A 266,285-nucleotide genomic window follows, 5' to 3' on the forward strand; every position below is an offset into this window, starting at 1 on the left:
AACATGAGTTCATCCATGGTGTTGTCTTTTTAAAGACATTTCTTGTTGGAAAAACTATACCTGTTTTGCCTAATGAAAAACAGGTATAGGCCTAATCATTTAGTTAGTTCAACTTCAACTGGCAGTCACATTTTAATATTAGTTTGCAATAAAAATGGCCCAAAACTGATAGGCCTAATCCCCTTTGCCCATTTTAACCACAAAAGTGTACATTTTTAGAACTTCTTAGTCAAACATCTTCAATAAAAAGATATAACTGAAATTTAAAAAAAAAAGAAAGAAAATTTAAAAATCTTCAAAAAAAGAAGACTAAACATGTTGCTTTTTTACTCGGCCTTTATAATGCTGTATATGGAATAGGGAATAGTTTTTATCCACACTCCACACAGACTTGTACTACCAGCTTGCCTGCTTGTCCACTACTTTATAGTCAATAGCGCCATCACAATCATTATAAGAATGAGATCATCATCATCAATCAATTTCCAATCAATCAATCAACAAAACGCAAAGGCTTCTGGGAAGGTGAATTTGCTAGAAAACTAGAAAAGCAGCAAAATGGCGATGAACATTCCTCGAGCTCCGGGCTTTGCCCAAATGATGAAAGATGGTGCTAAGGTAACTATCTCAATGATTAAGCAGTCTGAGATGTTCTTAAAATGTTTTCTAACACATATGTGTGTCCTTTGTGCGTATTTTGTGTACCAAGACGTGTTTAAGGCGAGTGTTTTACCCACGTGTGTGACCTTAACAACGATAGGGACAGGCACATCTGAGTGAGGGCGCTATTTATTTTACTTGATAATAAAGCCCTATGTAAATCTGTGCCATTTTGTGCCACTGAAAACACCATTTTTGGAGAAAATGATGAATAAAACCAAAATGAATCATTTTCAGATGCTCTAGTTTGCATTGACAACAGATTCAATGCTTTAGGAAGCAGAATGCAACATTGACTTCACTTTTGAATATTTTTTTCTGTGAGATATGCCTTGGTGAAAATCACCGTTTTGGTCAAAAAAAGGGGTTCAAAAAAGGGCATTTTTAAAAAAAAAATTCTATTTTGACCCAAAATTCATCTTCTGACAAAAGGGAAACATGGTTTGACAAAAACTTTCATCCTTTTCACATAACAATTCCAGTTTACTTATTTGCTGGGAGAAAGCACTTTTTTGTTATCGCTGGGAAAAATCATTGTTTTTGCCTAAAATGGGCCCAAAATGGCCGAAAAATGGCAAAATTTGACCAAAATTAGCACAAAAATCACATTTTACCACCTTAAAATTGAATTTTCATACAAAATTTCACAGATGTGTTGGAAATGATAACATACATAATATTCAACAAAAATTAGATAAAATTACAATGAAAACAAAAAATTGACAGGGTGGCACAAAAATTATCAAGTCCCCTATGCTATGCACTCCTATGGTAAGTCTTATCAGAGAAAATGGCCCAATGTTCCGACAGTAATTTTGTCATAACTTCACTTAGCAATACAGTAGAAGATTGGTTTTGGTGTCAAATTGTTTCTGAGAAGTTCTCTCTTCCAATAAACAACAATTCATGTTAATAGAATTAATTTGAAATTTTTATGCCTGTCCCTAACAACGACTCGTGTGTCGTCGGCTGCAGAATTTTGCAACTTGATCATCATGCATTTAATATGATTGTCATGAGACATGATAATATCTGCAGTCTGCACATACATGCACAGCACCCCATTAAACTTAAAGCTGAAACTTGATGGGTAACTGTCATCAATGTACATGATGTATGTTATTGTTGTAAATGTGTATGTTTTTGCTGTTAATAGTGTTATTCATGTGTATTGTTGTAATTTGATTGAAATAAAGATTGATTGATTTGCCCGAGATATTCATGTATTAAAGTATTATTCACATTCCCACAAATTAACCATCGCGTATACGTGCGCGACGTCAAGCGTGTGCATTGGACCATGTGCAAAATAATACGCGCTGGACGTGGACGGCAAGCAGTACGCTTAATTTGTAAAAGGAAATCTGAATAACAGTTCATACAATAAAACTTCGATCAGTTGTCTTACTTACAAATTTCGAATATTCATATTCATTGCTGTTGTATTTGAGTCATGATCTTTGAGGACTTGTTCTCAAGTTGTAGGAAGCGCCATAGGGTGTCTTTAATGTTAAATGTTTTCATTATAAATGTCGCAAAATATTTATGTTGAGACTACAACTAGAGGACTATTTTAATTCTTTATTACTTCCGTGGTCTGAGCTGTGCGCCAAGCATAGACGAGCGTGCACACAGAAGAAATAAACAATCACGCTGATTGGCTGATCAACGGACTTGACAACAAGCCAGTTGACCCATTGGTCGTCATCGGCGCGGCGCGTATTATGCGACCTTGTGCTTGTCACTTCTACGTAATTAAAAATTAACTTTACAACTTCTGCAGTCTGCACTGAAATTTAGTGAAAATTTTATTTCAGCACAGACAACAGTTTTGGAGTTGAATCTTGGAGTTACAGTCAAAAATGAGGGAAAACTAATATTTGATCAATAAATCAATAATTAACTAAAAGTGTTATTCAGATTTCCTTTTACAAATTAACCATTAAAGGAGTATTTCGTGATCCTAGCATCCTCTTTTTATGACATTTTTCAGTACATATCCACGAAAAAAGCATATTCCCAAAATTTCATTTGATTCCGATATTGCGTTTGCGAGTTATGCATGATTAATATGTGTATTACACTGCTCCATAGACAATACGTTGTAATTTCGTTCTGGTGCACCAGAACGAAATTCAAATTTCACGATATCTTTGCTAAGCGAATTAATCTGCAAGAAATATTTTGTACATAAACATTATGTAGCCAGAGGTTTCCAGTGATATAAAAATCTCAACTTTTTTGAGAAAAGTGGGGGATGAGGCTGTGGATCACGAAGTGCCCCTTTAAATCTGAATAGTACTTTACTTGTCTTGAGTCACTAAAATTCCAGTGTAGTAATTGGATTCCTTGCCCCTATATACTTAATTTTTGTTACCAGTGTTTGATTAGTTTTTGAGAAAAATGCAAAAATAGTCAAATTTATCAAGGGGTGTAGAAAGTTGTCGAGAGGAGGGAGGTTAAAGGTCAAATTTGTCGACACGTGGTGTAGTGCTGTTGTCGGCACTGTTTTTTAATGTCGACATGTCGATATAACTCGTAAACCAACGTCGACAGTGTGTCGACAAAAAAAATTCTAAAAAAAAAAAAAAAAGCCAATTTATTTTTACAAAGTTGGATACAGTTGTACATTTTAATTTACTTTTGCTAAGTTCTATTGAACAGCTAGCAATGCATACTAATTCATTGTGTCCCTGACTGTTCAATAGAAGCAAAGGTAATCAAAATATACAAATTTATCCAACTTTGTAAAAAAAATTTTTTTAGTAGCAACATTTCTCTGGTTTCCAACCTTGAATAACAAGTAATTTTGGGCCTATAACTTGTTTTTCTTTTTTTTTAGAATTTTTTTTGATGTCGACATGTTGGGATACGTGCCGATGTCGACATTATGTTGACATAAGGCATGTCGACGACGGCACTAACGTGGTGGCGTGTTTACAAACTTACACCTTGGGCTGTGCCAGAACAGCATGGACATGATTTTACAATAGTATATTTATGTAATAATGCTCCCAAAGTCTTATATCTACCTCCAAGCGGTGGGTGACAGTAACAAGTGTTTTGGATAAAAGTTGAATTAAACCTTGGCTGTAAAAATTATATAAAAATTTCAAAATAAAAGGGATGTAGACTGTAGAGCCCCCCACCCTAATAAAGCCACTTTGAAATTTTGGGCGATTTTTTGGTTATTGGGCGACATTTCACAGCTATTACCCGCGACTTAGGCTAAAAAGTTTTGGCAACCCTGGTCAGAGTGACGTCACAAAATTCACACCATGTAAACAGTGTGAAACGAAATGTGGAAAGGCTGAAAAAACCCATCAAATTATACTATTTGAAGTGGATATCAAGACATCCATATAAATATGTGGATAGTTTGCCGGAGTGTCTGAAGATCACGTATTGGATTACATTAGCGTAAGTTATTTATGTGGTTTAGAGCAAGAAGAATTTCAATTTTTCGGCAACCGATAATGGCCAGAATAAGCTTATTTGCGAAAGGGACGCCAATAGACCGATCTGTAACTCAGTAACCAGATAATGTCATAATGTTAAATAAAGATTACTGAGTTACAGTTACTGGAACTACATTAGATAGCCCTTAATGAATAATGAAGCCTTCCCGCCCATCAGTAAATTTGGTGTATGTTATAAAATTTCCACAATTTATTTTAATTTATTTCCTACAGAACTATCATGGTTTAGAAGAAGCCGTCTTTAGAAATATCTCAGCATGCAAGGAACTTGCCACAACTACACGGTCTGCATTTGGTCCGAACGGTATGAATAAGATGGTCATCAATCACATAGAGAAGCTTTTTGTCACCAATGATGCGGCAACTATTCTAAGAGAATTAGAGGTAAATACTGGGAGCGATCGCCGAATAGGGTGCAACTCCACTAGTCTTATTACAAGACTGCCCTACCACAATCCTAAACCCTAACCCTAAACTCTGTAAATGAGGACTGGACTCAAGTCTACCAAGTTCTACCCTATTCAGTAATTGTACCAAATAATGTAACAGTAACAATATTTTTGATGCATGAAATTTTCGCATTGGTGAAACTTGGCGGGTAAGAACCCTCATATATTTTTTGCAGTATGAAATTTGTGTGAATGAATTAAGTTCTCTGGGTTCCTACAGGAAAATGAAATATTTGCGAGGATCTGGGTTTGTTGTACGTGTCTACTCGTCACTATTTATAAAGGTACATCCTTCATGGTAGGCCTGCTAAGAATATGTGATTTTAGAGGCCAAATAAGCACACTTTGATTTTTCCAAAAAACATGCAAAAAAACACAATTTCCCAGCAAAAATGGCATTTTTGTTTTTGAATACAAATGGAAAAGACACAGAGTTCAACAGTTATAGAACTGAAAAGTGTGGTCTTTACAAAAATTTAGAATTTTAATTTTGTATAATATTTACCCCCTAGGTTCAACACCCAGCTGCAAAGATGTTGGTTTTAGCATCACAACAGATGGAACAAGAAATCGGTGATGGGACCAATTTTGTTATGGTGTTTGCAGGAGCTTTATTAGAATATGCAGAAGATTTACTTAGAATGGTATGTATAATATAATGTCAGATAGCACAGCAGTACAAAGATGTAACTCCATAATTTTTATTAATGATGAACAATAACAGTGTGCTGAACAGTACACATATTGCTCTGTGGCTAATGGACTTCTGTGTTTGTACTGCTGAGCCCTGGGGCTATCTAGATGCAATCATTAATGTGCTAGCTAATGGACATACGTCTATGTGCTGCTGAGCCACGGGCTATCAAGATGCAGTCATTCATGTGCCAGCATTACTATCTGACATGCTTAACCCTATGAGAACTACCTGCCGATTGGTCAAAATGAATATTGTGTCCAATTTTGAACCAATCAAGGAGGGTATTAATAAGATCAGCTGCAAGTGCAAGTTTGCCAATAAATAGTTTAAAGCCTAGTCATAATTGGCAATTGAAATGCACATTTCAAATTATCAACCAATCAGAAATGCTGTTAGATGACCAGTAGTATCCAGGGGGTTAATGAGACAAATACAGGTTTATCACTGATGACCAAAAATCTACATTTTGGCAGAGCTTATCATCTTGACCATATGTCAATCATAACCCTGTTTTCATGATCAAATTCTTTCACTTATTTCACAGGGCTTGTCGCCAACCGAGGTCATTGAAGGTTACGAGATCGCCTGCAAGAAAACCCTAGAGCTGTTACCCGAACTGTGTTGTGGCAAACTCAAAGACATCAAGGATGTTGAAGAAGTAGGTAACGCAATCAAGGCGTCGGTCATGAGTAAACAGTACGGCAATGAGGACTTCTTCTCTAAGCTAATAGCCAAAGCTTGCAGTAAGTATAATTTGATTATCAATCAATCAATCAATCAATCACTCGGTCATGAGCAAACAGTACGGCAACAAGGTATTCTTCTCCAAGCTAATAGCCAAAGCTTGCAGTAAGTATAATTGGATTATCAATCAATCAATCAATCGGTTATGAGCAAACAGTACGGCAACAAGGAGTTCTTCTCTAAGGTAATGGCCAAAGCTTGCACTAAGTATTTAATAAATCAGTCAATCAATCAATCAATCAATCAGTGGGTCATGAGCAAACAGTACGGCAATGAGGAGTTCTTCTCTAAGCTAATAGCCAAAGCTTGCAGTAAGTATTAATGGATTATCAATCAGTCACCCAACCAATCAATTGATTTTCAATCAATCGTAATCAATCGACAATATATTCCCTCACTACATACACACGGAGGTCACTGTTTAGACAATAACAAGGGCACGCTGTTTTGAGGTAAAGTTAGGTACAAGAATATCTCTGGATTTGACAGGTGCTAATTGATGTTTTAATGTTATTGCATCAATTAGCTCAAAATCAGAGATAACCTTATCACTGATGAGTTTGGTAACCAGGCAGGTTTGGTTCACACCCCAGAAGAAATGCTCTGGCAGGGCTTCCTCTTTAAATCATATACTCAATCAGTCACTGGATGTTTCACTTGCACTTGTGTGAGGAAAATTTCATAGGCTTAGTACTCTTTGCTTTTAAATACATTTCACAAAAAATTTGTAGAGAAAACTTTGAATTTCATTCATTATTTTTCATACCTCTTAAACATACCATCTTCTCTCTTTTCAGTTTCTGTGTTACAGAACAACAAAACTTTCAACGTGGACAATGTCAGGGTGGCCAAGATTTTAGTAAGTATTTCATGACATCAGGATTTTCCCGGCATGAAATCTGGTTTAGGCCAGAACTTTGTACTGTAATGCTGGTTCCATGCTTTAGGGCTGCCTTGGATAGCAACGTTTGCACAGTATTTTTTGTGGGACTTGAGAGCACATCACACATATGTGACTGGACGTGGCGAATCAGCCGTAAAGTCGGCCCCGGTCAATTTTGTTTTATTTTGTGTTTAGAAAATATATACCATAAGCTTTAAAATGGTATATCATTTGACTTCAAACGATATCCAAAAGCGGGGTTATGATTTGTTGAACCCTGTTCCTTCGACAAAATTGTATTTTTTATCGGTTCTACATGTGTCTCTTTTTCTACATTTCTGGTAATAAATATCCAACAGTCATAATTGGCGGTCATTTCAAATCATCCCCAAGTCAACGAGGTTCAGAAATATCCTCTCATTGTTCATTGTTGATTATACATACCTAGACAAAATACAATGCTTTGTTATCTACCGCTTGAACAGGATTTAGCCAAAGCAAACAAAGACAAGAACTATTCTATAGAAATAGGTAGAAGCTTATTATCCTCTTCAGCAGTAGTATTATTGATTGATTTAAACAGCGTTGGATAAGATACTTTGTCATAGCAATTGATACACCTATGAATCGACCTTCACATACATTTTACACTTTAACTCAGAATACAATTTGCCGAGTTTACGGCTGATTCGCCGCGTCCACTCACATATTGAATTGCATTCTGAATACGAGGAATGTCCGGATGATATCAAAATAATTTTGATTTTTTGAAATTCTTGACATAGTACCAATTTTATGACAAATTATTGGGGAAGATTTGGTTAAGAATTTTCAATTAGGGAAGGAGGGATCAATAAGGAAAAGTATGGCACATGTTGAATTTGTAGATAGCAACAAGCATCAAATTTCTCTTTTGGGTCCATATATGTGGGATGCAAGTTGGGGAAGAATCTGGGGAAGGATGTGGCCACAGTGCGATAGCGTGAGCGAATAGTTTAGATTTTCTGGAAGAATAAACACCCCTATGAGAGTGTGAAATGGGATTTACAGAAAACTTGGTGTATTTTGTCTTATATTGATTTTTTTTTTTGTTGTTATCAAATTCAGGGTTCTGGTGTTCTCAGCTCCAGTGTTGTGCAGGGTATGGTGTTTAAGAGGGCAGTCGAAGGCACAAAGACCAAAATGGAGAATGCAAAATGTGCGGTGTTTTCGTGTCCAGTAGACACATCACATACAGAAACAAAGGTAAGCTTTGACTGACTACTATTGAGCAGATGAACACATTTAAGTATCTTTCCTCCACTGAGAGTGGCCAGCACACATAAATTTTGAAGAAAATTAAAAAAACATTGTACACTCGGTTAGATTTTAAACCAGCAACGTTTTTATTTTTTTAAAGTTTATGTATGCCAGCCACTCTGGGAAATGATACAACTTTGCATATATTCTAACCACCCATAGCCAGATTGGCATTTAAAATTTGCAGTGCATTGTGGGACATTTTTGGCAGTGTTGTGACATGTTAAATTCTCATATATCAGGAAATTGTTTTTTGTACGTATAAAATTTTGTTTGAAATTTAAACTAGAATAGAAATTAAAAAGAAAATTATTTATGTATTTAAAATATTTTAATGATAATACTATTACAATAATAAATGAATGAGTAGAATTTTTTTTTTTAAATCCCACAGTGCTTTAGGAATTCGTAATGCGGATGTCGCTTACTGTTGCTATGAATTCTTGGACACAGGTGTACATGCCTGGTGTGCAACTTGTGTGCATTCCTCGCAGAAGCTCTGGCCTTAACGATTGGTTGCTTAGTAACAATAGCTTGACCTTTTTTAATTTGTGTCTTCAGCTACGTTTTCAAAAATCAGATCATTCCCGTAGTTGATACCTACTTAATTGTTATCCATATTGACATTGTTCTATGTTTTGGGGCATATATTCTTCTGAATGAACATGAGCTTTTGTTGTATTGTGTGCATCCATATCAAAAGGATACACTTGTCGGCTGCTACAATATGTCTCTTTTTACATAATAGCTAAAATAAATACCACAAGACTCATATCAAGTTGAGGTCACTTCATATCATCCCCATATGTCACATGGTTTAGGAATGTTCTCTGTTTTTCCAAATCATGTGACGTGGGGATGATTTGAAGTGACCTCCACTTAAGATGAGTCTGAACTTTTTAAATTTTAAAACGGCATTATCATCTTGACACATTTTCCGTAAATTCAGTTTTTGATTAATTTGTGTCTTCAGCTATGTTTTTCAAAAATCAAATTACAAGAACTGTCTTTTGGAATTTGCAGGAGAGCATTAAAAGGCTCTTCTAGAGCCTTCAAGGAGAGCTGTTTAGAGCATTTACAATAGAATGTGAGGAGAGAATGGTCAACTAAGGAGAGCTAAAAATCACTCTCCCATATCAGATTTAAGGAGAGCAGTAGAGAGCGATTGCTCTCGCTCTCCTCAAAAGTCAGTCCTTCAAATTATTAATAACCTGTATCTTATTTAACAGGGCACAGTATTAATCAAGTCTGCAGATGAGCTGATGAATTACAGCAAAGGAGAAGAAAACTCACTTGAAGAGGTAGGTGGCAAACAAAACATATAATTTGAGTGTTTTTTGACTGAATTAGATTTAATTATTCTTTTATATTGAGGAATCGGATAGTAATGTTTGCACAGTATTTTTTTGTGGGACCTGAGAGTGCGACATACAAAACTGCTATCCACATGCCACATATTTCGTGAAAACACACAGTGCTTGATTGCATAATACAAAGGCACACAATGCTGGCGTGATCGCACAATCGAACGAACGGCCCTCATGAATATGCAAGAATTCTCAGCATACAAGGTACGCCTGTTCGTGAATAGTATGTATAATTTGGTTCACCTCAAGTCAAGTTAATTGCACAGAAGCGTACTCCCACGCATACAAGGGCAGTTTGTCGGCATGCTTGCAGCACAACCGCAAAAAACATTGACATCACTTCCGAACTTGAAGCGAACCAAATACATTGTCTTTATTAGTCTTATAGGCCTCTGATGGCCTAGCATTGTTTTGTTTGCTAGCTATTATAAGTTAACTACCTGTGCTACTGCCTCCTTTCTTACAGTCGTTGGGCAGGAAAAACCTCCTATGTGTCATTGGCCCCTGAACATGTTTAAAGCCAAACCTCCTATGTAACCTGTTGGCAGTATTGTTTTAAACGTGTTCAGGAGCCACAAGCTCATAGGTTTTTCCTGCCCCATTTTTTAGCTTAAGTCTTAAGCTCTCTTCTTCAGCCCTACCACCATTCTTACTATGTTGCTCAATCAATCATAATAATCATCTTGTAAACAATCAGCTGGTAGTATTGAATAGAAATATGATTTTAAGACAGTTTTTGTGACATGGTACTGTGACATGATATTTGTATGCCATTATCTTTACAAAATCAGTACATATTCTCTTTATCTCTCTGCAGCAAATCAAAGGTATAGCCGAAAAAGGAATAACGGTCGTCGTGTCCGGCGGTAAAGTCGGTGATATGGCGCTTCACTTCCTCAACAAATATAACATCATGGCAGTACGATTAATGTCAAAGTTTGACTTGAGGCGAGTCAGCAGATCCATAGGAGCTGTGGCACTTCCTAGATTGGTAAGAAACACAATGGCCTCATCGCAATGGCATAGTTCAATAACCTCAATTAAACAATCATAGTGCAAAATTTGACCTCAAGTTGCAGAGTATGAGTTTTAGTACCCAAATTTTCATAGGTCATTCAATGAATGTACAGATGTATTGAGGTTAAAGAACTGTGCCCTTGATAGATGAGCATGTTGTGGATCCTAGTGAAAGTTGTTCGTATTGTGAAAAATATCTTAACATTTTGCCTCTGGAACAGGAATAATACCATGAGGTGGCTAGAGAGACATTCGGAAGTCTGAATCAAAATGCTTAGATTTTCAGAATACCAAACAAATAATTGATGCAATGTTAACCTTTCGCATACAATTTGTGCACACATAAGTCCTCTTAATTGGGCCAATCCTTTTGAAATCCATACACCCGCTATGTTAGACATGCCATTAATCTTTCTGGTCATGCACTCACATGCCACAGAATCGAGTGCCGTACCAACTGAGCTAACTTGAGTGCAAATTAATATTTTACCCAATTATCATGATAATCAATGAACCCTTTTTGAATGCAAATCAGTTTGAAAACTGTTTCTGTTATTATGCAAGTGATTTTTAAAACTCTTTCCTTGTATTTGTAGACTGCTCCTACTGATGAGGAGGCAGGCCATTGTGACCACGTGTTCGTGTCAGAGATTGGAGAAACACCAGTTATAATATTTCAACAAGGTAAGTTTATAGTGCTACAAAATAAATCTGCCCTCCCATTAGTGTTGTCAGGATAATTTTTTATGGCAACATAATCGGAATGATGGGATCTTGATGTCAATATAAATTTGGGAATGCTACAGGTATGAAAATTTTCAGTGTTTTACCTGATTTCAGCATTTTTTGTTATTGTTTTAAGTGTTTTTCAGCATATTTCTGGATCACAAGATGAAAGAAACTGTTTTAACTTGGTTGATCATCACATATTCATGATATTTGACTAGTTTTGTGTAAAAAACATTTTGGTGGATGATGGGTACACTAAATCTAAATTGCGTAGTTCTGTTAAAATGAATGTGGTCGTTGCGTTTATATTGTTTTTGCAGACAAAGATGAGGGGGCTGTGTCAACGGTTGTGGTGAGAGGTTCAACTGATAACATCATGGATGATATAGAGAGAGCTGTTGATGATGGTGTCAATACATTCAAAGCCTATGCCAGGGTAAGTTTCTGGGTTCGTTGGCACTCTTTCAGGCAAGACTAATATACCATGTGACATTTTTCTGAGCGTCTTTCTGGTGTGATGGAATGTTGCGATTTTCAATATTGTGTTGCGATTTGCGGTTTTCTGCTTCAATTTTTGGTTCTCGGCTACCATTTTTGGCTCTCAGCTGTGATTCCACCCAAGTGACTAGCTCTGTTTAGGCTGTACTCTTCTTCTCGATGTTTGTAGCTGTGGAAATACTACAGCATAGTTATGCTGCAGCAGAAAATGCAACAGAAAACACGCCTGTTAAACGTCAAACTATATGTCTGCCTTTTGAAATAGGCCTGGCCACATAGATCTGGCCACATGTGTGACACTTTTTATGACGCCAGACTCGTAAGCCAACAACAGTGTCCCATCTTATTGCCAGCCATGTTCATTATACTAAGTGACTTTTGTACAACAGGCTTTGCTATGCATTAGCTAGAGGATAAAAATAAAATATATGAGTAACTTGCATGAAATGTCAAAAATTCTGCACACTCACTCCAGTTTTAAGCTGTGGCTCCCTCCTAGTCCCGCCACATTTGTCTCCACTCTCGTATGCTCCGACTTTTTGTTTCCGTCAACTCCCGGAAGAAAATAAGGATATAAGGATCCTGGGTCCATTTCACTAAACTTTACGAAGGTTTGTAAGTCTTGAAATCGTTCGTAACTTACGACAGGTGGCAAGTTGAGTGAAATTGAACCCTGCGTAAGTAATAGGGATTACCTACAGTGACCCTTAGTAAAGTTACGTCTAGTATTGGGTATTCATAACTTTACGAATGGTTGCTTGAGTTACAAAGGGTTAAAAGTTTAGGGCAATGGACCCCTGTTCACTCCTGTATCCCCAATAAGAGCCACAAATCATATGGGAAACAAGTTTCCAGCTTTCAGAGTTTCTATTGGAAGTAATAAAAAAATAATGCTCTATTCCTGCTCCCACAACATAAAGTTGCGGTCCACATCCCATGAAAAGGGTTACTCCCTCTTGCCTTAGTCTTAGGGGAAATTTCAATCCTGCAAGTGTCTCCATCGGGAGTGTTTATTGTTTTCTTCAATGATTTTTGGTTTCTTAAAAGGTAAATTTACACTCGATCACTTGACAACAGGTATGCACTGAAAAGCGATGGGCAAAAATATACTTTTCAAAAGCAGTGTATTATGTTGTGATTTTACATTTTCATTTCAGGATGCACGCTACTTACCGGGAGCAGGAGCAACTGAAATCGAATTGGCCAACCAGCTAGCGACCTATGGCGAGACTGTGCCAGGTTTAGCCAGTACGCCATCAAACAGTTCTCGCAAGCGTTTGAAGCGATACCAAGGGCGCTTGCCGATAATGCAGGCGTGAAATCAACCGAGGTGCTTTCCATGTTGTATGCCGCACATCAAGAAGGAAAGAAGAATGTTGGGTTTGATATCGAGGTAAGAAATAAAGAGATGACAAAACATTTGGGGCCAGACACAATATTTTCAAAGATTTGGGCATTATTTTAACCCCCCACTCCTCTCCTCCCCCATGTGGGGGAGGAGAGGAGTGGCATGAAATGTGCCAAGGGTAGGGACATCTGAGTGAGGGCGCTATTTATTTTACTTGATAATAAAGCCCTATGTAAATCTGTGCCATTTTGTGCCACTGAAAACATCATTTTTGGAGAAAATGATGAATAAAACCAAAATTAATATTTTTCAGATGCTCTAGTTTGCATTGACAATAGATTCAATGCTTTAGGAACCAGATGCAACATTGACTTCACTTTTGAATATTTTTTTCTGTGAGATATGCCTTGGTGTAAATCGCCGTTTTGGTCAAAAAAGGGGCATTTTTGGGAAAAAATTCTATTTTGACCCAAAATTCATCTTCTGACAAAAGGGAAACATGGTTTGACAAAAACTTTCATCCTTTTCACATAACAATTCCAGTTTACTTATTTGCTGGGAGAAAGCACTTTTTGTTATCGCAGGAAAAATCATTGTTTTTGCCTAAAATGGCGAAAAATGGCAAAACATAATATTCAACAAAAATTAAAAAAAAGATTAAATTACAATGAAAACAAAAAATTGACAGGGGGGCACAAAAATTATCAAGTCCCCCATGCACTCCTAATGGTAAGTCTTATCAGAGAATATGGCCTAATGTTCCGACAGTAATTTCATCATAACTTCACTTAGCAATACAGTAGAAGATTGGTTTTGGTGTCAAATTGTTTCTGATAAGTTCTCTCTTCCAATAAACAACAATTTATGTTAATAGAATTAATTTGACATTTTTATGCCTGTCCCTATCAAGGGTGGTTGAGGATTAGGGGGAGGGATTCGTATCGTAAATTTGATCTAAAACCCCATTAAAAATTTGAATCTAGTAAAAAAAATGTCTAAATGAACTCCCAGACATCTAAACCAAGTAAATAAATACAGAAGGTCATTTAAAAGACTAATACTTGCTCAGAATTATTGTAAATGTGGAAAAAAGAGGTGGGGTTAAATCCCACCTATTTTGTGATTGTTTTTGCCCACACTCTCTCATTTTTTAACCGATTTCCATAAAAAAAAGGGTGTCAAAATGGCCAGGAGGATGAACCACTTCAAATGAGACGTGTAGGTAAAATGTTTGAAACATTTCATTTTTCCACTATGTAACACAAAGGTACCCCAGGTTGTGACACAGGACCATATATCTACCTCTAGTCACTTCGTGTGCTGCGTTGGCTTAGCGAGGTTTCTTGCGTGTACATATGCGGCACATTGATTGTGCGCGTAAAAGTATGTATACACGCCAAGTAACGTTAGGCTAACACAGAACACGCTGAACTTCAAAGCTAGTGCTGGTGACTCGAGGTAGATATATAGACTATATAATTGACTGCGGTTAAACAATGTGAGAGTAACAAAATACCGGCACAAAATATTTTTATGCTAACTCCATAGATGTATTGGTACAGAAAAGAAGCAAGGTTGCCAGATATATTCAGCCCAAATTGAATGGCAAAAACACCATTCCTAATGATTGCTTTCGATAGGACGGGGTACCCCTAAATTTCACAGACGCCATTGCACTAGACAATTTCAGCGCCTGGGAATTATGAATATCGCGTGTTGAGACACGGCTGTTTTTATTCGTTATAATGGTCAATGATATGATTCGTGAATGTGATTCGTGATCGATAATAATTTTTTTATATATAAGGCGTAATGTTTCGATTGCCGGAGACTTCCTTTAATTGAAATAACCTGTAGTGTCCCTCGCAGCTTGCAGGCTCCTTCTGCTTAACCTGGTTGTAGTGCGCCATCTGGGCTCGGCCGTATTTCATGTACATGTCATGGCGTTACTTTGTCATGAAATAAATCAAGACTTTCCTTGTTTAGAAAGTGATATCGATATCCAAGTTGATGTCAATTAATTAGTTAATCGCTTTTCAGACGCCTGATAACACCAGGCACCAATGTTTGTCCTACCATCAACATTGGTATAGAATGACGACCATTTTGCACGTAATCATGTCACATGACACCGATTACGTGCAACTAATATTCCAGGCATCAGTAGGCGTGATTTATTGCAGCATTTACCCGGTATGATTTACAAAGTGATATCAGTTTCCTAGCTGACGTCAATTAATTAGTTAATCGCTTTTCAGACGCCTGATAACACCAGGCACCAATGTTTGTCCCCATCATCAACATCGGTATAGAATAACGACCATATTGCACGTAATCATGTCACCTTACACCGATTACATGTAACTAATATTCCGAGGCATCAGTAGGCATGATTTATTGCAGCATTTACCCGGTATGATTTACAAAGTGATATCAGTATCCAAGTTGATGTCAAAAAGTTTTATAGCTTTTCATTGTGGTTTGCTATCTATCGCAAATCCTTATTGAAAAAAAATTGGTGTGATTCAATTATCAGTGTTAAGTCTTTTTTAAAGAAGAGGGTATTGTGCACTCTTGCAAATCAGTATTTAGAGATAATAAAAAAAAGTGTGTAGAAAACGATAAGCTATATTAAAAATGTCAAAAAATGTGCAAAAAACAAGGGTCAGCAGTGGTAAAATTTCATCCCAATGTGTCCAATTTCAAAATTGCTCAGATCTTTTTAAAACCTTGCCAAGTATTCTATTCCTGTGATCCAGGGGTGTGAGAGTTCCTCTTTTCAGCTGATTTCCTCGATTTTGGTTGGCAAAATTTATGCATTTTCTTTCATTTTCAGCCCATATTTGGCGTTTTTACCCCGACTTTACGCTGTTTTTCAGCGTTTTTAGTAATTTTCCTCTTTTTTGTCCTGTGACCTCTCACACCCCTGTGTGATCATAATGATTCAGAGTATTTTGACCTATAAAACAATTCAAATTAAGAATGGTTTGCACTATCTATATAGGATGTCCTGTTCCCTAGGTAATTGTCATACTTTATGGATGTGAAACATGCCGTAATGCTGGTCGCTGACAATGTGCACATGGGCGGCGTGCGCCCGTGAAAAAAAATTGAAAGAGAAAAAAAAATAATGGAAGAGAAAATTGGGAAGGCAAAGGGGGACAAGGTCTTAGGAACCGGTTTCCCACCAAAATTCACCCCGATCATGGGCCAAAACAGTGTAAAATACCAAATTTGTGCACGCTACGCAATAGTACGCACACACATTGTCCCAATAAAGCCCTTTTTTGGAAGACTTTGCATGTACAGTCTCTGTAAAGAAATGGTATTTGGTCGCATGTCACAAATAGGTCATCCAAAAATGAAAGAGCTGTAACATGAAAATGCTTTCTTCACACTTTCAAGTTTGGTTTATTCTAAGTATAATACCTATTGTAGAAAGTTTTGTATTAAATTTTGTAGAAAATTATGTTCTTTTCAAATACAAAATCTCCCACGTCAGTTGGACAACTACTCTGAGATTTATTTTGTAAGATGTGTCGATGGAGGAGCTGCGGCGGGGTATCAAAACAGTGCAAAATTGTAATTTTCTTATGCTACCCCCTGTATTATTTGCACACACCCTGTATTATATTGTGGTCATCTTCTGCAGGAAAAGGTCAACTTTGGGTAAGGTCATGGTTGAAACTACAGTGGAAATTTCAATTGAATGAACCCAGCCTGACATAGCGTGACAATTTTTTGCGTACACTGCGTGATGTACGCCAGCGTGTGTGTCTGTGCTTGCATAATGCGGAAGTGAATCTAACCATACCAAAGCATTTATGATTGGTTAGTATTGTATCAAGGTTGTTCGCATTGTAGTTTGAAATACGTGATTGCGGTTGGATTGTGTACAGCTGTTGAAAGCTGTGTTCATTCAAATCAAATTCCTTTGTTATCTTTACATGTTGTCAAAGGTTATGTTCCAACCAAATTAAAATGTGTGTCAATAATTTGTACTCATTTGACCCATGTGAAAGTGGCATATCCCAACATGCATCACTGTTCCACGATAACTTCAAGCTTCATTTCTTGATTCCAGAAATGTAAAGATCTTGTAAAATATTTAGTTATAGACCTTTTCATATCTAAGTTTCCGAACTGATGACCCAGTTTTCAAAAACGGGTCATCATAAGCAGTCCTAGGGCGCGCACATACGCCAGTTGTGCGTTGTGTCAATGCACGCAGTTAAGGAGTGTTTATGAGTATTTACGCGGGCGTGTAGAGATGCTCGTGTGCATGTGATTATTTTGCGAACATTTCCGATGGCTCCTGAAAAGGTCTATTATCCAAGCAAAAACAAGACAATTAAACAGTATTTCTATCAACAGGACTGATGAATCATACAATTTTTTGTTCTTGTGTGCTCATATACCAAAATATTTTATTTCTTACTTCAGGCGGAAGCTGCTGGAGTGAAGGATGTCGTGGAAGCAGGGATATACGATGCCTTTGTGACTAAGTACTGGGGCATTAAATTGGCTACCAATGCAGCTGTTACTGTGTTACGTGTAGACCAGGTAAGCCAGTCAAACAATTGGGAGAGTGGTGAGGGTTTTGTGTATGGGAAAGAAGGAGGAGATCAGGTAAGGAGATGGGAGGTAGAGGGTTGTGCATGGTTGGGGTTGAAGCAGGTATCTGACCAAGTACTGGAACACTAAAATGGCCACTAGTACTAATGCTGCTGTTTCTGTTTTAACCCCCTTAACACTACTGGTCATCTAACAGCATTTCTGATTGGTTGATAACTTGACATGCTCATTTCAATTGCCAATTATGACTGGGCTTTAAACTATTTATGGTCAAACTTGCATTTGCAGATGACCTTATTAATACCCTCCTTGATTGGTTCAAAATTTGACACAATGTTTATTTTGGCCAATTGGCAGGTATTTCTCAAGGGGTTAAGTGTCGGTCAGGTAAGTCAGATAAACAATGAGTAGAGGGGAGGCTGAGGGCTGTGTGTATGGGTGGGGGTTGTAAAAAAAATTCTTGATGCCTACACAGTACTGGGGCATTAAATTAGTCACTAATGCTGTTTTTACTGTTTTACGTGTCGATAAGGCAAGTCAGATAAACACAGGGGCGCAGCAAGCGGGTGGACAGGGTTTACGAATTCCAGGGGCCCTGAGGGTGCAGGGGCTTGAGCAAAACCGAAAATGAAATAATGCTGATGAAGGTGATGTTTTAACAAAAGGGCGCCGTACTGCTCCTTGTCCATGGGGCCCCCAAGGCTCTTGCTACACCCCTGGATAAACAATAAGGAGAGTGTGGGAGGCTGAGGGCTTTGTGTATGGGTGGGGGTCGATAAAGAAATTGTTGATGCCCATCTCTGACCAAGTATATACTAATTGTTGATGCTAATCGATAAAGAAATTGTTGATGCTGATCTCTGACCAAGTATATACTAATTGTTGATGCTGATCTCTGACCAAGCATACACTAATGCATTAAATTGGCTACAGATACAGCTTATTATTAATTTGTTTCACTCATACCATGTTTAATAGCAGCATTAAAGGAGGATGGTCCTATTTTATCACACACTATTTCTACCCTAGTTGAACGACCTTCACTCCCCCTCCCCACTGCAGAGTTTTATGGCGGTATTTCAGTGGCATTATATTGTTATCGGAGCCAAAACTACAAGTTATAGAGCCTATGTGGATGAATACTCTGTGAATAATAAGTCCACAGACAGGTTAACCTGCTTGGGACATTTTTTGCTTCACAAAATCAAAACAAAACATTCTTTTAGTTGTAATCTTTTAGCCTTAATAATATTATTACAGCGGGCCGTTGAGCTAAATGGGGGCTTTTGACTGCTACCCAAATTTCAATTTGGTGGAGAAAGAATGGGGTCAAGTTTGTTTGGTCCATCTTTCTTTAAACCAGGCAGTATGATCAATTTTCAAAAAAAGTGGTTAATTTGACTTTGCGTAAAGAAACAGTTCTAGCATTCATATCATGTAAACGAGTAGAGTGATGATACGACAAGGTGCACCATGGGAAATCTAAGCGCCACAGTAGTGTTTCACTGTTCTGGGCAGTTGGGCACAAAGATAGCAGGAATAACACTATCAGCAAATTAATTTCCTGTTCAGGACAATGATACCACAGTTGATGAAATAATTATCTACTTGTTTTCCGCTCGGTTGGTTACTATGATACTAGAATTGCACGAAACAAGCAGGGTATCTTTTCCCATTAGAGTAAAGTGACAAGTTTTCCATTTTTTTAAATCACAGAATTGGATGAAACTTTGCATAATTATGCCCATTTCAACCTAAACATATTGGCTATTTTGAATGTGTACATTAAGGGGGTACTACACCCCTGGGGTAAATTTATGACTATTTTTGTATTTTTCTCAAAACAAAATAACACACTGGTAACAAAAGTTATGTATATTATTAGGGATAACCATCAACATTTCATGTTGCCCTATTGCTACAAAAGACCATTTTCTGGATAGAACTCATCAATAGAAGTATTTTGGTGGTTAAATGGTCAAAATCGGTCAAAAACTTTTCGAATTATGAATTTTCAAAGTTTCCCATTCTGACCGTTCATTGGAACGAAATGAAATGACAAGGTCCAAAAATAGCAATTGGGAGCAAAATTGGCATAAGCATATATTTAGCTTTATATATTTCTTTATTTTAACATATATGCAAACATGAAACAAGCATATTGTGAAAGTATCAAAGGGTTTCTTATGAAATGGCACTTTACTAGTCAATGGCATAAATTATTTTTTCAAACCGAGGCATTGAAATCATGCATTTAGAGAACATTTGGCAAAAATCATCCAAGATGGCCGATATGGCACAAAATCAAAATTGCACTAAGTACTGGTGAACTTTTTTTTCACAACCAAAAATGTCAATGTTATTGGGTTTAATATGACCAATTAGTAGGTGTATGCAAAGAAAATCTTAAGTGTCATTGAAGGTCATTGACTCATTCACAACAATAGAGGTTATCCACTTCACTCATCATGCTCATGTGTGACTTCTAACAAAAGGTGCTGGTTCCGTAGTATTCCTTATTCAATACAATTCAATGCATGACCTCGAAGTTAGCTGCATGACTTTCGCGGGCTATTTTGAAACAGTTATGGTTGCACATTCAGGTATAGGTACTTCTTTTGAAAGTTCTAAACAAGGTATATCCAGCAGCAAGTTGTAGATGGTATAGGCCTAAATATAAGAAAACGTTTAGGGTTGAAATCAGGTGAACAATACATCGAATGAGCACGAAACTTCACATTTATGTTCAGAAAGGTGTCTTCTTAGCATGATTCGAAAGGAGTATGGAAATTCCAAAGGGAAGCTGGTGATTTAATTTGTAACTTCGAGATCTACTTGTTCAATTTTTAACCTTTTTACAGAGGGTATGATAGAGGTATTACTGGCAACTCTGCCAAATTACAGCTCAGTAGGCAGGGCCCCAAAAAATGTTGACTCTTTCTGGGACCTTAAATTGTAATGTCAAATATTTTCTGTCAAATATGTGCTTGTGAAAGACATCACAGCAGCGTGGCCAAGTCCCCATGACTGGGGTCCAGGGCCCGCCTTAGGGCCCTGGAAGCCAAAGGTATTTTGATGCTCTCTGGTGCGATCTGGGCCTAGTTTTGGACCATTTTTGGAAATGTTTAGGACTTTAAATTTCAAAACACATTAACACATATAGCATAAAATGACCTGCTATTGATAAAAATTGTGTGAAAATATGTAATGTTGCACCTTTAAATGGGTACCTTTTGTATTATTACAGTATGATATGAGTATAGTATTAGTAATACATAACAAATTTTATATAAATTATACATGAATGGATGGTCACCATCACACTGTAATGACATTCAGACATTGTGTCACAATTTGTGTGATTATGTCCTCCTATGTTAATAACTTATAAAATTTGTCAGTCAATTGACTGATTGAGGCAATAAATAAAACATGCCAACTGGCAAGTAGTATCAATCCTGTGTGTAAAATGTGTATTTATTACCCGTCTAGCATTAGTAGCATAGTTGTGTGTGAACAGTATCAATCCTGTGTGTAAAATGTGTATTTATTACCCGTCTAGCATTAGTAGCATAGTTGTCTGTGAACAGTGTTATGCTGTCATAATCATCTCAACTCAATATCTCATACTTTGTAATATTACAATATTAATTTACTGTATTCATGTACAATGAATGAACTTAAGAAAATTTAACATGTTTATTGTGATGTATTAAGTATGAGATAATGAGACAGTGAGACTACAATTATACCAACATTGACTAAATGTAGTATATACTCATTATACTGACTACTACTAGTACTCACCAGATTTAATTAGATAAACTGATCCGCTATGGTGCAGTGTTACAATGAAAATAATAAATCATACTACAACAAAACTATTTATCATTTGCATCTGATTTCTTCATGAGTTTCTGCAAAATTCGGCAGCCATGCCAGCCATACCAATGCATACAGGCCCGGTCCCATCGTTGAATATTGTTGAATACGGCCAGTTTGAAAGTTGTTATTTGATGGAATCAAGTTCAGTAATATCCAGAAAATGATAGATAAATAAATGAAATCATTCACTCACCTTGATGCGTGATCAATCATTCGATCCGTGACAATATAATATGACACTGACAGCATGCCTTCCGGCTGTGTTTACGTTTGCCGCTTCACGAGTCAGCATTGCCTCGTTAAGTAAAATAGCTTGACAATAAAACCCTTTTTTTTTTTCAAAAAGGACTTAAAGTTGATACTAAGGCAGAAACAAAATGAGAAATATTTCTTGATGCTGGGAATACCATTTTCATACGAAACTCATACCAAACAATAATTAAATTAAGCAAGATAATTATGTCTAAAAATAGCGTGTTGGGTGTCTGTCATTTAATACTGGTCTCTTCCGCATGCATCGTATTGTGTCAATCCGGTACTTGGAGCACGTGGGTAAGTAGGCTCACAAAGACTGTACAAAAGACTAACGTTGTCCTTGCAGAATTTTAATGAGCACCGAAGTCGCTGGACGGCCACGACGCACTGAGTTTATTTTATGGATAATAATGACTGAAATTGAACATGGAGATAGGGAGCGGGAAGGGAAAATGGACAAAGAGGCATATAATAAGGTGGAAAACAATAAATAATAAATCTTGAAGTTGAGTTTGAGAGTTTGAAACTTACAATTTTTGCGATTTTTTTTTTTTTTTTTTTTTTTTTTTTTTTTTTTTTTTTTCATTTTTTTTCATTTTTTTAATTGGCTTAAAAAATTTTCTGCAGCTGTTAATTTCTTTCTGGGACCGCCGGTCCTGCGGTCCCGTGGATTTTGTGGGCCTGTCAGTAGGCCACGTTGTTCACCTGATCTTATTGACATGAATATTTTGTGCCATTCTTGAGCAGTGCTGAACTCAGCCACTGGCAATTAAGCGCACTGTGGCGATGGACCAATTTTGACTCGCACTTACAGGAAAATGAAATAAGTTATGTTGCTGTAATTTGTAAGATAGTTACAAAACATAATTGGCATTGACATCCCCAATTTTTACAGAAAAATTATGAAAAATAAAAGAATGAGCTCAATTTAGAAATACCTGCATGTCTATGGGAGTGTTCTAATCAAGTTGATGGTTCATTGGTCATCCCTAATATTATTGGGGCAAAGAATCCAATTACTACACGAAATTTCAGTGACTCAAGACAAGCGGTTCAGTATATATGATAGGAAGCGAGGTACATCCTAGCGGTACCTTATTTCTTATCATAAATAACGAACCGCTTGTCTTTGGTCACTGAAATTCCACTATAGTAATTGGATTCCTTGCCCCTATAATATACATAACTTTTGTTACCAGTGTGTTATTAGTTTTCGAGAAAAATGCAAAAATAGACACAAATTTATCGAGGGGTGTAGTACCCCCTTAAACAACAGGCCCAAGCAAACCCCATTGTTTCCTGATATTTTCTAATTTATTTATTTGTCTTTAGGCCCTTAGTATTATCATTTAAACATGAAATTACAAGTGAAAACATAACATGCATAGGCAGATAGACCAGAATAAAGTCTCCTGACTTACCTGCCTGTACGGGGACTTGAACCCCAGACCTCGCTTGTGGGGCGAGCGCGCTAACACTCACTTTGTTTGTTATCTTTACGGTGAATTGGTGGATTATAGGAATTTTTTGAGAAAACTGAAATGAAAATGGAATTTGACGGAAAAACAAACAACAACAAGAATATATTATTCTGCTATAGTTTGTGCATGGCTACCAATCTTAAGAGAGTCCCTTTAATTTTGAGTTGTAAATGACACTGGCCTTTGGATTAATTTTGGGTCTGGTTTCAGTTTGAATATCGCAACAGGCATATACTTCAATTACATGACACTCACTTGCTATAAATCAGTTTGCGTCAATTATTATCTAGGGAAGGTATGATTGAATGATGGTTAACAAAATATTAATGCCAACAAAGCCTGGAAGCAGCGTATACATTATAGTGTGAAACTTGAACATAAATTGCAAGCTCTACTCCCAAGTCCAGAAAAATACAGAATTGCAATTAAAAAATTATCAGCCTGGAATTAACTGCCAATAAAAGTGAAATTACAAAATTTGACCAAATCGTGGAGTGGGATGGGCAGGAAAATCGCCTTGTACTTGTGGCCCTTGAATATGTTTAAAAAAAACTGCCAAGAGGTATAAGAGGTTTTACTTTAAATATGTATAGGGACCAAGGACACAAAGGAGGTTTTTCCTTATCAAAACGATGCATTTGTCGGCTGCAATATGCGTCTCATTTCACATAATAGCTAGGAATAAATACCAGACTCATCTCTGAAATGGAGGTCACTTCAAATCATCCCAAATCACATGGTTTAGGAATACAGAGAACATTCCTTAACCATGTAACTTGGGATAATTTGAAGTGACCTCCACTTCGGAGATGAGTCTGGTATTTATTCCTAGCTATTTTGTGAAATGAGATACATGTAGCACCCGACAAATGCATCGTTTTGATATGGACGTACACATATATGGGCAACTCCAAGCGCATCATTCCGCAATGCGGAGTTTGCATATGAATTTATTTTTAATGCAGCAGCCAAACATGTAGGTGAAGCATAATTGTAAACTATTATTGGTAATTAAATGATTAAGGTAGGAGAAACCAAACCACCCTAATTTCCCAATTTGCATATGCAGACGTCACGTTGTGGACTGATGCGCTTGGAATTGGCCATATACTTTTAGATACTTGTCACTGTAGATGATATGGCGTAAAATAAAGTGAAAAACTTTACCCCAAAAGTGATCCTTCATACATTCTTGGGGCTTCTTCCCCGTGTAGTGTGAACACAAAGTAAGTGGATTGGACCCTACATTAACAACGTGGATCGAAATTACATGGTTGAGGTAGTTTGGACCCTAGGAGGTGGGTTAAATTTCGTAATGTGAACGCGATAATGTGGAGTCGATCCAGATCGACTCCACATATGGTGTACGGTACGTCAATGGAACGAAACAAACTGTATTCACTGGAAATTGACTTCATGACATTCCATGCTAAAAATGTGTCAGTCGACAGCATGCTCAACATATGCTTACATAAATTACTTGTTTTACGATCAGACAGGGTGTGTTACGGGCAATCCCTAATAAATGGCCTATGGTTCTGTATTCGGCGTTGGTGGATAGCTGCCACAATGTCACCGCTACTCACTTCTCTGGGGTGATGGCTTTACGAAATTTGGTATGAATGCTCCGTGGTACAGCGCTTTTCTTCCGGGTCGTTCTAACATCCGGGTATGTGGATTCGCTCCACTTGCCTCATAACCCACTTTCCATGTAGATTAGCCCGGTAGTGTGAACGCGAAATCAATGTGGATTCAATGTGGATCGGCACCACATTTACTATCCAGGTACGAACCCACATTGTGTAATGTGAACACAGCCTTAGTGACATTTAGTGAATAGTAGTTTACACTTGATTAATGACTGTGTTTGTGTGAACCTAATCATTGACCCTGTGTGTTGTCTTTGCTTATCATATTTCATTACAGATTATCATGGCCAAGCCAGCCGGAGGACCGAAACCACCCAAGGGAGGCGGTATGGATAACGACGACGATTGATGAGTGCTTACATGTAGTTGTTATTTATTCATTAGGAATATTGCCCTGGTCCCTGGTACTAAAATTTGATCGGTTCCAAAAAAGCAAGCCAGTGTTGCATTACAAATTGAATTAATATCGGATTATCGGTGATAATTTGTAATAATGCGCTTGTACTGTAAAAGATCATGCGTTTTTTATTTCCTATTCTACATGTTGATGCGAACCAGAAGCATGGCAAGAATGGAAGGAAAAAGTTTTAAATTCTCGCCTTTTTTTTTTGGTGCTGATCAAATGGTATAGGGTTAGGAAGAATTGCAGTTTTTAACATCAAGGTAAATCCTGGGATTATTACATTCGGTGATTATCACTGTATCTAGAATGCCTCTGATGTAACCTGAACAGTGGGATTTGAACCACCAACCTCTGGTTTGTGAAGCTCTATCATCCGAGCTATCCAGCCCTTTGAAGGATGGCGATCTCAATTACCAATATCTAATAAAATTATTAATGGAACTCTCTCATCCATTGTCATGCGTTGTAATGTCATGTATAGAATATCATTCTTCCTACCCTTATTATAGTACACACCATTTTACACATTTCTTTTTTTATAAGCAGTAAATGTTTGTACATTGTATGTCTTCTAAAAAATTTGCTACATTATTGGATGAAATGTAGGCATAACCGTATGTGTAAAAAATGATAATCAAAGTCAGTTGCAATTTTGTGCTCGTATATTGTGGCATAGTGTTAATGTGAATTTTTCACATATAAATTTGAAACAAAAAGAAGAAAAAAGTTACGGATTTATGAAGTCCCATTGTTCTAAAATTGATGCAAGGACATGTATAGGTAAGATTGAACTTCAAGCCACCACAGAAATATAAAAAATGTTAAAATAGAAATTCCCGCTGTAAGGTTGTTCAAATCCTCTCTATGTCGTTGGGCAGGAAAAACCTGTTATGTGTGAGTGTCATTGGCTCCTGAACATGTTTAAAGCAAAATTACCTTCTATGTTACCTGTTGGCAGTTTTGTTTTAAACATGTTCAAGGGCCACAAGTACATAGGTTTTTCCTGCCCAAGGACGATATCTCAATACATTTTTTTTTGCCTTATGGAAGTCGAATTTAACCTGCATGACTGCTCAAAATGTTGACACTTGTGAGGCATAAAACCTGTCATATTACACATGCATTCATGGTGACTAAAGAAAAGAATATATACAGGTGGAATGAAGAGGCTGTTCCAGATTATATCCATACACCCCCTACAGTTGACCTTAATCATCCACAATGCAGGGAGTGTGAATTTCAAATGGGGTTGTCCGACTCCATTTGAAATCTATACTCCCTCTGTGGGAGATTAAGATCGGGTCTTCCATAGGGTATGTGGATTTCAACTAGAATAGCCAAAAAGGACAATGCCAACATTAATGCGTAGTCAGTCAGACGCATGAATTAAGCATTGCAAGTTCCTCTTCCTGCGCTGCACTCCCATTCATTAATGGGTAATTCAGTGTTACAGGCCCATGAATTACGTACTGTAAGTTCCTCTTACTGCACTCACATGTACAATGTACAAACTAATAATATTCCACAAGGTTTTAATTTTGTCTGAATTATTAACCACATGAGAACTACCTGCCGATTGGCCAAAAAGAAGTTTTCATTATCAATTGGACTAATCAGCAACAATCACATTATTAGAATAATTTCACCATCCAAAAAAACCGGGGTGGCTTATTATTCTGATTGGTGATTAAAGTAAAGATATCATGTAATTGACTAATCAGAGGCAATGTTAGATCGGCAGGTATCAGGGGGTTAAAAACATAACAAATCTCGGATATTGTAGAAAAGATGAATTTGAAGGTGTGTTACAAGCATATTCTTGTCATCAACTGGTTACCTTTAATGGCCTGAATGAGGAATTAAAAAAGCAAACCTAATCATTCATGACTTGATTGCCAGTGCTATAAATCAACCTTTGGTTTCAGTTTATAAAGGAGATTGCTGATTAAAGCTCATAACAATGTGACTGACCTTTAAAAAAAAAGTTATTTCGACTCTACTTAAAAAAGTCTTATCACATACATATATTGGAGTAAAATACAGTTTCAAAAAAGAGAAAGCTGATTCAAGCTCATAACAAGGTGATGGAGCTTTAAAAAAAGGTAATTTAGATTCTACTAAAAAAAACCTTATTACATATTGGAAGTACAGCTTGTCTGTAGGCAGTGCGATAGTATGAGGGAAGCACTAATAAGGAAGAAGAAAATACAGTTTCAAAAAAGAGATTGCTGATTAAAGCTGATAACGAGGTGACTGAGCTTTAAAAAAAAAGGTTATTTTGGCTCTACTAAACAAATCTTATCACATACATATATTGGAGTAAAATACAGTTTCAAAAAAGAGATAGCTGATTAAATCTCACAAGGTAACTGAGCTTCAAGAAAAAAAAGTTATTTCGATTCTATTAAAAAAATCATTTCACATTGGTATAACTACAGTTTCAAAAAAGGAGATTGCTGATTAAAGCTCATAACAAAGTGACTGAGTTTAAAAAAAAATAATAACTTCGTTCGGCTCTACTAAAAAAAGTCTTATCACATATTGGAGTAAAATACTCTTCTAAAAATGTTTATATAATAATTGTATGCTGTGTTTGTGATGTGAATGTCAGTAATGTGCATTAAAAAGACAAGAAATGAGCCGAAAAATATATTGTGATGTGTTGAATTTGCTAAGGCTAAAAAAATATGTTTGGTTGCCCTCGACGACCGACCAAAAAAATTAGAAATCTTGGGTCGGGTTTTTTAATCACTTAGAAGAAACCTTAAATTTGAATAATATCAAGGATGTTTTATATTGGTTATTCACTCATTTCATTTATTAAATGCATATTTGATTAAAAACAAAAAGTATTTCCATTTAAATTCAGTCCAAAAATGCACAATATTTTACTGTAAAATGATCAAGCATTTATCAATACTAGCCTTTTCAAAATGGTGGAAAAATGTAGGAAGAGCCCATTTAAAAAAAGAAAGAAAAAAAAAGAGAAAGGATCGACCTACCGACCCTCCAAATTTTTGTCTTGGAAGGGCAACCAAACAATTTATTTTTTTGGTCTAAAACTCTGCATTCCCCCTGTGGTCAGACCCAAGAGAACTGACTCTGCCATGTTTGCGTGTTGTTCGGGGAGGTCAAAATAGTGTTAGTCCGGATTATTTCGCCATGCCGTTTAAACTCAGTAAAAGTGTGTGCTTGTTGCATTCTAAATGCGCAAACCTTTGTAACGCTAAAGCTCAAAGTTGCAAATTATCCAATTTAGGGCCTTTTACAATAAATTGGAGGTAGGCCTACACTCTTTTGGTTCCCCTGCGTGACAAACCAAGCTGGTGGATTTACCATTGCTTTACGCATTGGCCAGTTGACCTTTTTTGTAAATCCCATAAGTCTTTGCGGGTAGACCTGCGCTGTTGCCACATCGATGCGTACATTGTTACTGCGCACTTTACGGCTTTGAAATGTGCAGTAACAATATTCATTAAACGGTGGCGTTAAATGGCGACATCTCGGGTATAACCGCAAAAAAACGAAAAGGTAAATTCTGAGTCTTAATCTGATAATGCTGTAGCATCTATACTCGGATCAGTGGTTTACAGTGGCGTAGCTGGGGGGAAGTTGCCCCCCACAGAAATTTTCAGGGATGGAAATTAGATGAAACTCTGATTTGGGATCAAAGGTCAATTACGAAATACCTTCAAAATGCTACTTTTCGCACAAATTAAGTAGTACAGAGTTAAAAGTTAAACTCCGATTTGGTCAAAGGTCATTAAGAAGTCACTTCCGATTATTTAGCAAATACTTTTAAATGCTATTTCTCACACAAATTAAAGATGCATTACGCCCAATCAGCGGTCGAATTCGACGGTATCGCAATTTCCATCACCTGCTATGCACTTTTCCAAAATGCATAGCTAAAAGTGCTATACATAAATTTGAGCTAAATTCCACGTCATATTTACCTCAAAAGTTCCCAAAACGCATCCTCCGAAAGGGCAGAAATTTGCCCTTTTTCGGACTCGGTTAACTCTCTTGTTTTTGGCATTTTTGACACAGCACGTGGGGATATCCCTCAAGCTAGCAATGAAAAGCCCCAGGTAATTTTGGTGGTTCCCGAATCTGTCAAGCTCTTGCAATAGCAAAATTACGTCTGTCAAATCAACGGCTATCAGCAAAAATCCTGACCTCTGACTGTTGCTAGGAGATGTTTTCAAGTAGTTTCAAGACCCCCTGAAGCTGTATATACCAACTGCGCATAAAAAAATTGTTTATATGTTTACTGAGCATCGGTTTCAAAATACCCACTTTACGTCGCGATAATGAGCTCATGAATAATTAATGAGGGAAATGTCAATGGTGATATTACACGTAAATTTTGACTTCTTGAAAACAATCGTGAATTCTGATGGCTTTTAAGCATAAAATCCAGCACAAACATGAATTTATTGATGATAAATAAATGATGAACACATGCAACCTGTATTTTCTTGGATACATTTGATATTTGATTAGCAACAAGGTGAGTTTGGGAAATGTGTGTGATGCGCGAATACAATATTGGCGGCAGTGATAGCTACGCAAACACAATATTGCATCGCCAAATGCTACACAGTTTTTTGGCATAGCAAAATAACTGCGATGCAAAATTTGGAAACTGCTATGCAAACATGTGTTTTGCATAGCACAAACAGCTATGCAAAAAAATTGACTGAATTTGAACCCTGCGCCCAATACTTATTGGTCTCGCTCTAAGTTTTAGAATAATGGGCTTGACTATGTCTCGCCTAATATTTTAAAAACCTGTAACGAGACCAATGAATATGGGCTCAGTCAATCCAATTTTATATGAAACTTAGTCCTTGTGGGAATATCGTGGAATGGCCTTATTTCAAATGTAGGCATTATTAATTTTTGCACATCATTTTAGTGGAAAGAATGAACGTAATTTGATGGGTCTGATAAAAAGAGGTAGGCTTGTTATTTGACATGAGGAAAGCAAAGATGATTTGCGTGCGTAGTTAAGAAGATTAATTTCCGATGCAGACTGCAGTATTGTTTTCATGCAGCTGTATTATTTTACATTAGGCTATTTTATTTGAAATCTATACACCTAGCTGGCTCCTATGGAAGAAATCTTTCACACACAGTGGCGACACCAGGCATTGTGGGGAAGTAAATTTCAAGGGGGGGGGGGGCACAAAATCAACAAAAAGTTGAACTGGGGTTGCCCCTGTGGTGCTGCCACTGTTCACATAGGGAGTATGTATTTTATATTGAGTTCAGTTCAGTTTTATTTCATCAAATTCCATCCATTAAATAAATACAATATAAAAAAGCTTTTACAAACATGGTATAATATGGTGAAAATGATGAGGATGCCACTGAACGCAGAGCGTGTTGTTGTGGCACCCTTTACAAAAGTTAGTATTAAATAATATATGATAAACAAAATTATAGAAGAATAATAAATACAATATATAGCAAGATATATGCCTGAATGGGTTACTCCATTTGAAATCTGTACTCCCTAGGTGTGACAGGTTAAGGTAATGTCTTCCATAGTAGGTGTGGACAGTGTGGATTTTTAAACAGAATAGCTCATTCATGGAAGTGAGGCAAGTAACCTAATTAAACCAGGGACCATGTATGATATAAAATTGGATCGATTGAGCCATATTTATTGGTCGAGCTATGAGTTTTACAAGTATTGGATGAGACGTAGTCAAATCCAATATTTTAAAAACTCATAGCGAGACCAGTAAATATTGGGCATAAAGCATCCAATTTTATCATGATTATGTTTTGGATCCAATATTTTTACACACTTGGATTCATCAAAACATAATGTTCTGGAAATGGCTTCTACCTATGCTGCTGAGAATTTGAAAGTGGACCCATCTTTATACAGGTACCAATTTTTCAAGAAATTTGGACCCATTGATATAGCAAAAAGTCAAAAGTAACACATTTACAGCCAGATTTAACACATTGTCTTAGTTTTTACAACTTTTCCCCAAATATTGGGCAAATTTCAAAATTTTGGAAAATGTGAGGCAAAAATGGGCTATTTTCCGAAAATAATTGGCTTAGAATATGGGGTCATTGATATTCCAAAAGGCCGAAATTGCTACCCATGTTTGCGCGCATCCCTGCATACATGCATCTATAGCCTTTTTAAATGCAAGAACATTATCAAGAAGTTCTGATCCTTTTGGTCCCAGGTGCTCAAGAAATGTCAAAATTGGGCTTTTATACATGTACTTTAAAAGGACAGAGAAGATGGACCATTTTGGATGATAATTACGTAGTTGTTAGATTTATATCCGATGTAGGCGTTATTATGCATGCTGCCATGTTATTTTACATTCATGGAAGCTAGATGATCGACCTTATTAAGGTGGTACTACACCCCTGGCCAAATTTTTGCCTATTTTTGCATTTTTCTCAAAAATTATATTGTGTTACAATGTAGTGACAAGTAAGATAGGTATATTATAGGGGCAAGGACTACAACTACTGCACTGGAAATTCAGCAACTCAAGGCAAGTAGTTATTGATTTATTGATCAAATATTGGTTTACCCTCATTTTTTACTGTAACTCCACAACTGTTGTCCATCCTGAAATAAAATTTCCTGTGCAGTAGTTGTAGTCCTTGCCCCTATAATATACATATCTTGTCACCAATATGCTATAATTTTTGAGAAAAATGCAGAAATGGGCACAAAATTTGCCAGGGGTGTAGTACCCCCTTTTAAAAGATGATCCATTTCAAATGTAGGCGTAATTATTTTACAGGGCAGTTAGTGGAAAGCGTGACGGTAATTGATATTTCAGAAGCAGACTTATCTTACATGAGGAAATTGAGATAATTAACTATAAATTTAAAAGCGTTTAAAGGAAGGTGTCCCAATTTGGAAAATCAAATTCTTTAAAACTTGCGTGTAACATAGAATGTTGTCCCTTTCAATCATTCATTCATTCCTTATTCAACTTCCTTGCTTGCAAAGAGTTTCTTGTCTCTGTAGACTAAGAATTACCAGTATCTTGTACTTAGAAAAGCAAAGTTTCTGACATGTATGGTCAGTTACTATAAAACACTGTAACATAAAAAAAATGAAAGTGTGGGGAAAGTGCAGTTTGGCAGTGATGAATCTCTGAATGGTGCTTTAAGCAGATTAATTGCAAATAAAGAATATTGATATTTTATACCCCTGGCAAGCAAACTAGCAAAAAATTCCCCAATTTACTGAGATCCATAACCAGTACCAGGGCTACGAAATCACCGGTATCGTGGTACCGGCGTTCCCAGAAAAAAATTCAGAGTCGCAGAAAAAAATCAAGACGGGAAAAATAATCTTTAATATCATTTTTCTGAAGCTCTGAAAATATTCTGTGAACACGATCACTCGTGAAATATTTTCTGCGAACTTTCTGCGACGATAACTGATAAATAAAACTAAACGTTTTTGTTGCATATTGTTTTGGAAAAACTTCAACTGTTCACATCTTTGGAACTAAATTAATGTTCAATAACTAGGATTTTGGGTCCTAAAATGGGGGGATAAAAAAAAAATTCTGTCTTTTTTAGAGGGGTATCAAAAAAAATTGAGGGTAAAATTCTGGAGTAAAATGTACAAGAAGGCATGTACATTCCAAAATTTTACGCTCTCAAGCACGAATGTTAAGTATTCAATTTTGTAATCTCAAGCTGCAAATCAACAAAATGTGCGCACTTTACAATTTGGGTGTAACACTATGACTCCAATGAGTAATAACTCCAAACAGTCATTTTTAGCTAATGACATAGGGGTAGATCCGGGGTGGGGAGGGGCATAAATCCCCCAATATATTGTTAGGGGATGGTCCATACAATCATCCCCACAAAATTGACGCCTGTATATGGGTTTCTAACCAAAATTAACCCCATATTTGGTCATTTTAAAATAAAAAGTGCCAATTTTTGCGCTTTCGCAAGCAAATTAATTCTAAGACTGCGCTGGGGCTTTGCCCTGGACCCCACCTGTTTAATAATTGTGTTCATACTCGCTCCGACTCCACGCCGCAGAAAATATTTCAAACAACAGTTCACGTTCCCAGAAAGGAAATTATTTTTCGCTGCCCTGACCAGTACATGTGTAAACATTATGTGCCAAAGTATCGGGTTTGAAAAAAATTAACCAAATTCATTTTAAAAGATTACACTTTATGGCTTTAAAGCCTTAAAGTACGATTTCCTTCATATTTACACAGCCGTGACGTTAGTCACGGCTGTGTCTTTTTTCTTACAGGTTCTTTCTTCTTTCTGCCGACCACTACATTTGCTCTAGCACTTACATGCTTGTACCGATTTTGACCTAACTTGGTCACAACCATCATTGACCATGCCCCTACATGTCATATGAAACTCGTGGGGTCAAAGGTCAAGCAGGGGTCATAGGGGTCAAAAACGTGATTTCAACTCAAAATGCTTCTTCTCTCACAGATTACGTGGGAGAGTGACACCACTTGAACACATGCATTGTTATTATCCAGTGTCTATGGGGTCCTCACAGATTTGGGGTCAAAGGTCATTAAGGGGTCACTTCGGTATAAAGCGAAAAACCTTCAAAAATTTTTATTTGCTAAGAAAAACATAGGACAGTAACGGTATGTTCACAAACAAATTGTAGTTACTCTGTGCATATGTGGTATTTTTATTTAGGGTCAAATGTCATTAAGGGCTACTTCGGTATAAAACGAAATTCCTTTAAAATGCTTCTTCTCCCACAAATTACATCGTGACTAATGCCACTTGCACACATGCATTGTTATTACCCAGTGTCTATGGGGTCCTCACAAATTTGGAATCAAAGGTCATTAAGGGGTCACTTCCGGTATAAAACGAAAAACCTTCAAAAAATTTTATTTGCTAAGAAAAACATTGGAGGGTGATGGTATATTCACACGTGAATTGTGTTTACCTATTGTACATGTGGTATTTTTTTATTTGGGGTCAAAGGTCATTAAGGGGTCACTTCCGGTCTGAGACGAAAAACCTTCAAAATGCCCCTTTCTGCCACAAATAACATAGCAAAGTGGTGCCACTAATTGGACCCATACATTGACATTAGCCAATGTCTATGCGCGTTTTATATATTTTGAGGTCAAAGGTCATTAAGGCGTCAAAACACGGCTGTGTTCGTGGTCTTAGACCACAGCTAAGTCTAGTTTAATTTTAATTTTGTTATTCTTCATTCAAAACGTTGAAATAATATTAGTAATAACTGCAGGGAAGGGTTCCTGTCTATTTTAAGCTGAAATAACAAGGTAAAGTGAAAGAAATCTCACTGGTTATTTTGGCCATTTACATTAAAGCCATATCATTTGCTGAGGAAGACGCCCTCACTGATTTTGTAAAATTCATTTTTTACACAATTATATTGTACTTTATTGGCCAATGTACCCTGCAAAAATCAAGACTCAGGTGCTATAGTTTTGTCAAAATCCGAGATTTTGAATAAAGCGATGGAACCGGCGTTTTATTATTACGATTGAATTATTAGTCGAACGCATACATGATGTTCATAACACACAGTACGTACACTGCGTGTGGGACGGTGATCTACACAACAAAGGGTCGTACCATAACATGACCGAAGGAGTGGTACGTATTGGCGACATATGCGCTGGTAGTAAATTCAATTTTCTTTGCTTTGCCGTAGTTGTTCGGCTCAAAAATAAAAGGGATATATCTGACAGTAAAAACTAACATTTTATGGCAAAGAAATGCTAATCTATTTTGTATGAAAATGTTATAATATGGCTTTAAGTCATAATTTCATGAATTTATGACTTTATGTCGCAAACTTTGCTCTGTTGACCTACCGTCACAAAGACTGATTCCATTTAGGTGCAAGTTGGGACATGTGTAAACATTACAAATATGCAAAAAAATCAGGTATGAAATAAATTAACCAATTTCATATTATAAGATCGTACATGGCTTTAAATGGAAAATATGAACATGATTGATTTGTCTATGCAAAATGTGACCACCTTATTTTACATGGCCAGAGCAAGAATATGATGTAGTTAAACAAAATTTATTTCATACGTAGGAGGTGGTATTGTTTTACACACTAAAAAGTGGAGAACATTAACAAAATTAAATGGATCTATTACAGTACATGGCCTTATTATTTTACATATAAGCCGAGGGCGAAGATTAACGTAATTAAACAAGATTTATTTCATACGTAGGCGATATTGTTTTATTCACCATTGAAATATTAGCTGGATCTATCACAAAATGTGACCTTATTATTTTACATGTTCGAAGATTAATCTAATTGAACAGATTTATTTCACACATAATCAAAATGGTTTATTTATTCACCATTGAAAATATGAACAAAATTAGGGGCTGTGCAATAATTATGAGCCCAGGGGGTAAAATTTCCAAACTGCCAAAAATTGCTTGCCCCCCCTAAGCCTGCCTAAAATCGCTTGCCCCTAGCTCCCCTCTCATGCCAAAAAGTCTTTGTCCCATGCCAAATTTTAGGGTTCTCAATTTGCAAACCTTAAAGGAGTATTTTGTGATCCTAGCATCCTCTTTTTATGACATTTTTCAGTAGATATCCAAGAAAAAAGCTTATTCCCAAAATTTCTGTTGATTCCGATTTTGCGTTTGTGAGGTTGTATGATTATGTATTTTACACTGCTCCATAGACAATGTGTTGTAATTTCGTTCTGGTATACCAGAATGACATCTTTGCTAAACGAATCAATCTGCAAGAAATTTTTTGTACATAAACATTATGTACCCAGAGGTTTCCAGTGATATAAAAATCTCAACTTTTTTTGAGAAAAGTGGGGGGATGATGCTGTGGATCACGAAATGCCCTTTTAAATGGTTTAGATATATGTGATGCGATCAAGCAAAATCAGTCGGAACTCGGAAATATTGATTTTGAGATATAGCCAAACAAAAGCAATATTTTGTTTTGGAAACTCTTTAATTGTTCTTATCTCTGGAACGGGTTGTTCAATTTCGATGGGATTTTCTGCAAAATGCATCTTTGTAAATGCTTTTTACTATCCTATAAGAAACTAAAAATTTAATATTTCCGAGTTCCAACTGATTTTGCTTGATCGCATCACGTATATTGCGAGCAGGAAAATGTGCATATTTAAGCATTCCGTACTGTTTTCCTAAGCCGCCTTAGAGCGTTTTATTTTAAAGATGCCCCATGAATGTGTGCCAAAAATTGCTCCCCCCTTCGGCCTGCCAAAAATGTCTTGCCCCCTCCCCCCAATTTTACCCTCCCACCAGGGCTCATAATTATTGCACAGCCCCTTATTTGGATCTATTACAAAACATGGCCTTATTATTTTACATGAGCACAGCGCAAATATTATTAACAAACAAGATTTATATCATTATGTATTGTTTTAATTTTAAGTGGAAAACTCAAACATAATAGTTCTCAAAGGTATGAGCAAATCAAATCAGCAAATAATAAAGAAAATAATAAGAAAACTTAAACCTATTTTTCATCATAACTCTGGAACTAAAAAAAAGCTGCTCAAACATAATAGTTCTCCGAGGTATGAGCAAATCAAATCAGCAAATAATAAAGAAAATAATAAGAAAACTTAAACCTATTTTTCATCATAACTCTGGAACTAAAAAAAAAGCTGCCAAACATAATAGTTCTCCGAGGTATGAGCAAATCAAATCAGCAAATAATAAAGAAAATAATAAGAAAACTTAAACCAATTTTTCATCATAACTCTGGAACTTAAAAAAAAGCTGCTCAAACATAATAGTTCTCCGAGGTATGAGCAAATCAAACCAGTAAATAATGAAGAAAATAATAAGAAAACTTAAACCAATTTTTCATCATAACTCTGGAATTAAATGATGCCTATTTTAAAACAATGGGCTATTCCATTTATAATCCACATTACTGCTGTGGAAGATTTTGGAAATTTGTTCCACAGAGGGGTATGAATTTTAAATGGAATGAACACATCAGACAGCTCCATTTGAAACTCGCTCTCCCTACGTAAGATTCTTATAGTTGAATCTTCCTCAGAGGTGTATGGAATTCAAATGGAGCTGCCTAATGTGCTAATTCCATTTGAAATTCATACTCCCCATGTGGAACATATTTCAAAAAATCTTCCACAGGGGTAGTGTGGATTTTAAATTGATGGAATAGCTCAATGTTTCATTTAAAGCTTGTTTCTTTCTCTTTTCATTACAATACAAATCTGAATTTTGAAAAATGTAGTCTGCACGAAGTACCTTTCATTGTAACCTGTCACGTTTGATTTATGTTTTTCAAACCTGATTAAATGAGGGTCATTCAAAAAGTTCTACCTCCATTGTCACATCTCTGTTATGTTACATGCGAGGAAGTTGAAATTGTCCATGATTATGCTCTTAAATCTTAAATCTAATAAAAGTTAGTTGAATAAAATGTAATGTTTGGTTGTTAAGATGTTTTGGTTACAGGGAATACAGATTTGATACGTCGGAAATGGTCTGAAAAGAAAGGCTTATTTTGATCCAAAAGTTTGCCCACATCTTTATGGAAATCATTACATATATCTTTCTGAAAATGATTAAATTGCTTTATTTTTGTTCAAATAATTGAATCAATATGTAATGCTTACAGATGGGACAGTTTTATTGGGTATTGTGTCTTTTGCACAACAAAACCGATACAAACATGTTTAAAATATCCTTCACATTGACCCTTTTCCATAGGTTGTTGACTTTGTTCAGGTGATCTCTTGTTGGTTCAAGTCGTATTATTTGGGTCATAAGTTAAAATCAAATAAGTAGTATGGGTAATTATAATATCCCGACCTGTAAGATAACAGATGTGATGATAGAGGTAGAACCTTTTGAATGACCCTCGTATCTGCATACATATTTGTAATGTATACCCAACTTGGAATCAGACAAATTGGTTGTGTTTGTAGAAAAACAGCAATTTTGAATTAAAGCCATAATGTTCAATTTTTCTTGAATATTTACTTTTTGCATGATTGTAATGCCCAATGGTGTACTAAAATACCATGTGAAAGACTAAGTCTGGAGTGCTTTAATTACAGTAAAATTTGGTCCAGTGAAATAACTTGTGCATTCTGGGAAACCCTTACATGTTCCCCCTCCCCTGGCCAGTTAAATCTGGAGATCTTTGTTTTTATTCCGAGTTCACCGATTGAGTGATGGCTGACATATCTTGTGCATGTGTATCATTGAATCAGTGATGTATAAACAGGGATGTGAGAGTAAAAACTGTGTGTATATCGTTATTCTTCTTACGTCTTATTTATACATTGCAGCTGTTTTATTATGGCTTTAAATATACGGTAGTCAATATTTTTATTCACAGAAAGTGAAGAAGATTACTATATAGCGTAATAAAACAAATTGGTTTCAAACTTAGATGGTGTAGTTTCACTTGCCAGAAGTGAACACTATTAGTTGGATAAATTATGAAATCGGATAGCAACATTTGCACTATTTTTCCAAGCCCTTAAGGGCTGGGGTATGAACGTTTGGACAAAATTTATTTTGGGACATTAGAGCACATCAGACATATCGAATTGCATTCTGAATACTGAAGAATGTCATTCTGATATCAAATAATTTTGATTTTTGAAATTCGCAATTTAATACACATTTTATGGCAAATCATTAAAATTGATATTTTTGATATTTAACAGTACTTGAAGTAAACTTTATAAATCTGATGTTTTATACTTAAAGTGTATGTAGGTGGGATGAAAAGTTAACGATCAATTGAAAATTTTGACCTTTCAGTATTGAAGATATGGATTTTTTTCCCAAAACGCCAAAATAAAAAAGGCCTTTTGGGAAAAAAATCCATATCTTCAATATGAAAGATCAAAATTCTCAATTGATCGTCGGCTTTTCCTCCCAGCTACATACACTTTAAGAATATATCATTAAATTTAATAAATTATCTTCGAGGACTGTTATATCTCAAAAATGTGAAAAATATCAAATTTTATTAATTTGTCATAAAATTTGTATTTAATCGTAAATTTCAAAAAATGAAAATTAGTTGATATCAGAAAGACATGCTTCGTATTCAGAATGCAATTCGATAGGTCTGAGGTGCTCTCATGTCCCACAAAAAATACTGTCGAAATGCCATAAACGCTCATTCCAGATCCCTTAATAAGTATCTTGTATAAGGTGATGTGACCTTTTTGGTCCTTTTCCGTTAGTTTGTGGTTGCCCTTTTAACATTTATTACATTGTCACCTGAAGTAGGAAGTTTATTTGGTAAACTATTTTGATAATGATATTACATGATTTCAAAGATAAATAAGTCTAGGGAAAATCCCAGGTCTGTGTTTTTTCATGCGTAACTTCTACCCATTCTACATGTTCAATGTTGTGTAGCAATTTGCCATTGTATAACTTGTATAGTTCACTTGTAGTTAATGCTTAGCATGTTGTGGGGATTCAACATAAAAGTCCCAAGTTTTGAGATAATTTCTCAAAATATCAAGAGCTTTCTCAAGAGTCACTGAACCAATACTGGGCTTGTTTGAACTTTTTTAATGCATTTTCTATGCAGATTCCAAATATGGTCATGAAATGTACAATTCTGAAAGTTTTGAATTTATAAAGGAAATGTTGAATTTTTTCATACGGTGAGAGCGTTAATATGGTAAGCTCATGCAGAAGGGTTTTTACAAATAATTTTTATAGGGATGTAAGTTTCCGAAAAGATTTTGGAAATGGGACCATACAGACCAGTGGCGTAGCTTGGGTCATCATATTAGGGGACACAGACCATGATTGGTGGGCACCGGCAGGCCCATAACCAGGATTATTTTTTGGGGGGTGGGGGCTGATTTTGAAAAAGTGGACTTTTTTCAAAATTTGTACCCTTTTGGACTAGGGGGTATTTTGAAAAAGTGGACTTTTTTCCCAAAATGTGGACCCTTTTTTTCGCTTGCTACCCTCGCAAATGGGACTTTTTGGGTCAAAAAAGGGGACTTTTGGGGGATTCGGGGTTACAGGCCTGGGCACCGGGTCTGATTGCCGTTTTTCAGCAATTTGCCCAAGGGATTTTTTAAAATTTGTGATTGATTGGGAAACATTTGCCTCCTCCCTCACCCCCTCACCCCCACCCAAAAAAAAAGTCTCAGCCACATGGCCAAGGGCCAGGTGAATGGTTAGGAAATTGATCTCCCTCATTTTAACAATCCAAAATGTGGGCTATTACAATTGAAATCCATATACCACATGGAAGACATGACCTTAATCTTCCACACAGGGAGTGTGAATTTTAAATGGAATAGATAATAGTATTAGATTTGTATATATTTCAAAAAGAGCACGTACACATAAACCAGCATATTAGCAAACCAAACCAAAAGTTCTTTAAGTTTGTACATTAAAGGCCCTTTCAGTGATTTCACAGGAACATTAAAAAAAAATGGAAATTTGTCAGAGTTGCTTAGAAATAAAGAATAAGTCTACAGAATTTCATTAAACCACTTTTCCCCTGAATACATCGACAAATTAGTCAAAAAACAGAAGTTTTAGAAAGGTTTTCTACTTCAACTCAGATCGACTCGAGAAAATCGAGATTTTCGTACAGTGCGCCACCAATCGACTGGAAAAACTTCTAGTCCAGTGTTTCTAACACGGGGAAGTAGAGTCTAAATTGATTTAAAACAGACGCTTAATTTTTGTAGTAGAAAACAAAATAAGCAATTAAAGGTCACCGAGGCAAACTAACGGTCAATTCAAATATGAAAAACAGTTAAAATTGTGTATTTTGTTTAAAATAGTAGCTACTGATGTAATAAGTAGTAGAAACAATACATAGCAGCGTGTTAGTGCGTGGAGAGTGAGCTTCTTTTCGATCTCAAGTCGGACTTTTGTACTGTCAGTATCAAAAGTCCAGAATCATGCAAATGCTTTATTTTGTCTAAAATACACGGCTTTTCGACCGAACCACTAGCAGGCTATGTTAGCACATCTATGCCAATTACAAAGGTACCAAAATCTGAATTTTGATGATTTTTACGATCGTCCGGATGAGCAAATCACTGAATGGGCCTTTAAGCGTGGAATTCATGAGCAGATTAACAGAGCGTAAATAAATCTACCTTTCCTAGGTCTAGGACACACTTGAATGATATATATAAATAAAGGAGATTGGTGTCATAATTGTTCAATTAAGATCCGGTTAAGTATGACACTTTGAATGGATGAGAAAACTTGTCATTTTTAACTTAGTGGCCAATTTGGTTCCTGTATTGCTGGAAGGGGCAAATGAGATTGGCATTGGAGTCATTGTGAACCATCCATGTGGAATACTCAACAGGACTTTACCTTTTATATCAAAGTATTTGTTGTGGGTTGTTTTTGCAACTATACTGGAGGACGCGTCTGATTCAACAACTGGTATTTTGTTTGCTGCGATAAAGAACTAAAAGTTAAGCATTCTTAAGGAGTCTGGTTTTTTTTCAGCAGTTTTTTTTTTAGAACTGGGCACACATTCTTCTGTGTATGTGAGGAATTACATGCATATATATTCTATAAAGTGGTGTGCTGTTGGAGAAAATTTACAAAGATCATAGATTTCTTTGTCACTGTTCTCAGAGACTTGTAGTCTATACTTTGTCTTTTTTGTGAAGATTGTTTATGGAACCTTATTTGCATTATGATGGGTGATAGTTTTATTAACAACGGCTTGACGTACCTCTTTTTGGTAAGTTGCACCACTTTTCTTGATTCAAATCTGCATAACTATTATGTTCATACTATGATAAGGGAGGGTGTGTGTGTTGATGTTGAGGAGGGGTGGATTGGAGTATTTGTTTATTCCATGTAGTGGACGGGTGCCTGTGCAAGGTGTGATGTGATTGGGTTTTTTTTTGCATGGACTTTTGTGTGTTTGATGGTATGTTTTGGTGGGATGGGGTGCATGGGTAAGTTTTAAGTTTTTTGTATTTTCTGTGTGTTGTGTGCGGGTAGGCCTGTAAACACCGACAAATGGGGACATTTTGTAGTCTAAAACCCACCAAATGGGGACATCTGATGACCGAGGATTTTGTCCCTCTGCACCCCATGTGGTTTAGAGTGCCAAAAATGACATTAATTCAAATATCCTCTGTTATCAGGGGGTGTAGGATGGTACACCTTTGTAGGTTTTGCACAAGTTTTGTGTGTTTTTCGCACACAAAGGTCCCCAGTTGACACTCAAATGTCCCCAATTGACACACCAATGTCCCTAATTGGTGGGGTTTAGTCTAGAATTGTGTGTCCCATTTTGGTTGTTTTAGGCAAGTGTCCCCAATCGATACACGGTACATGGGGGTGTGTGATTGTTTTTTCCATTAATGGAACAGGACACATTGACTGTATGTGAAATAATTTTGGACTGAAATCATTGAAGTTGAAAGTTAAAATATAAATGCCTGTTAGTAATTGTACACAATTTCAATGCCAGAATTATTACTTGCAAAACCAACAAAGCAGTGTGGATGATCAATGCTAACTCTTTTGTATTGTAGGCATGTCGCATTGCTAATACCTTACTGAAGTTACTCTATCGTATCTGTCAAATCATAGACAAATCCTTTGTATGTACACTTGTGCCATTGGCAACACAAGTTCAGTCACTATAGACCACAATGGCCTCATCCCAATGACATAGTTCAATAACCTCAATTTAACAATTATAGTGCAAAATTTGACTTCAAGTTACAGAGTATGAGTTGTTGTACTCAAATTTTCAAAGGTCATGCAATGAATGTACAAATGTATTGGGGTTAAAGAACTGTGCCCTGATAGATGAGCATGTTGTGGATCCTAGTGAGTGGTGTATTGCCAAAAAAATTGAAGTGTCAGGTCATATGGCAAAAGCTCAATTCACATTTGTTCACTTATTAAAAAGTACCTCAATATTTTCCATTTATTTATCTACTTTTTTTTCCAGCAATATACAAATAACAAGTGTCAACAAACATACATTGTAGGCCTAAATTTAAATTTTAACAACAAAAGTTTTTAAAATGACTGTCATAATTACCTATTACCTGAATAACAAATTGCAGATTTAACATATAGTTTGATCAGCTCGTAATCGGCGGGCCTTATCACGTCGCGGATTAAGGAGGCTGTGTACTCTCAGACATGCATGTAGTAAAAGTGCAATAACTTTGTAATTATTCGCACAAAACATATAAAAGTATACATTTTTATGAAGGCAAGACATCAATAAATCTTAATATAAATACAGATTTGGGGTAAAAACAACAATTATGAAGAAAATCACAAAAAAGGGAGTTTTTGGCAATTTTTGTAAGGTACATCATAATAAAAAGATACTCTTTCCGAAATATTTTATTTTGTTTTTAGCTCAATCTTGAGGCTCCATTTCAAAAACGTTTTATTTTTATTTTTTTGATATTGGCCTTATTTTTTGAGATATTGACCATATAAGGCATCAAATTGAACCTTTTAAAATTCACAAACGCCTATTTGCACAAAATGATGCCTAAAATCGGAAATAGACCAAAATATAAAAAAATGAGAAAACCGTTTCTTGAGTCGATCATGCTTTTTACGATGATCATATTTGCTTACCTATAGATGCTGTATTTATTGAGTTATCGTGTACCTAAATCGTCATTTTACCGAAAAAATGAACATTGAAATAATGGCCGTTGAAGTTTAAGTGGTCAAATTTTGCACTTTCATCGAATCTCGCAGGAGAATGCTGCAGTTTGTGTTTTTCTACCTTACATTACATAAACATCGCGTAAATCCACGGCCTCTTGAGAAGTTTGTGCGAAATCCATTCATAACTTGATATTTAAATCGGGGGAAATTAACTTGTAAAAACCCACATTTTATCAGCTAAAACGGAGCCATTTGACCACTAGGTTTTTGTGCTTCCTTGGTGTTTCCATAAGATGCGCCGCGCATGCAGATAAGCGTCGCGTATGCATAGCGTATTTGTGCATTAACAAATTGCGCGATACTCAACGTGATGCGTTGTTGCGCGCGTATAACCTGCTGGTACAACAAAGATTTTCTTTCCTTTTCAATTTCAAACACAAGTGGAATAGTGAAATAAAATCCTTAAAATATTGCAGTTGGAGTTTACAAATCTGGATTTTCATTCATTGTATTTTTAAAAAACATAACAAAGTACAAACATATCAAAAAAACTCAATTTTGCGAAAGAAACAATGTCTAGAGTACACAGCTGCCTTAATATCAATGTATTTTATTTCAATAATTTTCTTGTGACATCTCACCAGATGCATCGATCACCAATTATCAATTCAAGTCCTATACTTTGTTTACTTTCATTAACTTGCACAATATAGACCAGATAGGTGAACTATATCACTCTTAATATTGCATAGTGGTAAATCCTAGCAATTCCCGCCGATTACGAGCTGATCAAACTATAGTGAGGATTACATGGTGTAATTTTGATTTGGTAGTCTTTGGGTAAGGCTAAAAATAATAATGCTTTGTCTCAAAGCCCATGGCAGTTTCAATAACGAATACGGAATGGGTTTTTTTTAAAGATTTTTTTTTATAATTATTTCAAAACTTGATTTTGAATAAGATGTAATTTTCGAGTGTTCAAAAGTACACAGCATAAAATTGTGGTAAATTTACACATTTGAAGTAGAAATATCAATTGTTTACACCTGAACAATGTCAGTAACAGGTCATTTTCTTCAACTGAATATGTCTCAGAATTTCATGATTTTAAGCCCCCCCCAAAAAAATTTAAACAAAATAAAAAAATAAATAAAAAATGAATTTCCTATTTCAGCTGACATGGACATACTAAGAAAAATGAACGCGCGAGGCGGCTTTGAGACATAGCATTTTTTTAGCCTAATATATTTGTTTTTATGACATGTAGTCACATTTTGATTTCTTTTACTTCACAGTTGCTGTGGTTTGCTGCTAATGTTGGTTATTTTACTGTCGTTTACCTGACATATGAAAGTGATACATACTACTATATCAGGTTTCTGATAGGGGTAAGTTCAATCACAGATAAATTATTTTTTGGTATGTGACTACAAGGAAGTTGTAATATAATGAAAGGCAGAGATAAAAAGAATTTATCGCGTCTGATGTCGCTGTCAATTACGATACTTGATTGGTTTACACAGGTTAAATAGTGCGTAAAAGGAAGGCCGATTTATCTGGTGCCGATTGGAGAAAATGAATAGCAGAAAATGGCGAAAAATTACGTACTTTTATAAGGCAAAAAGCAACTTTTCTAGGCATTGTTGACATGGTACCTTCGCAAAAGAAAGTTTACTACTATAAAGACCTAACTTTTGAGATGGTATGTAAGTTTGAAGGTGCAAAATTAACAATAGGGCGCCCGCTTATACCGCTGCATTCAGCAAGTCATCATCACAACACTTGTAAACAAACCATGCTCGAGTTTGATTGGCAGATGATGACAGACGCGATAAATTCTTTTTATCTCTGTCTTCATTATAGCTGTGTTTTGCCATTTAAAATTTGTAGTACAGTTAAGGAACCGGATATTAACGTTTGCACAGTATTGTTTGTGGGAGCTGAGAGTACACCAGAAATATTGAATTGCATTCTGAATACAAGAAATGTCCTTCTGAATCAAATAATTTTAATTTTTGTTTGAAATTTGCGATATAATACAAAGTTTAAGACAAATTATTAAAATTTGATATTTTTAAAATTTTTGATATTTAACAGTCCTCAAAGTAAACTTTATAAATCTAATGATATGAACTTGTGTATGTAGCTGGGAGGAAAAGCCGAATTTTGATCTCTATTAATTGAAGATATACACTTGTCCCCCCAAAAGACCTAATTTGTTTTGGTGTTTTGGGGAAAAAATCCAAGTCTAAGCATTCAAACTCTTCAGTATATTCCAACATTTTGCTCTATTTTTCACTTTTTTATGATTGGTTATGAGAATGAAACATGGCTTTTCCAAAAATTAGAATGCGTAAATTGAAATTAGACTTTTTACAAGTCTAGACTTGATTATCACAGCATGTGAAAAACACCCTAAAAATACACATTTTTGGCCCTTAATTCATAAATTTGGCCAAATATTGAAATTTAACTTTTATTGCCAATTAGAACTAACTAAATGATTAGGATTTAGCTACATATGTTTCATTTGGCAAAACAGGATAATATTTTTTAATCTCAAAAAATAAAAAAATTAGTGCTGTATTTTTCTGGAATGGGGAGTAATTAAGACAGCGCCCAGGGCACTTACACCCCCACCCAAGCTGTCCCACTGGGCCTCTAGTTGGTAGGACCCTGGACCCTGGATACACCTCTAGTAACACTTGAAATACTTGTGGCTACGGTATACTGAAACAGAAAATGGGGAGGGGTGTATGTAGATCAGTGACAAATATATTGATCTTGAGGAAAAAAGAAGGGGTTGCTGGCAAGATTTTCTTAAAATGAATGTCACAGACTTCTACAGACTATTTATCAACAAAGTCCCGTGCATTGTATGCTTTGAATTCTTGCATATTCATGAGGGCCAATTGTTTCTTTTTTAATTTTCTTCCAATGTTTCAGCCTGGTTTGCCCATTGCTAAAGCATGTGGAGCAACTCTAAATCTAAACAGTATGCTGATCTTGCTGCCAGTATGTCGTAATCTCATCTCATTTTTCCGCGGTTCTTGCAAAACAAACCAGGTAAGTAGCATACCAAAGACCCAAAATACAGGGATGTCCCACTCATGGGCGCCAATCTGGGGGGGGGGGCATGTCCCCCCACCTTTTGGCAAAATGACCCATTTCTTGTTCTTTTCAGCCACTTTTTGACAAGCCAGGCTGATTGTCCCTCACATTAGAAGCTGGATTGGCGCTAATGGTCCAACCCTGTTATACAAATATTGATTGTGTCTGATCTCTGTTTTGCCCACACCTGTTGGATAGGCAGTTTTAGGCCTCTTTTGCAGTATGGAGTATCGGCAATTGTTTATATGAAATTAAAAATCTATAGAACAATTGGCAATATACCTAGAAATTAATTGCAATAATGCATATTTTCACCGTGGCAAAGAGTTTCACAAATCTTACTTTATTTAAATGAAGTTTGTTAACTCTGCAATTTATAATTCTTTAGCTCGATCATATGTGCATGTCTGATGCCTTACAGCTTCCATTGATTATTTGTTAAATGTGTATGAGAGTAAGCCTAGCAGGAATTTAGTTCATAGCAGTACTAAAGCCAAGGGTTATTCCTTCAATTGTTTAGGAGCAAACCAGAGATCGCTTCAAAGGAAGTGCTGCTGTTGGTTATCCCCATATTTTGGGTCATTGGTACCCAGCCAATATAGACCACTTGACATGTGATGTCATTGCCCGGCAGTATGCGCTCAATTATGGCAATTTCCATTGTTCCCTGCAGTGTTCGTAGGCATCGTAGTATGCTCAGGGCATGTGCATTTTAAATCGCCCACCACATTTCATATAGGGCAAGAAAGCCATTGAACAGTGTAGCGGTTCATTCAAGCATATTGATAGACCAGTCCCTCGCATTTGTTGATAAACAATGATGTCAAGTGGTCTATACCAGGGTTGCCAACTCGCAATTTGGTAGCCCAATTAGGTGAAGATTTTCCCCCACAACTTTTGACCATTTCCTGTCGCATTGACCCTTAATTTGCACGTTCATCTGAAAACAAGGTTCTACCTGCTAAGTGCGTGTTGTGTGTGCACATGCCTGTCAAATGCGTGCTTTATTATATTATCGCACACGCTTTGCAAAATCCATCTGGCTGGCGTGTTTACTAGAAAAACACAAGAAATCAAAATGCACTTTTTGTGCATCTGTTCGCAGGGATAATCTCGTTTTGGTAGCAGGATGGCAGATCTGTGCAAAGGGTGAATAGATGCTTAAGAAAACTGAAGAAAACAACGGGGCAACTAAATAGTTGCTGTGACTTCCAGTAGGACCCTGGTCTGTAAAAACTAATGGTTAAGAGTAGTACAGTACAAGAAGTCATACCTAGAATTATTTCTCAATTTGATCATTTTTTTACCCCAAATTTTAAAAAGTCAACTTGTAGGTTCCTGTACTAGGTTTAAGTGAAAAGTTGGGTGACTCTTTGACTATTTGACCCATGATTCTGGCTTAAATATACCCTTTAGGGGTGGTGTAATAATTGTGTATACCCCTGGGGTTGTGAATTATAGGGGGGCAAAGATTTTCTGGTTAGCCAAAAGGGGAGCAGGCAATCATTTTTTGAAGGTTAAAAGGGGGACCATCGAATTTTGGCAGGTCGAAGGGGGGGAGGCAAAGCAATTTTTGGCACAGATGTTTTGGGCACCATTTCTATATGCCCTAAAAAGGTTTAGCAAAACATCAGGAACATGTTCAAATATGCAAAAGTTCCTACTCGCTGACAATTTAAGGTTTTAAATTTGGGTTCCCAAAAATCTTGCTTGTGTAAAGGGGGGGTTACAAAGTTTTTTTTGGCACGTCAAAAGGGGGCAAAGGTTTTTTGCTACATTGAAAGGGGTGCAAAGATTTTTTAGCACAACCAATTCAAAGGGGGAGGGGCCAGGCAAGCGATTTTTGGCAGACCATTTTGAGAATTCACCACACAGGGTACATATAAAATTATTGCACCACCCTTTAATGTACCCTTTATATAATCTGACATTTACATTGTAAACGTTTTCTGTGAAAGTTTTTGTGTTTGCTGGGTGTCCGATAACATGACCATCTAAACTTCCCAGCTTACCGTTTTTGTCCAACTATTTTTTTTTTCAGCTCTGTCGGAGAAGTGTTCGACGACAACTTGACAGTAGCTTGAGCTTCCACAAATTCCTGGCTTACTTTATCTGTGTGTTATCAATAACACACACCATCGCTCATTTCTTCAACTTCAGAATTCTCTTTGATCACTATAGAAACGTCAACCAGGATCGCTATGGTAACAATGCTGCTTTGGCGGATGTACTGAGAGATGAGAACTTCACATATCCATCTCAAAACTGGATCAATCCAATCCAAGCAAGCGAAGCTGTAAGTTGATCTATTGATTGATTTGTTTATAGAAGTAATGACTGCGCATCAGTTGTTTTGAGGGCATTGTGAAATATCTAAACATTGTGCTTTGGAACTGAGGAATATCGCCCCAATGCAAACCCCCCTCGCCTCCCAGTGGTGCCGTCACTACCTTTGGATCACTGGACCGAGTATATTATGTATCCTTGACAATGAATTGTGTTTAAAAAATGGGTTCAGCTGCACATCACCCATCATTGAAGTTTCTGGATGCTTAGACTTAAACCAAGTCTTTAAATTAAGTGACTGCAATTGCTAGAAAACATGCTCCTTTTCCCCCCAAAAGAAAACAATATTAATGTTTGTATTTTATTACCAGTTAGTTCAAATTAATGCTCTGCGTACTAGTCATGGGCTTCAACATAAAAATTCCAAGTTTTTAGATATTTTCGCAAAATATCAAGAGCTAGGGACTGTTCACAAACACTTGTTAGGGGGCCTGAAGCAAAAACAATTCATCTCAAACATTTTTGCCCCCCCCCCCCTCCTTTACAGACCACAAAAATTTTAGGGCCCCCTTTTTGACATGAAAATTATGGGTCAACCTCATAGAAAAGCATATAAACTCAGGAAAATATGTGGTCTTTTGTCTTTTTTTCAGGGCCCCCCTTAGGAGGGTCAAAATTTTTCAGGGCCCCGTTTTTGCATCAGGCCCCCTTAACAAGTGTTTATGAATGGTCCCCTATCTCAGGAACTGAACCAACATTAGGCTTGTTTGTATTAATTTTAATGCATTTTTCATGCTGATTCCAAATATGGTCATGAGAATGTACAATTCTGAACTATTTGAATTTTTAAAAAAATTGTCGTCTGCAGTCATCATCTGCATGGAGAGAGTTAAAGGACCATGATACAGTCTACAGTAGAATTCACCACGACCTTTGCAGGACTTAAACTCCATTAAAAGCTATTAAACCAACAAGATAACACTCATTGAAAACAGCTCAACTGATTAAATCATATCTTCTCTGGTTAAATACACACAACATATGTTTCTGCTTTACATGTACAATGGAGCAATGAGCTGGTATTATAGTAACAGTTGGGTGAACGATTATAAAGCGAATGCTAGAGAACAATTCTGTGCGAGCTTTTGTTTACGAAATGAGACAATGCTCTGCTTATTGTTAACTAGCATTCTTGAAAATGAGAAGCATGGTGGTTTGCAGACTTAAGGGATCTAAAATGAGCGTTTATTGCATTTCGACAGTATTTTTGTGGGACATGAGAGCACCTCAGACCTATCGATGCATTCTGAATCTGAAGCATGTCTTTCTGATATCAAATAATTTTCATTTTTGAAAATCACAATATAATAAATTTTATGACAAATTATAAAATTTGATATTTTTCAAATTTTGATATATAACAGTCCTAAAGTAAATTATATAAATCTAATGATATATTCTTAAAGTGTATATAGCAGGGAGGAAAAGCCGACGGTCAATTGAAAATTTTGACCTTTCATATTGAAGATATGGATTTTTTCCCAAAAGACCTAATTTTTTGGTGTTTTGGGAAAAAAATCCATATCTTCAATACTGAAAAGGTCAAAATTTTCAATTGATCGTAAAATTCCACCTACATACACTTTAAGTATCAATCATCAGATTTATAAAGTTTACTTCAAGTACTGTTAAATATCAAAAATATCAATTTTTAATGATTTGCCATAAAATGTGTATTAAATTGCGAATTTCAAAAAATCAAAATTATTTGATATCAGAATGCCATTCTTCAGTATTCAAAATGATTTTTCATTTTCATTTTAATGATTTGCCATAAAATGTGTATTAAATTGCGAATTTCAAAAAATCAAAATTATTTGATATCAGAATGACATTCTTCAGTATTCAAAATGCAATTCGATATGTCTGATGTGCTCTAATGTCCCAAAATAAATACTGTCCAAACGTTCATACCCCAGCCCTTAACACGGTTTGGAAATAATTTCTTCATATTTTTTGGTGTTATCTGTCGTTTACATATCCTTCCTAAAACACCAAAGTACGAATATTTTCAAACATCTAAATTAGCTAAAAATTTAAGACATGTTACAAAACTATATTTTCTAGAATTTTAGAAGAGTACTTTTAATATTGGCTGGTTATTTTTCACACAGCGAAGTTAACTAGGCAATGTACTATTACCTATAACATACACTATAACACCAAAGTACGAATATTTCCAAACATCTAAATTAGCTAAAAATTTAGGACATGTTACAAAACTATATTTTCTAGAATTTTAGAAGAATACTTTTAATATTGGCGGTTATTTTTCACACAGCGACGTTAACTAGGCAAATCTCCATACTTCTAACATACGCTATTTGTAGAGGTCACGCGTCAATGGTAAGAGCACTGTGTATTGTGTATAGGAAAACGGACAGTAACTGCAGTATGCTGTGATTGAGCTGTAGAAAGTGAAAAAAAAACTCAAGCAAACTGGCATGTATTTAGTTTGATATGGAGATACCCCCTTATTTTGTTGGAGAGTGGTAAGCCTGTAAGCCATAGTTTGTATGGGTGTACATAAGATTGAGAGGATGTAATAAGTGTGTTGTGGAGGTAGGTAAGCCATAGTCAGGGTCAGAATTTCGGCATGAATCTGTGAATCGATTCTCGCAAAGATTCTCGCAAACAGATTTGCGTGAATTGAAGTTGATTCTCGCAAACTTTTGTAGTTTACACAGTAGTTGATTTGCCAGAATCAAATGATTCCCGCAAATTTATTCTGCAAGAATCACGATTGATTCTCGCACTGTGAAACACATTTCTGACCCTGCATAGTTTGTATGGGACTATGGGTGTACAGTAGTTGGAGGGGATAGTGTGTTGTGGAGGGTATGGGTGTACATTAGTTTGACAGGATATATTTAGTGTGTTGTGGAGAGTGGTAAGCCATAGTGTGTATGGGTGTACATTAGTTTGAGGGGATATATTTAGTGTGTTGTGGAGGGTGGTAAGTCATAGTTTGAGTGTACAGTAGTTTGAGGTGATGTATTTAGTGTGTTGTGGAGGGTGGTAAGCCATAGTTTGAGTGTACAGTAGTTTGAGGGGATGTATTCAGTGTGTTGTGGAGGGTGGCAAGCCATAGTTTGTTTGGGTGTACATTAGTTTGAGGGGATATCATGATTTAGTGTGTTTTGGAGGCTGATAAGCCATAGGTTGTTGTCTCGCCTGATAAGATAGGAGGCAATGTAATCACTTTCCCGCTGTATGGATGGGGGGGTGGGGTGGTAGGTGTGTAGGGGTGTATGTGGGTGTATGTAGGGGTGTATGTATGTATGTGGCAAATTTGGTTTAAGTTTTGGTTTAAGCTGTGATTAAATACTCAAATCCTATTACAACTCATATGGAAAAGTTAGGCCCACTTTCGTGCAGAAAAGATTTGACCAGTCAGCTGTGCTATGAACATGCACAATAATGATCTATCATCATGCATTCATGCATGTCGCACGTCAAGCATAGGGAGTTTATTGATGATCCATGACCCCGTTCAATAGACATCCGGGTTCGCCATGCTCGATAGTAGCTATCGACTGATTTGTCGACCTATTTTAGGACAAAATGTCACCCTGTTCCCCTTATCCAATCAAAACAAGTTTTATATCACAAGAATCCTTAGCTCAAGTAGGTCAAAAACCAGCCGTGTTTTAAAAAAAAAGTCCCATCACCTTAATTGGCTGTTACATTTAACGCCAGTAGCCCCCGTAAAAAGTGAAAAATTAGCACATTTTCCACTGACGGCACAGAATTTTGAGCGAAATAATAAGTTTTAAAGTTAAAAAGACACCCTGTTCTCATCATCAGAAATGTTTGAAGTGAGATTTTTATTGATAAAGATCCTTTTAACATGATAATTCGGGGCGTGTTCATGTAAATTTTATCAATACATGAGCAGCATGCAGGTAGATAGAACAGCAGAGAGGGAATTCACCCATGATTTCCTGTGGTTAAGCGGCGTGCATGACAATCACTGAGCAAATGCACTCAACTTTTCCATATGAAACTTGGGTAATAGCTGTACTATGGGTACGGTATTCATTCTAATAAGCGCCCAGGGCGCTTAACAAAGTCATTTTGGGTGGGCGCTTATTTTTTACCTGGTTTACCTAATTTTTTTGTTAGGGGCGTTTATTAGAGACAAATTTATGTATGTTATAAATGGGTCCTGACTCCTGAGAATGTTCTAGTAACTTTTCTGATGTAGAAATCTAGTCCTCCAGCTATTTCACTGTATCGACGTCTATCCCTCACTTCAACATTGATGGTACCCGCCTTAAGCAAATTGAAAATACCCTGGGTGGGCGCTTATTGGGGCATGGGCGCTTATTGGAATGAATACGGTACATACATCTATTGGTAGTTACAAGGTTACATACAGAGGTCAAAGGTCATTTGAGGTCAACATGTAAAATAGGCTGAAAATTAACAATCTGGTCACAGTTCAAATCAAATTACAACCAGACTAGGGCCATAGCTGCACTAGGCCCCCCAAAAAAGTTGTTTGTTTGTCCTCCACCGCCCGCTCCTCAGATTAAGGCCTGACCTATATATATTTTTTTTTCAGAAGTAAAAGTATCACAGACAGCTATACAGTGCTCGATACCAATAAATGGTAGAGCTATTTTAAAAATATAGACACAGATATTAATACATTTCACAACACTGTGTTTCACGCCAAAGCGATCTTCAGGTGAATAAATTAAAAATGAAAAACACGATGAACAAAGGCCTTTCCAAAAACTCCGTAACCTAGCAACGAAAAAATGTGTGCACGCGGTGTCGAAAAACGCACCCGTCGCAAGAAAAAATGGCAATCTTAAACTCAAAAATGAGTAATCCAAGAATCTCGCTCAACAAAAGAAGTGAGCTGATAAGCAAATGTCGTCATAGCCGTGTTAAGAAAAAGTAATGTCTCATATGGTATGTTTAGGCCTATTCATTTTCTCCATAACCTATGTCACCGCTTACCGTTGTGCGTCATACTTGCGACAGGTGCGTTTTTCGACACCGCGTGCACGCATTTTTTCGTTGCTAGGTTACGGAGTTTTTGGAAAGGCCTTTGTTCATCGTGTTTTTCATTTTTAATTTATTCACCTGAAGATCGCTTTGGCGTGAAACACAGTGTTGTGAAATGTATTAATATCTGTGTCTATATTTTTCTATTTTTTTTTCTATTTTTTTTTATTTTTATAAAAATAAGTAAAATTCAATTTTTTTTTCAGATTTGGAGTATCTCTGGACCTAGCTAGAGCTAAATACTAAGATCTTTCCAATAAAAAAAGCCCCCCAAAAACATTTTGTTTCTTCAATATGCAAAGTTATAACTTGTGTTCATGTCATATAGTCTATTATTAGTGACTTCAAAATACATTGAATTATAAATCATTAAAAGGCTATGAAATTATAACTTTAACTGCATATTAAAGGAACAAAATGTTGGTTTTTTTAATTCACCATGAATGATTGTAGCATTTAGCTCCAGCTAGGTCCAGGAATACGCCAAATCTAAAAAAAAAAAAAAAAAAAAATCTGCCCGCCTGCACATCCTCTTTCAAAGTTGTGGAGGAAAAACAAACAATTTTTTTTTTTGCCCTATGGGAACTTTAATGTTATGGTGGACTTCAAGGTCACACACTGAGGTCAAAGATCATTTGAGGTCAACTTGCATAATAGGCTGAAAATGACTAAAAATCTGGTCTCAACCATCTCATATAAACAGCTCTAATCCAATTGCAACCAGATTTAGGCCATAGCTGCACTATAGGAACTTTCATGGTCATACACTGAGGTCAAAGGTCATTTGAGATGAACTTGTAAAATAGGCTGAAAATGTCACAGTTACAGAGTTCAAATCAATTTGCACCCAAACTTGAGACAAGCTGCACTAAGGGAACTTCAATGTAATGTGGGTGTACACGTTCAAGGTGACACTGAGGTCAAAGGTCATTTGAGGTCAACTTGAAAAATTTGAGGTCAACTTGAAAATGAAACATTTACTATGTGTGGTGTTCACTTACTTCCCTAGTCTTCGGACGACCCATTTAATACCGCCATATTGTTTTACTTTCGTTACCGAAAGTAATTGCAAAAGCAGGCGGTTGCAAAAGCAGGCAAGACGTGTGGTTTGAGAACTGCCTTGTTGGTTGGTGTTGTCATAACAACACTCGATATGTTATCACAACAGCACTTGGTGTTATCACAACAACACTTGATCTGTTATTGCATCAACACTCAATGTTATTCACAACAACACTCATTGTTATTTGACAACAACACTCACTGTTATCACATCAGATTAGATTTTGAAACCCAACTCACACCGTGGAAAATAAACCTATCACTGATGGATAGGCTGGTGTAAATTTTCTTTATTTTATCCAAAATGAAGCTAGATGCATGGTGTCTCAATTTTATTTAGTTTGGAAGCAATGGTCTTCTGGGGCTTCAAGTATCACTAGCGGAAGTAAACTTACTTCATCTCGGTCAAAGTAAGGGTTGGTTCAATAATTATGTGTACCCCGGGATGGTGAATTCTCAAAATGGTCTGCCAAAAATCCATTGCCCCTCTTTGGCCGTGCCAAAATAAATCTTTTCCTTTTGCCAAAAAAATCCCCCCCCCCCCCCTTTTGATGTGCCAAAAAATCTTTGCCCCCCCCTTACACATGCAAGATTTTGGGGAACCAGAATTTAAGACCTTAAATTGTCTTATCATATAATGCGAGTGCAGCGAGCAGGAAATTTTGCATATTTGTGTTCCTAACGTTTTCCTACACCTTTTTGGGGTGTAATATAGAAACGGTGCTCAAATATCTGTGCCAAAAATCGCTTGCCACCCCTTTCGACCTGCCAAAAAATGCTTGCCCTCCCCTTTTGGCCTGCCAAAAAATCTTTGCTCCCCCCCCATAATTCAATATTGAAAAGTTGCAGTTTTAAAGAAGATGACAAAATATGACAATTAGGATTTATTTTGCATTATATACTTGTCAAAAGAGACACACAGAGATTGTTTGCATTTAAATGTTGGTGATTTGATGTGCGCTATACTTTAGTACCAGTACACTTCAACAATTATTCTGCTGCCATATTACTATTAGGCCAAAAAAAATAATTGTTTGTTTGTCCTCCACAGGCTTTGAAAGAGGACGTGTGGGCGGGCGGATTTTTTTTTTTTTTTTTTGGCGTATTCCTGGACTTAGCTAGAGCTAAATGCTACAATCATTCATGGTGACTTAAAAAAACAACATTTTGTTTCTTTAATATGCAGTTAAAGTTATAATTTGTGTTCATGTCATAGTCTTTTAATGATTTCAAATCCAATGCATTTTGAAGTCACTAAAAATAATAGACTATGACATGAACACAAGTTATAACTTTGCATATTGAAGACACAAAATGTTTTTTAGGGTTTTTTTTACTTTCAACCATGAAAGATCTTAGTATTTAGTTCTAGCTAGGTCCAGATAGATACTCCAAATCTGAAAAAAAATTACTTATTTTTATGAAAAAAAAAATAGAAAAAAAATAAATATTGGTCAGGCCTTAAACTGAGGAGCGGGCGGTGGAGGACAAACAAACAACTTTTTTTTGGCCTTAGGATATGTCCGATGCAAATGCGTCATTATGTGATACATGCATTTCAAGGTTTTGCAAAAAAACCCAACATAATTAAATTAATTAATAACTTACTAATTAAGCCACTTTGAGGCATGGTTTTTGGTAAATATATAGAGTAGAACTTACTGCTTACAATTTACTGCTCCCTTAAATGGCTTGGTCGTTGGGGCACCACTGATGACATCTTAACAATCTCTCTCGATCCATCTGTTCTTGTCTTCCACTGCCCTCTGAGAGGTACGTGGCAAAGTTCAGGCCAGTCCATTCTTTTATGTTGTCTTCCCATCTCTTTTTCTGCCTTCCTCTTTTTCTTGAACTGTTCACTGTACCCTGTAGGAATGTCTTTGCTAACCCAGAGGAGCGAGAGATGTGGCTGTGCACATAGTTTACGTTGCCTGAGTAGGGTCATCATAGGGACCGATAGCTTGCTTCACCCTGGTCAGGTCCATACCTCCTTGTTGGTCACATGGACTTTATATGAGATGTGAGGATCTTACGGAAACACCTCAACTCCAGTGCTTGTACGCTCCTTTCCAGGTCTGCAGTCAAGTGTCCATGATTCACAAGCATATCAGGAAGATGGATATGGTGAGGATGCATATGTGACATGATCAAGGGGAATGAGTCACATGATCGACCCTGGTCGAAAATGAGTTTTACATTTATTCCTAAAGAGGACATTTAGAGCTTTCAGAAACTGAAACCCCTATGTTGATACAACTTTCCTTTGCGAAGTTACATCAATTTATCAATCGCTGATCAATTTATTTGCCAATATTTCAAAATCAATATTAGCGACAAGCGACTCATTTCCTTGATCGTGTCACATATTAGTTTGATTTTTGATCCCAGTGAGATGTTCTTGTCATTCCATAATGGCTTTAATTTTGCCATGGCACTGGTTGCTTGTGCAATCCTGGAGAGCACTTCAGGTTTTGAGCCTTCATCTGATATCCTCAAACCAAGATAATATTTGAAGTTGGTTACTGTACCCTTTGCTCACTTATTTCCACTGCTTCACTGATTCCTGCTGGATTGTTGGTCATCAGCTTGGTCTTTTTTGCGCTTATTTTCATTCCCTACCTCTGTAAAGTTTGTTGGAGATTATAATCAGGGACTTAAATTCTAGCTCACTGCCAGCTAAGCCATCTATACCATCAGCGAAGCGAAGATTGGATACTGCTCTGCCTCCAATGCTGACTGTTACTTTGTGGTTCTCAAGTCCATCAGCCATGATTCTGTCCAGGAATAAGTTGAAGAGCATTGGTGCTAGCAGGCATCCTTGTCTAACCCCCACTGTTGTTCGGAACCAATTGCCTATGCTTCCATTTGCCAACACTGCATTCATAGCATTGCTGTACAGCTGTTCTATGGTACGCACTAGTGATGGGTTGATGTTATAGGTTCTCATAGTGGCCCAAATTGCAGCATGTCACACCCTATCAAACACCTTCTTAAAGTCATTGAAGACATGGTATAGGTCCTGCTGGTGTTGAAGATATTTTTCACATAGTATTCTAAGGTTGAATATCTGTTCAGTTGTACTCCTTCCTGCTCTGAAGCCGGTTCTTCAGTGATGATGTTCTCCACCAGAGGTTTCAGTCTGTTCAAGATGAGTCTTAACATTATTTTGCTGGGGTGGCTGATGAGTAGACTGCTGCCCTCAGTCGTCAACCGTCTGGATTGACGACTGAGAAAACTACGTGGAAAAAAAGTGACGGATTTTGCAACAGGATTCCTGTGGCATAGAGCGTGCGCAGTTGTGTCCAAATTGACCTTTTGACCGAGTTTGTTGTTTTAGAAGTTCAGAGCCTTGAGCTTGTCACAGCGGCAGCGGTACAGCGACGCGGTACACGGGCGTCGCTAGTCAGTCAGCGCTTCTGGCGCACAAGCAAATCGCATTGAATAGTTTTCAGAAGTCCGTCATGATATTGGCTGTAAGATAATCAGTCGTCACTACGAAGCATACACAGTACATGCGAAGTGTAGACGGCTGATTGGAATTAGTCTAGCTGATGAGGCTGATTGTCCGGTAGTTTTGACAAAGCTGTAGAACAGAAGAAACTAATATACCAATTTTTCAAAAATGTTAAAAATGTCGAATATGTCAGTATGCGATGCGGCCGACGATATGTGATGTGATCAAGCAAAATATGTCGGAAATATTGATTATTAGATATAGCCAATAATAATAATAACAGTATTAAACTTCCTTTGTATTTCATTGTTGTGAGCATCACTAAAATGGCCATATCTGTGGAACCATAAGTCCACTTATAATGGGGTTTTCAGCAAAGTAAAGCTCGGAGAATATGGCTCATGAGATGAAATTGAATTTTGTTAATTTTTATCAACATCAGACTTATTTAGCTTGATGCAATCAAAGCAAAGTGAGTCTGATGTCAGACAAATTGCAATTTTAAGTTCTCTTTGATGGTATATGCCATTTTCAATGTTACATTTTACAGAAAACCCCATTAAAATTGGTCAATTAGTTCTAAAGATATGAGCAGTTGAAGAATTCTCAAAACAATAGACTACAAAAGAAATCTTTTCCTTCATTTGGCCATATCTAAAAATCAATATTTCCAACATCCGACTCATTTTGTTTGATCACATCACATATGAATACAAACCGCAAACTAATAAACATCTCAAAAAAAGTAACTAACCCCCTTTAAATAGTGACCATTATTCAAAAGCGGGTGATTGTATTACAAATCTGTAAAATGCGTTGGAAGCAGAATTTATTTCTGCACATTTTGACACCTCATTTGTAGCAATTGACTAAATATTGACGTCAGAGCGTACATTTAAATCATTGTTGCCCAAGATTTGAAAGTTGCAGTAAATTCTATTGATTTTGCATTCAGTGTAATGGAAGGAAATCTGTGTAATGATATCTGAGTGTTTTTGTATTGTAAAAATTTGCATGCAAGTGCAACTTTCAAATCTGGACCTCACCGTATCGACCGGTGTTTTATTGTTTTCTGGGCTATCATATCAAATGAGTTGTCAAAATGCGCAGAAATAAATCCTGCTGCCAACGCATTTTACAGATTTGTAATACAATAGGCCCTTTTTGAATAATTGCCATTATTTAAGGGAGGTTAGTTTAAATTTAAATAGGAACCTATTCTCATGCAGATCGCATATTTTTGCGTGGTGTGGACACTACTGTGAATAATGTTTTTGATATAATCAGAGCCAGAGATAAATATACTAGTTTATGTCAACTCTCCATAGCCCGTGATTGGTTAGTTAGTAGTGAAAAGGAAGGTTGAGTGCCTTCATGGTGCCTTCATCAGACAAAAGGAATCACAGAAAATGGTGAACGATGTCGGTAGGCTACTTTTACAAAGCAAAAAGCAACTTTTCTAGGCATCGTTGAAAGCTTGCTATTACTAAGACCTATTAAAGCAGTTTGCATATGTTTGAAGTAAAAAAAATAACCATATATAACGCAGATATGCTGCGCTCAGAATTTTTAATCATCACAACAAATTGTAAGCAAGCTGTTTCCGAGTTTGATTCACAGATGACATCAGACGCAAACTAGTCTTTTTAATTCGGTCTTGGATTATAACTTGATTGATAAATAGATTTATTGATTGTTTGATTAATTGATTGATTGATTGATTGATTTGCTTCAACAGACGTTGATAGCTGCACTTCCATACCAGACACCAAAACTGATTGCTGATAATCTTGCATTGACGGAGCAAGGCCTAATTCAAATAGCAGGATGGTCCGGTGTTGTACTCTGTCTTGTCTTGATATTCATGTTTTCATCTGCTACAGAATTCATCAGGTGAGTTTGTTATCCCCATGAGAACTACCTGCCGATTGGCCAAAAAGAAGTTTTCACTATCAATTGGCCCAATCAGCAACATTGTTAGAATAATTTCACCACATACAAAAAAAAAAAAAAAATTGGGGTGAATTATTTGCAAAGCTCCATTCTGATTGGTGATTAAAGTAGTGAAGATATCATGTAATTGACCAATCAGAGGCAATGTTAGATCGGCAGGTAGTGCTCAAGGAGTTAATTTTTGTCTGATCCAGTGTAACTTACTAATGCTATTAACCCTAATGCCCTAGCTGCTTTTTGGCGAGAGGGAAGGAAAGAAGGAAGGAAGAAAGAAAGAAGAAGAAGAGAAAACTTTTTTTCTCAGGTGCGGTTTTGAACCACCGACCCCTCGGGTGCCAGACGCATGCACAGGCCTACCTTGCCACAGGGGTGTAGCTTGCTCGGCCAAGCTTTCCGCGACCATATGACTGTTCGCACGATGATGCAATCGCATCACGTGGGATACCTGCTCGTGCACATGCTTTGTGAAGTGTGGTTTTGTGATGTTTAGTACGGTTAGCGTTAACTCAAGGGAATCAAGGGAGAACAGTGCCAGTGCATTGATTGGTCACCCTAGGTTAAATATTGCACCCAATATGTTGTACATCTCCATGAGAAAATGTGAGATGGGGATGTGCAGTTTGGCATGTCGCCACTCATGAATACTAACAGAATGCAATATTTTGGTTGAGCATTTTAATACAGATATTGCATTCTGTGCATTGGTTCGCCTCAAGTTCGATAGTGATGTAGGTTAGAGCTATAAGTTTTCCACTTTCTACTTTTGATATTCTGTTTTATCAATATGTCAATTTCTGCATTTTTTCTGGCTTTCATTGATTTGTCCGTTTTGCCAGGTTTTGTCCATTTCACAAAAAGTTTAATAAAGATATGTTACAAATTTTAAAACACACTTTTTTACATATATTTATTTTATTGAAAACAACAACAGACACACATTTTTTGATTTTTTTCTTAACATTTTATTCACTTTTTTCAATTATTTAAATTGATTTTTTCCAACTACATGAATACTGTTTTCCGTTTTCTACCTCCAATTCTGTGACATTCGTCCATTGTCCATATCACGGCATGCTTGCAACGCAACTATGAAAAGGTGGTTGAGACAAACCAAAAAATATGAGTGTTCATCATGGTTATCACCAGCCATCATCCATCCCCAGCCCCCCAACTCAACACAAAAGGGGGTAAATTTGATGAAAAATCATTGCAAAGGGGGTCTTTGAAAGATCTGGTAACTCTGATATGGTTGCCAACTTGTGTGTTGTGTTGGGGGGCTGGGCATGCATCCATCACCTTCATCAGCAAACCATGGGTTATGAATTTGTCATGTCAAGTATTTTAATGCATGTTCCCCATATACATTACGTATGTACTTTGTTTCCATGTGTTTCAATGTCGTTGTTTTTTTCTTCATTTAATTGGTTTGATTTCAGACGTTCATATTTTGAGACCTTTTGGATCACCCATCATTTATTTGTCCTCTACTTTGCCATGATTGTCGTCCATGGTGCTGGGTAAGTCAATATCATCTCTGTTAACTCAATCCAACCAAGTGGCGAGTTTTAAAATATTTTTGAAAATTCAAAAAAAAATTCAGAATAATTTGTAAATTTTCTTAACCATATTTGGAATCAGCATGATAACTCTTGATAAAAGCGCTTCGTTCTTTGTGGGGCGCTCAATAAATGCCTATTATGTTATGTTATATCATTGTTGCTGATTTTTTTGATATTTGTAATTCCAAGAACTGCTATACCCCATGATAATTTCATAAATTCAAAAGAGACTAGTGGAATGCTAGACATATGCGCAACTTCCACAGGGGTAGTGTGTATTTTGAATTGGAATAGCCCAAAGTCCCCCATACATGAATTGTTGCATGATAACTTCAAGTTTGATTTGAGTGCCTCTCCCCCCGAATAATATAGGTATAAAAGAGTGCCATGCAAAAATCCTAACATATGGGTATAGTTGAAACCATTTTGTCCTCATTTTGGGGTAAATATGGTGAAAATCATCCAAATATTTTGGAAATTGATATAAATAGAGGATCATTTTGACTGCTGGGAAATATCAGTGCATGACAGTCTTGAATTCACCTTTTCGGTAAATCTCATAAGCCTTTGCGAGTACACCTGAGAACTCGTCATTTGACGTCACGCCGACTTGCAATGCGCAGTAACGATGTTTGATAAACAATTTGCGCATCGGCGCAGATTTGCGTGACTTCAAATGACGACATCTCAGGTTTACTCACTAATGCATGGGATTTACCGAAAAGGTCGACACAGAGCATGCAGAGTTGAAGGAAGACTGGTATTTATCAGTGAATTCTTGTGAAAAAAAGCCCTTTTCCACTATCAAGTGAAATATATTATACTAAAAAACAACAGAAATTATTTGCTTTATTTTCAGTGGCATAATTCGTTCTCAAACTAACTTGGATAAGCATGATGTTGCGTATTGCAAAGACATACCAGATGACTGGGGGATAGATTCAAGATGTGACATGCCAATGTTTGCTGATGGGTCTCCAGCTGTAAGTATAGTTACTAGCAGGGTCCCCACCAGTGGTGTAGCCAGTGGGGGGCAGGGAAGAGTGCCCCTGATAAAATTGAAAGAGAAATTTGTGAAGGAAAAGAAAAAGAAAGGGGGCAAGGAGCCTGTTTTCCATCAAAATTCATCCAGATTATAGGCCAAATAGTGAAAAATTGTGTGCATCATCATATTGGGGGGCACCGTCCATGATTGGGGGGGCACCGGGTCTGATGTGGGGGGGGGGCACGAGTAGTTTTTCTGCAATTTTCCTATGGGATTTTACCCCCTGGCATGAAATACTGGGGCAAAATTGACAAAAGCTTGCACTCTATACTACATGCCTTTGAATTTATACACATTACACTTTAGATTTGTGCATCCAAACTGTCCTGGATTGATGCATCGTCATGCCAAACTTATATTCTTGTGAAAATATGTTGACTTTTCATGATATATCACAGGTCACAGATGCGATAGGGGGGGCAAATTTCCCCAGTCAGAACTCTTTCCTCTCAGTTTTCCCCCCAGTAAAAACCCAAAATTACAAAAATTTCCACTTCTTGCGGCAATTTTGTGTTAAATTTGTTGATTTCCCCCCTGAAATTCACTTTGCTCCCACCCCCAAAAAACTTCCTGGTGCCACCACCGCAAAGAAACCAGTGGTAAAGAGAAGAATTGGGTGATTGATGTACAATTTGTTCTTAACTTTTTTGGTAACCCTGACGACATGTTGGTTAATATATATATGTTTTAGAGTTGGAAGTGGTGTGTTGGACCCATCTGTTTATACATACTGGAGAGATGCATTCGTTTCATCAGAAGCATACAGAAAGTTACCATAACCAAGGTAAAATCATTATTTTTTATCGATATCTTATAAAGGGATGTGGTCCAATCTTGTCATATTCTGTTTTTTATCTTACATTGACGCCCACCATTGACACAAGATGTTTCCAAATTATGAGTTGTATTGATCCACTGGTTTTGATATGAGAAGCAAAAAACGTTAATAACAATGCCCCATAGCAGAGTAGTACATACATTTCCTGTGTGCTTACCACAATTCATCACCATCTAAACGAAACATAACTTGGGCCTTATATTTTACTATGGTAATGAGACAAATACGAGCTTTCTTCTGATACAAAAGCTCAGTTTTGATGAAGAAAAATGGGGGGGGGGGGATAAGGCTCTCAATTGGGTCATGCCCCTTGAACTTAAAATATATGTATTAGAGGAAAACTACCTGCAATGTATTTAATAACTTTGCTCATTTTTATAGACTAGTTTCAAGTGCACCTGCACTCAGATATGATATCACTCAGGCTAACTACATTTTTGTTTATTATTATAATACTTATGCCATGCCTGAACTACTATTAAATTATAATGGGATTTTACAACCCATTTACACCTACTGTGTAGGTTTGGTAGGTGAACTTGATCATAATTATTGCTTACACTTATTTCACTAATTTCACTAAACATTGACCATATATGTGTATGTATGCTCCCCCAGAAAGAGCCCTGTTTTTGGACAGCGTAGCTCCAAAAGACTCCTGAGTTTTACCAAAACTGAGCGCTGAAAGACCATTGATTTTGATAATTTCAGCTCTAAAAGACCCCTAATTTGCTTATTTTTCTTTTCTAGGTAATTTTCAACCATAAAGCAAAGAAAACCCCTTTATTTTGACCATTCGCAGCTCCAAAAGACCACTTTTTCTGGTATGCCATCAGCTTCAAAGACCCACCAACTAAAATTCCAGGGGAGCATACCCACCAAATATTGATGATGTGCCCCCCAGGTTTACATGCTTGTAAGGAAGGACAATTTTGATGAAAAACCTACCACTTGTTTTTAAAATTGTCTCTCACAGTGCTTCCAGAATGTTTCCTATCGCAGCAGCATGTTTAAATGCATCCTATTCTATATTTTGCGGATCTTGTGCACCAAAGTACCACTAATAGATCCTGGGTCGTAAAATAGTTAGACAAACACTTTTAACCCGCAGATTTCACACTAATTATGCATACACATATGCAATCACTATCACAACATGCTCTTCTATCAGGACACAGTTCTTTAACCCCATGCACATTCCCCGGCACATTCATTGAATGACCTTTGAAAATTTGAGTACAAAAACTCATACTCTGCAACTTGAGGTCAAAGTTTGCATTATGATTGTTTAATTGAGGTTATTGGACTATGCCATTGGGTTGAGGCCATTGTGGTCCACAGTGAATATGGGTGAACACACAGGGAAAAGTATTGGCTATCATATCCTTGTCCATTTTAAAGTTGAATGCACCCAAAAAAAACCAAATCATCAAACCATTACCATGATAAAAGCAAGTTATTTATGCTGTATACTATTACTATGTTACTATGGCAACGGGGAGTATAAACAGCTAATAATTTTTAGTGATTCCCTGATAATATTTCAACATCCTGGTTCCTGTTTTTCCATGCTTAGATATGGAGGAAGAGTGTTAAAATATGTGATTGTCAAATGGGCTATTCCATTTAAAGCCCACACTACCCCTGTGGAAGATTTTGGAAATATCTGCCACAGAGGGAGTATGAATTTTAGATAGAATGAAGTCAATGAACACATTTGCAGCATCCTCTAAATTCAGTAAATTTTCATCGTCAACCGTGTAATTGAATGGGGTTATTTTGACATTTTAAAACGCTTGAAATATCACAAACAAATAGGCCTATGTTAATAAATAATATAAATACAAGCTAAAACCGTTGGGGTTTGATAATGAACCCCACAAAACTATCTGAGTATATGGAAAATGCCATACGGCCGGGCGGTTTCACAAGTTGCCGGCTCTATCATGCCACTCGCCGCCAGCTTAGATTAGGCTAAAAAATTTTATGTCTCAAAGCCTCCAGCGTGTTGGTTATTTTAAGCGCATACATGTCAAAATTCATTTTTCTACTTCCTTTTTTTTTTATAGTTTTTTGCCGTAAAATCATGAAATTCTGTGACAAATTTGGAAGAAAACTTATTGGATCGATACATGCATTTATTTAGGTATAAAACAATTGATATTTGTACTTTAATTGTGTAAATCAACTACAATTTTATACAGTGTACTTTTGAACACTCAAAAATGACATCTTAATTCAAAATTAAGTTTCAAAAAAAATAAATAAGTGCTGTATTTTTCTGGGATTGGGAGCAACTATCACACAATAGGGATCATAAAACAAAATTGCTATTGTTTATTCTCTAAATGTGAAACATATTTTGCTTCTAATATCCAAAACTGCTGGAGCAAACTCAAAACTTGGAATGAGATTGTTTTGGCAATAGGCCTCAATGTAAAGTAGAAAATACATATGAATAAATTTGACAAAAAACTTCATCATTTCTTATTTTTCCATAGGTAGTTAAACATCCTTCCAAAGTACTTGAGCTACAGATGAAAAAGAAGGGATTTAACAGTCTGCCTGGCCAGTACATCTTCTTGAAGTGTCCGTCTATTTCACACGTACAGTGGCATCCTTTCACTCTGACCTCGGTAAGTAAGATCTCTCGCTACAGTCACCCTCTTTTTCACATCTACAGTTCAGTGGTGTGTGCAGCACATTGAAAGTGGGGGGTCCAGGTTGTTCAGTTCCCCCGAATGGAGTCTGATTAGGAGTGTAAGGTGCGGGCGAAATCAGTAATTTTGGAGGAAATTACTGATTTCCCCCATATTACCAACAAAAGTGGGAGGGGCTTTTCCCCCCTGCCCCCCTTTGCGCACGCTACTGGTACAGTTAGAGGTTAATAACTGCACATCGGTTATTTGGAGGGCATTGTGAAAAATCTAAACATTTTGCCTTTGGAACCGAGGAATATCCCGATAAGCCCCAAGGGATATTCCGAGGTCCAAAGCAAAATGTTTAAATTTTTCACAATGCCCGACATATTGTCGATGCAAAGTTATTAATCTCATTCATAACCATCACTTTGATCTCTTCATTTTACAAAATAACACAAAATATTCCTCAAAAAATTGTAAAAATAAGTAACAATTTTTACATCTTCCCTCTCCAAAAATTGATCAGGCTAAAACAGGACGACCAATAACAAAAGTGTGTTTCATAATCTGTGCAAATATGGTAGTGCGCAATCCAAAAATGGCAGCCAGCATGCTCGCAGTTTGTCCAACGTAAAATATATACGGCACACACGGAGGTTACTAATATTTACTTTCAATTATGCATTTTGCGGTATATTGTGAGATATTATTTACCTCAGTTTGCGTTTAATGTTTTTTTAAATGATAAAATATGATTGGATCACACACGTCGCGCATATTCATGAGGTTATAAATGACATCTGTTCACTCTGACTTTGGTAAGTAAGATCTCTTTCTATGGTCGCCCTCTTTTGTATAGTGGCATCCGTTCACTTTGCTTGATGAGGCCTAAACTGTTTTTTTATGGGCAAGTCGGATTTTTGAAAATCCTACTCTGCGCTCAACGCAATAATATGAATACGTAAAAGCCCATGGCGGCCATCTTGGATGCAAAGAGAAGGTGAATTTCTGCTTATGAAGTAATTGACCTTTTCGGTAAATCCCATAAGCCTTTGCGAGTACACCTGAGATGTCGTCATTTGACGGCACATTGTCTGACACCGATGCGTACATCGTTTAGCGAACATCATTTCTGCGCATTGCAAGTCGGCGTGACGTAAAAGGCTTTTGGGATTTACAGAAAAGGTTAACTGTAATATGTTTTCCCTTACCAGCAGTCCAGCATATCCAAGATGACCATCACTGTGATGTGCATTGCACAATATTGGGCTGAGAGTGTGATTTTGCGCAACTAGAACTAGCATTATTGGGTTGCTCATAAGATGTGTTAATTAAAACAAAGGGACAGTGGCGTGCGCAGTACATTGAAAATGGGGGGGCCAAGTTGTTCAGTTCCCCCGAATGGAGTCTGATTAGGAGTATAAGGTGCGGGCGAAATCGGTCATTTTGGGGGAAATGACTGATTTCCCCCAAATATCCAACAAAGGTGAGGCGCCCCCCCCTTTGCGCACGCCACTGCAATTAAAGGGACCCATTCTCAGAACCAGGAACCTAGTAAACACAAAAATGTTTTTAAAACGTTATAAACATGTTATAACATTTTAATGTCGAGTTTTAAAACGTTTTGTATGAAAAACCACAACAACAACATTTAAAAATGTTGTCAAAATGTTATTGCAAAATGTTTTTGGTGAACATTTTTGCCAAATATTTTGTCAACTTTTACTAACATTATGGTAAAATGTTTTGCATCAAGTTTAAAAAAATGTTTTCTAAAATGTTATTCAAACGTTATATAGGCTACTTTTATATAACCCGACATTTAAATGTTTGCTGTAAGATGTTGTGTGCGTGCGTGCCGGGGTATCCAGTAAAAACTGTTTCTCGTAGTTATGCTGTTAACAGCTTGCTATCTAGTATCATCATACTATACCATTCAGCAAATTACTTCAGCGGTGTTCGTCTGCTCTGTCTGATTATCGCGTAGAAAGAACTAGGTCACACATTGCTACACAGCTTGACCAGCGAATGAGGTGCTGATAATATTATGATGATGACGTGATTCAATTAACCAATCAGAACCACACTTCTGTATACACCATAAATTGCGCCAAATTGGCAGACCGCTGAAGTTCTCTGCTGAAAACTATAGAGAGTGATTAGACCACTTGCCTAGCAAGCCTTGAAATAAGCAGACTGGAACCAGGAGCAATTTGTTTTGAACATTGCTCCTGGTTCACTGGAATTTTACAAGAACCAGGAGCAGTTTCTGAAGAAACAGGAGCAATTTTCAATATTAAATCCTTTTCTGCATATACAATACAGCATACCAGCACGACTGCATCAAGTGCAAAACTGTAGCCAGGAGCAATTTATTTTAGAAAATTGCTCCTGGTTCATGTGAATTTTACAAGGACCAGGAGCAATTGGTGGCTTTACGAGGGTAAATTTGCTCCCCGCGCCCGCTTATTTCAAGGCTTGTTGCCTAGGATCATGCTGTTGAGTGATCGATCACTCCCCTTTAAAAGCAAAAACCTTCAGATTTTTCATTTTGAACCATTTCCATGTGACTATTTTAATCATTATATGTGATTACTTGCATTATTTTTCATTTAAGCTCAATTAAACCTAATCACCCTGAATACTACAAAATACGGCAGGCTGAGTGCTGCTCCCCTTCAGAGGGTGGGAGTGGGCAACACATAGGGGTGGGGTGGGCAACACATAGGGGGTGGGGGTGAGCAACACATAGGGGGTGGAGTGAGCAACACATAGGGGGTGGGGGTGGGCAACACATAGGGGTGGGGTGAGCAACACATAGGGGTGGGGGTGAGCAACACATGGGAGGTAGGTGAGCAACACATAGGGGGTGGACCATGAGCCATGTGGATGGGGTGAGCAACACATCGGGAGTGGGCAACACATAGGGGGTGGGGGTGAGCAACACATAGGGGGTGGGGTGAGCAACACATAGGGGGGGTGGGGTGAGCAACACATAGGGGGTGGGAGTGAGCAACACATAGGGGGTGGTGGTGAGCAACACATAGGGGGTGGTGGTGAGCAACACATAGGGATGGGGTGAGCAACACATAGGGGGTGGGGTGAGCAACACATAGGAGGTGGGTGAGCAACACATAGGGGTGGGCCATGAGCAACACATAGGGGTGGGGGTGAGCAACGCATAGGGGTGGGGTGAGCAACACATTGGGGTGGGGTGGGCAACACAGGGGATGGGGTGGGCAACACATAGGGGGTGGGGTGAGCAACACATAGGGGTTGGGAGTGAGCAACACATATGGGGTGGGGGTGAGCAACACATAGGGGGTGGGGTGAGCAACACATAGGGGATGGGGCAAGCAACACATAGGGGTGGGGTGAGCAACACATAGGGGGGTGGGGTGAGCAACACATAGGGGTGGGGGTGAGCAACACATAGGGGGTGGGGTGAGCAACACATAGGAGGTGGGTGAGCAACACATAGGGGGTGGGCCATGTGCAACACATAGGGGTGGGGTGAGCAACACACAGGGGGTGGGGTGGGCAACACAGGGGATGGGGGTGAGCAACACGTAGGGGGTGGGAGTGAGCAACATATAGGGGGCAGGGTGATCAACACTTAGGGGATGGGGGCAAGCAACACATAGGGGTTGGTGAGCAACACATAGGGGGGGGGGTGGGGTGGGGTGAGCAACACATAGGTGGTGGGGTGAGCAACACATAGTGGGTGCATCTGACCAAACTTGATAAATTCAAATAGCCAATGATATCCCATCATCAAATTCAAGTAGTCAATGAGATATCATGATTAAATTCAAATAACCAATGATATGATAAAAAAGCATAAAAAACCTGAAATTTTGGGACTTCTTGTATACTTTTATCTTTGACAGACTACTCCCACTCAGGAAATCAATTACCTGATTTGGTATAATTGTGTTCAACTCCCTGGAACAGTGTAATATTACATGTATCATGGCAATAATATTTCCATGGGCAATGCATCTTGTCATCATTTGACTTGCCCAGCTTAATTCAGCTAATATCTAATACAATTAAGCCAAATTTACAAGTAAATTTTGGATGAAAAGTGACCAATTATTTATCCTAATTTTTCTCAATTCCTGGGTCATGATGCCTACTCAAATCCAACAAAGGGTTAATCTTGTCACAGATATGTCAAATTTGGTATATAAAGAGTCCAAAATTTCAAAAGAACCTACTTGCTTGAGTGAAAAGTATAGCTAAAAGATCCCTAAAGATCAAAAAGATCCTCCACGTTTGGAGGGCAAATGTCCCTTTTTACAGGTCTTTTAATTTTAGGGGAGCAATCACTCTTGCTCACTACCGCTCACCCAAACCTACATTTTTAGCGAGTGATTTTCCACTGACCATAGAAACATATATAGTTCCTTGCAAATCACCCAAAATTGAATTAAATTTACCTTCAAGTTTCAACACTTTTCAAGACACGATTTATCATAATAAATATTAGCCTTAAGGGCTGGGGTATGAACGTTTGGACAGTATTTATTGTGGGACATTGGAGCACATCAGACATATCGAATTGCATTCTGAATACGAAGAATTTTGATTTTTTGAAATTTGCAATTTAATACACATTTTATGGCAAATCATTAAAAATTGATATTTTTGTTCCGTAGGAACGATATGCTCAGATTGATCAAAACACCCAGTACCAGTTCTCATCATATCCTGTTTGTAAAACTTGCTTGAAGCGTGAATTATATGTATGAGAAAGAGACTGTAAAGAGGTAAAATGCTGCCTCTCGTACACTAGGTTGTCAAATAGTTGCTTGGTTTAATAGTCATGAAAGTGCATGGAGGCCAGGAGATGTAGCAGAGACAATCACCTCAGTTTAGTATGTAACAAGGCATCTCATTGGTCCTGCTGTTTTACATCACAATGGCCGAGTTCTCAGTTCATTGACTCTTAATCTGTATTAACGTTATTGGATCTTGGGATGTGACAGCAAAGTAATGACAGAAATACAATACTCTCATACCCATAGCCAACTAATATTTTTTACCATTTAAATTTTGTAACTTCACCTTGCAGAGATTCGGCTAAATTTATAAACTGGTAATGATTTATGTGTATTTACTTTCACGAACTTGCCCTAAATGAACAGTGAGTGCACTGCCCTTTGGTGGGAGCTCATTGAGTCCACAAGCATCTAGGCATACTACTAGTAAACTGCATACATGCACTACAGTATTTTTGTGAATGAAGATTGAAGTAAATATTCTAACTTAGTTTGTAAATCATTTAAACCATTATATATCAAAAGTGTTTCATTAACACCGTTCACTATAAGTTATACTGATTTCAAGTCTTCCACAGAATATATCAAATTTAATTCTACTAATTCTAAGCCAGCATTCAGCATAGACAGTTCTCTCTCTGGTTATCTCTACTGGATATGCATTCAGCTAAAAAGACCTCCTCAAGTTCATAAGGTCGTTGTCCGAACTGGGCTAGGTACGTTGTCACAGCAACTAATGGATTCTACAACTTGTTTGTTACGCCAGTGCACCGGTCCCACAACATGCCATTTAACAACTGCTTTATTGTGTGTTTCTACACCCCATGCAAGTAGTTCAGCTAAATTATATCAATGTTAATCGTTTCCATGAGTCAAGAAAGAGTAGATTTTGATTTATTTTCAATACCAGTATGCCATAGCGGAACGTTGTCCTTTTTAAGGACTCTTCTTGTTGATATTTAATAGTACTTGAAGTAAACTTTATAAATCTGATGATTTATACTTAAAGTGTATGTAGGTGGGATGAAAAGCTGACGATCAATTGAAAATTTTGACCTTGCATATTGAAGATATGGATTTTTTCCCAAAACACCAAAAAAAAATTAGGTCTTTTTGGGAAAAAAATCCATATCTTCAATATGAAAGGTCAAAATTTTCAATTGACCGTCGGCTTTTCCTCCCTGCTACATACACTTTAAGAATATGTCATTAGATTTATATAATTTACTTCTAGTACTGTTATATATCAAAAATTTGAAAAATATCGAATTTTTATAATTTGTCATAAAATTTGTATTATATTGTGATTTTCAAAAAATGAAAATTTGATATCAGAAAGACATGCTTCGTATTCAGAATGCAATTCGATAGGTCTGAGGTGCTCTCATGTCCCACAAAAAATACTGTCGAAACGCAATAAACGCTCATTTTAGATCCCTTAAAGCCATACCATAAATGTTCGCCTAATGGTGCACCAGGGATCCTTTGCCTTGGAGTAAATTTCATGTACAAATAGAGAGTTCCCTCCTCTAAAAATCCTGACAAGAATTAAGAGTATGTGCCCTTATTTGCTGGTGGGATTTTTATGGGAGGACACTTTAAGTTTGTGTCTAAATTTTAAAGGTAGCCCATAGCACCATTAGGCAAACGCTTTATGGTATTGTAACATTTCCATACAAAATAGATTAGCTTCCTTTCTAAACATTTTTACATTCATATAAATGACCAATGATCCACTAAATATGCTACACAAAAGTTGTGAATTTGTGTCAACGGTAAAATGACACCCATTATTTTGTCGCTTTTTACTTGTATTTCATCTCATTCTCAGTTGTATCATTATGAAAATGGAAGAATGTGCTTTCAGGTTTTTAAACTTAAAATTTCTGAAGTCTGTTTGTGTCCTTCAATTTTTTCATGACTAGACAAGATTGAAATGCACTTTTTCATGTCTACTTTTACATTCAAAAGTCAACTAAACTTACCGTATTCATTCCAATAAGCGCCCAGGGCGGCGCTTAACAAAGTCATTTTGGGTGGGCGTTTATTTTTTACCTAGTGTACCTAATTTTTTCGTAAGGTGTGTTGAATAGAGACAAATTGACGTATGTAAAAAAGGGTCCTGGGACGTTCTAGTAGCTTTTCTGATGTAGAAAATGTATTGCAAGTTTACACAGGACTTGTAGTCCTCCAGCTATTTCACCGTATCGACGTCTATTTGTCACCTCAACAAACATTGATGGTACCCTTTATTAGCAAATTGGAAATTTCCTGGGTGGGCGCTTATTAGGGCACGGGCGCTTATTGGAACGAAAACGGTAATTCATTAAAATCGAGAATGCAAGGCAGTTGTGAGTTTCATTCTTTACATGTTTTGTGATTGGTGAATATGTAAAATACATGTACCAGTTGTTAAATGTGTGCGATATCATTCTAGGCAACAATATCATGAGAAAATATTAATAATCACAATGCCATAATTCTTACTGCTTTATCAATGTCCCCACTATGAACTACACTCAAACTACCAAATGAAAGCTGAATAAAGTTGCCAATTTGGCAATAATATTCCAAGTTTGTAGTCAGATTTTACCTATAAAAATAATAATGAAGCACTTTATGTGATGTACCTAATTCCTTCCATGAATCCATTTAATATTATGGTCTTGTTGAAAATTGCGCAAAAATCAGGCCGAACGTGAACAGCGTTTGAGTTTCCTGGTGTCTTAAAATTTATCGCGATATGATCGATATCGTGATAAAGTTTACCTATCTCAAGATCCGTCAGGTGTATGGTAACAAACCCTGGTGGCAGGAATGATACACTCCTGCTGATCACCTGATTAGTTTTTTGGTGAAAAGTGCACGCATTCAGTTGTTAGTTTACATAATTTATGGGGAACGCTTCTACATAATGGTTGGAAATGTGTAGAAATCCACCTTGTGGAGCTGTATATGGGGATCGGTAAGAACCGTGAGCGCTATACTGATGAAACTTGGTAAGGGGTAGTATGACCAGAGGGTCTAGACCTAGATTGGATTTTCAGCGCAAAGTATGGTAATGAAGTACCTAATTTGCATAATTTATGCATAGCAAGCAAAATATGCTTTGAACAGATTATCTGGAGATCCGTATGGGGTACAGTGACATAACTTGATGGGGAGTAGCGTGACCAGAAATTCTTGACCTGATTAGATTTTCATGTCATTTTGGGGTCATCCAGGATCTCCCAGGGGTAATCTGAGGTGAAATTACTAAAAACTGATGTATGGATATGAAACTTGGTGGGTACAGTCAACAGTTAGAGCCAAATTTTTGGAAAGTCATTTTGGGGTTATCTGGAGTCACCCAGGGGGTCATCTGAGATCAAATTACTAAGAACTGTTGTACAGGCACAGGTGGGTACAGTCAACATTTAGAGTCAAATTTTTGGAAGGTTATTTCGGGGTCATCCGAGGTCACTCAGGGGTCATCTGTGGTCAAATTACTAGAAACTGGTGTATGGGCATGAAACTTGGTGAGTACAGTCAACATTTAAAGTCAAAATTTTGGAAGGTCATTTCAGGGTCATCGTAGGTCACTCAGGGGTCATCTGTTGTCATATTATTAAAAACTGTCGTATGGGCATGAAACTTAGTGGGTACAGTCAACATTTAGAGTCAAATTTTTGGAAGGTCATTTTGGGGTCATTTGATGTCACCCAGGGGTCATCTGAGGTCAAATTACTAAAAACTGTCGTATGGGCAAACTTAGTGGGTACAGTCAACATTTAAAGACAAATTTTTGGAGGGTCATCTGGGGTCACCCAGGGGTCATCTGAAGTCAAATTACTAAAAACTGTTGTATGGGCAGGAAACTTGGTGGGTACAGTCAACATTTAGAGCCAAATTTTTGGAAGGTCATTTCAGGGTCATTGAAGGTCACCCAGGGGTCATCTGAGGTCAAATTACTAAAAACTGTTGTATGGGCAGGAAACTTGGTGGGTAGCCTACATTCAACATTTACAGCCAAATGTTTGGAAGGTCATTTTGGGGTCAACCTGAGGTCACACAGGAGTCATCTGAGGTTAAATTACTAAAACTGTTGTATGGGCATGAAACTTAGTGGGTACAGTCAACATTTAGAGCCAAATTTTTGGAAGGTCATTTCATGGTCATCCAGCGGTTAGCTGAGGTCAAATAACTAAAAACTGTTGTATGGGCATGAAACTTGGTGGGTACAGTCAACATTTAGAGCCAAATTTTTGGAAGGTCATTTCAGGGTCATCCAATGTCATCAAGGGGTCAGGTGAGGTCAAATTACTAAAAACTATCATATGGACATGAAACTTGGTGGGTACAGTCAACATTTAGAGCTAAATTTTTGGAAGGTCATTTCGGGGTCACCATGGGTTGTTGCAGGTTTATTTACTTCTACCAAAAGTAATCGTGAAAGCAGACGGTTGCGTAAGAAGTCAAGACTCGTGGTCCGAGAACCGCCTTGTTTTAGTTAGCTAAAATTCTCAATTTAGCAGAGTTTTGCAGTTCAGTTCATAGTTTTGCAATTATTGTATTGCGCTGAAGATATTATTATGAAATGACACCAAATGAGTACATGTAACTCTGTAATTTAACCAAACACAAAAGTAAACTCCAGATAAAAAAACACACATTTTATGAGACTCAGTTTAATGGATTTTAAAACTGCCCAATAACATATACTAGTATGTAGTTGTTCAAGCGGAATAAAGTTTAGATACTATTTACAAGCAAACTAAAACTTTGTGCGATTGCTTATATGCCAATAAAATTTAAAATATCATAAAATAAAGAGAATAATCATTATAAATATTTTTACAGTTCTATTTACAGTTCTAGATCAGGATCTCGCAAATAAATCATATGCTTGCATGATGACTATATGCCAGTTTTTAAATTAACATGAAAATAGCATTTGTGATCACAAAATGTTTAATATGAAAATAGTGATTTTTGTGTTGAGAATAGTCCAGCTCAGAAAGTTAAATATGCAGCTTTTGACACTGTCACATATGTATGCGTCCATATCAAAGCGATGCACTTGTAAACTTGCTACATGTGTCTCATTTCATACAATAGCTAGGAATAAATACCAGACTCATCTCCGAAGTGGAGGTCACTTCAAATCATCACCAAGTTACATGGTTAAGGAATGTTCTCTGTATTCCTAAACCATGTGATTTGGGATGATTTGAAGTGACCTCCATTTCGGATATGAGTCTGGTATTTATTCCTAGCTATTATGTGAAATGAGACACATGTAGCAGCCGACAAGTGCATCGCTTTTGATATGGACGCATATATTATTGTTATTCAGTTGAAATCCTTACACCTCCTATAAAAGACATGACCTTAATCTCCCAAACAGGGGGTGTAGATTTCAAATGGAGTCACCCATTCAGGTAAACCCATGTGAAATTCACACTCCCTGTGTGGGAGATTAAAGTCATGTCTTTCAGGGGGTGTATGGATTTCAACTGGAATAGCCCATTTCTTTGCCATATTGATCTCAAGCATGTCTGTAAGTTTTTTGATTTTTTAATTTCCTCGCTCTGCAATTTTCCGCATTGGGATATTCTCTTCATGCCCTCCGCGCTTTTGACATGGACACTTTTCTTTGTCAAATATATACCCAGACAAGGTATACAGAAATGGATTGAGAGTGGAATTGATTGGCAGCACAATTGTTGCTATCCAGGCATAAGCTGTAGGGCTTACTTCAATTGCACCAGCCTGGACTAGAATTGATACTATCCCAATTGGCACCCAACAAAAGAAGTCTGTGAGGACAAGAAGAGACATTTTTTTAGCCATTCGTTTTTCTTCCTTCACTGTTTCAGAGCGTCCAGAGGCTCTGCTTGTTTTTCTAGCAGTGACAAAAATGGCTGTGTAACAGAAACCTACAATCAGGAAACAGATAAGGTTGAGACCTGTAAACATGGCAATGGACAGGTACATGGACACTTCGCTGTTTTTGTATGTATTCTGGGATACTTCCTCTAAAATGGGGACATAACCAGAATTACGTTCAATGGTGGTGCCAACATTACTTTCATTATAAAACTTTAATTGTGAAATAGGAAGCCCAACACAAACCTCCGACACTGAATAAAGTCTTGAATTTAGTCCTGACAATACATAGCTGGTTACACTAAAACTTAATGCCACCAACCAGAGCATAGCCACTATTAAACGGGCTAATTTGGTGCCCAAGCGTCGACTTCCAAATGGGTATTTTATTCCCAGAAAACGATCTATGCTTATCAGTGTTATGAAGAAAGCTGAAGCCTCACTGGATAACACAGATAAGGCTCCTGCAAACCTACACAACGCACCTTTTCGCCAGGATTCAGAATTTGATGGGAAAAAATCATCATAATATGCATCTACTGAAAGCAAAATAATCAAGTATATGCACATTATGAGATCAGATATTGAGAGGTTTGTGATGAGCAGAAACTGGACTTTATTACTTTGCAGCCTATGCTTGAATCTAGTAAAAAGAGCTGATACATTTCCAAAAATGCCAAAGACACTCATCAACCACATAATAATGCGAAGGAAGTCAAAAGTTAGCATGCGCGCACATGTTAGAAATGGAGAAGATGCTTTGTCACTGTAACACTGGACAGATGATGCATAACAACATGTTGCATTGCTAGTGACGAACAATTTAACAGTTTCATTTAACCCAGAAAATACTTCACTGTGTATCCACAACAGTGGGTTTTCTTTCAAGTTTACTGTTATTAAAGAGGTGCAGTTTGATAGCATTGGAATTTGATTCAATTTATTTTCAGAAAGGTTTAAATACCTTACATGAGTCAAGCTGAGAAAAATGTTTTCTGGAAGAAAATAGAGTTGGTTATGATTAAGATGCAGATCTGTTAGCCTGGTTTGGTTTTGGAATGTGTCAGGGTGGAGACTGGATAGCTTATTATAAGATATCCGCAGTTGTTCTAGGTTCCTCAATGATCCAAAAGTATTGGGTGCTATCTCATGTAATGTATTGTTATGCAGGGATAACACCTCAAGACTTGTCAGTCCTGCAAACACACCAGGCTGTATCTCACGTAATGCATTGTTAGACAGGGATAACACCTCAAGACTTGTCAGTCCTGCAAACACACCAGGCTGTATCTCATGTAATGCATTGTTAGACAGGTATAACATCTCAAGACTTGTCAGACCTGCAAACACACCAGGCTGTATCTCATGTAATGCATTGTTAAACAGGGATAACATCTCCAGACTTGTCAGACCTGCAAACACACCAGGCTGTATCTCATGTAATGCATTGTTATACAGGTATAACACCTCAAGACTTGTCAGTCCTGCAAACACACCAGGCTGTATCTCATGTAATGCATTGTTAGACAGGGATAACCTCTCCAGACTTGTCAGACCTGCAAACACACCAGGCTGTATCTCATGTAATGCATTGTTAAACAGGGATAACATCTCAAGACTTGTCAGTTCTGCAAACACACCAGGCGGTATCTCATGTAATGCATTGTTAGACAGGGATAACCTCTCCAGACTTGTCAGACCTGCAAACACACCAGGCTGTATCTCATGTAATGCATTGTTAAACAGGGATAACATCTCAAGACTTGTCAGTTCTGCAAACACACCAGGCGGTATCTCATGTAATGCATTGTTAGACAGGTCTAACACCTCAAGACTTGTCAGTTCTGCAAACACACCAGGCTGTATCTCATGTAATGCATTGTTATACAGATATAACCTATCCAGACGTGTCAGTCCTTCAAACACACCAGGCTGTATCTCGCGTAATGCATTACGACTCAGATCCAATGTTCGTAACCTGCTACCAAACCTTGCAAATGCCATGGGTTCAATACTATGCAAAGTACTGTTATCCCAGTAGAGCCGATTCACATTACCTGGTGGATACAAAACTTGAGTCACATACACATATCCATCTGTGCAGTTACTGATTATGGTGTCAACATCATCCAAGGTACAGGTGCAATTAGATGGGCATTCCATGTGACATCTTGTTACATTTCCATACCACCGATAATCCCCGTTGACACACTTGATTGCCCCATTGTTGTCCTGTCCATTCACAGTCATCTGTGTACTACATGAAAACAAAATCAAGTATAACGCCAATGCTATTCCTATGTAGCAAAGGAATATACCAGGAATCCTACAACAAGCCAGTCTAGCCATGGTGGTGTTGTCAGTTTCGTTTCAAATCACAAAATGATCATATCATCCTGATTACTTCATGTATATATAAAAGTAGAGGTTTCATATTTCACCAGTCAATTTACTTGATTAACACAAAATATGCAACACTCATTGGACGGCTTTCTGTATTAGATACACTGGTGTATATGAGCATAATCACTGACAGATCACTGGGCATGCGTGAGGCAGGGCAAGCTACCAGTATTATCTGATATGATTGGATACACATTGGTGTATATCACCTACATGTAACCACTAGCAGAACACTGGGGGTGGGGCAAGCTACCAGTATTATCTGATTTGGTTGGATATGCATTGGTTTATATCACCTACATGTATGGTTAACCACTAGCAGAACACTGGGGGGGCAAGCTGCCAGTATTATCTGATTTGATTGGATATGCATTGGTGTATATCACCTACATGTATGGTAAACCACTAGCAGAACACTGGGGGTGGGGCAAGCTACTAGTATTATCTGATTTGGTTGGATACACATTGGTGTATATCACCTACATGTATGGTTAACCACTAGCAGAACACTGGGGTGGGGCAAGCTACCAGTATTATCTGGTATGATTGGATACACATTGGTGTATATCACCTACATGTATGGTTAACCACTAGCAGAACACTGGGGGTGGGGCAAGCTACCAGTATTATCTGATTTGATTGGATACACATTGGTGTATATCACCTACATGTATGGTTAACCACTAGCAGAACACTGGGGTGGGGCAAGCTACCAGTATTATCTGGTATGATTGGATACACATTGGTGTATATCACCCATGTATATAGTTGATCACACTGGTATATGACAGCATAGGGGAGACCGGGGAGTGTTCACCCTATTTTTTTTTTACTTGCCCAGCGATGTCAATTTTAAGGCTAGAAGGGACCTGATTGGCCCTTGTGAAAGCCCTTTGTCTTTGCTACATACAACCCCAATCTCAGGACTGTAAGCCTGACAATAGCAGCATAGTAAAGCAACAAACACATTTGCGAAGTGGGGCAAGTTGGCCCATGCTGGGGCAGGTTTGCCCATGTGGTGGGGTAAGCATCTTAACATGATTTATTTACAACTACAGGGGGATTATGGTGTAGGTACTGTGCAATAATTAAAGAATTTGCATAATTTGAAGAGTCCCTGGACCTAGAGCCAATTACTACAATCATTTGTGGTTGATTTGTGGAAAAAATTAACAAAACAATTACAATTTTGTATTTGTATTTCTGTGCTCTGGTCACTACGCTCCCTATGACTTGCAATTGTCCGTATTATTTTCAGATTTTTTGGACAAGTCACTGGCATCTCTGTTTAATATTCTACTCTAAATTATCAAAATGCCATAGTCTATAAGTAATGGGTAAATTTTCTCAGGAAAATTTTATGGACACGGATGTGACACACACGGGCGCAGACATATTAGCATTATGGAATGTAACCCCAAGCACAGCGGGTGGTCTACCAATGTATTTGAACAGGAAGAATTCATCCTTTGACAGTGGCATAGTGTGGGTCATCACATTGGGGGGGGCACCGACCATGATTGGGGGACACCGGGTCTGATTGGGGGCCGTTTTTTGGCAATTTTTCTATGTGATTTTTTAAAATTTTAGATCGATTAGGGGGCACATGCCCTGCAACCCCACCCCAGATTTTGGCTGATTGGCCAATTTTCCCCCAGATATTCCAAATAAAATTGCGGGTTATTCCTGTCAACCAATCAAAATAAGCTTTATATCAGTAGAAAGAGTATTCTCTGAATAGTCATATTACATTGTTTCACATTCATATTAAGAGCAACGCAACAATTTCTTTCTTTCTTTATTTGCCTTATACTGTCCTGTACAATGATTTTATAAAGTCGATAATATATTATCGACTTACATCACATGGGCGCAGCCATTTGCAGTTGGCGCCAGGATGTCTGGCATGTGGCTTGAAGATCTGTGGGTGGTCTTCCTGTAGTTTTCAATGGCAAGATAGGAACTGTGATCATTTTCTGCTTAGAAAATTGTATTTTGTGCGAATTTAAAACAATATTACAGAAAATTCTCTCGATAACTTTTTAAATCTCTCGACAAAGATTGTACAAATATTGTTTTGTGCATTGTATGTGAAATTTAGAATCCCCCAGTGCTCAGAATTTTTGCCGTAAGCGGTTTATCAAAAAGTCATGATTCATTTTCAAAATTCTCTTATTCATTTGTGTGTGCAGCTGAAAATCATCCAGCCATCTGACAATGGGTGGTCTGCTAATGGCTGGCTCCATGAGCTCTACTCGATAATATATTATCAACTATATGGGTGCCGTCATTTTGAACCATTTCAATGTGACAATTTCTGTCTCCCACAACAAGAATACTTGACAAATTGTGCAGCGGTCATACAGATGAAAGTCGTGGGTTATCATGGCTAATGCTGGTTTCATACTTTCTGCCACTTGCTGTTGAGCGGTGTGATGCTTCATCATGCCACTTGGACTTGTTTGCAAGCGAAGCAGCACACAGCTGAGTGGCAGCGGCATGACTATGAAAGCCACTGTTGCCGCTATTAAGCACCGATCCAAAATAATATTTTGTTCTCATACGTCAGAGCAGCACCGCTCCGTGTTGACTTGGATTTAACTCCAAGCGGTGCTGCCGCTTGGGCAAAGTGATGGAGTGATTGATATATCGGCTTGCTGCTGGTCACTGAGTGCCCCCGAACTGATATACTAAATTTAAATCGATCAATGCCTTCTCACTTCTTAATTTTACTATTATTATTTTTTTTGGTAGTGTCCAGAGGAAGACCATTTCAGTGTTCATATTCGGACCGTTGGAGATTGGACAAATGATTTAGCTAAAGCTATGGGATCCAATAAAGCCAGTCCTGTTGAACCTGAAAACCTCCCAAGGTAAGACATGGTTTATGGAAAAGTCATTAAGCAATCATAGGCTTAGGAACCGGGGCTTGGAGGGTGGGCTCAGCCCCTGCAATAATATTGGTGCGGGCTGGAATACCTTTCAGCCCCCCCCCCCCCAATAATCCTAGGTGAAGTTAAAAAATTGTGATAAAATAGAGGGAAAGTGGGTGTTTGTGACCTATATTTTCCAAAGCTTTCACCCCCCAGGGTGGCCCACCAAAATTTTTTTTATTCATTCATTCATTCATTCATATTTTATTCATCAAACAATTTTCAGCCCCCCCCCCAATTTTCAAATGGCCTGCCAAAAATTGCTTTTCCCCACTCTCTCTTTGCATGCCAAAAAGTCTTTGCCCCCCCCTTTGCACATGCACAAATTTTGGGATCCCAATTTGAAAACCTAAAATGGCCTAGATATATATTGCCAGCACAGCAAGCAGGAAAATTTACATATTTAAGCGTTCAGTTCGTACTGTTTTCCTAAGCCTTTTTAGAGCGTTTTATTAAAAGGTGCCCCATGAATGTGTGCCAAAAGTTGCTTCCCCCCCCTCTTGGCTTGCCAAAAAATGATTGCCCCCCCCCCTTTGGCTGGCCAAAAATTTCTTCCCCAAATTTTACCCTCCCCCAGGCATGCCAGGGCTCATAATTATTAATATTGCACAGCCCCTTAGACTGAATCCCACTCTGTTCAAACCCACTATATCCAACAGATGTGAGCAAGACATGCAGATTCAGCAGGTGAAATTTATAATGAATTACTTAAGTAAGAATGTGAATCCCCACTGAGCCCCCCCAAAAAAAAAAAGTTGTTTCCTTGTCCTCGTCCCACCAAGCGTCCGTCTTGGCAGTCCCGGCCGTAGAATTTTTTTTATACAATTTTCCCAAAAAAGTCATTAACTTTTCATCTGAAAACTGAAGATATAAAAGCAAAACTGAAGATATAAAATACCATTTCCTGCATGTTTCCTCCAGTCTAGTTGAATCTGGCTAAGAGTTATGAAATTTTGTATTGTCATCCTTAGTGTCTAAACAAGTAAAACATTGTTGAACTTAAAAATACAGTATTTTAAGTCTTTCAGACATGTAGATGCAAATAAAATAGGGTTTATCCTGAATTTGTCTTTGGTGGAATTTCTGCGGTCAGACAAACTTCACATTATACTTTTGGTACTTGAAAAAAAAGGATATAAGGAAAAAAAACTTTTCCCGACCGACCAACCAAACTTTTGAAAGTGATCTATGGACAAGCAAACAGTTTATTTTTATGGCCTTATGAAAATCTACGATACAATTTCTATTTCTTTATTTCTATTACAGAGTTGCTGTAGATGGTCCACTTGGTACAGCTAGTATTGACATCTTCAAATATCAAGCTGCTATATGTGTTGGTGCAGGCATAGGAGTCACTCCATTTGCATCCATTCTAAAATCAATTTGGTGAGTATAGAGGCCCTGCATCCTTTTATCAATTGGCTCCAAACAAAGGATTTGAACCGGTGTCCTTCACCGTAATCATGGCGCAGATTCAATCAAATGTTGTCATCAACCTATTTGATCGTAGTGGATTTGTTATGTGTGTGAGACAAACTGTTGCGGTAGATTGCAATCATGCTTTTGTTAAATGCATTTGAGAAGTCCGCCATATTTATGGTATGATACATCATGCACAACCTCTATTGAAACCATGTATATGTTGAGGGCTTGGTGCAACAAATGGGCTATCTGCATTTTTGAGGTTTTGGTCCTAAAATAATCGTGAGAACACTGGGAATATTCTGGACTCAAGAGATATCTGCATTGAAATTATTTTGTATTTAAATTGCATGCATTTCAAAATTAAAAATTCCTGTGCCTTATTGCATGTGACGGGAGTTTTAAAACCACAGATCCTAAACAAAATATGATGCGCTGGGATACTGCCAGGCAAAAAACAATGGAAATTGTGATGATGCGTGCGCATACTGCCAGGCAATGACATCAGAAGTCAACTCATCTATATTGTGCCTGCCCTGAGTCAGGTCCCATAGAGTTGTGTTCAAAATTTGCATCTAATATTGTATTCTTTGGCTTGGATCCTCTCTCTTCAGACTGCAAGTTGCTCTTACTAGAGTGACACTCACTCACTTCAGAGTGAAATTTTCACTAAAAGTTTGACCCCTCATAAGCCCCTTTAAAGAGCGATTTTCACCCTTTTACACTAATTGGCCTATTCCATTTGAAATCTCCCACCCCTGTGGAAGATTTAACATGTTTAAGAAAAGTATTATGCAGAGGGAGTATGTTTTTCATATGGAGTTCCATCCCCATTTAATCAGAGTCTGATGAGTTTATGACAAAATAATTTATATAATAATATTCTATTTCCTTCGAAGGTTGATACCAAATTTGATATCATTGTGAGCATAGGAACCGTTGTTTGGAAATTCGTGCAATTTTAAAAATGATTTAGGGAGTTGTATCATGCGGTGGAGCTAGCGTGAGTGCCAAGAATTATGTCGCCTGGATAGGCTGGCAAGTTACGCATCTGGGGAGAGGTCTAATTTCATTGTCATTAAAGGTTTACCCATGCATGTCAAAATGCAAATCAAATACCCGCTCTTTTAATTGTGCTTGAGCAAGTGTACAATGATAAGGGTTGCTTGGGGCCACATAATAAGCTGATACCATGCATTGGCTTTTGCGTAGTCAATTCGTAATTTGTCATTTTTAAAATTGCATGAATTTCCAAACAACGGTTCTTATGCTCACGATGATTAAACTTTTGATATCAAATTTGGTATCAACCTTCGAAGGAAAGTGTATAGAAAATTATTATATAAATCATTTTGCAATAAACTCATCAGACTCTGATTAAATGTGGATGGAACTAGTGGTGACTTTTTAATTTGGCTGTGTTTATTTCATTTTTGTTCTTGCAGGCTGAAAAGTGTTAACAATGAAGCTGTCTCCAAACTGAAGAGAGTCTACTTCTTTTGGATTTGTCGCGACACCGATGCATTCGAATGGTTCTCAGAAATGCTAGAAGATATTGAGTCACACATGATAGAACAGGGAAGGGGCGACTTCCTGAAATATAACATTTACTTGACCAGGGGATGGACCCACAACCAGGTCAGTATGGTGGGGACCACTAGTTCGATAGTCGGGAGTGGGGGTTCTTGTTACAGGGGAAAGGTTTGGATTTGTTGTGACGCCGATGCATGCGAGTGGTTCTCAGAAATGCTAGAAGATATCCTGAAATATAACATTTATTTGACCAGGGGATGGACCCACAACCAGGTTAGTGGGGGAGACCACTATTATATAGTCTGTATATCTACCATGAGTCACCAGCACTAGCTTTAAAGTTCAGCGTGTGCTGCTATGGCTCAGCGTAGTTTCTTGCATGTACATATGCGGCACGTTGATCGCTCACATAAAAGTATGTACACACACCAAGTAATGAACGCTAAGCTACAAGGAAGACGCTGAAGACGCTGAACTTCAAAGCTAGTGCCGGTGACTCGATTTAGATATACAGACGATAGTAGGAATTCCAATTGAATGAACACAGCTTTCAACATCTGTACTCAATCCAACCATGATTGTGTATCGCATATTTCAAACTACAACACGAACGCACGACCTTGAATACAATGCTAACCAATCTTGAGTGCGTTGGCATGGTTGGAGTTCACTTCGCGTTACTCATGCACAGTCGCTGCGTTGGCGTACATCGGCGCAGTGTACACAAAAAAATGTCATGCTATTGAAAGCTGCGTTCATTCAATTGGAATTCCTACTATAGTTGGATACCCGGGCGGGAATGGGGCTTCTTGTTACAGTGGAAAGGTACATATTAGAGGGATTGTGAGAAAATTTATTTTTTGATTTTTAACAAGCCATTATCTCATTTTGTTCATTTTATTGAAAAAATACCCCATGCAAAGTTGTATCACTTTTGAATAAAGTTATAGAGAGGGTGCTACCAGACAATTTTAAAGAATTTTGTCAAATTCATCTTCATTTTGAATAGAAATCAATACACCCTTACCAAACATGAATGCCTATTTGGCATTCTGTAGCTATTCGCCAAGCCCTCGAGTGCTAAGGATATCGGTACTAGGTGGTCACTAGCACTCAGCAGCTAATGAATGCCTATAGAGCTGGTTCACAGGCATTCCGAATGCCTCACAAGAATGCTACCGAATGCCTATTTACTCATTAAGCCCTCATTAAAGCTCAATACTATTAACTTAGGCATTCCTAGCATTAAGTAACTTAGGCATTCCTAAAGTGGTTCTAGGATTAGGCGGTTTGCTATAGGCACTCAGTGGCATTCGGATAAGTCATAGGCATTCCACAGACAAAATTTCTAAGTATTAGGCATTCGGTTAAAAATTTGTAAAGTAATAGGCATTCACTGAAAAATTTCTAAGTATTAGGCATTCGGTTTAAAATTTCTAAGTAATAGGCATTCATTCAATTAGGCATTCTGCTAATAGCCTTGACTAGCATTCCTTAGTGGTTGACCCAAGGGTCAAACAGGTGCATGATGGGAATATATTTCTAACTGCCATTTTGAACTGGTGTGAATGCAGAGATGATGGAATCTTTATCCTTTCATGTTTCCAGCTTTATTATAGGCCTTATTTGTCCACTTTTTACATTTGGGATGTTACATGACAATGCATATTATGTGGACAACATCATACATGTATGTGATCCATGTAGTTATCTTTGTGTGCAATAATATGCCACAATATGGATGGTGTATGTACCTGGTGTGTGTAGGTAAGCTTAAATAGACTAGATGTAATGTAGGCAGTTTCTTGAAATATGAAATGGTCTAGTGCTAGGAAGGAGGAGCTAGTTAGTATATTGGGGCATTATTATTGATAATAATAATAGTGTACATTTATACCACACACAAATACACTAAAAAGCACTCATATGGCGCAAGAAGAGCTCAAGCAGAGCAATGAAACCAAACAACAACGACAAATTATATCATTATATAGCTAATATTATTTTGTGTACATATTTATAAAACACACTGATCCCAGTGGGCGCACCTAACGTTGAAATCACATTGAAATTTCGATGTCGACTGGTTGAAATCATGCAGGTTGTATTTGCAAATTTGAACTTCAACCTGATTTCAACCTCCTTAATTTTGCATTGAAAGTTGGTTGAAATCAGGTTGAAATTTCAATGTTGTATCAATTAACGTTGAAATTTCAACATGCTATCAACTAACCGTTAGGTTGAAATCAGGTTAGGTTGAAACTTCGACATTGTTTCAACGTTGAAACATTGAAATCCTAACCTGTGCCCACTGGGATATGTTACTCAATTTATCAGTTATGAATTTGATGCAATTTAGTGGCTCTTGCTGATGCACATGGCTATATACTTGCTGATATATTCAAGTTCAATTTGTGCATATTCTTAATCCTTACTCTCCTAGAATTCCTATAGCAACCCCTATAAGATAGGGATTTAAGTGCTATTTTTTGAAAAAAATATGGGAAATCATATGGAAAAGTATTATCATGAGCCTCATTTGATCTGAAAAAGCATTAAGGAAATAATTTTGTCTTTTTTCACTTTTGACTTCATTTATTATGAAGGGAATAGTTTGGACCTCCACAGTTGTTGATAAGAATTGGACAGTTATATTGTTCAACCAGAAGAACTTGGGAGTCACATCTCCGCTCGACAAAGACAGAGGACAGACACTGTACTGAACTAAAATGCCTCTGCGTCTGGCACAATGGATAAAAAATGGAGTATATTCTGGGCTTACCGTGTGCGATTTTCTGCAGTGCATTCTATTCCTATTCCTCACTCTACTAACCATGTATCTTGATGAATCACTCGATGAATTGCTTAGCCAACATAGCTATATAATGGTTCGAGTGCCTCACCTGTAGGTAGTTGGAATACCTACATGTATAAGCGGTTGGAATACCTATAGGTGGTTGGAATGCCTATAGGCGGTTGGAATGCTTCCTAGGTGATTGGAAATTTCTTTGGCGGTTGGAGTGCTTCATAGGCGGTTGGAATGCCACTAAGTGGTTCGAGGGCCTAGCTCATTTACATATTTCGCCTCTGAGGAGGGCTTATGAACCACTTACGAACCACTTGTAGCGGTTGAGGGCTTAATAAGTGGTTCGAGTGCTAACCTGTAGGCGGTTGGAATGCTTCTGAAGCGGTTGGTATGCTTCCTAGCGGTTGGAATGCTTCCTAGTGGTTGGAATGCTTCCTAGGCGGTTGGAATGCTTCCCAAGTGGTTCGAATGCTTCCCAAGTGGTTCGAATGCTTCCTATGTGGTTTAAATGCTAGGTGGTTTGAATGCCTCCTTAGTGGTTCGAATGCCTCGCTAGTGGTTCAAGTGCTTATTCAAGTGCTCATTTACATATTTCGCCTCTGAGGAGGGCTTATGAACCGCTTATGAACCACTATAAGCGGTTGAGGGCTTAGAAACAGGCGGTTGAGTGCTAACAACCGCCTATTAACTCAATGTTATAGTATTGGAGGCATTCACCATTTAGGCATTCATTACGGTTCTTTACCATTCAATGGAATGCCTAGTGAGTGCTAAGAGAATGCTAGTTTTTTAGGTAAGGGCAATGGGCTATTCCATTTAAAATCCACACTACCCCTGTGGAAGATTTTGGAAATATCTGTCACAGAGGGAGTATAAATTTCAAATGGAATGAACACATTAGGCAGCACCATTTGAATTTCACACACCATCTGAGAAAGATTCAACTTGAATCTCCCACAGAAGGAGGTGAGTTTCAAATAGAATTGATTGATGTCTTAATTCCATTTGAAATTCATACTCCCCTTGTGGAAGATATTTCCAAAATCTTCCACAGGGGTAGTGTGACTTTCAAATGGAATAGCCATAGCCCAATATAACCCTACAGAATATTGGTATATGTTTGAGTCTTTGAGAATTTGGTATATTATTATTATCCATATTACTAAACCAAAAGTCACAAAAAGCTACAACAGTAGCAATCCACTGTAAGTGCAAGTATTCCATGTGATTCTCAGGAATCTACTCCCCATTCCAGATAAATACAGCACTATTTTTTTGGGATAAAAAAAATATTATCCTGTTCTGCAAAATAAAACATAGCTAAATCCTAATCCTTTAGTTAGTCCTAAGTGGTAATAAAAGAAAATTTTTAATATTTGGCCAATTTCTTGAATAAAGAGCCAAAAACATGCATTTTTGTCATGTTTTCTGACGATCGAGTCACAAATATAATCAAAGACTTGGCATTCAAAATCTTGAGTAGATGCTGAAATTTTGCTCTAATTCCCACATTTTTGTGTTACTCTAATTAAATAATGGGTTATAAATATGAAACATGTCTTTTCCAAAATCTAGAATGCATAAATTGAAATTAGTCTTAGTACAAGTCTTTGAGCTTGATTGTCACAGCATACGAAAAACACCATAAAAATGCATGTTTTTGGCCCTTATTTCCAAAAATTGGCTAAATATTAAAATTTTACTTTTATTGCCAGTTAGGACTAACTAAAGGATTAGGATTTAGCTATGTTTCATTTGGCAAAACAGGATAATATTTTTTTATCCCAAAAATTAGTGCTGTATTTTTCTGGAATGGGAAGTACTAACTCAACTGAGGTGATGATTAGACATTATATCGCTCATTTCACATACATGAATAAGCTATTTTTATGTTCCGCATTAAATTTCAGGCCAAAAATTTGTATTTGCATGGGGCATCGGTGAAGGACACCATCACAGGCTTACAACAGAAGACACAATATGGCCGCCCTCAATGGGATACGATATTCACACAAATCGGCAAGGATCACCCTGGGTGAGTCACATCATATTAACTCTCAATCTCCACGCAGGTGTCAACTATAGGAGACAAGTTAACAATTTTTTTCAATAAAAAATTTCAGATTCGTACATTTTCATGGCCATATTTGTTATCAGCATGAAAAATGCATTAAAATGAGTATAAACAAGCCTATTTTTGGTTCAGTGCTTAAGATCTTGATATTTTGAGGAAAATATAGGGTCTACAAATTATAAGTTCCCCCTAAATACTTTTTGAAATAAATCGAAAAATATTTGACAAATGCAAACGTTGTAAAAAAGTATTTGTAGCCTTATTTGTTTTACAGATATGGACCAAATTATGGCGTCACACGTCATTACGTTCAGTCACAATGGTTCATTATGTAAAAAAAGAGACTGTCTTGAGCAGTGTTAAAAGTTTCATCTGAGTCCATAGGAGGCAGCTCTCAAACAATACAGTAGGCCAGGCCTATTCATGTGTTTGTTAAAGAAAACCTGACTGCTATGGACTCAGGAGCAACTTTTAAAAACAGCCTCTTTTCTTACACAATTAAGCATTGTGACTGAACGCAATGATGTGTGACGCTACAAATTGGTCAGTATGTGACAAATATGGCTATACATACCTTTTTACAATTTGTAAAATATTTTTCAACTTATTTTAAAAAGTATTAGGCTTGAAAAAATGGCTGACTTGCTCTTTAGGTGTCAACACCTGGGTCGGTCGGTCGATTTAATTTTTTTTTTTTTTTAAATTTCTGCAAAATATGTCAGGATGCGTAATGCTACAACTTGTTGTCCATTTTCCTATACTTGCTACACAGTGTGTCTGCAATTGAAGTGTGACCTCAGCGCATGGCTCTGTGTTATATAGGACACTTTCTTTATAACATCGTGGTGGTGTTATTTTTCATTCAATGCCTTAGATACTCAGATCATCATTTGCAGAAATTTGTTGTGATTACTAATATCTTTTCAAAAAATAAAATAGAGCATGTTTTCAACATAATCAGTAGGGTTTATATGAAACACGAACGAGGAAATCTAATCAGAATTTGTTTATACCGCAGGCAAACATAAATAAAACAAATATTTTGAAATTATAATTCAAAATATCAAAATCTGAAATTTGTCAGGGATAAAATGGAGACAGCAAAGAGTAAAGTGTCATTAAAATGACTAAATATGGTACAACAAATTGACAAATGGGGGACAAACATTTGGCTCTGCCCCCCCCCCCCCCACTAAAATCCTGGCTACGCCACTGCAGCAACTGACCTGACTTTTCACAATCCTTAGTACAGATAAGCTTAATACCACATTATTTCTAAGCATATTCTTATTTTGCTATATTCTATTTTTTTTAAATTCTGCAGGACAAGTGTTGGTGTTTTCTTCTGTGGACCTGAACAACTGTCCAACGTTTTGGAAAAGAAGTCCAATGAACACTCCAACATCAGTGGAAATGGAGCCAAATTCTTCTTCAACAAAGAGAACTTTTAGAAAATGGAACTCATGAAATGCAAGAATGGGAAAGTGTGGACAATTTCGCTAAGTATTCCACAGATTAAGTAGAGTACACAATTTGGGGGTGGTACTCAAGTTTTGGCTATATCCAGAGAACTGCTAAAACCCTGTGACTGCTATTCCTTTCGGGTGGAGCGGTTAGTGGGTTTTAGCGGTTCTCGGATATAGTGTGTTTAAAAGGCCCTATAGTAGGGCTATAGGGGTGTGCCATTGAGAATTTGAAAGTGGGCCCATCAATATACCAATTTATGAAGAAATTTGGATCCGCTGATATACCAAAAGTCAAAATTTATAATTTGAAAAAAGACACATCCATATACCAAAATTGGTGTAGAAAAAGGGGCCATCGATATACCAAACACCCAAAAATGCTACCCCTGTTTGCGGCACGCACGTCCCTGTATGGTCATTTGTAGGGGGGCCCCTTAGGAGGGTCAAAACTTTTCAGGGCCCCCTTTTTGCATAGGCCCCCCAACAAGTGTTTGTGAACGGTCCTTTATACTAGGGATAACCATCAAAATTTCATGTTGCCCCTATTGCTACAAAAGATTGTTTTCTGGATTGAACTCATCAACAGAAGTATTTTGGTGGTTAAATGGTCAAAATCGGACAAAAACTTTTCGAATTATGAATTTTCAAAGTTTTCCATTCTGACCGGTCATTGGAGCGAAATAAAATGACAAGGTCCAAAAATAGCAATTGGGAGCAAAATTGGCATAAGCATATATTTACCTTTATATATTTCTTTATTTTAACATATATGCAAACATGAAACAAGCATATTGTGAAAGTATCAAAGGGGTTTCTTGTGAAATGGCACTTTTAACTAGTCAATGGCATAAATTATTTTTTCAAACTGAGGCATTGAAATCATGCATTTAGAGAAGATTTTCCAAAAATCATCCACGATGGCTGATATGGCACAAAATCAAAATTGCACTAAGTCCAGGTGAACATTTTTTTCCACAACCAAAATATCAATGTCATTGGGTTTAATATGACCAATTAGTAGGTGTATGCAAACAAAATCTTCAGTGTCATTGAAGGTCATTGACTCATTCACAACAATAGAGGAAATCCACTTCACTCATCATGCTCATGTGTGACTTCTAACAAAAGGTGCTGGTTCCCGTAGTATTCTTCATTCAAACCAATTCAATGCATGACCTCGGAGTCACCTGCATGACTTTCATGGGCTATTTTGAAACAGTTATGGTTGCACATTCAGGTACTTCTTTTGAAAGTTCTAAACAAGGTATAGCCAGCAGCAAGTTGTAGATGGTATAGGCCTAAATATAAGAAAATGTTTAGGGTTGAAATCAGGTGAAAAATACATCAAATGAGCACGAAACTTCACATTTATGTTCAGAAAGGTGTCTTCTTAGCATGATTCGAAAGGAGTATGGAAATTCCAAAGGGAAGCTGGTGATTTAATTTGTAACTCGAGATCTACTTGTTCATTTTTTTTTCCTTTTTACAGAGGGTATGATAGAGGTATTACTGGCAACTCTGCCAAATTACAGCTCAGTAGGCCACGTTTTTCACCTGAAATTATTGACATGAATATTTTGTGCCATTCTTGAGCAGTGCTGAACTCAGCCACTGGCAATTAAACGCACTGTGGTGATGGACCAATTTTGACTCGCACTTACAGGAAAATGAAATAAGTTGTGTTGCTGTAATTTGCAAGATAGTTACAAAATATAATTGGCATTCACTTTCCCAATTTTTACAGAAAAATATTGAAAAATAAAAGAATGAGATCAATTTAGAAATGTCTGTGCAAGCAGTGCACAGTTGAGCTCCCTGCATGTCTATGGGAGCGTTCTAATCAAGTTGATGGTTCATTGGTCATCCCTATTTATACAAAGCCCATTTCCATCAGAATTGAAAAGTTGCAAATTTGTTAATTTTGTAAGCAGGCCTGCTCCTGATCAATTGTTCAAGGGGGTGGGTATGTGTGGGGGTGAACATGCCATGATTCAAAAGTTTTTGATATGGAAAAATATAATTATATACGTATCCAGGATACGTATTATTACTTTGTATACTGTACTATAAGAAAACTTATATTATTTTGTACTTCAAAACAGGGGTAGCGCTAGAACTAAACACTCCAGTGTCCGCAGGGACCCCCGAACTTGCAGAAAATTAAAAAGTAGGGGGTCCGGAGTAGAGTTTGGCGAGTCCCGAGTTGCACAAATGCAGCATAAATAGTATGTCTGCAATAGCGCTAGATTGAAAAACTAAGGGTCTGCAGGGACCCCTGAACTTGTATAAAATTTAAAAACAGGGGGTCCGAACTCTATTTTGGTGGGTCCGGGACCCCAAAAAGCAACCTAGCGCTACCCCTGCTTCCAAAACGCTACTCAGTTTTATACACAGGTATGTAAATATTCAAAAAGGTTCAATAAAGTAATAATATGTGATTTGCATAAAGAATAGATTCCTATTTTTGTTTTCACTGATCACATTGTCCCCTTTTCATTTCGAGCTAAACAACTGGGACTGGGATATAATAAGACAAATAGTGATATGCACACTGTTTCAGTGGCGTAGCCAGGATTTCGGAACCGGAGGGGCACACTTGTAAATGTACCGACGGAAATATTTTTTACCGACGGATGTTTAGAATTGTAGACCCAATTGTTTTTTCGGTCGTTTGAAAAAGTGAAGAGCAAAAAAGAAAAAAAAAAAAAGCATTATAGACACTACGAACCTAAAACCAATGCACAATTTAACATTTTTGTTACAATTTGCCCTTTTTTCTTTTAAACACGATAAAAAATAGTCAATTTGTTCACCCAATTTGTTTTTCACCAAAGCCTTCCGTCTAACAACGGCCTTACATGAACCGACAGACATCATAAGCGTCTATAATGATTGGGCTGGCAGGTATAAAAATTTCAGCGTTTTAGCGGATTTCAGCATTTTTGTTATTGTTTTCTGTGTTTTCCAGCCTATTTCTGAATAAAATTTACAGAAAATGGTAACAAAACATGCTTTTCAGTGTTTTTTAGACCAGTTTTCATGCCTGAATTATGTTTATTCGTAGTGCTGGTACCCATTTGTCAAAATATTGGCCAGCCCATTCATTATGACGTGATATTGGATAGGCAAAAGACAAATTTTTTTCTTTTATTCTCTAATTTTAACATATTGGGTGAGTATTTACAGCAGAGTCAACCAACCATCTCTCAACCGTGATGGGGGAGGATACAAGTTATGTTATATGGATCACCCTATATTTATAGGTTAATGAACGCATATTACTTGTTGGGAGATAAGACAAAATAATGCACGCGCGCTGATCGAGCCCCGAAGGTAGTACGCGGAGTGCACAGTATACACAATCAGTGCATGTTTTGTATTTTTCTAATGCTTGCTCAAGGAGTCTGCAACAGTGGTGTAGCGTGGGTCATCATATTGGGGGGCAGTGACCATGAATTTGGGGGAACCGGGTCGTATGGGGGGCACAAGCCATTTTTGGCAACTTTCCTATGGGATTTTCTAAATTTTGCAATCGACGTGTCCCTATGTGATAGAACATAACCTTTGTCTCCAAGTCGCAATATTTTTTGCTAATTCATAGCATGAAGCATATTGTAAAAATGTAACATACATGTCTTTAAATATGTTATATGTGAGCAACCAAAGTGTCATTGCTTGTTGAAGATATTTGTTGTGTGATAGTATAATTATGTAGTAATAAAATCAATATTCATATTGTTGAAAATGGTGAAACTGTTAACAATATGACTAAAATATGAAGTTAGACTGAAAAAGTAGACATATTAGAAATAAATACATACTTTCTTTAAATAAACGAAAAGACATTTTAGCTTGATAAAACCAATTTTTACTCACTGTAATAAATATTTTGTCCTTCACATCGGAGGACTTCATCAGGTATGACCACAGAATTAAAACCAGAGAACCAGGACTCGACCGCCATTTTGATCCCGTACGGGCATTGAGCAAAAATTGGGGGTATTCGGTTTCCCTCGGAATGCGCTCGAGACATTCGTTTTCATGCAAGCGCGACATGGATGATGGGCGCATTTGAGAGACGCACTTGATGCGACATGCACGCGAGTACCAGGACGCTTCAGAAGAGACGCAGAATTGTTTTCGTTCGTCTCCGCGCACCGTCGGCAAGGACCCGAATACCCCCAATTTTTTCCCCATAGCTGACGGCGCGATTGTATGTGGCGGTATGGGGAGTCCCGGTTCTCCTTCTCTAATTCTGTGGGTATGACTGATATGGTCATCTGATGCACTTTCTTTGACAAATGAAATGGGTGTTCCTGGAATGGCTCTTAACTCTCTCCACGCGGGTGTCGACTGCAGACGACATGTTTAAAAAAAAAATTCAAAATTCAAAAATTTCAGAAATGTAAATTATCATGACCATATTTGGAATCGGCATGAAAAATGCATTAAAATGAGTACAAACAAACCTAGTATTGGTTCAGTAGTTCTTAAGATAGCTCTTGATATTTTGAGAAAATATTTCAAAACTTGAATTTTTTCAGTTGAAGCGCATGGCTAGCACGCAGAGCATTAAAGCTTGTAGAATTACAAAAATGCAACAGCTTCAGGGGGTGAACCCAGGGGAGGGGGGCACTACCACTTTGGAGATGACACGTATGTAGGGCTGTTAAAGACTTGTTTTCAGCGTCGCTTCACCCAAAGACCCCATATTTGTTTACGAACACATGCTCTGTCACCCGAAGACCCTCTATTTTTCCATTTGATCAGTCACCCAAAGACCCTTATTTTTTAATTTGAAAAGCAACTTTCATTTGTCACTGATTTTCTTACTTATTTTGAAAAAATAAAGAAATTTGAAGCCATTTATGAACTAGAAATTCAATGTTCGAGGTTTCTGTGGCACTGTTTTGGCTCTCACCCAAAGGTTCTATTTAAAAAAAGGTCATGTTCTTGCCCAATGACCCATATTTTTTACATTTTGCTCTCACCGAATGCCAAAAATCATGCTCTCACCCAATGACCCCATATTTTTTACATTTTGCTCTCACCGAATACCCCTTGCTGTGAAAGTGCCAGCCCTACACCTGTATCCATTTCAAATTGAAGTGCCCCCCCCGGGGGAAACCCCAACACTGTGCCCCTATGACGCTATGCCACTGCCCTTTAATATTTAAAGGAGTATTTCGTGATCCTAGCATCCTCTATTTTGTCATTTTTCATTAGATATCAACGAAAAAACCTTTTCCCAAAATTTCAGTTGATTCCGATTTTGCGTTCGCGAGTTATGCATGATTAGGCCCTTCACAATTGATTCTTAGTTTCCTGTTTCATGGTTGAAAACAAGGGATGAGGCGACTTTTAATTATTAATTATCTATTATTTTCTTTATTTTTAAGCAAGTGGTCGCAACCTACATCAACCCATTTTCACAAGGAACATGCATTTAATTATTTTACAACTATGTTTGATTTTATACATAAGTAATGGTACAGTTATGTTCTTTGTTTATCCATCATTATAGTTGATATGATCAAAGTCTTTAAGTATCAAATGGAAGTAATTTAAGTTATTTTAAAAGAGAAAATCCAAAATAAAAATAAAATAATTAAATATTTTGTAATTCTCTACTTTGGACGCGGGTGGGAAACAGGAAACTAAGAATTAATTGTAAAGGGCCTTATGTTTATTACACTGCTCCATAGACAATGCGTTGTAATTTCGTTCTGGTGCACCAGAGCGACATTCAAATTTCACGATATCTTTGCAAAAGCGAATTAATCTGCAAGAAATATTTTGTACATAAACATTATGTAGCCAGAGGTTTCCAGTGATATAAAAATCTCAACTTTTTTTTGAGAAAAGTGGGGGATGAGGCTGTGGATCACAAAATGCCCTTTTAATTATCAGAAAATAAAATATTTTATTTTATATTGAAATAGTTAATTACCATTTTCATGTGGCTCTGAAGCTATATCACCCAGATTGCTTTCCAGGGTCAAATAGGACTTTTTCAGTGATTTATCTCAGTGAATTTAAAGTTTGATTTTTTTTTATCTCAAGGTCAACCCACATTTACCTTAGTTGTAGGATTCCTTTCAAATTGAAAATGACATGCAATTCATTTGTAATAAAACAATTTAGAATTGAAATTGTGTGTGTGTGTGTGTTTTCTTTTCTAATTGTTTTGAAAGCTCAATACATTTAATTTAATTCTTGCTATGTTTAAATTGGAAAATCAAATTTGCATTTTAGGTCGTTATCAATAATGTGTGATTTGAATAAAGAATATATTTCTATTTAAATGATTCCCCCTGTTTTCACTCATCATGTTCTCCCCTTTTAATTTCGAGTGAAATTAACCAAATATGAGGTAGAAGAAGGAAACTGCAATTGCATTTCAGCACCTACAATGCGTATATTAGCTCACAGATCGTAGGTATTATTGCAAGTAGCATTGACGCAGCCTGGGCGTATTAATTACGTCACTGTTTCAATGGTAAATGTATTGGTGAGCTCGATCTGTAAACTCTGAATAAAACCGGAGATTATTTTATTTTTGATAGGCAAATCCAGTGGCGTGCGCAGCACATTGAAAGTGGGGGCCAGATTGTTCAGTTCCCCCGAATGGAGTCTGATTAGGAGTGTAAGGTGCCCGGTGGGGGGGCACTCCAACTTTGGAGGTGACACATATGTAGGGCTGTTAAGACCCCCTTTTTCAGCGTCACTTCACCCAAAGACCCCATATTTTTTTACGAACACATGCTCTGTCACCCGAAGACCCCCTATTTTCCCATTTGATCTGCGTCACCCAAAGACCCTTACAAGTCCAAATTGAACAGCAACTTTCATTTATCACTGATTTTGTTACTTATTTTGAAAAAAAAAAAAATTGAAGCCATTTAGAACTAGAAACTCGATTTTCGAGATTTCTGTGGCGCTTTTTCGGCTCTCACCCAAAGATTCAATTTAAAAAAAGGGTCATGTTCTCACCCAATGACCCCATATTTTTCACATTTTGATCTCACCGAATGCCAAAAATCATGCTCTCACCCATTGACCCCCTATTTCTTACATTTTGCTCTCACCGAATGCCCCTTATAGTGCGAAAGTGCCAGCCCTACACCCATATCCATTTCATATTGAAGTGGCCCCCAGGGTAAGGTGTAAGAAATGATTGATTTCCCTTCAGGCTTAGTCTTTCATGTGGTACATGTATTTTAGTACACCACTGGGCATTGGCAAAATGCAAAAAGTAGAAATTCAAGAAATGACATTTGAGGGTGTCGATGTGGAGCAAATCACACATTAGGGCCTATGGCTTTAACCCAGGATTCGCAGGTTTTTACCGCAGGTGGAAAAACCGCGGTTTTAACCGTTTGGCAAAAACAATTTTTGCCAGTTTTTGCCGGCAAAAATGGCAAAAACTACAAAAGTGATTTATAATTCATTTTTTCATCCCAAAACAAATGACTAAGTTACAAAAATCATTTCCTGAGTGTAACAAGGCCAGATTTTGTAATTAAAAGTAACATATTAAGAAATTAAAGGCATGCGTTTTCATTGCTCAAGTGCATTTAACCCCCGGATTTAACCGAAATGTGGCATATATCAGATTCAAAACTTTTTCATTTTAAGGACTTGATGAGACAAAAATTAAGTTGAATGATTCATTAAAAGTGTGTGCTGTTGTTTATGAGCTTTCTGTGTTATTTTATAATATTTGAATGATGATATATGAGTTTTTGCCGGTTTAAACCAGGCAAAAACTGGCAAAAACAGGTTTTTGCCACTGGCAACGGCATGCCGGCAAAAGCCGAACCCTGCTTTAACCCCCATTCAACAAGGGGCAGATGCTACCCCTTCAGATAATTTTTCTGTTACTGTAAAATAGCTCCCATGTAATTGTCCCACTATATCCGTGACTTGATGCTCATCCTATACTATTTAAGACCAACTTTGTAAGTGTGTCTGTGGCTCCAGAGCCGTGACTTGTCATCATCATGTTTGGCAAATTGGTTGGGGGACCATCACTCTTACTCAGAAGGCCCACTATTCAGAAAACCCATCACCCAGAAGGTCCGCTATTCAGAATTATGAAATGACCTGCTAACCGGAAGACCCGCTAATCAGAAAACCTATTCATCACACCCTAGACAACCGGCCACTTAGAAAACCCACTTCTCAGGGAGGGTTAGGGTTAGGGTTAGGGTTAGAGCTAACTCGTGAAAACGGCCCTCTAGTCAGAATTATGAATAGTGGGCATTCGGAGCAGCAGGTCTTCTGGGTAACGGATGCAGCTAGCCCGCTAGCCAGAAAACCTGCTAGTCAGAAAAAAATTCCGAGTAGCAGGACTTTTTAAAATGCAACAAAAAACCCACTTTTCAGAAAGTCTGTTATTCAGAAGGCCCGCTACTCAGAAAATTCTGACTAGCGGGCCTTCTGAATAGCGGGTCTTCTGTGTGACAGGCTGCACCCGCCGGGGACAGTGTGGGCTGGGGCATTCCGGAGTGTTCCAAATTGTTCCAGGTGTTCCAAAACGATAATGATCTGGATTGTTCCAAAGTGATCTTGGGTGCTCCAAAGTGTTCTTGGGTGTTCAAAATGTTCTGGGGCGTTCCATGGTTCTCCTATGTGTTCTGGGGTTCTCCTATGTGTTCTGGGGTGCAAAGTGTTCTGGGGCATCCCAAAGTGTTCTTGGGTGTTCAAAATGTTCTGGGGCGTTCCATGGTTCTCCTATGTGTTCTGGGGTGCAAAGTGTTCTGGGCATCCCAAAGTACTCTGGGCATTCGGAAGTGTTGTGGGTTGCTCTAAAGTGTTCCTGGGTATTCTGAAGTGTAAGGAAGTGATCTGGGACGTTCCATAGTGTTCTGTGGTGTTCGAAAGTGTTATGGGCGTGCCGGGTGGTATGCAGTGGCGTAAGGGTGCCCCCTCAGTGCGTGCCCATTGGTTCCAGCTAAGATTTCCCTTCCATTCCAATGGCAAAAATGTGCCTCTTTCAACTTCAAGACTTTTTTCATAGTTTGATTGCGAAATTCTCATACTGCGATGCATTCCATGCCGAAACTGATGAAATCAGACTTATTCAGGTGCCCCAGAACTAAATCTGTATTCTGTAACGGGTTGGGTGCCCCTGTGCTTTAAAATTTTTGTAAAGTTTTATATTTCTAAGTGCCTCATTCTTGTTAAGTTTTATATTGCTCAGTCCGGATGCTCAGTGCTTCATTCTAGTAAAGTTAACTGTTAAATAATGCTCGAGTGCGTCAATCTTGTTAAGTTTAATATTGCTCAATGCTTCATTTGTGCAGTTTTCTATTGCTTAGTTTTTCATTCTTGTAAATTTTATATTGCTTAGTGCATGTTTCATTCTTTTAAAGTTTTACATTGTTCAGTGCTTCATTCTTGTAAATGTTATATTGCTTAGTGTTTCATTCTTTTGAAGTTTTATATTGTTCAGTGCTTCATTCTTTTACAGTTTTATAATTGCTCAGTGCTTCCTTCCTTCCCTCCTCCTTCCTTCTTACCTTCATTTATTTATTTACTTTTGTTTTTGTTTTTATTGATATATTCATAATATTGATTAAAGGAGTATTTCGTGATCCTAGCATCCTCTATTTATGTCATTTTTTTTTATATATTCACGAAAAAAACCTATTCCCAAAATTTCAGTTGATTCCGATTTCGCGTTCATGAAGTTATGCATGATTATGTGTATTACACTGCTCCATAGACACGAAATTCAAATTTCACGATATCTTTGCTAAACGAATTAATCTGCAAGAAATATTTTGTACATAAACAAAATGTAGCCAGAGGTTTCCAATGATATAAAAATCTCAACTTTTTTTGAGAAAAGTGGGCGGATGAGGCTGTGGATCACGAAATGCCCTTTTAACTCATTAACTCATTTATTCATCTATTCATGCTTGCTTACTTACTTAGGCTACTTACTTTTACTTGGTTGATAGCACTTGAGAATTATACTTCAACATGTGTACATGAGCCTCATAAGTCAAATATTATGGGCCAGGGCCCCAAAGGTTAAAAAGGGACGTCCGTTTATCATCAAAAAGCAGCTTCAGGGCTCGGAGTTTGTACACAGATTGCACCTGCGAATTATATTGTTAATAACACCCACCCCACCCCATTCACAGACAATAGCGGAATTATAATAATATAGGGCCGTGTGTCTTAAGTTGGGAACCTTTTGCGTGACACCAACAAAATTCAAGAAATGTACGCCTTTTTTTATTCAAACGTTTCCTTCGCAAGAACTAAACATCTCACCCTATTAAAAGTATACATATTTTTGAAGCTTTTGCTCCAAGGAATTCAAAAATGACATTATTTTCTTCATAGGGGTAAGGGTTAAGAAGTTACAAGTACAAATATTGGTGATTTTTTCATAAAAAAGTGTATGACTCAAAAAATTTGGTCCACTGATGAGATACATCCTAGAGTAAAATCTATGCCAGAATTGGATTATTCAAGGTAAGAGCATCCTTAATCGTGATACATGAGGATGAAAATTACCTTCATAAAATTTGCTGTATAAATCGTCACATTTCAGCATCGTCGTTGTTTCAGCATAACATGTCTAGGAAAATCATGTCCAGAGTGCTTTCTGGTTATACACACATGCTCTCTAAACATCAAAAATACAAGGCATAACTATGAGCCTGTCTAACATGCTTTAATCCTCAGTTTTTACCCATCTTGTTTATCCTAGCTGAATCAAAGCGCGCAGTCACGAAAATGAACACAAAATGTCTTCATGGTCTGCATTTTGAAGAACACAATAATTTGCTTTTTTTCTTGCTCTGTGAAAGGTCAATACCAACATAATATTGTACAATATTTTGCTTTGGTACAATGGCTGGTCTTTCATCTACTTTCAAACACCCTTCTCTTGTAGTCACTTGATAATTATGAGTGAAATTCCATAGCCGTGGAGTTGCTGCTTCCTGGCTTGATCTGCAATCGACATTTTTAATGTAAGATTATAGTCAGAATGAACAAAAGCTACTTCATTGACTGTAATAATGCCTTCTGATGCAACTTGTAAACAAGTGGTAATCATATGAATCACTTGATGGTTCAATGGCAATTACTGATCCTTGGCAATAATGTTTCCCATTTCTTCAGTTTCAATGACACTTTTTTGTTGGTGCTTTAGATGTACATGTAGAAGACTTTTGATCTTTGCTGGTGTCTGATTCTGCGAACCTTACAAGGATAAAATCAGTTTATAAACATATGCCATACAATAACATGACAGCTCTCTAACACTAACATTCAGTTATCCATCACAGTTAACAAATGCTACAGAGCAGAGCTTTCGAGTGTTTGGAACTGTTATGGGCCATTACTTTTAGTTCTTGACACTGTGTCAACTCTGTTCCTGGACTTGGATTATGACAATTAAATTATCAGTTACATTAAACAATGTTGCATTTTATTTTTAATATTATTAATTGCTTAACAATGACAGCATAAATGAGAGGGAGTATGTTTGACCTGTAGGACAATGTAGTTTTTCAAAGTAGTTCATACAATTTCTAATGATCAGACTCGTTTTTGATGGCAAAATTATTTTAGCCGTTGCTAAATTAACAACTCGTTAATTGCAATTCTGGGTAAAAACCACATGTGCCTGCTAACGGTCAAAAAAATTTTATTGCATGAGGTGAAAGGGCTTTGGTAGTAGGTTACAAAAGTCACATCAAAAATTCCTCCGAGCTTGTTGCCATAGCAACGGCAGTTTTATGATTTTCGTGATTTTTGCTTATTTTGGGGTGAAAATAAGGGAAAATATGTACTTTTCTGAATTGCTCCTGACTTTAAATTTGAGGTCACATTAAAAAAGCAACCTTACCACCATAAAGTATTATCTTTGTGCTTTCCCCAGATGCAAAAAATATTTCAATAATATTTCCCCATGTGCAATTTTAGGGCTGGGCAACATTGCCAATTAAGCACTTTTGAAAAAATGCAATTTTTACCCTATCTTTGAAGTCTAAAAACTAATTTTGCTTGAGCACCCAGAATTATTTCCTCTTTGTTGGTACTTGGGCAGACATTGCCCCTTTCAAATTTGGTAAAAAATCTCTGGGGCTATTTGACCTGTAAAGCCAGTGTTGCCAGAAAGTTTGATAATTTTCAAAAAATGCATTTTTCGAAATAATGCATTTTTCTACATGTTTACTCATGTAACCTTTAATACCACCAACTTAATTGAAATATTTGCACACTTTGCACACATGATTAGACACACACTGCAACGGAAGCAACACTTTGCGGCTGGGGACAAGTCCTGTCCTGCAAAAACCGGTATTGCCAGAAAATCTTACTTCATTAATCCAAATTTCCAATTTGTGCATTTTACAATATTATGTATTCGGTTAAGTTTATACTATCAATGGTAGTTGAATATAATGTGCATTTAAACATCATCTGATACAATACATGTTCAGACACATGGGCAAGTTTCTCGACAGGTGGCTTAGTAAGCCTTAGGCTTAGGCGACCTTGAGGATACTATAGGCTAAAGCCTAGTTTTGACCCAAAATAGTAATTTTTACATGGACATTTTTTTGAAATATGACAAATGCATCTTAGAAAGTGTATCAGTTTATTAAGATGGATGTTAAATCAAAAAAGTGACCTATGATTTTGACCTATGACCTCTTGCAATTCATAAGTAGGCCTAAAATGCCGGTTTTCAATGATATTGTTCATTTTGGGTAAAAATGGACCCTTTTTACCATTTTTAGCAATTTTTTGCATTACAAAAGTTTTAAATTACACTTAACTTTATTGATAAATCGGGCTTCTTTAATTTTAGGCTATTGAGAGAATTCAACAAGTATGCAGTTTCCATGGCAAGCGACCATTTATGCTCGTTTTAAGCAAATATCTGTGAAATAGAGCTAATTTCCCAGTAAAATGAGCAAAAAATGGGCGTAAAAGGCAGTTTCCTTGTAAACGGGCATCTCTTTGAATTCTCCTAATAGCTTAAAATGTTATGCCAATCAAACAATATTTGAGGCTTTATGATAATCCTGTTAATGAGAATACACGAAACTGCTGATTCTTGATTACGAATCCACAAGGCATAGCCGAGTGAACTCGTATCAAGGAATAACAGTTTCAAGTGTATTCGCTGATTTAAACCATTGCTTTATACTAACAATACGCTCTAAAACTGTGGATTCTTGCATAGAAAGGTGTCAAGTGTTCATTCGTAGAAAATAATCTTCAGTAATGAATAGACGTCATAGCAATGGTTTAAGTACATTTTCCAGACATAATTTGTGTGATCTAGCCTGTAAATATATCAGATATTTTGTGTAATCTATTATGAGAATGATGAGTTTTAAACATGACTCAACAGGCTTTCGTGAGACTACATCTACACAATTTTAGCGAAACATGGCACACAAGGCTAACAAAGAATCGAGGCTATATTGTAGATGAATCCAATTTCATGCATTCCTACACCTCAATGGCAGCCATAGCTGGCCATAGCTGCCCCCTTATAGGTCTATCCCACCTGAAATGTGAAATGATGTGGCCTTGGCAGTGGCGGATCCAGGGCAGTCAGAGGGGGATTTGAGAAAAAATAGAGAAAAATGCACGAAATGGAGTGGCCCTCCCGTCCCACTCGGGCCCTGCATATTGGCGGGCCCGCAGTAATTTTCACATGCTTTTAGGACGAGGACCCGCCTTCAAGCAATGCCTAAAATAATCGCCTTTCCTCCCTTTTCTCTTCTCTTTTCCCCTTCCACTTTCTCTTCTCTTCTCTCCTTTTTTTTTTTTTTTTGGAAGGGGCGGCCGGAACGAGGGGGCGGGCCCACTGCCCTCCCCCAAATCCGCCGGGTCTTGGCGAGGATATGAAACTGCTCTCCTTCCACCCAATGATCATACCATGATACTTTTGGAATGGCAATTTTAACCAAATTGATAGCATATAGGCCTACACATACAGATAGAAAATTATCTTGAGGATTGTGTTAGAAACAAGGAGAAATCGGGAAAATAGGGAGTGTTTTAATTGCAACAGCCTATCATGACCCACTAGCTTCTTCACCAGTTGGATTATTATTTGCATTGTAAACATGGTAAATATTGTCTGCACGGTTGTTTCGATGTGAACACATGTGATGTTACCTTTCCACCCTGGACATGCATATCTTCAACAGGTCCTGTATCAACGTAAAAGTAGAAGTCAAATTGATGGTATCAGAACGGATGTCTTAATTTAGGAGAGAAATTCAATAAGGGTGTCAAATAATGCAAATGTCAATATTGATGCCCCCATGGGAGTTTTAAGTTTATATTATTGTGCGTATCATTAATTTTACATGGCTACGTTTTCAAACAAATGCACGCATGTTTGACGAACTCAAAAATTACGGGTAAGCCTGTGGGTAAATTATTGTCATATAATCTGGCAATACCATCATTGCCTAAGTTTCAAAACCTGTTTGTGATGGTGGTTAAAAAGGGTCCATTTTTGCCCAAAATGACCAAAATCATTAAAAACCTGCATTTTAGGCCTACTTATGAATTCCAAGAGGTCATAGGTAAAAATAGGTCACAGAAAAATATTGTGATTTACTTTTTTTTGATCCAAACGTCCATCTTAGTAAGCTGATACACTTTTTAAGGTGCATATATCATTTTCCAAAACATTTTCTATGTAAAAATTACTATTGTGGGTTAAAAGTAGGCTTAGTATCCTCTAGGTCGCCAAAGCCTAAGGCTTACTAGGCCACCTGTCGAGAAACTCGCCCATGTGTCTGAACCTGTATTGTATCAGATGATGTTTAAATGCACATTATATTCAACTAACATTGATACTATAAAATTAATTGAATAAATACTAAAATGCACAAATTGGAAATTTGGATTAATAAAATATGATTTTCTGGCAATACCGGTTTTTGCAGGACAGGACTTGAACCCAGCCTCAAAGTGTTGCTTACGTTGCAGTGTGTGTCTAATCATGTATGCAAAGTGTGCAAATATTTCAATTAAAGTTGGTGGTATTAAAGGTTACATGAGTAAATATGTAGAAAATGCATTATTTTGAAAAATGCATTTTTTGAAAATTATCAAACTTTCTGGCAACACTGGCTTTACAGGTCAAATAGCCCCAGAGATTTTTACCAAATTTGAAAGGGGCAATGTCTGCCCAAGTACCAACAAAGAGGAAATAATTCTAGGTGCTCAAGCAAAATTAGTTTTTAGACTTCAAAGATAGGGTAAAAATTGCATTTTTTCAAAAGTGCTAAATTGGCAATGTTGCCCAGCCCTAAAATTGCACATGGGAAATATTATTGAAATATTTTTTGCATCTGGGGAAAGCACAAAGATAATACTTTATGGTGGTAAGGTTACTTTTTTAATGTGACCTCACATTTAAAGTCAGGAGCAATTCAGAAAAGTACATATTTTCCCTTATTTTCACCCCAAAATAAGCAAAAATCACGAAAATCATAAAAACTGCCGTTGCTATGGCAACAAGCTCCGGAGGAATTTTTGATGTGACTTTTTATAACCTACTACCAAAGCCCTTTCACCTCATGCAATAAAATTTTTTTGACCGTTAGCAAGCACATGTGGTTTTTACCCAGAATTGCAATTAAGTGTCATTAATCTAATAATTTAGAACATTACAGGCCAACAATTTGTTTAATTCTTTATTAATTACTTGCTTCTAAAATACAGCATTAATGAGGGTGGATATTTGACTTCTATCACAGTGGTTCAAACTCCCAACACATTTTCTGAATGTCAGAGCTTTTGTCGCATCATCGTTTTACTCTTAATTAGCAGCTCGTTAAGTGTCATTAATCTGTATTATTAAAGTAAAATTCATAAAATATTACAGCAGAACTATTAATAAGTCCATTCAAATACATCTATTAACCACACAATATTAAATTACTAAAAATTTCAAGTGGATCATAGTTGGTACCTATAAAAATTCATTTTTCCCATAGAGATTACATTGTACCGTGTCCGAAGATCCGTGTCCGTGATCCTCCCACTTTGCACTTCGTTAACTTATTGGTCCGTAAAATTAATTAGCAATGTCGTATTACTTATCTTTTGGTATCATGTTCAAGCAGAATAAATTAGCTTTCAAATGAATGTAAACTTGAAGGATTATGATGCTGTCTTCATAGTTTAATTAAAGAGAAAAGTTGAAATTTTCATTCAAAGTGTCACACCTCCCACTTTTCCAGGGTCCCAAGTCAAGACACACGGCCATAGATGACAGAAACGTTAAGGCTGTTCTATTTAATTTACATACTCCCTCTGAAATAGCCACAAAATAGGCTGTTCCATTTAATTTACATACTCCCTCTGAAATGGCTGTTCCATTTAATTTACATACTCCCTCTGGAACAGCTTTCCCCTAATCAAAGTGCATATTGTGAATTTCAATAGCGTATTAGGCCTATAATAATTATAGATGATAATTGGAAATACCATGTGTGAAGCGTTAAGGCTGTTCCATTCAATTACATACCTTTGGCTGTTCCATTTAATTTACATACTCCCTCTGAAATGATCCCAAAATAGCTGTTCCATTTAATTTACATACGGTACTCCCTCTGAAATGGCTGTTCGATTTAATTTACATACTCCCTCTGGAATAGCTTTCCCCAAATCAAATTGCATATTGTGAATTTCAATCTATCAAATTGCATAGCTTCACTGTGAGAGACTGACAATAGCAACCTAAGTCCTCAGCAAATAAGGACTGTAAGTTTGTGTAAACCGATAACATGCGGGTATAGCCGTATTTGTGTACAAATATATAGCCTTCTAGTGTTAAAGTCTGTGATGCCTTTATCTTTAAGGTGCCATATGTGCTTAGTTCGGTGGAATTTGCTTTGGGTTTCATTTTAAAGGATTTGGAATGGTGTGGTTTCCTAAAACTAAGTACGCCTACAAATTTCTGAATTATATAAAATTTTAAAACCGGGCAAAAAACAATCAATCAAATAAAAAGAAAGAGAGAAAGAAAGAGTGGAGGGAGGGAGAGAAGCTGAGTGAGAGAGGGGGAGGGAGGGGAAAATAAATAAAGAACTTACGACAGAAAAAGAAGAGAAGAAAGGAAATAGAAAAGTATTTCATAGTACAGCGCGCTATAATCGATCAGTGGCGTAACTTTGGGCCAGGGTGCCCGGCAGACTTGTAGTTCAGTACTTTTTCTGAGTACGAGTACGAGTACCTTGGCCACGAGTACGAGTACTTGGCCATGAGTACGAGTACGAGTACAGCAAAATTATTATGCATGAGTACGAGTACGAGTACCCGGTACTTAGGCATGAGTACGAGTACGAGTATTGATGCATGAGTACAAGTACGAGTACTTAGGTATGAGTAGGAGCACGAGTACAATTACAAGTGGAACACAATGAGTACATAAGTAAAGAGACAAGAAAGCATATATTATTCTGAAAACACTGCTTTTATTTATATCATGAAAGAAGCACTACAAAGCTACATTTGTGAAAACAACTGCTATGCCAAACTGACGACGGGCTGTTCAATGATTATGTTCCTCTTGATGAATCAAAAAATATTTGTGTACTTTAAGTATAACAAATTGGCTTTGCCTATCCTCCCTTGGACTTTTTCTACGAGTACGAGTATTTTTTCATGACTACGAGTATGAGTAGATTGGCATGAGTACCAGTATGAGTACGAGTACTGCAAAATTCCAATCCATGAGTACGAGTATGAGTACTTGGTCATGAGTATGAGTACAGTATTGATGTCTGAGTCACGAGTACCAAAAAGTACTCAGTACTCATACTCGAGTACTGAGTATTGTACTCGAGTACTACAAGTCTGGTGCCCGGGGACGAAAAGTAGATCGGGTGCGGAGGACAGTGGCGTAGCTAGGGGTTGTGGCGCCCAGGGCTAAGGATATATAATGGCACCCCTCCTCAATTCTTAGAGCGGAGCGCGCGAAAATTTGCGCAAATAGGACTAATCATGCATTAATTTTTGGCAGTGGCGTAACTCCTATGAGCTCTGGGGCCGCGTCCCCGGGCTAAGGGCGGGGCTAAGGGGCACCCATCAGCAGACCGGATACCATTTCGACACGATAATACTTTGTGATAGGAAAGAAGTGGAAACCTTTACTCACCATAGAATTATACTCTTCATTTGGGTGCCCCCTTTAACACAAAATTTCGTGATTCGTCTTTATTGCGCCATGTGTGATAGTGATCATAGTCTGAGCTGAGCATACATGTAGTCTGTTAACTTAGAAAATAGGTCTAACACCAGTGGCGTAGCGAAGGGGCACGTGCCCCGGGCGCCACCCTTAGGGGGGCGCCGAACTTGATTAACCAATTCAGCGTCGATTGTGCGCCCCATCCAGTGATGAAAGTCAAATTTTTCGGGCGCTTCGCGCGCATTTCAGCACGAAATTATTTGAAAGGCACATCCTTGGTCATCAGGGGCACCCGATCTACTTTCGTCCCCGGGCACCCTGGCCCAAAGTTACGCCACTGGTGGTATGAAGTGTTCCGATGTGCTCTGGGATGTCCCAAAGTAGTCTGGGTGTTCTGAAGTGTTCCGGGTATTCTGAACTTGCGGAAGTGTTCCATTGTTGCAGGGTGTATCTGGGTTCCGGGTACGTGTTTCAAAGTGATCTGGGGCTTTCCGAAATGTTCCTGGGGTTGTGGGGAGTTTCAAAGTGTTCACTGGTACCAGGTGTACCAACGTGTATATAAGGGCGTTCTGAAGTGCTCCATGGTGTTCCGAATTCTTCTAAAGTGTTATGAAGTGCTTTGGTATTCCAAAGTGCTCTGAAGTGTTTTGGAGTGTTCTGAAGTGTGCCTGGATATTTCAAAGTGTTCCAGGATGTTCTTTTTTGGGGGGGTATTCGGAAGCATGATGTTCTGAAGTGTTCTGGAGTGTTTCAGGGTGTTACATAGTTTTAGTGTTGGAGTATTCTCCTGCGTTATAGGTTGTTCCAAAGTCTTTGGAGGTTGTCTGCAGTGTTCCAAAGTGTTTTGTGTGTTCCAAAGTGTTCCTGGGTATTTCGGGGACCGTTCCGGGTTGTTAAGAGGAGTTCCATAAATGCACTGGGTAGTTCAAAGTGCTATATGGCGTTCTTAATTGTTCTAGGGTATTCCTTGGTGTTCATGGGTGTTCCAAAGTTTTCTGGGGTGTCCCAAAGTATTCCCAGTTGTTTCCAGTCAGATTTCCATGGTGTTCCAGATTGTACGGTAGGCCTAATATTATGGGGTGCTGCAAAAAGTGCTCCATTTACGATGTTCCACGGTTTAGTGTTTGTGATATTCTGAAGCTTTCCATGATGTTCTAATGGTGTTCTGAAGTACAGAGGTCCAAAGTTGGGTCCAAAGTATATACCGGTAGTGTGTGTGTGTTCTGAAGTGTTCCTGGGACTTATGGGTGTTCCAAGGTGTTTCAAACAGTGCCGAATGTTCCAAGGTGTTTCTGGGCGTTCCGGAGTGTTCCAATAAGTCTACTCTACAGCCATTTCAGAGGGAGTATGTAAATTAAATGGAACAGCCTATTTTGTGGCTATTTCAGAGGGAGTATGTAAATTAAGGGGAGGTGTGGGAGAGAGTAATTTTGACCTTCATTTTCTACTTTGAAGAGATTTTTGGGCGGGGGGACAGTTCGAAAGAATTTTGTATAGGCCTATTGATTTTCAGATATAGCCAAACAAAAACAAGAATTTCTTTTTTTGCATAATTATTGTTTTGAATACTGTTCATATCTTTGGAACTAAATGATGTTCAATTTCAGCTTTACAAGTGCTCATTCTACAATAGGGTCTAGCTATGTAATCATGTAAAAACTGAAAATTGAGACTGATTTTTCTTGATCACACCACAAATGGGCCAAATGGTCCCCAAACTTTGTAAATTGACATTAAAAACCATCAAACGATATAGACAATTGCCATAATATTCAAAATAGTGTAAAAAACAGGGGAGAGGAGCATATCAAAACGTTTTAGCTATGAGAGACCCGTTTCAAACTGCGACTTATTACTTCTTTCCAACACTGCTTATAGGGATCACAAGGTCAAACGCGATCTCTGTGTGTAGTTCAATGCAGTCTCAGATTACCATCTTTAACCTTTGGTGAAACCTCAACATAGCAATCGGCTCACTGCACGGACTGTGCACGGACTGTGTACAGACCAATATACCTAGTTCAAACAGAGGTGATTTGGGGTTTTGCTTGCACCAATTTTTTCAGATTTTTCGCTGTATGCGATCCGGCGAGTGAGATACTTGACAAATCAAATTCTTTCTTAGATGATAAGCTTGGAAACATCCCAAGCTTCAATTGGATACCTCGACCAGGTAGGCCTATACAATGGTCCCATGTTGTTGTAACGCTTTGAGATGACTGGTCAAAATACGTAGAAAAGCTGAAAAACGCGGATCTCAGGCAGAGAACGAAGCATTTTTAATACATAGGTGGAGGTGAATAAAAATTATTGGCGAGTAAACAATATCATCTACATTATTTTAGCTTTGCTCCAAAGCCAACCTATTTTCCATCCAATTGAAAGAAAAAATGAAAAAACCATGCCATATGCCCTCTGACACTATAGTAAAGACCGGCTGCAGGTCTGGCCCCGGGGGTCTGGCGCGTCGGTCACTGGACTTTCGCGGTTGGTGTGTGGAGTAGACCAATATATATCTCAGGTAGACAGTGATCTATAAGTGGTCCTACTTTACTTGTTGGTGACTTGCCTATAGTGAAGCTTGCCTTCGGCAAGCTCTGTACAAATACATGTACTGCTGGGTGATGCATGGGAGTGGTATTAATTTTTTACAGAATGGATTGGCCTATATACATTTTCTTTTACTAATAGTAATACTAGTCACTTGCTTGGGTTTATTTTACTTGGGGATCTCTGGATCTTCTAAGGTACTGCGAGGGCTCTGATCAAGAGCTACATTATTTCCGATGCGATCATAAATTGCAGGACATTCTCATGTTTATTTTGGTGTAACGACTGTGACATATGACTAATAATTTCAAAGTTGTGATTTTAGTAATACAAATGTTTTGAGAAAAAGTCTGATTTTTGTTGATGTCAGTGGACGGTTGTTAATGGAATGAAATAAGAAAATGAGTAATGACGCTTAGGGTACCCTAACGTTTTGATATGTTCAAAAACGAACCACCTTCTACTTTAAAGGAGTATTTCGTGATTCTAGCATCCTCTTTTTATGACATTTCTCAGTAGATATCCACGAAAAAAACCTATTCCCAAAATTTCAGTTGATTCCGATTTTGCGTTCGCGAGTTATGCATGATTATGTGTATTACATTGCTCCATAGACAATACGTTGTAATTTCGTTCTGGTGCACCAGAACGAAATTCAAATTTCACGATATCTTTGCTAAATGAATTAATCTGCAAGAAATATTTTGTACATAAACATTATGTAGCAGGAGGTTTCCAGTGATATAAAAATCTCAACTTTTTTTGAGAAAAGTGGGGGGATGAGGCTGTGGATCACGAAATGCCCCTTTAATAGGCCCCGTAGGGCCGACACCTACGTCATTTCATAAGGCATCATTTTAACTTTGAGCTGCTTTGGACACTTAAATTTTCTTTATTTTCTACCCGACTTACGGGTGAAAAATAGGCCTAAGAAGATAATTAAATATCCAAAGCTATAAACGATATATGGCCCCTCCACCTAAATGTTCAAAAGTTGGCCCAATTGTTTTTAAAAGTGTCAAAATGCTCAGGAGCCTTAGCGGCTTAAAATAAGACCCTCTCCTCTAAGCTTTGAAACATTATTTTTTTTTTCAGGAAGTTTAGCCCGAGGCTGAGATGAATACATTTGTGGTTTTAGCCTAGGCCTGAGGGGGGGGCTATCATTATCTTCGGAAGGGTGTGTATTCGGGGGGGTATCCCAAATTTACAAAAAGTCGGCGTCAATAACATTGCGACCACCGATTTTGGTCACAAAATTGTATGCCCCCCCCCACACCCACACCACACCCACCACCACCATCAACCGGGACCATCAATAGGCCTAGGCTATAAAATTGTATTGAAAGCAGTTGAATAAAATAAACACACATCTGTGGTCGTCTTGTGACTCCTTAGATTTTGGTCATCAAAATTTTATGACCCCCCTATTTTCCTTTCCAAAAATTTATGACACCCCCCTCCCCCAGTTTATTTGGGACCCCTCCCCCGTCCGATGAAAAAGGCTAAAAAGAGATAAGGTGATTTGTGTAATGTGATACAGGGAATTTACAGGTCTGCAGGTGCATGGACGGCAACACTAAAACTCTTATACAAACATCGAAATGACGTTACAATATCGATAGCGAAAATACGTCAGCGTATGTTAATATCGTGATCAAGAGTCTAGCATGAAAACATCAACATAAAATGGCCGGTTCCGGTCAACGATCGTTCGCCGCTAAACTAAACAAGTAAGTTGTCGTTTGACAGTTAATTTTAACATTTCAAGTTTACCATTATTATTACTGTAAATATAGGCTTTGCAATGAATCCCAAAATAAGGAAATCACACTTATCGTTATGTCGTAAATGAGCAATTAAAATCGCTGTAGTATTGTACAAAAGTGTGTGCATGGCTGTCAAATTTGGAAGGCTTCACCATCAATTTAATATTCACTAGACTAGATTTTATGGAAACGTTAGTACAATGTTTGTTACTTATGAAAATTCTGTTGAATTGTTATTTCCAGCCCTAACGTTAACATTATACTGGGTTGAATTTAAAATGGTATATGACATGATCGACACAAGCGGTTAAAGACAGCATTGCGTCCTATTGTTATTGCATTGGATTATAGATGATTACCTGACGACCGCAACACTTTCTGTCAAGTCTAAAAGAGCTTATTGATGTGCAATTGTTCAGAGTTGACATGACTCACATGTCGATTGATCATCGATTCTCTGCATTCACAATAACCACTTCGCGCATACCAAATAACTTCTGTGTGGCCTAGAGGGTGCATGCCACTAAATCCGCGTGTGAAGCGGTTTCCGGTAAAAGTTTATCACGACTATAGTCCCAACTTTGCATAAAAAATGTGCAAAATCGGTACAATATTAACAATTTTAGTGTTGCAAATCGTGTTTTGCTAGAACTTGTGAATGTGATCTCTACTAATTTGAACAGAAAACGCGAAAATTTGAGTGATGTTTACGATGATGAGCGCATGAACACACGAGGTCAAAACGCGGTTAGCAGTCGGACGTAAACAAGGGAAAATCGGGTCTTTTTATATAGCGCTATTTTTCTCAAAAAGTAGACCTAAAATATGGTGTCATTTTCAGATATGTTATGCAGAATTTTGTTCTGATTAAGATGATATCAAATATATATTTCAAAGTAAGGCCTAACTTCGACTTATAGCCTAAAACGTGACCCCGATTTTGCACGTAAAGTCTATGGAAAGCTATTTTGTGGCATGTACCCTAGATATGTATGAATGAGCCGACTGTCGCACAGAATATCCTTTACCAGACCGGGTTGGGCAGGGGATTTTTAATTAATAATGTTTTTGATAAAAAATGAAAATGGCAAGAAGAAATAGAAGAATAAATTCCAACAAAAAACAAACAGAACAACAACAAACCTTGATATTAAAACGAAAAAAAAACAGAAAAAAAGAAAAGAGAAACTTGACTTGATAGACTAAATTGGAAACTATGATGAACTTCAGGCCTACCTAAATACCTGCATATTTAAAAGAAAAATTATACAGATATTAAAACAAATCAAATAAATATAAAAGGGGAACCTGGGGAAATCTCAGTACGGTTCATCATAGTAACTAAATAGGCATAGGCCCTAATGCTCAAATTATTTTATAGAAATAATCTATGAAGAATTGAAGATGTCCTGAATTATAAGCTTAAAACAAGCTTTCAAACATAACAAAAATATAACATAAATAAACAAACAACTATGATTAAAAGTTTTCTCACTAGTGTGAAAACAAATCTTTCTGGACCAAAAATTTAAAAGTAGGCATGCATGTAAACCACCAACATTTTCTGAGAAGGAGCTTCCCCGTTCCCCACTTTAGGATCTATTCGTATACTGTTCATTTGCTGCCCAAAAACTAAATTAGAAGTTAGAACTTATAGAAAAAAGTCAGAGAATGTTAATTGTTAACCATGCATGTTAACTTGTTGAACTTATGATTAAAATCTTAATCTTATATAGGCATCTACAAGTTACAGATAAAAACCTTTTTTATAATATTTTATAATAATTAATACAACACTTATTGATACTACTGGAATATACCATGCATGCAGGAATTCGTTCATATTGACAAAATTATCATTAAAAAAATCATTAAATCACTCATATCTTAAAAACTAGTCCATGTTTTTCAAAAATTCGAACTTGTGTTTTTGAATTGTGGTCTTCTCGAATTACAAGTAGAGTTTCATAACGAAAATCAAAGCATAAATGTTTCAAATTTCCTGATAAAGTTGAAGAAAAAACAAATCAAGTCTATTTTGGCAATATGAAAAGTGGCCAATCAGATGCTGTGTAAATTGTCCAATCAATGGAGAGCGGGGTACTTGAGAAGAGGACTCTATTGTGTTCCTGGATCCTTCTTACTTGGTATAAAAGACAGGATGTTCTTCAAAGAAACTTGATGTTATCATCTGTGCATTATCACTTATAGCTTCTGTTGGATATATATATTATATTGGAATTAATTAATACACGTTGCCGACTTGGAACTGCCTATTTAGACCACCCTTTTTGCCTTGTGATTTTACTGGATTTATATATTTTGGAATAACACGTTGCCGACTTGGAACTGCCTATTTAGACCACCCTTTTTGCCTTGTGATTTTACTGGATATATATATTGGAATAACACGTTGCTGACTTGGAACTGCATTACCACCCTCTTGTGATTTTACTGGATTGATATATTTTGGAATACACTTAGTATAACTCCACTGCCGTGCACACGCTATCGCTGAACTTCCGAAATGGCTAGTAATACCAAGTTCAAATGTCCACATTGTGACCTCGAGATGCATCGTAGCAGTCGGTCGAAACACATGAAAACCCGGCACCCAGAATCTGCCACCACACCGCCGATTGCATGCGCTGAGGATAATTGTGAGATGTCTTTTTGGAGGGTGATACATCTGAGAAGCCACCTACGCGAAGTACATGGTTTCCATATTGATGAAGAAGTTTTGAACTTTAAAGACATGAAAGACTTTATGCGCTGGAAGGAAGACTATGAAAAATCAACTACTTCAAAATTTGTGAAAGGTCGCGGCGCCATAATAACATAATAACAAATAATAACGACCTCCCTCACCGATTTTAGTCCGGACGATATACATGTTATATTTTTTTTAAATAATATCTTAATATATCATGATAATGCTACTTTTACACCCTTTACATCTATAATAAAAAATGTGTTAAAATAATAAAGAAATTAAATCAAATATATATTACTGTCTACGACTCGCTCTCCCCCTCCCTATCTCTGTCTCTATAATTAATTATATATATTTAAAATTCATAGACCAGACCTTCCAGAATAAGTACCGGTAGTCGTTTCATGCCAAGAAGGCAATCGTCAGACGACACGAGTAAACAAAAAAGTTGTTATATATCAATTTATTTGAATTTTTATATATCAATTTATAAATAAATAGATAAAGATAGTTTAAATAGAGTATAGTGTTGTTAAATAAATAGATGAATAAATGAATATTAGGCCAATTACAATTGATCCTTAGTTTCCTGTTTCCCTCGCGCGTCCAAAATCAAGAATGGAAAAATATTTAATTATTTTATTTTTATTTAGGTATTTTCATCTTTTAATTGACTTTTTAATTACTTCTATTTGCTAATATCTGTTTTTGATCATCTCAACTTTGATTAATATGAATATAAAACAAGAACATTTTAGGGTCCCCTACTAATATTAATGTAAAAAATCAATTATAAAGGTAAAATAATTAAATCCGTAGTCTTAGTCAAAATGGCACGGTCACATTTTCAAAATAAAGAAAGTAATAGATAATTAATAATTAATAGATAATGATTAATAATTAAAAGTCACCTCGTCCTTTATTTTCAAACTTGAAACAGGAAACTAATAAGAATTAATTGTGAAGGGCTTTAACCGGGGGATTTAAATAAGTAAATCGGAATACAAATAATAAATAATAGAAAAATAGACATAAAAAGATAAATAAATACATAACAATCTAATTTGCATTTAATGTTTTATTTATTATATTTCAATTTAAACTTATGACACCCACTGTGCCCACACATCCCGGTCCCGGGATATAAACAAACAAAAAATAAATAAATACATAAATAAATAAAATAAGAAAATAAATTAGTAAAATAATAAATAAATAGGAATAAATAAATAAGCCTAGGCCCCTACAATACATAGCCTAGGAATAAATACATATATTTATAAAAAGTAATAAATTAGTAAAATAATAAATAAATGTAAAACAATAAATAAATTAAAGGAGTATTTTGTGATCCTAGCATCCTCTTTTTATGACATTTTTCAGCAGATATCCACGAAAAAAGCTTATTTCCAAAATTTCAGTTGATTCCGATTTTGCGTTTGCGAGTTATGCATGATTATGTGTATTACACTGCTCCATAGACAATGTGTTGTAATTTCGTTCTGGTGCACCAGAACGAAATTCAAATTTAGCGATATTTTTGCTAAACGAATTAATCTGCAAGAAATATTTGGTACATAAACATTATGTAGCCAGAGGTATCCAGTGGTGTAAAAATCTCAACTTTTTTGGGAAAAGTGGGGGATGAGGCTGTGGATCACGAAATGCCCCTTTAAATGAATGAAAAATTATATTTATAATTATATCAGGATAATCATAAGCTTACAAATAACAAAGTAATAAGTATAACAAGTGAATAAAGAATATAAACAATTTTATTAATAGCCGTGACCCTTGTCAGGTCACGTCTTCGGCCGCAATGCTGTGCACTTTATATCCGGGTATCGATTATAACGGTGTTGCTCTGAATGCTTGAACCATTAACAATCGGGATACAATATAGGTATCCCAGGTGAATGATGAGATCAGAGCAGATCAAAAAGTGCGGGACAGAGAAGTGAGTAGGTATTCATTATTTATTCATTATTAACCATATGCCATGCTCCTACTACAAAGAAAATCCCTGAAAATCAACAGAAAGAGATTTATGATATATTTTAAAACGACAATTATTAATTGGTATGTTAAAGTTTGTTAGAAATCAATGTTTTATTCAAAATAATGAAATATTTGGCCAGCAATTGGGTTTTGAGCGGAGTAGGGTGCCGGGAAACAAGGAATCGACTTTCATTAGCCTAGGCTTATAGGGGAAAGGACTACAACTACTGCACTGGAAATTTTATTTCAGCACAGACAACAGAATGAGTTACTGTCAAAAATGAGGGAAAACCAGTATTTGATCAATAAATACAATAACTACTTGCCTTGAGTGGCTGAATTTTCAGTGCAGTAGTTGTAGTCCTTGCCCCTATAATATACAAATCTTACTTGTCACAAGTTGTCAGTGTCACCAATGTGCTATAATTTTTGAGAAAAATGCAAAAATAGGCACAAAATTGGCCAGGGGTGTAGTACCCCCTTAACAGAATTATACCGTACTTGAGATAATCCTGTAAGTAATCCTGTCGCATCTATTCATAGTCCTTTATTCTCAAGTAATTAGACATTCACTTGAAATATTTTGTGATGGTATGTGTGTAGCCGCCCACAGTTTACCGATTTGCACTCCAGAATTGGAAATATTTCAAATGTTTCTAGATACAGAATTGATAATTTGTTGAAAAAGTATGAAACGTGTGTGTTAAGGACCTGCTGCTTGGATGGGATTCCACAATTGGATAATGCAAGAAAGAAATCGAGTGTTGTAAAATTTCCCTCAAAATCCGAAGAAAAAAAAGTGATGATTGATGATTTTTTATGTATTTTCCTGTGAACCTATAAAGATAATCATTCTGATAATTGAAAATCTTCACTATCATAATTCATAAATAATAGAGGCTGAACATGAGTGTTAAACAAGCGGCGAAATTTGTAATTTGCCATGGAACTTCAGTCGTATTGATAATTTTATCTGAAATCTGACTGGATGACAGGGCCTGCATGTTAACTTCAAATGGGCGGTCTCACACATATTTCATTTAAGGATGTCCTCTTTCTTACATCTTCTCTGGGCAAACATAAAATGGTTCAGCTGCATGGTCTGTCAATTTTAGCTTCCTGAAAACATTAGTTGTACCCTGGGCCTCAAGGAAGAACAGATGATTAATTGTGTTTTCAACTGATTGTGTGTCCCAGGTTAAAGAAGAAATAAAACAAACAAACATACATAACTTATCAAACAACAATAACATACAAAACCACACAAACTCACATTACTAACTTCAACTGCACTACATGTACCATCATGACCATGACTTAATACTAACAAAATAAAATAGAAATACCAGTACTCCAGTATAGTGGCCGTTTCATGTAATCCTAGGTACTGCTGAGAACCCAAAAACACTGCACTACCATCATCGATCATGACCATGACTTACTAGCAAAATAAAATAGAAATACCAGTACTCCAGTATAGTGGCAGTTTCATATAATCCTAGATACTGCTGAGAACCCAAATTTCATATTATAATTATGTTGGATACGTATACATACGTTCCAAAAACAAGAATAATCACAGGTGTGCACATGAGATCGTGATCAAGAAATCTAGATGCTCATGACGATGGATGAGGATACAGCTTGTTTGTAAATATTGAGCACATTTGAGGATGTAAAATGACCAGATTTGTGACCGTTATCATCGCCATGTTTTGAATTCTTCCAGAGGCTGTTAATGTGACGTCAGCATCGAGTTCAGGGTGCCCCACTGCCCCGGCTTTGTAAATGGTACTGCATTCATAGCCTTACTTGTTCCTTCCTCACCATAGGCTAGACACCATGTAAAGCAATGGAAATTCGGAAGTAAACAACGCTGATATCACGACGGGTATGGCACCCGAAAAAGATTTACAAGTCATCAAAATTATGGTTTAAGATCAGGGTTGGCGCGATTTAAATCATGATTTAAATCACGATTTAAATCAAATGATTTTTTTTTTAAATCACTGATTTAAATCAAATTTTTCAGTTTTTACCAGTTTTGATAAATTTAAGTTAATTTCTTTCTTGAATTGACTGTTTTACTTCATTCGTAATGCTTCTACACCTTTTGGATATAATTAAATACCTCTATGATGTCATTTTATCTATTGCTAAAGAAATCATTTTCATTGACACGGTGAAGCATAGCCACTAAATGACACACCGGTTCATGACACATGGCCATATTTATTTTTAAACATGTGTTGCCCAAAGTGACAATTGTGATCTTACTGATCTACCGAAAAACAAAAGCAATAGTCTCTAGCCTTGAATGTGTAAGCCTCTCAGTGAATTGAAATTGCGCCGGTTGGCTGGTCATTGACCTGTAACTTTTTTTTCCGGGGCTAGTACATTTGTTGTAGCTTTTCCGACTAGTGGACAATTTTGTGTGTATTTCAATGGGAAGTGGGCGTATTGCATTTAAAAAAAACGCCAAATATTCAATTAGCCATAAACTCGGAAATGACAAGGAGATGAAATGAGACCTACATTATATACCATTTGAAATGTGTTAATTTGGCTCATACATTTATTGCAGTGATTTCAAATACAATCTGAGAGGGTGACCAACCAACCCATTTGTTTTGGCATGGAAAAAGGCCTAACAAAAAATTTGATTAATTTGCGTAACCTTTTTTTTTTGCAAAAAACAAAAATATATTTTAAACAAAAAAAAATTCAAAAAAAAAAAGAGTCAAAAGTTTATAGGCTTTTATCAAATGCAATTTACAGCTTTAAAAGTACAAAAAAAAATCCCTACCTACATGCCCTAATTTTTTTATGTTACGCAAACATTTTTTTAGGCCTAACCTTAGGCCTAATCAGAACCCCACTTCTGTGTCTACGTTCAAATAAGTGTTGTTCTGCTCTGCCACAAGGTGTAGATAACAATAGAATAAGGCATAGAATAACATTTTTAATGCAAAATGACAATTTTCAGACCCCCGACCCCCTGTCCTAATAAGTTTTTGGCGGCACCTTCTCATTTTTTGGCCGATGTCAGTGAAAAAGGTGTCAAAATGCTCAGGAGATCACCCTGCATCAAATAAGCTTGAGCCCTAAGGAATCTGACACATCATGGTTGTATAACCCAGTACTACCAGTGATAAGATATACCAAAATTTACACAATATCATTAAAGGCTAGAGTGAACTAACATTCTATACCGAACTTCTGCATCAATCCACACTGAGTATTTGATCTTATTTGGTACGTATGTAATCGTTCAATTCCTTGTTGAATACCTCAGAAAATGAATTCCATGCTGAATTAACATCTATATTGCACAATAGGCCTACACTTCACTAAAATCAGTATTTTGCAGCTCACAACATATGTCATTAAAATTAGCTGCTTTCAAATTGTATACAAATCAAGGTCTTTGTTTGAGACGCTCAACTCTCTCAACATAGACAGGGGCAGAGCCACAGGTGACAATTTCCCCCCTAAAGAAGAAGAACAAAAAAATTAGAAAGAGAAAAAAGAGGAAAGAAACGGAATTGGTTCAAATTCAGGGATTAAATTGTTACATTGTGATGATTTTATGGGTTCTATACCTATTATTCATTTAAAAAGCGACAGCTTCCGAGGGCTTCACCCCCACCAAGCCCCTGGACCCCTGCCAGGGGCCAGCCCACTCAATCCCCCTTTTATGCTTTACCCCCCCCCCCCCTAATATTCTGGCACCGCACCTGACCACAAGAGTAATTTTGACATTGCACCTCCCTTTTAAAGGGATTTTTATTTGGTGCTTCAAACTTTAAGGGCAATAACATTCATGATGATTCAACATCCATTCAGCCTGGATTATGTATGATCGGGAATTTTTTGAGTTTCATTTTTCACAAATTTTCAGGGTCTTTTAAATTTTACCCCCTTTGAATAGTTTGTGAGTTTTTATTATTGTTTATTCAACAATTCTTCATTTGCACTGCATTTTTTAAAATAAAAAACAGTGCTGCATTTAATTTCGGCTTAATTCTTATGAATCAGTGAAATAAAAAATGCCACAAATTTTGTGAATTGCACAATATACTATGACCCCTACATCTTGGGAATAGAATGACTGTATAAATCAAAATTTTTGTTGGAAGATATTTTTAACAATTTGAAGCAAAAGTAATATTTAGCGATTTGCTAATTTCACGGTAGCTCAATCCTGCCGCATATCTGCAATGCATTATTGGAACATATTTTGTTTGTGTTTAATTTCACGGTTGTGGCTGGAGTCACATATTTATCAAAAATAAAACCCTCTGGATAAAATGATGACTTGATACTTTATATGAATCATCTACAGAAAAAAGCCCCTTATCCTATGTGTATGTCAAGGAATTCAAGCCGGCCTTTTGATTTTCAAGCCGGCCTTGTGATTTTCAGGAAACTTTCCTGAAACTTTTTACGAAAAGTCTCTGTTTTTTCTCAGTCAGTTGACAGGCGGTTAGGGGGAAATTTGCATAAAAGTGACGCTTCCTGTTGCTTTTAGCCCCTAAAAATCAGATTTTTGACAGGAATATTTGGACTATATTTTGTCCACATGTGAATTGGAAATAATACGAGTGATATTATCTAGCTTATGACAACACAGCTTCTGTGGTGATGAGTGAGGCCCACCATCGGCTGTCAACATGTTCAGGCGACGTAGCAGAACTTTCACGCCTTCCTCTATTAATCGTAGTTTGCCGAATCTGACGGAAAAATTGTCCCTGAAGCACTGGTGAATATGTAGCATGTCTTGTTCTTGAGTTTTGAACAATCGTATAGCCTATCTTGTTGATGTAATTTTTTTTTCAAAGTCATATTCAAGGAGAATTTTTAATGTGCCTGTTTTCTGCGGCTATAAAATCTATTTGTGGCTCACCATAATTTGATAGATTAAGTTTTGTCATGACTGCGGGAACAGTGTAGGGTGTGTGCCAAATTTCAGCATTTGATTTACCTTGGTTCGTGGTTCAATGTAATATAATTGCAAAGCATAATTGGAAGCTTATCTTATTTAATGAACAGCAGCCATACGTGTAATTAATGGTTTTCCTTTCAAATTATTATTTTATATTATTTTGTGGTTACCATGTACAAAAAGGCAGGGATGCCACAATTTAAACAATTAATTGATTTAAATCATGATTTAAATCACAGTTTTAAAAATCAGGTGATTTTTTTTTAAATCACTGATTTGAATCAGTGATTTTTACCATTTTTGATCAATTTAATTTCTTTCTTAAAATTGACTGTTTTACTTCATTCCTAATGCATCCGCTGGATACAATTTACTTCTTTGATGTCATTTTTATCTAAATTGCCAAAAATTCATCTTCCAGGGTGCAAAATTCAACAGGTTTTTTTCCCCATGATTTTAACAAATGTTTTATTTGAAATTTTCATATGTAAAAAAAAATGTTTTGATTTATGCCTTGTTCATAGAATTGTGCATAATGTCCAGTATTCCACTGGTTTCTTTTGACTTTATCAAGGGGTATAACAGTTCAAGGAATAACAAACCCTGCAAAAAGCCTTGAATTTCCGAGGAGGGGGTGATTATGTAAATTGTTGTCATCCTGTGACAAGAGCGTACATAACTGCATACATCACATATTTTCTGTGTTAAACACGGTTGTCTCTGATTGGCTGCTGTGGCGATCTGCTATTGTTGAGTCGCTAAATTACACATTGTACATTACATGTGTAATATGGTCAGACGGTCAGACCCCCCCATCCTTTATTTTTACTCCACCCTTTTTATCCAGGCACCCTTTATACTGAAAATCGTCATACTGTACCTTTTTACAATATAATCATCCTCATACAAACAGGTTTTAACATATATCATACAAATATACATCTGCTTCATAGTATTTTTTATTTAAAAGAACCATTAACATCAAAACTGTGTATCATGGAACTCAACCAATCCAAAGCCATACAAGTTTTGCTCAAATAAAACTATTTCATTTGTGAAATACTGAATACTATATACTGAAACCCTTTTAATTAAAAAAATACAATTCCCACACCTATAATTACCTAATTTCAAAAAGGCACCCTTATTAAATTTTGGGCTGCATGCTATGATCAAATGTTGGTTTTCTTCAATTTCCATTTGAAAATCAGCAACTTATCAGTATGGTCAGGTCTTATAGAGGTTCTTTTATAGAATAAACATGATAAATGTTTGTCTATATAGAACAGGGTTGTTGCTAGAGAATTTTTAGTGCCAAGTGGTATTTTAGGGAATTTTTTTGTGAAATTGACACTTTTATTGAAAAGTAAATTTAGCCGAATTATATGTGATTTTGCAATTTTTGAGTCCTGAGTACTGGGCGCTGCTGCCTGCCAATGCCCGCTGTACTTATGTAGCTACATCCCTGATATAGAAATTGTAATTTTATTTATATCAATTGATACAAACTATTAGACTTCTGCTTCAATTCACAAAATGGATTCTGTAGCCAAAGTTGTCAGCTTGGCTACATTGGCTGTTTGTTCAATGCAGCATGGTTGTAGTATTTTTCCAACACATGTGACACAATTTTAAAAAAGCAAAAAACAAATAAAAAATAAAAATAAAAATAATAATAATAAAAAAGAAGCCCCAACCTGTGCACTGTGCAGAGACATAAACCCACAAGCCTCAGCACACATGACAGGAATGACCACAGTGGTCCAAGTCACACTTATAATAAACCATGTAGCATCATTCAGGAATGCAGCTACATTGTATGTACAGGCGCAAAACCTTATTCAGTCTACATATGACCATCGCAACCAGGATCAGCTCACTGAGTTTCGCATGGTAAACTGGGATAATTAGCAGTTCATATCCACAGGAATTTCAAACTAGCTTACTAGCGAGAACAGAAAATGACACTACGTCACGGACGAGAGTCTGTGACCTTAGCGATATCAGCTATACGGCACACAGTGTTGTTTCGGGATATCGTTCCAGAATGTGCAAATGTATATATTGGCTTGCTAATTGTGCTAATTATTCACATTTATGCTGAGAATGTTCTCATTTTCTCACATAGATGCATAAAGGGGATGATATTTGAAATTGTATGTAAAAGTTTAAAGACAATCTAAACCCATCCCAAAAAGAAAGTATCCAGTTTGATTTTGGTCAAAGATGGGGTCTTAAATAAATCAAGCCTCTACCAAATTTATGTTGCAGATAAATTTAATCCGCACAGTTTGATACCTCATTTGTCCAAATCGATGCAGAATTGATGACACACAATGACCTATTAAATGCACAGGTACCCAGGATTTTAAAGTTGCAGTAAGTAATTCCTATTGATGTGGTTTTCCTGCTTTAGATAAAGGTACACAACAGAGATGGACTAAGACTGTTTGACTTCGCTTCATGTGTTTTATTGAATACCTGTACTCTTTTACTCCTTCCTCAATGCTTTACCCTTCACTCTTCACAGTCAATCTGGTATGTCCTCCTGCTACGTACATCAATGACTGCCAGACATCTGCGGCACATGGTCTCAGTGAGACCTCTAGATCTGATGCGCCCTTGAATATTGAGTAGTAGGACCAAATCAATAGGAATTACTGCAACTGTTAAAATTGAGGTGATTGCATTCAAAAGGTCATTGTGTCACCAATTCTGCATCGATATGGACAAATGAGGTATCAAACTGTGCGGAATAAATTTATCTGAAACATACTTTTGATAGGTCTTGATTTAACACCCCTTCTTTGACTTATGAACCAAAATTAAACTGGATACTTTCTTTTTGGGATGGGTTTATATCCTAAATCAACAGAAAATAATACTTGTACAGTTGTGCTGAATCAAATCTTCTTTTGCCACATTTACTAAATGTCTACATTTTGTTTTGTATTTGTGTGTATTCAGGGCTCAACATGCGGCAGACATTCGTAGACAAGTTTCAAATCATTATTCCAGCGGACATGGGGGGAGGGAGTTGTCAAGAGGAAGCAGCATCAGCAGTGGATCACTGGGTCCTGGCTCGGTAAGTTGGTGGTAATGGGTTAGTCCCAGTTGAATTCCATACCCCCTATGGAAGACATGACCTACATAGACAAGTTTCAAATCATTATTCCAGCGGATATGGGAAGAGGGAGTTATCAAGAGGAAGCAGCATCAGTTGTGGATCACTGGGCCCTGGCTTGCTATTATGGTAATGGATTAGTCCAGATGAAATCCATACCCCCTATGGAAGACATGACCTTAATCTTCCTCATAAAGAGTGTAAATTTGAAATGGCTATGTATGGATTTCATCTGAATACTGCAGACTACTACAGACCATTTGTAACCAGTCAATGTCTCAGCACCACCCGATGATAAGGGCCGATTGTTCATACTGCATAGTTTTTCGGTCTTTCACGTAAATACAAAGCACTGGCATGATTGCCAGACACAACACAATGGAACAACGGGCCCTCATGAATATGCGAGAATTAACAGCATACAAAACATAGGATTTTAACTGGTTGTGAATGGTCTGTAGTAAGTAGTCTGTGCACCCACCACCCTCAGCCTTTCTTTAATTCTCAAATCTTTTATCTTTTCATCTTTTCAGATTCCATTGTCAGATGTAATAGAGCCATTAGACTTTGAAGAATACATCAACCAAAACATAGGGCAGCTGAACAGAGATCCATTGAATCAACTATTAGAATTTCCGCATGATGATATTAATGTTGTGTCCATACCACGCCAGTTTAGGACTGTTAAACCATCGTTACCAGAGCCAGAGTAAGTGTTTTTTATACATAGGATCCACAACCTATAAGTTCCCCGGTCTAACATATTTTTTTAATAAATCGATTTTTGATTTTTTTTTCAAAATATAAAAATGTAATGTGTAGCTGTTATTAATTTCACACATCTGGACTGTTTTATAGCATCACACATCAGTAAATCATTAAGTAAAAAAAGAGGTCATTTTAAATATTGTACCTGAGTCTATAGAAGTCAACTTTCCTTTAAAACAACTACATAAATAGGCCAGGCTTACTGTATTTTTTGAGAGTTGACTCCAACAGACCAAGATCCTTCCCTTGTTCCAATGCAATCATTTAATTTTTTTTGTGGTTCTCATTACACTGGACAACAAATGAAAACTTATTATCTGTTACTGAGGAAAATCCATGTATTCTTGGCTAAATCGTTGATTTCAAATATGAAGTCAGAATTTAACCTAGCATGTCATACTTTCAAGTTAGTTTTTACTGAGAATGCTATGGTAAGACATTGTAACATATATCCGTCATCATGTTGGGGTTAAACCGTCCTTGATACACCATGCACATCACTTACATCACCCTCATTAGATGGAAAGAAATCAAGGTGAGAATGCAAGAAGTGCTTTTTTAGACTCATTTTAAGCAAATTTGCTGATAGGCCTTACATCTATCTTAAAATCCTTATGTGATGGACAAATTCTGACTTCAGATTCGAAACCAGCATGCTTGATTCAGTCTAGAACACATACTTTTACCCCAGTAGCAGAATTTTTGTTGGCCAGTGTTATTAGTTGAGATTTCAAGCACCATATGGCTCCTTTGTCACCTATACAAACTAGGCAAGGCAGAAGCCATAAAACATTTGTAGTCCAGACCACAACCTTTGAAAAATAAGCAGAACCTATGACAGGCAATTTATTACAAATGCCCTAGACCTGTATAAACACTTTATATTTTTGTCCAAATCTTGGACATAGAGGAGAATTGGTTTCACAGAGGAGTCAAGCCATCCACAACAAATGAAAAACAGAGCAGAGCGATGCAAACACAGCACAGTTGTTTGATGGCATATAAAACTGAGTCATTTTAAAGAAAAGTTGAACAATGATGGCGCTATTTATCTAAAACCTTAACTTTGTTTGCATCTTTACAAGAGGAAGACACTTGTAAAATGGTATTAGAACATCCGCAAACAGACTAACAAATGACAAGGGAATTTTCAAAAAACTTTTTATCGTGAAATATTAGGTATAATTCATATTAATCGGCTGATTTAAATTAAAAATATATGTAAATAGCGCCCTCAATTTGCACAAAAATGTACAGTTTATAGGATTAAATTTACCATAAAAAAGCAGAAAAAGATGAATAATTTGATATAGAAACACATATATCTATGTTAAAATTTGCTGCAAAATATATGCGCATATACAATTTATTAGTGTGATAGCTTGGAATTATTCAGGTCTAGAATTGAACATTATAATAATGTTTTGTTCAACAAATTAATAAATGATCACATCAAACAGCCGTGACAGAGACAAGGGGGCCACCAACTTTCACTAACCTACGACTCGCTCACCCATTCATCTGACCGGTGAGGTCAACACCCGTTGCTACTTCCAGTCAGATGGCCAAGTTTCCCGATACCACCAAACCCAACATCAGTCGGCATTGAAGATCATTGGATGCTGGTGTCGCAGGTCACCAACCTGTATGAACTTTGTTTATAAATTCATTTTTTCTCATTACCAATTCTCAATTATTTTGTCACACAGAGCTGAGAATAACATCCAGGTTCGTGATTGTTTACATGCGTACACATGTGATTGGAGCATAGTGGAAAGGAAATACCTACCAAGCGTAACTCGACATGAGGCTACTCAGCTTAAAGAGAAACAAAATGAGATATCGGGACAGCCCCAGATGTATGAGGTCGATGAACTTGATGATGAAGATGAAGTAAGTACATGGAATGGGGGTATGCACACCTCCGAACGTGGACGGTGGACATCCTCATTTACATGGATTTAACCAGGACATTGCAAATAACTTAAAATGCATTTAAAACGGGGCTACGTTTAGGGGGTTCACAACAGGCCGCAGTTGGATAGTAAGTGGGTGTGTGTGTGTGAGTGAGGTCCATCCTCGGTTAGTATAGTTTTAGTCATTGTGATGCCAACGCCGCCATCTTGTGGGTATGGAGTGCCTTGTTGCTAAGGTCACCGCGTTGACACATGACGCGACTTCCGCATAAACAGGGGCGTAATGTCTAACGCATGACATGCAGAACGACAGTACCCACAAGATGGCGGATCCCGCGGCAAAGGCTGACGGCCTCTATTAAATCATGCAGAATGATCAGTCCTCGGTTGCAGGTATTTACAAACAAGGGTGTGTTTGGGGGGTTGAGGATTTGAGGCTGAGATTCTGAAAATTGATCCCAAAAGTATACCAAAGTTGACAAGGAAGAGTCTCCAAAATGGGCTATTACATTTAAAATCCACACTACCTCAGTGGAAGATTTAGCTAAAGTCTGCCACAGAGGGAGTATCAATTTTGAATAGAATAGACAATTGGGAAATTTCCATTTCAAATATGCACTCCAGTTGTGGAAGATATAGGTCGAGCCATAATACAGGGGGAGTATGGGTTTCAAATTGATTACCTCTGACCAACTACATTTGAAAATATACTCCCCTGTGGAAGATATTTCCAAAATCTTCCACAGGGGTAGTGTGGATTTCAACTGGAATAGTCAGATATAATAATGGTCTGAAATTTGAAGCAATTTCTATTTAAAGTAAAGCTAAATTTGCCAAAATGATGCAAATTTGTAAATATTTTGCTTTAAAAAATGAGCATGCCTTATGTCTTCGTTATCTATCTTTCTACTAAGAGCTCACCTGGGAGCCATATAATTAGAGAATAAACGATCGGAATTTTTATTGTTTTTACTATCCTCTACCTATGATAGATGACAGGCAGGTCCAATATTTTTTTATCGTAATGGATACAGGCGCATTTATTCTCATTCTTAGTTAAATATTATTTTAATAACTGTAAACTATTTTTTAAAAGCAAAAACTAAGTTACCGTCATAAAAACTCCCCTTATTATAAAATGAATGAAACTTGTTTACTACTTCATGTATTCTGTTGCACGTACTGCTAGCGTGTGTGCGTATTCCGCACTAGTATACACATACAATGTGATGCATATGCGTACCTCTACAAGCATGTTACACATTTTCAACACTCACGATGAAGTGGTGTCTTCTACGGCCTGATAGACGGCACCCGAAATCATGCGATTGTCCAATCAGATTAATTATGTGTCTACGAACTAGACCACTCCCATTGACTAAGAAGGTTCTTATAGTATTAGAACTCAGACTGAACATACATGTAGCTGGTTATCATTTGCAAAAATGACAAGTGGTCGGTGTCAATCATTTTGACATAGTTTGTATAGCTTTACCTACTGCTGCAAGCCGCTGACAGTTCCCGTATTATTTTTTCCCTGATTGTACCTCTACCTTTACAGTTCACTCTTGGAGATGCTGTTATCCTTTGCAAGTGGTCGGTTCCAATAATTTTGATATAGTTTGTATAGCTTTACCTACTCCTGCAAGCCTCTGACAGTTCCCATATTATTTTTTCCCTGATTGTACCTCAACCTTTACAGTTCACTCTGGGAGATGCTGACAGCTTTAAGCGCTCCTCCATCAGGATGTCGGACGGCACGCCTCGTAGCAGCTTGGCTTCAAGCATCTTTGACCTCAAGAATAGTGAAATGGATGAATTGCTGCCAAACCTACTGGAACACATCCCCATTGAGAAACAGGATGATATCAATGCTGAGACCAGGAGGAACACCAGGAACCATCATATATTCAGTCTCTATCCACCACTGGATGATGTAAGTGTAAAGCATGGATAAAAGAGATAATAGACAAACTCCAAAATCACCCAATAATGAGGGCCGATTGTTACGTGAAATGCGACAGGCAAAACTGCTACGCACTTACCGTATATTTTTACGATCTTTCACGTAAACGTAAAAACATGCAAAGCTCTATTGTGTATATGTGATGGCACACAGCACTGGCATGATTTTTAGACACGGCACAATCAAACGATTGGCCCTCATGAATATGCGAGAATTCACAGCATACAATGCACTTGTACTTGGACTTTTAATAAATAGTTTGTAATAGTCTGTGGTAAAAAGACTAAAAGATAATAATTTGAGTTCTGGCGACAAGCTGAGAGTAGAATTGGGATTGAAAGAGGCAGGTTGGAATTGAAACTGTCTCTGCCATGTTTGGATGTCGCTCATATAATAGAGGGCAAAATAGTTTACCTACGATACTATGTTGCTACATGTCTAGTAAAGTTATGTGTAAATTATTAAGGTCGTCTTCAGATTTCGTTATACTTTCAACTGTTGTTTAGCATTGAAAATCGAAGGTTGAATATGACTTGCATGTACACGTCTACCGCAATTACAAAACATTTAATGGATCATGCATGCGTTTAACGGTACATGCGTTTAATGTTCCCGTCCCTAAAACAAACAGATTCTGAGTTTAATCGGCAGGTGATGTGAAACGCAGACTAGGGTCTTTAATTCCGACTTTCATTATACTTGAGAGGAAAACTTGCTAACTTTGATAGTATGTGGAATATTTTTGTAACCCTAATATATTTTTGATTTGACCAGGTTGATGCTATTGAGAGGCGCTCCGTAGCCAACATACCACAAGACCACTTTGGGTACAGGTTGATGATCAAATGTCTAACACTCAAGTAAGTTCCATGTGTTTTTGTTTAACCACCTGAGCACTACCTGCCGATCTAATATTACCTCTGATTGGTCAATTACTTGATATCTTCATTTTAATCACCAATCAGAATGGAGCTTTGCAAATAATTCACCCCGTTTGTTTTGTGTGGTGAAATTATTTTAACAATGTTGCTGATTGTTGGTCCAATTGATGATGAAAACTTTGTTTTGACCAATAGGCAAGTAGTTCTCACGGCAGCAGAATAAAGATATTTACAGTTATGAAGCAGATTTGGATGCACAGTCCAGATGACATCACAGGCTATTGTCTCATTATACATCGAGACAACCTGTGCTGTAGTTGTGACAAAATCGGAGATTTTGAATAAAACGTATATTAAACGATGTTTAATTATTACAATGGAAATATTAGTCGAACGCGTATGTATTGTTCATAACACAGTACATACATGGTGTGCAGGATGGTCACACACATCAAAAGAACCGACCGACTCACGTTCGACGGAGTGGCTCACATTGGCGACATGCGCTGGTGTTACCTCATCTGTTTGGGCCAAAACTAAAAGAGGACATATCTGAAAGTGAAAACGTAACATTTTGTGAACAAAAATACAATTGTATTTCTTATGGAAATGTTACAAAATGGCTTTAAAATGGGAGTGTCTATAAAGTTATAGAATAGTCAACAGGGGGCGCTTATAAGGGGCGGGTACTTATAAAGTTACATAATATGATAAGTCTGAATCTTTGTTGGAAATTAGCTGACTCTACGTTGTGTGCATATATCATTTTATAGGTTGGAGCTAGAGGTAGAACCAATATTTGCATCAATGGCACTTTATGATGTACGAGAAAAGAAAAAGGTAAATATCACAAGTTCCTCATTGTTTTTTTCTGTTAGTGTTAGCCCTTTGTGTGTTGCTGGCTGTTGGTACGTATTTCAAGCATGAACTTGGCAAAAGACACAGAATAATAGTACAAAGAATTCCTAAAGGAACACTCTGGAAATCACAACATTATGCCTTTTATGTTAGAAAGTTTATTATCAAGCACGAATCGCATGGTTTTAATTGAAACAAGCTCATATTGACCATAAAAACAAATTAATACAGCTGTCTCTCAACATGCTATTCAAAATTCCCGGGCGCCAAAATTGTCCAGTGCAATGACGTCCCAGTAATACAATAATAAAAGCTGACAACAATTGAGCACAAATAGCCATGACGTCATTGTACTAGACGTGGGAATTTTGAATATCGCGTGTTGAGAGCCTGGTGTTTTTATTCGTTTTTATGGTCAATATAAATTTGTTTTAAATAAAACCATGTGATTCGTGCTTGATAATTATTTTTCTAACATTATAAGGTTTGCCGGAGACATCCTTTTGCAGCACCTCAACCCTCAGGTCGATGATCATTTTAGTGCGGTACTAGACCCACAAGGTTGCATACTTTACAGAATGTCGTCTAATCATGGTGGAAGTAGCAGGCGTTAAAGATCTAAGAAATAGATAGAAATTTTTTCACTTAAAGATGAAGCCCCACTTTTGGTCTATAAGTTCCAAAGGAAATTAGTCAAGGTTATCATGTATTCATGTAAATTCTGTTCTGTCTGTCATCAAAGTAACAGGTGTAAGTCAGTTCTTCTGTGGAGAATTGACCAAGCGGGGCTTCCTGTTTTTTAAAGACCCATCAGCAATGATGCAAGGAATCCAACCTAGTATAACAGATTCCTGCAAAAAAAGAAGAAAAAGTTTGGCGTAGCACAGCGAAAGTAAAGCTCCTTTACCCCTTGCGGAGCAATGGATGGTTCCACTGTTCTGTTTGTTGTTCCGGGTCAGGTCGTTTGAGTGTGTTGCTTGCCAGTTTGTTGTGACGACATGGCGGGACCAATGAGGTCGCTGATCGTGAGAACTTTGGCGCGAGTTTGTGTTGTGATGTTCATTGATGATTGTCGATCAAGCAAGTTAACATCAAAAATCACAAAAATCGATTTTGATTTACTGCCTCGAGCAGGGTTTTCTTTAAGCATTTTGCTATAGGGATATTTTCAATTTTTTTGGACCCTTTCAATTGGGTGTTTCTATATTCAAATCTTGTGGTAAGATTTGAATGCGTACGTTTTCAAAGTTTTGTACACATTGGATTTGAAGGGGTCTACAAAGTGTGTGAACATGCAAATATGCATATTTTGTGCGTTAAAGTAAACCCTGGCCTCGAGATGGGCATACAGACTAAGTATAGTAAGTTGTTCCATCATACATTAATTTGCACAATTTTCAGATCTACTAATTTTTTTTTCTCTCGCTTTCATCATAGATCTCAGAGAATTTCTACTTTGACTTGAACACTGAGAACATCAAGAGCATGTTGAAGCCTCATCTAGGTTATCCAGATGTCTCATCGTTAGCCAGATCGGCGCTATTCTCCATCACTTACCCATCCAGTGATGTCTACATTGTCATCAAACTAGAGAAAGTCTTACAACAAGGAGATATTACTGAGTGTGCTGAACCGTACATGAAGGAGGGTGATAGTTCTAAGGTATGCACTGTTTTTTAATAACTCACTACTGTATAGGCCTGTAGGCAATGAACATTGTTCATGTGGAAAGATACATACTACACTTCAGACCTTCAATGGGCGCATCCAGATATTTTTGGCCCACCCCCTAAAGAAGACATGGGAAAATCTTAATCTTTTTTAAGATCTGACCTCGTAAACAATGAGGTCAGATCATATAGCCAGCAGTAGTGCATAGAGTATCATGCCTACGGATTTCATCACAGTCTTACCTTAGCACGCTGTAATGCATAGCGTTTGAGATGGTGTTAATCGATAGTCGATAACCGATAATCAATGATCAATCAGCTATGAATATTTAATTGGATTCTAAAAATAATGATCACGGACTCTCATGTTCAAATGCGTGTGTGTGGGTTTGGGGGTGTATACCCCCTAAGCATGTTGATGCTCGCAATTGCTGAGGATGACTTTTTACCCTAAAGAAGACATGGGAAAGCGCGAACTTATCGGGAATCCCATGTCTTCTTTAGGGTAGGTGCCGTTAATTTCTGGAATAGCCCAATACACCATAGAAATTGATTCAATTAGAACGACTACATACTTACAGGTGTAAGACACCAAGTTTATTGGAAACATTGATGCAGGAATGGATAGTTATAAATGTTATAATGAGTTTGCAGTAATGGTTTTCTTCTTAAGAAAAATGTTGTTGGCTAAATTTAGCTTTGAAATGAAATTTAGACACAGAAAAAGTAATAAAAAAACCATTAAAATTATAAACTAAAAACTGAAAAAAAAGGGCCGACCCTGATTTTGGCCAATTTTGGGTCGGCACAATTTTTTTTGGCCTTATGCCGATCCCACAGATTGAAATATTAATTCTCTGCACCATCAGGCTATTTCAGGTAAAATTCATATACCCCTATGGAAGATGTGACCTTAATCTCCCATGCAGGGGGTGTAGATTTCAAATGGAGTCATCCCTTCAGGTAACCCCATTTGAAATACACACTGGGGATTAAGGTCATGTCTTCCATAGGGGGTGTATGGATTTCAACTGGAATAGCCCTTTTGTGTCACTAAATTCAATTCAATCCAATTACAGATCAAAATTCAATTTGATGAAATGCAACTCGTGTTTTTTTTTCCCATTAGGTTTCAAATTTCAAGTTTCAGCGACTAAATAAATACAACACATATTAAATTTAGAAGATAGCCTTTATTTCTTCATCCTGGCAAGGTGTTACATAATGCGAGACACAAATAATGTTTGCAGAAACACAGAAATTAGATCAATGGCATAGATTTCATTTTGACATGGGGGATGGGGTTGGAAAAAAAATTCTTTTAAGTATAGTGAATCCAGCACCTTTTGTTGACAGAATAATTTTGCCATTTTGATGCTAAACTGATGAAATATGGTGCAAGAGTTGTATAAATTTGTGTGAAGCATGCCAAAATTTGGATTTTTTGGGCTAAAATGGCCAAATATGAGGTCAGAAACCCACATACAGGTGTCAACATTTGGGGTGTAGATGATTGTATGGATCATCCCCTGGCAAAATATTGGGGGGGGGGGGATTTATCTCCCATCCCCCCGGGATCTACGCCTATGAATTGGATGCATGTCATTCTATACCATTGACATAGGCCGACTTTTGAAATTTTAAAGTTGGTCTACCAATACAGTCATATTCACTTTCACATATTCACTTGGCTGATGGGTTATTATGTTCTGGCCTTGTGGTCATCATGTGTGCTGCTCCAGGAAAGTTAGAAACACAATCAGGACTTGGACATAGCGCTGCATCTATTGGAAGGGTAACATTTTGTTTGGAGCGGTAAATTTTATGATCCACTTGTCTGATTGGTGAGTGACAAAAAAGTTCAAGTTCCATACCTGAGTCTTAAATTTCTTTGAATTATCTCTATCTTTGATTACAGCATGTGGAGAAGGTTAAGGCTAATGCTAAGTACTGTTGCGATAGACTAGGTACCTATAGGATGCCTTTTGCTTGGACTGCTGTACATCTGATGCATATCATTAATGGTGCTAGTAGCCTGGACAGGAACAGCGATGGTGATTTAGGTGAGCAGACTGTACTTTCCGTAAATCCCATAATTCCTTGCGGTTAGACCCCAGATGTCGTCATTTGGCGTCACACCGACTTGCAATGCGCAGCAACGATGTTGGCTAAACAATGTGTGCATCGGCGTGATGTGAAACGACAACATCTGATGTCTGATTCAAGGAATTATGTGATTTACAAAAGTTCCTATAATATATTTCAAATGATGTTAGAGTATTGGACCCCCGGGCAGGGCACTCAAGTTTGGCTGTGGTAGAGGTGTGCCACTGAGAACTTGAAAGTGGACTCATCAATATACCAATTTTTCAAGAAATTTGGACCCATCGATATACAAAAAGTATACCAAATTAAAACTTTCCCAAATTGTTGGTAATTAAGAAAAAAATTTATAAACATTTTAAAAAAAATGACCCATCCAAATATACCAAATATACCAAAATTGGCCTAGAAAAAGGGGTCATTGATGTATTGTCCTCGTTATGTCGATTAAACATTATATCAGACATGCTTGTTTTGATAGCAATAAACAAGGTCTGCGGGCGACTGCTGGCGCAGACTGGTAGGGGTTCGTATGTGTTTACCGACAAATGAGGACACGCACATGACATTCCACATTTAAACCGTGGACCACGCTGCATAGGGGGACCATCCTCGGTTTCAGAGGTCTGCAAACGACCTCAATTGCAGGTATAATGCATTTGTGAATGTACCACCTGCGGTTGCTGTGTAAAATTAACATACACACATAAAATGATGAAAAACGTCCTCGGTATGTCAATTGAATGCGGATTCACACAGCTGCGTTTGCACAGTCCTTTACTATACTTTGTCCACGTTTGGAGGTGAACACATGTAGGGGTGTGGGGGTGTGCCGTCGAGCAATGATTAAAGGAAGAAATAGGAAAAGTGATCCCGCCCGGGAATTGAACCCAGGACCTCTGGTTTACGAGACCAGCGCCTTAACCACTTGGCCACGGGAGCTTCATGATTGGGTCGACTGGGAATTCAACCTATAAGTGGTCACTTAACCCTACCTCCTTGGTGCAAGCCATCCCAATGTGCCTCTGGCTTGACAAGCGTAAAATAGAACCGTCCTCACTGTAGAGGAACATAATATGAAAAACAGTGCCATTTTCCACAAAAATTGCATCATAGTTTGCTTATTCCCGTTGGCAAAAAAGCACTGTTTTTCATGTATTAAATAATTACTTATTGATCCTGTTTAATTGATATAGAGAAGCGCACCAGCAGCATGGAACTTGGCCGTAAGTCAAGCTCCAAAGAAGGTTCAAATTATGGGTCCTTACCGCGCAAGAACTTGGAAGTATCAGGGAGTGGTACCCTCAAACGGAATGGCTCTGAGAGGAGGAGTTTCTACAGAGTGGAAGAAGACATGTCTCATCTGCAGACGTTTCATCCAGTCACTATCACAGTGTCTAGTTTCTTTAAACAGGTAAGAAACTTCACCAATTAGCAGATAGGCGAGGTCTGCTTGTTTTCTTTAGACAAGGGACAGTCTTCAGTGAACGGCTCTTTTCAGAGCCATCAAACCTTTAAAATTAGCAGATAGGGGAGATCTGCTAGTTTTCTGTTGACAAGGAGCAGTCTTCAGTGAACGGAACCTTTCAGAGCCATCAGTAGGTAAGGGGCAGCCTACATGTCTCATTCTTAGGTACTTTGTCCTGAAGAAGTCAGAGCTTCTCCTGACGAAAGCTTGACAGTTCTAAACATTTTCAGACGGTGAACCCGCTAAAAACCCACTAATTGAAACTTTACCAAGATGGTACCCTTCAAAAAATTTCTTTGCTTGTCCGTGCACTCTCTGTGGAAGACGGTCGGCCTTAAATGCACAACTAAAGCGTATATACAATGTATATGCATTCACATATTCTGCATACCCCTGAAAAGTTCAGAGTTCAATGCGTACAAAATCTTGAAAACATTCTCTACTCCATCATTTCAATACATGTTATCAAACAATTCAGAAGCCAGGATGTCAAAAATTCCTCAAGAAAAAACAACAACAAAACTTCTGTAATTTTCAAAATTAGGGTCAGTATTTTTTGTTTTTGTACAGGGAGTGATCATGTTTTAAGAGCCTTGCTTTTGTGATCATCCTGCCATTGTATTAATTACTATTGTTGTTCTTCATTATATGTTTTTTGCTGAAATAAACTTGAAATTGAATAAATATTATGGGGGCACACACATAGGAATTTTTTTATTGTTTAACAATATGGTTTCTCACCTTTTTGTGTTGAAATAAATAACCAGTCCACTATGGACCGATTGGTGAATTCACAGATATGCTCACAGATTGGTGAATTCACCAACAGGCTCCTGAATATCTTTCAAGCATGCTCCAGATACAGACTGACCGCAAGCCGTTATGTTCCTCCTCTGCACCACTATTATTCGAACCCAGAACTCACCACCGAACATTTGCAGACCGTGCTTTTACATGCTACGCACCTCGTCAATGGAACCGGCTTCCGAAACATATCAGAAATGCAAACTCTCTTCTCATTTTCAAAAGACTCTTGAAATGCCATTTGTTTAATGTTGCCTATGGACTGTAATTTTATTTGGTTTAAGTGTTTATCAGCGCCTTAGTACAATTGTTTGGTTTTAGGCGCTATATAAATTTCAGTTGTATTGTATTGTAATACAGAATACACAGATATCTGTGAATTCACAATACCGCATCTGTGAATACACAGATATTGAAGAACCCATTCCATTTTCATCCCAGAGCAAGAAAAGCAAGAGGCGGGCAAAGTTGGTATGATATTTTTCCTTGCCTCAGATTGTACATAGAAACTTTCTACAGTTGGAAAAAAAATTCGCTGTTGCGGGTTTTTTTATTTGTTTTTCTTTTAAACGCAATGGTGAATTTTTTTTCCAACTGTAGAAAGTTTCTTTACACTCTAAGGCAAAACAAAAATATCATACCAACTTTGCCCACCTTTTGTTTTTCTTGCCCTGGGATGAATTCTACAATAGATCTGTGTATTCACGGATATCTGTGTATTCACAGATGCGGTCATCTGTGAATTCACAGATATCTGTGAATATACCGATCGGTCTGTACTGAGTCTTGGAACTTGTTGATTTTGTGTCCCTGACAAAAATAATGGCAATGATAGCATATTTTACTTGTCTTCTTTGAGTTCATTCATACAGGGTGAATAAAAAAAAGTCCTTAAAGGTTCAGTCAGGTTAATCTAAACTAAAGATGGTATCTTTGCCCCAATGACACTTTTTTTCACTCACCCTGTATTTTCTATGGTTGTTTTCTCCCACCTATTATTACAGGAAAGTGATAGATTGACAGACGAAGATTTGTTCAAGTTCTTGGCAGATCTGAAGAGACCAACATCAGTGCTCAAAAGGCTCAAATGTATTCCAGGTACAGAATGATTAGGAGTTTCTCTCAGTCTTTTAAAAAAGTTCTTTTTAAAGGCTAAATTTTGCTTTGTGATGTACACAATTACAGCAGGCATGAGAATTTTCAGGATTTTGCCTGAATTCAGGCAGTTTTGTTGTTCACATTAACATATTTTTTTTCAGTCTGTTTTGGGCCTTTTTGGTCGAATTCACAAGTTTTTTCAGGCGGTTTTCAAAAAAACCCATTCTCATGCCTGATTAAAACCATACTGTAACATTTGCCCTCAGATGTTTTTTTTTAAATTCAGATTTTTATACGATTGTAATGTACTTGAATAAATTAATATACCCTGCAAAGGACAAGGCTTTAGGTGCTGTAATTGTGACACAATCTGATATTTTGCATTTTTGATGTAATGTGCTGTGTGTGTGGTGGAAGGGGGGGTAACAAACTAAGTGTATTAAAAGTTTTGTAGTGCTCAAGCTTAAAGAAGCCAAAAATTATAATTGTTCAGTTTCTTGATTTTAATTTGATTTGTTTGGGTTTGATAATTCCTGGATAACACAAGGAAGCCTCTATTGAAGCTTATTTCTGTTGGGGTCCATTTGAACACTGGGATGGGTTTGGGAACAGTCAGGGGTTAACACTCTGCTCAAATGACTGCAAGCTACATGTGAAGGTATGGCTCTTCTGTACACAGGGCCGACGGCTTAACATCCCCTCTGAAGGACGGAATTCTCTCATGGTTCAAAACTCTAAATTCCCCACATGTGGGGAGAGCGGAAGTCTGAATTCAATCTACAGATGTTGTCAATTAATTTCAGACTTTTCCACCCCAGGGGATCAAACCCAGGCCCTCACACACTAGAAGCAAGAACTCTAACCACTAATTCATGCTCTTCCATTAATGCTGGTGGTACATATACTGTCATTTGGTCCCCATGTGTGACAATCCTATGTGGTGGATTTCAAGCTATTCTAGATTTTTTCATTACACATGTTTAATTTGTTTTCGCAGGTTCCTTGAAGCTGGACATCTCTCCCATACCAGAGAATCCACCCTATTGTTTGACCCCTGACCTCCAGCAGGTAGAGCCATACCCAGATCTGAGGACTCGGCCAACCAGAGAGATACAGGAGTTTCCTTCTAGAGATGTTTATGTGCCTCATAACACATACATGTGAGTAGTTCTCAATTTCTGAAATATCGTAAAACTTGGAATCATAATTATTACCAGATGGGTGCAGGTTGCAAATGCAGTTCCACTGATTTGGCTGCGCAAACAATCTGGCGACAGACAACAAAGGTTTATTCCTTGAATAAGTTCATCAGGTCTGTCTTTGGTAAATGTTTTACAAATCTAATAATTTACTCGCGTTTGAGGTGTTTCATCTTCCGATCTTAAGACAATGTGGATATCCTAACTGGGCAATTGAAAAAATCAAACATCAGATTCAAGATAAGACCAAAGCGAAAAAGAAAGCAAAGGACAAAACAATTTCAATGTCAGAGATATATTTCGTCGAGACGGGGTTGTGAGGAAAAATGTGTTAAAACGTGGTAACCACAAAAAGTATGTACGATCGTATGAGCATTGTTAGGCAAAAAAAAATATTGTTGTGTTGCCCAAGTGGGAAAATGGGAAATTTGGGGCGGCCGGTCGGATTTCTTTTTTCTTTCTTTCTTTTTTTTTTTTTAAGCCTTCAGTTTTTAAAAATCCCTTCAAATATTAAAAAATGCTTCTTCAATTTAGGACATTTGTCAATTTTGACTTCTGGATACCTGTTAGACATCAATTAAAGACTAGTCTTTCAATTAATTTTAAGTGAAAAACATGAGTTTTTGAACAAATCTGAAAAAATCAACATTAAAAAAAAATTAAAAAAATGCGACCCTGATTTTTCAGGATTTAGGGTCGGACGGTTGAGGGCAACACAACAATTTTTTTTTGGCCTTATACTCATTTTTTGCTTCTCATATCAAAATTGCAGGAACAATGCAACTCTTTTTAGAAACATATTATTTTAATGGTAGGCCTTGAATGCCCTTGATGTAAGAAAGGAAAAAGAATATGCTATAATTGGTCCACCCACCTTTAATAAATATGTGCTTTGATGTTTATTTGTTGGTTTGTTTCAGAAATACACTGTATGTTTATCCCAAGTGCCTCAACTTTTCCAACCGAGCTGGATCGGCTCGTAACATTGCTGTCAAACTACAGTTTATGGCGGGTGAAGACCCGACTACAGCTCTACAGGTAATTAAAACAAAGAAAGAAAAAAAGCGCAGTGATTTATTCGCCGATCGCACGGTCATCTCGAAATGAGATTCTACCTGCAAAGTGTGTGTACGTATGCCTGTCAAACGTGTGCTTTAATTGCGTGCGTGCTTTGCCTTCTGGCGCATTGCTAGAAAAGCACGAGAAACAAAAATGCACTTTTTGTGCATGCATTTGCAGGGAGGACCTCGATTTGGTAGCAAAATGGCAGATCCATGCAAAGGGTGAATAGTGTGCTATGCATGGGCATAAGCCCAAAAGCCTCACATCTACATTGTGCATGTGTTAAAAGAGGTCAAATGAGAGAAGAAATGTGCTTCATTCATATTAATTTCTTTGATGAGGCATGTATTATTGTCATTTGATCTTGCAGTGCATTATGGGTAAGTCCAGCTGTCCGGAGTTCTCCCGTCATGCGTACTCTGCCGTCACATATCACAACAGATCACCAGACTTCTACGAGGAGATCAAGATCAAGCTGCCAGCTGATCTTGACGACAGACATCATCTGCTGTTTACCTTCTATCACATCAGTTGTCAGACCAAGAAAGATGCTAAGGATATCCCTGTGGAGACACCAATTGGATACACTGTAAGTAAACACCTCAAGAAACGTTACATTATTTCTGCCTTGGATAAAGTGTGGATTTTCACTAAAAACCTCAAAAAACATTACATTACTTCTGCCTTGGGTAACATGTGTATTTTCACTTAAAACCTTAAGAAACATTACATTACTTCTGCGTTGGATAAAGTGTGCATTTTCACTTAAAACCTCAAGAAACATTACATTACTTCTGCCTTGGATAAAGTGTGCATTTTCACTGAAAAATTCAAGAAACATTACATTTCTTTTGCCTTGGATAAAGGGCATTTTCACTAAAAACTTCAAGAAACATTACATTACTTCTGCCTTGGACAAAGTGTGCATTTTCCCCTATAGTTAAAGACAGAATGAAAAAGACTAGTTTGCGTCTCACATCATCTGTCAATCAAACTTGGGCATGGTTTGTTTACAAGTATTGTGATGATTGAGTTCCTTAACATGGCGGTAAAAAAATAGTGACTTTATTTCCACTCTGTTGGGAAACATTAATTGGTGGTTGAAGTTACTTGAAATGATCGTTATTGGTTACTTTGTTTAAGGGTAGACTAGGTATTGTTGGTCGAAGCAATCAAAACAATTGATTTTTTCATTATCTAAATCAATATATTATTGAAAAATAACACTTTCATGTTTTGCAAAATTTCATTCTACAAATCATATACTTGAAAACTTGCTTGATTTATTGTTGTGAATTTACAAAAGTGTTCTTGTTTTAGCCCTCTTTACAACATAACTCAAGAACCACAGGACCTACAAAAGTATGTCTGTGATATATGAATTCTACACACTCGCCATTAAATGATCAATGCAATTTTTGCCAAAGCTCACTTCCATTCGCAAGATACTGTGAACTACCAAATCGCAACAGTTTAAAATAGTTGCTAACCTTAAATCTTTTTCTTTGTGTTAATTTCTTCAGTGGCTTCCGTGCATGAAAGATGGCCGCCTAGTGGCAGGTGATTTGCATCTTCCCGTTTCCATGGATATGCCACCAACAGGGTACTCCATGCTTAGTCCAGAGGTAAGAAGAAAAGGTTTAATCAAATATTTTAATTTTGTGATTTGTCGACGGTCTTACTTCGCAAATACAGCAGATTGCCTAACTCTGATCAAAGATCGCTTAGCATTTGAAGTTTTATGTTCTGATGTTAAATTATTCTTTCCCTGAGTTGCCAAGGAAAGAAAAATCAACCTTGAACTGGATTGGAATCTGGATCCTCTGAGATTCTGGAACAGTGGTCTTGGTCCCAGGTTCAATTTCCTCCATTTTGCAACTTAGGATACAGAGTAATGTGCAATCATAACATTTAATATTGAGTACTTTGTAAGTGTTGTTCACCACTGATTAATTTGTTACAATCAATATAATATTGTTTCCCCGCAATGTTTATCTCTAGAGATACAGGAGGAATCAGATTGGGTTATTCTAGTTGTGACCTTAATCTTCCACACAGGGAGTGTGGATTTTAAATGGGGGTTACCTGAATGGGTGATTCCATTTGAAATTCACACTCCTTGTGTGGGAGATTAAGCTCTTGTAATCCATAGGGGTGTATGGATTGAAATGAGAATAATATTCAAATCTCAGTTTCTGTCTTGAGGAGAGTGGGAGCAATCACTCCCTACTGCTCTCCTTAAATCTGATGTAGGAGAGTGATTTTTAGTTCTCCTTAGTTGGCCATTCTCTCCTTATATTGTATTGTAAATGCTCTAAACAGCTCTCCTTAAAGACCCCTGAAGAGCTATTTAATGCTGGCGGCTCCTGAAGAGCTATCTAATGCTCTCCTGTAAATTCCAAAAGGCAGTCCCTGAAATCTGGGTTGCCTGTGGTACGATCAAAAATAAACCAGTTTTACAGGTGGGCTGAATTGAATCATATAGTCATGTGAGTGCAAGAACATTTTGAATAGCTGCTTTGTGTCAAATGCTTTGTATGCACACCCTGCTAATACCACTATGTTGTAAAACGTTGTAACATAGTTGTTACAACTTAACAATATTGTTCTGTGACAAAGTTGTGATATATGACATTGTGTGAAGATGTTAATTTTCTCTGTTGCATTCTCTGATGACCATCAACACATTCTGCATTCTTATTTTGGACTATTTGTATTTCATAATGGATAGGAAGGTGGTTCATTGTTTGTCTATTCTTTGTCTGTGCACACTGGGCTATCCCATTTAAAATCCACACTTCCCTGTGGAAGAATTAGATAAAGCCTTCCACAGAGAGAGTTTTGAATAGAATAGACAATTGTGTAACTTCCATTTGAATTACTCATTCCAGTTGTGGAAGATAATAGTATAATAGCCATAATACAGGGGGAGTTACATTTGAAAAATATACTCCCCCTGTGGAAGATATTTCCAAAGTCCTCCACAGGGGTAGTGTGTATTTCTGCTGAAACAGCCAATTAAGATGTTCTTGCACTTGCACAAGGCTTATGTGATAACATTGACATGGTTGAATCAAATGTAAACTAATTCAAACTTTGACCTAACAGGAATAAATGAGACATTTTGTCGGTAGTATGAACATTAAAGCATACCATATTAGGGCCACCTCTGGCACTGGGTGGTATTTGCACAAAAATAATCATATATACACATCATGGTGTTAGTATTTGGCACTTCCATTTGAAATCCAAAACTCTACCTGTAGAAGATTTAGCTAAAAGTCTTCAATAGATGGAGTATTGGTATCAAGTAGATAGAATAGACAATTGGGTAGATTCCATTTTGAATATAGGTAAAGCTATAGAGTGTGGGTTTCAAAATAATTAACCCTAGACTTTGCTTAAGTGTGGTCTTAACCCTGGAATTATGGAAACTTTTAGAACTCATACATGTAACTGCTAAATTGTTGGTCTAGAGAAAATAAAAGTATACATTTTTAGAATGGCAAAGACTTGATGAATTCATGTGTGAGGTGAAAATCTAAATTTGGGCAAAAAATGCTAATTTTTAGAGAAAATCACCAAAAATGTCTTTTTTTCCAAAATATTGTGGACAACGTAACAAAAAGATTCTTGGGTAACATTTTTTTTGTTATTAATTTTCAAAAACTAGATAAAAATATTTAGGACCCTTTTAATTTGGACCAACTTTGAGAAATTTGCACCAACAAACATGGTCAAAATATGCTCAATTAAAAAAAAAAATAAAAAAAAAAGCCTGATTTTCACCCAAATGTCAAATATTTTGAAGTTGGTCAAAAAAAAACACAAAAAAACTGGTCCTAGATATTTTTATCTGGTTTTTAAAAATTAATAAGAAAAATATTTGCCCAAATTTTTTTTGTTACGTTGTCCGAAAATAATTTACGGTTAAGACCACCCTTAAATTGTCCACATGGGTATGGCAGATTTCAAATGGAATAGCCCATTTAACCCCATGAGAACTACCTGCCGATTGGCCAAAAAGAAGTTTTCATTATCAATTAGACCAATCAGCAACATTGTTAGAATAATTTTCCATTCTGATTGGTGATTAAAGTGAAGATATCATGTAATTGACCAATCAGAGGCAATGTTAGATCAGCAGGTAGTGCTCAGGGGGTTAATGAATTTCATACATAGATTTATCTCACAATAACATCCTAAAATTGATAATTAAATGTTGTTGTTATTTCACAACACACTTTGTTTTAGTTCATAAGCCCTACTGAAGAAAACCAAGCCTATGTAAGTTTGTGTGTCATTGGTAACACATACCACATACACTGCATGGGTTAGACAGTCCATATATAATATGGAGTCAATGGGCAATTCCATTTAAAATCCACACTACCCCTGTGGAAGATTTTGGAAATATCTTCCACAAGGGGAGTATAAATTTCAAATGGAATGATTACATAAGCAGCTCCATTTGAATTTCATACACCCTCTGAGAAAGATTCAACCTGAATCTTCCACTGAGGAGGTGAGTTTCAAATGGAGCTGCTAATGTGTTCATTCCATTTGAAATTCATACTCCCCCTGTGGAAGATATTTTCAAAATCTTCCACAGGGGTAGTGTGGATTTTAAATGGAATAGCCCAATACACACAGCATGCTGTAGACCATCTTTTGATGATGAGTGCTATCTAGTTGTATCTGCTTCAGTGTGCCTTTTGCTATATCCAGGGATATGTAAGGGAGAAGGCATGGTCAGCATTTGCCTTTGCTATATCCAATGATTTATATAAGGGAGAAGCCATAGTCGGCCATGTTTGCATGTCGTCCATTATGGGTGAAAATGATGAGCTTCCAGGTTGCCTCACATGTACTCAGTAATTCTTGTTCTAGTGCATTTGTATTCTACATTGTATAACCCCCATAAAATTATATTATGCTCTTATCTGTTGCACACTTTTGTATCCCTGAAGCCAAATATTCAAGTATGTTTATGTTGGTCTCCATGCATGAGGATTAAAGAAGAATATTTTCTCTTATGAGCATGGTCTGTATATTTATTGGCTCTAATTCTCCTGTCAAAATTCCTCGCGTTAATTTCCAAACAATGACGCATCCAGAAAATTTGTTTTTCAAATTAATTCTGATTGGTGAACTTTCAGTTAAATTATTCTTAAGTGTTATTAAAATTAGGGGCACTGATTAAAGATTTACTGAATGGCATGTCATGATTGTCTTTTATACACTGTAATGGCATATCATAGGAAACGTAAGGGAGAAGGATATATATGTATTTTTTTTTCATTTGATCATAGAGCACATGAACATGAACTATTATAGCCCAAATGAATACAGGGCTTAAAAGCAAGACACGTCACAGCAATTTTAGTTGATTTCTGCCCGCTAGATAGTGTTGGCTGCCATGCTGAGAGCTGGAGGGGGGAGGCTTTGACCTAATATGCTACTGCTCATCAGACAGTTCTTTTTGCTTTTAAAAATACACAGTTAATATCACCATTTATTGTACAAATCATTGATTTTTGAGGGTGTATCAGGCCTGATTTTAGTACATTGCACAGGAGGAATCTGCTAAAGAATCAGACTGTAAATTTTAAGTACAAGATGAAGAAATCAATTTCTGTGTTCAGTCAAATTCTAGGGATTACTAAATTTTGCAACTTTTTTTTTACGTCACATTAATCTACTTCATAGCCCCTTTTGGAAATTCATCTCACAATGGTTGCAAGTTCAGAACGAGAACCGCTCCCATGTGATAAGATATGGTGGGTCACAAGGTCATAATCCAAAGTCAGCAGTCCCTTTTTCTCAGGGCAGAGCGGTCACTTGGTTTTATTTTTTATGGAATGGCATAACTGGTATGAATTTATCAAAAAGGGAATGCAAAGCAGTATGGGGTCACATCAGAATTTGTTATTTCTTGTACACTTTTGAAATTTTAAAAATAAGCTTAGTTTAAATCTCATCAGGAATTAGTATTGAAAAAAATTACAAACAATTTTGACAACTCATACTTTTTGAATGAAGGTGCAGACGACACCTGTTGCAGGTACAGCAGGATATTCCTGTTGAAATCCATACTCCCCCTATGGAAGGCATGACCTTAATCTTCCACACGGGGAGTGTGATTTATCAAATGAGGTTACTTGAATAGGTGACTCCATTTGAAATCTACACCCCTATGAGTTAGATAAGGTCATGTCTTCCATAGGGGGTATATGTATTTCAACTGGAATAGTCCAATTACTTAGCACTCATTTGTGAATATTATGTTTACGTGTAGGAGAAGACCAGCACTGAATGGCTGCATTTAGTACATTATTATAGCATTGTATAATTTTACACAATTACACTGTACATTACAGACAACCATTTTTTGTCACTGGTTTGTAAGGGTATCCATTGTGAAGCTTTTGTGTGCAGTTTGTGATAAGGTAATTGTAGAAGACCCATGGGTGAATCCAATATGGTGGATTTCCAATAGCGTTACTCAGGGCTGTATGGAGAGCTGAGCTCATCCAAAGCGCTGTAGAAGTAGTGATGTAACAGGATTAATTACCATAGTAATGGGTCTATACTACTTTTGAACGTTATGCCCTGCACTAGACGTACGCTGTACCTCAGCATTGCATCATAGATTATCAAAGAATAGTCATAAAGGCCTGGATCCTAATAATTTATTCTATAGAAATTTCACATTATGCTCAGTCCATGTTCCACTCGCACCTGTACGATTGGTGTCTTTGAAAAGAGGGGTATTGTATTCAATCTATGATTGCTCACATACACAGCCATGACAGATGATGAGTACTGCCGCTTATAGTGTGGGGCAATACATTCAAAAATTGTTTTGGCTAATTGCTATGGTAATTAATCCTGTTACATAGCTAATTCTACAGCAAATTTAATTTCTTAGCTTATGTTGTACTGCTTTTATATTTGCTATAAAAATGGTTTTGATCAAGAATATTTGAAATAAGTATGTGAACAGTTTGCAATATTAGCTTCACAGCTCGCTCATTATTTGAAGGAATACACATGTAATATTTACTTTAAGGTATCAAGTATATGACTTGATACAGTGAAAATCTAGTTGATGTAATGTTGTTATTTAAAGTATTATATCTTCCACATTTTGTTTTACCATTGGTTTTCTGTTATTTCCATGTGTTATGTTTTATGTTTTGCTAATTTTAGATCACAAACCCCAAATCACGGGATGCACATCGCGAGAATAGTTTGGTAGGCAACTGGTTTGTTTTTGTTTGTTTGGGAATACATTTCAATTTCATTCATTGCAGGGCTCATATTTAAGTTAGTGGTTTACTTGCTCGTTAACACAGATTGGCTATTCCATTTAAGATCCAGACTACCCCTGTGGAAGATTTAGCTCAAGTCTTCCACAGAGGGAGTATGAATTTCAAATAGAGTAATCAATTGGGTAACTTCCATTTAAAATACTCACATCAGTTGTGGACGATATAGGTAAAGCCATAATAATACAGAGGGAGTATGGGTTTCAAAATGATAAACCATGACCAATTACATTTGAAAAACATACTCCGTCTGTGGAAGGTATTTCCAAAATCTTCTACAGGGGTAGTGTGGATTTCAACTGGAATAGCCCATTGGGCCAGTTGCTAGGTAACCACATGGGTGCTACTGGTTTTCTTACATTGCCCCTGATTGCCCAATGGTAGTGTTAGAACTTGCCAGGTGTGTACATTTCTCAGTTGGGCTATTCCAGTTGAAATCCATACACCCTATGGAAGACATGACCTTAATCTTCTACAAAGAGAGTGTGAATTTCAAATGGAGTTACCTGAATGGGTGCATCCATTTGAAATCTATGACCCAGTGTGTAGGTCATTATGGTTATGTCTGTGTGAATTTTAACTAGAATGCCCATTGCTTGCTAACGAGCAAGTGCCATATTTGAGCCCAGATGCATACATTGAAATAGACAGCTTCTTTCATAACATATTGTAGGTCTACATGTACATTGTTTCAATAGGTTTGTTGGAAGAGAACTATATATATACCAGTTTTCAGGATTAGAACCAATTTCCAAGTAGCCTAGGTACACAATTATTTGAAGGGTCGTCAGATTTTTCCATTCTCTGCTGAATATAGCTTTGTTCTTCTATTCAGTGTGTTTAAGGCTGGATGGAAGAACAAGGCAAATCTTTTGAGCAGAAAATAACAAGTGGGAATGGAATAAATGCTTTTCATTGCCCTTTTTGCAATGAACAGTCCACCCTGACCAGCTCTTTTTAGAGCAACCATTTTTCTGTATATCTACCAGCCTATATTTTGACCTCTTTTATGTTACCTCAGTTTGTGCAGTAGGAAATATTGCTCTGAAGTTACTCAATCCTGATAAAAGTGGTATTATATAGTTTTATGCTTCTCCATTGATGAGCTAAATGTACCCCTCAATACATTTTATTATACCTCTCATCATGCAATAACTTATTGTGCAATAACATAATCATGTTATTAAATGCTCATAACTCTTTCTTTGGTGTTACACAATATGAAACTAAACCTCAATTCAAATCCATCATTCTGTTATAAGATAAAATTCCTTTGCTAATTTTACAACGAAACTAAACCAAATTGCCAAAGAAAATGGTAGACATGGTTGTTAGGAGATTAACCCCAGGGCACATTGCCATTCTTAAATTTACTAGTGCAATTAGTGGCAGTACTAGGGGGGAAGAGACAATTGGAAAGGGGTACAAATCTGAGGAAATGCTTCAAATTGTGCAGTTTTGGCTTAACTTCAAAAAGATGAAATTTGTCTTGATTTTTTCATCTTTTCTGGGGCAGAGGAGTAGGGGAGCCAAAGTTTGGGGGTGCCAGTGCCCCTATGCCCCCCCTTGCACAGCCACTGATTGCGATAACAGGAACCTTTTGTAAGAACTTAGAAAATAACCATGATAATTAATCCATCCAACTTCCCTGTCATAACAAGTCAGCAATGAGAGAAAATAATCCTATACTAAATGTCTAACAATATTTTAGTTGATGTTTTTATAAAATGAGTGTTTTAATTATTGTAAAATAGATGTATAGACAATGAAATGCATTGCATTGCATTGCATTGTATTGCATAGCATTGCACTGCATTGCACTGCATTGCATTGCATTATTGCATAGCATTGCATTGTATTGTATTGCATTGCATTGCATTGCATTGCATTGCATTGCATTGCATTATTGCATAGCATTGCATTGCATTGTATTGCATATAGCATTGCATTGCATTGCATTGCATTGCATTATTGCATAGCATTGCATTGCATTATATTGTATTGCATTGCATTGCATTGCATTGCATTGCATTGCATTGCATTACACTGTATTGCATTGTATTATTGCATAGCATTGCATTGTATTGCATTGCATTGCATTGCATTGCACTGTATTGCATTGCATAGCATTGCATTGCATTGCATTGCATTACATTGCACTGTATTACATTGCATTATTGCATAGCATTGCATTGTATTGCATTGCATTGCATTGCATTGCACTGTATTGCATTGCATTATTGCATATCATTGCATTGTATTGCATTGCATTGCATTGCAATGCATAATGTTATGTTACATTATGTCAAGTTACATTCAATACAATGCATTACATTATAACATTACATTACATTACATTACATAGCATTGCATTGCATTGCATTGCATTGCAATGCATTGCATTGCATTGCATTGCATTGCATTGCATTGCATTGCATTGCATTGCATTGCATTGCATTGCATTGCATTGCATTGCATTGCATAGCATAGCATAGCATAGCATAGCATAGCATTGCATTGCATTGCATTACATTTATTTACATCTTGGCATCAGTCATGTATACAAATTAAATAGCACATGCGATAAACAAATGCTTGTTAGTGTCATTATGCGACATAATTTATGTTATCTATATAGTCCATGATGGTTAGTTATGCCTTGTTTATTATACCCATGCACTGTAATGTTCATAGAATATTATACATAAAAGCATTAAGAGCAAGCACTTTTGGTATACCAATGGTGGTGCCAAGGGAGGCATTTGCCCTCCAACAAACAAATTGGGCTTTCCCTCCATCCAGGTTCCTTCAGTCAGAGCCAAAATTATAGAAAATTCCACTTTTTGAGGCAAACCATGCCAAATAATCTGATTTACCCACCACCATTGTCCCCTGGGGAAAAACAAACAAACCTGGTGCTGCCATTGGAAGATATGCATGCATACAAGAATTCCTGTAGGCCTACATTGTATCATGTAGTTTACAATGTAGGTAGTCACCAGTTGTCACTTGATTTAGCAATATATTCACATATATGCACTGATAGTCACAAATCAAAATGCTTGTTCATGCATATTACATGTAGTTTATCCAACACTCCATTTATATTGAGTGAATGTTCTTAGTTGTCCAGTAGTTTTCAACAGAGTTTTGGAATTAAATCTAATATTGGAACTTACTTTATGCAAGTTTGCTATATTGCGTGTGGAACCACCAGTGACCAGTCCAGCATGATGAAGTCTGGTGATTCCAGATGCAATGTTGCAAAGTTGCAAATAGTAAGTTAAGGGGTACTACACACATGCCCAATTTTGTGCCTATTTTTGCATTTTTCTCAAAAATTAAAGCGCATTGATGCCAAGTAAGATATGTATATTTGTAGGGGCAAGGACTACAACTACTGCACTGAAAATTCAGCAATTCAAGGCAAGTAGTTATTGATTTATTGATCAAATATTGGTTTTCCCTCATTTTTGACTGTAACTCCACAACTGTTGTCTGTGCTGAAATCAAATGTCCAGTGCAGTAGTTGTAGTCCTTGCCCCTATAATATACCTATTGTTACTGAAGTCGTACTTGACTCAAGGCCAAAATCACCTTTTACCCGAACTCACACGAATGCACAACACAAATACACTGTTTGATTAAGCTAACATAATCTAAGTCTTTAATTGAAAACAAAGTATGCTTGGTACATATAACAACAATTACAATAAAATCACACAATCAGTTTTATTCTATAGGTACTTAACCAGCGGTCTTCTTGTTGGTGATTCTAGAGTTCTTGCAATGTTCTGGACGACTGATGTAATATATCCTTATTCACTTGTCCTGCGAAAATCAGCGAAGTCCATAGTACACTTGCATTTATAAATCCTTCATGTATAAAATCCTCATATGAAAATGATGATGCTTCCTCCAATCTCCTTTGCGCTGCTATCTCCACAAATATATCTCCTTGCGCTGCTTTCTCCACAAATATGTCTCCTTGCGCTGCTTTCTCCAAAAATGGTGTTTCTTTCACCAATCACTCTTTTTCCAGGGAACAGGTTTCTTTAACACAGGTCCGCTGTTTTTTGACAGATGCGTGGCCTTCACAAACCCAGCAAACTCCAGCAATTTGACAGAAGAACTTTTAATCCTTTGATGAGAAAGAGCACTTTTGTGTGCTCGCTGTCTTCTTCGTTGCTGTATTAAAATTAGCTCAATTATTGGCTATATAAACTGGTTAAAATGTACTTCTTTTTTGAAGCACGAAGACCATCACACACATGTGGAGTTTCTCAATCTCCCACGGCATTCTGTAAAGTCCCAACAAAAACCTCCAGCTTTTTATATCAGTACTCATGCAAAAAACCCATCATCTATTAATAAACCATTACTTCAATCACATTTTCACAACATTGCTGCAATCTTGGGATTTCCCAAGATTAATTATACACATTCACCTTTCACATTACATCACTTCCTGAGGTTTTTTCTGACTATGGTGCAATATACTGAACTGGGGATTTCCAAGTTCCAAACATAGATCTGACTTTGTTTACAATAATTTGGGGAATTCCAATTGCAAGTACAAGGGGTTTCCCATCTCATGACATACTTTCAGATTGTAAACAAAGTTAAATATTAAATTAAATTAAATTACTCAGGGCACATCACACTATCTTACTTGTCACCAATACGCTATAATTTTTGAGAAAAATGCAAAAATAGGCACAAAATTGGATTTATTAGATTTAATATCAAAACTCACTCCATTTATATTGTTCAAACACTTGTTTTATTTTAGTAATTGGAAGTAGAATGTCAATTTGTGCAATTTGATCAAGGCTTTTTTTGTAAATGAAATGCATAACCAATGTTTGCTTATAGGGTCTACATTGAGACAGAAGGAGTTACAATTATCCGCAGGATTTATCAATCAACTGTTCTGACACGGGGCAGTTTATATTGAAATTAATATTTCTGGTGATTGAACACTAACAAGCATGATGAGTACTATTTTGCATAATTAGTCATGGACTATCCACTGAATTGCAGATCGCGAAGAGTAGCAATCCACAAGCAGCTTTTCCTGACATGTTTTGGCTTTCACAGTTCATCTTTATTTTGGAAGATCCAGAAATTGAGTGGATGGTTTGCAACTAAAAAAAAAGTTCTATTACTGTAATCACTCTGTTATAGTCCCATGTCTGATACTAATCCCATCCCCAAAACTTGGGAAAGTCTGAAATTAGAAAAATATCCGATTATATATATTGGGTTTATTACATTTATAGATTTGATGATATGAGTTTTATAATAGTTTGCTTATTTTCCCATTGAAAAAGCCACTGTTTCAAGTTTCAATTTAATGCTCTGTTGGTTTGTTTTATATGGAGGCAAACATTGGTGAACTAAGAATCCAGAGTATTAACTTTTTTGGTAATGTGTTAACAAATTCGATTGAGTTAGTCATGACTATATGTACCATAAACGTTCGCCTAATGGCGCAGCTGGGCTCCTTTGCCTTGGGGTAAATTTCATGTGCAAATAGAGAGCTCCCTCCTCTGAAATCCCAACAAGAATTAATGTTCAGTGCCCTTATTTGCTGGTGGGAATTTTACGGGAGGGCCTTTTAAGGTTGTGCCTTAAATTCCACTTATGTCAAGGGAGCCCATAGCGCCAGAACATTTACGGTATTTTAATACATCTAGTCATGCCTAACTCAATCAGTGGTGTACGGTGCAAAAACTGATTGAGGAGCCAATGGCTCCTAACTTTATAAATTTAGGCGCCCAAATTTTGCTCCCGAAGTAAAAAAACTGAGGCGCCAACTCATCATATTCCAACCACTCGAATCCTGTTCTTGTATCCTAAAGGCCTATTGACTGCACGCAATACATACAGAATACTTAATGACCAGGGGCTTCCCTGTCACAGCCATGGGCGTTGAATGTTCATAGCTGCTGTACCCAATCTATGTACATTCCCATTGAATGCTACATACTTCATACACAGCATGTAAGTGTAGGCCTATGTTTTCTAGAAAGTCCCCATCGAGACGTCATAATAATGCATAGCCGTACATGCGCACTATTGAATGCTATGTTATGTACATGTTTTGCATTTGCTGGCGATTAAAAGCTTCAACACTTGGTCGCCATTGGCGCCAGGGATTGAAGGTTTAGTCGCATTCGAAAAAATCTGGTCGCCAATGCGCCTAAAATGGTCGCACCGTACAGCACTGAACTCAATCAAATTTGTTAAAACATTGAAATATGCGATTAACTTTTTACATATCCAGGCTGTTTTGAAAATAACAATATCATTTCCGTAACTTTACTGTGCAAGATCTATCTGTACTACAAACTTGTGATGTTAATATTATATACTGATCTGTGATTTTCTATAGAGACATTTTGGGAAAGCCTTTATAATTATAACCATCTGATAGTACTACAGTTCTAACCCATTCAGTGATTCCAGCGAAAGAGCGGAAAGTGTAAACAAATTTAAATTGTGTTTAAATTGCTTAAAAGCGAAGTACAAGTCATTAACATTGTCATGTATTTTTGAAATAAAAAATTTGGCAAAAAGTGAGGAAAAAACTAGTATTGACAAATTAAAATTGTAACCCATTCAATATCTGTAGCTAATTTCTTGACCTAAGTAGAGATATTACAGTTTCAAGTATAATGTTCTATTTTGTTCGGTTTAACCACTATGCTATTAAAAAAGGTGCAAAAAACTGAATTTTGATGATTTTAACGATTTTCAGAATGAGCAAATCGCTGAATGGGCCTGTAATTTGAGTACGAGGGGCAGTCAGTAAATAATGAAAGTTGTCTTATAACCCCAATTATTTTCAAGACATTTCTCTATGATCACATAAACAGTGTACCTTTGTCTTTCAAACAACACATGTAAAAATGATATCGCACACTTGATTACATCACAGCATTAGCATAAAAAACAATGGTCTACAGTCACTGGCTGAAAACGAGTCAATTTATTAAGGGAAATAAGATGCTGAAATGAGGTATTGTTGTATTTTTTACATTTTCTCTGGAATTAAAGTATGGAGAGTGTGGTCTTTTGGATTAGTAGTCAAACACAAACTCCCAGCTCATACAACCATCTTTGTCGAGCGGTTAAGGTTTATTAAAGTTTATTTATAATGTGTGGTCAAATATGTGTTATATTTGACAAAAATAAGGCTTTTCTTTCTCTAAACATTTTGATATTGCCAATAATAGCAAATGTGGAAATTTAATTCTTTTTGTCAGTTCTGTTTACTAACCCCAAACATTAAAATGGGAGTTTCCCTAGAAAAATATTTGAAACCGTGATTAAAATATAATTGTTATTCTACTATATATTGTTCTACTATTACATTAAATACAAAAAGTAGTGGTACAAAGAGAGGGGTCATCGTTTGAATGAGAAATTTATATTTACAAATTTTCTGATTATATCAGGTTGAGATCATCCAAATTTCATTTACATAGCATTTTGTAATATTTTGAACCCTATTTACATGAAATTTGGCAATTTTCATACATTTCCAGCATGTTATATCGATCATCCCACCTACCCATGCGCAGATTGTTGTTTAATTTGCATCAGTTAACATTGTCTTGAGTACCAGCTCTCACATGAGACCAGTCATTATATTTTCCCCTGTTTTGTTTTGGACATAATTAATGTCATTTGTAATAACTGCCTTATCATTTTCAACATTTTTGAAGAATAATTTTGCTTCCCTTCATTTTTTTCATTCATATTTTACAAAAAGCAGTACTTGGACCTAATGGTTACTCCTGCCTAAAACTAGCCATATGCACCATGTACTTTTGCTGTTCTTGAACATTATAAACATGTGCCTTCGCTGTAATTTAATAGGCCCGCCTTTTTGCGTGATTTGGCAGTGTGCCTAGTCTATTGATTTTATGCTAATACTGTTACGTAATCAAGTATATGGTATACATGTAGTTTGAAAGGTAAATGTACATTCTTCATGTGATCATCAAGAAATTCCATCTAAATATTCAATATAAGGGGACCCCAAGGGGTCAAAGGTCAACTTCCATTACATACTGACTGACCCTTGTAGATTTAGAATAAATAGATTTGTCTTCTTACATAGGTTAACCAAGACGATTCATACTTGTAACATACTAAGGTATACTGTGTTATTGATAGGTGTAGTCAGCTATATTTTGGGACTAAATCAGTTCCTATGACCATGGCAATACCAAATTAAAAGTATAGGATCGCAAATGCGATAGTGTGTAAGAGACTGAAATAAGTCTCTTACACTTGGAAGATTTCTAGCTAACTTATACGTGCCGACAACCAATGGGTAAACCTTGTTGTCAATCAGCGTGATTGTTTACCGCCTGTGTGTTTACGCTGGTGTACAAGATACGCACAGCTCTGACCATGGAAGACGTAAAAAATCAACTAAGGAGTATATTCAATCCACACTCCCTCTGTGGAAGATTTAGGTAAAGTCTTTCACAGAGGGAGTATGGGTTTCAAATAGAATAAACAATCAAGTAACTTTTATTTGAAATACTCACTCCACTTGTGGAAGATATAGGTAAAGTCATATACATGGAAGTTTGGGCTGCAAAATATAAATTAACCCTAGGCAATTCCATTTGACACTCCTTCTCCTTCTGTGGAAGACTTTTCAGAAATCTTTCACAGGGGTATAGCAGATTGCAAATGGAATAGTCCAGTTTGTAAAACTTTCAAATGATGCATTGGGCTATTCCATTTATAATCCACACTACCCCTATGGAAGATTTAGCTAAAGTCTTCCACAGAGGGAGTAAAAGTTTTGAATAGAATAGACAATTGGGTAACTTCCATTTGAAATACTCACTCCAGTTGTAGAAGATATAGGTAAAGTCATAATACAGGGGGAGTATGGGTTTCAAAATGATTAACTCTGAACAGTTACATTTGAAAAACATACTCCCCATGTGGAAGATATTTCCAAAATCTTCCACAGGGGTAGTGTGGATTTCAACAGGAATAGCCCATTGCATTTCTGTTTCCTCGTTATTGATGTTGAGAATATTATTTTGTGTGAATTTCTAGGTACAGTTACCAACCATGAAATGGGTTGATGGACATAAACCATTGTTTAGCATTGAAGTGAAAGCTGTGTCTTCTCTACATGCACAGGTAAGGCCATGGCAAAGGCAAAATCGGTGGGGGGGTGGAGTGTGGGGGATGGGGGTGGGGTAAGAAATGAATATGATGATGACAGTGGCAGTGGTGATGATGATGATGACACATTCGACTGGAAGGAAATGTGATCTTTGACTGCTCAGTGCCAGAAGTGGGTAAGTGCAATAACTGCCCTGTGAACATTTGGCAATTTACACTAGGGATGTGTTAATACATTTATTTTCTTGAACGTTTAACACATCAGTGATGCATGCGTTTAACATACCGTAACCACTCCGGTATAAGCCCATCCCCTAGATGGCAGATTTCCCTTCAAATATGGGGGTGGGCTTATAACCGGGGAAGGGCTAGTGCTTGAATTTAAAAATAAGAACAATCACCCTCATTTGTATATGCCCAATGTACCAGTAATTTCTATAATCTTCTATGTCAATTTCTTAAAAATATAAGTGTGGAATTATCAACTGATATTTGTTCTTAAATAAGAGCAAAGCATTGATTTGATTTAAGAACTTGGCCAAAATTTACTGGGCTTATACCTGAGTGCACCCTTGTTCCCAGAATGTTTTGAAAAATAGGGAGTGGGCTTATAGACGAAGGTGGGCTTATACCTGGGTGGTTACGGTATTTTACACTAAGTTTAGGGTTAAAATACACTATTCTTCACTGTCATCATGTTGTTTGAGCCCTTGTGAGCTCCCGCCTTGATTATGGTAACTCGCTGCTTGCTGGTATCACTGAAGCCCAACTCACAAAAATTCAATGCATTCAAAACAAAGCTGCTCGCTTGATTTTCGGTATTCGTAGGCGCGATCATATATCACCTTATCTCACCCATCTTCACTGGCTCCCAGTCAAGCAGTGAGTTAACTTCAAAATCCTTGTTCTCATATATCAGTGTATACATAAATAACAGTGCGCCCACCTACTTGTCTGAGCTAATTTCTATGTATAACACCCATTCCAGCAAACGTAATCTTCGCTCCTCCAAGGACGTTACCAGACTTGCTATTCCCAAGACCAAAAGATCTGCAGCTGACCGTGGGTTCTCAGTGTATGGTCCACGCCACTGGAATTCACTGCCCACTTCCATCAGAGAGGCCCCGTCACTGCAGATCTTTAAAAGGCATCTTAAAACCCACCTTTTTGAATTGTTGTAATTTCATTTGTTTTTATTTGTACTGTAAAGCGCTTTGAACTGCAAAGAAGCGCTATAGACATATTTTATGTATGTATGTATTCTTACATTACTTATATTTAACATTGCTTTTTCAGGACAAATACATAGATCGTTTCTTAAGCCTCTGTCATTCCATAGAGGAAGGCAAGATCCCACGTCTCATCGGTGAGCAGAATATGGAATCGGATCTGATCCGTAGCACCATTGAGCTGACCGAGTCGGTAGCAGAACCCTTGGTCAAATTCCTGCACATTATCTTGAATAAGCTGGTGTTGATGATGACCCATCCACCTATAGTTGCTGGACACTTAGGTAAGGACCTTGTCATGTTTTTATCAAAGAATGGGCTATTCTGTTTAAAATGCACACTCCCCCTGTGGAAGATTTTGGAAAACTATTCCACAGGGGGAGTATGAATTTCAAATGGATCTAGCACATTAATCAACTGTTTAAAACTCACCCTCCATCTGTGGAAGATTCCGGTTGAATCTTTCTCAGAGGGTGTATGAAATTCAAATGGAGCTGTTAATGTGTTATTCCATTTGAAATGCATACTCCCCCTGTGGAAGATATTTCCAAAATCTTCCACAGGGGGAGTGTGGATTTCAAACGGAATTGTCCAATGTGATAGAACTAAAGAGAACTGACTATGTCTTGCTTGCAATTCTCTAATGGAGGGTAAAATAGTGTTAATTCTCCATGCGCCGGTAAACTTTGATTGAAAGAGTGTGCTTGCTTGAGTGGTGCAAGTAATGCGCTGTGCCTAAAATGCATGCTACATGTGTACAAACATCCGCCAGTTGACAAAGATCTGGGACACCAGGGCCAAAACTGAAATAGGGCAAACAATGGCCGTGGTAGCGTACCTGAAATTCGAGCCCTGGTTGCTAGTGTATAGACAAATCGACATTCTACGCATGCGTATATGCCCTGCGGGACATGGCGTTACTCTCAACTTAAGACGGGACACACTATACATGCACAAACCTATGTACACTCTAAGCTCAAAGATGCAATAAGTAATCTTCCTCAGGATAGTGATGCCAAAATGATGGACACTGTGATGCATATAATACAAATATTGACTGCTATGAGAGGAATGTTTAAAATTATAGGCCCAAGGTGATTTCAAAACCATGCTATGACCCGAGACGCAGCCGAAGGTCGTAGCATGGTTTTGAGATCACCACGGACCTAACATTTTAACCATGCCCTGAATAAAGCAGTCAATATTTGTATTATATACCAAATAATATAGATTTTTGTCATCTGATTGGTTAAAGACCATGGTTAAATTTACAAAGAAAGTTTCATGACTTACCAATCGCGTCACCACAACTGGCAGGCAGCGCATGGACGACATGTGCGTAATGCCCACTACGCCATCACGCGAGCGTAGAGTTTGATCGGGATGTAACCGGTCCATAGTTCATTTCCATGACTGGTCCATAATTCATTTTGATGAAATTCTCTCAAATACAGGGCATAGTTAAAACAATGCCCTCACTTTTAACCAATCAGATGAGAGGAATCTATATGAGGTATATAATGCTGTCTATGTGCACACATGTTCAATCTGGGCTATGTCTTTCGGCCAAATGTTATAACTATTCTGGTCCCGACATCCCAGATCAATATCAATATTGTCATATCATTAATAATTTTGTCTATTTGTGTTTTTTTCTAGTGAATATGGGTCAAGTATCATTTGAAACCATCGCACATGTCGTAGCTCGCATACACAGCTTGCTTGATAACGCTGCAGATACCCATGGTCGTAACTCATTGCTTAGCTCATACATACAGTTTGTATTTATGGCCCCTGATGGTGAAGATGATGCATCCAGTGGTGAGTATATTGATGGCATTGGGCTATGCCAGTTAAAATCAATATGCTCCAATGGAAGACATGACATCATCCACTCAGGGAGTGTGAATTTCAAATGGATTAACCTGAATGGGTGACTCCTTTTGAAATCTATACCCCCTGTGTGGGAGAAAGGTCTTGTCTTCCATAGGGGTGTATGGATTTCAACTGGAAAAGCCCATACACATTGTTTTCCCTCTAGAAAGGGTGCACCACATGCATTGTAAAACCAGAATAAGGGAATGAACAGGACTTATATATCCTCTCTTTGTTATGGGAGTTTGCAGGAGTAAAAAGCCATATAAGGTTTACTTTTAGAAGTGGAGAAAAACATGGTGGGATGTCAAAATCTAAACTGGAGTGAATGTGCTTGATTTTTATTAGATTTTTGAGGAGTTTTCAGAACAGGATTGGTCCAAGTGGGATTTTATTGAATTGGTACTAACTTTTTGGACTTTTTGTCTTGTAATGCACACTTACTCCTCACTTCTCATTTTAGGATCCACCCCAACAACACCAGGCAGTGCAGGCAGCTACGGGACTGTGACACGCTCCACCAGTTTCTCCATCAAGCAGCAATTTGGCCACATGCGTAACACAAGCAGTGCTAGCCTACAGATCGCAAGCTCTCCGGATGAAGAGGTTGAGGGCATCTTACACAACCGATTTGGTAGCGAGAGAAACACAGCAGGAAAGCAGGGTAATCGCAATAGTACAACAGGGATGGGCAATGTACCTGTGCTTGGTCTGGGTGGACGAGTACCACCAAAGAAGGTAGGCAGTTATTACGAGAAAGTTGATATTTGTGGGGTAATAATAAAAACAATCTTGTTTTAAATGAGCTTAACTAAAATCATCAAATCTGGTGGTGAGGTGGTTATGTGTGGGCTGGTAAAAGACCGGGGGGGGGGGGGCACTCCCACTTTGGAGGATATGCATATGTAAGGCTGATAAGACCCCCTTTTTCAGCGTTGCTGTCACCCAAATACCCCATATATTTTTAAGAACACATGCTCTGTCACCCGAAGACCCCCTATTTTTCCATTTGATCTGTCACCCAAAGACCCTTATTTTCAATTTGAACAGCAACTTTCATTTATCATTTATTTTGAAAAAGAAAAATGGGGCAGGAAACTATCGGAAGTCGCAGGAGCCAATGTTGAACATTTTTTTCTTAACCATTGGTTTCTATGGGACAGGAAATTGTCAAATGCCGCGGGAAAACTCTTCAAAAGTCGCCCAATTGGGCTACCAAATCGCGGGTTTGGCAACCCTGGATGTAGTTAGTATAGGTTACTCTTAATCCCTATCAGCTGCATTATCAGCCTCTAAGAACTATTTTGATTGGTTGCAAAGAGGAATTGTCCATGTACTAAGCCAATCAGAGATATGGTAAGAATAGTCGTCAGTAAGACTGAAAAGCTCTATTTTGATTGGTTACTCGGATGATTACATCATGTTAGTTGACCAATAAGGGGCGTTATTAAGGCAGTAGTTGCCATGGAGTGAAAGATTAAGTTGAATTCTATATGTATGATTTTCAATTTTCAGGTTTTACATGAGGAGATAGCCTTACAGCTGGTTGTATGCAATGGGAAAGCAAAGGAGATGGCTCTTAATCACGCATGGTTCTTCTTTGAACTCATGGTCAGTAGTAGTTTTGTTTAAAGTTCAAATACTGTTAATGTGGTAATTTTTAGGTGTGAAAGCTTTTGCGCTTTGCTGATTTTGAACTAGGTACCTTTTATCCTTAAATTCGCAATTGTGAGTTTTTGTATATTTCAATTCTCGCAGTTGAGCATGAAAAGAGCAAAAATTTATGTTCTCCCCAAAATTGCACTGAATTTATTTCCTCATAATGTTCCTTTGTATAAAGAACTTGATTCGTAGAAAGTTTTTTAAAAATTTTGTTTAAAATACCGTATATCCTTGAATAGTCGCACCCCTTCAATTGAATGCCCCATCATTTTTTTCAACCAAGATGATTAAAAAATGCTGATATTTCCATGCTATCTTGTGAAGTAAGTTGACCAAGGTGCACACACGATTGCTAACTACTGATGGTAGTTGGCGAAAGTCTGATCGTAAACCCGGAAGTGAATCGGAAGTCGTCGTTTTTAAGTTCATAGGTCATCATTTCAGCATGAGTTTTAAAAATTATCGTTCTAAAAATGACCTCTAATACACGCTCCCCATTTTGGAAAATGCAACGCCCCCGTGGATATATGGCATTCGCCTGCCGTTGATGCACTTACTTGCAATAGTTTCAAATATTATGTTCCTTGAATGAGATCCTTATTAGCCAGAATTAGCTATACTTAAAACACAAGTAATTTTAGAATTGGTAACAGATCAATCACAAGCTTTTACCATTTCGTTTCGACCAACAGGTAAAGAGTATGGCCCAGTATCTGTGCGAGAAAGATCGCTTGGGTTCTCCACGTCGTACAAGGTTCCCTGAGAGTTTCTGCAATGACATAGTTAGCATTGTCAACCTTGTGGTTCACGATATAGTGGCAAGATACAATAAGGTAAGAAGACTGTAAAAATGGAAATTTTTGCATGATTAATTTTTGCTTCCCTTGTTTTTAAATTCGCAATTCTAAGTTCCTTACATTGACTTAAACATGAAAGGAATATATTCGCACATTGTTATTTTCGCGGTTGCAGGTTGGAGTCGGTACATGAAATGCATTGTGGGAAGTGTAAGAAATCGTCTGTGATTTGGCACCATATCTCTGAAAGGAAATATTTTTATGGACTACCAGAAATCTTGGCAGTCTGCCTAATTCAAGGAATTATCGAGTCTGAGACTACCTGATTCCCTTCATGCACACTGGTTACTATAAACTCAAACCTGATACATTTCATCTATATATAAATTGTCTTTTTACTCTTACAGCTGTAGTCTAATAATTTCATGTATAAAGATAAATTTGATTTCACAATACATTAATGTACTAACTTTCCATTTTTCATGCTCGCTGCATTCGCAGTCACAGGTAGGCATACCTGCCAATATTATACTGTTGTATTTTGTCTGGTATTGCACCAATGATTCTACCAGCACGTTGTGATAAATGTTTTATTATTTCTGGTGGCACAAATCCAGCCGCATTTTGAAATTGTGCATGATTTTTTTTTCAAAAGATGGAAGAATTTGTGTGAAAAATGTTAACCCAACTCCCCCTCCTGAGTTGTTTGTTTAGAGGACCTCCCCAGTTTGTGTGGTTGAAGATGCCCTCTGAGTTTCTGGGCTCCAGCTCACTGAAGCGGAGACACCCAGACTGAGACTAAATCCTTTGTTGTTGGTGCTGTCTCCTATTTGTATTATGCTTATAGTGATGACTGAACAACTTGCCATTTGTATGTGTTGCACTCATGCAATTTTTCTTGTGCCCCTTTTGTTGTGTTATCAATTATGTGTTCAACAACAAACAGGGTCAAAAGGTCAATTTGGACACAACTGCACAGTCTCAGACCCCCAGATTCTGGGAAAAGCGATTATCTTTCATATCGTATGCTAGTTTGTGATGTATGAGCTGACCTACAGAGCCTAATTTGATCCTAATTATTGACCCAGGTGAACTTTCTTTTTGTATTGTTAAATATTCTTGTGAAAAAAAAAGTGCTTCTAAAAGGTTTCTCAGAGTCATGGCTCGAAAAAGTGGGGAATTTGGGAAGCTCATTCCCAGGAAATGTTGGTGTTTGGAGGAAATTCTGGTGTTTGGAGGAAATTGTGTCTTTTTGTATATAAAACATGCTATAAATTGTGGGAAATTTTGCTTGCTTCCCGGGAAATTGACATTTTTTCAAGCCCTGCTCAGAGTTCCAAGTATATGATGGTGATCATCTGTTGAATAGAGGCGAAGTCTCTTCCGTTTCTACACGCACGATGAGCAATGGGTCAAATATATGGTTGTCATGAATGTGGATTAGCCAATGAGCATGACTTTTTATAACTTCTATGTTCATGTTCAATTACATTTCGAGGGTTGGCAAACAGAAGGCCTTAACTCACTTTTGGCCATTTTGGTCACATCTCAATGCAAAATATTATTTTTACTCATTTTTCTCAAAAAGGCACTTTTTGAGTTAAGGTCTTCTGTTTGTCAACCCTCGATTTGATCAATGGCTCATAACTCTGAACAATTAGGAAATTCTAACAAAAATTGTTCAGATGCAAATTCTAACACAAATTATTCAGATTCAAATGTTGGCAAAAACTGTTCAAATGCAAATTTTGACAAAAATTGTTCATATGTGACCATCCACCACAACTGAACCCGGATGTCTCCAGGGCCACTATTGAGATATGCTCCATTGAACTTAACAATAAACAATAGGAAACAAAGGATTTGTTGACTGTTTTATTGATTTTTCACTACTTAAATGTCAAGTACTATAGACATGATATACATCATTTTAAAGCTAATTTCAAGCAGAATATTTTGGTTGAATATCTCAAAAATGAAGATTGGCGACTTCAGGGCTCAGTAGTGCTGGATGGTCACATATGCAGTTTCAGAGTATTTCTTATCTTCAACTAACAGTTAATCCTAATTTATTTCACATTGTTCTGTTTGGCAGGATGTGCGTCAGATGCAGCTGCTGAATGCCAGCCTAGCTTTCTTCCTACAAGATCTATTTTCTCTCATGGATAGAGGATTTGTGCTCAACCTCATACGCATATACTGTAAACAGGTAATAGTTAAAGACCCATTCAGTGATCCCAGCGCAAGTGTAAAAAAATTAAAATTCTTTATAAATTGTTTAAAAGTGAAGGATAAGTCATTCAAATTGTCATTTGGTATTTTTGAAATGACAAATTTGGCCAAAAAACAAAGAAAACAGCAGTACTGATGAAGTTGAAGCCCCATTCAAATACATGTAGCTAATTTAGATACTGTCAGTATCTAAATTACAGATTCGTGTAAAATGTCTTATTTTGTCTTAAATACACGGCCTTCGGCTGAACCACTCGCAGGCTTTGTTAGCACATCTATGACATTGACAAAGGTACCAAAATCAGAATTTTGATGATTTTTACGATCATCCGGATAAGCAATTCACTGAATGGGCCTTTAAGTGGAGACGCCAAGCAAGATAAGACCAAGAAAAAAAATTGTTTGCCCTTTCTTGAAAAAAATCAGGAGGGTCGCTAGGTTGATTTAAAAAACAAAATATTATTTTTAATATGATGTAAACAGCGGATGTTAAAGTACCACATTTGTTTTAAAAACAAAACACATGCAAACAAAGAAAAATGAGAACAGTCATGGAAACAGTCATGAGGTATCATTTGCCAAAGTTTGGGTTTCAAGATGCTAAAAAATATTTTTGTACAAAAAATTACGAAAATTTTTTGAGGTTATAAAAGGAAAAAAAACACGACCCAAGATTTTCGTGATATTTCGGTCGGTCGGAAAAGGGCAAACAAACAAATTTTTTTTGGCCTAAGAAAGTTGCTTAGATTGAATTTGTGAAAAAAGTAAAGAAAAATAATGAAATAATTATTACAAGTACAATACAGTGATGCCAATGACGTGTGTTAGATGCACGTACAATTGGACTACTTGGTGATCCCTTACCGCTACTCAAAAAATTGTGCCACTACTTGCCTAAAATTGGGCTACTTTGCAAGAGTCATTTATTTTATTACTTTATGAACAAACAAGGTTAAAAAGGACACATAAAACCCAGGACATGGCCAGCATGCCAGTGCAGAACAACAGTATAGGCCAATGCAGGGAAAATAGAGCGAAAACAAACAAAAATATACTTATTTAATTCACATACTTTTGCATTTTGACATCTTATCCCCCCTCACAGGTATCTGGCAAAATCACCGCTCTAGCCGATCCTACCACCCTAGCTCAACTCAAACTGGACTTCCTACGTATTGTATCCAGTCACGAACACTACGTGACCCTGAACCTACCATTTCTGCCTCCTTCTATGTCACAACCACCGTCCCCGACACCGTCCATCCAGAGTATCAGCTCTTATAGTTCATTTGTGTCCACATGGACGGCGGTCGGCGAGCAGAATAAGATGACGGAGCTGTCTACGGAGTATCGCCAGCAGCATTATATGACGGCTTTGTTGCTGTCAGATTTGGCTAATGTTCTACAAACACAGTAAGTTCATTTCTTAGTTTTTAGAAAAAATAATTATAAGCTGGTTTGGGAGGAAATGAGCAAAAATCACAAAACTTAAGGGGTTTACAGCTAAATTTTTCAGGCTACTTCCGCGATACATTTACCTCTGGGGATTATCCACCCTTCCATACAATGGGTTGAGAGGATTTTCCACCCATCTACTTTTGAAATTTGTGACCAGTCACAACAAAAGATACCTCTTGTCGGTACCTACATAGATCATATTTTGGTAGTGCAAGTCAAACACCTTTTCAACTTTGTTCTTTCTATAATCCTATTGTTGAAGAGGATAATAGGATATTATCTATAGAATGGTTATATAGCTCTAATCTTTGGTTGCTTTAGATAAACCCTTCTCAAATGGTGGACAACAAAGCATTGCAATTTGTATAGGTACACATATTAGCCAACTGTTAACAAAGAGAGGACATTCCTGAACCCTTGTTACCTTGAGGATGATTTGAACTGCCCACCAATTATGATGGTCTGATATTGATTGATTTTTACCCTTGCAATGTTCAAAAAGAGACGCATGTAGCAACCGACAAGAAGTACCTTTTGTTGTGACTCGTCACATTTGCCATCCAAAAGATGGTTGAATGGCTTGCACCCAACCCAAAATCAATGACACCCCTGGATCTCATGCTTCATTTGGTATCAATTTCTAATGTTTTCAGGGATGCAAATTCCAGAAATTTCTGGTAATTTGGCCATATAAAAAAAGGAAGTGGGTGATACCCCTTAGCCAAGTTCTCATGATGTTTGATGCCGCACACTTGTGTTCGACTGTCTCAGGCCTTGTCATTTGAGGCGAGCAAGCACTCGCTCGCCACCCAGCACGCCCAAACCCAATTTCTAGTGAGCGATTTTCCACTCGCCATAGACACTGAATATCACCCACTGCGAATCATCCAAATTTGAACTACATTCAAGTTTCAGCACTTTCAATATATTCGATTTATCATAATAGCTTGGCCTTAGTCACTAAAAAAGAAAGAGAGGGTGTCAACAGAAAAAAGCAAACAAAAAACAGTGCCTAAGTGTTTCATATATGATTCGACCACTACATACTAGAGAGTGATTTATCTCTGAGACAGTGACTCGCCTAGCATCATGCTAGCAAGTGATTGACCACTCGCCTTTCAAATCTAGATTGCAAGGCCTGCTGTCTGGCCAAGGGCCAGTTTGATTTTCAGGAAATTTAGCAATTATACTCATTTATCAACATTTTTGCCCGTTGTCTTTTCAGTAATAGTAACCTCCATCGCCAAGCCATTGATATGGTGTGCAACCTTCTTGCCTCGCATGACGCTGATGAGCGATTTACAGACCCAGATTGTCGCATGAGAGTTGCCAGTCTCTATGTGCCTTTACTTAGTGTCGTCATGGATGCCTTGCCACAACTCAACTGCAGGTAACTGAATAAATAGAACAATCATTCTTTAGAAGCATTTTTTTTTGTTTATAAAAAATGAATTACAAGGTGTGATTTTTGAAAAAAAAATTATAGGCTGCGAGAAAGAAAGAACAGTTTATCAACCCAAAGTGTTACATGTAAACAAGTCATTATAAACACCTCAAATAAAGAAAGTCCGCAGTCATGTAACCCGTCCTACACCAACACCTGATCTTGTTATGACAATTTGATTGAAAAGGTCGTGTGCAGAAACTTGTGAGCTGCAATTTGATACCAAATTTGCTACCGAAAACTCTAAATTCATAGAGATTGATACCAGTATATGAAATATGGTGCATTTTCAAAAGTTGCAAATTAAAAACGGACCATGCGGACATGTAGGGGTGAATGGCAGAGCGCGACCATTGACATAGCCCGAAACAACCGCTAGGTCATATCGATCGCATTGTGGCAATCCATGCGTTTTAAATTAACAATTGAATGAAGCGCGCACTTGGGATAGTCGACAGGGGCCCATCGTGGGCAAGCAAGCTTGACCATATTGACACGCTAAGCAATTTCGACCGCGTGCTTCGCTTTTGATTTGCAACTTTTGAAAATGCACCAAATGCCATAAACTGGTATCAATCTTTGTCACCTTTGAGTGTTTGGTAGCAAATTTGGTATCAAATTAGAGCTAACAAGATTCTGCACACGACTGTATCAATCAAATTGTCATAACAAGATCAGGTTTTGGTGTAGGGTGGGTTACATGACTGCGGACTTTCTTTATTTGAGCAGTTTATAAACACAAAATAATCACCTGGGAGTTCACTACAAAAGTGCACCAGGTGACCTTAACTGCATGTAGTAAAGTAGAGCTAATTGTGTCAATTAATTTATAAGTATGTGACAGCAAATTTAATTCATACTTATATTGTTTTCTCCAGTAATGCAGACCCTAAAGCTAAGCCCTCGGCAGCCATGGGTGATGATAATGCCGCTGATACCCCTCTTCAACAGTCGGTTGCTATGGCGATAGCTGGTACAAGTGTCTTTGCTAGTTCTGATTCAAGAGTGGAATCCGCCCAAGTACAGGTGAGAGAGACGTAAACATTGTTGCAGTTGAAATCCACACACCCCCTATTGAAACCCATCATACACAACCTATGGAAGATATGACCTCAGTCCAGTTGAAAGGAGGAAGGAAGAAAGAAAGAAGAAGAAGAGAATAAATTTTTTTTTTCTGTTGTGCGGTTTTGAACCCTGATCGCTTGGGTGCCACACCCATGCAAACATTTCCTTGGTCAGCTGCAAGGAGTGGGGACACTCATGTTGTAGTAGTCGTTGGTAGTATGGTATGCGCCGGTGCTGCTTAGCAACAGAGTTGCCAGTTGATTTTTCTTCAGTTATCAGATGTAACTCAAGTTGTATTGCCCCTCGTCTCTGTTTATGGCTTTGTTTATGGCCCTACTTTCTGATGGTCTCTCTCTCTCTCTAGGTGCCATATCCTAAGACGTTGGTGATCATGTCATGCCACAATTCTCTGTTATAAGCCATCTCCACAAGCTCTGTCGCTTTATGTTCAGCTCCCCTTTCTTTTAGCCAATCTTTCAGATTTGATAACCACATCACTCTCTTCCTGCCTCTGCTCCTTGTTCCTTCTATTCTTCCAGTCAATACTAGGTTCTTAAAACCATCCTTTCTGAGGATATGACCAAGGAATTTGAGCTGCTTAACTCTGATTTCTCGTAACAGCTTCCTGTTCACATTTGCTCTTCTAAGGACATCGTCATTAGACATTTTATCAGTCCACGGGATCTTCATCATTCTTCTAAGGAACCACATCTCGCAGCTCTCCAATCTTCTTTTAATGTCTGTTGTTATTGACCATGCTTCACTTCCATACAATAATACAGGGACGACATAGCAGTTGAGTACCCGAATTCTGGTCTCTATACTGAGGGCACTGTTTTTTAGGATCTTGTCTAACTTTGAGAACGCAGACTTAGCCAGTGCAATCCTTCTCTTAATCTCCTTAATACATCTGGCATCTTCTGTGATTAGACTGCCAAGGTAGTTGAAGGAGGAAACTTGCTTAATTCTTTGATCTTTCACCTTCAATATGCATGTTGGGCTTTCAGTCTTTGATACCACCATACATTCTGTCTTCTTGCAATTTAACGATAAACCTTTCCTCTCACTTTCCTGAACCACCACATCAAGAAGCCTTTGCAGATCCTCCTCAGACTCAGCTAATAGGACAGTGTCATCTGCATATCTTATGTTCGTGATGTTATGTCCACCTATACTGAGACCATTTTCCTTTTCTAGCTCCCTTAGAATCAGCTCACTGTAATAATTAAAGAGATCTGGTGACATCACACATCCCTGTCTGACTCCTCTCTTAATGCTTGTATATTCACTACAATCTCCATCCACCCTTATGCACACTGTTTGGTTCCAATAAAGGTTCTGCAACAGTCGTAGATCCTTTCCATGCAGGCCTAGCCTGCCAAGATCTTCAAAAAGCTGATCATGTCTCACCTTGTCGAAGGCTTTTGAGTAGTCTGATGGTGCTCGCCTCTTAATCCAACTTGATGACTGAAGAAATATCAACTGACAACTCCGTTGCAAACAGCAGAAATCATCAGCTGTATACATAACAGGTCGTCATTGCAACTGTAGCATCGATAAAGAAAACGGCCAGTTTTCGAAACGTCTGCATGTAAGCAGAATTTTATTGAACTAGTTGTAAGAAATTACAAATATCAATTTATCATGAATTTATCATAACTTCAAGAATTTGTTTGAAGTCTCCCACTCCAGGAAGTTGAAAGTAGATGTCACTAAAGGATATTAAAACAAATGTGACATGATCAAGGGAAATGAGTCACATGTCGGCACTGGTCGAAAATGAGTTTTACACATGTTTCTAAAGAGGACATTTAGAGCTTTCAGAAACTGAAAACCCCATGTTGATACAACTTTTCTTTCTGAAGTTACGCCAATTTATCAATCGCTGAAAACAATATAAAACAAAAGAATTTTAACACTTTCTTTACCAATATCTCAAAATCAATATTAGCGACATCTGACTCATTTCCCTTGATCGTGTCACAAGTTACTATTTGTAATACCTTTAATTCTTTTATATTAACAGAGGCAGCCAAGTCATACTCGTCTTTCTGAAGAGAGCACCAGGGATCTCCTGATGTGCTTCCTATGGGTAGTCAAAAACATGGATCCCAGAGTCTTGCAGTCATGGTGGGCCTCTTTCCCCTCCAATCGTATCAACCAATTACTGGATGTGTTCTTCTATGCTGTGTGTGCATTTGAGTACAAGGTAAATAATTATAAATGTCAGCATTTTTATAACACCTGTTCATTAACTTGTTCAATGCTCTTTCCCTCTCCCACTAGGATATATCATACCATTTGGCTGCAATGGCACTGTTATGCCTACCCCTAAAGCTCCCTATTATACACCTAGGTAGAGTGGCACAAAAGTGTTTTTCCCAAGGAAACAGCACAAGTCATGTGCACTATGCAGCCTAACAGACCAGCAAATACTGTTTTCATGTAAATTTTCTGTATGTTGTGTAAATTCTCATTAAATGTATGCAATATGTGACTAGCTCTCACAAAAGGAGGGTAAAGTCGCTAGTTATGAGTTTTGAGATGTTCCAGCTGCTGAGTTGCTGTTCTTTGTTTGAAGACACCTGTATTGACAGTGGTATGTTCTTTGTAATTGGGGTCAAAATTGAATACAGAATACAGCATATAAGTCCCCATTCACAAAGGACATACCAAAATCTTACACAGGGGTAGTGTAGATTTTAAGTGGAATAGCCGATTTAGGGACCCTCATGACTCAAACTAAACAAACAGGGTGATGAAGGATTCACAAACCGTCTGCAAATCAATACTAAAAATGCTCAGAATGTCTGCGGAGTGCCCATGGATGTACAAGAAATGGGTATACAAATAAATGTGCAGGTCATGACACAGCTATATACACCGTCATTTGAATAATAAAACTGTCCATAAGGCATAAAAAATAGTTAAATTAAGCCAAAAAAACCAAATTGTTTGCTTGCCTCGAATGAATTTTAAAAATTGGGTCGGTCGGTCGGGAAAAGTTTTTTTTTTTTCTTTCTTTCCGTTTCCCAGAAACAGACATGGCGAATACCGAATGCAATTAATGGTTCAAGCATTTCCGTAGCAGCAACATCACGCCATGGTCCAGCATCTGTGCTCGCCACTTGCACCTTAAACAATTGTAGCTCTTCTACATGTAGGCCTCACGTTTAATGAACTGTACAATTCTCCTACATGTAGTGTTTTCTGCTTTTCAAAACTATCATATTAATCAGCGTGTTCGGTCCCTTGCTTCACCTGTACAGCTAGCGCTACTCGTGTTGTGTCCGACATGTTTTAAGTGAAATCATATTTATACCAAGCGATTTGTGCTCTTAATAAAAGTAGCCTCAACAAACATGTTGAAAAAAATAGTGCAATGTTACTTCCTAGTCGATACGAACAAATATCATGAATCTAAATATTTATAAACAAGAAATGAATATCTGGTACAACTGTTTTCAAATTTTATCTACTTTTACCATATTTTAACATCTGCTATATTGTATCCATTCTTGCACGATATGCATGGTTATATTTTGCCTGTAAATAAACTCATCCCTAGATGCGCCGTCCGAAATGTGCAGGTGGATAGCAAATTGTATTAGAGCTTAGACGCTGAGGTGGTATACGAAATTGTGGAACCCGACAGTCGGGTACAGCCGGACACGTAAACATGCAGGATATGGTATTTTACAACGTTTCTTTTAAATCATCGGTTTTTCAGACGAAAAATACATGCCATTTTTGGGAAAATCGCAACAAAAAAAAAATTTCAAAAAAAAAAGTTCTACGGTCGGGACTGCCGAGACGGTCGGTCGGACGAGGGCAAGCAAACAACTTTTTTTTTTGGCCTTAGCGTAACCTTAAAAAAATTAGGGTAGGTAGGTAGGGATTTTTAAAAAAACTTTTAAGCTTTAAATTGCGTTTGATAAAGGCCTTACACCTTTTTTTTTTTTGTTTTTTTTTCAATATTTTATTTATTCATTTATTTATTTAATATGTATTTTTGGCAAAAAATCAAAAAAAAGTCTAAAAATTTTTTGTTAGGCCTAACTTAAAAAAATGTAGAACTGATACAGAGTTACAGAGTGTTACAAAGTGCGTTGGATATTCCAGTTGAAATCCATACACTCCTATGGAAGACATGACCTTAATCTTCCATGCAGGGGTGTAGATTTAAAATGTTTTAGGGGTGTATGGATTTCAACTGGAATAGTCCATTAATCAAAATATCCCTATTGTCAATCCTTTATTTATTTTATTTATTGTGATAAATTATGATTTTATCCCACAGGGCAAGAATGCAATTTTCAAGCGACAGTCGCGCATGTCTCTGAAGAAATCGGACGTGAAGCAACGTCTTGAGGAAGTCATCCTGGGCACAACCAGTGCTCGTAGCAATATGATACAACGCCACAGTAGACAAGGATCACTCACAGGTGAGGCAATCGATCGATCGATAGATCGATCAATCAATCAATCAATTAGTCAGTCAATCAGTGATATAATCAATCAATCGATTAATCAATCAACAATCAATTAGTCAGTCAGTCAGTGAAATAATCAATCAATCGATTAATCAATCCATCAATCAATCAATCTGATGTGAAATAACACATTTAATAATTAACCACAGATATAATGTCCCTGAGAGGTGAGACAATCAATCAATCAATCAGTGAGACCATCAATCAGTGAGACAATCAATCAATCAAATAATCAAACACATGAAGTAACACATTCGATAACTAACCACCGATATTATAATGTCCCTATCATGTGTTGTCACTTAAATTTATATTTTTTTTATAATTTTGTCTTCTTTTAGATAAGCACTTCAATCCAGCTCTAGGACAAGCAGAAAAGTTGCGATGGAATAAAGACAAGACCCACTGGAAACAGAATATTGAGACACCCACTGAGAGGTATGTGATTTAAAAAGCAAAAATAAACCAATCTGATCCTCTCTGACCTTACCCATTAAGAACCAGAAGTTTTTAAAGCCATATTGTAACATTTGCTGGTGGAGGATGCCCTCAATATTTTGTAAAATACAATTGTTAATGTATGCCAGTAAACTAACATACCCTGCAAAAATCAAGACTTTATGTGCTGTAGTTTTGTCAAAATCCGAGATTTTGAATAAACCATCTTAATAAGACATTATTTATGTTAGTTTAACATGTATGCGATGTTCATAACACAGTACATACCCCGGTATACATACATTGGCGTGCTGTGTCATACACACATGTAAAGGATTGTACCATAGCACGACCGATTGTACAAAAAATCCTACCAATTCACAATAACTTGTTGTGTCAGCTAATTCTCACTTGTGATTTATTTTCAATTGCATTGTTTGTCCTCTCTAACAGACCATTATATGAGTTGGAGCAAGAAGCAAACTTGGAAGGTCACCTAGCAACAGAGGTTGTCATGGTAGTGGTAGATGGATTGGAATTATTAGTCGGTGTAAGTATATAGTATACAGTAAACCATGCAGACGATGTGGACGCTTCTTTGTTAAACAGTGATGAACAACAGTGAAACATGATTGAATCCCTAATTAAGCTAGTATCCCCTCTTCTATTATGGGATTTTGATTTATGATTTAATTAAATATTTTGGGCTGTCCCTTACTAAAGAATCACATGTAGCAATTAGCAACTGGATTGTTTTGATGTGGCAGGATAAATTTATAGATTTAGGCCTACAATGTAACTTGTCTTTTTCAAAACCAGTATTGCTTTTTAAGTAGATTTGCTCCCACAATCACAAGAAAATTAATTTTTGCTGGTGGAATTGTAGTCATTGAGGCATTTTATTTGTTTATTTATTTGTTTTAAGAGAGAAACTCAAACTATGTGGAATAGATAAAAAAATGCTTTTAATTTGTACAGGCTGTGGAAACCCTGAATAATTGTGTAAAAGTTGAATAACTGATGTGTTTATCTTGTTGCAGACAATTTCCTCAGCAGATCATCTGCAAGGTTCTTTGACTGGTGTAATGGGTGTACTTCTCCATGCATTGGCTTTTAACCAAAGTATTATTGTGTTGAAAAACATCTTGGCAACACAGAGGTCACTTGTCTTTAAGGTAAGTGTTATAATGACGGTAATTGCTTTTGGTTAGTTGGTTGCTTCACGTAAGTCCCTCCTATGATCTAGGATTACCGGATTTCATAAATCTGTGAAAGTCATAGTTCAGGGATGAATTAAGGACTTCCATCATGCACTGTAAAAGTGTTATCACCAGAGTTTCAACTGCCACTTTACTTTTCAAATCCCATTGAATTATGTGGAAAAGATGTTGTTTTAAAATTGTGTGTGTGTCATTATTACTTGGTTGATTTCAGAACAAAAGTGATGTGTGTAGAAAGGATAACTCACACCTTCTGTAGATAACATGAAATGTGAAATCGACCAACATATTGACAGTGTTTTGATAGTAAACATAACTGTCCAAATTCTAATTTGACCATGCACTTCTATGCAGTAGCAGAGCAGTGGTGTCATGTTTACTTACACTGCTATCATGGCTATATATGCTAGATGCATACAATGTAGTTAACCCAGTGAGGTATTGGGTAGTACTTTAATAATGCGTTGCGATTTTAGGCCAATTTCGCTTAATCGATAGGTGGCGCAACGAATTATGAATACTGAGAATTGCTACATCATGGTAGCATATGCATCGGTTTTATAGTCTCTAACACACTACCTCATATATGTTTAATTTTAAACCACCATTGTTATTCTGACAGTATCCAGAGTTGTTGTTTGAGGAAGAGACTGAGCAGTGTGCTGATTTGTGTTTACGATTGCTACATCATTGTAGCTCATGTATCGATGTGGTCCGATCTCATGCCAGTGCTTCCCTCTACCTACTCATGAGACAGAACTTTGAGATTGGCAATGTAAGTATACATTTACATGAAAAAAAAAACCTTACTGAATATTCTTGAAACTAATTTATAAAATTTTAAGACTTAAAATAGTCTACCACAACTTAATTTAAATTACAAATTACAACTAACAAGATGAAAGTGATTTCATTGTCATGACAGTTGCTGCTTCTGTAGAGGGACGGTTCACAGGAATAAAGTACTTAGCCACTACCGTCCGTCCCAAGTTGGACGCAGTAGCAGCAAGTTTGCTAGAATTGACAAAACATGAATGATGTTTACCTGGGCTTGACTAGGATTCAAGTTTTTGTCAGAGAAGAACGGCACTTGTTTATATTTTGAGAGCGTGCAGAGCGTAAACACGGAAGTGGGGTTCTGATTGGCTGAATCAATTGTCTGATAATCATAGCAACAGACCGATAATCTGATTGGCCGATTGTGTGTGAAATCGTTAGTCGGCGCAGATCGGGGCCCTTAAAGTGAACACAAAGCTCCACGTATGTCGCTCATTAACAGGACGCTCGCATCAATCTCAGCAAGGGAGTGCCATTCTACCTTAAAATCCAAAACTGTGCACGTCCTAATAAACCTTTGATGCAGATCAATCTAGTCCAGGAAGACGTCACACCTGGCCATGGCATTTTACTCATAAATGTGTTCATGTTATTGCAAAACCATTTTGTGAAAATTTTGTTTCACTGATCTTTTTCAAATCCCAATGACTTAAATTATTGTCTGCATCCACAGAACTTTGCTCGAGTGAAAATGCAAGTAACAATGTCTCTATCTTCCCTGGTTGGCACGGAAACCAACTTCCATGAGGAGTATCTTCGCCGTTCCCTCAAGACCATCTTGACTTATGCGGAGGAGGATGTGGAATTGCAAGAAACATCTTTCCCAGAGCAGGTATGTATAAGAGACACTAAAAATATTTTCAGGCTGTTGAGAAAGCACCGAAAAGATGTTTTAAGGGTACTACACCCCTGGCCAATTTTGTGCCTATTTTTGCATTTTTCTCAAGAATTATAGCACATTGGTGACAAGTAAGATAATGTATATTATAGGGGCAAGGACTACAACTACTGCACTGAAAATTCAGCAACTCAAGGCAACAGTTATTGATTTATTGATCAAATATTGGTTTTCCCTCATTTTTGATTCCACAACTGTTGTCTGTGCTGAAATAAAATTTTCAGTGCAGTAGTTGTAGTCCTTGCCCCTATAATATACATATCTTACTTGTCACCAATGCGCTATAATTTTGAGAAAAATGCAAAATAGGCACAAAATTTTGCAGGGGTGTAGTACCCCCTTTATGCTAACCCTTTTAGTGGGGTGGGGGGAGTTTGGTTGGCAGTGCCCTGTGTGTTGCTCATACTGCCTGCTTAATTGAAAGCACCCACTCTGTGGTAATATGTGGTTTTTTGGTAGGGTTAGGGTTAATGAGCATGCTGAAGAAGAGGGTAGTCAGTGCGCATGCATCATGGGTGTGGCAAAGAAAGTTTTTCACAAGGTAGTCAAAATTGCATTCAAGGTTTTGACAGAATAATGATAAATTTGCTCGAGCCTGGTCCAACCAGATCCAGGAACCGAAAATATATCTGTATATAGTGGCTATCTGGCTAGTGGAAATGAATCAATAGTTTCCAAATGCCCCTATATCATTTAAAAAATAAAATTTGCAGTGTCTATTCTTAACCAAACTCAGCAGTAAAATATCTCTTTATCCTTAACAGTTTCAAGTTAACAGGGTATACCAATCCAATTTCAAATATTCCTACACCTCACTGGCAGCCATAGTATTGGTTCAGTGATTCTGGTGATAGTTCTTGATATTTTGACAAAGTATCTAAAAAACTTGGGACTTTTTATATTGAATCCTATGGCTAGCACGCAGAGAATTAACTTGTCCAATGTTGACAAAATATTGATGATGATTCTTTGCAGGTGCGTGATTTGGTGTTCAACCTTCACATGATCTTATCCGACACAGTGAAGATGAAAGAGTTCCAGGAAGACCCAGAAATGTTGCTGGATCTCATGTACAGGATTGCCAAAGGGTTAGTGCTTCTTCTTGATGTATAACATAGTAGTGGTTGTCAATATCAAAAATATTTTGATGATTTAATCCTTCTGAAAATTAAGCTGTAGCTTAGGACTAATTTGCTTGGTGCTTGATTAAATCACACCACTAAATCTTTCCCAAACTTTTTTTCTCTGTGACCCAAGTTTCACATGACACGATTCGCAGCATAATACAAATGCTGTTACTTAACTTAAATTATCAGCCTTGTACCAGACAAATGCATGCGAAATCAAAAATTTGCAAGTTTAATGCTAAATGGGTCAAAATGGGGTTACATGACCAATACAGCGATACTGTGTACTTTAATGCACATAGAAGTATTTATTTAAATTGTTTCCGGCAAGTCCCGTCACCCCATTTGGAAGGGGCTGTGACCCTTTTAAAGGGTTGTGACCCAGAGTTTGGGAACCGCTTGCATAATTTGCCACAAAATTTGTATTATATCGCAAATGTCCAAAAATCAAAATTATTTGATATCAGAAGGACATTCTTTGTATTCAGAATGCAATTTGATGTGTCTGATGTGATCTCAGGCCTCACAAGAAATACTGTGCAAAGGTGGGTGACCGATCCCTTCACGTAAAGTTCAACAAATTGCACCCCTGGTAATCATAGAAATATGCTACTGATAATCATTTTTTACGAAAGATGAAAATCCCAGGAAGAAGTGCATGAAAAAGCTTTGATACTACAGATAATAAAGATAAATAAAGAAATATTTTCCTGTAATTTATCCGTCTACAGATATCAGAATTCCCCAGACTTGCGACTGACATGGCTTCAGAACATGGCTGGTAAACACACAGAGAACAAGAATTACACTGAGGCTGCCCAGTGTTTGGTCCACGCCGCAGCCCTTGTGGCTGAATACCTTCACATGCTTGAAGACAGGACGCACCTGCCAGTAGGCTGTGTCACATTTGGGGTAAGTCACTTTAAAAATTAATCAATGGCATGCAGGAAAGGAGGCAAGGGCCATACCCTCCCCTTTAGTCATGGGAAATTGTCAGTCGGGGTGGGGGGATTGTCAGTAGAAGGAATGGGGAAAATTGTCAGTCTGGGACAGCTTAAGGTTTGATCAGTTGATGATAAAGTCACAGAATGAAAATATTATGTGCAATGTTTAATATGCGCTGTTTTTTTTCCTCGTCACTTTTTCACCAGCAGCATTATTTGGGTTTGACCTTTTATTGACCTCTGGGCCCATTTCACAAAGACTTACGATTGAACTTGGGATTGATTTAGCACACATAATTCTCTATTAAATCAATCATAAGATCGATCATAACTCTTAGTTAAACCAGCCCCTGATCAGTCAGGGTAACGCATGGCATGCTCACACTCAGGAAATCCTGCGCACGCCACTGAATTGAATTAGATACATTCAAATTGCTTAATTAAGTTAACAATTAGAAATTTTTCCCTTCAAAATTTCAATTTAATATTGGTATGTTTTTCTTAACAGCGCATCACACCCAATGTCTTGGAGGAGAGCGCAGTATCAGACGACGTGGTATCCCCCGATGAGGAAGGCATATGTACAGGCAAATATTTCACTGAGAGTGGACTTGTGGGATTGCTGGAACTGGCTGCTACTTCCTTCAATCAGGTATCATATTTGTGTGTTATTATTTCCTATCCCATAATGCATTGGATAATGGTACGTACCATATGTGACCAGATTTGGTCCAATTAGGCTAAAGTCGGCAATAATGAAACTGAGATATAAGCAAAAAGTGAGGAGAAAAAACAATAAAAACATAAGGAAATGGACATATAAAAAGTTCCTAACTTGCAACCAAGTATTCAAGAAACCTCAGTAATAACATCAGTAATTGTAGGTACTGAGCAAGTTGGTAACATTGGTGGCAACTCAATTGTCAAAATTTGTGGCTTTAGCCTGAGCGGGTCAGATTAGGTCACATATGTAACACCACACCTTATAATTACTAACTGTAATACTCTAGCCATTCTAGCTAAACAGACATTATTGCCTTATCAATAGAGGTGAGAATCCTGTTGTGTAATGCCCAACCATAAATCCCCAAGTAACCCTAGAGGCACTGACCAATTAACCATCCCCCCTTGTCGTACAAAGCAACAGTTATTTATATGTACCAGCTTCGGTGACACTCAGTGACGTCACACCGGACAAATTCCATTTCCAGAGGAGGTTCGTGGGTGTGAATGCAATGGAGCAAATAAATCTGAAATCAATACCGCCTTTATTTGCTAAGAATTGAACAGTGCACCTGTCTCATCAAATCACTCTAACACCACTTTGAAAGTGACAGGTGTCATTGAAGTTGGAATAGATAAAAGCTGTGCAGAACATTAAAGGAGAATTTTGTGATCCTAGCATCCTCTTCTTATGACATTTTTCAGTAGATATCCACAAAAATGCTTATTCAAAAAATTTCAGTTGATTCCGATTTTGCGTTTGCGAGTTATGCATGATTATGTGTATTATGCTGCTCCATGAGCCACAGAACAAAATTCAAATTTGACGATATTTTTGGTAAACGAATTAATCTGCAAGAATTTTTTGGTTCATAAACATTATGTAGCCAGAGGTTTCCAGTGGTATAAAATTTCAACTTTTTTTGAGGAAAGTGGGGGGGATGAGGCTGTGGATCACGAATGCCCTTTTAATTTATCACATAAACATTCCAGAGATACCGTAACTTGAAGATTCGCCTAATGACGCACTTGGGCTCCTTTGCCTTGGGGTAAATTTTTTGACCAAATTGAGAGTTCCCTTCTCTGAAATCCCAACAGGAATTAAGGTTGGTGGGAATTTTATGGGAGGGCACTTTTAGGTTGTGCCTAAAATTCTACTTATGTTAAAGGAGCCCATAGCGCCATTAAGCAAATCTTTACGGTAATACTCAAGTTGTGAATCTGACTATAAGGAGCAATTATCAAGTAGCAAGCAATTTGTGGTTTTTGTTCAATTGAGTGTGTTTTTAAGTTCTATGCCAGGCATTCTCAAATAGATTCTGTGAAGTGCCACATTAAAAAATGAAATAACATTACATAAAGTGCCACTAACCAAATAGAGCGTAGCATCTTCAGTGTCCCTCCTTAGGGCCCCTAGTTGGGGCGAAGGGTAAAGCCCTGGCATGGTCCTCGAAGCTTGTGGGTTTGGGCCATTGAAAGTGTTATAGGAGGGATCTCCTGGCATGTTTCTTTTTTCAACTATTTCAACAGACATAATAATATTACAGATAAACAACCTTGGTCTGGGGCACACCGACATCGCCTGGCTAATAATTATTTGGTGCAGCAGAGACATTAAAATGAATACACGGGATCGATACACGTGAATTGCTATGCACGATTTTGATATCAGACGAAAATCTTCGGATACTGAGTTAGAAAATGATGAATATCTCCGTAAATGAATTTTTCTCAAGAAACCAGATGTGGTCTCATACACTTGAAAATACGTGTTGAACAGATATTATAGTCGTTAGCGTGCGCTTTGAAAATTGGCCGTGCGCTTTGAACTCAAAATTTGACCAAAACTCTCAATTTTATATTGCGTTGGTCCTGTAGGCCTATGGACTACAGCGCGCAGCAGGCTATAGCGGCACTCACTCAAGTGGAGACAGTATATTAACCATTGACCGCAATGTCGTATACAAGCTTGCTCACACAGCAAAAAATCAATTACCCCGTCTATTGTCATAGCCTTAGTCAGGTCACTTCGCTAATAATATACATCTCATAAGGTCCGAATAAAATAGCCATGTGTGGCTGTGGATTCACCCTACCATGGCGATTTCTACTATGAAGATATCGGGGCGATGTCACTGTGTGGGGCGGACATTTTAAAAATGAATTTAGAAGAGCAGCAACGACACCACTTGCATTACATTCCAGATGTTAAATCTACATCATATGCAAAATTTGAGGAAAAATGAACGAGGCTGTTTTATTTTAGGGCCATTTGGCTATAACGGGTCTTTACATGTAGCCATATGGAGAGAGTGCCCCCCCCCCCATTTTAGGAACAAAAAATGTGATTTTAAAAAAACCGCCCGTGCGAATTTTCTAAAATTTTCAGAGTATGTAGTATGAACATGTAGAAATATAATCAAGTAGTTACCCTACCTGCTCTTCTCCAAAAAAATAAAAAGTCCTATACCTCAATGATAATGAAACCTAGGTGAAACATGAATACACTTCAAAATTATCAACAAACTTTTATTTTTCTGATTTTTCTTTTAAATTAAAGGGTGCCGTGTGCCACTCAGGAATCACAAGTGGCATGTACGCCGCTATTTGCGGATGCCTGTTCTATGCATTTCTCTTTTCTCAGCGCCCTCCGATTAGGAAGCTAGCTAGATGGCGCCATTTAAATATTTGTTTATTATTATTAAAATCCCCCAGGCTGGTAAATACGAGACCATGAATGAAGTCTACAGAATCTTGATCCCCATCCACGAGGCTAACAGAGAGTACAAGAAACTGTCCATCATACACGGCAAACTCCATGAAGCTTTCAACAAGATTGTACATCAGGTAAGCATTGGGCTATTCCATTTAAAATCCACACTACCCCTGTGGAAGATTTTGGAAATATCTTCCACCGGGGGAGTATGCATTTTAAATAGAATGAACACTTTAGCAGCTCCATTTGAAACTCACCCTCCCTCAGTGGAAGATTAAGGTTGAATTTTTCTCAGAGGGGGTATGAAATTTAAATGGAGCTGCCTAATGTGCTAATTACATTTGAAATTCATACTCCCCCTATGGAGGATATTTCCAAATTCTTCCACAGGTGTAGTGTGGATTTCAAATGGAATAGCACATTGAAAAAAAAACACTGTTCTGCATTCCTGACCAGCAGACAGACACAAACTGACAGAAACTTTTTTCTTGGATGAATTTCTAAAATTTCTGAGAAATAACAACTCCAATTTGCTAAATCTTATAGTTGTTCCTTCATATATAATCGTCTTGAGACCACAGAAATTGTATAAATATATTTTGGTATAACACCTCCAATTTTGTGATACCAATACTTCCACAGACCTCCACTTTAAGTCGATTGTGTAGGGGTGCGTGCGTGAACAACTCCACAGTTGAAAATTAGAATGTGGGCTGTGTGCGTTTGTGTGAGACTTCACGGTTGAAAACTCACACTGGGGGTGGGACATACAAGAGGGCGGTAAAGTTTTCTTTTTCCCATTATCTGGCAATCAGTGTGGGGTACAATGATTTAACTTGGTAATTGGTAGCAGGGCCAGAGATTCTCAACCTGGTAAGATTTTCAAACCCAAAATATGATGATTCAGTAGCCGAATTACATAAGATTTTTTTTGTTCCATCATTTTTAATGTTTTTTATTTTTCCTGTTCCAGTTTTTTTTATTATAACTTGCCAAGGGGATTTTACATGGAATAGTTTTACTTTTTTTTTCATAATACCAAATAGCATTTTATTAGAAACTGTACCTGAATAACGTGTGCAGTGCCTTAGCGTGAGAAACGACCAAGACAAAAACAGTAATGCCGCCCTCTGCAGTCAAAATAATGGAAAGGGATGTGGATGGTTTATAGTGATATACTTTTCGTCAGTATGCATACATTTCAAGATATAATGAATGAATGAATGAATGAATGAAGGAAGAAGGAAGGAATAAATGAATGAAGGAATGAATGAATGAACGAACAAAATGTAATTGCTTTTATTTCCTCTGCAGGGTATGCGTCGGTTGTTTGGAACCTACTTCCGTGTCGGTTTCTACGGTGCCAAGTTTGGTGACTTGGATGGAGAAGAGTTTGTGTACAAAGAGCCAGCTATCACCAAGCTTCCAGAAATAGCTCACAGATTAGAGGTATTACTAGTGGCAAATGGTGGTCATAGACCACAAACCTAGCTGGGGCGTATTGGTGTTGTGGAGGTATCTGACCCCTGCAAAATATTCCAAAAATGTTTCCCTGGTCATGTGGTTTGTTGTCAACAAGTTTGAGTCCCGTACTCCTTACAGATGTCCAGAAAATGCAAGTTTAATATTTGACCCCAGATGACCTTTGACATGACCCCTGCAAAATGATCCAAAAATGTTCCCCTGGTCATCAAGTTTGTTGTCACCGAGTTTGAGCCCCGTACCCCTTACAGATGTCCAGAAAATACAGATGCCCTGACCCCTGTAAAATGTTCCACTGGTCATGAGATTTGTTGTCATTGAGTTTGAGCCCCATACCCCTTACAGATATCCAGAAAATAAAATTATAAGATTTGACCCCAGATAACCTTTGACCTGACCCCCGCAAAGTGTTCCAAAATGTTCTCCTGATCATTAAGTTTGTTGTCACTAAGTTTGAGCCCTGTACAGTCGGAGGGCCATCATGCGCGTTTTCCGTTAAAGGTCAAATTATTAACGTACGCGACCTTTGCAAAAATGACCGTCGCACTCTTGGGTATGTTTTTTTACCTTTCCCGCAGAAAATTTCAATTTGAAATGTATCGTATTATGTGTAGCCAATCATCTTGGGCAATTTACAAATAAATTGTATTGAAAATATCTTCACAATTCTCTACTTGATTTCCATTTTGTCTACTTTTGTAGTTAGAATTCGTGATTTTTTTTTTTGCTCTACCTTCAAATTTATTTTCGTTGCTAAGGACTTCTAACCCGGATATTTTCTGTCTTAACGCTTTAATCATTCTAATTTTTAGCCAGACAAGTAATTTCAACCTTTATCTATCGATTAGTCTTTGTCCCAAATTTTGAACTTAAAATTCTAAGTTGTTATAATTGTTTAAATTGGTTACCCAGATTAGGCCCATCGACGAAAATTAAGTAAACAACTTCATAACAATATCTCGTGACTTGACACCATTAACGAGTACACGCGCGCGACTTTGTTGCGCCCAAGCTCGCCATTCATCTGCGTTCAGTGAAATACGCGCGCATGGTTTAACACTGCTCGCATGAACCTTCTCAATGTTGTTGTCGCATGGCCTACTGAATACTGGTATTTTTCCGTCTTGTAAAATACCCTTTTCATCCCGGCAGGTTTTTGTCTTAACCAACCAAAAATCTTGATTTTTTAATATGAGGATAATAAGCCATGTTTCTAATCATATGCACATTCCTGATATATGAACTCGCACCATTTTTAAAATAACGCAGTTTTTGTTACTCTTTTATCTCAATTCATGACAAAAATTTGTGTTTATGTGCCAATATCATATTCGTTGCAAAGTTACGGTATTTTTTGTGAACATTATATGGAATGTTGAAAGCCTTTCTTGTAGTTATATATAATTATAAAATATATAGCTATTACGTATTAGGAGTTGCAGAGAGAATTTTGGAAGCTTTTAAAATTGCAACCCGAACCAAGCAAATTTAAAGATCGTTGTGTGCGTATTCATAGCGTACAGTTTAATAATAGCGCGTCAAAGTTGAATGGCTCTCCAACTGTGTACCCCTTACAGATATCCAGGAAATGCATTTCTAAAATATGACCTTTGACCTGACCCATGCAAACTGTTCCCCTGGTTATGAGATTTGTTGTCACCAAGTTTGAGCCACATACCCCTTGCAGATGGCCAGATAATGCATTTGTAAGATATTACCCCTTTAATGACCTTTGACCCCAATTCTGTATGCAAGTTATAGGCGTGTGGTATAGCCGATGCATATATGCAAATGATGTCATTGTACTATATAATATGTGGCAGAAGAAACATTTTGAAGGTATTTGGTTAAATACCAGAAATGCCCCCTTAATGACCTTTGACCCCCGTTCTGTTTAGACCCTGTGGGCACTGGATATAGCCGATACATATGTACAAGTTACGTAACTGTAGGGTGTAACATGTAGGAGGAGAAGCATTCTGAAATTTATTGCCAGAAAGAAGAAAGAACGGACAGAAAAACAGGACCTAGCTCGGGGGGGTTGAAAACCCCCCAGCTAGGTAAAAACAAAAATATTTAAATGAATATGCAGTCATTTAATTTTGACATCAAAAACATTTAGGGCTCTGGGAAACCTTGCCACATCTCCATTTCAGCCATTTTGAAAAAGAAGAAAGTTAGAAGAAATTTGGGGTTGGAAATTGACATGTCTTTGTTGTCATGTGAAAGCCCATTATTTTCTGATGTTGGCACCAAATCTCATTTTTTGCCAAGATGGAGATGAGCCCTCGGCATATGACCAATTAAGCAATATTTTGATATACTGTAAAAGTGGTAATTTTTGCGTACAATTATTTTTGAGATTTTGGGAAATTGTGAGAGTAATTTATTTGCTGAATTTATTTCAAGTACAATGTAATTTATATTCAAAATATTTCATTGTATTTTGTTATTTTTGCGCTTGCATGTCCATTGCGCACTCGCAAAATTCGAAAAAATAAAACCCTCACAAAAGTAACGCATTTTTTTTACAGTATGTAAGTTGTATATTACAAAAATTATTTCCCTCATCAAGTCTTTTTTTTTTTTTTTGTCTTTAGAAATTAACAAGGTGATAAGAATCAGAAACAAGGCTTTGTATAATAAGTGTTAAAATGTTAGGAATTGACTTGCTGTATTGTTGTTCAAAAATACCCAATGACAATGCAAATGACTTATCCTTCAATTTAAGTCAATTTATAAATAATTTTAAATTCTTTTACACTTACGTTGGTATCACTGAATGGGCCTTAAAAAATTATAACATTGTGTAATTTGTAATTTCTGCAAAAATTATTTAAATTTTGTCTTTTCACAGAATTTCTACAGTGAGAGATTTGGGCAGGAGCTGGTGGAGGTTATCAAAGACTCTAACTCAGTGAACCGTGAGAAGCAGGATCCCAACAAAGCCTATATACAAGTGACTTATGTAGAGCCGTATTTTGATTATCATGAGATGCTACAGAGACCAACTTACTTTGATAGGAATTATAATATCAGTAAGTACTAATATGCCAACACTTTAGTCTGGTGCCTAAGCCAAAATCTGAAAGTAGCGTCCGCACAATGTTTTATTGTGTTTTTTTATATCTCTGCGACCTACCGATTCAGAATCTGGCGGGTGATACCCTGGCACCCATGAGCATTTTGAAATAAATGACTCCAAAATGACCCCTTATGGTTATACAGGGGTCAGAAATTAAAAGTGTTCGAATCAAATTATTTGTCTAGGCCCAAGAATCACAAATATATAATTTTTTTTCTCAATATGACCTTTGGTTCAGAAGTTATGTGCCACAAAATGGAACTTGATATGGCGAATACATTTATCTTATTTTTAGTATAGTCAAAAACCTCAATTCCGTGACCATTCTCTGGCTAGTAAGGTTTGACGATTGATTTGACTTCTACGGACTATTTAGAAAAAAATTAGCTCCCATATTCCTCGCAAAAAAACTCGGCATTTTTCGCCAGAGGCCAAAATCCAAAATGGCCGCCGCTGCCATTTTGAAAAATTAAGTTGTTAATCAGAGCACCTATAATCATGTACTTTTTTGGGTAATCCGAGCACAAGGAATCTGATTCTGACATTTGTACACAATTTTAGGTGCTCTAGAAAACAGCCCTCGAATTAAGGATCTGAAGGGGCACGGCAACTTTTTTAGGGCAAGTTGAAAATTGCCTTGGATTTCCACTTAAAATGCAAGGCAGCAAGGCAGTTTGTAATATTTCAAGAGGGCATCATGGCAACTGTTGAAAATTTGAGAAGGGCACCAAGGCAATTTCTCAGAAGTGATGAAAACACACACAAACATAGATAGATGATTTTATAATGAAGGGGCAGGGCTGGGGCACCAACGGCAACTTCATTAAAGGGCACGGCAAATGACTGCCTTGGGTAAAGGACACATTTTGAGGGCATTACGGCAGTTGGGGTGGGCACCCACGGCAAAATGCCATGGGTGCCGTGGGTTAATTCGAGGGCTGCTAGAAAATACAATCAAACATTTTGTCATGTAATAAATGTGTGTAAAATGTAACAAAGTGAACTAAGGGGGAAAAGTGGATGAGTTGAAAGAGTGCTTACTTGGAATTGGCCCATGTATAGTGCTATGGTAAATCTGGGACTAAGTGTTTTAATTGGATCACACACTTTAAATGTTTTGAATACTCATCTTTCCTTCACAGGACGTTTCATGTATGCAACACCGTTCACCAAGGATGGCCGAGCACACGGAGACCTACAGGAGCAGTACAAGAGAAAGACTATCCTAACGACCTCACATGCATTCCCATACATCAAGACAAGAGTCAATGTCATTGAGAAGACTGAGGTAGGGTAATCATTTTTATTTTGTCAACCACAGCATGACTTTTGATACGCCTTAGTCCTACCACAATGTTTTACAGGATCGAACATTGATTGCTCTTAAAATATGCCTACATTCATGATCAAAATCAAGCATGGTCAAAAGGTTAACTTGGACACAGCTGCACAGAATCATTACACCCAGTTTCAGTGGGCGATAATTATCTTATCGTCAACCTATTGCCAACTGAGGGCATCTTTTTAAAGGTCTTCCATTGATGTGTGTGTTTGACCATCCCGCACACCGTGTACGTACTGTGCTATGAACATCACATACGTGATTTTAAGTTTGACTCTTTGGAATTAAACCCACAACCCTGACAACTTTACTACCTATATTTTCAGATTGTGCTATCGCCAGTACAAGTAGCCATTGAAGACATCCAGAAAAAGACAAAGGAGCTAGAGGTTGCAACCTTAACTGAACCTGCTGATGCCAAGATGTTACAGATGGTGCTCCAAGGGTGTATAGGAACTACAGTCAACCAGGTGGGTGTTAATTGGTGGTATTCTCAACAACTTGTGTCTGATGTCACCTGTCAATCAAACTCAGAAAAGATTTGTTTACCTGTTGTTGTGATGATTGAAATGAGGCGGTAAAAGTGTACCTTATGCAATGTTGCCAAAAAATTTCAGCTGAATCACAGGTCAAATAATCGAAAAGTCACCGAATTTTTCTCTTGGTTTCTATGGGACAGAAAATTGTTTTAAAAAAGTCGTGGGGAAAATCTTCAAAAGTTGCCCAATTGGGCTAACAAATCGTGGGTATAAGCAACCCTGGCCTTATGGTCAATTTTACATGATTCCTTTCTCCAATAAAGGCGCCAGTTAAGGGTCATGGGGAGTTTGATTGACAGTGACGTCAGACGCAAACTAGTCTTTTAGCCTTAGATTGGGCGAGTCCATTTAAAAGCCACACTACTCCTGTGGAAGATTTTGGAAATATGTTCCACAGAGGGAGTATGTTTTTCAAATGTAAGGAGTATGTTTTTCAAATGTAATTGGTCAGGGTTAATCATTTTCCCAGGAAAGTGGATCAGATGCTCAAAATATTAGTAATGGACGAAATATATATTAGTAAGTAATAACTGGTTTTGTCAAGCAAAAGTTGTTATTTGAGAATTATTCCTCGAAAACAAATGGTGACAGCGTGGGTTGATCGCCATAACATCAATATGCTGGCCTAAGGGCAATTTCCCCCCTATTCCTGATATCTCTTTTTCTCTCTCCCTGCTCTGTCCATCTGTCATGAATAACATGTATTCTGTTGCTTGTTTTCTAGGGTCCAATGGAAGTAGCCTTGGTGTTCTTGGGTGATACAGTTGATGGAAGCAAACCTCTAGACAAACATCATAACAAACTAAGACTATGCTTCAAAGATTTCTCCAAAAAGTAAGTTTTTTGTAAGATTGGTATGGGCTTATATGCTTTTGAAATGTTGTTCACTTTTAATTTTGTTGTTGTTTGTTTAATCTTGCGAAAAAATGGAGGGAGAACATTCCAAGAAAAACCAACCAAAACAAGTATATTTAATCCATCTTTAGATGCTGTTTTAAATTGGAAAATTACTAATATTATATGTACAGTAGATCGGGGATCAGCATTATATGTATCTTAAAGACAGACTTCTTTAGAACAGTGAGTAACTACATAAAAGGTGCATTTTACCATATACTGAACTTGAGTAACAAGCTGGTACTTTACTCAGCTGTCTAACATTCCAATCCCCCCATGAATGGTACTTCCCCCAGGATTATGAAAGGCTGGTTACACTACTGTTCTGTACTAGAAATTTCAATTGAATGAACACAGCTTTCAACAGCTATACACGGTCTAACCGCTATCATATATTTCAAAGTACAACACGAACGTACGACCTTTGATACAATAATTAAAATACTAACCGATCACAAGTGCATTTGGCATGGTTGGATTCACTTCCGCATCGGTGTACACACACTGGTGTACATCGCGTAGTGTACATGAAAAATCGTCATGCTATGTGTTCATTCAATTGAAATTTCTAGTATAGTGATGTACTGATTGAGGAAATGTGTTGAGCAGCTAGCTGTTTTTAACATCATCTCAATCGATAAGGCATTACCAAATAGGGAAAAAATAATAAAAATAAGTAAAAAACAACAATTAGAGCAATAAGGTTACAACAGTTGCAATGTCGGATTGAAAAGTTGTCAAGCTTCCGTCAGTTGTGGGTCGGGATTTCTGTCATGAAAACCTCTATACTAAAAAATCATCTCTTTGACTTGAATAAATTAACAAGTTGTTACAAAACTTTGTCCTCAGGTGTGGCGATGCTCTTAGGAAAAACAAGAATCTCATAACCCCGGACCAACGAGAATACCAGCGGGAGTTGGAGCGCAACTACCATCGTTTCACAGACCGTCTCATGCCGTTGATAACCAATAGGACACGAGTGGGGAGTGCGGGGAGCACTGGGACACTAAAAAGAGGCAGTAGTAGTAAGCTGATGGTTAGGAAGGACTCGACAAGCTCACAGAATAGCATCAAATCTAGCGAAACACTCTGAAGTCTCCAGTTGCTTTGAACATTTTGTATTTCTTTTTACTATTGTACGGACATGACCAATATACATTTTGTACTCTACATTACCGCTCGCTGTAATGATATTTGAGCGACATATTTTATGACCTCTGTAATGGCAATTCTATACTTACAGTGGTAACAGTAATTCTGTGCAGTGAATTTTGGTCATCGCAGGGTTCAAATATATAATCAGTTTTACAGTAGTATCACCGCTGTACACTTTTGCTCAGTCAGATTGTGGTACACATTTGATACAGGGCTATTCCAGTTTCCGTATACACCCTGTATGGAAGACATGTGCATGACCTTAGTCTTCCACACAGGGAGTGTGAATTTCAAATGGTATTACTTTGTGCTGTAAGGGGCTGTGCAATAATTATCAGCCCCCCCGGGGGGGGTAAAATTTCTGAACGGCTCGCCAAAAATCGCTTGCCCCCCTCTCGCCCGCCAAAAATCGCTTGCCCCCCCCTCTCTCGGTCCGCCAAAAATTCTTTGCCCCCCCCTTGAACATGCCAAATTTTGGGATCCCAAATTCCAAACTTTAAATGGTCTAGATGTATGTTGCGAGCGTAGTGAGCAGGAAAATTTGCATATTTAAGCGTTTCCGTACTGTTTTCCTAAGCCTTTTTAGAGCGTTTTATTAAAAAGGCGCCCGTGAATGCGTGCCAAAAATCGCTTGCCCCCCCCTCTCGGCTTGCCAAAAATTTCTTGCCCCCCCCAATTTTACCCTCCCCCAGGGCTCATAATTATTGCACAGCCCCTAAGGATTATTTTGGTACTAGACAACCCAATGTGCAACCTGGGTTACTCTATTTGGAAACTACACCCCTTGTGGGAGATTAAGGTTAGCAACTGTTTAAACTGTTGCGATTTGGTAGTTCACAGCATCTTGCAAATGGTGGTGAGCTTCGGCAAAAATTGCATGGATCAATTCATACAATGTAGCAAGCGTGTAGAAGAATTCAAATATTACAGATATACTTTTGTAGGTCCTGTGGTCCTTGAGTTATGTTGTAAAGAGGGCTCAAACAACAGCACTTTAGTAAAACGTACATAACCCATTAACAAAAATAAATCAAACAAGTTTTCAAAGTATGTAATTTGTAAAATGAACTTTTGCAAAACATCAAAGTGTTATTTTTCAATAATATATTGATTTAGATAATGAAAATTGATTTTTTGGTTGTTTGACCAACAATACTAAGTCTACCCTTAAGGCCATGTCTTCTATAAAAGGTGTATGGATTTTTAACTGGAATAGCACATGTACAGTGTGTTGCATAAAGCACATATCGATGGCCAGAGCCAAAAGGCTGTAAGTACAAAAACGACCTGTAATAATACAGGCTAGTTTCAGTGGCTATAATATGTGACCCATCACATCGAAACAGATAACTTCGTGGCTGGCTTCATTGGCAGATAACAATGAAAGAAGATGGAAAAATATAAAGAAAATAAAAATAAAAAGAATTCTGAGCTTGTTTTGCCCCATAATACATTTTTACTGTAGCTGATTTCAACAAGTAAGGTAAAATGCAGCAGTTTATCCTAGTGTTTGAATCTCCATTTTCATTTCTGCCGCGAGGTGGTCTGTTTCGATGTGATGGGTCACATATGTTTATGATATACAATCATAAGGCGCCCAGTGTTGTAAGGATTATTTTGGTACCAGACAGCCCAATATGCATAAACGCCATTTTGAGATACAGATATTTTTGTACTAGGCGACTTCTGACTCTCACATACTTTATGCATAGTGTTGCACTTAGGGCTTTACCTTTTTGCTGATAACAGTTTCAGTGGCTATAACATGTTTATGATATACAATCATAAGGTACCTAGTTTTGTAAGGATTATTTTGGTACCAGACAGCCCAATGTGCATAACGCCATTTTGAGATACAGGTTATTTTTGCAGTTGGGGCCTTCTGGCTCTCACACATTTTATGCAGTGTTACACTTAAGGCTTTACATTTATACTGATAACAGTTTATGTGGCCATAGCTTGATTATGGCTATGCAATCATAGTGCCCAGTGTTGTGAGGATTATTTTGGTACCAAAATCTCATTTTGGCCAAAAATGCACTTTGGGCATTTTGGCTCTGACCCCTCAATATAATGTTATTATCTTGTTAAAACATTTCACTGTTGGGATAATTCTAAACTCTGCAGAAAATTTGATATAAAGCTGTATCAATATTTAAGAGTCAGTGGCTTAAGGGATCTAAAATGAGCGTTTATTGCGTTTCGACAGTATTTTTTTGTGGGACATGAGAGCACCTCAGACCTATCGAATTGCATTCTGAATACGAAGCATGTCTTTCTGATATCAAATAATTTTCAGTTTTTGATAATCACAATATAATACAAATTTTATGACAAATTATAAAAATTTGATATTTTTCACATTTTTGATATATAACAGTCCTCAAAGTAAATTATATAAATCTAATGATATATTCTTAAAGTATATGTAGCAGGAAGGAAAAGCCGACGGTCAATTGAAAATTTTGACCTTTCATATTGAAGATATGGATTTTTTTCCCAAAAAGACCTATTTTTTTTTGGTGTTTTGAAAAAAAATCCATATCTTCAATACGTAAGGTCAAAATTTTCAATTGATCGTCGCTTTTCATCCCACCTACATACACTCTAAGTATAAATCATCAGATTTATAAAGTTTACTTCAAGTACTGTTAAATATCAAAATATCAATTTTAATGATTTGCCATAAAATGTGTATTAAATTGCGAATTTCAAAAATCAAAATTATTTGATATCAGAATGACATTCTTCGTATTCAGAATGCAATTCGATATGTCTGATGTGCTCTAATGTCCCAAAATAAATACTGTCCAACGTTCATACCCCAGCCCTTAATGCAGCTATTTTTTGAAACAATTTTTTATTTCACTGTTGCCATGGCAGACAGCAATTACAGAAATTATTGGCATCTGGTATAAATAAGACTGGCTATTCCATTTATAATCAACACTACTCCTGTGGAAGATTTTGGGAATATCTTCCACAGGGGGAGTATGCCTTTCAAATGCAATTATTCAGGGTTAATCATTTTGAAACCCATACACCCCCTGTATTCTGGCTTCACCTACAAAAATGTATATCTTCCACAACTGGATGGAATATTTCGAATAGAAGTTACTCAACTGACCATTCTATTTGAAACTCACACTCCCCCTGTGGAAAGTATTTCCAAAATCTTCCACATGGGTAGTGTGGATTTTAAATGGAACAGCTCAATTCCTTCTGTGTGACTAGAAATAATTAATTGTCAATTTTGACATGGGGGTCACAACTTCAGAGTTTTGAGAAAAGGGGCAGCTCCCCCAAAATGATTTGAAATCCCTGCTATAGCTATCCGTTGTCATGGAAACACAGATTGAATATATTAACTGCATAGCAGGATATTTTTGCGATATTAATTTTCACAACTTCAACTGTTCTGAGCAGCTTTGTGGTTTCTTGTATTTGCAATTTCAAACACCTACATGGGCACTATCTGCTGATATAACAGCCTCTAAGAACTATTTTGATTGGTTGCAAAGAGAGCTATAACATCTGTTGAGCCAATCAGAGATATGGCAAGATTGGTCAGTAGGGCTGATGGGAATTGAGCGTAAAATTGGTGAGAGATCTGAAAGCTCTATTTTCATTAGTTACTCAAATGCTTTTATTATGTAATTAACCAATCAGGGGAACAGTAAGAAAGGCAGTAGTGCTTGGTCAAAGATATTTTTACAGCCTTTTACAGTCATTGTTCTGAAATTAGCTGCTAAAAGCACAATTTTATCCTTACAACAAATATTTCCCGCCATACAGTATATACAGATGTGTTGTATTAATGGTGCTGTCTGATGAATGTTTGCAGTGGACAAAAAGAAATACCACAGCAGCAGAAAGGAGTATCCCATCATGCTTTGCAGTATCATAACAGAACTGCATGTGCCATATTGAAAGTGTACACAAAATCATGGTTTCAACCAACTTTCAATTTTGTTTTAAAATATTGTGAAACTATCCATAGGTCTGTTATTTTTTGTATACATTTGCTACACTGCAATGCATGATGGGATAGTCCCTTCAGCTGCTGCGAAGAAAGACACTGACAATATGTCATCTCTATTTATTTACTAAATTTATTAATATTTTGTACATATATTCATGTATTACAAAAACAAACATGTAAAATTCTAGCATTTTCTATCATTTTGTGTGTTTTTTTTCACAAGGGACCATTTTTATGTACATGCATGTAACCTAAACCTACTTACTACATGTAGATCTAGAATATGTTATTTGGCAGTAAAATATTTTAATCATCTAATTCAATCAAGCAAATTAATTTGGATAATGCTAAGGCTGCAAGAATCCAGCTCTTAGCCAAGATAACTTTGGCAAGTTTTCGATTTGCAAAACATCAAAGTGTTATTTTTTAATAATACATTGATTAGGATAATGAAAATCAATATTATGGCTGCTTCGAACAACAATACCTACAATCAACAAAATTAATGTTGGCACACTCTGGCATACTAAATGTAAATCGCCACCCCTCTCCCCCAGTTCAATGTTGATGAAAGCACTTTTTCCATTGGGCTCTCCCGTCTCCCCAACATTGATTGAGGGGGAGTGGGGGCGGGGAAGGGGAAAGGAGAAGGTTTGTACTTCTCATTAAACATAGTTATACTAATTTCACTGAACTATCAAAGCGGCAATGGAGAGTTCCAACATATTGTCAAGGTGTGCCAACTATTAATTTTGTTGATTGTAGTCTACCCGTAAGTACCTAGAACTCTTTTTTTATCATACTCTGGTGATGTACATGTATCAAGCATAATAATTAACACATTTGCATAGTGTTATAGTTTTTTTTAAATGAAAACCAAAAGCACTATGCAAATGTTCAGAGTATGATATGGTACCTATTGGGGTACCAATAGCGCTATAGGACCAAATAAGATGTTGTGCCTTGGAGGTCCAAATTGGAGTATAAAACATTGAGGCATGATCAAAATAATTAATGATGCATGCAATAATATTTATCGTTTTCCTGTTAAATAGTGGCAGCACCAGAATTAGTTTACTTTTTATGATGGTGGGGGTGGGGTGAGGGGCACAATTTTCAAGAGGGAAGTAAAACTTTATAAATCTCAAATTGGACAATGTTACGACAAATAATGGAATTTTCAGAGGTTTTTTGTTCTGGAGGTGGAAATGCCCCATGGTGCTGCCATTGTTGATGGCGCTTTTCATATGAATTTGTATAAATTCACTTGAATCTCAAGATCCAGTACCCTAGGTTAAATCCATACACCCCTATAGGAAATTACCTTTATCTCCCCCACACAGGGTGTAGATTTCAAATGGAGTCACCCATTCAGGTAACCCCATTTGAAATTCACACTCTGTGTGTGGAAGATGTAAGGCCATGTCTATAGAGGCCTTTCGCCATCTTGTGGGTAATCGATACAGTAGCATTCCCCTTTATTGTCATGGAATTACAGTTGAAACTCAGTTGTTGTGCAGAATTCATATTTTACTTCTTGTTATCAGGAGTTTGTGTTATCCAGTTCTAATAACATGTGAAATATATGATTGAGAATGTAAAACATACTTCTTGTTATCAGGAACTTCTTGTTTAGAGGGTTCGTGTTAAGGCAAAAAAAAAAAAAAGGTTTGTCTCAGGACCCTTGGCAGCATAGCTTTTAAAATGAGATTTAGCGGCGTGGCCACGCTGGCGCTTACTTTTTTTTTTTTAATGATAAAACATCGTAGTTTTCAAGAAAAATTACATTTTCGGCACAATCAATTGGCGATCATTTCTGACAAAATGTCAAAAATAAATACTCCAAGAACTGTATGACATGTTCGCTCTGAATACCGATCTCTTGAAACAGTATGCAAGTAACGGCTCTGCGAACGAAATAGCGGGACAATCGACTCTACTTGTAGATCTAGAACACGTCACTGGGAATAAGCCCAATCGCCATTGTGACTTCCGGTTTTTGAGAGCACTTTTAGGACACTTTGACCTCTGACATTTCGGGAAAATTACTCTAATTATTATTTATTTTTTTATTATTCTAATAATGTTACAATTAAAAATATTTAAATAATTAATTTATATAATAAATATATTTTTGGATTTGTTTTATTCAAGTAAAACTTTATTGATTATATTTTATATGCACAAAAACCAATTTTTCTGAATTTCCGTGAAAGGTCAAAGGACAAACTGTCCTAAAAATGCAAAAACTGTCCCACAATGCATTGCAAACTTCTAATGCCGATTTGGCTTATTCCCCATGTGCAGATATTTTGCTGCTCGATACGCGATTTCATATCGGTATACCAGAAAAAGATCATCATTTAACTAATTTTCATACCATGCCGAGTAAATATTGGAGTTTCCTCAACACATAAATGTCAACTTTTGTACTCCTTACTTACGGTAATGTTTAAATGTAGGACAAAATAGCGGCAAGCACATCAACATTTGTGGTGCTGAATTTTGCACCAATTCATTGGCACTACTCACAACATTTACATTGACACGTCGTGTGATCGAAATTTTTCAGAACTTGAGCGGGAACTTGAATTTAAGCATATTTTTTAGTATAGGTTAGGGTTAGGGTTTAGGTTAGGGGTTTTAGGAGGTGACGGTTAGAATAGTTAAACCGGGAGTAAGAACTACGTTTGCGTATGCCATGTTATTTGGGGCGCCGTTCTTGTTACAAAAAAAAAAAAACAAAAAAAACATCGCATAGGACATAGCCTGTTTTTCAAAAAAAAAAAAAAAAAAGCATAGCACATAGCTTTTTAGACAAAAGGTCCAGAGACAAACCTTTTTTTTTTTTTTTTTGGCCTAACGAGTTGCTACTGTATATCGATTACCAGGTTTCACCCACAAGATGGCTGAAAATGATATTGTACTATGCAAGCGTCAATTGAAGCTTGACCCTACCCACCTCGACATGTTATAAACATCAATAATATCATATGCATAGATAATGCATAGATAATATACAGTAGGTTCAGTCAAATTGACACGTGCATAAGTAAACAGCCTTTTTAAAAAGTGGCTTTTTGACACAAGCTAGCAAATCATAAATATCAAGTGAAAATTAAATCATTATCATCATAAAGAATGAATTAAAATATATTTTTCATATATTCTAGTTAGTGCAAGTCATGTGTATTTATCATCATATTGTATGTTGTAATAATGTATCCTCTCAGAGTAAATTTATCAATAAACTTATACAAAAATGTGAATGATTTGTTATGGTCATTATTGATTATTGATTGATATTAACTCCTTGTTACCCTAAACTTGTTACCCTAAACTTCACCATAACCTGCAGATAAATTAAGTAATTCTTGGTCAAGCTGGAACATGCGTGTTGCATCCATATAGCTTACTAAGCGTGTACGTGATGTAAGGCAATAAGGCATGTGTATGTTTTCATCTAAAGTCTGCACAAAAAGAAACTCAGCTACTATAAACACGACTATAGCTTCAGAACTAATAATTGTTTTCACAATAATTTAACATAGAGGGAAGGATGAATTATTTACACGCATTTTGATACCCCATTCCTCAAATGTCGTTCAATATTAACAACACAGTAGTGTTTTTAAAGAAAAATACCCGATTTTAAAAGTTGCAGTTTACATCAATCAATGGTTATTATGCCAGCACGGTAGCACGTAAAGCCCGCCATTATCTTCACGCTCACTTCAAAATCAATCCAAATAGCTGCAACTTTTCTATTCGGCTATTTTTCTTCCAAAACACTGCTGCATTGTTAATATTGAACAAAATTGGACAAATTAGGTATCAAAGTGCGCGTAAATAAACCATCCTTCTTTTATGTTGAAATAATGTGAAAACAATTATTAGTTCCGAAGCTGTAGGCGTGTTTATAACAGCCGAGTTTCTTTTTGTGCAGACTTTATATACTATACCACCCTATGTGCGTGTGTGTTTAGCCCAGAGCCACTAGCGTTCATAGTGTTTGAGCTTGGCCAAGAATTACTTACTTTACCTGTAGGTCCTAACCTTATTCCTATTCTCTAAACCTTACCCCAACCTAAAATGCCATACACTGTCCCTTTGACCCTTTTCGGACTAATGACCCTTTAGACAAACAGGTTTTTTCCCAAACTTTAGATGACAGATGGCCAGCAATGATCCATTTTATCAAACCTTGTGAAGTACTCCAAGAGACATGGTCCGCTTTTTTGTGTTCTTTAAAAATATGTTAGATAGAGTCTTTAAAATAATGTTTCCAAATTTTGAGTTGTATCGCTCCAGTAGTGTACAAAGAAGCAAAAACGTGTATAACAAGGCCTCATACGATAGTACACTATAGTGTGGTTACCACATATCGCTACGTTTTTGTTCACACCATTTAAACAAAAAATATAGCGGGCATTAAATTTCACTGGGATGATGAGAAAATGAGCTTTCTTCCAATACCAAAATCTCAATTTTGATGAAGAAAAATGGGGGATGAGGCTGTCGATCCAGTAGTCAAGGACCATTAAATCAAATTGTGCAATCAGGCTAAAGTCTGCAATATTGAAACTGAGATATAGGCAAAAATGAGGAGAAAAAAACACCCCAAAACGATAAATAACATAAGAAAATGGATAAATAAAAGGTTCGTTACTTTGCAACCAAGTATTCAAGAGACCTGGGGATTCAACAATGAAGTGTAGGTACTGAGCAAGTTACAGTTTGTCCACTCTGAAGTACAAAGTGACAACTTTGCAGCGTATACAGCCAGCGTAAACAGTGTGTAGTGCAGTTAAATAGCGTTGGACTTTGTACAGGTTCATGTTTTCAAAAGTGCTTGATAGTAAGCTGCACATATGCTAACTATCGAGTTTTTACGGTATGGCTTACCACAAATCCCCCTTGAGACACCAACCAATTACATTGTAACAGTCCTCTTGGAATACAAGGCCAGTGACCATTGACTAGTCATGTTGTATACACATACATGTATGTAATACAAGATAGAGAAGTGATCATTTGACATTTGATGGCTTACACATATGCATGTGCTAGGGCTATGCCAGCTATGAATCTGGCCATGAGGACCATATAATCAATTACCCCTAGGATCAATTTGTAATTTTGCCCCATTTCTGCTTAGATCGAGTGACCAGGGTATACTATTGGGGCAGCCCTTTTCAGGCATTTTGGTGGGTATTTTGCCTTTCACAATATTCATATTACGCACCATGCTATAATTGAAGACAGAAAAAGACTAGTTTGACATCAGCTGTCATTCAAACTCAAGCACTGTTTGTTTACAAGTTTTGTGATGATGATCGCTAAGCGTGGCGGTAAAACAGGGTGCCTTATGGTTAATTTTGCACCTTCAAACATACAAACCATCTCAAAAGTTCTGTCTTTATGGTAGGAAACTTTCTTTCCCGAAGGCACCATTTCAACAATGCTTAGTAAAAGTTGCATTTTGCCTTGTAAAAGGACGTAATTTTTTGCCAATTTTTGCGATTCCTTTTCTCCGATCTGCACCAGACGAATCAATCTTCCTTTTACACGCTATTGCCCAATCAAGGGTCATTGGGAGTTTGATTGACACAGACGTCAGACGCAAACTAGTCCTTTCAATTCTGTCTTTAAATATAATCATACACCTAAATTAGTCTCATCTATTTTTTGCTGTCATCTTTGTGGGTATGTTTCATGTGCGACATCAACGAATACCTACGTTCAAAGCTTTTGCCGCATACATGACACGTAAACTCTTCCTTCTCGTCATGGGTTTTCATGTGCGATGTGAATACAGACTTTGAGACAAAATGTTTGCCACATGTAGGACATAAATAAGGCTCATCTTTTTCATCTTTGTGGTTGTGCTTTTATGCGACATCAATGAATACCTATGCACAAAGCCCTTGCCACACAAAGTACACAAATAGTCTTTCTTTCCGTCATGGGTTCTAATGTGCGATTTGAGTCCAGAATGTGAGGAAATACGTTTACCACATACAGGACATAAATAAGGCTTCTCTTTTGAATGCATTTTCATCATGTGGACATCCATGGAGTCCCTCCTTCGGAAATATATATCACATTCCTGACATTTGAAACTTGTACAATCTTTTTTCAGATGCTGGCTTCGATCACTTTCTTCCAAAAACTTCTTTCCACATTTGGTACACTTAAATATGCTTCCACCTGTATGCTCTTCCCGTGTATGAATACCCATGCTATACTGTGATGGAAATTGTTTGCCACATTCATCACATTTACATTTATCACGTTTCGGATGCTTCTCATCATTGCGTATTTGACGCAAGTGCTTCAGTAACTTTTCGCGACTTCCATATGTTCTACAACAATGGTGACATTTCAGAGCTACCGTATCATCAACGTGACTCGTCCGATGTTGTGTCAGCTCATCTCTGGACGAGAAATTGTCTCCGCACTGTATACATTGAAACGGAGTCGCGCCGCCGTGCATTTTCATATGCAGTATCAGAGGTAATTTCCGTGGGAACTTCTTGTCGCAGTACATGCACGTTACATATTCATGATGCTTAAACTCATACTGATGCCGATTCAACAATTTGAAAGATTTGAATTTCTGATTACATTTGCCGCATTCATGAAATTGTTTCTTCTTGGGCCACTTGCCACTTTTCTGAATACCTTTTAGACTATGATACATAAATATCGGGATATATGCTTGTCTTGCATCATTTTGAATTACGATGCACTTGCAATGTGTTTTTCTATGGTTAACAAGATCATCTTGGCTCGAAAAACCTTCATCACAAAACAAACATACATGTTTTTTTGGTACGTTGCATGCTGGTACTGCCTCATCAGGACCAACATCATCATCTTTGTTTGTTGTACTCAAACATGGCTCCCCTGTTTTCTCTTTGTGTAGACAAGTTTTGCTGTGATCAAGAGAATCCTCTTGGTTAGAAAACCCCTCACCACAGACCAAACATACATGAATGACCAGTTTGCTGTCCAAGTAACGTTTATCAGGATCACCACTGTTTTTAGTATCATCATTACTGTCTGTTGTGCTTGTTTGATCTTGTTTACTAAGACACGCTTCCCGGGTTTTGTCTTCGAGATGGGTGTGATTAAGAAAATCTTCTTCCGTAGGAAAACCCTTAGCACAAACCAAACACACTGTCACCTTCACTGATTTGCCATATGCATGATGATCATCTTTGTTGCTTGATGATGCATTGTTGCTGATGCATAGTTTTTGCTTTTGCAAGTGGCTTACAAAATCTTTGTGGTTGCTTGATGACACTGTGTTGCTCACAACTTGTTTTTGCTTTTGCAAGTGGCTTACAAAATCTTTGTGGTTGCTTGATGACACCGTGTTGCTCACAACTTGTTTTTGCTTTTGCAAGTGGCTTACAAAATCATCTTTATTGCTTGATGATACCATGTTGCTCACGCATGGTTTTTGCTTTTGCAAGTGGCTTACAAAATCATCTTTGTTGCTTGATGATACCGTGTTGCTCACGCATGGTTTTTGCTTTTGCAAGTGGCTTACAAAATCATCTTTGTTGCTTGATGATACCGTGTTGCTCACAAATGGTTTTTGCTTTTGTAAGTGGCTTACAAAATCATCTTTGTTGCTTGATGATACCGTGTTGATCACACTTGGTTTTTGCTTTTGCAAGCGGCTTACAAAATCGTCTTTGTTGCTTGATGACACTGTATTACTCACAAATGGTTTTGGTTTTTGCAAGTGGCTTAGAGCATGGCGGCTGCTATCTTGGCTCCTTATAAAAGTTTGGCAATGACCGCACCAAGTTGACCAATGTTGGGAATGAATCGGGGTATGATTTTTAAGATCTTGTTTGCTTTTGAAAATACTGCTACAAAAACCACACTGAAATTCTGGCACTAAAGGTTTATAAGGATTTTTTCTACTCTCCTCATTGTTGTTTGAAGCAGCATTGTTGCTTGCAGAAACATTATTGCTTGAAGCAGTATTGTTGCTTAAAGAAGCATTATTGCTTAAAGAAGCATTGTTGCTTGAAGAAGAATTGTTGCTTGAAGAAGCATTGTTGTTTGAAGAATCATTGTTGCTTGAAGCAGCATTGTTGCTTAAAGGTGCATTGTTGCTTGAAGCAGCATTGTTGCTTGAAGATGCATTGTTGCTTGAAGAGGCATTGTTGCTTGACGAAGCATTGTTGCTTGTAGAAGCATTGTTGCTTGTAGAAGCATTGTTGCTTGAAGAAGCATTGTTGCTTGAAGAAGCATTGTTGTTTGAAGAAGCATTGTTGCTTAAAGAAGCATTGTTGGTCTCATGGTTTTTCACATGTACGATACATTCCTCTTTGCTTTTGAAAAGCAGGCTGCACTGACCACACTTAAATTTAACCTTAACTTTGGGGTGAATTGTAGCCAAATGGCTGTTAAGAACGCTTTCACTTGATAATTTCTTGTTGCACAGATGACACCAATATTTACCATGTAGTTGCATGTGCTTAATGAGATCCTGTTTGTTCAGCTCATATTTGTCACACACAGCACACTTAAAAACACGCTTAAAACCACGCCTAGCATATTGAGAAGCACGCTTTACCACTTTGTTTTTTGTACCAGACTGACGTGTGTCGCTGGCTTCCTCTACAATTGCATGCGTTGTTCCATGTTCCTCTAGGGCGTCGTTTGATTCAAAACCCATGCCACATATACTGCAGCTGAACGGTGGATGCTGCATCATCCTATGTTTTGCGAAATCTGATGCTGTTGTAAAAAGCATCTCACAACAATAATAGCGTAGCGTGTTGTTATTTCTCCCAGATTCAATGAAGGCACACAGTACTAACAAACCTTTCCTGGTATCCAGCCAGTTGCATTTGTGGCTATGGAACTTCATAAGTGAAAGAAAGCGCTGCCTACATGCATCACACTCAATTGATACCAGCCTGTGACGACACCACCGTGATGAATTAGGAGTACCGCTAACTTTATCTATAACTTTATCTATTGCTTTGTGATCCGATAGGTCTTTTTTCGTTTCATAGCCCATTCCACATGTTCTACATATCCACTGGAGCAGTGAATGTTGACTATCCAAATGTCTGACAACATCTGCTATTGTTGGAAAACACTTGTTGCAATGATCACATTTTGGTTGGAATTCAATCAGCTGATGAGTTCCATCGCTGTGAGCATCCGAGATGTGATAATGCAACTCTGAGAGCATCAAGAAACGCTTCTTGCATTTATTGCACTCATACCTTATTTTAAAAGGAATTTGAGATGTTTCATCTGTTGTTTCTTGGATCTGATTTCCTGGAACAGTTTGTTTTTGTTTGACTCCTACAGCATGAGCTAGTTGCCCTTCATTTTGGCTTCCTTTGACTCCTACAGCATGGGTTAGTTGCCCTTCATTTTGGCTTCCTTTGACTCCCACAGCATGAGTTAGTTGCTCTTCATTTTGGCTTCCTTTGACTCCTACAGCATGAGTTAGTTGCCCTTCATGTTGGCTTTCATTGACTCCTACAGCATGAGTTAGTTGCCTTTCATTGACTCCCACAGCAAGAGTTAGTTGTCCTTCATTTTGGCTTTCATTGACTTCTACAGCATGAGTTAGTTGCCCTTCATTTTGGCTTTCATTGACTCCTACAGCATGAGTTAGTTGCCTTTCATTGACTCCCACAGCGAGAGTTAGTTGTCCTTCATTTTGGCTTCCTTTGACTCCCACAGCAAGAGTTAGTTGCTCTTCATTTTGGCTTCCTTTGACTCCTACAGCATGAGTTAGTTGCCCTTCATGTTGGCTTTCATGGACTCCTACAGCATGAGTTAGTTGCCTTTCATTGACTCCCACAGCAAGAGTTAGTTGTCCTTCATTTTGGCTTTCATTGACTCCTACAGCATGAGTAAGTTGCCCTTCATTTTGACCTGGGCATAGTTTGATACATTTACCCACTGTAGAAAGACTACTTCTCCATTTGCAATGTCTTCGTACATGCCTCCTATACCTTTCAAAATGTGGCCACCATCTTAAGCAATACCTGCATCTAAAGGGTTGAAGTATTTTACAGGTGATTTGAGATGAAGAAGCTTGGAGTCTGTGAGGAAATAGAAAACAAAAATGAAAATGTGTTACCAAATCATCTGTGGGAAGAGGGGGAGGAAGTGAGGAGAGAGTATGACTGTGCATATGTTTGTACATAACACCAGAAATCAAGGGCAGATACACATTAATGCGTAAAATAGCTACTATCGAGTCCAGAAAGATACAGCACTAAGTTTTTTGGATTCAAAAATTCAAAACATTATCCTGTTTTGCCAAATGAAATGGCTAAATCATAATCCTTTAGTTAAAGCCATATTATAACATTTTCAAACAAAATAGATTAGCATTTCTTTGCCATAAAATGTTAGCTTTTACTGTCAGATATATCCCTTTTACTTTTGAGCGAACAATTACGGCAAAGCAAAGAAAATTGGAATTTACTACCAGCGCACATGTCGCCAATACGTACCACTCCTTCGGTCATGTTGTGGTACGACCCTTTGTTGTGTATATCACCGTCCCGCATGCCATGTACGTACTGTGTGTTATGAACATTGTGTATGCGTTCGACTACTAATTCCATCATAATAATAAAGCGCCAAATCCGGCGTTTTATTCAAAATCTCGGATTTTGACAAAACTACAGCACCTAGAGTCTTGATTTTTGCAGGGTATATTGGTTTTATAAAGTGTAAAAAAAGGAATTTTAAAAATTCAGCGAGGGCGTCTTCCTCAGCAAATGTTATAATATGGCTTTAATACTAACTGGCAAATTATAATATTTTTGCAATTTGAAGAAAATCTAAATAAAATGTGCAAATTTAAAAGGACAGTCAATGTCAGGGTTTAAAAAATATATAATATCCACTCAATATTGATCAAAATCTATAAATCCTATTTTACTCATATCTTCTACAATCTACATTCATCCGTAAATTAACCCATAACTGTCATTTGGACTCACAAATGTGCCGGCCACCTTCCAGTGACTTATGAGCTCAGTTTCAGTCTTTTTTCCAGATTTTTCAATATTTTTTTCATTATCAATAACTTGGATATATCGATTTTCTTAAGAAAGTGATATCAGCGATATTGATATTATTGGAGAGTTGATTTATTGATTATTTTCAATATATCGACAGTCTTTACTTTTAATAGACCATTTCAAATTAAGATCGGAAAAATTTGGTAAACCGTGGTATTTATTCAGTAAGCTAGGAGGTCAAATTGGCGGAGAAGAAATGCGAAAAATGTCATAAATCAAGGCACCCTTTGGGTGAAAATACATCTTACTCAGCCAAAATCAAGTCATGGGTTATCGCTAGAAATATTTTTCAAAGGTATCCAACTAAAACATTAATTTGGTACTTCACAATATGACAGTAATGGAAAGAAAAGTGAAAATGTTTGCCATTTTTTGGCAGTTAAAAATTTTGTAATATAAAAAAACAATCTCAGTGAGTGGTAATATTCAGTAAACTAGGGGGTCAAATTGGCACACACAAAATGTCAAGAATCCAATCACGGTACCCTTTTGTGTGAAAATACAGCTTATTTAGCCAACATGAACATGGGGTCACCGGTTTAAATAATTTCCTAGCATATTGAGCTAACACCTCATTGGTTTTTAACAATATGATACTAATGGAAAGAAATATCAAATGTTCGTCATTTTTCGTCGGTTAGATCATTTTTACAGAACGCCAAAAGATGCATCACCCCTTCTACAAGTCAGTCTCTTGTAAACATGTACATGTGACATACCACCACACGCTGATTACACATTGTGTATCCTTGGCAAAAGTACCTCTCTCATCCATAATTGACTATATAGTGTACAAAAGTTCATTGTGGTTATGATCCCTGTTACACATTGGAACTTCGCATCGTACATGATGCTTTTCTATGCACGCACGATCTGGGAAAATTATTTCATGCTTCAGATTTAATCGGAATGAATCGGTTTGAAAAGGTCTATTGCTAGAGTGTACGTAGTTAAAGTATGTTGTATAAGGCCAACAAAAAACATGTTTGTTTCCTGTAGCAGGTCTAAAAAGTCAAATATGAAATGCTTTTTTGTTTTTTTGTTTTTTAATCTATGTCCTGAAACGAAAAGCAAATACCTTTTTTGCTGCAAATTGGAATGGGAATTTACAGTAGGTCTCTCCGACACTCGCACACAAAGTCATATTTGATTTAGCTTCATGGGAAACTAAGAATGTTTTTCTACACAGGATCTATGGATTTCAACGGCAATAGGACTTGGCAACCAAAGGATTTACACAAAGCATTGAGCGTTTCAATAACATAAACCAAGGTTTTCATCATGAATTTGTATTACTCCAGTAATGAATATATTATTCTTTTGTGATTTTTCCATTGTTTTTTTTTTTCAAAATTGAACATTTTTTCTAAACGCGCAAAAAACCCCCGAAATGCGCGCTACGGGAACAAACTTGTTTTTTTTTGGCCTAAACATCAAAATGTCCTTAACTTCTTGGAAACTGTAGAAATTGTGAACAAATTTAAATGTAAGGAGCGTAGCACATAATGGCCAGGGGTGCAGGGGCTGCCCTCGGGTGGAGTTCATCATAGCAACCTACCTAATTTGATTTCCCGGCATTCTGTATTTGGCTTTCATGATTGGTTTACTTGTTGCTAATATTTCATGGGCTGGTGCTCATCCTTGCTGTTACCTGAAGAACAGAAAATGAACAGCAAAATAGAGTAATGTGACAAAGCAAAAATATTCTGTACAACATTTGTTTGACAGATTGCTTAACGATTTGATCAGTGACCATATGTGACAGTTTGATCATGTGTGACCCGTTCTGACAAAACCAGGAACATTTCATGATTGGAATAAAAATGTGAGCACTGGACAGTAACCCTTACCAAAGGTCGAGGCCTTATCTAAGCCTCGACTTAGCCTCAGAAAATAAGCCTCATGAATAGCCTCATATCCTTAGCCTCGTCTTAGCCTTACCTTAGCCTCACCTTAGCCTGAAAATTAGCCTAATTATGCAAATTAGATAAGCCTCAAATAATTAGCCTCAAATAATTAGCCTCGTAATATTAGCCTCGTAAATAACTAGCCTCGTCTTAGCCTTATCTTAGCCTTGTCTTAGCCTGAAAATTAGCCTAATTATTTAAATTAGTTAAGCCTCGCAATATTTAGAGGCTAAGCTAAGACAAGGCTAATAATCTGAGGCTATTTTACGAGGCTAAACATTACATGCATGCAGGGACGGTTGGGCTATTTATTGATCCAGCTAGGTGATAAGTGTTACTGATATTTTTGGGGTGTTATGAAGTGGGGGTAGGGTTATTTGGTGAGTTGCATTTGGAGAGTTCCAATATGGTGAGTTGTCAGTTGGAAAATCCAACTATGGTGAGTTGTCATTTGGTAAGAGTTCCAATATGGTGCAAGTTGTCACCTTGAGCATACTAGTATTGGAAAGTTTTGTTTGTAAAGTTGGGATATGGTGTGCTGTCAATGTTACGGGACAGTTGTATTTTGAAGTGGGGAGGGGGTAATTTGTAGAGTTGTCACCTTTAGCGTATTGGAAGAGTTTATCTTTATGACACGTACACCATATCCCAATGTCACCAAACAACTCTTTTAATATGCTGAAGGTGACAACTCACCATAAGAACTCTCAAAATGACCATCCCCCACTTAAAAGTACAAACATCCCCATATACCACATGTCCACATCTCAACTTTTACCAAATAGAACTCCCGCATATAAATCGGGTGTAGGTGAAAACTCACCACACTTGAACTCTCCAGATGACCTCCCCCACTTCAAAGTAGAAACATCTCCAATACATTGACATATATTGCATGCACACCACTTCATCCCAACTTAACATAACACTTCCAATATGACAACCTATCATATTTCATTATTTGAACTTTCCCAACAACATTAACTCACCATATTTGAACTCTCTAAATAACCCACCCCCAATTTAAAGTACAAACATCCCCAAACATCAATTAACATAACACCCTAACAACATCAGTGCAGTAACACGTTTTCACCAGGGTCAGCCAGCATCAAACTGCAGTATACATGTCTGCAGACTACAATACATGCATGTCTGCTGAATTCGACAACCTCAAAAAGGCCATATTTCCTGATGAAAAAGAAGCAATAAAATACATATACTTTGAAACTTACGAAAAGCTGATTTTTCTTCCAGAGACATGGTTGCCATGCTCCCCATGAACTAGGCACCAGTAAAAAAGCCTAAAATACCCTTTAAACTGTTAATTTTTCAAAATTATTGGCAATTCTGAGCAGCATACAGTAGTCTGCTCCCTGACAGTTGGTGACCTCTGACCTATCATGTGACCATATTTTTGAGGCTAATAATAGCCTCAAAAAAGTTGAGGTTAATTTTAGCCTCAAAATTAAAGCAGGCCAAGACGAGGTTAATTTTTTAGCCTCAAAAACATTTCAGGCTAAGACGAGGTTAATTTCTTAGCCTTGTCACCGATAAGGTTAATTTCTTAGCCTCGATGGCTAAGTTGAGGTTAATTTTTAGCCTCAAAAGATATCGAGGCCAAGTTGAGGCTAAGGTAAGGCTTATTTAGCCTCGACTTATGGTAAGGGAAGCTATAAAATGATACCAAATTATATGAATAGCCTCATTACTAATATCAAGATATGGATACATTTGTAAATGATACCTTGATATTTTTGCCAAATTGCTATTCTGAGTAATGGGCCAATTATAGTTTCCTGCCTTATACAGGATTGAATAGGGATAATCATACTTCAACTGTTATTTATTGATTTAAAAAAAATAAACCACACTTTAATAAGTACTTTCAAGGATTTGAAAGTCCACTCAGTCCTATAGTCAAATATCATAAAAAATTAAGAATTCACAATTTTAATTTTTTTTAATGGGAATGTCATCTTCTAAGACATAAATGTCTGGCGACTTGTTCCGGGTTTTGTTGGAGCTGGTCACATATACATACATGTATATCCTGTTCCCACAAAATGAGAGGAGAGTTGCAAATATTTATTTTGAGTACCCGGTATGTCCACATTCATACATACACTACAAGATTCCTGGCGACGTAGTACCTCTGCTGCAATGTTACTTCGCGGCTACTACTGCTGCTACTACCGAGTATCCCGGGGGGGCCACTTGTATTTCAAGGTGGACACCATGCTCATGTATAAAAACAAGTAAAAAGGGTTGTTTTTCAGCATTGGGCAAGTACAGCGCTGTACCTGTTTAGGGTGTCAAAAACGCCAAAAATCAGGAAAAAGGGTATACTTTTCAAGCAAAATACTTGCTTAGGGTACCAAAGTTTAATGGCAAAATAAAAAAGGGTGAAATAGGCTATGTTTGGCTTCTATCAGAACATATATCTTAGGGTAAAACATTAAGAAACATCAAACTACTAATATTTAACAAGAACCTGAGCGTGAATTTTACTTTCTTAGTGTTAAAAAATGGCAAAATACTTGTTTAGGGTATGTTTTGCGCGCTGAGTAATACTCGTTTAGGGTGCGTTTCAAGAGTCCATACATGAGCATGGTGTCCATCACGTAATGTAAGTGGCCCCCCCGGGCCGAGTATATACCCAATCCCTTTGTGGCCGACGTCGGTACTACACCAAAGTACCAGCGTCGGCCACCATACTGTAGATACCCCCGTAGCAAAGTACTTACATCGATACTCTGCCATGCGTCACCTAAAAGTCAACTGCGATGTACAGAGTAGGTGACTTATATAGGCACACCATAGTCGGGGGTACTTCAATGGCCCTTCAGCGGAAGTACCTGCACAGTAACCGCATACATGGTGTACCCATGTGTCAGCAGTGAAGTATCAGTGAAGGTACTCACCGCGAGGTACTCCGTCGCCAAAATCCTTTGATCGTAAAGTTCATTGACTTCAAAGGCGCGCGCTGTATGATACAACTCGTGGCCGACTACGCGTTCAACAAGGTTTGCACACGAGCGTGTTGAAGTGGAATTATTAATTTGTTATGATGGATGCAATAATGCATGCTTGTTGCACAATGCAGTTTTTCCGTACGCCGGCGACAGTGTTATATTATAATTCCGTCGTTTTTCTTTTGTTTTCCGTTTTGTTCTGTTAAGAAAATAACACTTTAATTTGTTAATACCACATTACCATCATCATTATGTTAATAATGTTTTAGCATGTTACTTAGACCGATGTTATGTGAAGATTTTTCTGTTTTAAATTGCCTTGTTCCAAAACCTGAAGATTGTTATTTATTTTCTTGTGCTTTGATTTTTGTACCGGTTTTATGTTTGTTTGATTGTTTACTTGGTTGGTTAGTGAGCCGTTTGCTTGGCTGGTTGCTCAGCTTGGTTGTTTTCATTTGTAATTTTTATCTTATTTAATTAATTATTTAGTAAGTTTATTATTTTTCAGAAATGTTTAGAAAAGATTGGAATCATGTATTTTATTGACATGTTCATATGTTTTTTATTCATTAAATCATTTTATTTGCTTTAGTTATTTACTCATTTATTTATTACCTATTTATTGAGTTATTTACTTATTTATTTATGTTGGCCTACTTATAAATTTACTTTTTCTTTACTTATTTCCCAATTAATTTTTATTTAGTTGTTTATATAATAAATAAGTCTCTCTTTTAGCATGTTTAGGCCCAGACATGGATACGCACTTGAGGCGCGTATTGTTTTGCATAACTTTAAGATCTGCAGTTGCGTTAATTCCTCTTTCGTCGCATCAAAACTCAAGACATATTCTTTGTCATTTTACACATTGCAACTCACGAGTGTGGATGGGTCAAACCATCTATACGAAACAGATTGTATTGCTATGTGCTAATTTCACTAGTATAATAATAATATATTTCGCTCCTATATTTTATAGTTGAGCACTGTACATGTATCTAGTGATGGTTTCATTATAATTTCTTACTATAGTTGTTTATACTTATTTATTATCTTCACTAATTTATTTACTTACTCATTTAGATATTTATTTAAAGTTGCTTATTTACTTACTTGGTTATTTTCTTATTTCCTTGTTTATTTACTTACTCATTTAGTTATTAGTTATCATTTACTGTGAGGAAACCAACATGTTGTTCCCCCCCACTATAATCTGCCTGTTTACCTTGTTACATGTGCGTTGAAAATCTTGTGGAAAATTTTGGTCTGCATACCCCCACCCCCCTTTTTAGATTTGTAATACCCAATCGTGCTAAAATTTATGTGATTTAGGAGGCAGAGAATTTTATTTCAATTTTATATACGCCAAAATATTTTCTGAATTTAGTCAAAATTAACACACAATTGATGGTAAAAATTTTATGTAAATTTTACGTATAGGTCCCGACTAAAGATTACTGTTTCGTCTTTATGGGAATCTAATCTCCAATATCTGGAAGAAACTTTTGGGGACCTGCGTGGAATTATCCCATAAATTCCAGACCGTGTATACACAAAAAATGGCTGAACCACATATTATACCCGATATAATATAGGAGTATAGCACGTGCAGCCATATAGCAGCCCAGCGACTTCAAATCGATAATGTATTGTGCATATATTGTCGGATTTATGTAGGCCTATGTAAAACACGCAGTTATCAACAATTGAGCGCTATAACCTACACATTAATGTTTTTAAACAAATAAAATTCCAAAATATGGTGGGCCTACGTTTTCTGTCTTTGCTTGTCACGTGGTATGTTGAAGTAATGAAGTTGCGATTATATGTTTAAATTTTCACGATGACATCAACAAGTCCTTGTGGCCTAGCGGTCTAAGGCGCTGGTGATATGTCGATACTGTATAGGCCTACATCATAGCGGCGCAGTGCAGCGTGGGTTCGAGCCCGGCCAGCGCCTCTGCCGAGCTAAATTTCTTTTTTTTTTTAATTTCATATTATGTTAGGGAAATGTGGCTGGGAGAATGTATGTATGGCGAAGAGTGGTGTGGTTCGAGTCTCATTTTCATGCGACTCATTAATCATAGGGAATAATAGGAAGTGGTATTTATTTTGTTTTATGTGAAAAATTGGTATTTGTGTGTGTACACCAGTCTACCCTAGACTAGAGTGGCAAGTTTTCTGTGATTTAAAACACCGAATTCCGCGATTTTGCGTGCATGGTTTTAAATACTAAATTACATGATTTAATTTCAATTCCGTGTTCACATTCAGGGTAAAAAAAAGTTACTTGCATTATCTTTTTAGTTGTTTTAAGCCTGATATCTTTGAAGACTAACTTCATTTTCATATTTTTACCTCACATCTCATTATTTTTTCTTCATTTTTATTTTTCTCAGGAAAAAAATGTGTTTTCCACGAATTTTTGTGTTTTCTGTTTTTTTCTTAAATTCTGTGAATTTGTCTGTTTTTCCGTGACACGGAAAACTTGCCACTCTACCCTATAGACAGACCTGCGTGCAGAGAATTTAGTGGAACTTGTAGTGATGACGGAGGTGTCAGTGAGTCAAGTAAAATCCCTGAAACATTCCATCATTTCCATGCATGATCATTTCTTTGTTCGTCGTGAGGGACCGGACACATACTAATCCATGGAACCATCGAGCTACTAATAGAAGGAGATCAGGGCTGTCAACTCTCTCGCGCATTGGCAGTGAGTCTCACGCATTGGGTCACTTTCTCACGGTCTCATGTTAAGGTAGTATAATCTCACGCCTAGGTAGTAAATCTCACGCAAAAAGCTGAAAAATGAGTAAAATATCACGCATCGCATCCAAAATAATTTGTTGTCCCTACCCCCCCCAACCCACACCCTGCTTTTCAGATTCTCGAGGGCCATGGCTCAAATAATCATGGGTCAAAATGAACATTGTAGTCGGCAAATCCCGGCACGCCTCTGTCTCACTCCAAGCAATTCCAAAAAGTTGACAGCGCTGAGGAGATTCCACAGAAAAATCCTAATCCACTGAATAGGGTTAAGCCGATTACGCTATTCAACGCGAGTCATCACTTGAATGGATTTAATCAGTGCAGTCCCTCAAACACACCCTGTGTGTTTATGATCGTTATGCGACAATATCGATCATCTATGTTAAAATCTAATTGAAACCGACCCCCCAGGTGACCCGTACCGGAAATGGATGGTACTATACCCTTTTGCATCGGTCACATGATCTTCAATTGCGTCATTGTGTTTCCAAGTTCAAGTTGATTTACTAGCGAAAACCTGATCAAAGTTACGGTGAATTTATGTATTTTTTCTGATCGTGATTATAAGTAATACTGGCGGGTGTCTGCGGGACTAAACCAGTGGGAAATGATTTGGAAAGGTTTTCCAAGACTGGCAATGTTGTTTCTACCATCCGCCAAGCTTGGCCATAAGAAATATTGGCGTTATAAAATTACCGGAAGGGTCAGTCCATGTCAAATCAATCAATTGTCTGAAAAGTTCCCAGGTGACCCTCTAAGATTTTGATGAAATTCCATCACAGTATATATCTTTTGTGGCCACAATGAACCCATACAAATATTTGGCCTCATATGCCATGTCGTTTTTGAGAAACAGCCATTTGAAGTTTGGCCCAGAGCCCCCCTTTTTTGCACTTGCAAGTGTCATTGGTGATTTTGACGAACTTTGGTAGCTCATAACTTCTTGTTCTGAACAGATGCAGTATTGCATTCTAGCTAACCTTATATTTTCAGAATCTGGCTCTAAACGTTAGATATCTGCTTTCCATTTTAAGTTATGAGCACCCCAAGTTGGTCATTTATGGTCATTTTCACAGTAAAGGGTGTAACTTTTGATTTTTAGGGTCAAAATTTCAAACCACTTAAATATGTTTCTGTTTACTGAAATCATGCATAGGAGCAACTTAAATTCCAGTAAAATAATGTTTGAAGGCTTAAACCTTTTGATTTCTGATAAAAAAATTGACATTTCCATAATATTTTGGTTAAAATCCAAGAAAAAATGTATTTTACATAAGCTCAGAAAATTATGACATGAAAGCTGGAATACATGTGAAATCCCATTCCAAAGTAAGTCAACAGATATAAGTTACATTTTATACCATGTTTTGCTATGTTTGTAATTGCAGTTTTGAAAATTTTTAACATAAAGTGTCATTTACAATTGAAATTTCCCAACCTTAAACATATTTTTTAAGTTTTAATTGGGTTCCTAAAATAATTTGAATGTCTAACTTCATGTACAAATACTACTTGATAAAAGGAACCTCCCAGCCAAGTTTCACAGAAATTGGAGTTATTTTTAGAATTGGCAATTCAAGCGATTTGTGTTTCGGAGGCTTCAGTTAACAACACAGGTGATCATAAAAGTAAAATATTTGGCTAACTACTGCAAGTTGAAAAAAAAAAAATAGGTAAAAAATATCACAATTACCAATTTTCATGCTTTGCTTCTAAGTATTGAATTTCAGTTGTGACAAAAATTAAATTATCACAGCAAGTCATGTTTTTTGTTTCGGAGGCTTCATGTTAGCAATGGCTAAACACTGCAGAAGTATTTTTTTTGAAAACAACACTGTTGGGATCATCTAAGCTGTTATTTTCTTGTGTGTATTGAATCAATGATTCTATGCGGCAGATATTGTAGATTTATAGCATGTTAACTTTTTCACCCATTTGTTAAGTATGGTGTTTTTTGCATGTGAAGCCTCCGAAACAGGCTTTTTGGGTATCAGTATATTTTTCAAACATTAACCATAACATCAACAATTTTTTTAATTTATGACATTCTGCACATATCAAGTAACAATTACAATGCAGATATCAGTATGAAACACCAATTTAGATATGCATAGATGATAATTAATCTTATTGTTGTTTCGGAGGCTTCATTTGTTTCGGAGGCTTCAATTGTTAACGGAAAGTTTGTATTGGGTCCCATTTTCAAACGGTGATATATATCTCCACGATTTAAAAACAAGTGACTTGAGGATCTACTTTGCTACATTTTGATAAATAGATTGGATGAGCTCTTTTATTTATATTTGCCCAAGCTTGCTGAACAGTTTGTTTCGGAGGCTTCAAAAAAGAAAACGGAAAAATGGCTCCTTGAAGTCAAGATTTTATAAAAATTTTAAAAGCTTGCAAATCGACTAATTTTTGTTACCCATTTCAAGTTAAGATATCAACTGTTATGAATCAAGAAAAAGTGAAGAAATAACCAAGAATTATGAACCAAAGCTATACCCACAAAGTTTGTTAACAATTGTTAACGGAAAATGAAGCCTCCGAAACGACAAATCTCAAAGTCCGGTTCTCAAAAATACAGGGCTGTTCACAATTAAATCTAATGTGGCAGTGTTTACTGAACATATGACCGTACTTTCAGGATAAGAAAAATTATCCATGAACTAACTGAAGAAAACACAGGGTTTTACAAAAATGTTACTGTTTTTTATAGTTTTTCAAAATGGCAATATTAGGTACATTTAAGCCTGCTAAAACTGAACGCAGTAACTCCCGAAGATGATTATGCTACCCAAGGTAGCTGCTAACTAGATGACTTATGTGGCCAAAAATCATGGAATTCTGTGGCTTTATTAGAACACTACGGATCAAAATGTTAAAAATCCAAAGTTACACCCTTTACCGTGAAAATGACCTTATTCAACCGTAATTGTGATTTTGTCATTTGGGGGGGGGGGCCCTGGTGCCAAAAATATGTGATCATATGACTCAAATGTCATAGATACATTGTCTATGGGTACATAGCTGAGCCTACAAGCAAGTTGGAGCAAATCAAACCATTGATGGAGGAATAGGTGGCATCCAAAGTTGGGTAAGGGTGAAAATTTTGCCAGGAGACCCCTTCTTTCTGACTAATGGTTGACCATGTGGACAGTTAAAACATGAATTGAAATTTACAGCCATGAAACATACTAATAAGACCTACGGTACCTGGAAACAAAAATTCAGCTTTGGTACTCAACTCCATCATAGCTAGATGGCAGCTTGAAAATAGGGTGAAAAACCTGCTATTTCTTGTCTAAGGGTGTTGAATTCAGCAAAATTTGCTCAGACTTATACTTGTGGGCTCAGATATGTACCCATAGACAATGTATCTATAACATTGAGTAATATGATCACATATTTTTGGCACCAGGGGACCCCCAAAATGACAAAATCACACTTCCGGTTGAATAAATGACCAACTTTGGGTGCTCGTAACTTTAAACGGAAAGCAGATATCTGAAATTTAGAGTCAGATTCTGAAAATATGACATAAGGTTAGCTAGAATGCAACACTGTAGCTTTATATCTGTTCAGAACAAGAAGTTATGAGCTACCAAAGTTGGTAAAAATCACCAATGACCAGTGTTCGATTTAGAGGGGTTTTACATGTACATGCACAAATGCATGTAACTTTGGCTCTGTGCATGTCGAATTTTGCGTGTGCATGCAAAATTTTGTGTTATTCAGCCCATTTTGACGAAAAAATCAGTGTTGTGCATGTAAAAAGGGGGGGGGGGGGCTGGGTTAAACTTCAAACCACCATTTCTCAAAAACGACATGGCCTTATGAGGCCAAATTTTTGTATGGGTTCACTGTGGCCACAAAAGATTATTCTGATGGAATTTCATCAAAATCGGAGTCACCTGGGGACCCCTGGTTGATTTGGTATGGACTTACCCGTAAGTAAATTGTTTTCCTTTGTTTGGGTCACGGCCACAATGCTTTGTGGGTAAAAATGACGTCACTTTGCTTAGAAGTCACGATAACGGTGGTTCATAACCGGCCAAGCTCAATAGATAAGGTCATGTTTTTTATACTGGGTACCAAAAAAAGGTGGATTTGTTGCATTCTCGTTCATGAAAACATGTTATATACATGGAGTTTGTTTATTTTACATTAGACTTTGCTTGTTTGGTATTATTTTTTTCCTTGGATATTGGCCTTTCAATTTCTGAAACAAAAAGTTATACTTTTAGTTTGTACTAATTACTGTAACTCGTTAATCCTTATAAGTCAGGGGTGGATCATGAGGCGGTGGATCATGAGGCGGAGGATCACAATGCTGTACAATAGTGATTTAATACACTATTGTCTCAATAAACATTATTGATGGATTTCTACCTGTTTCTGTACTTGATCTCAGCCAAGTGATATCACGTTTAGCATTCATTGCCTCAGTATTTGTTAATCGGACAATTTAAAATTATTACTAATTACTTGTTGCTACATTAATAAAGTTCATTGACCTCTACGCATGTGAGTAGGGATTTAATGTAGGGAATATTCAAAAGGGTACATTCGTGCTACGGACAAACAAAACATGATAAAAGGCTCAAATTTCTTACCTCTGTACTCTACTTCAGTAAACTAAAAACTAGTAAAACATAGAAAGTTTGCGACAAATCTGAAAAAGCGCCCTCATGCTCAATTTTGATCCAAAAAGTCCATTTTGCGAAAATGCTTTGTTGAATCTTACTATAAATAGGGGAATGTTGTATCTATATGTATGTATGCCTATAAAGGCTCCGTCAGTTTCGATCCAAATGTCGCCAAATTCATACGGAGATCGATGAATATACGGAACGTGTTTAAACTTTATTTGGTTGAAAGCGGTCAAGAATTGGCTGCAAAAACAGTGAAAATATGGGTAAAAGCGGGTTTTTGTTATGAAAATAGGTGCAGCCTACGCGTCAGTCCAGCGTCACTGCAGCTGGCCGGCATCAGCGTCGGCGCGCGTGCGTAATGTCGCGATTACGCCAATGCTCGCGTAAACGCGAGAGGACCACGCGACTTGCGAGCCAGAGACCAGTGGACACGATAATACGGAAAGAAGGAAAAAATAAAGGACAAAAAGGTACATGGACGGGTCATGGGATACCGGTGAACACGTCCGCAAGAGACACGCTTATGAGAGGGCGTAATAAATACTGGGGAAAAAGATGTGTGTTGTATAAACAACATGAAGCGGTACTATAAAGAAAAATTAAATTAAAATGAGGACAAAAGGGTACGAGTAATTAGGCCAACGGGTTAAAATAACTAAATGACACGGGAACGAAACAAAGAAGGAAAGAAACTAATCAGGAAATGTAAGAAAAAAGAAGCTAAAATAATGAGAACAGAATTAAGTAAAACATGGAAACGGGAAATCACAAGCAGCAAATAAAAAAAAGATGCTAAAAGGGAAATGTAAGAAAGAACAGATTTAGAAAATAACGGGAACGGGTTAAATAAATAAATAACATGGAAACGGAAAATCACAAGCTATAAGCAGAAGAAACTAAAAAAGAAAATGTATAGAAGAGACAGATTTAGATAAATAAAAATGTACCTTTTCAATGATTCTATCTATTCAGTAATTCTTCCTGTTATAGTGAACGCTCCCATTTACTCATCTAGCAGGGACCCGCGCGGAGCGCGGGTATCCCGCTTCTTACTATAAATAGGGGAATGTTGTATGTATCTATCTATCTATCTATCTATCTATGTATCGTGTATAAAGGCTCCGTCAGTTTCGATCCAAATGTCGCCAAATTCATACGGGAGATCGAGGAACATACCTCTAGACGGTTATGCGAAAATTTGGTTGGAAACGAGCAAGAATTGGCTGCAAAAACAGTGAAAATATGGGTAAAAACGGGGGTTTTGTTATGAAAATCGGTTACCAGCCTACGCGTCACTGCAGCTGGCCGGCGACATCGCGTCGGCGCCGCGTGCGTAATGTGCATTACGCCAATGCGCGTAAACGGCGCAGAGGCACACAACTTGCGAGCCAGAGACCAGTGGACACGATAATACGGAAAGAAGGAAAAATAAAGGACAAAAAGGTGCATGGACGGGTCACGGGATACCGGGTGAACACGTCCACAGACACGCTATGAGAGGACGTAATAAATACGGGAAAAAGATGTGTGTTGTATAAACAACATGAACCGGTACTATAAAGAAAAATAAAATCAAAATGAGGACAAAAGGGTACGAGTAATTAGGCCAACGGGTTAAAGTAACTAAATGAAACGGAACGAAACAAAGAAGGAAAGAAAGCGAATCAGGAAATGTAAGAAAAAAGAAGCTAAAATAATGAGAACAGAATTAAGTAAAAAACATGGAAACGGGACACCACAAGCAGCAAATAAAAAAAAAGATGCTCAAAGGAAATGTAAGAAAGAACAGATTTAGAAAATAATGGGAACGGGTTAAATAAATAAATAACATGGAAGCGGAAAATCACAAGCTAAGCAGAAGAAACTAAAAAAGAAAATGGATAGAAGAGACAGATTTAGATAAATAAAAATGTACCTTTTCAATGATTCTATCTGTTCAGTAATTCTGAATAGTGAACGCTCCCATCCCGCTAGTTCTCTTAATTTTCAAAACTGGATTGTTGAGCTTATTTTACATCTAGTTAAATACCTCAATCATGAAAATGTACATCTCCAGTGCCATACGGGGTGTTTTTAAATAAATATTGATCAATTTTTGACCACCCCGTATCTACATAATTGAAGTACTTGACGGGTAAAAGTTCCATATGGCAGGGTGGGCAATTAAGTTCGTTATATTAAACATGTGTCAAAACTTTAAATTATCAATGTACTTCGAGGGGTGACACCCCTAACTGAATTAATATTTTCATCCTTATTTTGCTTGTTACACCCTGTATATTGCATGGGTCACCCTGTATAATGACTCCCATTGTATTGTTTCTGAAATCGTCCGAGTATATGCTCTCAGAATATAAACTGAGCTCAAAAAGAAACTTATAATTTTTTACAAACTTGTGAATCACAAGGTCATATCTTAAAATACTGTCAATCAAAATGAACCAAAATTACACACAGGATTACCTTAATACTCTACTCAAAACACATGTCAGTAACCAAGCAGTTGTCCAACTGACACAACAGCAAAATGCACTGTCATGGGACAGCTTCCTGGACTTCCTTCACTTTCACAGCCCAACATTTGGCACCCAGGACAAAAAATCTGTGAGAATGCACACAAGATCCTTGCACAGATGATAAAACGGTGCTGCTTTCTGCTTTTCATACACTTTTTTCATGAAACAGGGCTGGGCTGTGAATGTGGTCCAGGAAGCTGTCCCATGTCAGTGCATTTTGCTGTTGTGTCAGTTGGAAAACTGCTTGGTTACTGACATGTGTTAAGAGTGGAGTATTGAAGTAAATCTGTGTGTAATTTTGGTTCAATTTGATGGATTTCAAGATATGACCTTGTGAAAAATTATTTAAGTTTCTTTTTGAGCTCATGTACTTTTATTGGGTTCTAATGGAAACTTTTGAAGTTATTGGTGACCCCGGAGTGACGTCACAAGCCGTTGACCTCCGTTGACAACAAATCCGATTCAGAAGTCAAATTTGTAGTTTTCTGTGGTTTGTCCCTTTTCAAATCGGCCAAAATACTACCATTTCTATAACTTCTCGACATGGGGCCTCCAGCCAACAACAAAAATAAAGACTTTCCTCTACATGTTCATGTGTTCAGCTTCACATAAAATGCAATTTTCGCCAAGTATTTAACCTTGATTTTACCGAAATCGGCCGAGAAATTTGCTCGATTCGAGGTCAAAACAGAACGTAAACAACTGAATAACCTCTGCTACAAGTCTTCAAGTAGTTGCTCAGCTGCACGATCTATTGTGGGTTGAAAAGCGTAAGTGTAGCCGACTGTAGCGTCATGTAAAAGAAGTACCCGGATGACCGGGGTGACCTATAGTACCAAACCTGTAAAAGCATGTGATTCGCTTGAAAAATACACATGCAACGCAATTGATACCCAGTATAAAAAACATGACCATAAGAAGCTTAGCAAATCGATAGTGCACCATTCATACCTGATTGCTCATGATCGACTCATAACGATCATAGTACAAAGGGAACTGGGTTCATGGATTCTCCTTCTATTACCGTAACCACCCAGGTATAAGCCCACCTTCAGGTATAAGTCCACCACCTATTTTTCGAAACATTCTGGGAACAAGGGTGCACTCGGCTATAAGCCCAGTACTAAATTTTGGCCAAGCTCTTAAATCAAATCAATGCTTTTCTCTCACATTTAAAAGGGCATTTCGTGATCCACAGCCTCATCCCCACTTTTCTCAAAAAAGTTGAGATTTTTATATCACTGGAAACCTCTGGCTACATAATGTTTATGTACAAAATATTTCTTGCAGATTAATTCGTTTAGCAAAGATATCATGAAATTTGAATTTCGTTCTGATGCACCAGAACGAAATTACAACGTATTGTCTATGACTATGGAGCAGTGTAATACACATAATCATGCATAACTCGCAAACGCAATATCGGAATCAACTGAAATTTTGGGAATATGCTTTTTTCGTGGATATGTAGGCCTACTGAAAAATGTCATAAAAAGAGGATGCTAGGATCACGAAATACTCCTTTAAGAACAAAAAAAAATATCAGCTGATAATTAACATTCCACACTTAAATGAGAAGAAATTGACATTACTGGTACATTGGGCATATACAAATGGGGATGATTCCCAGGGATGATTTTTCTTATTTCTAAATTCAAGTACTAGCCCCTCCCCGGGTATAAGCCCACACCCATTTTGAAGTGAAATCTGCCATCTAGGGGGGTGGGCTTATACCCGAGTGGTTACGGTAATAGCTCGATGATGGAACGTTCCAAGCTCATAAAAATGCACAACAATCAAACCAGTGTATGCTAATAATAAGTAATATAAAGATGGTAAGCAATAAGCATGGGCCATGATTCATGAATGTCGATGATGATCATGATGATGAGTTCTATAATCAAATTAAGTAATTTTTGGCCAAACTGGAACACTGTGAACGCTAAGTACTAGTCATGCTAGTGGCTCCGCGATAAACATACGTGAATATAGCGTGGTACAGAAGAAAGTATACACGCGCCTTACGCTGCGTACACGGTTAGTACACTACATGGTCATGGACGCAACGCACATGTTCCAATTTGGCCAAGAATTACTTAATTTGATTATACAATTATCAGTGGGGTGATTATAGTTCTACATAGCCGCTTTCGCCCCCGGGGCTTTCGCCAAACGTTTGACAAACATTTAGCGATCAAAACGTTTGCCAAACGTTTATGGGCGTTTGCGAAAATGTTTGACAAACGTTTGTGCTCGGCAATTGTTTGACAAACGTTTGGCGAAAACGGCTGTGTAGTTCTAGTTCTATACGGTACCATGATACCATACACATGATACATGCATACGACTGAACACCCCTGGCCCCTGCCTGGTGGGGTGGTTCTGGTTCTGGTTAGTTTCTCTGCAAACGCCTCTGTAGGCTATCACGCAAAGGGACGAAGTTCACAGCAGCAGCTAGTCATAATGTGAGTCCCTAATAAGCGTAGCTATGCTCATGTCTTTCAGATGACCTTTGAATATGTTAAGTGAGGGCGCTTCTTTGGCACAATCAGGTAGAAGATTCCATTCTGGAGTTGTTCTTGGTATAAGGGAATATTTGTATTTGTCCTTCTTTGTGGTGGATTTAGTAAGGGTGAAAGGAGACTTGTTTCTCCGTGTTCGTCTAGATGAGGGGCTCTGCTTTAAATGGTCTAAGTTGACAGCAGTCAGCTGATGAAGGATTTGTACATGAACGTGAGTCTAAAAACTGCCCGTCTCTCCTCCAAGGATTGCCACTTCAGCTGTTGGATCATTGAAGAAACACTGGACTCTCGCTTGTAATTTCTCATTGTAAACCTCGCTGCCCTCCGCTGAACCGCTTCTATCCTGTCCTTCTGATCTTGATGATAAGGATCCCAAATTGAGCAGCAAAACTCAAGTTTGGGCCAAACGAGGGATTTATAGGCTATTTCCTTGATGTTTGGTTTACAGCTATGGAGATGTCTACGCAGCATACCCAAAGTTCTATTTGCTTTGGAGGTGATGTTACCGATGTGTAGGTTCCAGCTTAACTTTGAAGTGATTTCAATACCCAAGTAGGTGTGATGGTCAACTGTCTCAAGTTCGCAGTTATGCATACTATAAGAGTGTCTGATGGGATTTCTTTTGTCGGTGATACTCATGACGAAACATTTTTTGCTATTAAACTTCATTTGCCAACGTTCTTCCCATTGGCAGAGCATGTTTACATCATTTTGCAGCTGCTGACAATCAGACTCTGAATGAATCCTACGGTACATGACACAGTCATCGGCCATCAAACGGACGGACAGTAGATGTTATTTTGTCAGGCAAGTCGTTAATGTATAACAAAAAGAGGAGCGGCCCTAGGACCGTTCCTTGCGGAACACCGAAGTTACTTTAATGCGTTCAGATGCACTTCCATCAAGAACAACACGTTGAAATCTAGATGTCAAGAAGGATGATAGCCATTCGTGAAGTTGACCTCTGATTCCATAGTGATGGATCTTATTTAGCAATCGCTGATGTGGTACGTACTACGTCAAAAGCTTTACTAAAGTCCCAAGATAACCATATCTGTTTGCCCCTGCAAATCAAGGGACTTAGCCAAGTCTTCAACAGTAAGTGCTAATTGAGAGTTTCACAAGAACGACCCTTTCTAAAGCCGTGCTGATGGTCAGTCAAAACTTGATGCTTTTCTAAATGGGCCATAACGTGGTGGAACACAATATGTTCAAGTAGCTTACAAGCGATTGCAGTCAGAGAAACAGGTCTGTAATTCGATGGAGATGAACGGTCACCCTTCTTAAACAACGGCGTCACACTGGCTTCAAGCCAGTTTTTTGGCAGATCTCCAGTTCCCAGTGGGGAAAGAGTTCTATCAGTAAATCATTGATTCCCTCAGAAATTATATTTTGACGTCTTTCATGTCTTTGGAAAATAGATGTAATATATCATGATAATTTAAACCTATTCAAGAATTGAAAGATATAATATAAAAGTTCACAATTTTTTTAAGCTTACCTACATTTTGTATATGTATATCGATGAACAGATGACCGGAGAGATGATATCCCAATAGTAACGTGCCCTTGATGTGCATTAATTATAAGAAGCACTGAATTGAGGAATATTTTATCTTTTAAAATATCAAGTTCACGTATTATTACAAGTCACAAAACATAATTTTAATATATGATTTATACAAATTCTCTTTCATTATAGTGCAATTCTGACGCTGATTATCAAAATAGTTAATGCCCAAATCGTCGCTATTTAACAGATTATACCCGAAGGGCACGTTATATGTTATAACCTGCACACAGTTTATTTGCATGTTTACAGAAAATATTTTAAGCTTACACATCAGCGCTGTCCCGTCAACTTTGTCAAATATAATACATTTTATGAATGGAATGGAAGTAAGAGGGAACATTCTGAATACTACATGTATGTACTACTAGTCGTATATATTTGGATCATTGAAGGTTGTAGTAATAACAACCAAAAATTTCAGGTGAGCAACTTGAACTTCAAATTGTGTTGTGAACAAAAGTTCAATTCTTCATTTATTTGATTACCAACACAGATAAACTTTCATGATAGAAAAGGTGTTTAGATGGGAAGTGCGAAGCTCTATCCATCACCCGTAAAACAAAACCCTTCAATTACACCTATATGCATGTATGAGGTGGACGGGCAACAACGCATCCAGAAATCATCTACATGTAAGCATAAATACCTTGCGTGAGTCACTATCACCAACCAACTGGATCGGAAAGCTTTCTAAATTCTATGTTCAGAATGTCACTACAAGCGGCTAGGGGACGCAGGGGTAACCTTGTCAATCAAATACTTCATCTATTGTGTCCAATACTTAATCCGATAAGTGATCGATGTATCGATAACAGTAGGATCAAGATCATGAAATTAAGCTACGGCGGCGCACTTTAATACTTTACGAGGTGATACAGCCAGGTACCTGGATTCAGCAGCACTCAACAACCCAAAATAATGATAATAATATTAATATTATAAGCAATATATAAGAATATAAGGTATATAAGATTTGTTTTATTAAAGAAATTTAAAATTTTTTGTATCATTATCATAGGCCTAAATATGAATTCGTAACGTTATAATATTCATTATAAATATTCGCACGAACAGCATGACTATAGAGCTTGTCATAAAATGTATCATAATACATATTTATTAGTATTATTTTTGTTTTTATTTATATATTGTGTTATTCAATTTTGAATTATGTTCAATTATCCCAGCAAACACAAAATGCTTTTGAATTTTCGACATCATTCGCAAAAGGTTAGAAAAGATTGCCAGAAAATGTTAAATGTCGGGTTATATAAAGGGTACATGTATATAAAGGGAATAAAACTTTTTCATAACTTACTGCAAATATTGTCAAACATATAATTAATTAAGTGGTGACAAAATATTTGGCAAAAAAAAGTTTGCAGAAAATATTTTTCAATAACATTTTGAAAACATTAAACAAAAATATTTTTGTAGTGTGTTTCCATACAAAACGTTTTAAAATGTTTTCCTGACCTTTATTTAGCCCAACATTTAAAACAAAACCTAAAACTATAGGCCTAACCTGTTTAACGTTTTAAAAACGTTTTGTGTTTGCCGGGATGGCCTTTCAGACCTTCACATTAAAATGTAGATTACTTGGTAGCTTTATATTGTGATTTAACGTAAAAGTTATTATTATTCATTATTTATAACATTCTGATGATTTTTCATTATTATTATAAATTTTATTTCATTTCAAATTGTATTAAATATTTTATAATTATTTAACTTTTATATAATGCAAACAAAAGTAGCGGGCCCGTACACGTTAAACTTGGTATATTTCGCACAGTGGTGAGTGGTCCTGTGGGGATAATTGCCTATCGATTGGATTGATCATGGCTATAAACGTATTGGTGATGTCATAAGCTTAACTTTGGAGGACAATAGAATAACCATTGATTGACAAGGTTACCCCTGCGTCCCCTAGCCGCTTGTATGTCACTGCTAGCACACAAAGCACCTTGGGAGTCCTTAGACGTACGTAATCTTTCATCCTGTCCATCTCATGTCAAAAGTAAAGCCTACCAGTACCAGGCATTAGTACGACCAAAGTTGGAGTACGCCTCGGCTGCATGCATGGAACCTGTACCGGTACGTCCAACAGCAGGCAAACGCATTGGGGGCAGTGCAGCATCAAGCAGCTAGATTTGTTTACAACAATTATGAAAGAAAGGCTAGTGTTACACAGATGCTGCAACGCCTTGAGTGGGACTCCCTAGTTAGGCATGTTCACAAAATTTTCAAGTAGGATATTTCACATGGAAATTATTTTGTTTAAAAAGGTGATTATTTAACTTAAAAAATGAGGGGTCAACCATGTCTGTAGCTCAAAATTTAGCGAAGTTATGGGCAAATGTCTGTTTTTAAAAAACTGCACTTACATGTATCTGCGGCCATCATTTACACTGCCTTACAATGACTTACTGTACAAAAGAAGCATGTAATGCATCATTTTTTACCACGATGATCCATTTTACACGAAGGCGATTTTATTTTATGAAATCTAACTTTCACTACATGCTGACTTCTAATTCTATATCAAGGATAAAGTACCAGCACTTTTTAGACTACGTCGCCAAGTTTCTGGAGTCCAAATTTCAAATTTTTGTATTTCCCTATGGGGATTACACAGTTAAGCCATTGACTGTGAGCTACTGTGGTCCAAACTTTTTGGATTGAATGTCGCCCTCTATAAGCAATGTGGACATGTCTACCCTAGTATAGGTATGCTAGGTGAATTCAAATTTGCCATCAAACTGCATCATTTTACATATCAAATTAAAGCCCTTGAGTAAAGAAAGCCAAAACTGAAAACATTTTTGTCATAGGGCCAATTCCACCGTTACGGACGTTACAGATACATGCAACTTGCAACTTTTAAGTGAATAGCACACATGTTTGCTGTTAGGATAACACTTTATTTCTTAGTATGCTACTAGTACACACTCTAATGTTCAATATAATAAAGCAGTTTTGTTTTGGCTTTCTGAGTTAATTAGCTACAGAAATTAGGAACTAGCGTTTATGGACGTTACGCGAAAGTGCCTGCCTTTTTGACAGATGGTACATATCCTTAAATCTCCATTCAGTTCTGTGTTTTATTTTTTTCTGTTAACAATATTGAGCAAGCCTTGACTCCATTCTATGTAAACATGAAAAGCAAGTTTGAAATTAATACTCCTGTATCGTGCTACACTGTTGATTTAGTGTTACGGACGTTACATTTTATCTCAAATGTAACGTCCGTAACGTTTAAATAATGAAAAAAAACTGTCAAGGTGCTTCCTCAGATTTTTTTCTTTACTATCTTGAAGTAGGTCTGACATCAATCTATGGAGGCATGATTAGCAAGTTTGAAATAAATGCTCCTGTTTTGAGTAATAATGTTCCAAAATTTTGTTACGGACGTTACAAAAGGCACTTTTGGCATGGAATTGGCCATAGCACTTTCCGTAACAAAGTTACATCTTGTCAAAGATTGACTTTCATCAAAAAGATTCTGCTAGCAAAATTCCCCAAAACGGCATTTATGGGTGTTTCTAGATCTTAGTCTCATGGCGATAGCAGCTTTTTTAATGGAACTGCTATCAAAATCCTCTAAAATTCCATGTGCGACTTGATTATCACCATAAAAAATCATATATTTGGGTCAAGTGAAGTATAGAAAACATATTTATGTAGGTTTCCTTCACCCACCTATTCTCGGAAAAAATTCAAATTTCTATGTAATATGCATTGTGTTTGGGCCCCGGTCTCGACGAATTTCGCTGACTAGTAAATGTGTTAACTAAGGTTTGCCTGGGATACCTACCTAGTAGCTACCAGACGTCTGCTCAGCCAGAGTAACATGTATGTTCTTTTAAAAAATACATCATGGGCTGGTAAATATTCCTTTCCCCTTGACGGTACTACCATCTGTTCATCAGGGTAATGTAGAGCATCCAACATCTTGAGCTACCAGGCCATATTACCTATCGTTATACCTTCTTTGTTCGTACTATACCAGTATGGAACAGACTGCCATCTCCACTTGTATCTTCACTGACAGTTATTTAGCCATTTCCAGCCCCTGGCTTTGCCACTTCTCCGGGATATGGCAACCACACCAACCCACCAATCCTTGTAGTCTTGTTGATGTTTTTGAGCACCAAATTTGGCACGTACGCACAGCACAGATCAGCTCTCATAGGAAAAGCCTAGCTAGCTTAACAGGAGTTTCACTCAAGACTCAAGACCCTCAATTCTACTTGAATTTCTACTTTTTGCATAATTATAATGCCCAGACTAAGCCTGAAGTGCTTTAAAAATCAGTAAAATTTAACTTTTTATATCAAAACCGGGGAGACCCGCTTTTATTCGGAGTTCACCGATCGAGTGCTTGCTAACATGTCCCGTGGATGTCAGCTTAGCCTTAAAAGGGCATTTCGTGATCCACAGCATCATCCCCCCACTTTTCTCAAAAAAAGTTGAGATTTTTATAGAAACCTCTGGCTACATAATGTAAATGTACAAAATATTTCTTGCAGATTCATTCGTTTAGCAAAGATATTGTGAAATTTGAATTTCATTCTTTTTAAAAATGAAGGCCTGATTGAAGCCATTTTTTTGGTTGACCTTTTTTACACTAATTGTGTACACAATTTCGCTTGAAAACGTTTGAAAAATGGACAATTTTTCCAAGAAGACAATCCCACACTAAACATGTATACTAAAGGACATCATCGACAAGATCCTATCCCTATCTGTTGCTGAACAAAATCTTGGCTACCTCTCAGAAGTAGTAACTGTGTACAAGTTCCACGTCAAATCAGCCGTTTTTTAGGTAAAAAAATCCCTAAATATGGGTAAGGGTTTCAGAGACCAATACCCCCGGCCTATTAATCATGCCCGTCGGCAAACTTTGAAAACACCCCCTTTAAATTGCACTCATTTCACGAACTTTTCAGAGGACTAAAACATCCCTTTTTTAGCGATTTCACAATTTTTTGCCCTTCCAAAATGCTTCTTTTAGCTTTTTTTGCCAAAACGCGAACAATATTTCAAAGATACCTAAACTTTATGTGTTTTTGTTTCCCAAAATAAGAATTTCGAGCAATATTCTGAGAAAAATGAATAATTGAATATTATTTTGTCTTTTTTTTTCTTTAAACAAAATATTGGTTGGATCAATCCCTCTGATCCGAGCCGTGGCTACGAGCCTGCACTGTAGAAACTCTGGTGGAAACTGTAGACTACAGTTTCTGTCAAAGAAGAACAGCACTTGTTTTCATTTTGAGAGCATGCACAGCGTAAGCATGGAAGTGGGGTTCTGATTGGCTGATTCAATCGTCTGACAATCATAACAACAGACGCGGTAATCTGATTGGCCTATTATACGTCAAAACGTTGGTCGTCGGCGCAAAGTTCCGCGTGCGCATATGTCACTCATTTATAACAGGGCGCTCGCGTCAATCTGAACAAGGGACTGGCGTTCTTTTCTGAAACCCAGTGTATATCATTAGTCCTGTTTGAAACTATTCATCTGTTTGTTGTATAACTTGTAAAAGCATTTTCATTTTCTGTATTTACATACATCAGATTAACACAGCCCATGCAAAGTAAATTGACGAAAACCAATTAAAGAAGTGTATTTTCAGAATGCCGAGTAGCAGGTAAGTTTGCTGTACCGTATGTATGACACGAAGGTTATCTATATACCGTACCCAGAAAGGTTTAAAGTCGTAAAGACTGATTGCCAACTGACTGACTGATGACAGCGAAACTATGCAGAAAGACTTAAAGTGGTACTTCACCCCTTGATAAATTTGTGACTATTTTTGAATTTTTCTCAAAAAATAATAACACACTTGTAACAAAAGTTATGTACGGTACGGTATATTAATTATAGGGGCAAGGATTACTAACACTGGAATTTCAGTGACTCAAGACAAGCGGTACGTTATTTATGATAAGCAAAGAGGTACCGCTAGAATGTACCTCATTTCTTTTAAATCACTTGTCTTGAATTACTGAAATATCAGTGAAGTAATTGGATTCCTCGTCCCTATTATACATTTTGTACATGTACAACTTTTGTTTTTAAAATACCAGTGTGTAGTTATTTTTTGAGAAAAATGCACCTTAAGGGATAAAACAGTCATTTTATCAGCAAACAGCTATTCCAGTTGAAATCCATAATAGCCCATATGGAAGACATTATCTTCCACATATGCCAGACACTGCATGTGAATTTTAAATAGGGCTACCTAAATGTGACTCCATTTGAAATCTACAGCCTGCGGGGGAGGTTAAAGATCACATCTTACATAGGGAGTGTGGATTTCAACTGGAACAGCCCGATGAAACCACACCTTTCCAGAGGCAAAACTTTCACTAGTTCATTCAAGGAAAAAAATTAAAGGTGAACAATCAGAATTACCAGAAGGCGGGCCAGAAGGCAGCTATGTACTAAACATACAACAGTGTTTTTTAGGATGCACTACATATGTTAATTAAAAAAAAAAAAAAAAAGGTTTGTCTCAAAGCTCGCACGCACATTTGTAAAATCGTGAGATTTGGAAAAAAAGAAATGCAGGTTTTTTTTTTTTTTTTTTATTTTTTTATAGTTTTTCCAGAAAAATTAGGCAAAAATCAGATTTTTTTTCTCAAAATACCATGAAAAAAGTCGGGAATAAAAAAACAATAAAAAAACGCATTTCGCATTTGTTTTCAAACCACTCGTGAGCTTTGAGACAAACCATTATTTTTTTTGGCCTTATCATTCATTTTTATTTAGAGACCTATTTAAAAATACAATGTATGATTGACCCAATTTCATATCATAAATTTCTCAGAGGGGGCATTCTGTCAACACCCTGATCCATGATAGCGCAGCCTGCGGCAGGCTGCTAATCAGTCATCTATCATGAAATAATTGGGGTACTTATAACTGTTGGAGGCAGTGGAGGAAGCAAGTGGTTAGGAGATTAGGCTAATGAAAGTCAATTCCCAGTTTCCCGTTACATTATTTTTCATGACTGTGTAGGTGACCGTTTCATTATTCATTATTCATTATTTTATACCATTTCATTATTGCATCTGTTACAGGTGTAAACCAATAACTTCCCATATGTATACATGTCATAAATCACAGTTTGTAGTTTACAGATGTAGTTTACAACAACATGAAGGTGATTGTACAACTATTATCAAAAGTTTCACAATATTTTTTACGGGATGAGATCAGAGCAGATCAAAAAGCGCGGGACAGAGAATTGAGTAGGTATTCATTAATAATTCATTATTAACCATATACTATGCTCCTACTGCAAAGAAAATCCCTGAAAATCAACAGAAAGAGATTTATGATATATTTAAAACCACAATTATTTATAATTTGTATGTTAAAGTTTGTTAGAAATCAACATAACATTTTATTCAAAATAATGAAATATTTGGCCAGCAAATTGTTTTGAGCGGAGTAGGGTAACGGGAAACTGGGAATCGACTTTCATTAGCCTTACCTCCTAGTCAACTCCCCTCCCCACTGACACTTACGTACACCAAGGGTGAAAATAAGAGGGCTTGAACCAGGGGCCACTTTAGCAAAAAAATGGCCCCTGGTTCACCAAGATTTGGAAGAACCAGGGGCCATTTCCAATTACCAAGGGGCCAATAAAAGTAAAGATGTGCTGGATGGGTTAAATAAGCACTATTTGCTTGTAATTTTCAGGGGCCAGTTTTGTGAGAAAAGTGTCCCTTGGTCAACTAAAATTGAGATGGAACCAGGGGACATTTGTCAATTTTGACTTCTGGATACCTGTTAGACATCAATTAAAGACTAGTCTTTCAATAAAATATTAATTATAAGTGAAATCTGTGAAAATCATCATTAAAAAAACAAAAACAACACCCGACCCTGATTTTTCAGGATTTAGGGTCGGACGGTTGAGGGCAACACAACAAAATCTTTATTTTGGCCTTATGCTTGCCTGTAAAAGTGGCACAATCACACCATTCCCTCATGTTACATCCTTACCAATCTGGTGGTGACAAACATTATGGTCAAAACCTCCCATTTCTATTGGATATTTGCGTAATGTTATTTATTGGAAGTAATATACTAGGCTATTCCAGTTGAAATCCATACACCCCCTATGGAAGACATGACCTTAATCTCAATTGCCCACACAGGGCTCATAGATTCTAAATGGAGTTACCCATTCAGGAAACCCCATATGATATTCACACTCCCTGTGTGGAAGATTAAGGTCATGTCTTCCATAGGGGGTGTATGGGTTTCAACAGGACTAGCCCAATGCATGGTTGCAACTGGTAATGGTCCAATTGGTCCATATCCCCACAGGGTTGGTTGATTCAAATCACTGATTTTTTTATATAATAATAAAAATCAGTTTTCAATTTTGATTATGGACTATTCAAAGGTATTTTGATTTTTGGTTCATATTCTGCTTGGCCTATTTTTGAAATTCGTTATGATTGCAAAATGATTGTAAATAAACTTGAAGTGCTGGCACCTATACATGTATGTACAATGTAGGTCTTTTGCACCTGTCAGGATTAAGAAATTTGAAATAACGTAATAAAATTTTCACACTGGTTTTTACTATTTTATATTTCCAGATTCTTGCTTTTGATTGACTTTAATTAGCCTTTTTGAGAAATGGCAGACACAATAGGATGGCGCTGCATGAAGTGGGTAAAGTCTTTTGAATATGCCAGGTTTTACCCAGATTGAAGACTGTCCTCTTTATTGTGTATGCCATACAGTACTTTGAAAGGCTAATTGCATACAATGTTTAACTCATTAGTATGGAGTTGAGGTACTTTGGTTGACTTTATTGGGGTTAATCACAGATGTGTGTTTTTATGTAGTTGGGAGGGAAATAATAATAATTAAAAAAAAACTGTTTCCTTGGCCCAAATGGCTTGCAATACACCCCCCCCCCTCTCTCTCTCTCTCTCTGTTTCATCAGTCAAATTTAATGCAAACCTTTTTGATCTATTTCCGCACAGAATTCAAGCTCTTCCATCCAGAGTCACCAAAAATACTCCACTACTTCAACCCTTCAAATGCAGGCATTGTTTACGATGGTGGCCAAATTTTGAGAGGTATAGGAAGCACACACAAAGACATCGCAAATTGAGAGGTCAAATTTCCAAAGTGCGGAAAGGTGTCAAACTATTCCATGAGTATGTTTCAGGAATGAAAGGGAATCAAACTGTTCTAGAAATAGTTCAAGTTTCCCAAATTTATACAACATACAAGTGTGACAAATGCAAGAAGCAATTCTTAAAGCTTTCAGCATTTGATAACCACAAATACGTCACAGACACTCAAAGCGGTTCACCTCATCAACATAATCAAGCTACTTGCATTAAATGCAATCATTGCAAAATGCAAGTCATCACACATGCGAATAAGAAACAACATTCGCCGGTTCAATGGATATGCAGTAAATGTGAAATGGGGTTTGAAACCAACGACAAACTAAATGAACATAAAACAATGCATGCATTTGTAGATGAAGCTAGCAACACTCAGTCTATTGGTGGCACAGCAAACAAAAATAATTCACTTCCAATTTTTCACAAATGCGTCTCGGATAGCAAAAACAGCTTGTTAATACTTAGTGCCACTAGTGATCGATGCAATACAAATTTAGAAAGACATGTTAAGAAGCAGCATTCTGCAACAGTTATCATCCAGGGCGAAAAAATACATAGACCTCATTGCGATTGTTGCAACATGTATTTTACAACAACATCAGATTTAGAAAAACATGTAAAGAAGCATCATTTATTCAAATGTAATAAATGTGGAATAGGTTTTGCTACAAAGGACACACTGGAGAGTCATAACAAAACCCATGAAAAACCTCGATGCTATAGTTGCAACATGTATTTTACAACAACATTGGATTTAGAACGCCATGTAAAGAAGCAGCATTTATTCAAATGTAAATGTGGAATATGTTTTGCTACAAAGGACACACTGGAGAGTCATAACAAAACCCATGAAAAACCTCGATGCTATAGTTGCAATATGTATTTTACAACAACATTGGATTTAGAACGCCATATAAAGAAGCAGCATTTATTCAAATGTAATAAATGTGGAATATGTTTTGCTACAAAGGACACACTGGAGAGGCACAACAAAACCCATGAAAAACATCGATGCTATAGTTGCAATATGTATTTTACAACAACATTGGATTTAGAACGCCATGTAAAGAAGCAGCATTTATTCAAATGTAATAAATGTAGAATATGTTTTGCTACAAAGGACACACTGGAGAGGCACAACAAAACCCATGAAAAACATCGATGCTATAGTTGCAATATGTATTTTACAACAACATTGGATTTACAACGCCATGTAAAGAAGCAGCATTTATTCAAATGTAATAAATGTGGAATATGTTTTGCTACAAAGGACACACTGGAGAGGCACAACAAAACCCATGAAAAACCTCGATGCTATAGTTGCAACATGTATTTTACAACAACATTGGATTTAGAAGGCCATGTAAAGAAGCAGCATTTATTCAAATGTAATAAATGTGGAATTTGTTTTGCTACAAAGGACACACTGGAGAGTCATAACAAAGTGCATGACAAAATATTGTGTGGTAAAATTGTAGTGCACAAATGACAACTCATTTAAAAAACACTGCAACAACACAATCATTTCAATTTTTGTGCTATCTGTGCAATATCAAGCAAAGTTTCGTGACAAACATAATTTGTTTTGTTCACCCAGAACTGATATGCACCTTTTGTGGGCACAATTTTTCAAATAAATGGGAGTTTGATGAACATCAGCTCCATCCTCAATTTCAGTACAGTGTGATCACTGTTGCAAGTGTTTTGTTAGCAGAAAAAAGTGTGCCAGACATGCTCATACATGTACCCCTGGGGGAGGGGGTACTTGGATTTATTTTGAACAGGGGTGTGCAGCTCCAGCAGAGTGTTTCAGACCCAGCCGGGGTCTTCTAAGGGTAATTTTGCAGGAAAAGGATACCCATGTCTGAGGATTTTCTTCAAATGTAGACCCATGTCTAAGGGTTTCTAGTAAAATAAGACAATTGAATACATGAGTGGAAGAAGGGCCCCAACTCCAATTTCTTACAAAAATGAGTTAGACCCAACATTTTATTGCCAGCAGACCATTTTTCCTTGTGCGAAGATGAGCCAAAATTCACTCTCTAAATACTAAAAGTAGTCTTCCATGTACACTTAATCATGGTTTTCATGGAAGGAAGGCCCAGCTCCATGGAGTTGGACCCTTCTCCCACAAATATTGGGTTGAAGAGGAATTTTGTTCATCCATGAAATCTGCTTTTCATTACAGCTCAACTGATCATACTTTTCCTACATTCGACCTTGCATGATTTTTGAGTTGACACAGTCATGAAAATAACTATATAGATACTTGACAGACCATTAGTAGCCCAGTTCTGAACCTTTTCATTGATCATTCATAACAATAGGTATCTGATGGATCAGTGAAGATAAGAAGGCATTATAATATATCCGTAACCTTGATATTATAGTACATCTCGAGAAAAAAGTGCAATGGACATGTTTTCATTTTATGTTTCAAATATCCCAGCAAGATGAAAATTGAGTATTTAACCCAAAATGGAAAATGGAACAATTTATTGAAATCTGTTTTAACAGATTTTTTGACATCTTTTTCTGCACTGTATTATACCTAAATTAAGAAATTTGATAAATATTCAAAGAAAATATAGGTCATCCAAAAAATGTTGATTTTTACACATTTTGGGGCAAAAAAGGAAAAATAAGCAAAAATATCAAAATCTGTTTTAACAGCTTCATTCATCAAGTCATAACAAACAGCCTACATGCTTAATTTCTAATAAAATATTGAAATTGTGAAAAATATAGGTATTTATTGATTTTCATGTTTTTTCTTGCAAATATGCTAATAATATGCAAATTATGAAATTGCAAAATAAAGTTTCTACATAGCATACATCTTTCAAGTGTGATGTTCAAAATGACAGACATCAAAAAGAGATTCGATGAAATGTAAAGGTGTAGTAACAATTTTGGCATGGACTGTCTGGTTAGGCAAAGTACGGTAAGTTGAGCTGCACAGTAAACTTTCTTGCTAACCTATTACATGCTTCTACTTGTGCAATTAATGGATGATTATCAAATTTCTGCAGCTATTTATAACACATCCACTTTATACGAACTGGCACTTGCAGTATATTAATGGAAGAAGGGCCCAACTCCAGCTCATATTAAGACCGGTCCTGTACCGTTGCCTTGGAGACATCATTATTTGAAATGTATGTAATATTGTATGTTAATGTATTTAAGGTTCCCTGAAGACGAAAACATTCTGTCTATAAAACTTTTCAAAATATTAAGTTTTTTCTTAAGGGATGGGATATGAACGTTTGGACAGTATTTAGGGGCTGTGCAATAATTATGAGCCCTGGGGGGGCAAGAAATTTTGGCCAGGCGAGAGGGGGGGGCAAGCGATTTTGGGCACACATTCGTTCGTTTGGAAATTTTACCCCCCCCCGGGGTGGAAAATAATTATTGCACAGCCCCTTATTGTGGAACATTAGAGCACATCAGACATATAGAATTGCATTCTGAATATGAGGAATGTCCTTCTGATATCAAATAATTTTGATTTTTGAAATTCACAATGTAATACACATTTTATGGCAAATGATTAAAAATTGATATTTTTGATATTTAAGGGTGGACGAGGTATTGTTGGTCGAAGCAACCTAAAAATCTATTGGCATTATCTAGATCAATATATTATTGAAAATTAACACCTTGATGTTTTGCAAAAGTTTATTCTACAAATCGTATACTTTGCAAACTTGCTTAATTTATTGTAGTTAATGAATTCTTCTACACGCTAGCTATGAATTGAGCAATGCAGTTTTTGCCAAAGCTCACTACCATTCGTAAGATGCGATGAACTACCAAATCACAACAGTTTAAAATAATTAATAACCTTAACAGTACTCGAAGTAAACTTTATAAATCTGATGATTTATACTTAAAGTGTATGTAGGTGGGATGAAAAGCCGACGATCAATTGATAATTTTGACCTTTCGTATTGGAGATATATGGATTTTTTTCCCAAAACACCAAAAAAAATTAGGTCTTTTTGGGAAAAAATCCATATCTTCAATATGAAAAGTACAAATTTTCAATTGATCGTCGGTTTTACCTCCCAGCTACATACACTTTAAGAATATATCATTACATTTATAAAATTTACTTCGAGGACTTATATTTCAAAAATGTGAAAAATATCAAATTTAGTTTTTATTATATCATGAATTTCAAAAATGAAAATTATTTGATATCAGAAAGACATTCTTCGTATTCAGAATGCAATTCGATATGTCTGATCACATACCCCACAAAAATACTGTCAAAACGCTCAAACCGCCGATTCCCGATCCCTTAATATCTCAAAAACAGTTTTGATGGAGTTGGGCCCTTCTTTCATGCTCCATGACTTTCATGTTGGATCTCGGAGCATGTTCCTTTGTTATGCTAAAACCTTTCCCTATTTTCTGTGTGGACTAAATATCACATTAGTGTACTCGGAGTTAATGTAATGATACAAATATATTTACCGACGTAAATTTTAGCTTTTGAAGTTTTGATAAAAAACGTGATACCACAGCCTTTGTGACCTGATCTTGCTTTCTTGAAGTGCGACTCCCGATCTTGCTTTCTTGAAGTACGAGTCCTGATCTTGCTTTCTTGACTCATTAGTCATCACACTCAGTATTCACACTTGAATAAAGTGAGAGCGGATCATTGCACTGTTGAAGGATATTATTGACAAATCCAACAAGCCAAGTCATGGTTAGAATTTATTCGCCCATTACTGGGTCACCGCCGCACCAAACTGGTGTTGTGACTATACCCAATTGGGTTGCAGTCCATTCAATCAAATGTTATCATCAACCTATTTGATCGTAGTGCATTTGTTATGTGTGTGAGACAAACTGTCGCGGTAGATTGCAATCATGCTTTTGTTGAATGAATTTAAGTAGTCGGTATGATACGTCATAATGCACAACCTCTATAGACCACTTGACATGTGACGTCATTGCCCGGCAGTATGCGCAGTTGCGCACGCATTATGGTACTTTCCATTGTTCTTTGCCCTGCAGTGTGCGTGCGCATCGTAGTCTGCTCAGGGCATGTGTATTTTAAATCTCCCACCACAATTCATATAGTACAAGAAAGCCATTGAACAGTGAAGCGGTTCGTTCGGGCATATCGACAGACTAATCCCTCGCCTTTGTTGATAAACAATAAATGTAAAAAGTGGTCTATACAATTTAGCTCAGTGTTCAAACCAGTATATGAAATGAGCTTTTTCAGTTGAAATCCATGCACCCTCTTAAAACATGGCCATAATCTTTCACATAGATTTTAAATGGAGTCACCCATTCAGGTAACCCAATTTGAAATTCACTCTCCCTGTGTGGCAGATTAAGGTCAGGTCTTCTATAGGGGGTGTATGGGTTTCAACTGGAATAGCCCATTAAGCCAAAAGCTTCAAGGGTCCTTTCAGGGCCTTGAGTTTGAAATATCCTGACCTTCATTAATGTTCACAGGCCCAAACTCACATTGCAAAAATGTTAAATGTTATAATGGTCCATATTTTGTGACACTTTGTATGACTTAGAAATCAACAATAACATGCATTGATGAAGTCAGTATTGAGTCTATCTTGCAGTTTAATTAAGGCGGCCCCAATTAGGCCCTATAAAGCTTTGTAAATGACCAGAGTTTGTAAATACAAAAAATGATACAAATTTGCTTCCAGTTTTGATGAGTATATTTATGGTATTGAAATAAAAGCTTTGGTTTATTATAATGGTGGAAATCTAAATTCCTTGTTTGAAAACAGTCAAAATATCCAGTTCAGCGTCAGTACAGTACGGGAAATTTATTTTTGACAGGATACGTCTCAAACCTGAACTGTCGCAATTTGAGAATTCTGCCAATTCAAAGTTTTTGACAGGCTGGGTCAAAAGCCTGGAATTGCCAAAATTCTAGAATTACAACAATTCTAAAATTCTGATGCAACAGTACATAGAAAACCAGGTACATTATGGTGAAAATTTGGGTAATTTTTCCCCCACCCTTATTTTCACAATTTTACAACACTTGAGCTCCCTCCCCCCACCTGCCTCAGCTATCATAAAAAGATAATGGGTTAACCAAATTGGGCAAAAGAATTGTGCAGAAAATAGTTTGAGCAGCCCCCCCCCCCCCTCCCCCACCATTCTCTTTCAAAAACCTGGATGTGTGTCATGTACAATAGGTAACAATTCCCAGGTTCACATTCAATTAATAGGCCTATCAATTTTTAATCTTTTGCCATAAAAAGTGTATTATATTGCAAATTTCAACAAATCAATATTATTTGATATCAGCAAGACATTCCTCATTTTTAAAATGCAATTCGATATGTCCAATGTGCCTATGCAAAATATGTGAAAACGTTGCTATCCGAGCCCTTAAGCACTTGCAAATTGTACCAGAATTAGTACTGCTATTTGGAATTAAATTAAAAATAGCATTATATCAGTTACCAACCATGCAAGGTATCTGCTGTAATGGGCTATTCCAGTTGAAATCCACACTACCCCTGTGGAAGATTTTGGAAATATCTTCCACAGGGGGAGTATGCTTTACAAATGTAATTGGTCAGGGTTAATCATTTTGAAACCCATACGTTCCCTCTGTATTATATGGTTTTACCTATATCTTCCACAACTGGAGTGAGTATTTCAAATGGAAGTACCCAATTGTCTATTCTATTCAAAACTAATAGACTCTCTCTTTAGCTAAATTTTCCACAGAGGTAGTGTGGATTTTAAATGGAATAGCCCAATGCATGCATGGTTGACACAAACACTTTGCAAGTTCATTAACCCTTTCACACAACAATTTGGGGAATTCATAAAAAATCACAATGATTATTGTATACATTTGGACAATAAAACAAGTGCCAATAGGTTACATTATGGTGCAATAAGGAAATGAATGCATGAGTTGGCTACAGACAAATGACAATAGATACGGTAGATACCCTGATAGACGCAACAAATTAAAGGGATATTAGTGATTTGATAGACTCACACCCGAAAATGGTCAATGTTTGCATTTTTGGAAAAAGAACATCATTTGTGATAATATATCATACAAATGGCAATGGTGAAAGCAATCTGATCAAGATAGACAAAATTTGGTCAAGACAATGTGGTTAAGACAAAATCTGGTCAAGAGAAAATCTGGTATTAGACAAAACCTGGTCGAGACAAAATTGGGTCAAGACAAAATCTGGTCAAGACAAAATCTGGTATTAGACCAAATCTGGTGGAGACAAATCGGGTCAAAGACAAAATCTGGCATTAGACAAAATTTGGTCAAGACAAAATTTGGTCAAGTGGTCAAGACAAAATCTGATATTAGACAAAATCTGCTGAAGACAAAATTGGGTCAAGACATCTGGTCAAGACAAATTTGGTAAAGACGAAATCGGTTCAAGACAAAATCTGGAAATGCAAAATCTGGTCAAGAATTTGACAAAATTTGGTCAAGACAAACTCTGGTCAAGACAAAATCTGTGAAAACAAAGGTTAAGAAGGGTTAAGAAAAAATCTGGAAATACAAAATCTGGTCAGGTCAAAATCTGGTATTAGACAAAATTTGGTCAAGACAAAATCTGGTTACGACAAAATCTGGTTTAGAAAAGATCTGGTGAAGACAAAATTGGGTTAAGACAAAATCTGGAAATACAAAATCTGGTCAAGACAAAATCTGGTATTATACAAAATTTGGCAAGATAAAATTTGGTCAAGACAAACTCTGGTCATGGCAAAATGTGAAAACAAAATCTGGTATTATACAAAAGTTGGCAAGACAAAATCTGGTATTATACAAAATTTGGCAAGATAAAATTTGGTCAAGACAAACTCTGGTCATGGCAAAGTGTGAATACAAAATCTGGTCAAGACAAAATCTGGTATTATACAAAAGTTGGCAAGACAGGCAAAATCTGGTCAAGACAAAATCTGGTGTTATACAAAATTTGGCAAGACAAAATCTGGTCAAGACAAAATCTGGTCAAGAAGACAAAATCTGGTTTAGACAAAATCTGGTCAAGACAAAATCTGGGAATACAAAATCTGGTAATACAAAATCTGGGAATACAAAATCTGGTAATACAAAATCTGGTCAAGACAAAATCTGGTATCAGACTAAATTTGGTTTAGACCAAATCTGGTCATGGCAAAGTGTGGTAAATACAAAATCTGGTTAAGAAAAAGTCCGGTCAAGACAAAATCTGGTAAATACAAAATTTGGTCAAGACAAAATCTGAGATTAGACAAAATTTGGACAAGACAAAGTCTGGTCACGGCAAAGTGTGGTAATACAAAATCTGGTCAAGATTTGAAATTCTAGTTATTGAAAAAGGGTCTTTGAAATTCTAGTCATTGAAAAGCCACAAAAAAAGGGGTTGTTTTGGGCCAAATTTTGTCCACGGTTTTGCATGAAAGGGGGGAGGGTAAATTTGAAGAAAAATCATTGCAAAGGGGGTCTTTGAAAGATTTGGTAACTCACATGGTTACCGGGATGGTTACCAACTTTTGTGTTGAGTTGGGGGGCCGGGGGTTCATCACTTCTATGGTGAATTACTATGACGGAAATAGACAAATTGTTCCCAACAAAAAATCTCTAGTAATCCATTTAAGGTTAGCAACTATTTTAAACTGTTGCAATTTGACAGTTCACAGCATCTTGCGAATGGTAGTGAGCATTGGCAAATATTGCATTGATCATTTCATAGCGAGTGGGAAGAATTCAAATATCACAGATAATACTTTTGTAGGTCTTGTGGTTCTTGAGTTATGTTGTAAAGAGGGTTGAAACAACAACACTTTGGTAAATTTTACATAACTCATTAACAACAATAAATCAAGCAAAATGTCAAAGTAGGCCTATACGATTTGTAGAATGAACTTTTGCAAAACATCAAGGTGTGATTTTTCAATAATATATTGCCCTAGATAATGAAAATCTTTTGGTTGCTTCGACCAACAATACCTTGTCTACCCTTAAAGCATTGTGCAATATAAGGAAATTAAAACATGAATTAGAATTCCCCTTGAAATCATCTGTTTTGTCATGCCAGGTAAAGTTGACCTACTTCTGAGTTATTAATTAACCTCATATTTGGTAATTTTAACCTTAAAAAACCTATTTTTGCATGCTTTTATTCCACTTTTGTACCATATGTCACAAGTTTAGCTTCAATATGCCAAAATTATGTACTGTAAACTTCTTTTGTCACCAAAAGGTGATGGATTCACTATACTTTTTTCTAACCCCATCCCTCTCATGTCAAAATGAAATCTATGCCACTGTTTTGGGGACAGATTCCAAGGCCCCTAAGACCCCCTCCCCTTCACCCAGTGCGACGAGGGTGTTGACATGCTTACAAACCCATTTTCCCCTGCTTGCCCACCCCCCTAAATGAAAATGCCTAGATACACCACTTATAACTGATTATCTGTGATAAGCGAGCCTTGCAAATTGTACCTGCTGAATGCAAAGGCAAAACATTGGGACTTTCCTATAGAACTACATATACTATGTCGTCGGAGATAGACAATGATTTCATACAGAAAATCCATGATATCCCTTTAAAACATTGTGCAAAATAAGGAAATTAAAACGTGAATTGGAATTCCCACTTTGAAATCACCTGTTTTGCCACTCACTATTTATGTGATTAGTGAATCTTGCAAATTGTATCTGCTGAAAGAAAAGGCCAGACATTAGGACTTTCCACTAGCTATTACTATGACAAAGATAGACAAATTATTGCCTGCAAAAAATCTCTTCAAATCCCCTTGAGAGCATTGTGCAATATAAATTAATACTTGAATTGGGATTCCCCTTGAAATCACCTGTTTTGCTATTCAATATTATCTGTGATTGACTGATTGGTGACTCTTGCAAATTGTATCTGCTGAATAAAAAGGCCAGACATTTGGATTTTCCACTATTGGTGTTGATGATTGAAATTGCAGACATAAAACATCGATCTACTGTGTGAAGAAACTGTACACATGAAACCAATTTGTTAAATTATTGAATCTCAGCTGGTATTGCAAGAAGTGTATAGACCACAGCAGTGACGACTGCATTGGATGTTTAAAGAAGACTAGGACTCGCAAACATTTTGTAAGTTTCTACACAAACTAAAATCACAGTTGAAAGGCTGGCAAAATATAATTTTGAGGAGGAAGTACAATACAATTATAATCATAATTATAATCTGTCATTTAAATTTGATGTAACTATGTGTGTGTTGTACAATGAGATGGAGTCATAGGCGTAGATCCCGGGGGATAGGGGGATAACCCCCCACCCCCAAATATTTTGCTGGGGGGATGGTCCATACAATCATCCCCCCAGTTGATGCCTGTATGTGGGTTCTTGACCAAATTAACCTCATATTTGGCCATTTCAGCCCCCAAAGTCCACATTTTTTGCCCAATATTTCATCAGTTTAGCTTCAAAATTTCTCCATTAACTATGTCTACTGTTTATAGGCCTATATAATGCATTTTGTTCTATTATGTATTTTTTTGTCATATTTAGAACTCCATTCTCATGTTTAATGTACCTATGTAAGTTTGTATTTATAGCTATATTTTGTAGAGTTTACTACATTCTCACACCCAGCGTTTAGTAGTAACCTCGCCATCCATCTTAATTTATAATCTATTAAATTTTTAATTAGGTATATCTTCAGTCTTGAAATAAATTTATCTTAATTCTCATTATCTAGCTGTTACTAATTTTTTGATCATTACCTTATATTATCTAAATTATTATTTATACTACTTTATATATTTCTGTATTTGTCACATATAATATCCCTTACCAAAGTGTCAGGCCTGAATTAAACCTGAATTCAGCTAGAAATCAGGCCTGAAATAATGAATGAAATCAGGCCTGTTCTAACCTGAAAAAAGGGGCGAAATATTTAAATGAGATAAGCCAGAAATGTTAATGTCAGGCCTGAAATTTTAGCCAGAAAAATTTAACCAGAAAAAATTAGCTAGAATTATTAAACAGAATATTAGCCAGAAATATTAACCAGAAATGAAATCAGGCCTGATTCTAACCTGAAAAAGGGCCGAAATATTTAAATGAGATAGGCCAGAAATTTTAATGTCAGGAATGAAATTTTAGCCAGAACAAATTAGCCAGAATTTTAACTAGAGTTATTGAACACTTCTCTACTTTATAGCCTCATGCATGATATAGATCTATTGAAATTCCCCCAATTGCCATGATCGGAATGCACCAGTGGCATAGCGTCATAGGGCACAGGGGGCACATCCCCCAATCGATTGCAAAATTTAGAAAATCCCATAGGAAAATTGCCAAAAAACAGCTTGTTCCCCCCAATCAGACCCGGTGCCCCCAATCATGGTCGGTGCCACCCCCCAATCGGATGACCCATATCATCCCTGGACCAAAACAAGTATATTTAAAGCACTGTACTTTAAATATGCTTTCTAAACAACATTCCAATGTGTGACATTTGGAACGATGATAAAGTACCTTTAAAGTACAAATAAAGCACAATGACCAGAAAAGTACATTTAAAGCATACTGAAAAAAGCACATTTAAAGTACTGTACTTTAATTGTACTTTATACCAAACAAGCATAGTTAAAGCACCCGGGTAAAGCACTGTAGGCCTACTTTAAATATGCTTTCTAAACAACATTCCAATGTGTGACATTTGGAACGATGATAAAGTACCTTTAAAGTACAAATAAAGCACAATGACCAGAAAAGTACATTTAAAGCATACTGAACAAAGCACATTTAAAGTACTGTACTTTAATTGTACTTTATACCAAACAAGCATAGTTAAAGCACTGTACTTTAAATATGCTTTCTAAACAACATTCCAATGTGTGACATTTGGAACGATGATAAAGTACCTTTAAAGTACAAATAAAGCACAATGACCAGAAAAGTACATTTAAAGCATACTGAAAAAAGCACATTTAAAGTAGGCCTACTGTACTTTAATTGTACTTTATACCAAACAAGCATAGTTAAAGCACTGTACTTTAACTATACTTTATACCAAAACAAGTATATTCAGTGGCGGCGCTGGGGGGGGGCAAGGGGGCAATATTTCTCTTGTCCTCCCAGTTTGCCTCCCCTTCCCTTTATGCTGCAATTTTGCGCAAAATTTGTTGCTAAAATGTGAGCCCTGACAGTTTTGTGTTTTAGGTTCCATACCAATGGAACATTGTAGGGGAGACCGGGGCAAGTCCGCCCTCGGGGTAAGTCCGCCCACCCCATGTTTCTGATCTCGTGACTGCTGGAAAAGTACAATGATGATGTAATTAGCTGGCACACGTCATAGCTAAGTACCCAAGAAAACAAGACAGTCCGACACTTCTCACCACAGAAATTATCGTCAAAAAACGTTTTTGAGTCAAGGAAGTTTACATTTTTGAATTTAGTAATATTGTAATAATCTCAAGACCTTGCAGAGACGGTTTCCGTTCTTATATTTATTTGGAAGGTGAACGTTTTGCCCAACATATTATGCAATTAAAAGATCGACATATTGTGTTTAGTAGGCATAACACGAGGTAAAGAAAAAAAGTAGCGTTGGGGCAAGTCCGCCATGTATGTGAAGGGGCAAGTCCGCCCTGTGTTTTTTCCAGGCGGACTCCAGGGGCGGATTGGCCCCATCGGCGTATTATGCAAAATATTGATAATAATACCTTTAAGAAGAGTAAAACTACATGCAAGCATATTTTTTAAAGTTAACTGGTATCAGTATTACTCATACCACCGTTTATGCCCTAAAACTATAAATGCCGAAGTTGTAAATAAAGGTTGTGCTCATTTTGGACCCCTATATTTATTAGCTTACATTATACCCCTCCAATAAATTCAGTAGACTCTTTGGAAGAGAGTGAGTGCCTAATATACCCTTTACTAAACGTTTGCATTAAATTTATAATTGTTTTGCAATATTATAACCTTTTCTATTTAACAGGGCGAACTTACCCCACCATAGGGGCGGACTTGCCCCAGCACGGGGCAAGTCCGCCCTGTCATCGTGATTTTTATTTTCCCTTCTCCTGCCGTTACTGAAAGCTCAATGTACTTACAAATGTGGTAGTATTTAGCTATAGCATACAGCTTAAAAATGTAAAAACTATAGCCTTCTAACATGAGAATTGTCCTCTCTAGCCGAGATTGAAGAAAATAGGGCGGACACGCCCCGGTCTCCCCTACACCAGTAAGGTTATAATTATAAGCTTAAGCTTACCACATTTATGGAGCTTATCAAAGTATTGGTAACACAATTATGTTCACAAGTAAACATTACCAGTAACTATCTCCTGTAATCAAGCCTGTATTTAGTCCATTAAAGTCCTAGCTTCATTTTATATAAATGAATAGTTTTATACATCCATTGCAATATACAACCTTAGCACAACTGCCACAAAATGGCCGTTGGTATTTTCAAATCTAGAAGAATGTAGTCATGTGACTTATACATGTAAACATCACATGACCACATTAAAGTACATTTAAAGTACACTGAAAAGCACATTTTAAGTACTCTTACTGTCTTACATTGCTGACAATACCACCAGGAAAATCAGTCCAGGTAAAGCATACATAAAGTACTGATAAAGTATATTTAAAGTACACACTGATGTTCAAAATTTGGTTAAGTCCAAAATAAGCATAATTAAAGCATACTCACTGACACTGGGAAAAAACTATGTCCAAATAAAGTATAGTTAAAGCATAAAAAATTTCACATATTTATCAAAATATTCATAAAGTATAATTAAAGTTCTATCAAGCACATTTAAAGTACCTTTAAAGTACAATGTTTTTCCAGGATATGAAAAATAAGCACATTTAAAGTACACTTTATATGTTCTTATTACCCATAAAGTATAGTTAAAGTACCCATAAAGTACAGATAAAGTACATTTCTAATGTGCTTTATTTGGTCCAGGGATGCTACGCCACTGGAATACACCCAGGTGAAAAGTGTTACTGATGTTCTTGGGGTGTTATGAAGTGGGGAAGGGATATTTGGAGAGTTCAAATATGGTGAGTTGTCATTTGTAGAGTTCCAATATGGCGAGTTGTCAATTGGAGAGTTCAACTATGGTGAGTTGTCATTTGGAGAGTTCCAAAGTGGCGATTTGTCACCTTGAGCATATTGGAAGTTTTGTTTGTTAAGTTGGGATGTGGTGTGCTATGTCTATGTAATGGGAATGTTTCTATTTTGAAGTGGGAAGGGTAATTTAGAGAGTTCAAATATGTATATAGCTACCTTTAGCATACTGGAAGAGTTTATGTTTACAAACCACATCCTAATGTTACTACACAACTCTCCCAATATGCAGAAGGTGACAACTATAACCATATTTGAACTCTCCAAATGACCCTCCCCCACTTTAAAGTACAAACATCCCCAAGGCATCAACATGACATATACCACATTGCAACCTTTACAAAATATAACTCCCGGATATAACTCTTTCAATTCGGTGTAGTGTAGGTGATAACTTAGTGCTCATCCTGGTGCATTGAACTCTCCAAATGACCCTCCCATTTCAAAGTATAAACACTCCCAATTTATGCATCAACAGATTAACACACCACACCAAGTTTACCAAAGCACTTCAAATTTGGTGAAGGTGAAAACTCACCACATTTCAACTCTACAATGTCCCTCCCCCACTTCAAAGTAGAAACATCCCCAATACATCAACATTGCCCAAAAATCATCCCAACTTTAAAACCAATACAAACGTACCACTATATGATGTGACAACCTTAATTTGAACTCTCCCAATGACAACTCACCATATTTGAACTCTCTAAATAACCCTCCCCACTTCAAAGTACAACCTCCCCAAGACATCAGCATAACACCCCAACAACATTCAGTAACACATTTCACCTGGGTCAGTCAGCATCAACCCACATAATTATTACAAATAAATGATACAGGGTGAGTCAAAAAAAGTGCAATAGAGAAAAGAATCCATTTTTATATAAGAACCGAGTTGAACTTTTTAGGTTTTAAAACATTTTATATATGATATATCCATCAGTGACCTTGTGTGAAAAAATAAAGGAATTAGCATATACCCTTTTGTTTTTATGACACATTTTATAGCGATACCCAATTTTAATGTTTGTCCAAGAGATATCTAAAATTTGAATGTCAGCCCACTCTGTGTTAGGTAGATTTGGAACAACTGCCATTTTCTTAACCTCATTGGCATTAAAATAAAACGGAGCACCCAAAGTGTTATTGCCCTTGGTCTTGTTTAAGTAGAAGAAACATTATTTGTTGTTATTTTCATTTTACCTTTACTTTAAAGATGTTTATTCTCTATCAAAAAGATACAAATTTGTAGGCGGGTTTTTCAAATGTCAAATGAAATGCGCGCAAATTGAAGTGGGGTGAATTTCAAAATATCCAAAATGTTGGACATATTGGGATAAAAAAAACTGGTGTTGGAGTCGAGTGAGGTATGAAGGACTTAATGTAATGTTAGAAAGTTTGTTTGAACAGAAAAAAAATTAAAATAACGCAAAAACAACCTTATTTAAGTTAAGTCAGTTTCAGATCTGGTGTCTTTACCGTGCACTGTGTGCTCTCATTCAAAATACATGGTACCTCGTGGACAAGTAACGAAATTGGTTATCGCAGCAAAAGGACTCATAAAAATTAAACGGTAGTCGCGATTCACTTCATATTTTCACAGAAGGTGGCCATTGAGTGTAGCATTTATAGAATCTTTCAATATTGGGAAAGTTCGACTTGGTTCTTACATAAATATTGATTCTTTGCTCTATTGCAGTTTTTTTGACTCACCCTGTACATGCATAATACATGCATGTCTGCTGAATTCAACAATAGGCAATGTTTCCTGGGGAAAAAGAACGACAAAATATATACTTTGAAACTTACAAACAGCTGATCTTCCTTCCACAGACATAATTGGTATGCTCCCCATCAACTCTACACTGTTAAAAGACCCTAAAATACCCTTTAAACTGTTAATTTTTCGAAATTTGTGGCAGTTTCTGAGCATATACAGTAGTCTGCTTCCTTACAGTTGGTGACCTATGACCAGGGCTGTCAACTTTTTGGAATTGCTTGGCGTGAGACAGAGACGTACCGGGATTTGCCGACTCCAATGTTCATTTTGTACCATGATTATTTGAGCCACGGCGCTCGAGAATGTGAAAAGGGGGGGGGGGGTAGGAGCAACAAATTATTCATGACGATGCGTGAGATTTTACTCATTTTCCAGCTTTTTGCGTGAGCTTACTACCTTGGCGTGAGATTAGGCCTATACTACCTTGGCGTGAGACCGTGAGAAAGTGACCCAATGCGTGAGACTCACGGCCAATGCGTGAGAGTTGACAGCCCTGCCTATGACCTAATATCATGTGACCATAATTAGCCTGAAAAATAATTAGCCAGAATACCAAATCTGGCTAATATATAGCCATATTTTAGATTCTGGTTAATGTTAAAACCAGAATACAAAATCTGGCTTAAATATCTTAGCCAGAAAACTTTTCAAGTTAAGACTTTAGCCTGAAATTGGATCCCTGGGGGGGGTCACTCCCATTGTGGCCTGTACACCATCCGCGATAATGAAAACGCGTAAAAAGGGTCGTTTTTCGTGGGTAGGCACGATCCGCGCGTATCGCGTTTAGGGTGTCAAAACATGAAAAATTGGAAAAAGGGTAGCAAAATTGCAATTTCTAAATACGCGGAAATGAAATTTAGGGTATGAAATTTGATGTTAGGAATGAAATCCCTGTTTAGGGTGTCGTTTTAGCCAAGGGTTAATCCTTGTTTAGGGTGCTTTTCAAAAGTTGATTATCGCGGATGGTGTACAGGCCACAATGGGAGTGACCCCCCCCACCGGGAATTGGATTCAGGTTATGAATTCTGTTTATTAAATAACCAGAATTGATATTCTGGTTAATTTGTTAACCAGAAATTGATATTCTGGTTAATTTACTGGTCTTAGAATAATTTCTGTTTAGATTCAGGCTAAATTAACCAGAATGTTTGGTAAGGGATCTGTAATATTAATTGATAATACTGCTTTGTATTATTTATTTTGATGTGCAGATGTGTGGTGAAATAAACTGATCTGAACTGAACTGAATTAACCCACTGGATATCTGGATATTAAGGTGGAACTGTTATTGTAAAATTTAGTTAAATGTTTTGAGATCAACAAATTTTATATACTATTTCTAACTAGAGAAGAGAGGTTTCTTCATCAGCAGCCAGTTTGAATGAAAAATATAGTAACAGGATCAATGCATGCAGCATCCAGATTGCACATATTTTGCAGAAATTATCCAACAAATGCCTGGAGCCACTGATGATTTTGGAATGAATGACATACTGTTTGTAAGGTGTAGTCATTAAATGTGTTTTTACTGGAAGCATGGAAGTTAACTTGTCCAACGTACTATCTGAACATATCACCTCATCATCTTAACATATAGCTGAGAACTTCAAGGGAAAAAAATTAACCTGGTATAGAAATAAACTTCATTGACGCTATATTGATCTCATTCTCATCAACCAATGATCTAAATTCATCTTGTTTGTGATTCGGACAGTTTGTCATGATGGCACACAGATTGTATTTGCGCCTTCTATCGATTTCACTTGTAATGATCTGTTTTGATCTAGCATCATCTGAAGTGGGTGAAGCCAATGATACTGTCAGATGTCAAAATCAACATTACATTCTTTCCCGGAATGAAACGCTTACAATTCATACATATCAGAATGAAACGTGCGACACTGTGGTGTCCGCCTCTAATAACCATGGAATTACTGTGAATGTTCTTTGGATGTCGTCTTGGTCCATCTTCAACTATTTTACCCTGGTAGAATCGGGTGCAGAATGCTTGAATCAATCTTTTGGCTGGATTGGATCTACGGCAGAACCGTGCTCAATAGTTCTTAATTGTAGTACAATACATATCAACATGCGAGTTTGGTCTATTCTGGAAATACAAGAGAACAGTATGATTGCATCAACAAATAGCTTTGAATATGTATGGTTTGATACAGGTAACCATCGTACATTTGAAAATGCCAAGTTCCAACAGTGTAAAAATGTTCATATCGTTGATGAGATTTATCAAATGTCATATCAAGACATTCCCTATGTCAGACTACAAGAGTTGCACCCATCTCTCAATATAACCTTAGATGGTCATCCTTATTTCAGACCAGATGCAAATATTCCAAATTATAGCCGATACGGTTCAGTGTGGTCAGATGGATTTCTTAATGTACAGCTACTGTATTTCGGTGGCAATACTATTAAGGAAGTAAACGTAGAACCAGACATATTTTCACGAATACAAGAGTTGAACCCATCTCTCAAGATAACATTAGAAGGTGATCCATATTTCAAACCAAATGAGCTACCGGGATATGACCTTGACCTTCCAGATGACATATTTCTAGCTGAATTCCCAGAATGCACTAAAGAGTGCTTCTGTACCCTACGCTTCCAGATATTTGTTATTGACTGTCCAGATATGATTGTCAGCAAGAACATTCTTTTAGTACATGCATCTTCTGTTTTTATTCATGCAAACTCTATTACAATGGACCTCTCGAAGAGAAAAATCACTCACATTGAACCCCAATGCTTCCTCAATCAATCAGATGTTATCATTTTATTGTTGAGCCAGAATAAGATGAAAACAATCGGACCTGGTATTTTTGAAGGTTTAAAAAACATTCATACATTGGACTTGTCTTTCAACCAAATCTCAAGTATAGAAGCTGGTTCATTTTCACATTTGTACAAGTTAAAACAGCTAATATTAAATGTAAATAAGCTAAAGTATATTTCACATAGTTGGATAGATGGGTTGATCAATGTACAGGTACTGTATTTAGGTGGAAATATTATTAAGGAAGTAGAAAAAGATATATTTTCACAGATGCAAATGTTAAAGGTCTTGTCTTTCCCTGATTGCCATTTATCTCAAATGGGAAACCTTCCGAATAAACTGATGTTGTTGGATATTGCATCAAATATTTTCTCACACATTCCCACAAGTCTGCCGAAGAATTTAACCCATTTATCCTTAGATAACAACCATCTATCCTTTCTGAACCAAACAATACTATATGGTAAATCTACATTGACATCACTAGTCCTATCACGCAATAATTTATCTGTCATTCCAAGCGACTTATTCAGTCATCTTTACAGTTTAGAGAGATTAAATTTGGGTAATAATAACATTGAATCATTACCATTAGGTGTATTCAGAGATCTGCATCAATTACGAGTATTTTCTATATATGGGAACAAACTCAATGTGATACAAAGTGACATTTTCAATAATTTGAACAAGCTAGAGTTAATAGATCTGAGTAACAATAGCATTGAATCACTATCATCAGGTGTATTCAGAGATCTCCAACAATTAAAGGTACTTTATCTGTATGGGAATAAACTCAATGTGATACAAAGTGACCTTTTCAATAACTTGACAAAGATAGAGATATTAAATTTGGGTAATAATACTAGCATTGAATCATTACCATCAGGTGTATTCAGAGATTTGCACCAATTACGAGTGCTTGATTTGTATGGAAACAAACTCAGTGTGATACAAAGTGGCCTTTTCAACAGTTTGACAAAGCTAGAGATATTAGGTCTGAATGAAAATAACATCAAATCATTACCATCAGGTGTATTCAGAGATCTTCATCAACTGCGAGAGCTTTATCTGTATAGGAACAAACTGAATGTGATACAAAGTGATATTTTCAACAGTTTTACAAAACTAGAGATATTAGGTCTGAATGAAAATAACATCAAATCACTACCATCAGATGTATTCAGAGATCTACATCAAGTACAAAAGCTTCTTCTGTATGGGAACAAACTCAATGTGATACAAAGTGACCTTTACAATAATTTGACAAAGTTAGAGCTATTACATTTAGGTAATAATAACATTGATTCATTACCATCAGGTGTATTCAGAGATCTTCATCAATTACAAGAGCTTTATCTGTATGACAACAAACTCAATGTGATACAAAGTGACCTTTTCAATAACTTAACAAAGCTAGATAAATTACATTTAGGTAAAAATAGCATTGATTCATTACCATCAGGTGTATTCAGAGACCTTCAACAATTACAAGGGCTTTATCTGTATGGGAACAAACTTAATGTGATACAAAGTGACCTTTTCAATAACTTGACTAGGCTATCTTACTTACATCTAGGTAGTAATAGCATTGAATCATTACCATCAGGTGTATTCAGAGATCTTCATCAATTATACAGGCTTTTTCTGTATGACAACAAACTCAATGTGATACAAAGTGACCTTTTCAATAATTTGACAAAGCTAGGGGTATTATTTCTGAATGAAAATAACATCCAATCATTACCATCAGGTGTATTCAGAGATCTTCACCACCACTTATGGCTGCTTTTGCTGCACAACATTAAACTCAATGTGATACAAAGTGACCTTTTCCATAATTTGGGTTATATAGGGTTATTGAGTCTGGAAAACAATAACATTGAATCATTACCATCAGGTGTATTCAGAGGTCTCCAGACATTGGACAAGCTTTGGCTAGGTGGCAACAAACTCAGTGTAATTCCAATTGACCTTTTCAGTGGGTTGACCAAGATACGGGAATTAAGACTTCATGCTAATGAAATTGAATCATTGCCTTCCGCTATTTTTAAAGACCTTAAAAGCTTAAAGGGGCTTCATCTCTTTGAAAACAGGTTGACTGAACTACCAAGAGATGTTTTCCACCAATTTAATGGAATGCCTTTAGAGGTATTAACTATTGATTCAAACAAGTTGGAAAGACTTTATCCATATCAGTTCGCAAATTTGACAGATTTGATGTATTTGAGCATTTCAAGTAATGAATTGAAACAAATTCCTGATAAAGCACTGTCTGGTTTAACCAAATTGAAATACATAAACCTTGCATATAATAATCTAACAAAAGTTACAAAAAACTCTTTTGCAGGATTGAATTTGCAAAACAATAGTTACATCAAAGTAGACAGCCCAGCCACATGTTGTTTTCTTGAAATAAAAAGTCAGTCTCAATGTGTTCCAAGAAATGAGAAATCTCCTTACCTAACATGTAAGCAGCTCCTCCCATCTACAACAGTTAAATGTTGTACATGGATGTTTGGCTTTTGTGCTTTGTTTGCAAACATTGTGGTGTTCATTTGGGGGTGTGAAAAAATGAAGTCCAAATCAACAGATAAAAAGCAAGTGAAACAAATTGTTTTTATTACCAATTTAGCTCTGGCAGACTTACTTATGGGTGTATATTTGTTACTTATTGCATCTGTGGATCTATATTACAGTGAGTATTTTCCTTCATTTGCTGAACATTGGAGAAATAGTGTACTTTGCAAAATTGCAGGATTTCTATCAGTCTTATCAAGTGAAGCATCGCTTCTCTTTCTATCCCTTATAGCTGTAGATAGACTTTGGACATTTCGAAAAATCTTCATAACACACAAGCTATTTGGCAAATGGGCACAAGTATTAATGACAATAATTGCATGGGCTATTGCTTTTGCTTTAAGTATTGTTACTATTACCCTTCAAGATGATAAATTGTATCAATTTTCTGATGTATGTATTGGGTTACCATTGGCGAAAACTAAAATTTATGAGGATAACTATAAAAACATTACAATTCTATATGGCTTTGACAGGTATGACGACCATCTTCAGTTACAGACATTTACAGAAATTGGCTCAAAACCAGGAAACTATTTCTCAATTGGACTTTTCCTTGGGCTCAACTTTCTGTTGTGTTTGTTGATTGCAATTTGTTACATACTCCTATTTGTGTATATTTATAAAGCAGGATTCTCCTTGCTCAAATACGATTTGAAAATGGCCATTAAAATGGGCGCGGTCGCATTGACCGACCTCATGTGTTGGCTTCCTATTGTTACATTGGGTATTCTGGCACAGACTGGAGTAAAGGAACTCCCCCCTGATTTGTTTCCATGGATCACAGCATTTGCTTTACCAATTAATTCTGTACTTAATCCATTTCTGTATGCTACTGTAGATCGTGTATCAAATCATTTTGTAGATTGGTTACGACCAAATTGTTACAACGAAATGGAGACAATGTTGTAGTCCATTTCATTTATTTTACAGGTGGCAAAATAATTCAGGTACCACCGCGCCGTACCATGTTATTGTCACCCTGTATATCCTAAACAAAGACAGATACACCCTGTATATCCTAAGCAAAGATAGATATGTCATAGTAGAACCAGCAGCCAATGGGCTATTCCATTTGAAATTCACACTACCCCTGAGGAAGATTTTGGAAATATGTTCCACAGGGGGAGTATGAATTTCAAATGGAATGAACACATTAGCAGCTCCATTTGAATTTCATGGACCCTCTGAGAAAGATTCAACCTGAATCTTCCACTGAGGGGGGGGGGTGTGTTTCAAATGGAGCTGCTAATGTACTCATTCCATCTGAAATTCATACTCCCCCTGTGACAGATATTTCCAAAATCTTCCACAGGGGGAGTGTGGATTTTATATGGTATAGCCCAATAGCTGCCTCATTTAGCTCGGCTTTAAGACCTCATTCATTGAAATTGGTTAAGAAAATAAAGACATGATGATCCGAAATCACAAGGAAGGTGCAACTTCATAAGTTGGATGCCCTAGTGATTTGTACACAAAGTAGCGCCATGCTTTCCATTGATTAGAACATTTTTAAATGTTCTAATTAAATGTTCAAAAGTTGCATTTAAAAATGCAACTTTTAAAACTGTTCCTTCATTGGGTTTTCAATCACCATTTCTCAACCCATTTCAACAAATGAGGTCTTAAATAGGAGCGTAAGGTTACAGGTATTGACTGATGGTTTTAATTTTGATTTGTCTTTGTTTAGGATATTCAGGGGTGAAAATAACTGGTAGCTTAATTCTTTTGTTGCACGTATTTGCATAGTTTATCAGTATGATATTCTTAAAGGGTTGTAGGCTGTATATAAAACTGTTCTGCTCATGCATATTAAGCAATGAAAATGAACACATGTACTACAAAGATAAAAGAAGTGTTATAAGAAACATTGGGCAAGATAGCAAAAGTAGGTGATTTTAATATGGTAATTACATATTTAAGGATTCCTTGCATTTTATAGGTGTGTCTTTTGTTTCTGAAGTTAATGATGTAAAAAGAAAGTTGAGAATAGTGAAAATTAAAATGTGTGTATACAACGATGATGTATTGGTCAAAATGTAAATATGCTTTATGAAAAGATGGCAAGTTGATATAGTGTATGAATAAAATGATTATATAAAACAAATCTTGGTATAACTATAATTACACACATCCTGTACACCATCCGCGATAATCAACTTTTGAAATGCACCCTAAACAAGGATTTTACCCTTGGCTAAAACAACACCCTAAACAGGGATTTCAATCCTAACATCAAATTTCATACCCTAAATTTAATTTCCGCGTATATTTAGAAATGGCAATTTTGCTACCCTTTTTTCCAATTTTTCATGTTTTTGACACCCTAAACGCGATACGCGCGTATTGTGCCTACCCGCGAAAAATGACCCTTTTTACGCGTTTTCATTATCGCGGATGGTGTACAGGCCACAATGGGAGTGACCCCCCCGGGGTTGAATGACTTCATTGTGTTTGAAGAGTTTAGCATGAGTATAAGAAAAAAAAACCTGAGGGGGGGGGTAGGCCTACTTAACATAAATGACCATATGGGTATGTACCCCCTGGAAAGACCCCCCTTTACGGATTTCGCAGCTCTGAAAAACCCCTATATTTGACCAAAATCCAGGGACAGGAAAGTCTACCTTGTTGATTCTTTATGTGTGGTAATCCAGGGACAGGAAAGTCTACCTTGTTGATTCTTTATGTGAAATCCAGGGACAGGAAAGTCTACCTTGTTGAATTTTTATGTGTGATAATCCAGGGACAGGAAAGTCTACCTTATTGTTTCCTTATGTGAAGTAATCCAGGGACAGGAAAGTCTACCTTGTTGATTCTTATATGTGAGGTAATCCAGGGACAGGAAAGTCTACCTTGTGAATCTTTGTGTGGTAATCATCCAGGGACATGAAAGTCTACCTTGTTAATTCTTAATGTGAGGTAATCCAGGGACAGGAAAGTCTACCTTGTTGATTCTTTATGTGAGGTAATCCAGGGACAGGAAAGTCTACCTTGTTGATTCTTTATGTGAGGTAATCCAGGGACAGGAAAGTCTACCTCGTTGATTCTTTATGTGAGGTAATTCAGGGACAGGAAAGTCTACCTTGTTGATTCTTATGTGAGGTAATCCAGGGACAGGAAAGTCTACCTTGTTGAATCTTTGTGTGGTAATCATCCAGGGACATGAAAGTCTACCTTGTTAATTCTTAATGTGAGGTAATCCAGGGACAGGAAAGTCTACCTTGTTGATTCTTTATGTGTGGTAATCCAGGGACAGAAAAGTCTACCTTGTTAATTCTTAATGTGAGGTAATCCAGGGACAGGAAAGTCTACCTTGTTGATTATTTATGTGAGGTAATCCAGGGACAGGAAAGTCTACCTTGTTGAATTTTTATGTGTGATAATCCAGGGACAGGAAAGTCTACCTTATTGTTTCCTTATGTGAAGTAATCCAGGGACAGGAAAGTCTACCTTGTTGAATATGTATGTGAGGTAATCCAGGGACAGGAAAGTCTACCTTTGATTCTTTATGTGTGGTAATCCAGGGACAGGAAAGTCTACCGTGTTGATTCTTTGTTTGGTAATCCAGGGACAGGTAAGTCTACCTTGTTGATTCTTTATGTGAGGTAATCCAGGGACAGGAAAGTCTACCTTGTTGATTCTTTATGTGAGGTAATCCAGGGACAGGAAAGTCTACCTTGTTGAATCTTTATGTGTGGTAATCATCCAGGGACAGGAAAGTCGACCTTGTTGATTCTTTATGTGAGGTAATTCAGGGACAGGTAAGTCTACCTTGTTGATTCTTTATGTGAGGTAATCCAGGGACAGGAAAGTCTACCTTGTTGATTCTTTATGTGAGGTAATCCAGGGACAGGAAAGTCTACCTCGTTGATTCTTTATGTGAGGTAATTCAGGGACAGGAAAGTCTACCTTGTTGATTCTTATGTGAGGTAATCCAGGGACAGGAAAGTCTACCTTGTTGAATCTTTGTGTGGTAATCATCCAGGGACATGAAAGTCTACCTTGTTAATTCTTAATGTGAGGTAATCCAGGGACAGGAAAGTCTACCTTGTTGATTCTTTATGTGAGGTAATCCAGGGACAGGAAAGTCTACCTTGTTGATTCTTTATGTGAGGTAATCCAGGGACAGGAAAGTCTACCTCGTTGATTCTTTATGTGAGGTAATTCAGGGACAGGAAAGTCTACCTTGTTGATTCTTATGTGAGGTAATCCAGGGACAGGAAAGTCTACCTTGTTGAATCTTTGTGTGGTAATCATCCAGGGACATGAAAGTCTACCTTGTTAATTCTTAATGTGAGGTAATCCAGGGACAGGAAAGTCTACCTTGTTGATTCTTTATGTGTGGTAATCCAGGGACAGAAAAGTCTACCTTGTTAATTCTTAATGTGAGGTAATCCAGGGACAGGAAAGTCTACCTTGTTGATTATTTATGTGAGGTAATCCAGGGACAGGAAAGTCTACCTTGTTGAATTTTTATGTGTGATAATCCAGGGACAGGAAAGTCTACCTTATTGTTTCCTTATGTGAAGTAATCCAGGGACAGGAAAGTCTACCTTGTTGAATATGTATGTGAGGTAATCCAGGGACAGGAAAGTCTACCTTGTTGATTCTTTATGTGTGGTAATCCAGGGACAGGAAAGTCTACCGTGTTGATTCTTTGTTTGGTAATCCAGGGACAGGTAAGTCTACCTTGTTGATTCTTTATGTGAGGTAATCCAGGGACAGGAAAGTCTACCTTGTTGATTCTTATATGTGAGGTAATCCAGGGACAGGAAAGTCTACCTTGTTGAATCTTTGTGTGGTAATCATCCAGGGACATGAAAGTCTACCTTGTTGATTCTTTATGTGTGGTAATCCAGGGACAGGAAAGTCTACCTTGTTGATTCTTTATGTGTGGTAATCCAGGGACAGGAAAGTCTACCTTGTTGAATCTTTATGTGTGGTAATCCAGGGACAGGAAATTCTACCTTGTTGATTCTTTATGTGAGGTAATCCAGGGACAGGAAAGTCTACATTGTTGATTCTTTGTGTGAGGTAATCCAGGGACAGAAAAGTCTACCTTGTTGAATCTTTATGTGTGGTAATCCAGGGACAGGAAAGTCTACCTTGTTGATTCTTATATGTAAGGTAATCCAGGGACAGGAAAGTCTACCTTGTTGATTTTTTATGTGAGGTAATCCAGGGACAGAAAAGTCTACCTTGTTGATTCTTTATGTGAGGTAATCCAGGGACAGGAAAATCTACCTTGTTGATTCGTTATGTGAGGTAATCCAGGGACAGGAAAGTCTACCTTGTTGATTCTTTATGTGAGGTAATCCAGGGACAGGAAAGTCTACCTTGTTGATTCTTTATGTGTGGTAATCCAGGGACAGGAAAGTCTACCTTGTTGAATCTTTATATGAGGTAATCCAGGGACAGGAAAGTCTACCTTGTTGATTCTTTATGTGAGGCAATCCAGGGACAGGAAAGTCTACCTTGTTGATTCTTTATGTGAGGCAATCCAGGGACAGGAAAGTCTACCTGTTATATATCATTTTAAACCTCAAGATCCAGAGAATATGAATCGGGACATAACTCAAAATAAATATTTGTGATGTGATCAAGCAAAATTAGTCAGAAGTTGGAAATATTGATTTTGAGATATAGCCAAACAATGGAAGTATTTCCTATAAGAAACTATGTCCAACTTCAGACGGATTTTACTTGATCATGTTGATCACACCACTTTCCTGTCCATGGATTACCACACATAAAGATTCAACAAGGTAGACTTTCCTGTCCCTGGATTACCTCACAGAAAGAATCAACAAAGTAGACTAATTTTGTGGGAACATGCTTCATATCATTTGGCATCTAGCATCAAAGGCATTCACGCTGCTATATCAAGGAGGGGTTAAAATAATTCTCTTAAAAATAACCATGTAACCAATCATTCAGGTTTTGTATGTTTATTAATTTGAACCTGCCGATAAAACTTGATGAGGTACAGAAGTATCTTCTAGTCCTGAGGTGTGCTAGTCCTAAAGTTTGCTAGTCTGAAAAACAGAAGGGATTGCTAGTCCAAAAAGTTTGCTTGCATGCACACCCTAACCATGCTAACATTAAACATAGGGGGACTACCCCTGCCTCCAACCATGACCCTGACCCTATAACCCTGAACTTAACTTTCAGACTAGCGACCCCTTTTTATATTTCCGACTAGCGAACCTTATTTTCAGACTAGCGAACATTGAGACTAGCGAACAATCTTCAATACAAGCACTATATGCAAATTAGTCTAATAATTCTGTTGAAAAATCCAATTTTATACTTTTGTGCGACCGATAGTTTTATTAGCCTTTATTGTTAAAACAAGTGCATGGAATAAGCCAAATCTTCAAGAGCTCTTTAGGCCTTTGGGTTTAAATCTACAGGTCCTTATCAATTTTCACGACCCAAACTCAAGTTGTTAAGGCCAAAAAAATAAATAGGCTTGTCTCATGTCCCCTGCATGCATTAGATTTCTGATGATAAAAATTGTGAAATAAAATTTTATTTTATTTTCAAAAAATTGCCATTTGGCAAAACATAATGGGCCAAAACCGGTTAGTTTTCAAGGAGGTAACCCCCCTAAACACCTGATTTATTGATAAAATATAAAATAAAAACCGCATACGCATTCGATTCCGAACTCTCATGGGACATGAGACAAATCTATTTTTTGGCCTAAAGTGTTATAATGGTCCACATTTTGTGACACTTTTAGAGACTTTGTAACAACAAGCAATGTCATGGATTGATGATGAAATCAACATTGAGTTTGTCTTGCTGACCTCAGACCCTAGGTGACATAAGTTCAAGGGACCTGCCCCGCGCGGGCCCTGCAGGGTAGTACATCAGCAAGCCAAAGCTGATTATAACGGGATATTGGCCTGAGGGACTGTCATATTTCATGCATTGGCTCAAACATTGGATATCATCATTTTATTTGCCAGTAAAAACACATACATATAAAATACTGTAGAATTCCGTCTAGAAGCATATATGCCTCTAAAGGAGGGGTTTTTTTTAACGAAAGATATGAAAGGCCAATACCCTTCTCAAAAACATTGCAATAGATTGGTCTTACAAATATACATGTTTGTACAGCCGCTTTTATCAGTAATATACGAGGGGGTATCAAAAAGTTTTAGAAATCGCCCAGAAGTGAAAGAGCTATATCAGTGAAATTTTGTCAGTGCAATCACTGGTCCTTATGTACACTATGGTGCAAAAATGGTCTCACAAGTATGTTTACTTTTTTTACAGGCGACGCTAGATGCTAATAACCTGCTGCCCCAGTTACTGCGCATAAACTGCAAGATTGAGAAAATTGAAGCAAGCAGTGTTATTAAGATCCTGCATTTGAAGGGTTGCAGTGCCTATAAAATAGATGATGAAATTAAAGTTATCTTCGGTGGTGATTGTGATATTGTCACTGTTACTTTTTGGAAAATGAATTTTTATTTCATCACAGATTTTTTGGGCACTGTAACCCTTAAAATGGAACTTAATCATGCTACATGTCTCAATTTTCTCCATTTTGCTGGTTATGCGGTTACATAGGCAGGTACTGACATCTAGCACCTGTAAAAAAAGTTAACATTCTTATGAGACCATTTTTGCATCATAGTGTACATAAGGACCAGTGATTGCACTGACAAAATTTCATTGATATAGCTCTTTCACTTCTGGGCGATTTCTAAAACTTTTGATACCCCTCGTAGTTGTTCAAACTCCAAATAACGTTTTTGTTGAGAGTGTCTGCCTCTTGTCTCTTGTGTCAAAAAAACCTCGTTTAGAGGCATATATATATGCTTGTAGACGGAATTTTACGGTATTGCACAATATCAAAATTACACACAGACATATAAATTACACATGCAAAAAATATAAAATGCAAACCATGGAAGGTCATATACCAAGGCATTGAATCGACCCATGTTGGAGAAACTAGAGACATGGCATGCCTTTATAACCAGGAACAAACAAAGATAATGACAAAGTCACTTTCTAAGTGGCTAAACCTAATTGGTTCCCACAGTAACAAAGACAAGCAACACAGGGGAACCGGACAAATGATGCAATCTGCCTATATTCTCCAACATAAGAAGGTAAAAGTAAGCCCCAATAAAACTATTTTGAATTCCAACTAATTGTTCTGAAATGTATTTTGA

At 37.1% G+C, this 266,285-nt stretch overlaps 5 protein-coding genes and 1 non-coding gene across 8 annotated transcripts; 3 read left to right on the forward strand and 3 right to left on the reverse strand.

Annotated features, from left to right (window-relative positions):
• The first annotated feature begins 476 nt into the window (after positions 1-476).
• On the forward strand, positions 477-28,068 carry LOC140145702 (T-complex protein 1 subunit theta-like). Its single transcript, XM_072167384.1, is given in 14 exon segments — positions 477-618; positions 4,353-4,523; positions 5,101-5,232; positions 5,830-6,028; positions 6,827-6,888; positions 8,020-8,157; positions 9,441-9,512; positions 10,396-10,569; positions 11,192-11,279; positions 11,645-11,760; positions 12,980-13,061; positions 13,064-13,215; positions 17,614-17,733; positions 25,293-28,068. Coding segments are annotated over 14 exon segments (1,638 nt in total). The 5' UTR covers positions 477-558; the 3' UTR covers positions 25,365-28,068.
• Positions 28,069-41,632: 13,564 nt separating this feature from the next.
• LOC140145699 (NADPH oxidase 2-like) lies at positions 41,633-98,557 on the forward strand. Its single transcript, XM_072167383.1, has 14 exons — positions 41,633-42,171; positions 45,383-45,475; positions 47,034-47,153; positions 49,240-49,494; positions 60,818-60,972; positions 62,469-62,549; positions 63,451-63,574; positions 64,328-64,420; positions 66,976-67,110; positions 82,926-83,044; positions 84,371-84,490; positions 85,972-86,164; positions 90,776-90,900; positions 92,264-98,557. The coding sequence occupies exons 1-14, from the start codon at positions 42,124-42,126 to the stop codon at positions 92,388-92,390; spliced, it is 1,788 nt and encodes a 595-aa protein (XP_072023484.1). The 5' UTR covers positions 41,633-42,123; the 3' UTR covers positions 92,391-98,557.
• LOC140145678 (uncharacterized) lies at positions 77,272-80,117 on the reverse strand. The gene has a single exon (XM_072167365.1). It carries the CDS (start codon positions 80,115-80,117, stop codon positions 77,457-77,459), a length of 2,661 nt encoding a protein of 886 aa, XP_072023466.1. The 3' UTR covers positions 77,272-77,456.
• Positions 98,558-114,784: 16,227 nt separating the features above from the next.
• LOC140145704 (dedicator of cytokinesis protein 7-like) lies at positions 114,785-194,031 on the forward strand. 2 transcript variants are annotated; one of them, XM_072167386.1, is made up of 43 exons: positions 114,785-114,887; positions 127,547-127,664; positions 128,237-128,412; positions 130,181-130,364; positions 132,090-132,323; positions 133,128-133,213; positions 134,008-134,074; positions 135,530-135,754; positions 137,681-137,825; positions 139,062-139,279; positions 141,142-141,235; positions 142,233-142,395; positions 143,355-143,472; positions 143,867-144,085; positions 145,020-145,121; positions 150,709-150,753; positions 159,921-160,007; positions 161,289-161,505; positions 162,881-163,042; positions 163,560-163,834; positions 164,612-164,707; positions 165,451-165,591; positions 167,651-167,764; positions 168,893-169,200; positions 170,471-170,635; positions 171,568-171,715; positions 173,781-173,963; positions 176,055-176,199; positions 176,589-176,685; positions 177,139-177,235; positions 177,726-177,860; positions 178,528-178,680; positions 179,416-179,574; positions 180,616-180,728; positions 181,499-181,679; positions 182,220-182,363; positions 185,150-185,281; positions 186,465-186,599; positions 189,490-189,670; positions 190,860-191,005; positions 191,386-191,529; positions 192,323-192,432; positions 193,345-194,031. In XM_072167386.1, exons 1-43 carry the CDS (start codon positions 114,844-114,846, stop codon positions 193,586-193,588), a joined length of 6,450 nt encoding a protein of 2,149 aa, XP_072023487.1. In that variant the 5' UTR covers positions 114,785-114,843; the 3' UTR covers positions 193,589-194,031. The 2 variants fall into 2 exon arrangements, with proteins under 2 accessions (XP_072023487.1, XP_072023488.1); XM_072167387.1 differs by lacking the exon at positions 150,709-150,753 and having other exon boundaries at positions 114,786-114,887.
• On the reverse strand, positions 138,734-138,807 carry Trnat-cgu (transfer RNA threonine (anticodon CGU)). The gene has a single exon. It is a non-coding gene; the product is annotated as a tRNA-Thr (tRNA).
• Positions 194,032-202,454: 8,423 nt separating the features above from the next.
• Positions 202,455-227,610, reverse strand: LOC140145707 (uncharacterized). Of its 2 annotated transcripts, XM_072167388.1 has the most exons (3): positions 227,569-227,610; positions 210,278-210,370; positions 202,455-207,726 (listed from the first exon to the last, which is right to left on the reverse strand). In XM_072167388.1, the coding sequence occupies exons 2-3, from the start codon at positions 210,313-210,315 to the stop codon at positions 203,430-203,432; spliced, it is 4,335 nt and encodes a 1,444-aa protein (XP_072023489.1). In that variant the 5' UTR covers positions 210,316-210,370; positions 227,569-227,610; the 3' UTR covers positions 202,455-203,429. The 2 variants fall into 2 exon arrangements, with proteins under 2 accessions (XP_072023489.1, XP_072023491.1); XM_072167390.1 differs by lacking the exon at positions 227,569-227,610 and having other exon boundaries at positions 210,278-210,459.
• Positions 227,611-266,285: the final 38,675 nt, after the last annotated feature.

The sequence above is a fragment of the Amphiura filiformis genome, unplaced genomic scaffold, assembly GCF_039555335.1.
Source record: "Amphiura filiformis unplaced genomic scaffold, Afil_fr2py scaffold_594, whole genome shotgun sequence".
Lineage (NCBI taxonomy): Eukaryota > Metazoa > Echinodermata > Ophiuroidea > Amphilepidida > Amphiuridae > Amphiura > Amphiura filiformis.

What these genes read in the sequence shown, in the direction of transcription:
- LOC140145707 (XM_072167388.1), bottom strand. Translation starts at nt 210,315, where the DNA reads ATGAAAGCCAAATACAGAATGCCGGGAAATCAAATTAG. An exon ending in ATGCCGGGAAATCAAATTAG is followed by an intron (nt 207,727 to 210,277) that starts GTAGGTTGCTAT and finishes ATTTCCTCACAG; the next exon opens with ACTCCAAGCTTCTTCATCTC.
- LOC140145704 (XM_072167386.1), top strand. Translation starts at nt 114,844, where the DNA reads ATGGCCGGTTCCGGTCAACGATCGTTCGCCGCTAAACTAAACAA. An exon ending in TACGCATATACTGTAAACAG is followed by an intron (nt 167,765 to 168,892) that starts GTAATAGTTAAA and finishes CCCCCCTCACAG; the next exon opens with GTATCTGGCAAAATCACCGC. An exon ending in TAGGAACTACAGTCAACCAG is followed by an intron (nt 191,530 to 192,322) that starts GTGGGTGTTAAT and finishes CTTGTTTTCTAG; the next exon opens with GGTCCAATGGAAGTAGCCTT.
- LOC140145699 (XM_072167383.1), top strand. Translation starts at nt 42,124, where the DNA reads ATGATGGGTGATAGTTTTATTAACAACGGCTTGACGTACCTCTTTTTG. An exon ending in ATATCAGGTTTCTGATAGGG is followed by an intron (nt 45,476 to 47,033) that starts GTAAGTTCAATC and finishes CCAATGTTTCAG; the next exon opens with CCTGGTTTGCCCATTGCTAA. An exon ending in GAACCTGAAAACCTCCCAAG is followed by an intron (nt 83,045 to 84,370) that starts GTAAGACATGGT and finishes TTTCTATTACAG; the next exon opens with AGTTGCTGTAGATGGTCCAC.
- LOC140145678 (XM_072167365.1), bottom strand. Translation starts at nt 80,117, where the DNA reads ATGGCTAGACTGGCTTGTTGTAGGATTCCTGGTATATTCCTTTGCTAC.